At 44.9% G+C, this 282,417-nt stretch overlaps 2 protein-coding genes across 5 annotated transcripts; both read right to left on the bottom strand.

Moving 5' to 3' along the window:
* Positions 1–3,364: 3,364 nt before the first annotated feature.
* CCDC198 (coiled-coil domain containing 198) lies at positions 3,365–37,235 on the bottom strand. Of its 3 annotated transcripts, none has more exons than XM_073350006.2 (6): positions 36,845–37,235; positions 33,845–33,927; positions 26,888–26,974; positions 25,183–25,281; positions 23,568–23,751; positions 3,365–3,909 (listed from the first exon to the last, which is right to left on the bottom strand). In XM_073350006.2, exons 1-6 carry the CDS (start codon positions 37,068–37,070, stop codon positions 3,845–3,847), a joined length of 744 nt encoding a protein of 247 aa, XP_073206107.2. In that variant the 5' UTR covers positions 37,071–37,235; the 3' UTR covers positions 3,365–3,844. The 3 variants fall into 3 exon arrangements, with proteins under 3 accessions (XP_073206107.2, XP_073206106.1, XP_073206108.1); XM_073350005.2 differs by lacking the exon at positions 3,365–3,909 and adding an exon at positions 14,221–16,689 and having other exon boundaries at positions 36,845–37,228; XM_073350007.2 differs by lacking the exons at positions 3,365–3,909; positions 36,845–37,235 and adding an exon at positions 14,221–16,689 and having other exon boundaries at positions 33,765–33,923.
* A 21,077-nt stretch (positions 37,236–58,312) lies between these two features.
* Positions 58,313–238,635, bottom strand: SLC35F4 (solute carrier family 35 member F4). Of its 2 annotated transcripts, none has more exons than XM_073350743.2 (8): positions 238,533–238,635; positions 93,742–93,930; positions 89,404–89,701; positions 79,672–79,891; positions 66,966–67,091; positions 64,470–64,662; positions 62,048–62,137; positions 58,313–58,720 (listed from the first exon to the last, which is right to left on the bottom strand). In XM_073350743.2, the coding sequence occupies exons 1-8, from the start codon at positions 238,633–238,635 to the stop codon at positions 58,479–58,481; spliced, it is 1,461 nt and encodes a 486-aa protein (XP_073206844.1). In that variant the 3' UTR covers positions 58,313–58,478. The 2 variants fall into 2 exon arrangements, with proteins under 2 accessions (XP_073206844.1, XP_073206845.1); XM_073350744.2 differs by lacking the exon at positions 238,533–238,635 and adding an exon at positions 119,346–119,513.
* Positions 238,636–282,417: the final 43,782 nt, after the last annotated feature.

Raw genomic sequence — 282,417 nt, 5'->3', positions numbered from 1 at the left:
AAACAGGGGAGAGTAAGGGAAAAGGAGAAGCAAATTTTGCCACAATACTGACGAAATAAATGAGAGAGAGGTTGAGAGAGGGCTGAAGAATGGCTGGGGATTGGTAATGTGGACTCGAGGATGGAATGACAGAGAAATATCCCCTCCCCTTTGATCAATTTATTTTTAAGCCACCTCTGCCCCACCTCCCAAATCTTATCTGCAGCAGCAGCCTGGGGGAAGCACAGGGTAGGTAGCATGTGTTAGAGATGGGAAGAAGGAGCAGGGGAACCCAGAGGCGGATTGAGTAAATGGGCTTCTTTATTGCAGTACTTGTTCCCCTCCACCCAATTGTCAAGTAAGCTCCAAGTTAATGCCATCACACTCTTTTATCTAAGTTAATATGTATATACCCCTGTTTACTGCAATGCCCCCAAAACTCTTATTTGATAATGTGAATGCCCATATAATGAATATTAATAGCTCTATACTGAATATAATTATACCCGTCCTGTTTACTATTTACAGCATTAAGCATATTCTACAGACATTTTTACCTTGAAGATACATTTTTTTTGCAGAATTTGTAGCCACAAGTTCCCTTAGTCAGCAGTTTACAGGGGTGGGAAGAAGGGGCCGTCACCCTGAGCTCGTTTATGTAGCTGGGAGAGGAAGGGAGTAGGGAGATAACACTTCTTCATACAAAGGGTATCCTTCAGACAACCATATTCCTTATGCAGCTGCAATACTGATCTATCCTTAACAAGCAGAAAGGACGGGAAAAGGATGGCAACTTTATCTATCAAGCAAAGAAATAGTGCTTGCCTGTGCCTCACTCCCTATTACCATGATAGCGGTTACCCAGGTCTTTACTTAACCCTTACATACTCCAACACTCCCCCACTCTCTTCAAAGAAGGGCCCAGGTGCACCTCCTTCCCGCACACTGGCCGGCAGGGCACTTGGGCTGGAGGCCCTGGCTCTGGTTAGCCTGATACCTTGGTCCACCAGTCATGATATGGGGAGAGAGAGAAGGCGGGTCATAAAAGGAGTAAGCAGCTGAATTTACAAGTATGGCTTTCAGGGAGAGGCTAGGGCAGCACATAACCTTAAGCATCCCATGAATATGATCAATAATACAATTAATATGAATAACACCCCTACAATATGAGTAATACGACCAAGAAGTGAATGAATGTCCATTAGGCCTGCCCGAAGTACATCAGTCCAAGTACAATCAGCAGGCAGTTCAGTAGCTAATTGCAAGGCATTCATTCCTTGACGGGCCCGCGCTCCCAAGACCTGTGTTTTGCATTGCTTTGCCTGCAGCTAGCTGAGCAACTGTGTCAAAAGACCCCAGTTCATCCAGGTGGGTTCCAGTACTACCATAGTCCAATTAATGAGTATTGTTGGGCATCTGGTTACACTAAGCTGTCACACAGCTGGTATATGAATCTGATAAGCAGAGTTTCTCAGCGGCAAGGAGAAGTTTCCTGGTCCAAATCCCACCCACTCCACACACCTTACATCATCCAAAACCTGGTCATCAAGCAAGGCCGATCCCTCCCAGCAAAGTTTATTTCCCTGTTCCACCCAATGCTGAGGGGGTCCGGATTCTATGCACTGCAGGGGTGGTGGTTCCTGCCGCCACCCCTCCCATGAATTTCCCTGTCCCACCCACAGTAAGCCTATGCGTGGTTAGTACACCTCGCACCCCATTAGAAACCGCATGTTGTTATTTTCTATTCGCACTTGCCACACGGGTTCTTGGGACCATCTCCCTTTGCACACACACCCCAAACCGCAGCTGCAAAAGGTTGGCTGAGATCCATTTTCCTTCAGCCCCTCCCCTGACAGTAAGGGTACACCAGCCCAGTGTGCAGTACCCCAAGGTTGTCTGCCAAGTGGCTTTAAAGGGCCAATACACCTTTAATTGATTTGCTACAGTGGTCCCCTCCAATCCAGATGGCCATAAACCCCAGCAGGCATCCTGGAAGAGGTTTACAAGATGATTGGTGAGGGTTTGTTGAACCTGGCCATGTGCTTCTCCCCACAAAATAGTTTTTACGCTGTTTACTAGTTCAATTATAAGGGATTCTGTAATATTTTCGAGGGTTAGAATGACATTGCCCGACAAACAGTCAGTTGAGCTAAGTGCAGACCCCTGAAATAGTCCCCTTCCCCTGCCCCCATCCAGTAGCCCCAGGGCATGTTCCAGGCATTGAATTTGAGCCACTGAGTCAGCTTCCTGCAGTGAGTTCCAACATTCCCATTGGTAGTTTGTGAGAGCTCACCATTTTCAGGTGTTCCTTTCTATCAAGTTCGTAATTGCCCATACCAGCAGTCTTTCACCTACTTTGGTAAACCAAGAACAGTTAGCAAATGTATTACTGAGGTACCAGTCAGTGGGGAACAGAGTGACAGATATTTGTAAACCTGATGCATTAAGACCCACAGGTCTTTGGATGGGGGTAGACCACCATGGGGATAGGTGTGTTACAGACAATTTGGAGGGAGGTGAAGGGGTAGAGAGGGGAAGAGGTTTAATTAGAGTGCATTTTCCCTTGGTAATTTCACTTCGTGCTTCAAAAATTTTAATGTTCATCCTTTCATTTTCACCAACAGGTAGACATTGTGTCTCATGCATATTTTGCCTTTAAATGTGCCTTTACCACCTAAGGATGTTTCCCTGTTAACAGACTGGCGTTCCTTGACCTCCGCCCTTCTGCAACATTGGTTTCTGTAAATACGGTTAAAATGCTTATTAATTCTTTTCTGCCTAATTCAGTATTTTTTTTATAATACAATGCACAACAATGTTAGCAACAAGACAAACAACACAAGACAAAACACAAACACAATTTTTGTTGTGACCGTAGATTCATGGTATTTTGGGTTTCTCTTCAGCTGGTAGCAGCTTTTCATGATTTTCTGAAAGACAAAAAGAACATGTTTCTACCCCTTTTGGGGGGGCAGATGATTGCTTAAAATATCCCTTCCTTTTACAAATACCCTTGCCGATTGGAGGCAAAACAGAGGAATTACCCCCATACTCTCCTGTGTTTTTGTTCTATAGGCAGGCTAGGTTTCAATGGCTTCTACTTTTTAAGAGGTTAGGGTGAATTATCCCACTCTTCAGTTATTAAATTCATGAGGTGGTGTACCTCAGTTTCCCTTTTTTATACAGCAGATCAGGTTTGTAATGTTTTTTCTGCTGTGCAAAGCTTTAAGTTTATTTACAGGTAATAGCTGAGAAGCATCACCATATGACCTTAAAGGATTTATTTTTTAAATTATACACACTATACATTGTTACAGGGGTATTTATTAACACTGGGTTTTTCCCAAAGTTTAATATTAACATTAAATTTATTAAAAGTATTTTGTTATATCATGCCTTTTATTCAGACAATTTGTTTTTGAGGCCAGTGTGTTCAATGTCCTTTTGAAATCTTTGCATAAGCTTTTAAATTTAATTGTATTCTTGGGGTTTTGGTGAATTAAAAGGTAGGGGTGTCATGCATATAAGCACACCCCTTTTGTACCTATCTTCAGATTTCAGCACTGCAGTCACAAAAAAAAGTATATTTTTTTCTACTTAGGGTTAACTTCTTCCTCTCTTATTCTTAGGTTTGACTTTTTTTTCCACCTTCCTCTGGAGGGTCATAATTTGAGCCTTTTGGTTTCAGGTAGTTTGTTTGCTGACCAGGTATGTCCTTTATCTGCAGCTCCTTTGTGCTGCCATTTATGGGCAGTTCTCTCTGTCCTCTATCAATTAGGTAATTTGCATTAACACAGATGCTTTCTGGCTTGCTTTTGGATCCAAAACCATCAACAGCTCAGACTCTGTCTTAAAAGGGACACAATTAACTTTCACCAAAGTTCTGATTACTTTTCACTTTCAACTCCTGCTTCCAAAACGCACAGTGATCTGAAAAAGAAAACACAACCTATTGTGGAGGCCTTTGGAGCCCTAACAGGATTTTAATTTAGTAACACGTATTGTTTTTGCATTTCTTTTACCCCTTCTACAATATACATTGCACATGTCCTTGGGAAAATGCACATTCCTTCCATAGCTTAACTTCTATAACATTAGCCATATCAGGTTTTACATAAGGTGTAACCATTCCTTTTGCGCTCACAGAGTTTTCATGTACCCTTATTAAAGTGACAGTCTGATTACTCAGAGCCACCTTAAGGTTCAGTGTTTCTAACATTGCTTTATTTGGTGCACCTCACCCCTGCTGTTGCTCCAGAGGGGCACTGTCTTTTTTAAAATTATTATTTCTTATTTTTTTTACTACAGCTCTTATCTGCTATTTTGTTACCAAAACAAAAAAAGGATCCAGAATTTCTCCCCATTCTCCTGGGTTTGACTGCCCTGCTGCAGACATGACTTTGGTCTTTAAAAAGATATTCAACTTTATAAAGCATTGAGGTACCTTAAGGGTTAAATGCTAAATACCAAAGCCAAACAACACTAGTTACCTGTGTCTGGCAAAAAGTGTTGGCCAGTTTCGCAACTTTGAATGAAAGATTCAAATGGATTTTTAGTGGTGTTATTTAAAAACAAAACAAAAACCAATTTATTTTAAGTATCAGGAAGTAACCATGTTAGTCTGTATCCATAAAAACAACAAGGAGTCCGGTGGCACCTTACCCATGAAAGTTTATACCCAAATAATCTGTTAATCTTTAAAGTGCCACCGGACTCCTTGTTCAATTTATTTTAAACCTACAAAACAGAGTTTTACAAACCAGGAGTGTTGGTTTAGGTCCTAAACACTCCACATATTTACACAAGATATTTATACACACACAGATACATACATATCCTTTTGCTTAACATTCCTTACACTGCTTTAATTTTTTACACAGCAGTACATAGCTTACATTTGTATACATTTGGGGGCAGTTAACTTCCAATAGAAACCCCTTATGTTCTTTTAGCGAATTTGACTAAATTGTGCTGAGTCAAATGATTTATGACTTATTTACAGACATTCCTTTGGAAAAGGGCCCATTTTTCCTTCAGAATGGCTGCAAAAGAAACCAAGAATTCTTTTCCTATAACACTTTTCCTTTTTAACGTTTTCACAACGTTCAACTGCTTAGTTCCCTCCAGCCTCCACAGAGTTAACTTCTCTTTTCTGAAATCGCTTGCTTATTTCCCAAAATGACACCTTCGTCAACTCAGATATTACCATTCCAAGTATTGTCCCAGAGATCTGAATTCCCCGTGCCTGTTTACTTACTCCATTCCTTACTCCTGCCACCATGCCCCTCAGAGCTCCTAACTTGTTTTCCAATCTCTTTATTTGTTGCCTGCCTGCTTGTCTGGGCCTGATCCTGCTTTCCTCGCTGAACTGCCCCTTCCCATAGGCACAGGCTTTGTCCCACTAACCATTTAGCAAGGAGGGTGGGCTCCTCAACTAGCCCCAGGGGTGAAAGTGAGCCGGTATGGGCCGGTACTGTGTACCGGTAAGAACCCACACCAGCCCATACCCAGCCCACTTTAAAGCATTGCTGCGGCAACGCCTTAATGTCCCTGCCCCTTTTGCCTCCCATGTCAGCGACCCTGCTGGTAGGGTCCGTACAGGCAGGGCCACCGACGGAGGAGGGGGAAGGGGCAGCAACGTTGAAGCGCTGCGGCGGCAAAGGACCCTGCAGCGCCTTAACGTTCCTGCCCCTTTTGGCCCCCCAAGCCGCCGACGGGCGGGGGGGCAAAGGGAGCAGCTGCCCTGGGGCTGGCGATTTAAAAGGGCCCAGGGCTCCGGACGCCAGTGCCGCTATGGCAGCAGCGGTGTCCGGAGCCCTGGGCCCTTTAAATCAACACGGGAGCCCTGGGCGGCGTGGGCCAGCCAGACTGGAAGGGCTGGCTGGGGGACGCTGACCCCCCCAGACACGCCCCTTCCACCTGAGGCCCTGCCCCTTCCACCCGAGGCCCCGCCCTGTACCGGTAAGTGGCCTCAGTTACTTTCACCTCTGACTAGCCCCCACCCCTCCTGGTCCCTTTTCTCCGTTCCCTTTCTCTCTTGTTGCTCTGGGATGGTCATTCTGCCAGATAGGTAGCGATCCTTTCTGACAGAAGTCACAGGTACTTTGCTATTGTTCACTGTGTTAGCACAAAATTCTCTTTTAAGGCACCTACTTGACCCTTCAGGGTCAAGTTCTCTGGCTGAAGACGATTAAAATCGTCTGTACAATTTTCAGCCATTCTGACTGCCAGCACGCTGTGATGATTTACCGCGTGCTGTTCCTCAGCAATTTGCTTCAAAGTTTCCACTTTGCTTTGAAGACTGGTAACGTCCTCCCATAAACCTGACAGACCCTCACACAGAGCCTGCAACAGAGCCTTTTTCTTATCCTGGGAGCACTTGGATGCCAGGGAAGCTTCCACCCACCTCTGGATGGCTGGCCAATCCTGATGATCTCGGGGGGTGTGGCTCATAAGGACCCCCCCCATTTCCCCACCGCCGATTTAATAACTCCACCTCTGCAAGAGGCCAATGTAGTTAGGTTGACGCAGTGTCAGTGCAGACACTGCATTGCTGACATTGACTGTTGCTGGCTTTCAGAAGCCATCCCACAATACCCCACACTGACAGTTAAATCGGTATCAGTGCTCCTGGTGAGGGTGTGCACTACCAACACAAAGAGCATAGTTGGGGCATGGGAGGGGGTCAGGGGTGAAGGCTCTGGGCGTCACTTACCTCAAGCAGCTCCCAGAAGCAGCAGCATGTCCCCTCTCCGGCTCCTTTGTGGAGGCACGGCCAGGCAGCTCTGCCCGCTGCCCTGTCCACAGGGGAACCGTGGCCAATGGGAGCTGCAGGGGTGGCGTTGGGGCAGGGGCAGCGTGCTGAGTCCCCTGGTTGCCCCAATGCATAGGAGCCAGAGGGGGGACATGCCGCTGCTTCCAGGAGCCACGGCACACATGGAGCGGGGCAAGCCCCCCACCCTGCTCCCCAGCTGGAGCTTGAGGGCTGGATTAAAATGTCTGAAGGGCCAGATGCGGCCCCCGGGTCATAATTTGCCCACCTCTGCTCTGTACACTTACACACTAGCTAACCCTGCTGCATAGCCAGTGGCATTTTAGAGGGGTGGGGAGTTCACTGACTTCAGGAGCAATTTGTTCATTGACACCCTTTCTCTGTGGGACAGGTGTATGCGGAGGGAGTTGTTTGAAAGGGCCACTGAACAGGCCATGGTTTGTGCTGTCAAAACAGACCAACCGCAGCCTCTCTGCAGGAAGTTGCATGAGGTGACATTTCAACAATAAGTCAGTAGGTGGCAAAATCCTACAACCATTGTGCTAAGTAAAGTAAAATGTTTTCAGCTCTGGAAGGAAGGAGATGTGTCTGCAGGTAAGTCCCAAATGTCCCTGGGGCTAAAAAATAGGGGTCTCTTTCTGCACACCCTCAGACTATAATACTGTCAAGTGGGAAGGGGGGGTCCTCCTTTGGATAAGGGGATTCTCTATAATAGAGTTGTGGGGCCCCTTTGGATGGGCAGAGGAGGAGCCCCCTCAACAGTGCCCTGAAGGATGCTGGGAGATACTGCCCCTCCAATGGACAGCTGATGAATTTTTTGAGGTGCTGATAGTGAGAACTGGTCCCTTGCCCTCCTTTTTTTGCTAGCCCCGCTTAATAATAATTCATACCTTATAGAGCACTTTTCACCAGTAAATCTCAAAGTGCTTAAGAAGGTTACTACAGTGGCATATATAGTAACTTCGGGTCCCAGTATGACTCCAGCAGAGGGAAGAGAGAGGCACCCCAAGCAGGCAGTGTTGGGTTTGCATGAGCTCCCTGCCACCCCGAATAGCTCTGCTGCTCCTGCCCATGCATCGGCCTCCTCTGGTGGGTTTCTATATTCCTAGTACACTGACCCGATCTTCCTTGGGATAGCTGAAACAGGTTTGGGGGATTGCATGCCCCAAAAGAAACATAGGGCTGGAAGGGACCTCCTGGGTCATTGAGTCCAGACCCCTGCATCAACCCTGCCTCATGGCAGGATCTTAAGTCGCTAATACAAGGGGTTTGGAGTTTGTTTTGTATTTAACCGGCTAACTACAGACATTTGGGGGTTTGGTGCAGAAAAGCATCAGGAGTCTCAGATACTCATCCACATCTTTAGGGTCTGGAAAACTGGGCTGGGAATTCTGGAGAACAGGCTCTATCAGGAGATTTCTGGTATTTCCTGCCCTGATGGAAATACCCACGGTAGACTATCTGAGGTATCTCCAGACTATCTCAGAGCATCCTAACGATCTGTTTCTAGGCCCAGCTGGAACTAGGAAACCCAGAAAATCAGAAAACCTCAATTATAATCAAAACTGAGATGGGTCAAAACTATTTATCTAAATCCCCTGAACTCTGGAGTTTGTACAAAATGGGACTCAGATCTTAGCCATCCCTCTTTTGGTTTTTGGTTTTGAACAATGGAACTCCAGCCTATGAGGTCTGGCCAAACCAAACCCGCCCCATTGATGGCCATCTCTAGGAAAAAATTTAACTTCCTATATCATCACTCAGAGTGATGAGCAAAGATCAGGGTCATTTGCTACTTTATATAAACAAAAAGAACAGGAGTACTTGTGGCACCTTAGAGACTAACATTGGTATCCGATGAAGTGAGCTGTAGCTCACGAAAGCTTATGCTCAAATAAATTGGTTAGTCTCTAAGGTGCCACAAGTCCTCCTTTTCTTTTTGCGAATACAGACTAGCACGGCTGGTACTCTGAAACCTTTATATAAACAGGTTCCTTCCTGCCTAATGTAAAGAGGTAACTATATTAAACAAAGGAGAAGTTGAGAAATTAGAAAATGAAACAAAGGGGACGCTGAGAAATTGGAAAATGAATGCAGTCTCTCCCTTAGCAAACATCAGCATAGACTCCTTTTTTTAAGGACCAGCCTGAAACACATGCTTTAAAGCAGGGGGTGAGGTGGGGGTTTAATCTAGCAGCATCATAAAACTGGTCATGTTTTATTGTAATAGAATTCCGGGCGATATTTTGAAGGCGAAGGGGAACTTCCTGAATACTTTGGCTATCTTGGTTCTAAAGAATATTTAGCAGCTTCCTTTGACTTCCTTGATAGCGTGCTGTCGATTCCCCAAAGCCTGCTCCCTCATTCATCATGGGAAAGCAAACACAATTAGCTCTCCAAGCACTGGGGTTATTTTAAGGAAGTTAAAAACCCAGAGGGCTGAATCAGTGTCTGTCCAGTGCAGATGCTGACATATATAGGTCTGTGGTATCATTGAACAATCTGAGGTTACATAGTTAGGAAAATGTAAACTTGCCAAGACCAATATTTTTCAAAGGGATGATAATACTTTAATCTCCATTTGCAGCCTGAGACACAGCTGCTCCAGTAAGTATTCTTGAATTCTTTTCTTTCACATCTTTGATATAAGCAGATTGTAGCAAGCTCAATTGCTTTCCCATCCCACACCTTCCAATGACCTGGCTGGGCTAAAAGGCTTAATAAAGCTTGTGAATATTTTATAGTTGCTCTCAAGGTTCCTCCCCCACTCTGAACTCTAGGGTATAGATGTGGGGACCTGCATGAAAACCTCCTAAGCTTACTTTCACCAGCTTAGGTTAAAACTTCCCCAAGGTACAAATTAATTTTATCCTTTGACCCTGGATCTCCACTGCCACCACCAAACTGTAACTGGGTTTACTGGGAAACGTAGTTTGGACACATCTTTCCCCCCAAAATCCTCCCAACCCTTGCACCCCACTTCCTGGGGAAGGTTTGGTAAAAATCCTCACCAATTTGCATAGGTGACCACAGACCCAAACCCTTGGATCTGAGAACAATGAAAAAGCATTCAGTTTTCTTACAAGAAGACTTTTAATAGAAGTAAAGGAATCACCTCTGTAAAATCAGGATGGTAGATACCTTACAGGGTAATTAGATTCAAAACATAGAGAATCCCTCTAGGCAAAACCTTAAGTTACAAAAAAGACACACAGACAGGAATAGTCATTCTATTCAGCACAGTTTTTTCTCAGCCATTTAAAGAAATCATAATCTAACACATACCTAGCTAGATTACTTACTAAAAGTTCTGAGACTCTATTCCTGTTCTATCCCTGGCAAAAGCATCACACAGACAGACACAGACCCTTTGTTTCTCTCCCTCCTCCCAGCTTTTGAAAGTATCTTGTCTCCTCATTGGTCATTTTGGTCAGGTGTCAGCAAGGTTACCTTTAGCTTCTTAACCCTTTACAGGTGAGAGGATTTTTCCTCTGGCCAGGAGGGATTTTAAAGGGGTTTACCCTTCTCTTTATATTTATGACAGTTGCGTTGCAAGTTCTCTGATGATGGTGGTTACACCTGTTTTCTAAAATGGGCTCTGATCCTGCACGGTACTGAGCACTTGCAGCTCCCATGGAGTGCAGGGCAATCAGAACTTTGCAGGATAGATCCCGTGAAGTTTAAGAAAGTATGTCAATCCAAACTATTTGGTGAGATCCAATGACAACATGGCTTTGGATTTATTCAATGTTGTTTATTTAAATCTTCTCCTAAGCCAGCATGTGTAAATCATTTTTCATGTCATGTGAACCATAACAGTACTATACACTGTGCCTATATTTAAGGTTGATTGACATTTCCCATTATAAAGCCATGTTTTTAATTGCTTATAACTTTGCCAAACTTTAACCATTTCGGCTGAAATTTCATAGGCCAAGTATCTGCCTCGGGCTGAATTTAAAAAAAAATCAGCTAAAATGGTTCTGCTATTTCTGAGAATGAGGTCAGGAAAAAATACCTCTTTTTGCCCATGTTAAAAAATTCTTACGACTGTTTCATTGAGAAGCTCTAGCGACTCTGTGCTTTGGAGCAGGGACTTGAAATTTGGCAGAGGCATCACCCTAGTTTCAGTTATGTGCCTTTTGCCATTCCTGGAAAACTCTACTCAAACTTGGCCAAGCTATAAGCCTCTGAAAATTGTTGCTCTCACCTGCTCCATAGAGGTTGGTTAGAGGCTGGCAATTTTATTCCACAAAGACTCTGTACTGAGCATGCTCCATCCCCACACACCTCCTATGCAGAATTACATTTTAACCAGGTAAACACTTATTTTACACAACGTGAAATCTTCCTCAGGCACTTCCTGGCTTGCTAGCTACATTCTATCCAGCAGGCATAGTTCTGTAACATCAAATAACACAAATGTCATTGCAACCCATGGTACATTGTAAGGAGAGTGATCACTTTAGATAAGCTATTACCAACAGGAGAGTGGGTTTGGGGGGGGGGGAGAAAACCTGGATTTGTGCTGGAAATGGCCCACCTTGATTATCATACACATTGTAAGGAGAATGATCACTTTAGATAAGCTATTACCAGCAGGAGAGTGGGGTGGAGGGAGAGAAAACCTTTTGTAGTGATAAACACCCATTTTTTCATGGTCTGTGTGTATAAAAACATCTTCTGTATTTTCCACAGTATGCATCCGATGAAGTGAGCTGTAGCTCACGAAAGCTTATGCTCAAATAAATTGGTTAGTCTCTAAGGTGCCACAAGTACTCCTTTTCTTTTTGTGAATACAGACTAACACGGCTGTTACTCTGAAACATGGTAACTATAGTTACCATTTAGTAAATCAACATATGCCAACAGTTACCACACAATGTAAGTGAACATACCATTGCCATTTCCTATATGCTTAGAACTGAAAATAACTGCAGCATTTTAGATTTTACGTGTTGACTAAAGGTACACATTGACTTTATAATGGTGACCACTGTAGCTAGTAAATCAGGTGTTGCCGGAAGGATGTCACAGAGCCTAAGTATACTAATGAAGTACATTTATTACTTATTTCTATGCTAAATGATGTCCTTACGCACACTGGTTAGCAAGAACATTTGGTATATTATAGTGGTAAGGAAGCAACACTGTAGTTAAAGTTGCATCATGATATCTATTTAAGGTCAGCCTTTCAAAGTCCACTAAAATCGACATGCTTTGTTGCATTTATCTGAGATTTGGTGTTCCTCTGGAGGGTGCAGGGTAGGGTTAATGACGTAAACTGGTAGTCATTAGGGCCAGGGGTTCTGGAGATATAAGCCATGAAAAAATAGCTATTTTTAAAAAGTTTCTAGGGGTTTTTGTTTGGTTTTGGTTTTGGGGGGATTTTTTGCCCAGAGTTGATCAAACTGTTGATGAGCTCTGGGTCAAAATGGTCTCAGTCTATTGAGTTTTACCCAAGGTAGTGCATGGCACTCCCTAAATCTTTGGAGCTTCCAGCTTGAGAACAGTATTTAAGAAAATGTATATTTTTGCACTGTGCACACGCCAATGCAGAAAAACAGCTAGAGGCGTTCCATTCCCACCATTTTATAAGCTTTAAAGCTCGACTCCGGTAAGTGCTCTAAAATCCAAAAGGTTAATTGGATTGCTTTGAAATTGGGTGTGCCTCATGGGGATGCTGAACAGCTTTAGTGAATCAAATTTGGGATCACTTGACCAAGGGGTTCCCAAGGTATTGCCCCGCCCAGCGCAGTTTATTTCTGATGCCTTGTACTGTTAAACTGAAAGGTTCTAATGACTGGATAACTCTCAGACTTCTCGATAGCTGATGTGAGCTCACCCTTCAATCAACATATCTAAGGGTAAGTTAATCACAAGCCCCCACTGAAGACAAAAAAAGTTTTGGATGGCGTGCCTGGAGGTTGCTGCAATTGTTGACAATTTTATTTTGGAGGGAATATAATTGAAGTCTTTGGAGGGAAAAAATTAGACAAGTGAATGCATCCTGGGAGGGAATGCAGTCGCAGTGGAGTGGGTGTGTAGCAAGGGGAAAGGGTTATGGGGAAGGGTAAATGGGTATGGATGATAGGGGAGGTGAAAAAGGTTGGGGACTCAGGTGAGGGAGACATGGCACCCCCAACTCTGCCAGTGGGGCCCAACCTCTTGCACCCCAGAACTTTTCCACTGTCACATAGTTGTCCTTCACTCCAGGCCCTGGATGTGAGTCAGGTTATAAGAGGAGGGAAGTAACAACAATAGAACCACTGATATGTGTGGTTAGATGTTGATAGATGTTTGGCTGCATGTGTGTGTTCCCTCTGTGTGCCGCCCCAGGCCTGCGCAGACAGCTGGAAGGCAGAGCTCAAATGAACCACCCAATGACTACAAGATTTGTTAAGGGACAAAGGCACCCAGCCAGGTTTATTGTCGATGAAGCACAGTACTAGTATCCCACAGACTCTACCAGACCACTAATACATGTATGTCCATAACAGTGGACCGCCTCAGTGAATGGCAGAACTTTCACTCTAGACCATTCCTCTCTAGACCAGACAAAGATACTTTCTTTGAGATACATTTTTATACCCCAACACAAGTTAGTACTGCCAATTTTTTTTTCATTTTTGTCCTTTAATAGTGTTACATGGGATTTTGTGGGTAAGCGTGAATGGGGCTGGCAGAGTAAAGATAGGTGTGGTCACAGGGTGTATTGGGACATTGCTGAACAAAAGCAGAGTTAAGGTTGCATGGGCAACCTTAATTCTCCATTTCCTGGTTTTCAGAAGTTTGAGTTTTGCTCAATTCAGTGTTGTGCAATGGGATGACATACCATCCAGCAATCTTAACTCTACATTAACACAGCTTTTTATCATTGAATACATCTGTGCTTACATCAGATTTTCATGTTAGGGTTGCACTTGAGCTTTAACATTCTTAAGAACTGGTAGAAAATGTCCTCCAGAAATCTATTTCCTCTTTTAAAAATACCCCATTATTGCACTGCGACACTGATAAACACATAAGTGACAGAGCACTGAAAAACAGATGAGCTCGTACTAGTCATTAAACTACAGACAGCTCCCAAAGTTATGCATGCTCCTGATGACACTTCTTCCATTATGTTAAGGCGTGAGTGGAGTTATGTCTCCTAAAGCAGATATGAGGGTTTCTGTTGCATTAGAATTATAATGAATGAGGGTATGCCAAATAGAAGGCAAAATTGGCCAGTGTTATGTGCTGGTGTTGTGTGTGGATGTTCTTACTAGGTGAAATTTACCCCTCTCTTTGGGGTGAATTTCACCCAGTATAAATAGCCAATCATAATGACACACCTTTAAAATTATAGGAAGGTAGCCACCATCTGAAATCCGTGGCTCTCCAAAGATAACCACTACAATCAAAATTCTTTTGTGGAGCTATAGCTGGTGTATATGTGTCTGTGTAGGAGACTCTAAATTCCAGGCTCAACAGAAAGGAAAGCATTTTAATTTCCAGTGTTAGAAAGTATCAGAGTAAAAATGAGTTGTAGTCTGCTTCTGTACAGGTTACAATTGTTTAGAATAAATCAATACATTTGAAATTTGTCATGATTGGCATCAAAGAACTCTGGACTACAAGAAAAACAGCAAACATTTCCCCCATAGATAAGTGTATGTCAGACATAATCATTTTGATTCATTAATGTTACCTATCTTTCCCTCCTATAAAACATGTGACAAGGGCTGATTATTCCACATATTCCTATTGGTGTGCAGTGTTTCCATATGCTTGCAACCCAACTATCGCTAAACTAATCAGCACTGTCTAGGATAAATTGCATTTCCACCCATTATAGCTTAATTGTTGACAGATGGGAACACAAGAGGGAAATATGTGGAATCATTCAGAGGACAGATGTATAGCCCAGTGCCAGGTTAATTGTTCCATCCCATTAAACCATTGACTTTTGTCTATACCTAATAAAGCTTTCACAATATTTTCCTATTCATGGTGGTTAAGTGAGATCTGGAAAGCGTTCACAGAGGTATTTATTTTAAAACATAGAACCCAAGTAAAACAGTCGTTAGTCATTAGCTACCTTTACTATTTACATTGTTGTCTTCTCAAAATTAATCTCTTTTTTTGGTTTAATTTTAACATTTGATTTGATTTTGTTTCAGTTTGCTTTGTAGGGGTTTTGTCATGAAATCACTGTACGTAGTCTGAACTTTTGGGACAGTGTCAGTTATTTTCTCATGGTTGAAGCAGGCAGAGATGCAAAAATTCATAGATTATAAAGCCAGAAGGAACCATTGTGACAATCTAGTCCACCTCATTACATGGCAGTTACATGCATGGATAGAGGGGATAAGGAAGTACAAGCCTACAGTTAAGACTCTGAACTGGAACTCAGGATATCTGGATTCAAATCTAGTCTCCGCTACAGACTTTCTGACCCTGGCCAAGCCACTTAGGCTGGGAATTTGAAAAGAGCCTAAGGGAGTTAAAGACCCAAATCCCAATGAAATACAGTTGGCGGTGGGTATCTAACTCCCCTAGACTTCTATGAAAATCCCAACCATAATATTTCTCTATATGAGTCCACATCTGTAAAATAGGAATTGTAATACTGAGCTACCTAACAAGGATGCTGTGAGCTAAATTCATTGTTTGTGAGTTGCTCAGCATTACAACGATGGGGCTGTCTAAGTATATAGACAATAAATGTCCTAATTTGAAGGATAAAAGAGGTTGAAAATTGTGGGAAAGGAATGTGGGTTTAGGATCAATTATCTTTATTTACTGTTTGTTGCTAGGTTCTTTATAGACAGATGGTGGCAACAGGCCTAACTGTGCCCTGATATCTTTATAAATCAGGAGTAGTTCTAATGAAGTCAACGAAGTTATGCTGGTATAAGTGCAGTCAGAATCCAACCAAAGGTCACTTGCAGATCTTGTGCTAATTAGATGACATACTGACAGAAGGATGGCGAGGTCACAGTGTGACTGAATGGCAAGGTAAGGCAGGAGTTTTGTTAGTTCCACAATTCCTCTTGCGCCTGTGCTTAGGTACACGTAAATTTCAATAGGACAAAAGGGTGAGGATGTGCCAGGCTAGGGCCTATGAGCTACCTTGAAGATGTTTCTCCCCCAAAGAGGCTCTTAAAAGAGAAGGTGGCAGAGCAAAGGTAATAAGGTGAGCAGGGGGACGAGACAAGAGGAGGGAGTAATTCTCCTGAGAGTTGGGTCATCTGATCCTACAATCCAAACTCACACAAAACTCCTGCCAAAATCAATAGGCATTTTGCCTGTCTCAGGAGTGTACGACTAATGTTACCCTTTATTTCTTGTTCAGTGGCATTCCCCTATGTACCCCCATCTTAGCTGCGTTAAAACAGCTGCATGATAAATAATTTCAGTTCCAGTATATTGTTGTATATTCCCCTGAATTTCTCATTATATCTTTCCACAAAACAGATGCACCTTCACAATGGTGGCCCTTCGAGACCTGCAAAGATAAATGGGTTTAGTCATATCCGTATCTGCAGTGTTCCTTTGTATTTCTTCATACTTGCACAAACTATTTACTTCACAAAAGAAGTAATTCTTAACAGCATCAGGCTATCCATCCAGTGGGTTTAAAGCATAATCAGAGAGCTGAGTTTTTTCAATGCATGACTCCAGTCCCATCCAGATCGTTTGCAGTTAGAATTCCTTATCAAAGAACTCATCAAACAGAGGGATTCTCTCTGTCTTGGTTCTCACTAGTGCAGGTTTGTGACCCAGCTTTCTCTCTTCTCTTTTCCAGTCATCTGAATCAGTGCTAGAGCTGTCCCAGAATAGATCTCTTGGATCCTGATGCTTTACGAACCACATTTCCACTTTACTGCTCTGACTGGGATAGGATTCAGCCATCTCGTGTGGCTCCAAGAATTCTCCATCCCATGTATTTCCTAAAAACAAGAAAACCATCTTCTTAATTATTCTGGGTTGCACACCCAATTGCAGAGGGGTTATCAAGGACTTACTGAGGGTTGGTGGAATCACATCAGAGGAACCCAGGGCCCAATTCCAAAATGTGTGCAGATCAAACTATTATTTTTCTTTTCTCTCCTTATGTAAAAAAGATTCTCAGACTGTAAGTGTTAGATGCCGTAGCATATAGGAAAAGGATAATGTCCCTTTAAATAGTTTATGAGCCTTCTAATGGTGCTCACCATGTTTTATGTTCAAGAAGCCAACAGAAACCAGCTAATGTGGCCATCTGTATGTAGTTAGGTTCTGAATGTTCATAAATATTTAGTAAAAATGATTATTTGAATAGAAATGTGCCCATTGTGCTTTCTTCATATTGTTGTTGTGTAAAGAGCACAAGGCACAACAGATACATTCTGGAATAACTCCAGTACTAGAATGCCATGTTTATTATTAGAGCTGGTTGAAGAATAGATTTTTTTGGTTCATTGGCAACTTTGAAAAATTTTAACAAAATGTTTCAGGTCAGACTGAAAACAAATTTTTTTAAAAAATGTTGGTGAATTCAAACATTGACTTTTTTTTATTCCAGACAATGAAACCTTTTGTCTCAACAAAATCAAAACGTTTCATTTTGATTTCAACCATTTTCAATTGTTTTTTGGATTTTTAAAAAATAAAATTAAAGGAAAATTTGAAATAAAAAGTCCTTTTGAACCGAAAAATCAAAAAGTTGAAAATGACCAAATGAAATGGTCTGATGTTGCCAGACTATTTTAAATGAACAATTCAGCAAATGGACATGAATTTACAAAATATTTCAAGGTCACTGAATCTGCATTTTTCGCTGAAAAGTTTTGACCAAAAAATGTCACCCACCTCTATTTATTATGCTGTTTCCACATTTTAAACCAAATATTGTTTTTATATTTAGTGATAAAGGGGGGAGATTTTATACTTTTATGTACAACCTTTGTTCAGTCTCAGAACCTTTTTCCATAAGTGGTGTGAACTGGCCCCAAAAGCTGTGGAGCACGATGGCCCTGATCTAACAAGATAGTTATGTACATGCTTAACTTCATGCACATGACTAGCTGCAATGAAGTCAAGCCCAAGTTCCTATATACTTTGCAGGCTCAGGCCAGAGTGCTGAACACCAGGCAGGGTTGAGCTCTATATTTTTAGGTGCATAATTATTAAATATATGGTGTGATAAGAGGCAGCATGGTTTAGTAATGGTTTAGCTAAGGGCCATGGGGCTTTTAGCTCATGCAGTAGAGGCTCATGCATTTCGCTCCCGAAGTCCCAGGTTCGCTCCTGTTTGCCGACGAACAGAGTCCGTCGGTGTTACACCTGATTCACATCTCACACTTGTATATCTACATTAACTTCATTGAAGTTACTCTGGATTTATGCCATTGACAAGTGAGATCTGAATCAGGCCCTTGAGTACTTTGAAAAAAACATAAACAGAGTTAAAGGTCTCAGAGAAGCAGTTCAGAATGAGTTCTTCATCAAATGAATGAGAGGGAGAGGAGCCTGCTCCACTGCGAATTTGTATTAATTGCTAGGGCTGTCCCATATGTATAGCGTAATCGACGGCTGACTACAATGCATCCTGACAGGCAGGCCATGGCGGAGTCACTGCTATATTGAGTTCTACCAAGGGACACATGTACATGGAATGAGCAGAGCCATCCGCACAAACTCTTCATCAAAAGGAATCAGACTCTCCTCAGTCTCAAAGGCCTCTCTGTGGAACAGCATCACTTCAGGGTTTGCTGTCCTTGGCTGACTCCAGCCCTTCAGTCGCAAGGGCTTAGTTCAAGGTATTCCATCAGGAGGCAGGTTGCACTCTCCTAGCTATCCGAATTTCAGCTTGTGTTATTTTTAGCACACTCTCTGAGCAATGTGGTCCTGGCATGACCTGTGAATGCAGTGATCTTTGTTCCACATTAATATGCCTATACAGTAGAATGTGCCTTGCGTGACCATCCAACCAATCAGTAAAAACTAGGCATCTACTAGAGACAGCCTGTAATTAAAGGTTTAACCAAAGTGTACCAGAAACCACAGGGTGCACTTTAAAGGGTTTCTTTAGGACAATAAAGCTATCTTTATTAGACAGCTATCTAATTAAAATATCTTTTGCCAGCAGTATTCAGCCGCGAGTCCCCTTCCGCTCTGGTCCGGCAGGACTCCTGAGTCTTTGGGGTTCTTCCCCTAGAGATAGTGGGCCTGAATCTGATCTCAGATTCACACTCACTTTCATCCAGGGCATGAGGCTAAGGTGAAATTCAGCCCTATGCAGATGGCCAGCAGAAGCCTGTGCTGAGGGCTCACATAGGATGGAAAGTGGAGCCTGGACCTTGGCACTCCAACTCTACAGACAGAGCCATTCATCCACGGAGACCCTCACGCACCTACACACCAAAAACTATACCCATCTGTGATGGGGTACCTACCCCACACCGGCATAGATGGGGTTTCTCATGCCCTGTCCCAGAAGAAGCAATGGAGGGGAATCCTCCAAGGGACCCAGAGAGGCTGCGTGAAACACAGCCAATCAGGAGGGAATTGCAGGGAGACATGCAGGCCCAGCAGGCTCAGATAAAAGGGAGCTGCAGAGCAAAGTAGGATCAGTTGCTGCTAGGAGCCCAGGGAGTAAGGACTGCACCCCTGGAGGACTGAGAGAACTAGAAGCACCTTGGACAGAGCAGTGACTGGCTCCTAGGACTGAGCAGCTGAGGGCCCTGAGGTGAGGGTGAAGAAGGTGCTGGGGCCATGGGGAAGTGGACCAGGAAAACAGAGCCACATTGACAGAGGTTACAGAGGAGCTGCAAGAGGCTGCTATTTACAAAATCCCTGGGTTAGGGCCTGGAGTAGTGGCTGGGCAGGGCCAGGTTTTCTCCACCCCCCCGCCACTCTCGCCACCGGAAAAGTGGCTGGGCAATAGGACAGTGATATGCACTTTACCCCCTCCCTTTCTCTTCTTCCCCCCTCCCCCCCCCCCGGAAGGCAGAAACAGAGATGATGACCTAGCTGGAGGGCTGAATCGCAAAGAGGATGCTGCGGTTCTGGGAGCCGAGGGAGGAGCCGTAGGTGGGAGCAGAGACAGAGCGCTGGTGGGCAGATGTGAGTGTTGGACTCGAGCTAATCCCCAGCATGACCAGGAGGAGGCACCTGTCTAGCGATGAGGACTGCGCCCCGTGACACCATCCCATTGCTAAGGAGACGTGAGTACAAACTGGACAGACTTGTTTGAAATGTGGACAACTATGATGTTGAAAACATAAGCAGAATTTCTGGGAGCCCCCTTTTTTTTTTGTTATGCCCACAATGTTTTCCTAGAAGTCTAACTTATCGCTGCTTTTGCTCCTTTCTCTTCCCCAGCAAGGCTAAGGAAGCAAAATCATTACATGTTACTGTGACGTTGCACTCTATATGATTTTATGAAAATATGCTAATGAGTGTGAATATAATGTAACTGGAATATGCTCCATGCAAAAGGTCTCTTGTAAGGTATCATTACAAAGCTTATAATCTACTGAGTGTGCTCATCCTATTTGTACGAATGGATCATTCTTGTATCTGAAACTAGAAATACGAAATATAACTCTGAGGTCCTATTGTAATTATGCAAAGTATGGGCCATTGATGGTGGTTTGGAATCTTGATGGCTCCCATTAACCAGGACAATTGACTGTAGATGGCTCTGTTGACTTGCAAGCCTTCCTGTGAGTCAGGCCAGGAAGAATGAAGGCTTGGGGTCTCACAAGACATGTGACCATGTCATCTGGTACCGGAATCCATCTTAAACCTGGTGCTTTTCCATTTAGATCGAACCTGTCACAGTTACACTGCATCAGCGAGAGAATCCAGAGACCTAGCAAAGAGCAACTGTTTGGTACTTGTATTATCGCAGAGCCTACGAGCCCTAGGCATGGCCCCAGACTGCATTGTGCTAGGTGCTGCACAAATGCAACAAAGAGACAGATGCTGCCCCAAAGAGATTACCATATAGACAGCCAGAGGCTGCGGGAAGGGGTAGGACACACAATGTGAACAATGTGATGGCAGCAAATGTCATGTCAGTTCCATGGGGGGTTTTCTCTCATTTTGTTTCCTTTATCTGCATATATTTAGGAGAGGATCAGCTAAATGGACAGAAAAGGGAAGGGAGAGGAGACAGTGAAGGGAAGTGGGTGAGGGGGACAGGGCAGGGAAGAGGAGGGTAAGAGGGGCAGGTGTGGGGTGACACAGAGGACGAGGGGGAAGGTTGAAGCAAACAGCCAGTCAGCATAGGGCAGAGAAAGTTCAGAGAACTGGAAAAGCCTGCCCCAAACAGGTACAGGATCAGGCCCCTTGTCTGTCTCCTCCTTTTTGCATTTATTTTCTCAAAGGGCCCTGGGCTGGAGCTCAGAGAAGAGGGAGAACATGAGAACGGCCGTACTGGGTCAGACCAAAGGTCCATCTAGCCCAGTATCCTGTCTTCCGACAGTGGCCAGTGCCAGGTGCCCCAGAGGGAATGAACAGAACAGGGAATCATCAAGTGATCCATCCCTTGTCGCCCATTCCCAGCTTCTGGCAGAGGCTAGGGACACCATCCCTGCCCATCCTGTCTAATAGCCATTGATAGACCGATCCTCCATGAATTTATCTAGTTCTTTTTTGAACCCAAAAAAGTTGCTGGAGGACCTGGGCTCCCCACCAGCCACTGGAAAAGGGAGTGCAAAGATCCCAGGGACCAGAGGTGAAACAAATGCTGTTTCAGAACTCCGGCCGAAGACTTGGCTTGAGACTGTTTGTTGGACTTTCGGTTACCCTGAAGGGGCTACGGGGAAGCTATAAGTGACCTGGCTGGAGGCGGGGGGAGGGGGAAGGAGAGCCTGCTATACCAAGTTCCACAACAAGGGAGTGAACAAGCCTTGAGTCCCCTCTTCTACACGCAGTAGTTCTCAAACTTTTTTTTTTCGCGGGCCACTTGAAAATTGCTGAGGGTCTTGGACTACTTAATGATCTTTCCAAATGTTGTTTGTACCATTGCTAATTATTGTAAAGCGTTTTGGATAAAAGCATTCTATGAAAAAAAAGTTAATAATAATTAACATTTTTTTGGTCTGCAAATAAAAGCACACAACTCATATTTTAATATCCGTAGTCTTACCTTTCTAATGCGATGGATGTGCTGTCTCTCCCCCACCGTGGCAGCCCCCGAGCTGGGACTGGGAAAGAGATGGATCTCTCCCCTCCCACAGCAGCCTCCGAGCTGGGACTGGGAAAGAGGTGGGTCTCTCCCCTCCCACGGCAGCCCCCGAGCTGGGGCTGGGAAGGAGGTGGGTCTCTCCCCTGCCACGGCAGCCACAGAGCTGAGGCAGGAAGGAGGGCCATCTCTCCATGGCAGCCACAGCCCTGAAGCTGGGGAAAGTCGCCTCTTTCTCTGGCCGCCTCAGCCCTGCACATCCCAAATTCCCCCACCTCCTCTTCTCACTCCACTGCCCCCTCCCACCTAACCCCTGTTCCCCCCCAAGGCCACCACCCCACCTTACATATGCAATCTTCTCCAGGCTCCTGCACGGCTCCACTAATTAGGTGGGTGGCCCGTCATTCTCTCGTGTGCAGCCGCCCAGACACGCACCTTAGAGGAAACTATCCACGGACCACCTGAATGGAGCTTGTGGACCACTGGTGGTCCATGGACCACAGTTTGAGAAACTCTGTTCTACAGTATGCTAATTATTGCAACCATACAGGAGTTTTACATAGTGCAGGTCCATGTACTGGCGCCAGGGATGAACTCGGCCCAGTGCCATGCAGGGAAATCAGTCCTTTTCTATTATGGTGGGCAGGTATTTTGCTTTGTTTTTCCTGATATAAATGTCTGTGTGTTACAATGAAGAAACAGCCATAGTAACTCAAGTTGGTGGCCAAATTAACTGGGCATGTCTTAATTAGTCACTGGTAACTCTTAGAAAGTAAACACTCTAATACCGCCTAAGAGTCATGCACTCTACAGAGATAGATACCAATCCCACAGTGTCAGTACCGAGAGACGTAGGGCCCAGTCCCTGGCTCTGGCCAAGCTGGAGTCAGCGCGGGACCCAAGAGGAGGGGGCAGAGCGGGCTGCATGCTGGTTTTGCACTTTCTGATCCCTTGGAGGTGATGCTGACTGGTATTCCCCCGCCTGTTCACACGTTAGAGTAGTTCTGAGGCTCCTCTAACATGTAGCAGCTTGTTACGGGTCCCCAGGGGCAGTGCTGAGGACCACTGGAACACAGCAGGACTCCAGTGATTCCCCATGAATGCCCACCACATACCAATATGGCAGAGGTTCGGGGTGCAGGGGAAGGGGGAACAGAATCTCCGCTGCCCAGTTAGGGTAACTTTATGGCCCCTTCATATCGCCAGAGTGGCAGAAAGGGGCAATGGAGCTGAAGATTTGCTCCAGAGTATTTTGGATCCTTACTGTGGAACGTTTTTGTAAAGGGAGACAGACAGCGTGGGGTCACAGTCAGGCTGCTTTTCCTCACATATGTGAAAGAGGAGGCCAGGCAGAGAACTAAATAGGTCCTAAACTTGGGCCCAGAGTTGTGGTTGCTTTTACCTATTTAGAAGCCATTAACTAAGAAGGTTCAGAGGTTCCTCCCTATGAGGCTCCCTGACTTATTGCAATGCTGCCATATTTAATTCTGCTTCCTGGAGGCCCTTCTGAACTCCATCTTTACAACATGTAGGGTGCATTCCAGGAGACTGAACAGTTGCAGGGGTTTAGGGCCCCCAGTCACTGGCTTGCATAAAGTGAAACTTCCAAACATCAAATAAGTTTACATCTCATGGGAAAATGACTCTACTTACCATGGTCTCCATTAAAAGTTTGATCATGCTCAACGGGGACAAGGTCTTCACCTTCAGAGCAATTGTTTCTCTGAAGATTTTTGAGGACTTTCTTAGCCTTGAGCTCCCTTGTTTTTTGTTTGTTGATTTTTTCCTCCCTGTGGAGACTTTTCTGCAGTTCCTCCTGGCTTTGTAAATGATTCATCTGTATGAGCAATAGAGGAGTAAATAGGTAACTCGTTTTCCAAGGGTTTAACATCTAAACTCAGCATTCCTTTAGGCTTATGGCCTAATTCTGCAAACAAATAGGCACTTGAATAATTTTACGAGCTCAAATACAAGTTTGCAGAATCGGGCCCTGTCAGATTGCAAATATGGCTGAGTTCTTAGTGTAATGGGTTCCCCCCTGGGGGGCCATCTGGAACTGGGGTATCACTGAGCTCACTGACCCACCAGCCTGAGGGGGTGGGGAACCCGTCACACTCAGGTCATCCACAGACAGTGGTCAAATATTTCAAATCAGGAATAATTGCTCAGCTTTTCCAGGAAATAACAGATATTAGATTCAACTGTTATCTGAGACCATCTGAATAAAAATACTAAGATCTGTGCTTCCTTCCCCCGCCCCCCCATACTGATATTCTTGGCCTCATTCCCACCACGTAAATTACGAAAAATACAGAAAACCAAGCTCTTGTCTAGCACCTTTCTTCTGAAGGTCTTGAAATGCTTTACAAACTCTCATTATCCCCATTTTACAGATGGGAAACTGAAAGCATGTGCCCAAGGTCATCCAGCAGAGCTAGGAAAAAAACCCAGGTCTCCTTACTCTGTCCAGTGCTCTGCCCACTGAGAAACACTGTCTCTCATAAGGCATGACTCTGCCTTGAGGAGAGGGAGGAAAAGGGTATTTAAAACAACATCCACCAGGCAGGACTGAACGTGGGATCTCCAGCACTTCATATGCCATTATCACTTGAGCCACTGGAATAACTCTAGCAGCTGCTACCACAGTGGGCCCTCAAGGGGACAACTAGTGGGGGCATAATACACGTAAGCCAGCATGCTCCCTACTGGCAGAGGGACACAGTGTAAGTTCTGAGATGAACACAAGGCTTCTGTTCTCCAAAGCATCAACAGATACACATACTGAAGGTCAAATAATTGGTTACATCAATCCAGTCCCACTGGAGTCAATGGATGACACGATAACAGAGGAGAACGTGGCCCAGAGAACTGCTCTTCAGGCACCATGGATGGTTTCTAAGGCAAGGTACCAGCTCCCACTGTCTCTGTGATTCAGTACATGGCTTGGATGTCATCAGAAAATCATTCATTTCACTTTTCCAGTTGAGTAGTGGGTGGCACAATGGCAACCACTACACAGGGAGGAAATTCAAATACAAAGGTGAGGACAAAGGAGCAGCCACAAGAGAGACAATGAAGACAAAGGCTGGTAATATAGAACCCAGCCAGGTAGAGAAATGAGTCTGAGCATCTCCCTTCCTGATCTGAATCCAGATGCAACAGCAGCTGGACCACCAGACCTACAGGCTGAGTTCACCCAAGCATGGATTTTATCATTCCAGTTCCCTCTTTCAAACATCTTCAAAATCCAACAAGATTGCGGCTTTACCTCTTCTCGCTTGCGGTTCATTTCTAACATCTGCAGCTTGTGTAAGTGCTGTCGTCTTCCAGACGTATATTTTGCAGTTTGCACTCGCTTCTCCAGCTCCTTGCACAGTATTTAAAAAAAAAATGCAATGCTTGAAACAAACTCACTGGCTCACAGCTATAAAATCCAACCCCATTCCCCTCAATGCATGAAGAGGCCGCTTACCAGATACAGAGGTCTGTTGCCAACTCTGTCAATGTTATTGCAAGTCTCTCAATATTTGGTGTTTTTCTTAAAGCTCCAACTCTTGGGATCAGGTAATTACTTAAAAATCTCAGTTTACATTAAAAAAAAACAACAACAACCCCAAACCGTTTCTGGCCCTCCTGGTTGCAGAGAAGTTTAAAAATGTGACTCCCAAATTGGCCAACAGCTGGTGAAAAATTAGAAGAGCCCCCAGATTACGGACTTTTAAATAATGAGATTTTTAAAATCTCATGTTGGGGGGGCATGGCTCATCATTTGTGAGTGACTGGGGTTGAGAATACTGCATTCTCCCTGTTCTCCTCTTGCTCTGCTAGATAACTATCACTAGCGGTTGTGCTATGGTTCTGATTTTTACGGAGTATATTAAGCGGAAAGCTGCACCTCCCACGAGGCACATTCCTGAATGCTCACCTGGAGACAGCCAATTTTTTTCAAAGATTCTGGGCATCGGAAGCACTCACTAAAGTCGATTAGCAAAAAGCCCATTGAGCGGTTAAAACGAAAGGAACGCTACAGCTGTAAAACCCTGTGCAATCTCACTCTAGCACTGTGAGGACAATTACCACACACAGAGAATGTGGTTTGCCTGCTGGGGGAAGCCAGGTGCTGAAAGCACTTCTGAACATCAGGCCCTAACATCCAGACCACCTGAATGCTTCTGATGTCTAACTCCTGACGAAATCAATGGGAGTGAGGCACCTAAGTACCTCTGAGGATCTGAGCCTCAAGTGGGGCTCCATATTAGTGAATGTCGTTTTGACCCCTTGGCTTACTGATGCTACACTGCAATTGCTTTAGCTAGATCCCATCTGCCAGGCTGCTCAAAATTAAAGATGAGGGAGGTTGCAATCTCTTATTTTGCACCAGTAAGAGGCCTTACTACTGCCCCCAGAGTCCAAAGGAAGTTAACTTTTGACTTCGATGTAACCAGGATCCAGCCCTAAATGGAACGCTCTGGCCCCAGACAACTTCCCAAAAGAGCTGGTCAAACTTTTTTCACATGTCAAATTTCTGCCCTCCTCCCCTTCCCTCCCATATACACATTGTTGCAGCCAGTCTGCTCACCAGTGCAGCTCTTGGCTAGCCGAAGCTGAGAACACCTGGGATAAACAACCACATGGTCTGTTCTCACTTGCATGGTTGCAACCATGTTGGCTTTGATGGGGTTATGTGAGCATAATAGAGAAGACTATTTGGCCTTAAAATGAGACCTCTCATAAGTGGCTAGCGAGAGAGAGGGGCACAGCACGCCTGGTGGGAAGTGGCTGACTATGGACTTGATCTAAAGCCCATTGAAGTCAGTGGAAGACTCGCACTGACTTCAGTGAGCTTTAGACCAAGCCCTGTAAATGATCAAAGCACATGTCTGGAAAACTGCGGGCTACTTGAATTTCCCAGCATGCTGTGCAAGGTAATGGTGCAACTGTGCCAGTTTTACCTGTATTGTGGGAACACCCACCTTTGCTTTTTGGGCTGCTGCCCCTTCCTGCTGGCTGAGGAGCTTTTCAGAAGTGATTACTTGCGGAAGGTCAGTGGGTTCCAGCTTCTGCAAGTCCAATATTTCTAACAGTCAGCGTTCCTCATGCCATGCGATCGTAAAACATAAAAGCCAGACATTAACTCTTAGGCCCCATTGCCCCTAGGCCGTGGGGCCTAGGGGCACTGGGGGGATAGGTGAGAGGCCAGGGGATGCAGTTAGGGCCTGGGGGGATGGGTGTGGAGCATCCTTAATAAAGAATCCAAGATCTCTTTGGATCTCAGCATCTGTTGGCATTTATTCATGGAGGGCCATAGTGTGAGTTGACAGAACTGAGGAGAAACACCTGAGTTTGTGTTAAAGCAACACAATCTAAACTTTAAAGATGTGTGCTTCTTTTCCGATGGATTGTTCTTATTACCATGTGTTTGTATCACAGTAGCGCCTATTGGTGCCTTAGTACTCTAGATGTTGTACTTACACACAGCAAGAGACAATCCCTGCCTCAAAGAGCTTACAGTTGAAACAGATGTAGGGCTTCAAGGGAAACTGAGGCATGGAGTGGTGAAGTGACTTGCCCAAGGTGATGCAGCAGATCAGTGGCAGAGCCAAGAATAGATGCCTACTCTCCTGAATCCTAGTCTATGGCCCTATCTGCTAGGCCATGCTGTCACAGTTCAGGGCTCCTCCACTTATACTCCCCTCCGTGTTCCACTCTAGGCTCCTAGCTATAACGTCTCTTGGGCAGAGACCTACCCCTCTCTCCCTCCTGACCAGGGTTATACCAGGCTGCATGGTTCCCTGCCTACACTGTGATATCCCCAGCAAGCCAGATGGCTTAGACACTCTGTGTTGCGCTTTTCTTTTTCTTCAGAGGCTATTAACAGTGTTATTGCCCCCTGCTAGGAGTTTCCACACAGCTCTTTCTAAGCAAGCACATTTATTCTTAAGGGGTAAACACTACAGCAAAAACATTAAAAACAGAGTTCCTATATGAATGCTAACATCTTACCTGAGGTCACCCATCAGTCTCATGGGGCCTCAGGAGGCCAAGGTCCTTCCAACCCCTCCTAGGAAGGTTTGGGGCCCCTGCTGGACAGAAGTTCCTGTCCATTGAAAAAATGGCCATAGAGTTCATTTCAACTCAGGCTATTTATCCCAAAGTCCTTTCTTTGTCTGTTGGTCTCTGGAGAATCCAGATTGAACCAGTTTACGTGAGCCTCTCCAAGTGGTGGTAGCTCTCTGGAGGTGTCACAAACTGAGTGAATTTGCCTAATTACCCCCAACATCTTCTTAGCTCTTGGTGGGTTATGGCAACCCTCCCCCATAGAATTAGACAATCCTTGCCCCACAATGACACACAGCCTTAATACAGGAAGATCTCCCAGTGATATGGTGGGAAATTACCATATCCATCACACACGCTGCTTCTCTTCTAATGTTTATGTTCAGTAGGACCTTATTCAGTGGGACTTCTCATGGTGTAAGGTATTATTTGAGGTGAGGGAGGGACGCAAAATCAGGATCATTTTATTCACATGAAAGCACACTTTTTATTTCTTAATAATGCTGACCAGAAAATTTCTCCATGACTTCTTTTTCCCCATCAAAATGTCTATTGATGGAAAATTTCCAAGCAACTGTAGTCTCGGCTCTTTTATTAAAGCTAAGTACCATACAGTTGTGTTTGAACCGATAGCTGCCATCAAGGTTAAAAACTTCAGAGCACTTTACAGACAGCTGAGTTTGGAGTTTCTTTTTAAGGAATTAAGATACCTGCTTAAAATGGGCAAAACTGCAGAGGAGTAATAGAGGAATCTCTAGTACCTGTTTGTGGCATTGAGGTTCCCAATCCTGCTCCCATAAAAGCCAGTAGGCATCTTGTCAATGCCGTCAATGGGAAGAAGAGTGGACTCATACTTAATGCTGGACATTAACTTCCAGGTGTACTAACATGCCCTAATCTGTGACTGTACTTTAGCCAGATATAATGAATCAGTGCAAGGACTTCTTGATTTGCAAAGAAATAAAGGTAGTAACTTAGTCATAAAAAGGTTATCACTTAAAGCACACAGGAAAATTCAGAGTTGAGTCCTTGTTGCTTTTTTCACTGGCATTGTTAGGTTGGATGGAGCCAAAACAAAAACAACCCACTACAAAGACACTCAGGACCCAATTCCAAGCCCACAGCAGTCAATGGGAAAATCTTCATTGTTTTGGATGGGCTTCAGATCAGCCTTGAAGACCTGATTGTAATGGTCATTTCTTCTTCCAGTAATATTCCTCCTACTCTTGGTAGTTCATCCTAGAACCAGTGGCAATGCTGCTATAAACCTCTGAGCCTCCTATGGTATATGGCAGAGGTCCTTTCTGTGACTCTTATGCTGTTCCTGACGTGCGTCAATGGGACCCTTTAAGGCCTGGGGCCAGAGAGATTAAAGCCACCATGTGTATTCATGACACTAATTATGCACATGCTTAAATATTGCCCAACGCGGGGATGAACTGAAACATGTGCTTAAGTGCATTTCTGAATTGGGGCCTGAGGCCAAGCTGAGAGTTAGGTACCTTGAAGGATCTGGGCCTACGATGACTTACCAATGATCACAAAGAGCCAGGAATTGAGCCCAGGTCTCCTAAATCTCAAGCCAGTGCCTTAACCACAGGGCAATCCTGCCTCTCACAAATTTGTCCTAATAAAAAAGTGTCCTGTGGCTTTTTTTCTTGCCCACCCCTCGTGTCTCCATTTACACTATTTTCTTTAGTGCCTGAAAAACTAATCTGAAGTTGTACTAATTTAAGAGATGACACTAGATGGCAGCAACGAACACCACAAATTACAGTATGCAGTGTAGTTGCAGCTGTGTCGGTCCGTCGCAGGATATCACCTTGCTCCCTCCCCTTGCCTCTCTAATATCTTTTATTGGGCCAACTTCTGTTGGTGAGAGAGACAAGCTTTTGAGCCACACACAGAGCTTTTCTTCAGGTCAGACCTGAAGTAGAGCTCTGTGTAGCTTGAAAGCTTGTCTCTCTCACCAACAGAAGTTGATCCAATAAAAGATATTACCTAACCCACCTTGTCTAACTACAAATTATAGTCCAGGCTGTAAATCTTTCACTAGTGCCACCATAGCAGTGAATATAATGTTACTAGCGGCAGGCAGATAAACTCACTAATCTATTAGCTGATCCTACTATGGCCAAGAGGAAGGAGAAGGTTCAGGCTTTAAAGTTCAGTTTTGCTGAGTGGAAGGAAATCTGACCTCTTCTTGCACCTTTGTAAATTTCACAGATTCTTCCTCAGGACCCAGACCACAGTTGGAATCTTCCAATACCTCTTGAAAAGGGAGAATCTTCCTGCTCCATTTTGTTATGTATTACGGAAAATGTTTGTCCAGGAAAGGACACTGCTGTTCTATTTTGATGACAGTGTCTAGTGGCATTAGAACAAGCATGGAGATGGAGGGGGGGGATAATAAAATCTCTAGGTAATAAATACTATTAACAATATTCATATGCTAACCAACGGTCATATAGTTTTTAAACTTACTGCATCAGACCCATGTTCCCAATATGGCAGCTACTTCTGAGGAAGGTGTTAAGAACCCTGCAGCAGGCAGAGGTAGCATAATCAGTGGCACTGGAACAGGGTGGGTCAGGGGGCCAGGGCCCTCCCAGTTTTGAAAGTGGTGGGCCTGACCTGTCCACTTTTCTCCAGGGCAGACCCCACCTCCTTCCTCTTCTCTTCCCCCTCAGGATCCACCCCCCAGCCAGGCCAGCAGGCAGCTGGTGGAGCTCGGCCAGGGAACCCGGGAAGTTGTGGGAGCCACATGGACCCTCCACCATTCCCACCCCCGGCTCCCTGCCCAGCCCAGGGCTGGTGGAGGTGGAGGGTCCACGACTCCACACCGGCTCCCTACAGCTGCCCACGCGGCTCTGTCGCTGACCCGGCTCCCGCCGGGGGTGGGGGCTGCTCAGAGCCACAGCCTGGCCATGGTAAGAGCCACATGGGCAGCTGTGGGGAGCCTGAGTCCCTCCACCCTGGGCAGGAGGTCCGGGGACCGGGGACACGGGCAGGGGGCTGCTTTTGGTGCCAGCCCACCGCGGCTTGTCCAGGAGCGGGGCCTTGGGGATAAGAGGAGGGGCCTCCTGGGGGAGGGGCAGAGCCTCAGAGGAAGAGGAAGGACAGGCCCCCACTCCTCAGGCCCCCCACTTTTGGGAAGGCTCTGACACCCTTGAGCATAATCTGCCCCTTACATTAAGTATCATTCTGATCCAATGGGGGGCAGGCTGTTCCACATCTGCCGTCTGTGGAGTTCTTGCACCTTCTTGCACTGAAGCACCTGGTGCTGACCACTGTCAGAGACAGGGCACTGGACAAGACGGACCGGGGGTCCCATCCAGTCTGGCAGTGCTTATGTTCCTAATTGTTCCACTCTGTAAAACCCTCTGTTAGCATTAGATGGCCGTTTAATAAGAGGCTGGATCTTGCGCTCAGGATGGGTATTTTCCCTTCTCCTTTCTCGCTGGCTCACAGTCATGGCTCTAGAGAGAGGACTGAAAGTAATCATCAGAGATATTGGCAGGGCAGGGATTTTACGGCCAAGCACAGCTGCTGCTAGGTACTCATTCAAGCCTGGCCCGTTAGAAACTGCTCAAGTAAAGCGAGGATTAGTTAGGAAAATATTATACTTCTTTAAGTCAGGGCTGGCCTTATGGGTGGGTGACCGCCCAAGGTGCCATGGTCAGGGGGGTGCTGTGGTCAAGAGGCAAGGAACGGGACAGGCCTGGAGTGTGAGGCCACAGAAGGGAGCTCAGGGCAATGGGGGAAAGGCAGTGGGGCCTAGAGGCAATGGGGGGATAGGTGAGGGGCCAGGGGAGGCAGTTGGGGCTTGGGAGACTGGGTGTGGAACCCAGGGAGTGAGCAGGGGCCAGGGGTGCCAAAATACAAGTTTGCCCAGGGTGCCGTTTTCCCTAAGACTGACCCTGTTCAAAGTCTGGTTTTCATGAGGGAGCGGGGAGGAGGGGAAGCTAAGGAAGAAAATTTATTAGGCACTTAAAGACTAAATGAATCAAATGCTCTTGGGCCATCCACAAAGCTATCTGTGGGTAGTCTGGCTCCAGAGCATGACTTGTCACTTTAAGGGAAAGCTCCTTCACAGTTTACAAGCATGCCAACCTTTGGCAGTGATGTTGCCCATAGAGTAAAGGGTGGAGTCCGCAAACAGTGCAGGACTCGAGTGGGACCTACTCCCTAACCTTGGGGGTGGCAAGGGCTAGTTGCCTGGTGCAACTTAGAGCAACCTCCAAGCTGCTCTAAATTGCACTCCATTGCCTATGAACCCAAGAGACCATTCTGGTACTTAGGGATTACCAGAGCACAGGGACACTCCAGCTACACCCACCTACTCCACTCTATCTATGGGAGAGGATGATGTGGAGCAGTTACCCCAGTTCTCTGCCAGCTGGAGATTCCCCCTAGCCAGCTCACAAAGCTCATAATCTCTGCTCTCTCCTGGGGATACAAGGTCGGTGGATCTCTAAAGCTAAAGAGCAGGATGAGCATGCTGCAGGTAGAATATTTCTATGTAAATGCTAATTGAATGGCCTGTTTCTAGATGCTTTTCTGGAAGACATGCTTTAGCCAAACCCAAATTATGGGCTCAATACCAGGGTAACTGGGTGAGATGTACAGGCGTGATACACAGAAGATCAGACCAGATGAACGAATGGTCCTTTCTGGCCTTCAAATCTATGAATAACTTGACTTACACATGCTGTCCCATTGACTTGATAATATAACTGTAATGGGATGACTCACGTGAGTAAAGCTCCATGGAGTGTTTGAGATTGAGGCCCATGTGATAAAAATAAGTGTTTTGAGTATCTCACTGTTTACCATCAAATACCAAAACCAGCATGCTCTTCAAAAGGCAAAATATTTTCCAGTTTGATATAAAGATTTAATCAAACTATCAATCTAATAACACACAGAGTCAGTGCTCAGCTATTCGATGGCAGAAATGCAGAATTTAACAGATCTTCTTAACTGTCTTCATTGGAAGCTGCACTTGGCCTGGTAGAAAACTGAATTTAACAGCAGCGCTGCACCTTCCTTACCCCCATCGAAAAGAATCTTTCACCATTAAAAGCAGTTCTAGCATTTGCACGAATCTCTAGTTAGTCAATGTGTGGAAGGCAGGAAGGATGGACCTCTAGCTAAGGCACTCGGATGGATCTGGGGAGACCTGGTTACAATGCCCAGCTCTGGCCCAGATTTCCTGTCTGACAGTAGGCAAGCTGTCCAATCGTTGGCGGCTCAGTTCCCCACCTGTAAAACAGGGCTGCCTCATGGGGTGTGATGAGGATAAAGTCCATTAAAGACCGGGCGGTGCCCAGATGCTACAACGAGGGAGACCATTTAAGAAGAGAGCTAGAAAAAAAGCACATTAGTGGGTAGCATTGGGTTTCTATTCACTCTGGCTCCTCTACTGGGAGGAGACTTGAGCTCTCACACTCTAGCAGCTCTGACGGCCCATCCAATAGAGGGCTGTGGTGCACAGACTTGCAGAAGGACAGGTAGACGGACAGACAAAGGAAGCCTATTTTTATATAGTCAGGCTGTTTGGCATTTCTTAAAAGCTGGGACTGCTTCCCTTTTACACGGTGTGAATCAGGAGTAAGGCCACTGACGTAAATGGAGTGACACGAGTGTAAATCCAACCCACTCTCTTCACAAAATACCTTCATTTAAATAATTGTGAGTGAGAAATAATGATCAGCAGAGCTATAATTTCTTACCAATATACTTCATTCTGATGGCTTTACTCTATCAGATTACAAAAAGAACAAGACATACCCGGGCATGTTTACAGTTAACATGGGATGTTCCCATTAAATCCAAGTAACTCCTTAGGTAGCTCTTTAAATTCATCTTACTTGGAGTCTTCGAGGTGGATGCTGTTTAATAATACTTGTTTCTCCCTTTTCCATCATGATGTCAAATGAAATGGGTCTGGGCACTTAAAGGAACAGAGAAGGAGAAGAAGCCAATAACAGGTTTAATACAATCTCAAATTGATCATTAACTATTAGACTTTATTACGCAAAAGCTTCATGACCTTCTAGTTATAGTGTAACATGCTCCCAAAATACAACAGCACATGGGAAAAAAATGTGTCCACCGGACACCAGAGCTGAATACCAGCAAAAAATCTTCCCTGGATACTTGCTCAAACCTGTCAATGAATTCCCTTTATCCATGCTCACGTCCTTCGCTTTCCACAGACATTCTTGCTATCAGCTATTACTGGCACCGATAAAAATGGAAAATCACATGTGGAAAACATACATTTAAGTGGACATGTTTGAGTATCTGTGCTTGACTCTACACGCAGGGAATAGAAACAAGGCCATCTGATTCACCTGGCCAGTCGCAACCAAGTTAGGACTTTATCCCACCCCCAGGGAAGGTATAGGGAATCTTCCCATTGTTTTCAGCTGGAATTAAGTCAGCCCCCACCAGTAAAAGAAAATGCTCACTGAGAAGGGTCTGTGTTCAATCCACAGAGGAAAAATCTCAAGGAGGCTTACTGATTATTCTGAAGAACAAATGCATTTGAGAAAATTGATCTGCTCACAGATATTCCATGTCTGATAGAGAGGATGAATTCTTCTGATTACAAGACTAGCTCAGCTCTACCGGACACACATACAATGTTTATTTATTGAACACAGAATTAAGCTTTATCAAGTGTTTAACAAGTAAGGAACTAGAGACATTTGCTGATCTAAATACATTTCACACTTTAGTGGAAAAAATCCCAAATACCTGACTTTTCAAGAGAAAATATTTAGCAGCCAGTAAGTATATAGGGGGAAAAGCAGCTTATAACTCAGATTGCGAAACTCTGCTGTTTAGAAACTACTGTTCTTAAGTCCATAGGGCTAGTTAGTGCCTAAACAATTTCTGATGGTGAAGTAGAAATACAAAGACAGTGAAATATTAAAATATTAGATGCCACATAAACTCAGGACTAGGACTTAGATGCAGTGGATGGGTTAGCGGAATGGGACTCAGGAGGACCTGAGTTCTGTTCCAGATCTGATATTGAGCTGACCTGCTGTATGAAGTTGGGTAAGTCATTTCGCCTTTGTCTGACCCTCATTCCACTCCCACCTTTATTAATAATTTATTTGGCTTGAGGTACATAAGAACGGCCATACTGAGTCAGACCAAAGGTCCATTTAGCCCAGTATGCTGTCTTTCAACAGTGGCCAATGCCAGGTGCTTCAGAGGGAATGAACAGAACAGGTAATCATCAAGTGATCCATCCCCTGTCACCAAGGTAGCACCTAGGAGCGCCAGTCATGAATCAGAACCTCATTGTGTTAGGCGCTGTACAAGCTCAGGACAGAAATAGGGTCCCTGCCCCCAAAGAATTTATAATCAAAGTCTATTTCGACTCTAAGCAGTTTAGGGTAGGGGCTGACTGAAAGGTCTGTACAATGCCTAGCACAACCGGGCCCTGATTTGAGATGGGACCCTGATGTATGACTGTAATACGAAGCCCCAGCCTAAATTTAAGAAATTCTACTGTTTGTTTTCTCCTTTGCTCTTCAATAACGTGCTCTTAGAAAGTTTAACTTAACACAAGCTGAAATGAATCCCCATGAATGAAATAAAACATTTTGTGTAGCAGACATCTGTTTGTTTAGACAGTGGCTCCAGCTAATTCATCATTCAAATGTGATCCGCTCTTATTAGCAAAAACAGCACATGTAATGGAATATGACACTTCCAGAGATGACTTTTTGTAAATGTACTTGCTAAATACCAAATGGTTAGCTCTTTGCTGAACGGAGTAGTTATTTAAGTGCCGCAAATGTCATGCTGCATATCCAGAGCCCGTCCGTATTCATTCCCAGACCCTTTCTGCTTTTGAAATGTCGCTGCTACCAGGGTAGCGGTACATTTCCTCTTGTGCTCTTAGCGTAACTATCTATATGTAGCATGGAAGGGGGGAAATATCCAACCCCACCAAGCCATGTTACACCAGTGTCTTCCAATGGAATTCACTGTTAGAAACACGCTAGGGCCTAATCCTGCAGCCATTTGCTCATTTGAATAATCCCACTGAAGCCAAAGGAGACGCAATTATGTAAAACCGGTAGGGTGGTTCCCTTACAGTTTGTATTACTCAGTTATTCAAAGCAATGTTTCCAGTTTCCTGCCTGTGTCCCATACTCTGGTCTAGATCCTCAGCTGGTCTAAATCAGCTGAGCTCCATGATGCTTCTCGTCTTCTTCTGTAAAGTGCAGTGAGATCTACTGATGGAAAACACTAGGTAAGAGCTTGATATTATTATTACTGCTCTGATTTACATCAGCTGAGCGCCTTGTCCAAACTGTGAATAATTCTTTGGGTTTAACCCAGGGCTGTGTGTGGATCACATAACTATAGATGCATCACAGAGATGTATAGTAACATATTAAGGGGTCGCTCCAGAAGTACGCCTCAGGACCTGTCCTGTAACTCTTCCACATCTAGTCCCATTGAAGTTAAGGTCAATGGGACGCCTTCCATGTGTAAGGATGACTCTCGCAATCAAGGGTAGCATGATCTGGGCTGTTTGAGATGTAAATAAACAATTGAGACAGTTTTCTAAAACAAGCTAAAAAAAATGATGTCCTCCCCCCACAATGCTGTAATATTCAGGAAGTGTCAGAAACAGACACATGCCTAGAATAACACCTACACATGCACACACACACAACTGCATTTGGGAACCTTTCAGCTTTCTACCATTTGTCTTAGTTCAAATGCAATGTTTTTCTGCTGAGCCATATATCTATGTGGCAACAGAAAACACGAAGAACAAATAATCAGCCAAACCAAGCACCCTAGAAAGGGCAGTTGCTTATCCATGGCCAGGTTACCTGTGGAGCATCTGCCATACAGAGTTTCTCTTAGGGGTGGAAGCTGCCTTTGAAACACTGGATTTCTCTCCTCCATGGCTGCAAATGACCATAAACTTCTCTCGTCCAGGGTGCTGTGAAGTCCACATACCGCAGCAGTGCAAAGGGAAGGAGGCACCTCCTCTTTGGTTTGCACTGGTGCCACTTTTGTCACCTTATGATGAGTCCTGGAGTAGCTGAGGCCCATTTTACTGAGTTACAACATTCAAAGAATGACAAGACTCTGTGCAGTAGTTCCTGGACTTGACCATAGCACTGATCTGTGTCTTTGGCTCCCTTTGAAGGCAAAGCCTGTTTATAAAGCTCCCAGGTTCCCTCCAGGGCAACTTTCACGGTCTGCCTGACCATACACACACACAGAGCTGATTGGGTGTCTGGTAAGCCAGTTTCCATGGCTATTTGTCCCCAAGCCTTTCCTTCCTAAATCCAGATTTGGTGAGCCCAGTTAAACATTGACCTGGGCTGGCCACTTCCTTGAGCAGATGAGAGGCTGGCTGCTATTGAATATTAAACTAATCCAAAGACGTCTGAGGTAAATACCAAATATCAGATAATGGCCTCAGGGCATCTTCCTCTCTCCCATAAATATTTACATCTTAAAACACTCTTACTAAAAGTTGCTCATTTAACCAGTGATTGGCCTTGAGAAGTTTCCCTTTGCTGCTATGACCAGCTGGTTTGTAAAAACGTTGATCTTACTCAGGAAATTTTGTCCTTGAAGTGCTAGCAGGCAGAGGAAATGGACTTAGGCACTGCCAAAGTGAGGAACCACTTATTCTTTACTCTAGAGTTATACTGTTGTATCTGACAGCGTATCTGGCCCCGTAACTTCCCTCAACTTGCATGAGTGTAACCAAAAGTAGAATTTGGCCCAAAGGGGAGAAACATAGAAGGGAATAATCCATCCTTTTTTGTCTCTAGTCATCTCTGTGCTAAACATCAGCCTACTTGGACCTTTCCACACCTCACAGTGCGAACCCACCTGGTACCTAGAATAATAATCAATCATCCATATTAACTATCAGTTTCAGAGAACACAACTTATTTGGACAGCTGGGGATCAATTACATTATAAAGACAGAGCTTGGGATACCCGAGGAGGATTGTTTGGGGGGCTAGGGTAGTATTATCAGTAAGACAGCAGCTCTTGATTAAGCAGGAAAAGGCATGGCCAGCAGCCAACAATGTATGTGTAAGGTTCCGAGCTCAATTTGTGACTATATAATGGCTTACATTCATTTAGCAGAACAACGTGTACCTGTCAATGCAGCAGGGCCTATATGCTGATTTGAGAGTAATGAAGCTCTTTCCGGACTCCTCTCTTAGGAGAGGAACATTAAAGGGACCATGGGCAAGATGTATTAAGGCATTTAGCTGCCTAAAGATGCAGCTAGGTGCCTAGTGAGGTTTCCAAAGCACTTAGATACCCAACTCCCACTGAAGTCAATGGGAGTTTGGCATATCTGAAAATCCCACTAGGTGACCATCTGCATCCTTAGGCACCTGAACACCGTGACAAATCTGGCCCGAGGTGTGTAAGTGCTTTGCTGGATCAAGGCGTTATGCTATTGCTTGGGAATGTCATGGACACCATCCCAGAAAAGTGAAGCAAACTTCACCTGCTTGGGCTCTTAGTCAAAAGGACACAGACCAAGGAGGCCCCTCTTGTAAGGTGTCGCACTTGCAGAGCTATAGTACGCAGACCTACAGAAAATGCCTAATGTCCCTGAATGCTGAGCACCTAGTTTAAGGGCCTTAGCGTAACAACTCAGTACCTGGACTACTCCCAGATCATGCACACGACTGGGGCATGAATAGTGGGGAACCAAATTCAGCTTGAGATGTGAGTCAATATTTGTGAAAAGGTTTTTTAAGAACAACGATGACGCCCCTAAAGACCCCAACCAAGATCATGGCCCCCTGGGTCAAACACAGGGTAACAGTGAGTCCCAACCCAGAAGAATTGCCAGTGTAACCAAAGAGAATATTATCACCCTCAATTTACAGATGAGGAACTGAGGCACAGAGAGATCCAGTGACCTAGCCAAGGTCACATAGGAAGTCTGTGGCAGTGCCAGGCATCAGATGCAGCTCTGTTGAGTCCTAGCTGAAGTCCCCCATTCTCTGGGGGGAAGTCCACTGAAGTCAATGAGAATTTTGCCATGCATTTCAATTGTGGACCAGGATTTTACCATGTATCACTGTTCTGAGTTTCTTGCCCAACTCTAGCTGTCATTCTGGCCTTTCCTCCTGTCCCATTTTCATCATAAAGGATTGGCAGGTTTGTTTTGGGGAGCAGAGGGACAGTTAATGAGCAGCCGACATTGTGCAGCGGACCTGTGTAATGCGATCAGATAGGAATGACATTCCTTGGCAGAACTTACTCATCCACAAAACACTTTTACTGCTCCATCTAGTTAATGTTTATTCTGCAAAGCATTTTTCACTGCTTATGACTTTTCTTCACAATCGAATGGAAATTGTTGATACAAAACATGAGGTCTCTGGTGACATGCTGCCAGATGACGCCAGGAAACAAAAAACGCAGAGCATGTTTTTTTTATTATTTTGTTTTTTTTGACAGAGCTATACCACAGCATGTGTTGTTTGGGTATGCGGATTTAGTGGGCTGTATGGGATTTGCAGATGCAACACTCACAAATGGGATTGGTATTTACAGCACCAAATATTTTTCACAGTTTGCTATATATTTATTAGGCTTGGTCAAAAATGCCAGTTTTGTTTTGGATATTAAAAACAAAACCCTAAACTTCCTGAGCGAAAAACAAAAAATCCCACCAAGATTAAAGCAAAAAATAAAATCTGATCCAATATGGAAAATTGTTTCTAGTAAATTTGTTTTTACTGAGTTTGGTCATTTTTGCGTTTCATTTTGTTGGTGGAAAACCTGGAAAATGTTGACCAAAAATGAATTTTGTGTGTATGTGAGAGAGAGAGTGTGTGAGAGAGAATAAGTGTATGTATAATATATAATTTGTGTTAGATATAATAAAATATTTAAATAGGTATTTTCCCGGTGACCCCTAGAGTGAATAAGCTTAATTCTGCAATTGAACCCTTTAATTATTTATTTCCCATATATTACCAACCACACTTATTGTGATAGCTTATGTTATGTGTCTTAACAATGGCTCGGAGGCTTGTTTTAAGCTTCAACCCTGCAAAGACTTACACCCTGTGAGTTGTCTCATTGACTTTAGTGGATCTACTCACAGTGTGGAAAATTAGGCACATGTGCACGTCTCTGCAGGGTCAGGGCCCTTCTCTGTATAGATAGAACAAGACACACAGTGAAGGAAAGTTTCAGAATAGCAGCCGTGTTAGTCTGTATTCACAAAAAGAAAAGGAGGACTTGTGGCACCTTAGAGACTAACAAATTTATTTGAGCATAAGCTTTTGTGAGCTACAGCTCACTTCATCGGATGCATTCAGTGGAAAATACAGTGGGGAGATTTATATACACAGAGAACATGAAACAATGGGTGTTACCATACACACTGTAAGGAGAGAGATCACTTAAGATGAGCTATTACCATCAGGAGAGCGGCGGGGGGGAGAGGAGGGGAGGCGAAAACCTTTTGTAGTGATAATCAAGGTGGGCCATTTCCAGCAGTTGACAAGAACGTCTGAGGAACAGTTGGGGGGGGGGAGGGAAATAAACATGGGGAAATAGTTTTACTTTGTGTAATGACCCATCCATTCCCAGTCTCTATTCAAGCCTAAGTTAATTGTATCCAGTTTGCAAATTAATTCCAATTCAGCAGGCTCTCGTTGGAGTCTGTTCTTGAAGTTTTTTTGTTGAATTGCCACTTTTAGGTCTGTAATCGAGTGACCAGAGAGACTGACGTGTTCTCCGACTGGTTTTTGAATGTTCTAGTTCTTGACGTCTGATTTGTGTCCATTTATTCTTTTACGTAGAGACTGTCCAGTTTGACCAATGTACATGGCAGAGGGGCCATGTACATTGGCAGAAAAAGGCTAATCATTGTTAAACAGAAACACGGACAATAGTTGATATGGCCCAGCAAGAGTCATGGATTCTGAGGCCAGAAGGGACCACTGTGATCATCTCATCTGACCTCCTGCATGACACAGCCCAGAGAACTTCCCCAGAATAATTCCTAGAGTAGATCTTTTAGAAAAAAACATCCAGTCTTGATTTGAAAATGGGCAGTGATGGAGAATCCACCACACCCCTTGGTAAATTGGTCCAATGGTTAATTATTCCCACTGTTAAAAATTTACACCTTATTTCCTGTCTGAATTTGTCCCACTTCAACTTCCAGCCATTGGATCGTGTTATACCTTTCTCTGCTAGATTGACGAGCCCATTATTAAATATTTGTTCCCCATGTAGGTACTTATAGGCTGTAATCTCCTTAAACCTTCTCTTTGTTAAACTAAATAGATTGAGCTTTTTGAGTCTAACACTATAAGGCATGTTCTCTAATCCTTTAAGCATTCTGATGGCTCTTCTCTGAACCGTCTCCAATTTATCTACATCCTTCTTGAATTGTGGGAACCAGAACTGGGCACAGTATTCCAGCAGCAGTTGCACCAGTGCTAAATAGAGGTAAAATAACCTTTCTACTACTTCCACCCCTCCCAGCCTGCCAAAGGAGACGATGCAGTATAGGAGGTCAGTGATAATACTCTAGTAGCAGGGTGGCGTGGCTCTTCTGAATTATTCTTTGTTCCATTAAAATCACTACATCGCTAGAACACCCAGGTTGCATATACAAGCTCTCAGAAGGAAGCCAGGTGATTCATAGATTCATAGATACTAAGGTCAGAAGGGACCATTATGACCATCTAGTCTGACCTCCTGCACAACGCAGGCCACAGAATCTCACCCACCCACTCCTGCGAAAAACCTCTCACCTATGTCTGAGCTATTGAAGTCCTCAAATCGTGGTTTAAAGACTTCAAGGAGCAGAGAATCCTCCAGCAAGTGACCTGTGCCCCATGCTACAAAGGAAGGCAAAAAACCTCCAGAGCCTCTTCCAATCTGCCCTGGAGGAAAATTCCTTCCCGACCCCAAATATGGCGATAAGCTGAACCCCGAGCATATAGGCAAGATTCACCAGCCAGATACCCAGGAAAGAATTTTCTGTAATAACTCAGATCCCACCCCATCTAACATCCCATCACAGGCCATTAGGCCTATTTACCATGAATATTTAAAGATCAATTAATTACCAAAATCATGTTATCCCATCATACCATCTCCTCCATAAACTTATCAAGTTTAATCTTAAAGCCAGATAGATCTTTTGCCCCCACTGCTTCCCTTGGAAGGCTATTCCAAAACTTCACTCCTCTGATGGTTAGAAACCTTCATCTAATTTCAAGTCTAAACTTCCCAATGACCAGTTTATATCCATTTGTTCTTGTGTCCACATTGGTACTGAGCTTAAATAATTCCTCTCCCTCTCCGGTATTTATCCCTCTGATATATTTATAGAGAGCAATCATATCTCCCCTCAGCCTTCTTTTAGTTAGGCTCAACAAGCCAAGCTCCTTGAGTCTCCTTTCATAAGACAGGTTTTCCATTCCTCGGATCATCCTAGTAGCCCTTCTCTGTACCTGTTCCAGTTTGAATTCATCCTTCTTAAACATGGGAGACCAGAACTGCACACAGTATTCCAGGTGAGGTCTCACCAGTGTCTTGTATAACGGTACTAAAACCTCCTTATCTCTACTGGAAATACCTTGCCTGATGCATCCCAAGACCACATTAGCTTTTTTCATGGCCATATCACATTGGCGGCTCATAGTCATCCTATGATCAACCAATACTCCAAGGTCCTTCTCCTCCTCCATTACTTCTAATTGATGCGTCCCCAGCTTATAACTAAAATTCTTGTTATTAATCCCTAAATGCATAACCTTACACTTCTCACTGTTAAATTTCATCCTATTACTATTACTCCAGTTTACAAGATCATCCAGATCCTCCTGTATGATATCCCGGTCCTTTCTCTAAATTGGCAATACCTCCCAGCTTTGTATCATCCGCAAACTTTATTAGCACACTCCCACTTTTTGTGCCGAGGTCAGTAATAAAAAGATTAAATAAGATTGGTCCCCAAACTGATCCCTGAGGAACTCCACTGGTAACCTCCCTCCAGCCTGACAGTTCACCTTTCAGTAGGACCCGTTGTAGTCTCCCTGTTAACAATTTCCTTATCCACCTTTCAATTTTCATATTGATCCCCATCTTTTCCAATTTAACTAATAATTCCCCATATGGCACGGTATCAAACGCCTTACTGAAACCTAGGTAAATTAGATCCACTGCATTTTCTTTGTCTAAAAAATCTGTTACTTTCTCAAAGAAGGAGCTCAGGTTGGTTTGGCACGATCTACCTTTTGTAAAATTATGTTGTATTTTGTCCCATTTACCACTGACTTCAATGTCCTTAACTACTTTCTCCTTCAAAATTTTTTCCAAGACCTTGCATACTTCAAGGTCAAACTAACAGGCCTGTAGTTACCCGGATCACTTTTTTTTCCTTTCTTAAAAATAGGAACTATGTTAGCAATTCTCCAATCATACGGTACAACCCCTGAGTTTACAGATTCATTAAAAATTCTTGCTAATGGGCTTGCAATTTCGTGTGCCAATTCCTTTAATATTCTTGGATGAAGACTATCTGGGCCCCCCGATTTAGTCCCATTAAGCTGTTCAAGTTTCGCTTCTACCTCAGATATGGTAATATCTACCTCCATATCCTCATTCCCATTTGTCATGCTACCATTATCCCTAAGATCCTCTTTAGCCTTATTAAAGACTGAGGCAAAGTATTTGTTTAGATATTGGGCCATGCCTAGATTATCCTTGACCTCCACTCCATCCTCAGTGTTTAGCAGTCCTACTTCTTTCTTTTTTTTCTTCTTATTTATATGGCTATAGAACCTTTTACTATTGGTTTTAATTCCCTTTGCAAGGTCCAACTCTACTTGACTTTTAGCCTGTCTCACTTTATCCCTACATGTTCTGACCTCAATAAGGTAACTTTCCTTGTTGATCCCTCCCTTCTTCCATGCCCTGTAGGCTTTCTGCTTTTTCTTAATCACCTCTCTGAGATGCTTGCTCATCCAGCTTGGTCTACAACTCCTGCCTATGAATTTTTTCCCCTTTCTGGGAATGCAGGCTTCCGATAGCTTCTGCAGCTTTGATTTAAAATAATTCCAGGCCTTCTCTACCTTTAGATCTATAAATTCTTCAGTCCAATCCACTTCCCTAATTTCCTTAATTTTTGAAAGTCAGCCCTTTTGAAATAAAAAACCCTAGTTGCAGATTTTTTTTTGTTAATCCTTCCGTTCAGTTTGAACTGAATTAGCTCATGATCTCTTGAGCCAAGACTATCCCCTACAACCATTTCTTCTATGAGGTCCTCACTACTCACCAAAACCAAATCTAAAATGGCTTCCCCTCTAGTCGGTTCAGCAACTACTTGATGAAGGAATCCATCAGCTATCGCATCTAGGAAAATCTGAGCCCTGTTATTATTACTAGCACTCGTCCTCCAGTCTATATCTGGGAAGTTAAAGTCTCCCATGATCACACAGTTTCCATTAGTATTTACTTTATTAAAAACATTAAAGAGGGCTCTGTCCATATCCAAATTAGACCCCGGTGGTCTATAGCACACCCCAAGCACTATCCCAGGGGAGGCTCTAATAGTTTTCTTCCCCAATTTAATTTTTGCCCAGACGGACTCAGTCATATCCATTTCATTGCTTCTTATTTCTTTACATTCTACCTCATCATTGATAGACAGTGCTACTCCACCGCCTTTGCCTTTATTTCGGTCTTTCCTAAACAGCACAGACCCTTCAACACCCGAAGTCCTGTCATGACGACTATGCCGCCATGTTTCTGTTCTCCCTTTAATAGCTGGTTTCACTTCCTGCACCAGTAGCTCTAGTGCCTCCATTTTGTTACCGAGGCTCCTCGCATTGGTGAACAAACATCTTCATTTTTGCTGTTTGGCCTCGCTCACGTTCTGTACCCTACTAGGCACGGTCATTCTACAGCCCGTAGAACCTATTAGACTGGTATCTACACTGCCCTTCCTCCTACCCACGGCTGCATCCTTTCTTACTTCGTTTTCTTTCCTCTCAATGCTAAAATTCGGCGTGGAGATTACCGGGACATCTCCCAACCATCTCCCCCAGATTCCTAGTTTAATCAGTTGTGCCAGCCTCCATCCTAGAAGTCTATTTCCTTCCCTACTCAGATGAAGTCCATCCCGAGAGAACTGTCCTCTCTCCATGAATGCCTCCCAGTGGCCATACATCCCAAAGCCCTCCTTATAGCACCACTGCCTAAGCCATCTGTTGATAGTCATAATCTTGTCACACCTTTGTTGCTCTTCTCTAGGAACAGGCAGAACCCCACTAAAGATCACCTGAGCCTCGATTTCCTTAAGCATCTTCCCCAGCCTAGCATAGTCTCCCTTAATACTTTCCAGTGAGAATCTAGCCATATCATTTGTTCCCACATGAAGGATAATTAGGGGATTCTTTCCTGCTCCCTTTAAAATCCTTTTCAACCTCAGGTCTACATCCCGTATCTTAGCACCTGGAAGACAGCACACCCTCCTATTCTCTGGATCAGCTCTGGTTACAGGCCTATCTATTCTTCTCAGTAAAGAGTCCCTGATCACATAGACCTGCCTTTTCCTGGTGATGGTGCTATTCTCCAGTCTATCCCCTGTTCCCTCTGGCTGCAAGTTCTTTCCGTTCCTATTCTCCCTTGTACTGCTCTTCAACCCATCCTGTATCCTCCTGGGGCTCATATTTGGTGTAGTCTCCATTGACTCTTCCCCTTTTCCTATAGGATTAGCCGCTCTTCTCTTCTTCCTTGCCCTTCCACCTTTAGTGACTACCTGCTGAGCCCCTTCTTCATTTTCCAACTCTGCAAACCTATTCTTGAGCTCTATTTCTCCTTCACTAGCCTGTCTTTTCCTCTGCCTGGTTCTTTTAGTCACATGCTTCCACTGACCACTTTCCTCACCCAGTCTCCCCTCAGAATTCCCCAGTCCTGCTTCCATCTGCAAGTCTGAGCTTTTCCCTTCAGATACCTCATGTCTTTGCTCCATAATCTGCTCAAACCCCTTCCTAAACTCTACCAGACTTTCCACCTGCATCTCCAAACCTCGGATCTTTTCCTCCATCAGCTCTATCAGACGGCATTTCATACAGACAAAACTCTTACCAGGCGCCCCCTCCGGGATCATGTACGTACCGCAGCTTCCACATCCAGTCATCCTCATTGTGTCTTCAGCTACATGGGTCACTCCCACTGCTGCCTCTGTATCTGTCATAGCCTTCCCCCCTGAATCCTGTTAATCTGGGAAACACAAACCACACCCAAAACACCACCCCCCACAGCAAAAACAAAAAAAAAAAAGAAAACCACCAAACAAGCACCACAACACAAACTCCCCTTCAGAACGCCCACTCCAGCTCCCCTGTTGACAGCTCTGTGTCGCTGCAGCTGTCTGTGCTTGGAGGGAGGAGCACAAGTTGCAGGAGAAAAGACTTTGGAGGAGGCACCAGGGGGGAGATTTGTGTTACAGGTTGTATTAAGTTCTGTTGGCTGTCAGGGCTAAGCTGATGTTCAGTTTTACTTTTGTTTTCTAACATGTGTCAGGGGCCCGCTAGAGCTCTGGAGTGGGCTCATTTTCTTATTGTAGAGATCTAAATGTTAGTTACAAGTACTGATTAGTGACAAATTTATCAGTCACCGTTTATATTAAGGTTCAGTTTTCAAAGGGTATAAGCATAAGTAGTATGTGTCAGACGAAGGGGTTATAAATCATCCTTAGAAGCTACCTATTGACCCGCTGGATTCGATAACAATTTGTAACAATTGACAAACCATTTAATAAAACCTCAGTTAACCATATATTAACACTTTATGACTTATTTATACATAGAACCTTAATATAAAGTGTGACCAGTACATCACTGATGTAAGTCCATTGAAGCTATCACGTAGGGCATCATGATGACTGGTCAATGGACTGTATACCAGCAATAACCTGGGGCTAGTTATTATGCACTTAGGCATACCATTGTGTGAGAGGAGAAATATGACAATTAAATAAAATGGGGCACAAAAGCAATTCAGGGCAGCACATTTGTTGCCTAATTGTAATAATCTGCTTGCTTCCTCCCTGGCTCTGTCTCCAGATTTCCCTTTCAAATTCACATTATTGTCAGTGGAACAAAGATACATGTTGTGGCCAAAGTGGGGGGGTGGGGTGGTCTCTCACTTTTTAAAGGGCACAGGTTTACTCCAGCAGATGTGTACAAATTAACAAGTCAAAAACTGATGCCCTGACAGCCAAATGTTTTCATCATGCTTCATCGCTGACAGCCATCATTGCCCAAAAGTGAGACATAAATACGCGTACAATAGCTGCATGCCTTATATGTTGCTACAATCATATTGCTTCACTGTTACATATGTTACACCGGTCATTATGAGTGTATAATGGCATGTCATTATGAGTGTATAATGAGTGTATAATGGCATTTTTGTAGGTGCATTTACAAACACCGTTGAAAATTTGTCCCTAAAGCTATGTATTTTGCTCGGACACCCTCATCTTAGCTCATACTGTGTATCGTTGACAAAATGATGAATTGCTCCTTAAGATAGCCAAAGATCACATAGCAAGATGGCAATTAGATATGAGAATGATGGGTGTCTCAGAAATATCCAAGATAAAAGAAGTAATATGGAAAGAAATCATGCATACAGGGAATTCATGGGAGGCCAGTGAATCAGCATCTTAGGGGCCCACTTGCCCTTTGACTTAAAGTGCATAACACTTCTCCAGTCCTAAATTCAGTCATAAATGCAAAACCGGAACATTACACAATTCAAACTGCCCCTGTGAAGTAAGATTAAATGAATTCAGAATTCAAGAGGGCCATTTGACCTTCTGTAGATCTATGGTGTGGGCCGCTAAGATGGGCAATTGCTTGAATCTCATTTGCAGCACCACAGTTAAATACAGTCTATTCGCTAGGTGAGACTTAATGAAGAGAAATAATCACATCCGAAGCCCCTGTCTGAGAGCAGAAGGATATGGTGCACTACCCTGCATGCATATTACCTCATTAGGGAATGTAATGAGGCGGGACAAAGTATATTATAATAAATGAACTTTTTGATAAGTATAATTCTGGTTTATGAGAGGAAGGATGGTCTGGTGGCTGGGACACTGATCGAAGACATGGCAGACCTTGGGTCCAAGTCCTTGCTCTGCCACGGATGTCCTGTGTGATCTTGGGCAAGTCACTTAGCTTCTCCATACCTCAATTCCCCATCTGTAAAATAAGCCTAGGCTTGAGATGGCTGGCCATCTAGGGTACCAAAGCCAAAAAACTGACAGAAGTCAGCCCTACTTAACCTTGGCATTGGAAACAGGAGAGGAGGATGATATTTCTGCTTCATAGTGACTACTTTCTATTCCCTTTGTCGTACGTATTACTTGTCTGAATATTAACACCGAAGAGCCTGGTTACGACAGTCCACTGTCCTGCAAAAATGCTTGCATTTTTCCTTGAATCTTATGACTGGCTGTACATGAAATTCAGACAGGCAAAAATCTACACACACAAGGCTAGGCATATATAATAAAATGGGACAGTGATGTGGTTAATGTTACAGAATTGACTGCCAAAATAACAGCTGGATAACAGCTAGACTTCAAACAAATCCCTAAGTAATAAAAAAGAAGCACTCAGGAGTATGCAAATTGGCTGATTGTTGCAGTTGTTAGTTTTGTTTAAGGTGCATATCTCCATGAAACTGATCAAGGAGTGAAGAAAAATATTCCAGTGTAATTTCATTGATTGGAAATGACAGTATAGTACTAGGGTTCATAGAGGTCATTATTATACATCTGGAAACTCAAGCTGTAGCAACATGAGGGTTACACACACATTGGTTGTTTCATATGTTTGCAAGGGAACTAGTTTTTGTACCAGTAGAGGTTGAGCCTTCCCACTGTGCCAGGATAATATTGTCATTGTTGTTGCTTTCCTGAGCCCTCACAAGTGCATTATTTTATGGCATAGCACTCAAGATGGTTTATTCAAAGCACGTTTTGTTTTCCAGCCAGGGAGCTTTGATGCAGCCCTCACATGAGGCAAAACTTGATAATGCAGCTGCCAGTTCAGTACTTCCTTTCCGTGGGGTACAAACCAAGTCATGTGACTACGATAAAATTATCACATTACTTCACTTGAAGGCTGTAAACTTTACTGGAGTGATGGTAAAGGAGGCTAACAGTCACAGAAGGCACTAAAAATGCTACAACCAGTTCATTTAAAACAAATCCATGTAAAGTAATAACCAAATGTTCTTAATTTACCTATTCCCTGGCTGAACCACTACGCTGTATTTTAGGAATGCTTTTGCCTTCCTCTTAAAAAGGGCTAAACTAAAAGTCAGGACAATGGCGGGTCCTAAACAGCTGTGTGCATTGTAGGGGCAAACGTAACGCGTATTCATTGTATGTCCTCTGCACCTGAGCCACAGAATACGTATCTGCTACAGCTGCCCCTCTATGGCCTGATCCAAAGCCCATGGAGAAGCTCCATTAGCTCAAGCTGCAGCTCAAGTGATGTCCTGGTGATGGCCAAAGTAATCATAGAATCATAGGACTGGAAGGGACCTCGAGAGGTCATCTAGTCCAGTACCCTGGAGCTCAGGGCAGGAGTAAGTATTATCTAGACCATTCCTGACAGGTGTTTGTCTAACCTGCTCTTAAAAATTTCTGATGATGGAGATTCCACAGCCTCCCTAGGCAATTTCTTCCAGTGCTTAACCATCCTGACAGTTAGAAAGTTTTTCCTAATGTCCAGTCTAAGCCTCCCTTGCTGCAATTTAAGCCCATTGCTTCTTCTCCTATCCTCAGAGATTAAGAAGAACAATTCTTCTCCTCCTCCTTGCAACAACCTTTTATGTACTTGAAAACTGTTATCATGTCCCCCCTGTAGTCTTCTCTTTTCCAGACTAAACAAATCCATTTTTTCAGTCTTCCCTTAATGGTCATGTTTTCTAGCCCTTTAATCATTTTTGTTGCTCTTCTCTGGACTTTCTCCAATTTGTCCACATCTTTCCTGAAATGTGGCACCCAGAACTGGACACAATACTCCAGCTGAGGCCATATCAGCACAGAGTAGAGCGGAAGAATTACTTCTCGTGTCTTGCTTACAACACTCCTGCTAATACATCCTAGAATGATGTTCGCTTTTTTTGCAACAGTGTTACACTGTTGACTCATATTTAACTTGTGGTCCACTATGACCCCCAGATCCTAGTGGTTGTTCCCAACTACATAAAATAGGTGTGGGGATCCAGGTGTGAGCATGCATGATTCCTGCAGTTGCATTGCAGGGACAGGTTGGTCAAGTGACTGCATGTAGGGGAGTGAGGCAAGGTGGGGAAAATTTAGCTCCATAGTAAAGTCAAATTTCTAAGACACTGAGTGGAATTGTGACCTTTCCTTACAGTTCATTGCTAGTCTGTTTCGTGTGGCTTGATTTGAAACTTCTCTCACATGCTCAGAAGGCACCTGGGTGCTATTAAAGAAACCATTCAGAGGCTACAGTCGCAGCTTCTGCTCCAATAGCCCCAGGCCTCAGCCATGATTTGAACATTAAAGCCTACCATCACTGAAGGCTTGGACTAGCTCCATGTGGATTGATACTGTACCTCAAGCACCAAGAAAAAAAATTGACAGGATCAACAAGCGTTCAAACAGTACAGAGGTCAGAGGACTCATGGGACATCAGCTTCAGGGCAGGGGAGGTAAACTAATTGTTTCAAAAGGTGTGAAGATACTAAATGCTCCTCAGTGAGTGCAAGAACCATTTCGAAGGAGGCCCGAAGTCTCCAAATGCAGAGAACGGCCACAGATCTGTGGCCCAGGGCTGGGCTAGGCTGGGGCATTGAGCATGGTGGACCAGATGATTAGAGCAGATCCAGAGCATATAAAACTAGTGATTTGCAAATGTATCTGCAAATACAGTCAGGAGAGCTATATCCTGAACTGAGGAGGTCCCAGAGGAGAATAGCTCTCGAGTTTCCCCCCTGCACTCGCTGGAGAGCCTGGTTTAGCAATTGCTGTGCAATGCCCTTGTCCGTGGAAAGTCCTGCAGGCCTTCTGGACTGCTGGGGAAGAGAGAGAGCACTCAACCTGAACCTGCTCATCCAAAGCCCCAGGCTCACGCTGAAGAGAGTGGGTATACACCACCGAGGCCCTATCGTGGGCAGCACATCCTGGGCTTCCATGTTGCCATAACAAGAGACATGTTGTTGGCCCACCATAACTAATGTGGAATGAACTTCCACCGAAACTAAGGAGCACCACAGACCCGCTCACCTTCTGCTCTAAGGGCAAGATGCACCTCTTCAACCTGCCTTCTCCACCCATCGCTCATAGCTCTCTGTGTATTTACAAAAAAAGCTCCTACCGAAACAAACGCTCCACTGCACACACAGTTCTCCCCCAAGGGAGTGGATGAGCGGGAGCGACACACACGGGACAGATGTTAGTCACGTTGCTTCATGCATGACTGGAAAATGCTAGCTCCTGTGGTGATGAGGTGGGGAGAAGAATCTACGTGGAATAGATCCAAGCCAAAAATCCCAGGTCTAGATAGCCCCAAACTTTGGGAGCGTTCGGGTCATCATCATCATAAAACCTAGCTCTTATAGAGCTCTGGGGCTCTAAACTTTGTGGGCAAAATGTGTGCGATGGTCTTCGGTAAAATTTAAGCTTGCATTTTATTCGTGGTAGAAAGAACTCCCATGGATTACAGTGGGCTTTGGCTCAGGCCCTGTAAGTCTCACTAGACAGTGTGCCTAATGTGCAATGCTACTTTTTTCAGTGCAAAGACTCTTGCTTTTGCTAAGTAGCATGGGAGTTTTGACGTGTTCGCTGCTATGCACTGGAGCCTGGATAGTTTACACCTAACTTAACCAAGTTCAAGCCCATTCGTCCAAACTTGACTGGTCAGGACACTCATGCGCTGTGCCTTCTGGCCACACGAACATCTCATGAAATTGGAACATCAGAATAGGAAGTTGTTTTTCCTAGTTTATTAAAGATGAAATTCCTCAAAGACGTGATTCTGTACCTGTACTTGAAGTTGCAGTGAGAAGTGGAGCTGTTCACACTGAGTGGCTGTGCTTTGACGTATTAACGAGAGGGGTTTTTGTTCATTTTGGAATTTGCTTTTTCACTAAAAATATCTGTTGCATTAATGCAGAGCAGTAAGTTGTCAGAAATCAAGTTAGCGTGGTCCAGTAGACTCCAGCCAACAGAAAGTTAGTTGATATGTTCTCAAATATTGCAAGAGGATTTTGAGAGAACAAGATTTTTGGGTTAAATTTTCCACATGTAGAGAGCCAGGAAATAGGACTCCAGGTGTAAACAGCAAGTGTGATCTTCAACTAGAACTCTACCCATTGAAGTTAATGGCCCCAGTCCTACATTTGGCAATATTGCCAACCCTGGCGCGTTTATCATGAATCTCGTGATGTTCGGAGCTTTTCTTAAAGCCCCATATCTTAGAGTCATGAGATTATGAGTGAAACTGAGCTTTCATTTGAAAAAAAAAAAAAAAGGCCAGTTTCAGGTCTTTGTTGTTCAGGAGGAAAACTTAAAAATGTGAGCCCCTTCCCCCCCAAGGCTCAAATAGCAGAAGAAAACTAAAAAGACCCAGCGTTTATTATTTTTTTAAATCTCATTATTTTTAAACTAATCTCATGATTTTGGGGGCCTGACACAATTTTCTTTTAACACTGGGGTTTGCAGTGCTGTTCATCTACTACAACATGACCATGGGTTTTATACAAAGCGTGGGTCACCATAATGAATGCTTCCCAAACACACTATAAGCAACAAACTGATTTCAGTCTGTTCTATATGAATGCTATGTGACGGACAGCTAGCCAGTATACCCGTTTTTCTTTCGATACGCACGACAATAGCAGGCCGTGCATGGTTTTCTTTAAAGCCTTGGTATGTTTTAAACAGCCAACTTATTCAAAAGTGATTAATGATTTTGCGACTCCTTAAAGTGATTTGGTGTTTCAGCTAGCTTCAGGCACCTTTAAGGTGGCTCCAGCGGTGTGCCCCAGAACCCACCAGTGCCTTTGGAAAATCTTGTAACTGTAGCTCTAGTAAACTGTAGCTTTAACCCACATTAATATTTGTCTCACTCTCCACAATGAAAAATCCTTTAAAAGTCAAACACAGCTAATTCCTTTAAAATATCAATCTATAATTTAAAATGTCATTGTTTGACTGTAATAACAGTCATAAAAATCAAAGATGACTGTTATTTGGAAGCAATTTGGCTACAGATTGATTTTTTTTTTTAACCAATGTACCAAATGCCTTGCAGTAACACTCAAAAAGCTATATTACTTTTATGAACACAGTGTGGAATTGTGATTATTATTTGGCGTTATATATAATAGAAAGGAATTCAATCCAAAGATTACTGAGAACAAGCACCCATAAAAAGGAAGTGTTTTCATAAGCTAATCGTGGCCATATAAGCACTGCATGACTAGAATTGCAGAAAATGCACTGCTAACAATGATATGCTCTTGATATCTGGAAATCACAATGGTCCTTATTCTGGACTCACTTGCACCTGTATTTTGGGGGGGGGCAAAAATCCATTACTTTCAATAGAATTACTTTTGATTTGCGCCTGTGTAAATGAGTTCCGAATCAGGCCCCAATATGTCACAGGTTTTAAAAAAAAACAAACCAAACCAAACGCATTTTAAATGATTCAGAACCATCTAGTTCTGCATGTTGCTAACCTTCATAAATGCATGGCGTATGTACCAAGAAGCTATCACAGGCTCTGCATTAGAAGGCATTGGTGTACCCCTGAGGTGTGCTGTGAGAGATGCCTTTACTAACCTATGAAGGGTACCAACAGCTTCCTAGTGAACACTTCTGAAGAGGCTCAGTGACCAAATCTTTCAACCCCCACCAAATTATGAATGGCTTCATCTCTTTCTATTTCACAAGGCCCTCCTCCCATCCCCCTGCACGTCACAAACTAGGAATTGGTTCCATCACTTCTGCTCATGGCCTGGGCCCAACCATAACCCCAGCCCACTAAATGGCCCATCCCTAATCAAGACCTGGGCTCATAAACAGTCCCCGAATCTAATTTAGGCCCTAGGCCAAGACCTGTTCACAACTCTAAGTATGTGTAGGGCCCATGAGCTACCCCTAACCCCAGCCCTGGCCTATTAATCCTAACCCTATCCCAGGGCTAACAGCTGGCCAAAATCCGAACTGAAGACTGCTCAATGTCAGTGAACTGAGAAGAGTTGGAGCAGCGTTCTGGGGCTTGAACTAAGGTTTGCATTGGGATGGGCTTGGTGGCCCAGGTTAGATCAGTTCTTACAGCTGAGAGTGCAAGACAGCTGTGGGTAGTTTATCAACTCAGAATAAGGGGAGGATTGAGAGTGGAGCCCTCTTGTGAGTCTGAGCTAGGGTTAGGTTTCAGACTAGTATGGAAGCCTGGATTGTGTTAAGGGTTCAGTGTTTCGTGTTTAAGCTCAGGTGTGATTAGGGTTCCACCTGGCCAGTATTTGACCAGCCTGGCTGGATTTTTTATGGATGTGCCAGTTGCCAAAAAACTAATTTAATCTGCCATGTTTTTTTTTTAATGTAGGTCTAAAGAGTTGCATTATTTCACAATACAATGGGCTAGCTAATGTTAAACATTTCTGTGTCCAGCTGACAATGCTGCAGTGGTCCCAGGGCTGCAGTTTAAGCAAGAAGATGATAGCAAATGTATCTGTATGTGTTCGCTCTCTCCAGTGGCTGTTGAAATGGGCGGGCGGGGTGGGGAGGATGTGGTTTGTGATGCTGTCTTATGGTTAAGGCAGGCTTGCTTTGTGGCAATGGGGATGCTTGGGTTTTTTGGTGTTTCCAAGGTGGTAACCTTAGGTGTGGTGAGGTGACCTAAAGGTAGCGTTTGAGGCAACATCAATGCCCTAAATTAAAGTTATGAGTGGGACAGATTCAGCCACGCAGGGCTAAAGTTATGATGAGGTGATGTCAGGAGCACGGTGGGGCAAGGCTAGGGTTGGGCTTGTGGCTGGTTTGTAGGCCTGAGCTAAGACTGGGGAAGCGTGCACTGGTGCAGGCATTTGATGTGGGAGGGCTCCACAGTCTTGGCTGGGGTTAGGGTTGAGGCAATCGTGGTGGCCCTGCTTAGCGTTAAGATTGTGCGCGGTTTGTGAGGCCAGGTTAGGTTTAGGGCTGAGGCCTGATCAGTGGGTACAGAGAGAAGTTATGGGGGAGGGGGGCAGTTCTGGGCCACTGCTAGCGTTAGGGTTGAGTTACTTCCTGCTCCCAGGTTAAGGCTCAGGTAAGGTTCTGAAGCCTCATTAGGCGTGAGACTATGCAAGGGCCTGGGCTAGGCTTAAAGCTGGGGCCTGCTTGAAGCTTTGTGCTGTGGTATAGTTGGGGCCAGATCATACCTTACCGCTCAGATAAAACTTGCTGCCAGGCTGTTGGCCTTGGCTAGGATTGGGGCAGATTGGATTACAACTGGGGCCAGTTCTTGGGCACAGGGTGAGGTTTAAGGCCAGTTAGTATGAGCTAGCGTTAGGCTTGGAGCCAGTGAGTTGGGACCAGGCTAGGATTAGGGTTGGAACCAGTTTGATGGCTTAATGGTTGCCACCTCTAAGATGCAAAAAAACCTGGCCGCTGGCCACCCCTCCCAGCAAAAACCAGCCACTGTCTCCTCCCCTTACCACCAACCAAAAGGGTCTTAATGCTGACAATAGCTAATTATTACTAAAATGTTTTAGAAAACATATACACAATATGTGTATTTTTATGTTATTTTCTCCTTTTTCTTACATTATTTTAACACGGAGCTGCAGTCTGGACTACAAGGGTGTGAACTGCAGAGCGCTCTACCCTGTCTCATGTGAAAACTCCCCTGGCAAATTTATTCTTGTAACTGGCAAGGCACTACACAAAATCCAGTAAACAACAAACAGGTTGTAACCGTAAGTGGTGTAGTTCTTAGTTCTGGTTGAGGGAAGACTTTGGACCAGGAGTAGGGATAACATTATATCTGGAGTCAGTTAGTGGTCCACAGTGTAGGTTTAGGGTTAGGTTTCAGGTCAATTCATAAGTGGTTTCTAGATCTAGGGTTGGGCAATTTTGGGATCCCAGATGAGGGCTAGAATTGGGGCCACTTTGTTGGCTCTTACTAAGCTCCAGTTGGGGGCCAGATCAACGTTGGTTCGTGCTAGTGTTGGGGCTGGTCAGTGGGCTTGGGCTATTGTTAATGGCCCTCAGCTTTGCAAATGTGAAATTACAGCATTTCCAACAGCAGAAGTCCCCTGACTCTCCAGTAGTTAATCTCCAAAAAATCTTCTATAGTAGCTTGCCTGTCCTGAGAGGTCTTTCATCCAGTTACCAACTGCCGCCAACTGATCAGAGATGACAAGATCACAGCTTAAGGAGGTATGGCTGCAGGACATACACGGACACAGCACATAGCTTATGTTCTAGATCAGTGGTTCCCAAACTGGGGTTCGCAAAATGTTACAGGGGGTTCTTGGGAAAAAATTCCCTAATGGTGGACAGAGCTGTCCCTAGGAACCCCAGGCAGCATGGAGCCCATGGACTTGCAAGAGCAAAGCAGATCAAAGCAAGCATATCTATCACACTGAGGAGATTTAAACTTCAAGACTCCTTATAAGAAATGGAAAGGGAGGTGGATATTTTTTGCTGTTTTTAAATTAAATAGGCAGCTAGTCTTGTTTTTAAAATTATTAGGAAGAACAAGTTTAAGCTTTGTCGTACCATGCGTTGTTTGCCAGGACTGCTCAAGACCTGAACGCTTGTGTAGGAGGAACTCATTGAGTTGGCTTCTTAAATCCCTTCCTGCTGTTTCACATCTGATACTCCTTGATGAATCATAGGAGCCTTGTCTTATAACAGGCTTATTCAAAGTGAAACAAGCTACGAAAGGGAGATCTTGGAAGAGTGTTGCCGTTTTCATAACGTAATAAAAATACTTGTAATGATAAATAATAAATAGTGTGTAATAAGCATGTTATAAAAACAAATTTTATATTTCCAAGGTCACTGCTTTTATAATTTATACTCAGGTAAAGGAGAAAATCCCTGGAAATATTCATTTTTAGGAGGGGGTTCATGAGACTTAACATTTCAGTGAAAGTTTGTTAAAGTTTGGGAACCACTGTTCTAGATGATTCCTCCTTGTATTACCAAGTGTCTGATGGCCCCATTTTTTTTGCGAGACTAACAGAGTTGTCACTTTGGATGGGCTATTACCAGCAGGAGAGTGAGTTTGTGTGTGGGGGAGCGGAGGGTGAGAAAACCTGGATTTGTGCTGGAAATGGCCCAACTTGATGATCACTTTAGATAAGCTATTACCAGCAGGACAGTGGGGTGGGAGGAGGTATTGTTTCATGATCTCTGTGTGTATATAATGTCCGCTGCAGTTTCCACGGTATGCATCCGATGAAGTGAGCTGTAGCTCACGAAAGCTCATGCTCAAATAAATTGGTTAGTCTCTAAGGTGCCACAAGTCCTCCTTTTCTTTTTGCGAATACAGACTAACACGGCTGTTACTCTGAAACCAGAACTAGCCATTGCCAATCAAGGAAATAAGCATGCCAACCTACTCTGAACTTTGCTTTTAGTTGAGGAAGTCATACCTTTAATGAATGATTTTAGCATTTGGGACAAGATCCTCTCGCCCTTACTCACGAGTAGTGCCTGACTGACCAAGCAGCCCCACTGAAGACAATGGGAGTACTCATGGAGCAAGGTATTACTCCGTGTGATCACATTTAATTGTGAGCTAAGAAATGACACTGTCGTATTTCCAGATTTTGCTCAGCTAGCTTCCTCTGCATATTTAGCAGCACTGGAATAGAATTACATAGGTGAATTTATATCCTTGAGAATATATTTGTATGTTTTAATAAAAATTTGAAACTTTAATGTGAGACCTCAGTTCCCTTCATATTTTAGGGTTCCAAGATTCTTGATTGGGTGTTTTAAAATGAGTCCACTGCCTTTTCGGTACCACCTTGTACAAATGTCAAATCATTAAATTTGGAAAGAACATGAATGTTTAACTTTTGATGTAGATGCAGGCTGGAACTAAACAAACATACAAATCAGGCCTTTGAAGACTTCACCCACTCCCCTTTTTGTTAACAGAAGCACAGCTGTGAAGTTGCACAGTGGATTTGATTTTTTTATAAAAAGGCAACTAAATAGAATGCAGATTAACGTTTCATTACAAAAGAATTTATTGTGGTTATTTACACCTGTTCCTTTGTAAGTGTATAAATGTAAACATTTATTATTGATGTGTTTATCATTTATTTTATAATTCATCCCCAGTTCAGAGTAATACTGTCATTTTAGCATACAAGTAGTGAGAAAATTAAATTATATTCACAGAATATACATTCACGTGCAGTTAATGTTCGCCAGCTTTAAGCCAGTGGTATAGACACTGTCCCGTTGGCTCTGCTTCTGCTCCTTGTATGCACACTGGAGTCTGTGATATCTTCTGCGTGGTCTTCACTTTTCTTTTCCTTTAAGCTGTTGATGAATCGCAGGGTGATTTCATCCCATTCTTCGGGCAGCAGCATTAGCAAAAATCCAGTGCAGATGATGATTGTGGCACCCAACCTTACTACACTGAAGATCACCTCGTGTTTTAGGAGATCCACAGCTACAATGGGGGAAAAGACCGTGAAATCAAATACTGTCATTCTGCTTGGCATGGCTTCGTCAAAACAAGTCTTGTATGTTTCCTATAACTTTAACAGTGAGTTTTATTGGAAAGCCTCACTTTTCCTCCGTGCCTTCTGTTTTAATAGTAATGTGTACTGTAAGTCATTCAATATTAAGGCTAGATTGTAAAATTCACACAAGCCTTGAGTAAAAGTCAGAGAGTTACAGTCTGGTCCTTGGTTACTTTCTCCATGCAGCAAGGAGGAAGTAATCTTTGCTAGTCCTATACCTGGCACAGATTACTTCTCCATCTGCACTGGCGCAACTATGCTGGCCAGCATGCTGGGAGGTGAAGTCAAAGCTCCACCCACTCTCCACCCCTGCCCTGTCCCAGACCACGGCAACAGATAGCCCACCCAGGTGCACAACCAAGCCCGTAGGTTGTTATGGGAGTTACATGGACAGTCACTCCTCACTTAACGTCATCCCGGTTAACGTCGTTTCGTTGCTGATCAATTAGAGAACATGCTCGTTTAAAGTTGCACAATGCTCCCTTATAACGTTGTTTGGCAGCCGCCTGCTTTGTCCAGTGCTTGCAGAAGGAGCAGCCTGTTGGAGCTAGCTGGTGGGCTTGGAACCAAGGTGAGCCGGCGGCCCCCGTATCAGCTCCCCGCTCCCCTCCATTCCTTGTGAGGCAGCCGCCCAGCGAGCTATCAATTGCCAGCAGTTCAGCTGTCCCTCCCCCCACTGCCATGTGCTGCTCCTGCCATCTGCCTTGGAGCTGCTCCCAGGAGCCTCCTGCTTGCTGTGCAGGGTGGGGGAAGAAGGGTGCTAATGTCAGGGTGTCCTCCTCCCCTCTGCTCCTGCCCCCCACATTACGCTCCTTTACCCGATCTCCACAGAGCAGGCAGGGTGTGGGGGACATGACAGGGCTCAGGATGGAGGGAGCTTGCTGGCAGCAGCGGCTGTCTCAACTTGCTGATCTACTTAAAAAGGCAATGTACTTAGAGTGGAGTCAGTGTACTTAAAGGGGCAATGCGCGTCTCTCTCTCTCTCATACACAGGGTGTGTGGTTTGTCTCTCTGTGTCATGCTGTCTCCCCTCCCTCCATCCATGCTGCCTTGTAGAGTGTGAGTCTACATTAACAACAATGTGTTAACCCTTGAGGGCTCAGTCGAGTGCTAGTTCATCATTTAGCAGTAAGGCATTTCCTGGGAAATATCCTACCCTCTGACTCCACCACCTCAACCAAGCTTCACAATCATCATTGCTGTGTACAGTATTAAACTGTTTGTTTAAAACTTATATTGTATATATATATATGTGTGTGTGTGTATGTATATACATATTGTGTATATATATGTGTGTGTGTGTGTGTATGTATAATATGTATGTATATGTGTGTGTGTATAAAATATAGTCTTTTGTCTGGCGAAAAAAAATTCCCTGGAACCTAACCCCCTCCTCGCCCCTTTACGTTAATTCTTATGGGGAAATTGGATTTGCTTAACATTGTTTCACGTAAAGTAGTATTTTTCAGGAACATAACTACAATGTTAAGTGAGGAGTTACTGTACTAGAAAATCATATATTGACTTTTAATTTCCCAGTGAAAAATTGCACTTGCAAAATCTAAACCTCTTGCACAGCTCTAGTGTTGGCAGCTTCATGTTTATTTAAAATGTGAGCTAAGTTAGTGTAAGCAAGGTCTGAGTGAATGCTTCCCTGACAGCTAGCTGGGAGGGGGAGAGGCTTGGGTGTGTTTATGTAAATACAGTTTGCTCCTGCTTTGCTTACATATTTAACACATACAGCAGTGTCAAAGTGATCAACTTTGGCTGGGATTGGGTAGAAATCACCCTAGTTCTAAATGCAGGAGTAGTGAAATATGGTTACCAATGTTGTAATTATTGTGGGAATACAGAAAAGCAGGACTGTGCTTAACCTGTCCCAAAGGATGTCAGAGACCTGTGAAAGTGGGGGAGAGGGGCCGGGGGACCAGCAGATCTCCCAGACAGGAGGCTGCACACCCTCAACAAGGGTCCTCTTTAAGACTGGTTCAACCTGTTCCCCCTGACTGTTCAAAGAATAGAGCTAAATAGGCTTCATTAGGAACCTTTTCTGTTATTGTAAATTGCTCAGTGAGAGCTGTTTCAGAGTAGCAGCTGTGTTAGTCTGTATCCGTAAAAAGAAAAGGAGGACTTGTGGCACCTTAGAGACTAACCAATTTATTAGAGCATAAGCTTTTGAAAGCTACAGCTCACTTCATCGGTATGCATCCGATGAAGTGAGCTGTAGCTCACGAAAGCTTATGCTCTAATAAATTGGTTAGTCTCTAAGGTGCCACAAGTCCTCCTTTTCTTTTTTCAATGAGAGCTGCAACCACTTGTGGCAGGACTGTGTTTCTGCCCAGAGCTGAAATCACTGAAAGCTGCAATCACTTGTGGCAGGACTGTATTCTGGCCAGCCTGCACAGAGCTACAATCACTAAGAGACTGATGGGCAGAGGTCACAGCAAGGGGCAGCAGAAGGTGACTGACAGTCAGCTGGTGAACAAGTGGCTGGAGAGGTGCAACAAGTGGCCAGCAAGGCGGCTGGTGGAGAGGCGAGACGAGAGCAGCGAGCAGGTGACCGGCGCAGCGAGCAGGTGACCGGCAGAGAGGCCCGGTGAGAGCAGCCAGCAGGTGGCCAGCAGGAGCAACCAGTGAGTGCCCAAGCAGTGGAGAGAGTAAGGTGCCTCTTTACCACCCCTTCAGTCAGAGGGGAAGTGAACTCTGCAGATGCACCTCTGCACTCCGGGTCTGCACTGACCAAGGACAGTGACTGTGAGTGGGGTGCAGAGAAGGGTCGGGCACATGAAAGGGACTTTTGGGTGGCTGGATTTAAGAACTTGAGGGGACAAAGACACTGACCAACCTACTTGGGGGTGGGTCTTTTACTCATGGTTTATGTTTATGAACCCTAGTTGTGGTGTTTTCCCAAATTAACACCACGTTACTTCCCTCCTTTTATTAAAAGTTTCTTTTCTACATTCAGACTCTATGCTTGCAAGTGGGGAAGTATGGCCTCTCAGAGGCACCCAGGGGGTATGTGTCAATTTCCCAGGTTACTGGGTGGGGGCTCGAGCTGGTTCTGTATTGTATCGATGGAAAGGAACCCTTAGATATTGAACCCGACCCTGGTTGCTGCTGGCTCCACCTGGCAGAAGGGTTACATTAGTAAATCTTTCCGAAGAAATATGGCAACGTAATTTGCCCTTAAAAATTACTTCAAATGTTAGTACATTTGTTCTATGATTTTTATTCATTAATTGCATTATTTGTACCTGCATTTCCAGGAACACTGAGCACTGTCCCGATAGAAATTAGGATGGGATATGTCAGCACAACTCCAACATTTACCAATATGTTAAAAGCTGTAAAGACAGAGAATGATACATGAGATGCTGGAAGTAATAAAATAATCACAGACGGACTTTCTCAACTTTTAAATTACATTAGGCACTTTAATAAGTTCTTGCCCATCAAGGGCCTGATCCTGCATGTGTCACGAGCAGAATGTAAGTTTTCCATGGGGAAGGAGACAAGGGTTGGCTGTAAGTTCGTATTTAAAAAAAACTGCTCATTCAGAATGGGCCACTTTCCTGTTTTGAAGCTTGAACTGAAGCTGCAGCCAGGCTCCGAGGAGCAATGGGTGTCTTCAAGAAGTGCTTTACACCCTACCCACAAAAGAAACCAGGACTGTTCTCAAACAGGCTAGTCCCTCTTGGGTTAGGGTGGAATTCTGCTGTCTCAACAGGCCAGGAATGGAGCCGGGGGTAGCATTTCACCAGCTAAGGAGGTGCTGCCTCTGGCTACACAATCCATGAAAGGAGCATGGCAGCAAGAAGCACATGTGCCTACCACTTTTGAAGGATAGCCAGCCCTGTCCTTTTTGTTCAGCCACTGAAAAAAGAAGGGAGTCAACTACTCTGTAGTTCACGGGGAAGAGGCCAGTGGATGAGATGAGAGCAGCAGCATAACTGGAGAGGACTCTGAATTCCCTTTCACGGGCTTTCAGAAGTGCAGGTACCAGAGGGGAGGTGTTCTTTTTGGATGCACAGTCCCTTACGAGTAGGGCCATGGCTACTAAATGGATGTTGCAGCATGAGGAGGCCTAGCCAAGTGAAAGATGATAAGCTATTAGAGCGTCACTGAAACCTCCCATCCTTTTAAACGGGTTTTAAAGTGAAGGCAGTTGAAGGACAGGGCACTATATATATATATATATATACTGCACTATATTGTATGACCCAGCATCCGTGGGGGTACTGGGTTGATTCAGGCTCATCCGTTATTCTGTTTTCCCCTTTCCTGTTTCCCTTTCCCTTCTTGAGCCTCAGTCCCCTTGGAGCAGCATTATTTCTATTATGCACTGCTGCTACCATCACCACTCAGACAGACATCATCTCTGAATGCAGCTAAGTTAGATTCCCCTGAGCTCAGCTAGGTTTCTGGGGCTGAACCCTCAGGTGCAGCCAAACTACGCCCCCATCCCCCTGTTCTGGAGCTGCGTAGTAGAGAGTTTGGCCCCAGTACAACTTAGGGCGGCCTCAGGGCTGCTGCTGCAGATTGCACGGGCTGGAAACAGCCCCCAAGGGGACATTCTATCAGCGAGGGAGTGTTTTGTGCAATAGCACCTTGCACCCCAGCCAGGCCGCGCTTCTCCATGGCCACACCACCTGCTCCTACCCTGGTGTTATCAGGAAGGGGCATGGCACAGAGCTAGCAACACTGAGGATTTTATGCTCGCTTTCTGCCTGCTGTGTGCAGCAGCTGCTCTTTAACATCCGTATTCAACCAGCTCCCTGGATGATAAATTATACCTACCTTGGTGCTCTTAGACACCGGTAGAGTGGATGTAATTAGGTCTAGGGCAGCAAGTGGAAGAGAGTCTAATCTCTCAACACCTCTGCCATCCCTTCTGATTCAGTCTCTGAGTGGCTGGGAAACCCATCTCGGCACGAACAATAGTTTTCCCAAAAGCGTTTCCATTTAGTGTACTTACGGCTGAGATAAAAAAAAAAAATCTGTTCGGTTCCAAACAGATGGACACTTTCATTATTAGCAAAGGAAACTGAGTGTAAAGCAGACCTGGGTCAATTTCAGTGGTTCTCTTCACAGACTGAGGAGCACTGGCAACCGTTCTTTGAAAGAGGAAACTTCGCAAATGGAGCAGAGGTGTTAAAGGCCGTGCAGCCTTTCATTTGCACCAAAGTGGAGCACAAGCTATTGCAGCATTCAGCATAAAGAAGCCCTGGTTTCGTCGGCCTCTAACTACGAGCACAACCACAACAAATGATCAATGGACAGTGCTCCAAGAACTAACGTTTGGATGACTAACTAAATACAAGCAGCTACATCAAGTTTATTGGAAAATAAGCCAGTTGTATGTAAGACAATGGGGCAGCAGAAGCACCACTGTAAAAATGTGAACGTAAAAAGGGACAGAATTACTAGAGCAGCTCAGCATTTCTTGTTTAAATTAGGACTTCCCCCCCCCACCAATCAGGAGCTATGTTCACCATTTTCCAAGCAGCCCCAGTGGCGTCCCTTGGGAGGTGAGATGGACATGTTCGCTACAAAGGAACTCTGCCATTGAAACGTTTAGAGAAAGGAGAATTTTCCTGTGGGCAGCTGTTTCAAGGTGATCCTGCAGTAAATAACATGAGAGGCATTAGAAAAATGGAAAAAGTGTTATGCAAATACCTAACCAGAGGCCGGCTACTCCACACAGATAACCCCACGGCACGGCAGAGAAGGGAGACCAGTATTCCACTTTTGTAAAATACAGTATGACTGGGGTAAACGAGATGAAGATTAAATTGAAGAAACCCAGAGTGGAAATGAAATGAGCAGCTTCCCCAAAGTTCGCACTTCCAAGAAACATCTTGAACAAAACCTGTGGTGGAAAGGGAAGATTTTAAAACAGTTACATCCAGTTGCAAGTGAAGTTCTCCCATGTCTGCAAAGCTCTGCTGGTGGGATGGACTAAACTTTCCCCTTGATAATGGAAGACCTCTGCAAGAGGGTCTTTGAGATTTCCTCCCCCCAGAACCCTCTCCAGTGGGTATTGCCACAGAAGGGGATGATCTGGCCCTGTATTATTAAAACTTTATAGGCCTTGCTCTCCTGGTGAGCACTTATAGAATCATAGGACTGGAAGGGACCTCGAGAGGTCATCAGTCCAGTCCCCTGCCCTTGTGGCAGGATCAAGCATTATCTAGACCATTCCTGACAGGTGTTTTTCTAACCTGCTCTTAAAAATATCCAATGATGGAGATTCTACAACCTCCGTTGGCAATTTATGCCAGTGCTTAACCGCCCTGACAGTTAGGAAGTTTTCCCTAATGTCCAACCTAAACCGCCCTTGCTGCAATTTAAGCCCATTGCTTCTTGTCCTATCCTCAGAGGTTAAAAAAAAACAATTTTTCTTCCTCCTCCTTGTAACAACCTTTTGCATTCTTGAAAACTGCATTCGTGTCCCCTCTCAGTCTTCTCTTCTCCAGAACTAAACACACCCCATTGTTTCAGACTTCCCTCACAGGTCATGTTTTCTAGACCTTTAATCATTTATGCTTGTGAGGAGACCCTTTGGCTTGAATGGGACTGGTTGTGTGAGTAACCATGCGCATGAGGAAGGGTTAAACAATCTACCCCTTGCTGTCAGGACACAGCCTTTCTGTCTGGCTCCTTCATGTGTATGATGTCACTTCTGACCCACTACTCTCCATGTCGCTGTCTGGTCTGTCTCCCCAAGGCAGACACTTCCTTTGGGCCTATCCAGCACCTAGCCATTTTTTTCCCAGAGGTGCGGAGCAGCCCCAACCATGGCTGAAGTTAGCCGATGCTGCAGGTGGGCACCCAAAATTGGAAGCCTTCTTGAACATTTGGGCCCCCGGCCCCAATTCATTAGAGTACTTAAGCACATGCCTCATTTTAGACACAAGTAGTCCCACTGACTTCAATGGTGCTACTCATGTGCTTAAAGTTAGGCACAAGCTTAAGTACTTTGATGAATCAAGGCTTAAATCAGTGGTTCATGGCCTCAAAAAAAGAGTCTGAGACAGAAAGAGAGAGAGAGAGAGCTGGGATTAAAACTCAGGTGATCCCCATTCTCAGTTTTGTGTCCACACAACTCAACCACATCCTTCTCACAGTACAAACGGGGCCAGCTTTGAGCCAGCAACGGTAACATTACCCTATAAAAATATTTTGTAAGGAACAAATGTAAATAAAATACAACCCTAGAGCCAAGCCCGGTTAAATATTTAGTGTGATAGGGCTCAACTCTGACCTCGCATGGATGTAAATCACGAATGACTCCATCAAAAATCAATGTAAAGCTGGTGTGAGAGGAAAATCAGGCCCATAGGGTCTCTGAAGTCAGGTGGGGACCCACAGGCGGGTTAAATCACTGCAGAGTTCATCCCCATTGACCCAAATTCATCCATATTGAGTGACTATTCCCGGTGAACCTGACACATCCAGTTAAGGATGAAGCTGGAAGCTAGCTTTAGATTCCTTCCACATCACTGATCCACATTCTGCTTCGCACTCCACCCCACTGACTGCAGGGAGCCTGCGTGCATGGACTGTCCGTTCTCACTAAATGTCAATCAAGAGAAAATGTCAATCAAGGAGAGCACGCCTTCGAATAAAGCCTTGAAGTAGAACCTCTGGGGTAGAATAGTGCAATCTCATACCCTGCGCACCTCTAATCAAAGGCTGCATGCACTACTTCCATTGTCCTGGATGGGAGTTCCCAACCCAGAACGAGCACGGAATATGCAATGCAGTGAGATCTGCAGTGCAGAAGAGATGAGGATTTTGCCATCATCAAAGAAACATGGTGTTTAACAGCATTCAATATTTTCTCGTTGTGCGGAGCAAGCCCATTATAAATAGTGTCAATAAATTGCCATGGCAAAAAACAATGAAATCATAGATGATAATCTTCCAGCAGTATAATAATAGAGATTTCATTAAGGCTCATGAAGCAAAGCCCCTCTGAATACATGGTTGTCACAAAGTAATTATCTCTGTAATAACTTTTCTGACATTTCCTGCTTAGAATCTAAATTATGCAGCAAAGGTGAGCCTTATATATTTTTAACCTGGCTTGCTTTCAACGTGTGTATTTTTTAACGCATGATGCAGAGAATAAGAATATTTCCCTGCTATTAACAAAACATTATGACCCACCTTATAGAGTGCAGAGGTGGATGCAGATCCAACAGCATATGCCACCCCGATAATTGAATCGCCATGGAAACCATCTGCATATGCCATCATAACAATTCCTGTGATGGCCATTATTGCTGCAACAATCTGTATAAGCAAAACAAAGAAATTTAAAGCTCAGTGCAACTTCACTGCTTGGAAAGAGATTAGATTATCTCTGTGTGGTTTTATGATAGTTACCAGCTACTTTCTCTAACTTTAGTTCTTCTAGTTTCCTCTTAAATAGGTGATTATGTAGCTATTGAGAAAGATATGAAATAGTAATGAAGGTATATGCATCATGAACTATATGGGTTTATAACATCACAAAGTCTCATGGCACCTATTGATAGAACTTTTATCATACATTATTTTTAGATTAACATCCACTTTGGTGCAACGAGTCCCAAGATTAAGACAGTTTTAGCACATTATCATCTATGCAATTTAATTTGCTGCTAGACAAAACAAGTCTTTAGTATGGCTACAGATAGTGTCTTGGATTTTCAAAAGAACATAAGGGAGTTCGGTGCCCAACTTTCAGTGGGATTTGTGTGTAGAATTTCCAAAAGCACCAAGGTGATTTTGGTTCTTAAATCTCGGCGGGATTTAGGACCTGAAGGCCTTGTCTACAGAGGGGAAATGACCAGCATAGCACTGCAGAATAAGCATTCCTGCCAGACCTCCCTGTGTGGACATTCTGTTCTGGAATAGAAGTCACTTTTATTATCGATTTGTGTCCACACCTGCAGAATAGTTTATTCTGCAAAAGCTATGCCAGTCAATTTCCCCATGTAGACAAGGCCTTAGGCTCCTAAATCCAATTGTGATTTCCCCAGGTAGTCAAGGCCTAAATCACGTAGGTGCTTTTGAAAATTTTACCTGTGTGCCTAACTCCCACTGGCGCCAAATCCCAGCTAGCGTTTCTCACTAAACTTAGAACAAGAGTTTGGGGATGATCTGTACTGGGTAATACTGAATGTGGATTTACCTCAACAAGTACAGCTAGATTGTGTATCTCTCCTCACGCTAGGAAGCACTTTATCCAGGGGGACTGCTTGTGTGGGCAACTGTTCACTAATGTGAACCAGGGCTTCACAAACTGGCCCTTTGCTGTGTATGGAAAGCCACCTTTTTAAATGATCTATTACATTTAAGGAGCCAAATTTTCAAACACAGTTGCTTGAAATTAGGTATCTAAAGCTGGGGAGATTTTCAAAGGCACAGATGGTAGTTAGGTTTCCTTAGGAGTTGGACACCTCTTTGTCCTTTGTGCCTTTGAAAATCTTCCCCTCTGGATTTAGTCATCTTGACCAAAATTAGATAGGTAAACAAGTGGTCTGAATTTCAAAGGTGCCGGGTATCCGCAGCTCCCGTTGACTTCTGAGGGAGCTGTGGTAGCTCAGACCTTCTGAAGATCGAGCTCCAGTGTTTGAAAATCGGGATCCATATGTATAATTTCATTACACTGTTAAACGACATGACACCAAAATGCCCAGAACACAGTTGTAAAAAGCCACAGGGTTCACCAAAGATTTGATGGGTCAGTTTTAAAACCGGCATTTAAAACTCCCACGACTCTGATCCTGACATAATCAACTACTTTTCATTTGTGCTCACAAAGTTGCAGGTTCAAAATAATCAGAGGATTGGACTGAGGCTCCATTTCAAAATCAATTTGGGTGTATTTGTCACAACGTGAGGGGAGCCCCTTAACCCCAGTTCTGAGTTTTTCAACAGCGTATTACAAACAGCCTGGACACTTTTCCATATTTAGGAGACTGTTAATACTGAGCAAGAGAACGCTGCTTTTTGAATAAGGCATGGAGGGAAAGGGAGGACTGCGGGGGGCAGGAATGGTGAGGGGGAAAGGGTTAGGTGGAACGGAGGTCTGGCATTCTTTGAGCCAGATCAACATTTTTTATTCAGACATATCTAGACATGGGGTCCAAATTTCTTCAGATTCCTATAATTGCTCTCGATGGCACAAAGCTAGTCTTTCTTTGGCTGCCAAGTGAGACAAGTCCCAATATCATTGCTCCAGTCTGGGCATAAGCCGACTCTTCCATTTTTGTAAAATCATGTGCTTGGTGATCACAGAACCAAAGTCTTTGTGGCAGAGGGAAACCCCCAGTCTAGTAGATAAGTAACCGAGGATACGATTTTCGGCTAGGGTTTAGCTGAGCCCCATTTCAACTCTTGCATCCATCTCTTTTCACAGCTACCTGACTGTTGGACAGTCCCACAGCACATACAGCGGGGTCCCCCTTTCTTTGTTACAGGGCCAACACAGGCAAGCTGTAAGTCATTTACATTTTTGTACTTTTCATTGTCTGTTTCTTTATGAGAAAAAAAGATCGACACACACAAAAGCAAGCAAAAAATCCACCACTTTTTGTAACGTTTTTCCCATGAAAAAACTGTGTGATAGTTTGATAGTTTTTTAATTTCCAGAAATTAAACAAAAACAAATTTTTAAAAAACCAATATTGTATATTCTCTTCTTAACATCAATTATTATTTCAATTTAAATGCTACATTAGCATCCCAGCTCTGCTTATGGGAGTGAAAAGCTAAACTTTACCAGGTGCACTTGTTTTCCTTTCAGGCATAACTTCAAAAGAGACTGGCAGAGAGCCAGGGTAAATATGGCCAAACAGATTCTATGTCACAAAAAATGTGTGCAGAACTTGTTGTATAAAGCAGATGCACAAAACTGTATACAACTTGAACGACAAACAACATGCTTATTTGGCAAAGGGCTTTGCATGGAGAATCACATTTAGTAGTGGCAAGTGGCAATTAATCTTTAAAGGACAGGTTGTTCAAAGCGAGCCAGGTTGTGCCAAGTAGAACTTACATTCTCAGTTCCACTTACCCTTATTATTAATAGCAATGCCTATTTCTTATATAGCGCTTCTCGTCAGGAGATCTCAAAGCACTTCACACCCTTGTATTTCTTCCTCACAACACCGCTGTGAGGCACGGAAGCACATTATCTGTATTTTACAAAGAGAACCTCAGGCAAAGAGAGGCTAAATGACTTGCCCAAGGTTACAGAGGAAGTCAATGGCAGAGCAGTGAATTGAACCTGGGTTTCCCATGTCTTAGGCCTGTGGATCATCCTTCCCTCTCACCTTCAATGGGAGATGTCAATGGGAATTAGGCACCTAAATACCTTTGAGGCGCCGGACCTAAGTCACTTTTGAAAAGAGGATTTGGGAGGGGCAGCTTTTCAAAGATATTAAGTGCCTAAAGCCACAAAGAGGTGCCTAATGAGATTTTCAAAAGTGGTTAAATATCTTAGGTACTTAACCTGCTTAGATCAATAGAAGTTAGGTCTCTAACCTGCTTGGGTCCTTTTGAAAATGTTACCCTATACCTCTCTTTACTACACTATGCCTCTTCTTCAAATGCTTGTAGGTGTCAGCTACCAACAGTACAAAAATCTGTATATGGGCAACCACAGTATATGGTATCACTTCACTTGATCCATGAGTTTATGTTCCATTCTAGAACCTTTCTGTAAAATAGCCACTACTAGGGAAAAGGAAACCCCAGAAAAATGCAACCTTGTATGAGCTCTCTGTGTTTGGATGGGGGTAGTGAGGCCAAGCTGGATGGTCATAGTAGTCCCTTTGGACCTTGGAACCTATGAATCTATACATCCCACTCTTCATTCTATTCCTCCATACGGGAACAGGCTTATTTGCATGACCTCAACATGCTCATAACTCTTGTAGCTCTTCATTAAGAAAATGGCTATAATCCAGCCTTATGCTTCAGGGCTTCAACGGGCTCCCTGAAGGGATCAGGAAGGAATTTTCCCCAGTACACAAGAGGAGATGTATCCTGGGTTTTCTTTTCTTTTTTTTTTCTTCACCTTCCTCTGAAGCATCAGAGACCGACCACAGCTGGAGACGGGACAGTGGATGGGGTGGAGCATTGGTCTGAGGTGGCACAGAGAATCTTCTTTCTAGATGTTTGGCTGCTGCGTGTTGCTCACCTGCTCAAGGTCAAACTGATCGCTACATTTGGAGTTGGGAAGGAATCTCCCCCAGGTCAGATTGTCAGGGACTTTGGGGTTTTCTCGCCTTCCTCTGCACCCTGGGGTGTGGATCACCTGAGCATACCTTACCTAATTAATTCACTGACACTGCAGGGGCCTTGGGCATTGGTGGCACCTAAGTCTTTCCTGTTCTCTGCGACACACAGTTTAGGTACATCTTACACTTAAAACGCCACAGAGGTGCAGCTGCTGGGGTTCTCCCATCGCTGTAGTAAATCCAGCTCCCTGAGAGGCAATATCTAGGTCGACGGAAGAATTCTTCCTTGCTCTACATGGAGACTTAGGTCAGTGTAACAACGTTGCTCTGAGATGTGGATTTTTCACGCCCCTGAGCAATGTAGCTGGGTCACTCTAATTTTCTAGTGTAGACTAGCCCTCAGTCTCCTGAGGATTGAAATGCTTTGGTTTAGCTGAAGTCATTGCGCTCAATATAGAAGTATTTGGGTGAAATTTTATGGCCTGTGATAAGCAGGAGTTCAGACTAATGGGCCCTACTATCCGTCAACTCTATAAAACTCAATCTTCTTCCTCCTAGAATTGACAGTAATATTTCATAGCTAGATCTACATGTACACTGGTATGTCATCAGTAAGCAGGATGCAGAACTCAGATACAATCTTGAAAAGCTAAATGGAATCCTTGCTGAGCAGCAATCACCAGTGCAGAAATTCTACACATTAACTTCTGTTTAGCTGGACAGTCCATCAGTGACTATGAATAGATACGTAATATTTCTGTTTTTCTTTTCAGCTTCCCCCAGGATATGAAGTAACAAGATACAAAAAAAAATCAGCTATATAGCAATTCAGAGTTATAACCAAACCCCCTCAGAGATCAGAGCTACATCTCACATTCAGAGGCTTAAAAAAATAAACAAACAGCTACACTGGTGTGTCTTTTAATCTTGGGTTGCATTATAGATTGGTCATATTCTGTTGCTGGTCACATGTAATATTGCAAACCTCCTCCCCCAAAGACATATCAAAAGGCCCTGAAGTAATCATCACCTACTTAAAATGTTAAAGACCTGCATGTTCATTTTTATGTTAAGATTCCAGGAGAATTATTTGTGAAAAGTAATCAGTAGAAACTGGTGACTTAAGTCTGGAAATATAAATGTGATGAATAAAGTAGATCTTTTATACTGGATTGATAATCAAACACCTCACAAAAATGATGGGTTGCATGCAAGTATAAAGAGATTTTTTTAAACATATTTCTAGTATCGTGACCCCAGATTTGTATGTGAGAGCAGAACTTGGCAGAATGAACCCATTTCCTCAAAATCACATCAGTGCCATTCGTCTGATGCCAGTGTACTTTACAAAAGTGGCACATAAGGAGGTATACAGCTTCCTGCTTCCTCCATACAGCTCTCATCTCATCAATGGAAAGCACTGTTGTTTCTAGTCTTAATGATTGGAGCAACAGGAGTCACAGAAAGTGTTCTTGAGCCTCATTATTCAGAGATGCTTTTACTTCCCCTTTGTTGAAGTTCTTCAGTCCTTGCTCAGAAAAAATTCTCACTAGGAGTCCAACCATTGTGCAAAACACCATTCCCAGCAGACTCCATGACCATTTCCACAGAGCCTTCTCCCTACCTACCAGGTATAATTTAATATCCTTTAATTTGTGGTTCTTGTCAGAAAACCAATGCTGTTTTCCAGGTCTGGTCTTTTCTCTTACCTCCCTGTTATCTGAGGAGAGGTGCCTCTGTAGTTTTCTTTCCCCCTTCTGCCGTTTTCAGGGATGGTCACCTAGTTTACTTCTCTTTCCTACATCTTGGAGAGCTGGCCTGGAGGCATCTTCTGGGGGCTGACAGCCAGCCTGTCACTCTCCCACATCTGACAGGAGGAGGATCCTCTCCTCTGCCAAAGCTATTACAGCTGCTACTGACTCGGCAGGGGAAAGGGGAGGTCCAATTTCATGGAATGTCCAGTCTCTCTACAAAAATAACTTACGGAGAGGATTGTTTGGCCTCCAGTCTTTCAGCCAAGATGGTGATGGCACACATGGCTGTTGGCTATCATTTTAAACATCTACATACTCCACCTGGATTGACAGGTCAGAAATTGCTTCCTAAAACTAATTTTGCACCAGAAAGACTTACCCACTGCATGTGACACCATTTCAGTGCTGCCCTGTCAGTTTAATATTATACCCTTGGCATGAAGAGTTATATACATTTCTATGGATGTGGATCGGCTGCCTATTATGTTGGCTAGATATGTGCCTGAAGCAACACCATGGATCTGAGTTCTCACACATGTGATGTTCTGACATGTTAACCGAATGCAGCTAACACATTTTTGCAACAGTAGTACCTTTCCTGGGATCTTGGGGTCAAATCCCGCTCCCTCTGAAGACATCGGCAAAACTCTCACTGACTTCAATGGGATCGGGATTTGACTGTTAGTGAACAGCACCTCACTAAGAACCGTATTGTGAACCTCTTCCTCACAGGAGTAAATCCACTGACTTCAATAAGACAACTCAGGTGACTAACTGCTCACCAGTGGCGCAGGAGCAAGGGCTTCTCAGTCCAACCCCACACTAATTTTAGAGACAGTTTTACAGTTTGCCAGGATTTTAGAAAGCCAAGCCTTTCCCTCGGCAGCCTTTAGAAGACGATGAGCACAAAATGAGCATCATCTCATCAGCCACAGGATGAATAAGACCTGACAATGGAAAAAATGGTAAGAACATTATTTTAAATTTCATATTAGGAGTTACTTCTACAAAGGATACATTAAAGCACTGGAGTGTACGGCTGGTGAGCAGTAATTGTCTTACGCTTGCATGAGAGGCCTGAGCATGTATCCTTCAGGCTCGCTATGCTGGCAAGTAGCAGCAGGGGTCGAAGGGAAGCAAAGTGGCCTGTTGTAGCTGACTGCTCTTTAAACAAGTTTTTCCACGGAACAAGCTGGAAACCTTCTTAGGCAACCTAACAGACAATGACTAAAACCAGTTTGCATTGTCTTTCCTGGAAGAAAGGTTAGCCAGGCAGCATTTCACCAAGGAACATTTTTGTCCATGGGGTGCACAGTACAACATTAGTCAGTGCAATATAAGGAAACCTGTCTCCTATCTACAACCAGCCTTCCAGAAAAGAAGCTCAGACCCAGAGGTGGCAAGAGGTCCCCAAAGGATTTTCTTTTCAAAGATGAGCATTTAAATAGAGCTCATAGAGGAACACAACCAGGGCTCCGAACCTGCAGACACTTATGCATGTCCTTAACGTTAAGCATCTGAAGTCAACAGGCCACCTTACAAACTTAGTGTTTGCAACATTTGGACCAGCTCCAACTGTAGTCAACTCCACAACAGGGAGGATTAGAGCAACGTGGATACATCAGACACCCAGCTATGCCATGAGAAATTCAGAAGCGTCCAGGGAGACAAGGTAGGCCTACCGGTTATGGAATACTTCCCCATGGGGCACAGCAAGTGCTCTCTGCCTATCTCCCCATCCCACACTATTGCCCTCAGACCAAGTCACCTAAGACCTGTCCTAGGCTGGCATCTTTTACCAGTTGCACTGTTATGGCTACACGAGTATATGCACCTCATGTGAACATATGATAAGTGCCTTTTTTTGGGTTAGCTTAAACCCGTTCCCAAGCAAAGCCTAAGGCCTGACATCATAATCTTTATCAGCTAGGTGGGGATAGGGCATTGCAAGCATGGAATGTCATCATCTTGTTTGCAAAACCTGTCAAACTTCCACACATCTCTTCCCCCAGATAATCATTATTCACTAAAGGTATCCTCAGAGCAAGACTTACTGTTAACCTTTACCAGAAAAATAGCACGTGGGTAAAAAGTCAGCTTTATACAAGAGAAGAAAAGAGTGACTGGAACTCTGGAGAGCTGCGTTCCATCCCAGACTCTGCCACTGGCCAGCTGGGAGACCTTAGGCAAGTCACTTCCCCTCCCCATGCCTCTGTTTCCCCCTGTAAAATGGGAATAATAATACTGACCTCAAAGCACTTTACAAAGGATATCTACTGAGGAAACATGCTATCGCAGAGCTATGTATTATACCAGTGGTTGCCAAACTCTTCTGTACTGTAACCACATGGTACAACAGAAAGAAGTTTCTAGCCCCCTCCCATCTAGACATAAAGAACAGGAAAGTGACTGTGAATCCCTGGGCTTACTAAGATCTTGAGAACCCCACAATCTGTTAACTGATCCATGAAATGTTAAATTTGTCTACAGGTTTTGCATCCGTTGTTCTGGCAGGGTCTGGTGCCACACTGAGTGGATATGCCCTGGTCTGTGGGGAGCTTGCTTCTGATGATGAGCAACGAGAGGTTGTGGGGTTGTTTGAAGGACAGAAGTGGGGGGTTCAGGAAATATTTCTTTCAGGATGTGATCTCCACTGAGTATGGGTTATAACTTTATGACGATACCCTATGTGGGGTTCACCAACTCAAAGTGCCACCAGACCCTCCAGAACAACAGATGCAAAACCTGGAGACATATCTCCACTGCTACAATGATCAACACCCCCCTCAACACACCTTTCTAGATCCATAAGTCCTCACATGCCTATCACACATGGTGTACCTCATCCACTGCACTAAATGCCCCAGCAACAACTACTATGTGGGTGAAACCAATCACTACGCTCTCAAATGAACTCACGCAGTAAAATGATAAAAGGCAAAAACACCCATCAACTGTGGGTGAACACTTTTCACAAAGCAATCATTCTATATCTGACCTCTCAATCCTCATCCTCAAAGGAAACCTGCACAACACCTTCAAAAGACAAGCCTGGGAGCTTTACTTTGCAACTTTTCTAGATACTAAAAATCATGGAGTGAATAGAAACAGTGGATTTATGGTTTATTACAACAATCTATAACCCACTAAACCCCACCACTCCAGCTTCCCTCCCTGCCGTGACTGGAAAGGTGCTAATGGGCCACTTTACCTTGAATGGTCCCTTGAAATATATGCAAACTACTTCTGCTCTAAACAATCTGTTCCACCTTGTCTTTAACTGTGACAAACTCTGAGTACCTTTCCCAGACCTGAAGAAGAGCTCTGTGTAAGCTCGAAAGCTTGTCTCTCTCACCAACAGAAGCTGGAAATGGCCCAACTTGATGATCACTTTAGATAAGCTATTACCAGCAGGAGAGTGGGGTGGGAGGAGGTATTGTTTCATGGTCTCTGTGTATATAATGTCTTCTGCAGTTTCCACAGTATGCATCCGATGAAGTGAGCTGTAGCTCACGAAAGCTCATGCTCAAATAAATTGGTTAGTCTCTAAGGTGCCACAAGTCCTCCTTTTCTTTTTGCGAATACAGACTAACACGTCTGTTACCTCATTCACTTTGTCTCTCTAATGTGATCCAGTAGCGGGCTTTCTTTCAAACCAGACGACGCCAAATTTGAAAATTCAAGCGTAGCCCTTATGGCCCCTGTTGACAAAAGCACTTAAGCATGTGCTTAAATGTTAAACTCTGAACTCAATGGGACTTAAGCATGTGCTTAAAGTTAAGCGTGCGCTTAACTGCCATCCGGAGTAGGAATGGCCTTTGGCACATACTTAAATGCCTTGCTGAATCAGGGCCCAAACTGCAAAGACTTACACACATGCTTAACTTCATGCGTTGTGAGTAGTTCCCTTGACTCCAGTGGAATTACACAGGTTGTGCAAAGTTAAGCACATGAGGACATTTTTGAAGGATTGGGACCTTTCTGTGCAGTATTTAGAGGGCGTGTCCTTTATGATTAGTTATACAGCTAAAACTCACGCAGAGTAACTACACTATGGGGCCAGATTCTCAAGACAGCTCATTCCTCAGCAGCACCCATTTAGGCCCTTGAGTAAGCCCAATAAGAGCTGAGTCCTTTTGAAAATCTGGCCCTGATTGTGGGTGCTGAGTACTTTGTAAAAACCAGCTCAGAGAATATTATTAGCCCCGTATTTTTATGGTCCTTTATTTCTCAGATGATATAACTACACCTGTTTCCAGTGTGTCTCAGGAGTGAAAGCAGCACAGGGCTTGCCAAAATGCAGAAGGCTGGGTATCTACTGGAGCTTTTCACACTCCTTTGTCACATTCCATTTCCCAAGCACTCACCTGCCTGATTATTAACATCATTAAAAATGATCCCTGTGGACATACTGCTGGAAAATGTACACATATGCACACATACACAATGGGAAAGGACTGCCTGGGAAGGAGTAGTGCGGGAAGGGGCCTGGGGGTCATAGAGGATCGTAAGCTAAATAGGAGTCAACCGTGTAACGCTGTTGCAAAAAAAGCGAACATCCTTCTGGGATGTATTAGCAGGAGTGTTGTAAGCAAGACACAAGAAGTAATTCTTCCGCTCTACTCTGCACTGATTAGGCCTCGTCTCATGTATCATGTCCAGTTCTGGGCACCACATTTCAGGAACAATGTGGACAAATTGGAGAGAGTCCATAGAAGAGCAACAAAAATGATTAAAGGTCTAGAAAACGTGACTTATCATAGAATCATAGAATAGAATCATAGAATATCAGGGTTGGAAGGGACCTCAGGAGGTCATCTAGTCTTACCCCCTGCTCAAGCAGGACCAATCCCCAACTAAATCATCCCAGCCAGGGCTTTGTCAAGCCTGACCTTAAAAACTTCTAAGGAAGGAGATTCCACCACCTCCCTAGGTTACCCTCTCCTCTTTCAAATCCTTCCTCGAGGCATACTTCCTTCCATGATGCCTACAAGGAATTAGCCAAGGAACTACAGACAGCTTGAGGAGTAGTTGGTTACAGCTGATGTTTATTGATTTAATATTTTTAAATGGGGTATATAATAGATATGTGCATTGTATATATTTCAGCCCTAACCCTGCCAAGACTTATTACTCCCATCCTTCCCTTAACGGAACTACTCACATACTTGAAATTAAGCACCTGCATAGGTCTTTGCTAAGGTTTCTACCATTATGAACAATAATAACTGGCCATGAAAAGAGACTGTACAGACATTAGTTATAATACCACCTAGCTCTTATGTAGCTCTAGCAGATCTCAAAGGTCTTTACAACAGGGGTCAGTATTATTATCCCAATTTTACAGATGGAGAAATTGAGGCACAGTAGCAATACAGGCTTCCCCACAGTGCCCTGGTTCTAATGTGCCCCATCTCTCTTCTCAAAGGGTAATCTCTGGAAGTTAGTGATTAATTTCCTCTCAATGCAAACTTAATCCTTGGCATTTTTGCTGGGACTGCCAAAAATGATGCTAATTAGTGGTAACAGGGTTCTGACATATGGGTACCAGTGTGCTGGAAACTGGACAGAGTCTGCCAAACTCATGTCACGTGTGCAGCAGGACACCCACCAAAGAGTAAAAGGTTAAATTCATTACTGATCTAGTCTGAATTGGAACCGGTCACCTGGACCTGAAGCTCCTCTATGGACCTAATTTGGCAAAACATGTAAGCATGTGCTTTGCTGAACAGAGATGGCATTACTCATGCTTACAAATAAACACATGCTTAAGGATCTGGAGTTTATACTCTCATTTTTAGCTTGGCAAACCATCCAGCCCCCTTTCGGAAAAGGAAATTTTCCCCTCAGTCCCCAGAGCCCAAGAGCAGATTTTCCACTCAGTGTACCTGCCCCCAATTCCAAAAGCCAGGTCAGATGTACAAATGCACAGCCCGCCATCACCCTCCCCCAGGAACTCAAATCCAACAGCTCTGGTGGCCCATTCCAGTTCTAGGTGCCTGACCTGGGCCCTGCCTTTGACATTAATGGCTAAACTCACCCTGTCTGCAATGGAACCAGATCAGATCATTAGGGCCTGACCCAATTCCCATTAAAGTCAATGGGAATATTTTCATTGACTGCAATGGTGCAGAATCTGGACATTTCTGAGCAAAAATTCAGAGGCAGCTCCTAATCCATTCCGCATACTCAGACGTGCATGTTACATATAAGAAATATGCTCAGTTTTCCCCAAGTCCACTTGGGTTAGATCTTTCTCTTGTTGGGCAGATGGGGACAGAGGGCTACAAAAAATATACATCCCACTTCTACTCCTATCCACACTGTTCTATCAGACTTATACCCTCAATGTGAAACTCACCCCTGCATAAATGGCCTGTGCCCACTTAAGTCCCATGTAATCCCTGTTTAGTGTGGGGGGAAATTAAATTGTTGTCCTTAGAAATACATAGTATATTGAAAAAGCAGAGAACAATCTTTAAAATGATTAATTCAGTATCAGCCCAGAACTACAAACGAAATTGCTCTAATACGGTCCTAAGAGTTTATCACAAAGTTAAAAATAAACTTGTATAGAAGTGTTTTCTGCTTCACCAACGATATTTCAGAACTTTAAACACAAGGTAATCAAAGGTCCTCTTAGTTCAATCGGCTAATTCGCCATCTGAAATTCGGTGTCACGATTCTGCTGGACTTCACACCCACACCCTGTTATCTTAAGAGACTGAGATCCCTAGCTGGACTTCAGATTTAGATTTGCACCACAAAGTTAATGAGAAATGTTTCAAAATATACATACATTGTTTTTAGTATAATGGCTATCTTTAAATCATGGATTTAAGATTGATTATGAAAGTCAAGATGGTTGAAAATCATACAAGTCATTACCCTTACGCCCATGAACCTCTCTTTCAGCACAATCCAAGAAAGCAAGAAGACAAATGCTTTGTTACAACAGAACAGGGCAGAGACGTCTGTGGCTGTCAGCTTCTTTAAAGCCAGTAAATACAGGTAATTAGTCAAAGTCCACAGAATAGAAAAGGGAGCAGTCCTTTTAAGAAAGAGTTTCAACGTCAGACCATCTTCACCAAAAATCCGACTGCATTCCCTAAGAAAAGAAAACAGTTTAATACTCAACTCGTATTTTGTTTAATGTTCACTTGAGCATGGAAAACACGTTCTAGACTTTTATTATGTTCTAGACATAGTCAAGCGGGCTTCCTGAATACTCAGTACACTCACAAGGAAGTGAGATATTCAGCACTGATAATAACATAGCCTACTTTTCTCAGCCACTTCATGCAGGGTGATACTGCAAATAGAATAGGAGCCACTTACCTGGAAGAACCAGCCTCTATGCAGGAACAATCCTGGGTAATGTGTTCTCACATGCATAACTCAGGAGTGTCTATAATACTCAGAGTTTTGAGCCCCTGCCTACTAAATCCATGGATTCAAGGACTATAAATGCCGCTCTTAGTGGCTTGAAAACAGCCCCGCCCCCAGCCTGGAGGTTTCTCTTTTTTCTTTTATAGGAGTAAGGTCTAAAGAGGGACAGGGTAAGATACTAATAACCTTCAGTACTCGGAAATAGCCAGCTATCCCCTCCAACTCGAGTACTCTGCAGTCTTGACACAGTTAACTTCTGAATGTAATATTTCCAGACAGCTCCTGTTAGGTATGTGGAAAAATTCCCACCGTTGACCAAAAAAACAAACAAACCCCAACCCACATTTTGTGGCTCCACTTTACTACATTTTTGTCATACATACAGTGAAATGTTGTGTTCACTAGGAGAAATGGAGACATTTGTTTGCGGATAAAAACTGAGAACAAAATCTGAAGATTCACAAATACCCTCTTGTTGCTTCACACAGCTCTGAATGAAGTTGTATGGGCAGCTAATATTGGGTGGCGCAGGAATGTCGGTGCTAAAAATTCTGGTTTTAGAGACAATCTAAGTGACACTATTCAAAGTGGTGTCTCAGGTTAGAGGATAGATTGGGTAGTTTAGTGTCCAACCTGCTTAAAAGCAAATGAGTGCACCCCTTTTGAAATTTCATTGTCTTTCTCAAACCAGGTCGGCCCATCTTTAGTTACTTTTCTCTCTTCTTCATCAAAAGATTCCATGAGACACTCAAAGTATGACTGAAGTCTTGATACAGAATCATAGAATATCAGGGTTGGAAGGGACCTCAGGAGGTCATCTAGTCCAGCCCTCTGCTCAAAGCAGGACCAATCCACAAATTTTTGCCCCAGCTCCCTAAATGGCCCCCTCTAGGATTGAACTCACAACCCTGGGGTTAGCAGGCCAATGCTCAAACCACTGAGCTATCCCTCGCAGGCAGCTTAACATTACCACTTCTTAGCACGCATTATCTCACCAATGAATGCATCATAAAATTCAGACCCAAGTGGACTGAACCTAGGACCCATGAAATTGGATCATCAACAATACTTGGTATTATTAAGAAACCAGTCTAAATTCCTTAAACCCAAGAGTATTCCAAATGCCATGTGGCAATGTTTAGAAGACTCCAAAGTATGTGGGACGACTCAGTATTCCTGAGAACGTGCTGTAGTTTAATTAAAGCGAGTCAAAAAATGCAAATTATTTTTGGTGTAGAATTCTATTAAACTTCTATTTTTAAAAATTTCTCACAAAACTGTTTGGTTTTTCAAAGGAAATTGACATCAAAACTCTTTTTTGGTTTCTATAAGCTGGTTTCAAGAAAATAAATAAATACATAAATAGTTTTCAGCAAAAAAATTTTCGTTTTCAAAAACCAAAAAACTACAATTTTTTCCTGAAAACTGAAAATGCTTTACTGAAAAATTTCTAGCAAAATGAAAGTTTTCCATAAAAATTTCATTTGATTGAAACGCCATCTTTCATCCCCCCCCCACCCCAAAAAAAAAGTTGGCAAAAAAAAGTTGACCAGCTGTAGTTGTCGCACAGGTAACCAGAAATATGAGGGATTTCTAGTAGTCACCAAGTTCAAGAGATAAGGTAGGGAGCTACCACAGCCCTCTGGAAGTAGACATTTGATGGGAAAGCCCTTACTGCCAAAAGAAATGGACACATATGAGAGGTCAACAGGCTCACAGCCTGGATTCTGAAAATGGACAAAGGATTTGTCATCACTGGTCCATCAAATCCAGTATCCTCCTTTCTTGCAGTGTCCAACACTTGACTCCATAACATACCTAGCCAAATGTGCGATGCAATACATAGGAAACGATTTTCCTTCCTGACCTTGTTCGGCAGTTAGCTTGTGTCATGAAACACGATGTATCATTCTGCTTAGCTTAGATCACTAAAAATACTATTACTAGTTATCAGCGCTCATAACATTATTTTGGTTATCAGTCATTTGATGACTGATGATAACCAAAATAATAGGATAATTTGATTATCCTGCCATTTTATCAATCCAGCCATTTGAATTTATTTTAATTCTAGTATTTGGCTCTACTTCCTGCAACTGAGATCTGCATATTAACTGTCGTATATACTGCATTCAGCAATAATTTCTTTGTATGTGTTCTGAACATCCTGGGCATTAACTTAATGCCCTTTGTTCCTGAACTAAGGCACACCATAACAAAAACAGACTCACCAGCAGAATTTACTGTGCTCTTTGGAATAACTCAATCAAGTCCCTTCTAACTCATGTCTTGGCCAAGTGCAGCATGGCTAGTTTTTTCAATCTCAAGAGAAAATCCCATTATTCATCCAAAAGCTCTTCTCATCACCTTTCCAATCTCACCTCTGAAAGTTGTTGCTTTCAGGCAGCTAATAAGCCATTATCCTCACGATTTTTAAAATCTGCCCTCAAATAAATTGGTTAGTCTCTAAGGTGCCACAAGTACTGCTTTTCTTTTTGCGAATACAGACTAACACGGCTGCTACTCTGAAACCTGCCCTTTAAAAGGTCATTGTCACTGGGATAGCACTCAAGGAGGTATTATTATGCCATCAAATAATTTTTTTCCAGGGGAGCACTGATAGTCACCTGCTCTATTAATTCCCACTTACTACTTAAGAGTTGTCTCTTCCTTTGCAACCACTCAACCAAGGTGCTCTATAAAGCAGTAAACTTCGGTAACAATAAATTGCTTCTCCAAACTGGATCCTGATGTGCCATTCAACAAGTTAATGCTGGCATAGTGAGCTTCTTGGATAACCTCAGCTACTCCTGCTGAGCTAGCTGTGCTTACAACTTATTATATTTTGCAAAGATCAGGTCAGAAATGCTGTCTGTAGAAAGAGAGAGCTTTGCATGTTCCAGAATTGTAAGATGATGTTTTGAGTCTTACATTTTTTATCTGTAAACATAATAAAATAATACCAGCCTTGATTCAGTGAAGCATATAAGTACAAGCTTAACTATGAGCATGTGCAGAAGTCCCTTTGACTTCACTGGGAACTAAACATGTGCTTAAATGCTTTGTTGAATATGGATGGACCTGGCACGTGCTTAAAGATGAGTATATGACTAAGTATCTTTCATTCCAAGGGATATAGGTCCTGATTCCAGTCTTGCTAATAGTCTGATCTTGTACCATTGGAATCAATGGGAGTTTTGGGACTGACTTCAGCGGGAGCAAGATCGGGACTATACGCTATTGTAAATCCAAAATATCTCAACTGCAGCCAGTGGAGTTTGTTTGGATTTCTGCTGGTGTAAACTAAATCAGAGTCTGTCTGACTGCCCATGAGTCTGTACTACATAAAATATGAAGGCGGGAGGTGGTACCAGCATGACTTAGAGTGGGAGATTACACACAGCACCAAAGCCACCAGTGTGTTATGCAGGTGGTGCAAAGTGAGTGCTGGTGAAAGCTTTGCACCACATCACACCCCTGTGCATTCTGTATAAAGGAAAACTGAATTAGAAATGTGCTGTGGGAGAGGTTCTCTCTGACATCCCCTATGGTCAGCGGGGCAGAGAGCTGGTACTGGCAGACAATGGGAGCTGGCACTGGGAGCTGGAGAGAGATCAGATCACTCACTGCTACATAAGAGGACTCATAGAATATCAGGGTTGGAAGGGACCTCAGGAAATCATCTAGTCCAACCCCCTGCTCAAAGCAGGACCAATCCCCAATTTTTGCCCCAGATCCCTAAATGGCCCCCTCAAGGATTGAACTCACAACCCTGGGTTTAGCAGGCCAGTGCTCAAACCACTGAGCTTTCCCTTCCCCCGAGCCAGTGCCACACATGGTGGTGATCTGCCATCAACAGTACTCTAGAAGGGGGCTCTGCAATCTGGCTACCTCATCCTGTGGGTCCAAAGGCTATTCTTGCCGGGGGGCGGGATTGGGCGGGAAAAAAGAGGGCCCCGGAACCTGTGCCCTCCTCAAAGGCCATGCCTGGTGGATGGGGGAAGGAGAGAGGGCCCTGCAGGCTGCCCCTTCTCCGAATGCCCCAGCGGCTTCCCCAAACAGACAGGCTTAGAGGAAAACTGGAATCCAAGGTGTAGTAAAGCAAACAGGTCATCTCCAAAGGCAAGAGCCATCTGTTTTAAAACCTGCCCTCTAGCAAACTTCGCTTTTTCTATTGTGCACACAGGCCTCAGCCTCAACTTGGCGCAGCGTACCACATTCTCTAGAGCTCTTGCACCTAGACCTTGCCCTTGGAGCCTGTAAACCAGAATGCACCCTATATGACTCCATCCTCTCCATATACCTGCAGAGAAGTCACTTCACTCACCACTGACACGTGCCAACCTCTGGCATGTAATGCAGCGGCTGTTTTTAACGGCACACGGTAGCACTCCACCACAGAAGTGAACAGCAAATCCAGTGGAAACTGCCAGGAGGTAATGTAGATAGGTAGAATCTAAACATAATTATGCGGATTAAAATTTGGCCAGGGCATCAGTTATGTTACTCTTGCAAAAAAGTACAACAAGATTTTTCATGGCCACAAGTTGCCACTACCTCGCTTTTGTGTCTTAGCCGAGAGATGGCACTCCAGCAGCACAATGCCTTCGAACACCATTCTAGGAAGAGGTGGATTAGGGGTTTGTGGAGCCCTGGCCCAGACCAAGTGCGGGCCCCTCCCCACCCCTTCCTCCTGCAGTCCCCTCCTCCTCCTCAGTGCTCCTGCTGGGGAAATGGGGTCGGCAGGTCGGGGCATGGGGGCCCCCACTTGGCCGGGGCCCCTAGGCATGACCCCATTGGCCCTGTGGCTAATCCACCACTGATTCCAGGGCACTGACACTGAGGGAAAAGTGACACCTTCTGAATCACAAAAATCACTGACTGCAGGCTACATTTGTTTGCCCAAGAATTGGAGCACAGAGAAAGGGGAAAGGTCATTTGGTGTGCAGCCTTCAGGCCGGATTCACCCCAGCAGGTCCCACATAGGGAAGGCAGCTCCATAAGAGCCCCTCCAGTAGAAGCACTGAATTAGTACCTCTCTTAGCTGGCTTGGTTCTTGCCTTCTCTTGGGCCAGTCCCTGCCACTTTGGGGGCTGAACCAGGCACCCCAGGGCTGAATCTGGTCCCTCATCTTAAATGTCCTCTGAAGTAAGGATTTGTATTTAGCAGTGTAATTCCCAAGGGGACTGGGGAAATCTGACTGAGCTACTGTGGAGAGTGCAGGGGCAAGAGGGCCAGAGTGACAAACCACATTTAGTCGGAGCTCTGCTTCTGCTTGTCACTAGAAATTCAATACTTCCCAGCGAAGTCGTCTCTTGCTGGCACCCGCAGCCATAAACAACGTTTGTCCTCAGGGCCTCAATACTACTCAGCACCTGCTGGCTTTCCCTGGACTCCTAGGTGCAGTAGGTATTCTGGATTGAGTGCTTGAGGGAACGCACTCTAGATCCTACTGTGCCCACCATTAGGGAACCACCACTTGGTACCAGCCCTTACTCAGTGGTATGTGAGATGCCATCCAACTATTTCCAGGGAACAACTGCACATACCACTGTGGGTAGACTATTGGCAAAGGCTGACTTTTTAAGGGGGAACTGCTTTCCCTGTGAGGTCCACAACATTTCATTACTCGCCTTTCGTAAAGAGTTCGGGCTTCATGCTTCCCTCACAATTCAGGCTCTCTGGCAGGTGCTTACGCTTAATCTACGACCAGGAGGAAAACGGCAGGAGTTGTATTAAAATACTCTACCTTAAGAAGGCTAAAATTGCAAATTGAAATTCAGGGGACCGGTTGCAACAGTGAGTCACTTTTGAGACTAAAAAACAGAATCTCAAGGGTAAGTGGTAAGAGTTTCAAACCAGTTTCAAAGACTTTAACCCTCATAATCCAGCAAACCCAAAGCTGAAAACCAAGACTTTTGTCCTGACTAACAGGACTTTTTTTTAAATGCAAAAGAAGCAACAAAGGCTCTGTTTGGCTTTGATAGGCTGGGGTGATATTTCGAAAGGAGAGGACATTATTACTGCCATAGTGGAGATGTTATAGGCATAATTTGTTATGGTCTGTTGCAGAACCTATGGGACAAAATTTCATGCCTCTTTAAGCCACCAGTGAATCACTCTGTCCTACAGAAATAAAAAAACAACACCACACACATACTATTAGCCTAGGGGTAAGCATGGGCCAGACTTGACTGAAACAAATGATCTATTTCACAAAACTAAAGCCAGCAAAGGAAATAGCAAATGGTAGAAAATGAAAGTGAGGACTTGTTAACAGGGAAAATGCTTAAAGCACAAAAGTAATAACTATAAATACCTTTTAAAAACAATAAATGATGTTTTAGGATGGTAATAATCAGAAAAACAAAAAATCTCAAGAGACAAGGAGAAGTCTGGATAGTATTATGGGATGATTTTTCACACCTGGACGTTCCCAATTACATAGATAGATTTGGGTTCACCTAATATATGAACCCAAATAATAATACTACCTAATTCCCTGATGTGCCTGTGCAAATCAGATACACTGGCCACTATTACAAAGTCATCATTTGCCAACAGATACCCCCCACCCACACACACACACGCCTGAAATACCACAATTTCACCATATACCTAGAATTGGAAATACTCTGGGAGCTACATAATATCTGTTGGCAAATTCTGATTTTCTACTAGCAAACACTCATACACATTAGCCCTGGCACCTAACTTGCCATTTGTACACGCTCAAGTACTTGATTTGCATTTGCTTATCTGATATTTGTGTGCATAAAATTCCCATATGCGCGCAAATACATACATCCAACTTTGACAATTGGACTCTAAAGGTTTGGGTTGTTGGGTTTTTTTAAATCCAGGGGCCTTTTGTGAGTGTGGGTCAAAGCTCTCAGAATGTCCTAGTTACATTTCGGTATTCCATGAGAGAGAGATCCCTGGAAGCCATTGTGGGGGTGGGGAGGAGCTGACAATAAAATCCCTGTAATTTGGATAAGAATACATTGAAACCCCACTGCACCAGACATATGGCCCGGGGCGATGGATCCCTCAAGGTGCCCAGCACTCTCTGCTCTCAGGATACTCAGCAGGAGATGCTCCTCAGCTTCCAGGATCAGGCCCACACAGTCTACATTCAGCTGATAGTATTATACTTCCAGTCAACATCAACCAAAGCAGAATCTTCCTTTTCAGGGCCTGGCCCATTGACCTCAATGGGTTTTAGATCAGGCCCAGAGAGTGCATTAATTCAAATAAAATTGTAAAACACTGTTTTATAGTGTCCAAGGGCATAGTACAGGGCATACATGTTTTAGTGATTATAGGTTGTATGAACTGGTAGAGGGGAGGTGGTTCTTTCTTAATAATACAGTAATTTGCAGGCTGCACAAATGGTTATTCTCAGATTTTTGTTGTGGTGGATGTATAATCAGATGATTAACTGATTTACACACAGAAACGATTTGTTCACACAGATAATAGCAAAGCATTCATCCTGATGCTCATTCATTTGTTCTATATTTACTAGTATTGGGCTACGCTCTCCTTCCTGGCCTCACACGCAGAAGCCAAGCGGATAGTGGTTGGTGTTCTCACAAACCATCACAGTTTAGGAAGAACCAGGATGAAAGGATTGTTCTTGCACAAACCACTGTGATCTTTGAAGCAGCAATTAATTAAGTGCAACTGTCCAATTTTAGATGGTCTGATATGATGTAAATAATAATTTAAGTCCAACTTCAGACCTAGGATCCCTACAAGAGCATCAGAGTGAGGGATTTGGCCCATAGGCCCCAATCCTGCTGCTGTTAAAACTCCTAGTGTTCTCAATGGAAGTATCACTTCACCCTCAGTAAGGAGTCCAGACCAGAATCTGATACCCATATGTTTACTAATACCTTACTTCACAGACACTGTTGAAACCAGTGGGGTTGCTTGCAGAGCAAGGTCTTACCAAGTAAGAGTAACAGTATCTGAATCTGGCCCTTGTTTAAAATTGCCCTATGATTGCTTTGGCAAGATGTTTTACCTCTGGTGAGTTGAATTCAAGTTGCAGTCCCTGGAGCAATTGCAAGCTGGCTACTGGAGAGGAACAGGGATGTGTATAGGGTTGCACCTTTCTAATGACTGGTAACCAGACTCCCGAGGCCTCACCCCCTGCTCTGCCTCTTCCCCACAAGACTCCATCTCTGCTCCGCCTTTTCCTTCAAGACCCTGCCCCTCCTCTGCCTCTTCCACCCAGGCCCCACCCCTGCTCCGCCTCTTCCCTCGAGACCCCGCTCCTTCTCTGCCACTTCCCCCCAAACCCTGCCCCTTCCCCTGAAACTCCACCCCCTCTCCACCTCTTCTCCCAAGGCTTCATCCCCTTCTCCACCTCTTCCTTCCCAGATTGAAAAAAAAAAGGGACATCAGGGCTTGTCAAATGGCACCAAGACAGACAAGCCGAAACCCAGACTGTCTGGGTGAAAACAGGATGGGTGGCAACCCTAGATGTGTATGTCACTGTCCATATAACCTAACATTATAACTGCAATTATGCTCCCAGCATTTCTTCACTTCAGATTGAGTTTGCTCCCAGCCCATAGCAAAGTGCAGTGTGTAGCTGCTTTGTGCAGGGCAGTGTGACTCTATAACCCACAATTCCTTCTCTGGGTCTCCCAGCATGGGGGGAAGCAGCCTTTAAGGAAAGGGGATGAAAGCCATCTCCCTACTCCCCTCAAGGCAGACTGTGGCCTGATATGTGGAAAGCCTACACAGGGGCATGGGGAAATGGTTTTCATACCATTATTCCACCTACAGGGGCCCTTAAGACAAGCCACAGTCTTCCATCTCCCCAGCTTTGAGCTTCATCTTGGCCAGCTCTGATTTATTCTGGTCAGACTTTATACTAAGGTTGTATGTTACAGGTGCAAATAGTATCTGCTATACATGGCTATAAGCACATCAATACAAGGTATAATCCATGTTTGTAATCCATGGTTATAAGCAACCAATTGACCTGTTGAACTCAATAACAATCTATAAAAATTAACCATTTATTCAAGCATATGTAAATAATCTATTAACTTCTAATAAACTATATATGACTGGGACCTTAAAATAAAGTGTGACCTTTATTCTGCCCCATCACACCAAAAAGCAAACTATATAACTAGAGTCGAAGAAAACAGCTGTCATTTGAGTCAACAGTTATGGAGATGCTTAAAGCAACAGTGTCACAATAAAACCCACCTGAATTTTTTGATTGGAGACTGCTTTTCCTGTGCAGTTGCAAGGTGCCCAGAATAATAAACGGGGAAAAACATAATGTTCCAGTTTGTTGAAAACCAAGTCATGAAAAATGGATAGTCAAAGTTCTTATATGTGATTTTCACAATCTGTGTGGTTCCAACCCAAGAGGATGAGACTGATAAGATTATTAGAAATCCCCAGACAACCTTAAGAAATGTAGATGTGCAAGATTGACACCGGGTCTGTGATTGGTTTTCTTGGCTGTTGTTCTCGGTATGGGTTTGTGTCCCTTCTTCTCCTGAAAAAAAGAGGAGAGTTACAGGCAAAATGGATCCATTTCAAGGAATTCATCATTTCTGCTATAGTATCGGTTTCTTTAGCACCTCATCCCCCTGGACCAAACACAATGCCCCCCAGACAAGCCCTTGGAATGCTGCAAAGAAGTACTTCAGTAATAAAACAACCGCAATTTCAAGGTGATGGGAACAAAGTACAACCAAATTACAGTGGCACAAGATACCAGCCACTGTTTCGAGGCCTTCTTTTGTCAGTCAAGCCTGTAGCGTACAGCTGTATCCCTCTCTTAAGGCCAACTATGTTACAAAACCAAAAACTGTATGTTTGCTATGTAAGCCCATAGATCTGAAACTAGGAACAAGCCTTTACAATTCAAAGGTCTTGACTCAGAAAGCATATTTTTATTTACAAGCTTAGGCAAAAATTGTTTGGTCATTTCCTTTTAAAGTTCATCGCATAGAATGAGACAGATTTGCAGCTGTACAGTTAAAAATGGAAATGGAACAAAAGTAGATCTTGGTAATAAAATCAGTAGATAAAAACAAAGAAGAAATAGATCGTGATCATTCCATACTCTAGTTACTGTGGAAATGGTGAAACAGTTGATTAATTTTGCTCCTTGGTCTGATGTGCCAGTAGAATAGTCAGCCTATCTTACTACATGAGAATGTAGCATGGTGGTTTGGTTTCAGGAATATAGGGGTTAATGTTAAAAACACTACAAGTAGCTACTCCACATGAACAACAGCTACCTTAACTACACATTTTTACTGTTGATAGGTTTGACCAGCGTATAACATTATATATTGTGGGGATCCATTTGTTTATTAATGTGAATAGGAACTATACACCAGCTGTGAAGACAGGCTACACCATGAGTTCTGTTATAGAGCAGGTCAACATAACAACATGTGAGAAAGGCAGGATTTCAGACCAAAGCTTGAATTCCCTTTGATGTAGTTGCTTTTGATATAGGGTTAACATTATGTAAACGTAGTGGACCAAGTTAGTAGAGGTACATCAGGGTGAATTTGATCTCGGAAGTGTTTCTTTTAATTATATCAGAGAATGCACTATAATCAAGAACTTTATAATGAGGAAACAGTGCATTTTGCAACTGTGCAGTGGCCTGTTTCTTGAATATAGATGGTAAGGAGGTACACCAGCAGGAGTTTTAACTCCTCGTTGGGCCACCCAAACCAGAGAGGTCAAAGGATAGGGAACAGGCCCGCCCACCCCAAGTCCCACTGGACCTCCAGGTTGGGGGTTGAGCAATAGGCCAACAATCTAACCTCATAAAAGAGTTAAGTTACAGAAACACAACGCTGCAGCCATTCCAGCAAACAGCACGAGAGACAGAGACGGCCGAGCCTTGTTCATGCCCAAAGTGACAGCTATTTAGCTGTTCCGTTTAACAGTGAAAAAAAGAGTTCAAATCAAATTAAAGGTCTATTAATAACATGCAGAGAATAATTAGAAAGTGCTTTGAAAAGATAGCTTTTACAAAATGCAGTCAGTTTAACATTCTCTTCAACTGATGGGGGGCAGGAGCGAGAGCATGATATTTTAGTCATACTAATAATGACTGACCGCTACTACTGAAAGGTAAATTATAGTTTGTTTGCAAACTAGAGATGCCTGCACAGAACATGTTATGTAATATTCACACGTGGGGTTACCTGCAATGCAGAACTACGAAGCAATTAACTCTCATTGATCTAACAGTTACAGCAATCACAGAATAATAGAAAGCTAAAACACCTTTGCACGGGCCCTACATTTTCCAATTACCAAACAACTATGTAATTACTATAACTGTGCACGAAGCTATCATTAGCATTTGGTTTGGATTTTGCAGCCGCAGATGTGGATGTTATTGAAAACAAGAGAAACATACACTACTTGTGAGTTCTTGCTTGGTTCAAAAAGGTACATGAGCCTCCAGTCTGATTAATCTTATATGGTGGAATAGGGGAAGTAGCATAAGTTCCTTCAAAAGTCCATGGGATTTCTGCTCCAAAATCACTTAAGCTCTTCAAAAGTCTCATCCACCAGCAAAGATAAAAAAAAACCTAACAATTCTGAATAACGAGCCTGCGGCCTGGATTCCAAGAGGGTGGCCTACAGGTATAATGGGCATAAATAAATCCATACTAAACGGGTAGGAAATTTCCAAAGATTCCATTTCTACTGGTCATCAGGGTGGAGCCAGGCCTGGGCAGGGAAACAGAACCAATGTGAGCTACCACAAAATAAACAAACACATCAGTCAAAGCAACCAGTAAATAACTTTTCACAACCACCAAGATGGCAGCGCTCTTCTGTGTCTGCAATTAATCCAATCAGCAACATAGCAATAATCATCACCTGTCATGGGCATGGAAACAAATTCGGGGATCCAAGAAGCACAGAGGAAAAGGAACAGAACTGATAAGACACTGTGGCCGGAGGAACACGGTATTGGAAGGCAGCTTGTGACCAGAAAACCCCATACATTCTGTGTTTAACTTTTCGTTTAACATAGTCTTTGCTTATGATGGCTGAATGGCAGTATGGTAACAAAAGGGGTCTTGCAAAGGAATGGTACGTGAAACAGCATAATGCACAGGCTGCTCTTCTACATGCATCAGTGTCTGCCATCCATCTTGTAGACCTGAAATTTAGGTCACTATGCTTTCTTTGTGACTACTCCTCATGTGGACCTATCTTGTCCCTGGCTAGCTACAGTACTTTCCCAAGACAACCTTGCTCGATCTTATTCCTTAGAAAGGGATGCCCAGAACTGAAAAGGGATGCAGTCAAACGTGATAGGGTGCCAAGTTCAAGGAGAATCAGGTCAGGGAGCTACCACTCCTCAGAGGGACCAAGGTCCTTCCTTAGGGAACTCAGGATTGATTCTGATTTTGGTTTCACACAGGTGTTGGCTTGAATGATCACCAGTATAAGTGAGATCAGAATCAGGTCTCTAGTGTCTTGGGTATGATCCTTCTTGCATGCTATTCACTGTTGTCTCAGGGTACCTCAGATATTTCTCCAGGATACCCAGCAGTTCTCTCTGCAACTCGTATACTTTCTTTCTACAGGACTACTAGCTCCCTCAGTTCACCCAGCTGATTGGGACACTAGAAATGGCTGCCTCTTCTCAGAGTTTGGGCAATGGAGAGACAGAAAAGGAGACTCAACTCCCACATTCTCAATGTGTTTGGGAGATTCAGCCTCCACCGCCTCCTCCTCCCCTTGCCACTTTGACTCCAGGGTTTTCCCAAGGAGCTTGGGCAATGATGCTATTTCAGTCCCAACTGCTCTCCTCCTGCTAGAAGAATTCAGCAGACTTGAAAACTCTGCCTCAGGCCAATGCGTCATAGTTGTGTCCATCCCACCCACACGGATGAAGGAGCCACCAGTGCCCAGGTTGATCTGCTGATGGAGAAACGAGAGGCAGCACCATACCTACAGGTTCACTTGGGCTACACTGCTGCAGTAAAGGGGGAGGCTACATCCCACGGTAAGCCCTGATGCCTTCCTCAGCAGCTGACTGGTGATCTGAGCTGGGGTTGATGGTCTTGCCTAGATATCGTTCCACCTCTTGCTCTTTCTCTTCCTCCTCTTCAGAACATCCATGGTCTGAGGTGAGAGGGCCAGTGGCTTTGAGAAGGAATAGAGCTGGCTTTTAAGGGTCCCTGGGCTCTGGCCTGGCTGAAGCTGAGGAAACACCACTTTGTAAAACTAATGGTGTGTTATTATTTATCATCCTTTAAAGGTCTTCCATGGCTATTGGGCTTATACATCCAACTTCTCAGATACTAAAGCATATATTCCTATTAGGGACCATGCCTCTTTTTCCCCTCCACTCTTCAATCCCTCCAAACCCCAATTTTCCATAGACAAAGGAATGGCTTTCGTGTGGCTGTGTTGTTCATGGCACAGGAAACCATGTCAATGCTTTCTGACATTGCACCAACCACGGCATCCTTCCAAGACAGACGAAAGCAGCCTTTTGCAGGCATATCGCCTTGCCAGATATGCGGCTATTGTGCCTACCTGATCTGATCTGCCTCTCGACTCTGCTGTGCCGGCAAATTCCAGAGGGGCTTCGACTCTGCAGCTCAAGAATGGGAGCAGCAGAATCTTCAGCAACAGATAAAGGGGAGAGCTGCCTACTGATGCCACTGCGTGTGCTGGGGCAGTTGGCTCCTGGCTTGCATCGGGTGACAGATGATCGGGAGACACCTGAGAAGAAAGAGTTTGCATAAGTTTGACTGTAAGTGCCCTTGAGGACAAGGTGTTGTGGGATTTCAAACATCTTGACAGTGAAATGCATACAAATGACTCATGGGGGAGGGGTGCACACAGCAATAATCAAAGCCCCCGCTGGCCAAAAATGAATTAGCTTCCCCCCCATACACAGAAGCTCCCTACGATGATTAACTGTTTTTTCTGAAGGAATTAGAGTCCTAAACTGAAACACATTTTTAGCTACCATGCGTCATCCATTTGGTTTGAACAATCAAAGAGGCATTTGTACTCACGTGGACCCTTCCTGACCACTGACACTGAAACAAGCAAGAGTGGAGGACACCATTTCCTCATGGCATGGGAAGGGATTTTCTTGGAATGATCCTCCCCTGGTGTCACCAAGGACAGCCTTACAAGAGGAAAGTTTCCTCTTTGTTACATCCTGCAGAGTGTCTCACCATTGATACTTGAAGTCCTTGATGGTTGTATAGAAACAGAAGCCAGTGATAACCGTCTGAAACCAGGACAACTGTTCTTTCTATCACTGGAAGGAGTCTGCTTTATGACTTCAGACCCAGTTAGGGTGCTGAAATGCTTTCTGGCTAGCCACATCGGCACCTCGGGTCTTCAGAGAAGTTGTCTTTTCTCCTTCTGCTCGATGGAAACAACACCAAGGCGGAATAGGTGCTTATCCCTAGGAGGCTGGAGAAGAGGTGGAAGGCAGCAGGTAAGACCCAGAACCCAGAAATACATGGCTGGAATCAACCAGATGTTAGGTTGATATAAATTTTGCTGCTGAGGAAGACACTATGTTCTTTGAGCGAGAACTTGCAGGAGTGAATGAAGAACCAGCAGATGACAGAGGAGAATGGACACATCAGCATAATGGTCTGAACCTGGCCAACTAAGCCTGGCTCTTCTCTTCCATGTGATGAATGTCTTGCACAGATTCACAGATTTATTTGAGGCTGGGGGCTTATTTAACCTGTCAGCACACAAGCAGCACATCAGTCACTAAGTCAAGATCACATGGAATAGGGAAAGAAATGTAAGACATGATTTGGAAATTAATTGTGGCTGCCTATCCCCTCCCCTAGCAGCTGGATTTTCAATAGGTAACTTTATCACCCAAACCTGTGGTGTTATTTATACCTACACTGGCAATTGCTGGCTTTGCCATGACTCTACTGACCTTGGCATGCCAATCAAATCTGTTTTCCAATGTAACTGAATACAAACCCTGCTTGTAAGATGCCAACTGTGCAATGATATAGCAGACTAACAGAATGATTATTCCTTCTTTACACAACCAACAAGCAACACTTGGGCTTTTTGTGTGTGCAGGTAATTCCATGCCAAACAATGGCACCAGGGCATATAGACACAGAGGAACGTATCTGATGGAGCCCATGAAACAAGTTACATCCTTCTCTGGGAAGGTGGGATGGGTGTTGTATGTTCTTTCCCATTTGCAAATATGAAGTCACGTTTGCTCTACTATCACCACGTACAACATAGTGGAAGATACAAGCAGGGCTAATAATTATGTTTTGTAGGTACGGTCTTGTCATTATACAGAAGAACATTCTCTCCAACAGATGCAACTTTCATTATCCAGATCCTGTCAGTTCAGTTCCTCTATATTAGGTAGACAGTAGTCAGAACCACCAGCTAAACCTTTGAGGATGATCTGCCTCAAAGTTGTTATCAGCCAGCCTTCTCTTTCTCCAAGTTTGGATATCCATGTTCTCTCTGTGAGAAATTCACCCCAGTGCAGAAGTTCAACACAAGGGCTACGCCTGAGACCCCAGCCAGGTGGGTAGGGATGCAACCCCATGCTCTGAGTGTTCCTAGCCTCTGTTTGCCAGAAGCTGGGAGTGGACAACAGTGGATGGATCACACGATGCCTGCCTGTTCTGTTCATTCCCTCTGAAGCACCTGGCACTAGCCACTGTTGGAAGACAGGATACCGGGCTAGATGGACCATTGGTCTGACCCAATATGGCTGCTCTTACGTTCTTATGAGTTTTGTAACTGGTAAAATCATCCTATAAATACTCCTAGCTGAAATGCGTAACTATGAGAGCACACCTTCTATGTAAGGTGAATGTAACAACACTGCATGAGACAGCTTCCCAGAGACTCGTGTGGTATTGAACCTTTATCCTGTACTCTATTACTATTGGCTTACAGCAGTAAACCAGACCAATATTGGTTATTTGGTCTCCTGAACATATTTCATAATGAACCAAAGTGTGGTCAAGCAATTGACTACAATTTATCAACATTGTAATCTTGACTTTACAGCCAGTCTCTCTATGGTCTTGGCCAGCTCACATCATCTCTCCAAGCCTCATATTTCCCTGCCTCGTAAAGGGGGCTAATATTATCTACCCCATAAGGGTTAGGAAAAGTTTGTAAAGCTCTTTGATGATGATGAAAAGCACAACATACGTGCTAAGTATTGTGACGGATTTGGAACATTTCCCTCATACAACACAGCACAATGCCTTACTCTACAATTGACAAATGGTACTTGCAACATCCACAGTCTGAAATCCCAGGGGCTAAAATGATCAATACGTTTAGGCCAAAATTTTCAAAAAGTCACGAGTTATTTTGGGGGTCCCACATTGAGGCACCTTAAAAGAGCCTTATTTTCAGAACATGCTGAGCACCCACCCTCTGAAAATCAGCCTTTAAGATGGCTCACCCCAAATCACCAGTCACTTTTGAAAATGTACTTCTTGGCCTTTACATATCAATGATAAAGTGAGGATAATATAGAAATATGTATCCCAAAGAGATTGCAGACAATTAGGAGAGACAGGTCGCATCCCAATCCATAAATCCAGATCTAGTGCTGGATAAAGCATCAGGATTAGCCTCAGCAGGAGCTTAGTGGAGTATTTGCAACAAAAACTGCAGAAAGTATTTTTTCTTATACACGCACACACAGCTCCTGGTTATTGATATGCTGTATAACAGTGTGGCATCAATCTTTTTGCATGTGTTGAGAACCTCAAGCAGTTGAGACTGAAATTACCAATTAAGAAACCATATTTAATTTGAAGACACTACTTGTGTTAGTGCAATATTCTTCCCTGATCTTCAAGAGCGATCAGGTAGCACAGCAATTAATCAATAGTTTATTGTTAGAGCTGGAAAGCTTTGGACTATGCCATTTTAGGCTCTAAATATATTTCAAGGATATATTTTGACAGTGAAGGTGAGCAGATATATTCCAGATAATTTATCTAACCCTACTATTTTATTAGCAGCAAGGACAACGTATCACAGATTGCAGTACCATGTAAAGAAAGCTCACATATTGTTTTGCAGATCACAGATGCCTACATGCACTTTGTTAGCTCTGGCTTACAATAGAAGAACCAAAAGCAGAGCTTGCAAAGCTACTATTCTTTATTTTCTTCACAGAGCAGTTGTACGTTATCAGGCAGTGAAAAGAAATGCATGGAGTCCCTCTGGATTTGCACCAGACTAACAAGAGCAGTATTTGCCAGAGAGATATATATTCTTCTCTCTTTCTAGGAATTGTCACATGTGGCTATCGAAGGATAGCTGATGGGTCTGGCCATATCTCTGCCTGGCAGCTCCTGGATGCGGCAAGAACCCATCTGTGCTTGGCAGCTCCTGGATGCAGCAAGGGCAGGGCCGGCCTTCCCAATGCAACCCTAGACAAGCAAGTGGGTGCGGAGGGAGCAGAACCGGGTGAAGTTATGGCTCTGCCCTCCCATGCACAGGCTGTCAGAGGTGGCCAGGTGAATGTGGGACGTAAGCCGCGCCCCAAAGAAGGGTGAAACAACTTACCCTCTCCTCAGAGCAAAAGGAGAGTGTGACCCTCAGAGACCCTAAAAGCCAACTGGCAAAGGGTTCACTGTCATGGAATGGCAATTTCCTAGCAAGCCTGATAAACTCACTACACTTAACACATTGCTGTCATAGTATTTACCAATTAAAAACATCATGTGAGGTATCAAATGAAAGCTTATATCAGATTAGTCATCATGAGCATTGTGTGATGTGCGTATGACTGCCAGTCAGGAAGTTGAATGTACATACTAAAAATATGTTTAAACTATGTAACCAGGCAGAGTTGATAAGTTTTTCCCAGACACAAAGGAATGTTGATTTACCCCTCTGCCTAGATCTCTGATGTACATTGATCAGGATAAGCCAAATATGATAGAAGTACCTCATTTGCATCTGAGGTAAACAGGAAAAACAAGTTAACAGGAGGATGAGAATGCAGCCTGGTTTCAAAGCACACCGGAACACAAAGCAGCAGGAAACAAGGAGCTTATCCTAGGGGTACCCTTCAAAGGGGTTCATTTCAAAGGTTTGCTGGCCTATAAGAAGGGACAAGAACCTTTTGGTTATCCATTACTGAGGGAGCAAAAAGGACAGCACTTTTTGCATCCATGAGAGTTTGATCCCAATCCTGAAGGCTGTTGATACTGAGCAGTTGCTTTAGGTTAGAAACTTATCTTAGACAAAGGTTTTAGCCTGTTACAAGTAATGATCAGTCTCTTAGAAGCATGTTATATTTCTGTTTTATTTGTAATCATCATTGTTTCCATTATTCTTACTCAATACTCACTTGAATCTCTGTTCTTTGTTAATAAGCTTATTCTCCTTTTACTATAAAGTCATCTCAGTGCTGTGATATTAAGTAACACATGCCTTCCCAGTTGAATCAAGCAAGCTGGTGTGGATGCAGTCTCTTTGGAAGCAGCAGACTTGGAAATTACTGAAAGTGCCCAGTGACAGGGGCTGCACTCTTCAAGGGAACGCTTCTAGCAAATTAGGGAACAGGGGGTGCACCAAATATTAACCTGCAAGGCAAAGTAAGGGCTCGCAGAGTCCTGATAAGTTTGCCTGGGGTAGTTAGCAGTCTGAGAGCTGTCACTCAGTTTAGCACCAGCACGTCTCTCTCTTGCTGGGGGGTAACACACCCCAAGAAAGCACTACAAGGAGCCTGGAAGGAACTGTGACTTCAAGAGGGGTCCCCGGGGCTGGTGTTGGCACAGAGCAGCTTATGTAGCCCCTATCATCTGCATGGAGCCCAATCTGTCTAGGTACTTCCCAGGCTGCCATCACTGTAGTATCTGAGTGCCTACAATCATTAACAGATTTACCCTTGCAACACTCCTGTGAAGTATTACTCCCATTTTACAGATGGGGAACTGAGGTACCGTAAGATTAAGTGACCTGCCCAGGGATACACTGGGAGCCTGTGGCTGGTCATCAAACCCACTTCTGCTGAATCCCAGCCCAGTGCTAGGCCAGTGGTGGCTCTTCAACCCTAAGTGAATGGATTTTCACTTTTTCCTCAGAATGCAATATCAAACCTTTCCGCTTTTTCTGCGGATCGTTCTGTTCACGGAACTGAATGACGTTGCTAACTATTATTTGAGATCTGTGTAACACTGCATCACTGTGCCTCACACTCTACGTCCCCCACAGAAGGCTACATTTTACCCCATCCACCTGACCAGAATACCACCATCAGCTCCTCTCTTCAGAACCCCCACACTTCCCATCACAGCTCCTCACATTCCACCATGTCAATTATCACTCCCACTGGGACAGATCCATTTCTAAACCAAGCAACAGGATTCTTGTGCATAGTTTCAGTGACTTTTCCGAGGCTTTTCCTCCCACACCCACGTGATTTCTCTCCCTAGACATGGTCTCTCTGTTGCAAATGCTTTTGGTTATGGACAGGAGGTGAGATTCATAGAGACAATCAGTGAAGCAGAAAGCTGTATTCTGTCATGTTCGGCTCCCCCTCCACACCTCTGAATGACTTTTGGTTTCACTCGGTAAAATCAGTTTTTCAAAGGAGAACATGGAGTTAGTGTAATTGTACACACAATCTGCCTAGCAAATCCATTCTTACATGATTACTTTACATAAGCTACTGGCAACTGTTGCGTAATCTGTCATTTACTGTTGTACCAAACCCTTACCTGACTTCATCAGAATATTGCAGAGTAACACCAGGGATGAATCTGGTCCATGACCTTACATTACATGAACCATCAGTTTAGAATGAGTCTGTATTTTGCACAGAATTTGGTGATTTATTTTAAAAATTTATCATAATAGATATTGGGGCCAATCTCCAAGACAGCATTTCTTGCAGTACGACCCCTCTCCCACCTCAAAAAGCTTATAATATAATTTTATGACAATACATAAAGCAACAAGCGGGTTTAACAAATAATACACGGGAGAACAGGAAGTGACTTCATGGGACTGCATAGAGCTAGCAAGAGGATAACTTCATGCTCTACTTTGATTATTCAAGTAAGCAAATGGTTAATGTATGATCTTAATTAGCTGATTGGTTCCTGTGTGGATTCCTTTCGTATTCTGCCATTCATGAATTTCCAAGAACAGCAGTAAATCCAAAACTTGCTGCTCAGTTCAATTGTGTCCCTTACTCACATGAGTATGTAATTAATTGGATTGCTCATGTGAGTGACAGTTACAGGATGGGTCTCTTACACCAGGTGCTTAAATCTAAGAGCATGTAATTTAAATCTAAGAGATTGTACCCTGCTACAACAATAAGAGGGAATAAATCCCCCCTCTATGCCCCCGATGCACCCACATAGACTATGCCCAGATTGAGGACCCTGGACACAGGGATTGGGAAAGTAAGAGCTCTGGAGCAGATACAAGTGAGGACGGAGTGGGCAGAGTCATGGCTTCACCCACCCCCCACATGCCAGTCAATGATGTTCACTGAGCGCTGAAAAGGGGTATAGTAATTTACCCCCTCCTAATGCAAGTGGGAAGCCCAGGGAGGAATCACACCCAAAGTTAGTAGAAAGAGTCTGTCTTACTGTGCAAATGGGTATTGATCTGTTTGGCACTGTAGTGCTCCCCTTCTAGCTTCAAAATCCATTGAAGCACTAAATATAACAAGGTCTTTGTGACACATCTGCAGGTCAGTTCAGTACAGTATGTTCCAGTGTCTACTAGAACAAAGGGGTCCTTGCCAACCTCCCCCAGTCTCGGCAGACTTGGAATAATAGAAGTGTTATGTAAAAAATGGAGCAGCATTTCCGTACCAATCAGCTACAAAAACAATTCTGGAAGGCGAGGTAGGTCAGTGGTATGGGTTGACTCAATTCCCCTAGCATCCTCAAGAGTATCTGCCACTAGAAACATATCGGGTCAGCCTAAAATCACCTATTATTGCTTAGAATTTGAGGATACCTGTGTCATGGTTACAGAGCTAGCTACATCTGTGCCTCCTTCTCTGGTCTCCCCAAGTGCACTGGCCTTTGCCCTCAGGCCTCGTGCGCCTCCTGGGATGGAATTCTGGGATTCCCCCACCAGATCCCGGGCTATAGTACACTGAGGATCAATTGTGCTTACCTAGCGGGTCCGACTGGGTTCATCACCAGCTGCAAGCCTTTCCTTTGGGAGCTCTGACCAGTAGCGTATACAGGGACCAGGCACTTTTCCTTCTCTTAAGAGTAGGAACAAAGGATAGCAAAAGAGCAAAAGGTTTTTAAAACAAGAAACGGTCTATACACATGCCTACCTTACCTAAAGGCTTGCCATCCCTTGGCAGAGACTCTCTTCATTGTCTCTTCCAACACCTGCCCATCCCTACCCTTGAGAGTGTCACTTTTATGCCCCCCCCCCCGAAGTCCTTTGTCTCAGGCATTTGCTTCTCCTGTGTTTACAACTTTTGATCCTTTCCCTTGGCAAGCTAGGCTGGTGAGCTCTGCAGGTGGTCGGAGGTAGAACCTCAAAGCAAATGGCCCTGAAGGGTGTTTTAAGTGTTAGCCAATGGGTAGTTATCTGAAGCCATTATACTCTTTCTGGCCTTGAATCAACCCCATGTTTTCATACAGTTACCCCGCTTAAAACAGACACATATGGAGCATATAGCATTCATAAATGTTGCAAAGCAGTCTCATGTCCTTCACAACTAAAATACTGCAATAATCCAGAAAGTAAATAAATATGCAGGGACCATTTTACACAATTGGTTCTGTACGGGGAGACTTTGGCAAATGAGTAAATTGCCTGAAACCACTATGGCTTATTGCTAAAAGCAGCCAAGTCAGCAGGCTGTAAATTAGCCATGTCAGCAGGCTTAACTTAACCAAGGCAGGAGGGGAAGGGCGTTTTTGGGTGCCACAGGGAGGGCAGCTTGACCCCGCATCCTTCCTGATAATACTTGTGTTGAAGTTGCTGATACATGCATCTTAGAAGAGCAGGATGTGCCCCAGGAATGTCTATTGGGGCCTCAAGGCTGCAAACTCTGGAAAAACCCACACCTGGTTAATCGATAATCAGAAGGAGCCTCTTGCTTGCTCATTGGAACTGCTTGCTTAACAAGTTTTCTTTAAGGGACATGTCATTCTATTAGTCATGTATAAATAAGGGGGACTCTTCAGGACTGGACTCTCTCTCTCTGGATGCATCTTGTGTTTCCCAGCGGCAGATGGGCTTCCACTGTGCCACTCGAGAGCCACGCTCAGCTTTGGTAATTATCAAGGGTTGGGGATGTTTTACTAACCTCTTGCGGATGTGTGTATAAGTTCTTGAGACTAAGTAAAGTTTAGCTTTAAGTGAAAGCACTCTTGTGTTGTCCTGTTTGTGCCAGCCATCTATCGGTCGGACGGCCGTGTCGCCCCTGATTTATTTCCCGACACCACCTCGCACAGAGTAAAAGTTACCAAGAGTTTTGTGTTGAAAGAACCCCGGGTAACAGTTCCAAACAAATAATTTAGTGTGTGCTCTGTGGCAACCTGGACCAAACTATATGAAAAAGACCCAGGATTGGGCTGCACACAGATGGAACAGACTAGAAAAGATTGAAAAGAAACTATGGCAGCGCCATTACATTTAAAAATTAAGTTTTTCCATTAATTGAATATAAAAATTAATAATGCATCCATAGAATAGCCCCTGTTTTACTTATTCTGTATTGAAATCCATTTAGTTTACACTGTTCCCACATCTTCAGTTTTCAATATGCTGCAGACTTTTGCATCACCAAAGCATTGTCTTTGTATTGACAAAGACTATTTACGTCAGAGAAATCACAGAAATAGCTGGCGGGTTTTGACACATGGGGCAGTGTAGAAGGCAGTTTTGGATTGAGGGGGATAAGTACATTATTTGGATGTTTCTGCTAAAGTGATTAGCAGTGAAATGCCATTTCAATTTTAATCTTTTGCTGTCAGAGTTCGCAGCACCTGTTGAGCCAAAGCAGCAGCTCATACATCACAGAACTCGTTTCAGGCTGTCTGCAGACTCAGGAAGACATCACTGCGTTGGTTATACTCCAGTTTACACTTTCAGAGTTATTTGCACAACCAGGAAGGCTAGACACATTTTTTTAAAATGAAAGTTAAGATTCTGGTGCATAATTCTGCAGCAACAGAGAGAGGAAGAAGTGAATTCTGTGGCCAAGGAACCATGGACTATACATGGCCCGGGCAAAGAAACCCAAAAAACTTTGAGTTATAATGCTCTGAGGGAAACTGAGGATAGCATATTCTGAGGACTGAATGTCAGAGTTGTGAGTGGTTCAGATCTGGGGTTTATCCTGTTATAGCGATAGGGATCAGAAACAGGGCTAAATCCTCCCATCAGTGACATTGGTATGAATCCAGAGTAACTCAGCCAAATCACTCTGGACTTACATTGGTGTATCTGAACACAAGATTTGCCCATGAAGTTCAGATCTAGGTTCAAACCTTCCCTATGTTTGGGTGTGTTCAGATCGAGCATTTTGATTCAGGCCCATGTGTTTGTTATAGTGACAAAGGAGCAATTTCAAAGAGGAACATCAGTAAGTTTTTGCAGACTGATTTGATGCCTACTTTTACTCTTCTATTCATTAAAGAAAAGTCTGCTCTTGGCTCAGTCTTGGTATATTTAAATATGCCACAGCTTGGTTAGTATATCTGAATAGGCCACTTCTGAGACACCAGGAACACTTATGGGGGAAAATGTGTGACAGTTACAGATGTATTTCCCTTCAGAGTGATGCACTTTTTATTAGTGGTTTGCTTGGTTTGAGGGGTTTCACTTTTGAAGGGAAAGGAAAGGTTACATCATTTATTTTTCCTAAGCAAAAAAAAACCCAGAAAAGATTTGCAGATTTTAATTAAAACCAAATTACTCAAAGGTGGAGTGTGGCATTTCTCTGCTAGGCCACGTTTCACTATTATCAAGAGTGAGCGAAAAGCAGATTTTTCTATTGCACCTTAATAGTGACATCCATCCACAATTCCCGCCAATTATCATCGGCCACAAACAGCCATTCATTTGGAAGTCAAAAATACTGCAACTTTATACATCATTAACAACGAAACCCCTACAATTTATACATGTCTTCCTGTTTCTGTTAGGAAATGAACGGGGAGGCAGCGTAGTCTCATTTCAAAGCAGAGGACTGTCGGTGAGGTGTCCTACATTCTATTGTTGACTCTACAACTAGCTTGCTGTGTGATCTTGGGCAAGTCACTTTACCTCTCTGCACCCACCACTTCTGTAAAATAGGGATAATAATACACACCTGCTTGTATAAAGTGCTTTGAGGTCCTCTGATTCCGGGTGTTAAATAAGTGCAAATTATTGTCAGAATTTTCAAAAGAACTTGGCAGAATTGGTCATTGGATAGCCCCCATGCCATAAAGTATCTTTTTTGAGATGGGGCATCCAGAACTGCACACAGTATTCAAGGTGTAGGCAAATCATGGATTTATGCAGTGGCATTAAGATATCTTCTGTCTTATTATCTATCCCTTTCCTAATGATTTCCAACATTCTATTAGCTTTTTTGACTGCCGGTGCACAGTGAGGAGATGTTTTCAGAGAACTATCCACAGTGACTCCAAGATCTCTTTCTTGAGTGGTAACAGCTAATGTAGATCCCATCATTTTATACGTATAGTTGGGATTATGTTTTCCAATGTGCATTACTTTGCATTTATCAACATTGAATTTCGTCTGCCATTTTGTTGCCCAGTCATCCAGTTCTATGAGACTCCTTTGTAACTCTTTGCTGTCAACTTTGGACTTAACTATTTTGAGTACTCTTGTATCATCTGCATACTTTGCCACATCACTGTTATCCCTTTTTCCAGATCTTTTATGAATATATTGAACAACACTTGTCCTACTACAGATCCTTGGGGACCCAGCTGTTTACCTCTATCCACTGTGAAAACTGACCACTTATTCCTACCCTTTGTTTCCTATCTTTTAACTAGTTAAGGATCCATGAGAGGTACTTACTTTACTTAAGAGCCTTTGGAGAGGAACCCTGTCAAAGGCTTTCTGAAAGTCCACGCAAAAAGAAAAGGAGTACTTGTGGCACCTTAGAGACTAACCAATTTATTTGAGCATGAGCTTTCGTGAGCTACAGCTCACTATATCCACCGGATCACCCTTGTCCACATGCTTGCTGACACCCTCAAAGAATTCTAGTAGATTGGTGAGCCATAATTCTTCCCCAACATATCATGTTCATCTATGTGTCTGATAATTCTTTTCTTTACTATAGTTTCAACCAATTTGCCTGGTCCTGAAGTTAGGCTTGCGAGTCTGTAATTGCCAGGCTCACCTCTGGAGTCTTTTAAAAAATCAGCATTACATGAGATATCTTCCAGTCATCTGGTACAGAGGCTGATTTAAGCAATAGGTTACATAGCACAGTTAGTAGTTCTGCAATTTCATGTGTAAGCAGAGTCAGGATGAGCTCTACCCTGACATCTGGTGGCGAGTCATGGTGGGTTGTGGAAAAGAACTTCCGGGGCTGATCACATTTGCATAGGAACACCCACGCCGCCTAGCATGAGCCCATAGCTGCCCAAATGGTCACTTTGGCTTCTGTGGGATCCCCAGTTTCTCTGTTATTGGGGCAGGAAGAATAAATTGTTATTATCCTGATTATGTGAATCAAGGACAGTGGAACTGTATTTGGCCTTTTGCTATGATGGAGGGACTCGCCATCAACTAAGTAGCAGTCGCTAGGCAAGAGACATGGGTTTCAAAACTCAGTGAATTGAGAGAGGCTGGGGACAGGTAGTAATACCTGATGGTATGGGACCCCCTGGTGAGGGCTCTACATTCTAATTGCACTTCCTCCTCTCTCTACTGTGGAATATCAGAGCTAATTTTGATTCCATTAGGAGACTAGTTACAGGCTGCTGAGCTGAATTCACTTTGGGCCAATGGTACACCAGCACTGAGGCTCCCCTACTACAAGCTGAAACCACAAAAGAGCTGAAATCACTGAGTGTTGTGTTAAGTAGTGGGGGGGGGCCTGAAGATAGATTGTAGAGCAGTTTGTGGGGATGGCTGGAGCGGCTCATGGGATGGCTGGCAGAGCAGAGCGGCTGGTTGAGCAGAGCAGTTCGTGGGGGCGGCTGGAGCGGCTCCTGGGGGCAGCTGGCAGAGCGGAGCAATTCATGGGACGGTTGGTGGGGCAATCGGCTTTGAACCACGTAAGGTGCCCCTTAACCATCCCATCTTCACCCAGGTTGCGAGGTAAAACTGTAGATAAACTTTCGAACTCTGGCACTGCACTGACCAGGGACAGAGACTTTTGGGTCGTTGGACTTTTGGGACTTTGGGTTGCTGAACTCAAGAACCAAAGGGAAAGGGCATGCCCCAATTTGCTTGGGGTGGGTTTTTGCTCATGGGTTGTGTTATGAATCCTGTTGGTGGTGTTTCCCCAACATAAAGCCACATTGTTTCTCTCTGTTATTAAAAGGCTTTTGCTACACTCAGACTCGGTGCTTGCGAGAGGGGAAGTATTGCCTCTTGGAGGCGCCCAGCGGGGGTGGTATATATTTGTCCCAGGTCACTGGGTGGGGGCTCGAGCCAGTTTTGCATTGTGCTATTGGAATGGATCCCCTAGATACTGAACCCGGCCCTTGTTGCTGCCAACTCTGACCGGCAGAAGGGTTACACATGTAAGAATTCCTTCAGAACTCTTGGATGAATACTATCTGGCCCTGGTGACTTACTACTGTTAAACCTCCTCTATTGACACCTCAATCTGAGACAGTTTCTCAGATCTGGAGTACTGTGTCCAGTTTCTCAGATCTGGAGTACTGTGTCCAGTTTTGGGCCCCATACTACAAGAAGGATGTGGAAAAATTGGAAAGCATCCAGCGGCGGGCAACAAAAAATGATTAGGGGACTGGAAGACATGATTTATGAGGACAGGCTGAGGGAACTGGGATTATTTAGTCTGCAGAAGAGAAGAATGAGGGTGGATTTGATAACTGCTATCAACTACCTGAAAGGGTGTTCCAAAGAGGATGGATCTAGACTGTTCTCAGTGTACCAGATGACAGAACAAGGAGCAATGGTCTCAAGTTGCAGTGGGGGAGGTTTAGGTTGGATAGTAGGAAAAACTTTTTCACTAGGAGGGTGGTGAAGCACTGGAATGTGTTACCTAGGGAGGTGGTGGAATCTCCTTCCTTTGAGGTTTTTAAGGTCAGGCTTGACAAAGCCCTGGCTGGGATGATTTAGTTGGGGATTGGTCCTGCTCTGAGCAGGGAGTTGGACTAGATGACCTCCTGAGGTCCCTTCCAACCCTGATATTCTCTGATTCTATGATCTGTCATCTAAAAAGAATAGCTCAGGTATGGCAATCTCCCTCACATACTCTGCAGTAAAGACCGAAGCGAAGAATTCATTTAGCTTCTTCACAATAGCTCTGTCTTCTTTGAAAGCTCCTTTAGCACGTCAATTGTCCAGCGCTCACACTGTTTGGCAGGGTTCCTGTTGCTGACGTACCTAAAATTAATTTTGTGTCTTTTGCTAGTAGCTTTTCAGACTCTTTTTTGGCCTGCCTAATTTATACTTTTCCACTCGATTTGCCAGGACTTACGCTCTTTTCTATTTTCCTCTGTAGGATCTGACGTCCAATTTTTCAAGGATGCCTTTTCGGCTCTAACTGCCTCTTTTACTCTGTTGTTTAGCCCTGGTGATTTATTTTTTTTATCTCTTGCTGACTTTTTAAAAATTATTATTTGGGGGATAAATTTAATTTGAGCCTCTATCATGGTGTTTTTAAAGAGCTTCCATGCAGTTTACAGGCATTTCACTCTTGTGACTGTTCCTTTTAATTTCTGTTTAACTAGCCTCCTCATGTTTGTGTAGTTCCCCTTTCTGAAGTTAAATGCTACTCTGGGGGGTTTCTTTGGTATTTCCCCGCTACATGGATGTTAAATGGAATTACATTATGGTCATTATTACCAAGCGGTTCAGCTCTATTCACCTCTTGGACCCAATCCTGTGCGCCACTTACACTAAATCAAGAATTGTCCCTCCCCTTGTGGGTTCCAGGACAAGCTGCTCCAAGAAGCAGTCATTAATGGTGTCTAGAAATTTTCTCCTCTGTATCCCATTCTGAGGTGACATGTTCCCAGTCAATATGGAGATAGTTGAAATCCCCCATTATTACTGGGTTTTCTGTTTTTGTATCCTCTCTAATCACCCTGAGCATTTCACAGTCACCATAACCATGCTGGTCAGGTGGTCAGTAGTCTATTCCTATATTCTTATTATTCAAGCATGGAATTCTATCCATAGAGATTCTCTGGTACAGTTTGATTCGTTACGATTTTTACTATATGTGACTCTATGCTTTCTTTCACATATAGTGCATATAGTTTTCACATATAGTTTCACAACAGTGCAACCTACTCTGTCATTCCTATATAGTTTGTACCCCGGTATTACCGTGTCCCATTGATATAATTGTTCTACCAAGTTTCTGTGATGCCTATTACATCAGTTATCCCCATTTTACAGATGGAGAGCTGAGGCATGGACAGGCTAAGTGACTTCTCCACTGTCACATGGAAGGTCTATGGAAGAGCAGGAAACTGAACCCAGATTCTCCCAAATCCCAGGCTAGGGTCCAAATTACTGCACCATCCTCTGCATCCTCTGTTGAAGTAAACTTTTAAAAACTCCCATGCAGCCTTTAAAACACCAGCAATACAAGGTCTAACATTTTTACATGCAGGACCAAATTGAGAAAGAAAGGAGCTGGAGGTCTATGCACAAAGCATGAATATATGCACCACGTTATTAATAATATTTAGCATTTAATGCACATACTTAATATATTTAAATCAATTTTAAGACCTTATTTAATCCTCACAGTCCCCAAAAGAGGTAGATAAATAGGTAACTATTATTATTCACACATTACATAAAGGGAAACTAAGAAACAGATGTTAAGTGATTTGCCCAAGGCCACCCAATGTGTCAGTGGCAAACTCTTGACTAGAATCCTGGTACCCCAACTCCCAATCCCTCGCTGTAAGCACTGGATGAAGCTACGGCTCATTTGGACAGGTAGTTTCCACGATACTGACTGCATGTTCAATCTCCCAACCTCTGCATGCCACTGCAGTAACTCTGCTTATAAACGTGTACGTGCATGTGAGATAGGATGACTTATAAAAACCTGGTCTGAAGGGCACGTTGGTCCTGAGTGCATGTTCCCTTTGCAAACATGGAAATCTGAAGGGCATGTGTCAGACATTAACCCTTGTGTGAGGGTGGTGCTCTTCATCTTGTGCCCAATCCAAACCACAATGGGACTCTTTGCACTGATTTCAGCAGGCTTTAGATCAGGCCCTTCACCGAAAATGTAACAAGAGGAGGCAGAGCTTGCAAAAAAACAAATCACTGTTCAAGTCCATGCTCCATTATTCTAAGCTCACATTGTATTTAGTTCATAATTGTACTTTTATCTTGTTATTTAAAGCCCCATGAGAAGCTTGAAAATATATTATCTTTCTCTTGTTAATTTTGTCCTCCACTTAGCCAAACAGATTCTTCCTCACTCTCATTTGAAGCTCACTCAAATGAATAGCACTGTTTCTCTTTAAACAGCAATAACTTCAATTTGTATGACACCAAAAATAAAAATCTCTCTGTGCCAGCATCAATGAAAATATCAGCACAGCCCCCGGAATAATGTTTATGAGATAATTCCTACTGTGGGGTTGGCAGATGGAGAATGAAATGCTGCATTTTGAAATATATTGGCTATATATTTTTTTTAATTCTCTCAGTGATGGAGAATGATACATTTTGGAGTATTTAGAATTTGGTCTTGACCCAGCTCAGTAGAAAGGCTTGTATGGACTTAAATGGGAGTTGAATTGGGCCATACAATTACTGTAGTATTGAGCTAATCTTGGATTTAGAAGCATTAGACAGAATCATGTGATCCATACTCAGGACTAGAGCTGTTTGGAAAATGAAATTCCATTCCCCAGGAAATTCCAATATTTTGACACTTGTTTTTGTCCCAAAACAGGACACACACACACACACACACCAAAAATGTTCATGGAACAAAAAGTTCTGGAAAATTTGAATTTGGAAAAATTGAAACAAACTTTCGACATATCCAATCAAAACATTTTGTTTAAAAATGTCAACATTCCAAAATGTCAGTTCAAAACAGAACACTATATTTTGAATTTCCCCATTAAAAAAAATTGATCAAAAGCTAAATTTTTCCCAGGAAAAAATTTGATTTTGACAAAACTCCATATTTAATTGTGAAAGTGCTTCAGCTGAAACAGTTCTGCTCAGGACCCTAATGTCTCCACCTTTGCTCCAAGTACTCCCCATGCAAAGGAGAACCTGTGTGTACAGATCTCCCCTTGGCAGAGGGCTCTCCATGGGGTCAGGAATCTGGCTGGGAAGGAAGCTGGCTGCAGGGTAGGGCTCAAAGAGACATGCAGCCACCCCCTCTGTACACCCCAGGAAGAATTCACTCAGAAGTTAACACAGCCACAGGCCGCATTATCCTTTGTGTGGCATCTCTTCTGCACCATGACCAATCCTCTTAAAGGACAAATTCCTGGGCAGCCATTGCCAGGGAAAGGCCGGGTAGCATGACTCCAATGAAGCCGTGCTGATAGGGATGTGGAGGAGGCATATGTAAGTGAGGGAATGGTCTCGCTATTGTGGGGAACTTTCCTGGGTTATACACGGCCCCGATGAGACGGGCTAGCGAAAGGATCTGAGTCCTCACTCCCACTTCCTTTACCGAGAGGCCTGCCTGACCTCAAGGGCTCCCCTTTCCACTCTCCTGTGTGGCAGAGTCCTCATAACCCCAACAAGGCTGGGCCCAGGATTCCTGGGGGGCTCGACCCCCAACCTTGTCATGGTCACTTACGGCAGGGGCTAGGGTGTCCCCACTCCTGGGTGCGCTCTCCACACTAAGCACTTCCCTGGCCCACTGATCATTGCATACAGTTCAAAGCAAATACAATTTATTAAACCAGGGCTTTGGAGCAGAGCCTGGAGCTGGAGCGCGGAGCGGCTCCGGAGCAGTGGAGCTGCAGGTTTTTGCCTAGAGCTGGAGTGGAGCCAGAGCACAGCTCCAAAGCCCTGTATTAAACAGCAATCAATTTTTAAAAAATAAGGAAAAAATTAGAAAGGTTAAAGGAAAACATGTCACCCTGCTCTGTGGCACGGGAACATCACAACCAGCATCTCTGGAATGTCAGGGAAGTCCACAGTCTGTCCCTCACGTGTCCCCAGCCTCCTTCACAGGCCCTGGCTGTGCTGCAGGGATGCTGCAGGTCGGACACTTGTTCTGGAGGTGGCCACACGGTCTCAGGCTCTAGGTGGCAGGACTCTTCTTCCCAGCGTCGCCCCCGCCCCGTCGGGGTTACGATCCCCCTCCAACTCTGGCCTGCAGGGCCTCTTGGCTGGGGGTGTCTCCCCACTCTGGGCCTGCTGCCTAGGGTCCCCCTCGCTTTCCTCAGCTGCTCACCACACCCAGCTCCGGACTCCACCCCCAGCTCCAGCTCCACGACTCTGCCTCAGCACAGCTGCTTCTGCTCTGCCTCCAGTTCCCGGGGCTGCTATTCTGGCCCCTTTGGCTCTGGTTGCTGCAGCTCTGCCCCCAGCACTGATCTGTTCCCCCTGGGCTGCTTCTCTGGTTCTCTCTGGCTCTGGTTCGCGCAGCTCTGCTCCCCAGCTCAGCTTGGGCCCCTGCTCTCTCTTTAACTCAGCCCCGCGCTGTTTCAGGCAATTCCAGCTCACATGGAGGATGCAGACCCCCCGGCCTCCTGACTCCCTCATTATCCTTCCCGTCCTGTCAATCAGGCTGACCTGGACCATTGGCCTCTCCCCATTGTTCTTGAGGACTGTCAGTCACAGGGTCCTGATTTCCCATCGACCCTTCCCCTTCCTTTTGGTACTGGGAGCTAGCCAACCAAAACACCCCCACTGAGTTTTTGTAAGGGGCCAACAGTCCCCTTACACATAGGTTAATGTGGAAACACAGGATCTGGGATGTTTGGGGAATCCATGACGTTAGTGGAATCCTCTGCAAATTCCATGGTATGTGTGGAGGAACTAACCCTGCCCGCAAAAGAACATTCTTAGGGCATTCTGGGCCTGATCCAAACCCTTTGATGTCAGTTTAAATGGGCTTTGGGAGGAAACCTCAAAGACATTTCCTCCCGAGAGTTTCTGTGGGAAGGAAGGAACTAGGCCACGGAAGGTGTGTCTACATAGCAACTCGACACCCGTGGCTGGCCCGTGCCAGCCAACTCAGGCTGCGGAGCTGTTTCATTGCTGTGATGATGTCCAGGCTCAGGCTGGAACCGGGCTCTAGGACTCTGTGAGGTGGGCAGGTCCCAGAGCCCAGGCTCCAGCCTTAGCCCGGAAGTCTACACAGCCATGAAAGCCCCACAGCCTGAGCCCCAAGAGCTGAGTCGGCAGTCATGGGCCTGCCATGAATTTTTCTTTGCTGTGTAGACGTACCATCAGTTTACTCGAGTAAGAGCTTCAGAATTGGGTCCTTGTATTTCATCTCTCTCTAACATATATTTTTAAAATAATGAAAAAAAGGATATCTTTTCCCACAAACATGGCAGCACAAAGTGTGCCTATCCCACTGGGCTTGCCCCTATACCGACTGAAGTAAAAGGAAAGATTCTCATTGACTTCAATGGGCTTTGGCTCAGGCCCATCATCTGGTGCGGATGCATTGGCTGTTGGGATACCTAAACACACCTAAAGCTGAGCAACACACGTCAAAAGCAAATCTCTTATTATGAACCAGCTCTATAATAAACCTTACTATGCATTGCCTCTTATAGCTTCACAGATTTATATATTTTATTCCTAAAATAAAAGGTTGTAACCCCCGCCACACACCACACAACACAACACACACACACACACTCTCCTTACAGTGTGTATGATAACACCCATTTTTTCATGTTCTGTGTGTATATAAATCTCCCCACTGTATTTTCCACTGAATGCATCCGATGAAGTGAGCTGTAGCTCACGAAAGCTTATGCTCAAATAAATTGGTTAGTCCCTAAGGTGCCACTAGTACTCCTTTTCTTTTTACACACACAAGAATCATTTTGAAAAGCCCAAGAATCCAATCAATGCTAGTATTTAGTGCCATCTCCAGACAGACACAGCCCTGTCTATGAGCTGGATTCTGATCTCACTTTCACTGCAGTAAATCAAAAGTAGCTCCACTGAAATCTTTGGTTTTACACTAGCATGAAGCTGCTGTGAGAGGAGAATCCAGCTCAGTTTTTGGACATTATGAGAGCAACAACTCATATTTCAAATAATAATAATACTATTGAGGGTCTCCATAGTTATACAGTGTAATAAATTCACGGAGATACATAGGCCTCGGAAGACGTCCTTTAACGGGCACAGTCACACACGATGCACAGCTTTATACATATATCTGCATAACAGAGACACCCCGCAGAGGCTCCATTGTGCTAGGCACTGTATACAGTTATACACACACACACAAGCAGATCATGTTCCCAGTGGAGGAACAGTTCCACGGGACACTGGTAGAAGTCCAGGGAAAGGGGGGAAGGAGCTGCATACTGCACCAGAAAGCAAGGCTGATGCTGAGAGTTGGGTCAGGAGTGGCAGCAGCCGAGTGAAGGCTGCTCTAGCAGCAGTCATTTGGATTCTCCCCCACTTCGGGAGCTGAAAGCCCTAAAAGAGAATGCTTCACAAGTCACTAAGAGATGGAGGAGAGTCTGCACAGCCAGCGATCATGCCCCAAACTGAGGAGCTCTGGACTAGTAGGAAGTGACCCAGGGGAAACATAATTTGGAGTAGCCCAACAACTGGGACAGATGCTTTAATAAACCCCTAAAGCCTCAGGCTCAGACCCACTGGAGTGGGTGGGCCTGGGTCCCCCTACTTTCTCCCTCTCCCTCTGCTCCTCCGTAGTGACAGAATCTCTGGGGGAGCAACTGGAGCAGGCAGGGGTGACTGAGGCCACAGCTGGGCCCCCCTCTGGGATGACTAGGCCAGCAGAAACCTGACCACTAGACCAGCTGGTCATCGGATCATCCTGCTATACACACACACACACACACACACACACAAAGACAATCTAGGGTTCCAATTCATGACAGGATTAAGCCCAGGTTTAACTGTAAGCGTTCGTTAAAGTCCCAGTAGGGATCTCTCATAACTAGACAGCTAAGGGTAGCCTAGAATTCCTCCTTACCTGTAAGGGGTTAAGAAGCTTAAATAACCTGGTTGGCACCTGACCAAAAGGGCCAATGGGGAAAGAAGATACTTTCAAATCTTGCGGCGGGGTGGGAGGGAGAGGTTTTGTTTTGTGTGTTCTTTTGGGAAGCAAAGAAGCATCAGGTCAGAAAACTCCTTCTCCCATAAACCATCCTAAAAGTCTCTCATATTACACAAATTGTAAGTAAAAGCCAGGCAAGGCATGTTAGATTATCTTTTGTTTTGCTTGTGAATTTTTCCTTTGCTGGAGGGAGGTTTATTCCTGTTTTTTGTAACTTTGAAACTAAGCCTAGAGGAAGTTCTGCTGTGTTTTTGACTCTTTTGTTACCCTGTAAAATTATTTTCCATCCTGATTTTACAGAGGTGATTTTTACCTTTTTTAAAATAAAATCCTTCTTTTAAGAACTGGACCAATTTCTCTATTGTCCTAAGACCCAGGAGTTTGGGTCTGTGATCACTTTGTAACCAATTGGTTAGGATATTATTCTCAAGCCTCCCTAGGAAAGGGGGTGTAAGGGCTTGGGGGGATATTTTGGGGGAGTAGGAACTCCAAGTGGTCCTTTCCCTGATTCTTTGTTAAGTCACTTGGTGGCGGCAGCGTACCTTCCAAGGGCAAAGAATTTGTGCCTTGGGGAAGTTTCAACTTAAGGTGGTAGAAGTAAGCTTGGGGGTCTTTCATGCAGGTCCCCACATCTGTACTCTAGAGTTCAGAGTGGGGAAGGAACCCTGACAGGATCTTTGCCTGACTTGTGACATAAATAGACAAATCAAAGGGTGGGATAAATGAACTATTCTTATCCTCATTTTACAGAAAGAGACCTGAGGCATGGAAGGGCCAATCCATTATTTCTGAGCACCCTGTAAAATGCATAAGTGGCATTCTGAGACAGCCAGAAAAACATCAAACCTTTGCTAATATTTCTTTCCCATGGATGCATGGGGAGGCATGACCTGCTGTGCAGACTGAGTGGGAAGCTCTGGAGCCGCTCAGAACATTTTCGACAAAATGTATTTTCACTGAAATATGCTGTTGCGTTGAAGCAGAAAGGTGTTGTGGAGATGCATAGATTTCAGCGAGAAAGTTTCTGAGGTGACACCAGAACTGAAAACTTGCTGGTTTTGCACCAAGGATGGACATTTTTACACTGCTTCATGAAAACATTTGAAGTGTTTGCTTTCATGCCACATTGGAACAAAAAATTTCAAAGCCCTGAAAGCTGTCCCGAAACAGAAAGGTCATCCTGTAACCAGCTCTAGGTGGCTCCCCAGGAATTCTCAGGTCCCAACCCCACAGATTCCTCATGAGAGACACGTAGTAGAAGTTTCTCCACACAACCCCAGGCAGCATGACCGGTCACGCACTCTGCTGCCATTTGCGCTCTCTCCACGGCTGCATGCTCCTAGCTGCACCATGGCATACTAATGCTGCTGTGAGGAGCTAGTGCTGGTCAGACCAGCATCAAACTCTATGACAAATTGCCTGAGATTAAGGCCAGTGTTTTCAAAAGCACCCCCCCTAGTTTGGGGTTCCCAACTTGAGGCACCTCGGGCATGTTTCCAGCGCTGCTGAGCACCCACAGCTCAGAAAGATTTGAGGCTGCCTTCGTTTCTTTTCCCAGATAGCATTCTACGTAGAGCAACTGCTCCTTGGTTCACCTCTTTGGCTGACGATGACCCAAGCCTACATTCCTGTAGAGTCTCTTCCACATGTTACTCTTTCAAAGGGAATCCCCTGGACTTGGTGGGGGGAAAGACAGACAGGGGAGCTTTCAGGCTTGCAACTCCTGTCCTCTCAGACCATATCCAGCACCTTTCTTTCCATCTTTGTTAGAGCTTTGCTTCCCTCCATGCTGGTCAGTAGAGGGGAACATCATTAAAAGGATTCATGTGGAACTCCCTACCACCCCAGGGCTTTCACATCACAGAGGAAGTCCATGTGAAATTTCAGACTGTCCAATGGTGAGAACGTCCCTTCTAATTTCATCGTGTGCATGGAGAGTTTTGAAGAGGCTTCTGCCACTGGGGATTCCCAGGCCAAAAGACAGTCTCAGACAACTCTGCCGTTTTTAGAGGGTGATCCCTAATAGAATTTTTCACCGTTGGTACCAGACCCTCTTGTCACAGGGGGATTTATACAGATAGGAAAAATCTCTGGCACTTCTTTTGGGAAAGGCCTCTCTTTCCTCAGACTTTTGGAAAAGGAGGGATATAATAGAAGTTGGTATTTGCGTGTGTGGTTGGGGTATCATTTAGATTTGATTATGATCTCTGGTTGGTTACTGATCAAGAAAGGTACCGGACGGAAAACTACAGATACTCCAGTCTCTGTTTAGCCACAAAAGAGATACAGCACCGTCGGCCACAGTGCACGTGTATATCTTGCTCCACCATACAAGTGCCTCACTACCCGAAGATCACCTCTCAGGAACCGCTCAGCCTCCCCGCTAATTCAGTCCTTGGCCTCTACTGAGGCTCCCAGTAGGTTGCAAAAATTGCTACATGAACACCTATCCCTAGGAATTGGACAGATACAAGCAAATCTCTTGGCAGGTCACTGCTGGTTCTATGTTGTTGTGGAAAATGGTAATTTTGAGTCTTCGTACATGGTAATTCATAACTAAATAATTTTTATGATGGTGTCATAACTTGTCAAACAAAGTCTGACCAGTCTGAGCCTGGAATTTTCCAGAGGAGCCTAAGGGAGTCAGGCACCCAAAACTCATTCATTTGAAGTCGGGTGCCCACCTCCTTGAGGAATCTTTGGAAAGGCCAGCTGGAATCTTTGCAGACCTGTGAATCTGGCTGCGCACATTTGCATTCAATATATGAGCTAGCAGGAGCTTTGATTTTTGTTCTGCCTTGCTAGTTTCATCTGTAACACAAATGCTTCCAACCTTGACCTGTCTGAAATGATAAATTCTGCCATCTGGCCACTCCCCCATAGTCCACAGCCTTTTAATTCTTATTTAAATAGCTGCATTTTCTTCTTCTCTGTGGAAGCGGGCCAGTGTAAACTCAGGTGGAGGACAGACATTCCTGTCCCCCATGGGCAGCAGACAAGTGTCCAGACAAGGTGAAGACTCGCCCCTGGAACTGGCATCCTTCACGGTGTTTTGACTTTGGCAACCTTTAAGGAACCATCGCTTGTCACATACTTAGTCTGTAAGCTCTTTGGGGCAGGGACCATTTTTTGTTCTGTGTTTGTACAGCACCTAAACACAATGGGGTGCTGGGCCATGGCTGGTGCTCCTCAGTGCTACCACATTTCAAATAACAATAACCATCACCAATAATAGCAGCTCACCAGTGGTGATGGTGAGTTAACTGAGCTGAATGATTATAATTTGAATACCACTTCTTTAAGGCAAGACACTTATGAGTGGTTGAATATATGAATTAGCATTTCTTTAAATCAGGTGCCACAAGACCACAGAGAGAATCAACATACGAACTCAGCTCTAGCTGCACTTTTGATTTTCTTTAAGACTTTTAGAGGAAAAGAAACATATTTAACTAGACCAGCTGCAAACAACTGTACAAATATTAATGTCACATATCACACCTATGCCAAAGTCCAAGTGCAATAGATGATTTCTAAAATAGTTGTGCTTGTATAGGAAACTAGTCCTACCTGAAATTTAGCCAGTCATGTCCTTATAGATTCAGGAACTTTAAGTCACACTGCTATCATGCTTTTGTTGATAAGCACTATACAGTATTTGAAAAAGTGCCATAATTTTCTTTTAATCATGAATAAAGTACTGAATTTAACATACAATGCAAAGTAATAACATTTCCATTGCTAGCAAGAGCCGCAAAAATCAAACCAGAGATACAATGCCTCTTACAACACCACAGCAAAAGCATCCTTAACAACACACCATAAATAGTAAATTTAAAATGTATTCCTGCCTCAGTAAGCAACTTTTGAAAGAACTCCTCTGCTCTTTGAGATATTTTAAATTCAAATATGGTAAACTTGAAAGAAAGTACTTAAAGCTTGGGATTCCTATGGACATATATTCAAATAAAATGAACTTGAGCAATAGTAAAGGCTTTTTCAAACCTTTTTTTAATTTATACCCAGAAATATAGTGTTATATATTTTACGTTCCAAGCTTTTTATCTGCATCACCAGCTAATGTACAGCGATCATCCGTAACGCTGAGCAATAAGAGTGACGTGAAGTTCACACTCAGCAGGGAATGAAAATGAGCGTTCCTGCTGCACTTTACGTTAGGTTGTCATCTCAGTTCAATAACATAGGAAACATTTCCCCCCCAATTGCTATTCTGTAGCATATGTGTATTACGCCGTTGTTCATATCCGCTATTGTTCTAACAAATAAGAGGAAGAGGACCAGCGTAAAGGAACTATTACTGTCTCTTCTCTCTTAAGTTAAGAGACAGCAAGCATAGGAAGTTAGTGCCACGCATTACAATGTTTAAAACATAGGGCTAAATCTCGAGCATGGTATATAAATACTACGGACAACTGGGGAAGCTAGCACAGAGCTACATTTTGTGCCTTTTCTAACAGTGAAAACAAAAGCAAACCAACTTTTTGAGTTCTGCCTCATTTTAATATTAGTTTCTCCACCTAAAATTGTTCCCATACCAGTTGCATATTGAAAAACTAGACACTTCTGACTACACTCATTTTAAAATAAAAAATGAAAGAGAGTGCCAGAAACACTTAAAGCTTTCAGTTATTTTTTAAAAAATATAAGACATATAAATTGGAAAAGAACAAGAGTAGCATGTAAACTAATTGCATCCCTAAGGGTAGATATGCAGTAAAAGAGCATTTACCGTCTGGTATAGGTGAATTTAATTCAGAAACACTGTAAGATGTTAATGGTGCCACTCTCGCTGAATGTTTCTTCATCCTTTTAAATTGTTCTCCTAAGATGTACACTCACTCCGTCTTTAGCCTCTGCATTGCTTTTGGTCCCCAGTACAATAGTAAACACTCAGCTATGGCTGGAATCTGGTGTTGTTCTGGAGATGCTGCAGCAAGCTATGAGTACTGATTTGCTGTTTCCCTGGGAAACCATTTGCAACACAGTCAAACCATGCTTGACCTCTGCTAACACTTTTCTTTCATTCCATTGTTAAGCGCAGCAGTTAAAATATAAATATATTAGCTAATGCTCTCCTTCAACTTTAAAGTGATGCAACCCCTTTGGATTAAGGCAATGGTTTCACGTATAATATCTTCTCTCTGTTCACACAGCAGACCGGAGCTTTCTCAGTGACAACTGCAGGGGAGTTCTGCAATACAATTTTCTGGTTCCCTTATTGTGACAATATCCTACAATTAAATTAGTTGGTTTTTTTTAAAGTAAACTTTGAATAATGTGTCTCCTAAAGGACACTGAACTCATAAAAGTCCAGGGAAACAGAATATATAGTATCTACCTATCCATCAGCTAGCTAACCTTTATACTGAAGGCAACTTTCTAGTATTCTAGGGCCCTAAAAAAATTGTCACAGTCTCAATATATATATATACAGGCCACAGTTGGTCTAGATTCTTCCCTGCTTCCCGTGAGGCAGCTCCTACACCTTCTCCCTTTCTTCGGTGTTGTTTATGTTGTGGTTGTGAGAAAGTTTAGTTGAAGAAGCCAGTTTGTGTGTCTTTCTATGGACATACAGTGGTGGCCCTTCATATCTTGCCAACATCTGAGACAACTGAGGGGCTGACTCCACCCTCCTTGCTCATTTAAACAGTACCACAGAACTCCATGGGGCTACTTCAGTCAGTAAAGTACTATTCAACATTTATCTAGGTTCATGCAGTGCCCATCACCATGGCTGCAAGAGTGCCTTGGCAAGGGTACCAGAATCAGGGTCTATACAAGTATTTCCAAGTGGATATCGTCAGTGTTTTTTAATAGATTCATAGATTCTAAGACTAGAAGGTAACATTGTGATCTGACCTCCTGCATAACACAGGCCTGAGAACTGCCCCAAAATAATTCCTGTTTGAACTAGACCAAATCTCTCCAAAAACATATGTTTAAGTAGTCCAGATACTTCCTATAGTAACCATGGCAGAGTGCCAGGGAATGCTGCAGGCAGGGAGGTAACTGTGCTGATTTGTCTTGGGTAAAGCTAGCAATAGTCTAAGGGTCACCACTCATCACACTTCATGTCCACCATGCACATGTGGTTTTGGTAACAACCTAGAACAGAAAAGGAGGACTTGTGGCACCTTAGAGACTAACCCATTTATTTGAGCATAAGCTTTTGTGAGCTACAGCTCACTTCATCGGATGCATTCAGTGGAAACTACAGTGGGAAGATTTATATACATAGAGAACATGAAACAATGGGTGATACCATACACACTGTAAGGAGAGTGACCACTTAAGATAAGCTATTACCAGCAGGAGAGCGGGGGGGGGGGGGCAACCTTTTGTAGTGATAATCAAGGTGGGCCATTTCCAGCAGTTGACAAGAACATCTGAGGAACCGTGGGAGATGGGGGGGGATAAACATGGGGAAATAGTTTTACTTTGTGCAATGACCCATCCACTCCCAGTCTCTATTCAAGCCGAAATTAATTGTATCCAGTTTGCAAATTAATTCCAATTCAGCAGTCCCTCGTTGGAGTCTGTTTTTGAAGTTTTTTTGTTGAAGTATTGCCACTTTTAGGTCTTCTGAGCCTGGGGTTTGCAATCTACAGTGGGTCATAACCACTCTACCTTTCCCAGCTATGTAGGAGGAGGGCCCAGGACTGTCATGGCATGAAAAAGTTCAGAATCATTGACCCAGAAGGCTACATTTTAAGCTTCCGAGGGAAGCCAGCTTGTAGGAATCACAAAGCTGTTTTAGACACTTAATAAGCGACTTTGTCCAGGTGTGCAATGACTAGCCCCATTCTGCCCCCTCACTTCAGTGGGTACTGCGGGGTAGCAGCCAAGGACAGAAGTGGGTGCACAGTACCCGACAACCCCAAGCGGTTCTTGAACAACTCCAGGAGAGGTAGGTGCATCAAGACAAGTTCCAACCTGGACTCTGGTGCTTGGTGGAAGTGGGCCTAGGGTCCTTCTCCCCAGCCCACTCTTGAGTTCCCCATGTAAAGAGCGGTGTGCTTGGAGGGGGGTGGGGCAGAATTGTTCCCTCCATGCACTACTGCCAAGGAGGAGCTGGGATGAGCAGGGGGAAGATGTAGTGTCATGACCCCACAGTCAGCCCTGCACCTGGCACAGAGCAGGCTGGGCACCCCAGGAGAAGCAAGCTGCCCTGTCCTAATGGATGTTGGTTTCTTGTTCCTGCTTGGAAGGGGGCTGGTGTGAAATACTATTTTAAAGAGACACTCCAGGAAGTGTTTGAGACACTTAAAGGGCTGGTTGGCGCCTGGCCCAGTCCCTGCCTCTTCCTTTCTATTCTCCACAATTGAACGCTCTGCACCTTCCTGAGCGTGCCGGGGCTGGCCCCACTCCCAGAACTGATACTACCTGCTAGGGGTGTCAGGTCTCCACAACACATCCTGCCTCTGATAGGCATGAGCTGGCCTCCACTGTGATCATCTCTTTTCCACAGCATATTACACTGCAGCACACAGTGTAAAGCTACCCACTTTTTAAACAATTATATGTACTTCATAGATTCCCAGTGCGATGTGGCAACCAGCGTTCTGAAGTTAACATTTACAATAGATTTTTTTTCCTCCTCCAAAGTATAAAAAGACAGCAGCCTTTATGATGGACTCATCCCACTTCAAAGAAATTTTCCATTATGCAAACATTTAACCATCCACTAATAAACTTCTAGTCATTCTACATATGCATAATATAAACACGGCATAGAGATTGTTTTAGGAAAACAACTTCTGCAAACAGGAGTCTATAATGGAGTTATTAACCAGCCTTAGCTATAGCAACACTGTCATAGGATCGTGTGAAAAGCATAGTGCAATTTCAAGCATTTCATGCCATCTCTTTCAGACAAGAGCAATATATTAACACCAGAAAGGAGCCAATGGTACAAGTCTTTGCAAATCACATTTTGAAAAATCAGCTGTAATTGCATTTACAAAACAACTCAGGAGCCAGATTCCAAAACATAAGGAACCCTTCTAGACTTACATCACACCAGAATTTGCTTTTGGATAACTAAAGAGACTAGAAACAAGGAAACAAAACTGGTACAAAAATGTATGCATTTACTATTTATAACTCTAGTTGCAGATTTCAGTTTGAAAAGAATCAGCATCCCTGGCTGAGAAAACATGAGCTTTGTCCATCTGATTCTGCTCCAGTTATGGATAGGCGATTGGTTTTATGTACAGGAGGTAATGTTTAGATAGGTGCTTTGATCCTGCTTGTATGCTTTACATTTTTATATCTGCATTGGCACTGCTGTGGGAAGGACCTAAGATCATTCGGAGACAGGCTTTATCTCCCTCACCCAAAGTACATTAGTTCATGACCTCATGTTTATGCAAGCAGCAGATGGGGGGAAGTATGCCACATTCTCCCTAAATCCAACATAATTTTACCTCAACAGCTGGTGAGTTTAAGGCCAAGGTTTTTCAAAAGTGACTAGTGATTTTGGTTGCCTCAACTTATGGGCACCCAACTTGTGACACCTGAAAATGGTCTGATTTTAGAGGGCGGGTGCTCGGCACGGTCTGAAAATCAGGCCCCTCTGAGGCATCCAAAAACGGAGGTGCTCAAAATCATTAGCCACTTCTGAAAACACTGGCCGAATGATCGACAATTAACAAAAGCTTTCTTTCCGGTGCTTTATGTCACTGAGGTATTTCTAATCTCTTCACTCAGGCTTTTCCCTGCTTGTTATAAACACTGTAAATTGTAACCCGCATAGAATCAAAGTGCATGCTGATATACATTTGTTGATATTTCAGATTTAAGGCAAATAGATTCAAATATTAACTACAGTTCTCAAGCCACATCTAGCATCCATTTCCTTGCTCTGATTTCATTGTATATGGATAATCATCAAAAAGGATTCACCTATCAGGCATATTACACAGTACCCGAGAGCTCCAGCGGTTATCTATCTAAAATTCATATATGGCCCCATCACCAAAGCATCAGAGCACCCCAGAGCCATTAATGTACTGAGCCTGAGGAGCAAGGGAAGACTATTACCTCTATTTTGTAGATGGAACTGACGCAGAGAGAAACTAAATGACTTGCCCAAGGTTACCCAGGAAGCCTGTAGCAGAGCAGAGATTCAAACATGAATCTCCTGAGTTGCAGGATAGAGCCATAGCCAATGGACCCGCTTCCTCCACTTATGGCTGGGTCTGTTGACTGTGGTGCAGCAGTCCCTGTACTGAAGGTGATGATGTATAAATAGCAGTCAAAGTCATTTAGCCCCATAGCCTGCCCCTGCATGTATCTCACTGCTTGAGCTGTGCCCTGGGATCTCCTCAAAGGACTGGGGAAAGAACGCTTCTCTCCTGAGGGGAGCCATTCTCTGGCTGCTATCCCAGTCTCCGAACTAGAGTAACTCCTGCACCCTGTGTGCCTTGTCCCTGTGGGGGTTGACCCACACCAACCCCTCAGCTCTGCCCTTGGTTCTTCTCTGGCTCACTCCTAAATTCCCCCTTTGTGCTCACAAGCAGAGCGGGATTGCGGACGGCCGCACAGCCCTGCACGGAGTCCAGACTGCCTGCTTCCCCCTGTCACGAGCAGGCTGAGCCCTGCCCACAACACAGCCTGTTCTGTGACTCAGTAAATGTTAGCCCAGATGGGGACACAAAGGCACCGTGATTCCAAATGACGTCCCCGAGACCCCCCAGAGACTCGGTGTCAGTAGCAGGACTAGAATGCAAGGGAATAATATATATATATATATATATATATATATATATATATATATATATGTACATAATAATATATATTATTATATATTATTAATATATAATAATATATTATGTCCCCACTCCCAGCCGTATTCGCGAAACATCTACACCCCAAGCCCACAACAGAAGTGGATTGCTGCTGCTAGAAAATGCTGCCAGAAAGATAATGTCCTGTTCAATCCCTTACATTATCATGCTAACGTAACCACCTGGTGCATGCATGTTATAGATCCTCAGCAATGCCTGATCCAGGCCCTATATGAGCCTGTTACGGCCCCAGCTACAGAACTTTGACTCTTTAGCTTAAGCTGTAGCAGCTCATGCTTCTAGCTCTGGATCCCCGATGCAATCCTGGATGTGTCAGCCAAGATGGCAGCTGTCACACTAAATAGTTTTAATACTGCATTTTGATGCCAGTAACATGGCAATCACTTTTAACTGGCCTGGGCCGCCAGCCAGGGGTGCTGGAACAATTTGTACAGTGGGGGTGCCGAGAGCCATTGAACCAAACTGTAAACCCTGCATATACTCACTTCAAGCCAGGGAGTGCAGCAGCACCCCTCGTTCCAGCACCTCTACTGCCAGCCATGAAAAAATACGAACACGAGCTTCTGATATGAGGTTAGATCCTACTGGGATGGACAAGTGCACGGCAGCTACCCTGGGTGTACCTTTTGTTGTACCTCCGCCAAACCATAGTCAGAAGGCTCACCCCATTTTCTCCCCCCATTTTCTATGACTTCCAATACACTTCTACAATGACCATCAGATCACATACACTTTCTCGTGCCCTAGACTGAGCTCTCCCTTGGCTGTTTCTGTGGCAAAGGGACTTCAGGGGGGAAAATTCTGTCGAGAGTCTCTAACAGAGTTTCGTCTGAATCGAGCGCGATTGGGATGGGGAAGGAATATTGCTCCCTTGTGGGTCAGCCAGCAGCTCTGCCCCACAACCAGCAGATCTTAGGGAAACTGCAGGAGGGCAGCGCCATCTGCACAGAGACCCTGCCTTTCCATACCAGCTCTGGAGCCCCCCGTCCTCCCCAGCTCTCTGGCAATGCTGCTGCAATGGAACTGGCTGCCAGAGTTTTCCCAAAACACCAATTCCTCTGCAGTGGGTATGACCGGGGCGCAATCAAACCAATTCTGATGGGCTGAATAACTGATGGCAACTTGCCTGCTAGTGCACAGCACAAGGGGATTCTGAGCCTGCGAGGGGAAGCCAATGAACTGCCTTATGGGGGAGGAATTGCAGCGACCAAACAGCTGGCAATTACTGTCTTTCTGCTGGCACCGAGCTCGCTGTTACTGTATCTGCCCCAGGAGAGGAGCATAGGTTCCCCCCAGCCTCATAAAATTTAGCTCTAACTTGGCTACGAATACCCTCCCCGCCTTGGGTCAGGGCTAGTCGACGATCCATTGTTGATTGTGTGATTAACATAATTTCCAAAACCACCTCTGTCACCCTGCATTAATCTGTAGCTCACAGCAGGATGTTGAATATTATACTCGCTATCAAACGGTTAGTGGAAATATGGATAACACAAAGGTGCCATAAGGACTCCTCCTTCTTCGTGCTGATTCAGACGAACACGACTACCGCTCTGAAACTATAACGACACATATTAAGAGCCTGCTCCAGAGCTCATCAAAGTCAATGGAAAGATCTCCATTGACTCCAATGGGCTTTGGATCAGGCCGCAAGTCTCTCAAGGGAGTCTTTGTTGCCTGAATATCATTAATACGACAGCTACATGAAATGCACCCTGTATAGATCCATTGAGATTGGCTGGTCACTCAGCAGCCAGTCGCTAGACTATCAATATGAGACACTTACATTTCACTGGCTGTTTTAGGCTGAGCATGAGTTTCAAGATGACAGGCTAAAGGGCCATTATCAGTTCATTTTATGTCATTGGAATATAAAAGAGATGAATGGTACAAAACAGAAAAACAAGGCAAACGGAGACAGGAACAAATGTAGCAAATAAATACGAAGCAAGGGGATGCTAGGTTTTGGTATTAGATATAATTGCAAACTAAAGCAGTGTCGTTATGAATCTCACTCCCCTTCTGGGAAAATCATCACAAAGAACTTTCAAGGGCAAAGTGCATTGTGCCTGCAACAAATTTTAAAAGCAAAAGTTGTTCCAAGCAGCAGGCTCTGTTTTCAATGGAAAGAATCGCAAATCCTGCTAGCTTTTCCAACTCTTCCCAGCCAGGCTAAAAGCCAAACCCTGAATTCCTTACTCAGTCAAAACTCCCATTGGCTTACATTTCTGATCACCCAATACAGCTTTCCAACAGGATGGCATTTTCCTTTAGTGAGCAATGGATGCATCTACATCATACGGATGTCAATAGCCACACCCACAGACTGATGCTGCCAGGCACAATCCACTCTACCCCAGCAAGTGCTCTCAGCATCATATTCACATGGCAGTCACTACTCAGATGAACACATGCTGCTTCTCCACTCTCCTCACTGCCTATAGGAATCAGCTGTTCACAGAGTTTTAGTCCTATCTTTAGTCACACTGATTGTCTATAGGCCTGATCCTGCAAACATGTACTAATGTGGTTAACGCCTTACTCATGTGAGTAATCCCATTGCAATCAGTGTAGCAACTGGTGTAAGAGCTAGTCTTGTGAGTAGAAGCAGGATTGGGCCCTAGAGTTGTGTTAATGATTTAACACATTTTAATTTAACCATTAAAAAATAACTTGTATGTAAGAAAGTCACAGCACTCACTGTCATTCAGCAGCCAGTTGCTAGACTATCACATGTATGTAGTTTATTTAAAGGGCCAGGTCCCTCAGGTCAGACTCCAGTTGATTTTGATGAGAGTTACATGTACAGAGTGACTGCAGGATCTGGATCTCTTCATATTTTTAACCATATCCCTCAAAGTCAATCTCTATATAATCGGTTACATAGGCAGAAGTGCTCTCCCGTTCACCAGCTGAGATCTTATGACCTAAGAGCACAATATGGCCCTGGCCGGTGCTGCTATGCAGATCAGGGATGGTGCATCGTGTGTCTTCTGCTCTAAGAATTTTGTAAGCCAGCGCAGGATTCCACAGAGTAGGTGAAGTAAAGTTCCCCCACAGCTAGCATAGCATGCTGCAGTTTACTCACTAGGTGCTTGATCCAAGGCCCAGTGAAGCTAAAGACTTTTATGGTCTTTGGTTCAGGGCCTAGATGGCTGACAACTACATACCTCCTCAGAAGATAGGAAGATCGCCCTATCTGGAAGACCACAACTTTCAGTGAGGTGTGAAAGCTGGCACCCATATAGCACCGGGGAAATATTATGTCCTGTTATTTGCCCACGGATGGGATAGAGTGAAAAGCTCTTTCACGCCCTCAAACATATTGGAGCGACAGGGGACAGGGTTGAGCCCCTGCTATGTAGCATCATAAAGAGTTAAACAAACTATCACAGAGCGAATATCAGAATGAGATAGAGGAGCTTGGGGGAGTATTGTGAAAATGGAACAACCAAAATCTGATCAAATTTAGCAATTTATTACTCCAGTTCTTGGACAGGGCCTATCTATAAATCACTGCACCTCTGGATGTTCCCAAATTGCCAGAGAATCAGGATCACGTAGAATTCCTACTGTTGTGAACAAAAGCAGTAAATACAGCCAAGTGAGTCATTCTGTGCAGTAAACGTGAATGTTCAAATCCACTAGGGCTCATTCTATCCAAAACCGGTGTTGCATGCTCTTCAGCCATTTGCCAGGATGGACGAAAACATGCCAGTACACCATGCTCTCAAATTTTGCATTGACATGCAAAGGGGTGCACGCCCTGACCCTATCTGGCACCACCCACGGACTCACCCCACAGATTCACGGATTTGCAAGATTCAGCCAAATCTGGGAACTTGACTACACAATACCTGGTGCGACAGTATCAACCTGGCTGGCGCAACGGTCCTCAGAGACGAAGCATGGTTGATGGTGAAGAAACACATTAGGTATTTGATTGTAAATTAAAGCAAGGTAAACACAGTCATTATGTCATAAACCAAAGGGCAGCTATTGGCAGTCTCAGCAGCGAGGCTGGGAAATGACCAGAGGCAGAATGACCTCAGTGCCAGAGGCTGACCCACTAGGTTGGGTTTGGGAGTGGGAGTTATGCGGGCGGGGCGGGGGGAGAACACACACAATCGCTGTTCCCATTACCCAGGGCTCTCTACCATTCACCAGCGCTCAGACCCCAGTTCTGCAAAGTAGTTTACTCTAAGGGTCAGAGGAGGGAGGTTCTGCACCAGGCTTCCAGTCAGAGTCGTGGGGGCAAACCACGTAACTAGCATTCCAATGGAGCTCAATCAATCTATGAACAGGGTTAGGTAATGGAGTTGCAGTGATCCTATCCAGTTCTATGGACCTGAAGAAGATGCCTAACTTCAAGCAAGTCCCTCTGAAGTCAACGGCAGTATTCATGTGCTTAAATACTTTGCTGAATCAAGGCCTACAAACCCAGCACTGCGTGGCTCAGTGCTACTGCAAGGAATTTTGTGCCTCTCCAGATTGTGCTCAGAAAGACAACTATATTTTTGATGCAATCAGGCAAATGCAATGTAACCTATTGATAAGCTTCCTAGCCGTGGATTATAGAAATGAACCTAGTTAATGGCACTGACAAAACGTTTCCTGCTCCATGCCATTCACTTCAGCGGCAGCCAATGCTATTGCGCAGGACATACTATAATACCTCCTTGAGATACAGTGCTGCTGCTGAAGGCCTTGCAACCTGACTGTGTCCATTCAGGCTTTCAGAAGTATTACATGAGCTGCTTCTAAAGGGATGACCGTTATGATTCTCTGGGACTGGCTTAGACCACTGCAAAATCATGAGTTTTTCAGATGCACAGTCAACCCGTGTTGCACACTAGATACTAGGGGTCTGCTCCTGAACCCATTGATGGCAAGAGCAAAACTCCCATTGATTTCAATGGTGAGGGATTGTAAATTACCAAATTCCCTACAGTTCTGTGTATGTTATCCAATAATGACAACCCCAAGATTTTAAAAATCAGGCATCAGGTCCCCCAAAAACCATGAGACTGGCTTACAAATCATAAGATTTGTAAAATAAGCAAATAGGGTTCTTTTTATATACTTTCTGGGATTTGAAACTTCAGGATACACGTTTTCAAGCCTTAACCTGCAACCATAAGGGCTAGAAAAAAAAGCTGAGTCTGATGTGATTGCATGACTCCAGGAAGTGGGGTTTAAGAAAAATACCAAATATTGTGAGAATTGCAATACAATAACAAGAGTTGGCAGCACTGGTATTGGGGCAGGGGAGGGGGGTTGAATTTTATTTTAATATGAAATTATATGATCACATGACATGGTTTTCTCAGATAGCAGGGGGCTGCACTTGATGAACCAGTCCTACATTCCTATGAAATAATTATAAGGTAAGAAATACTAACCTCTGGTGCAGATAAGAATCCAAGGATGTTCCAAAAATATGAAATCTGTGTGTGGAAATCCTTTCTTTGATTTTAATAGCTGGTGCTAAATGCTTTCACAGACATGAAAGTTGCGTCAGCCAATGCCAAACGCATGTTTAGTATCTCGGTATCACCTAAGGTTACACCAAGCTTCAGTTTTGTCAAAGGTACCACAAAAATCTCAACTATTAGAGACTCAGCAAGATCCACATTTTAAAGGGGTAAGCAAGAAAAAAAAAAGAGAGAAAGAGAGAGAGAGATGCTTAAACAGTAGGAAAATAGATCTAAGCAGAATTTTAGAGTGCTCATTTAAGCCACACTTTGGGTATGTCTACACTGCAATAAAACCTCCACGGCTGGCCCAGGTTAGCTGACTCTGGACAGTGGAAGGGTCCCAGAGCCCAGCTCCCGCCTGATCCCAAATGTCTACACTGCAATTTTATAGCCCCGCAGCCCAACCCTACGAGCCCGTCTCATCCGACGTGGGCCTGCTGCCAGAGTTTTATTGCAGAGCAGACAAACCCTTTGATTCCTGTGCTCAGAGCCTCCCTTAGACTGACCGGGTTCTGCTGTCCTAATCCTGAATCAGCAGGGCTGACTGTCAGCCTCCAGTCTTCACTAATACCCTGTGATGAGTGCAGAGCAAGACATGCACGGGTGACACGTCCACAAGGTGACCTTAAGGTGACTGAGTCAGCAGTGTGCCCTTGTTGCCAAGAAGGCCAATGGCATTTTGGGATGTATATGTAGGGGCATAGCGAGCAGATCAAGGGACGTGATCGTTCCCCTCTATTCGACATTGGTGAGGCCTCATCTGGAGTACTGTGTCCAGTTTTGGGCCCCACACTTCAAGAAGGATGTGGATAAATTGGAGAGAGTCCAGTGAAGGGCAACAAAAATGATTAGGGGACTGGAACACATGATTTATGAGGAGAGGCTGAGGGAGCTGGGATTGTTTAGCCTGCAGAAGAGAAGAATGAGGGGGGATTTGATAGCTGCTTTCAACTACCTGAAAGGGGGTTCCAAAGAGGATTTGCTCTAGACTGTTCTCAATGGTAGCAGATGACAGAATGAGGAGTAATGGTCTCAAGTTGCAGTGGGGGAGGTTTAGATTGGATATTAGGAAAAACTTTTTCACTAAGAGGGTGGTGAAACACTGGAATGCGTTACCTAGGGAGGTGGTAGAATCTCCTTCCTTAGAGGTTTTTAAGGTCAGGCTTGACAAAGCCCTGGCTGGGATGATTTAACTGGGAATTGGTCCTGCTTCGAGCAGGGGGTTGGACTAGATGACCTTCTGGGGTCCCCTCCAACCCTGATATTTTATGATTCTATGATTCTATGATAAGCAGTGATGACAGAACTATCCACAGTCCCCATTCAGCCAGTGAGAACCCATCAGCAATCAGCCATCTAAGATGTCCCATTGAAATCAGTGGGACGACCACTTTCATAATAATTATTGGCAAAAGTGAGGGTCTGTGGGATCAGGCTCCATAAGTCCTCCGGCTTCCGGCAAACTGTCATTCGGCGTTTCACCAGGGCACAGGCTGGGAGCCTTTGGTTTAAGTGTCCCTGCAGTTCAAAGGTTTATCACATTTAGAAAGAGATTACACATTATTAATATTAGCAAGGCAATTCAGTAGTGCACCGGCAGCAGAATACAGAGTGAGTATATGGTAGAAAGACAGTCCCTTGCATCAATAAGGATTAAATCCATTTTATTAATTTCAAACATACTGTACTGAATCTCTAGACATCATAATAAAATCGGAAGCCCCAGCAGATATGTTATTTGTTAGGGAAAACTTCTTAGCTGTAATTGAATGTCAAATAATGAATTGCTTCCCTGAAGTTTTATTAACAAAACTGGTATGAATGAAATAAGCTGTCTACATTTCCTAATTCTGTAATTATGAAGTGCCTCTTCTTTATCAGATGAGGACCTCTGCATTGAAGAAACTTCTGTTCTGTGTTTGTCATGCTGACAGTAGCGCATGTCAGGGCTATGATAAATCTCTTCCCATACTTGCATATATTTTAAAGACTCAACAATTAATCAGATAGTTGAGAGCACTCGTGAGCACCTTCATAAAAAGAGAGTCTCAGACAAGAAGAACTCAATGGCTGGCTAGCTCCGTAGGACAAGTCTAAGTACACTTCACAACATCTTACTGTAGAAGGGTTTGGGAGAGCGCTGCAAGCTTGCAACTTCTCATGTGCCGCTCACACCTTCCCTAGATGGCGCTGCAGAGTCATTTTCATTTTGACCAGTGGAAATGTAAACTTTCTACATTTAAAGTTATCGCCTTTGTGACGTAACATTTTACAGTGATAGAACATCATCACCAATGTGGCATAATGGTTACAAATGGTCACAATAACCTTTAAATGGTTTGGCCAGTTTTCAAAGGAGTCTAGTGATTTTGGTTGCCCAACCAAAGACACCGTAAGAGGGCTTGATTTACAGAAAGCACTAAGCACTCACCAGCTACAAATCAGCTCCCTTTGAGCAGGGGGTTGAACTAGATGACCTCCTGAGGTCCCTTCCAACCCTGATATTCTCTGATTCTATGATTCATATAAACCTTCCTAATACCTTTCGGTGTAAATCTCTCTTACACTCGACATTTGAATAGCAGGACAATAAAGAGAGCTAGCAAAGTCTACTGAACGGCATTAGGAGATTAGAAAAGGATTAACTGGTAATGACACAAAGAAAGTTTTGGCATTATGCAATTACCATGATTAGTCTGATTTTTAATATTCTCACAGGGTCAGATGTGGGGACGCTTTCTCAGATTGAGCAGTACCCCACCCCCTGAATAGTGCAATGGAATAAAGTGTAACTCAGTGGGAGTAAGGGTGTCAGAACCTGACCCCTATTCTCATGGCTAAGGGCTGGCCTTCCCACCCAAGATCCTTGGAAGAGGAAGCAGGGCTGAGCACTGGTTCCCTGCATTGTGTGTGTGATGCTTCCCAGGAATACCTTGCGTTGAGTGGCACCTTGCTACCATCTCCCTTTAATATGAGGAAGCCTTGTCTGTGCCTACCAGGGGTCAGCTACCTGACTCCACCAGCCACATGCTACACAAACCCTCCCTCTCCACTGCTGACCCTCTGCAGGTTGGTGCTAGGCGCACTCGAGCTTCTGAGCATCTCTCTGGAATGTCCAGCTCCTGGTCCACTGGACACTCACAGAATTCACAGGTCTGCTACTCAAAGAATACCATACCCCAGCGTACCAGTCTCACCTCGGGGTCACCGCTCTGCTTAACACACCGCACTTGGGTAAGTTTACAGTGAACACAAGAATAAGTTTATTTAACAAAGAATAAAGATTCAAGGAAGAGCAAGTAGAGTAAATGGAAACAAATGGTTACACAGAAAATAAAATCATAACACACATTCTAGAGCCTACCCTTGTCTAGCAAGAGCTTTTCAGGTCTTGTTGTGTTTCTCTCGCCCCAAAGTCTTTCTCCTAATTTTGTACAGCCTGGCGGGCTGTGATCCTCCGTTCATAAGACATGCATGCTGGCAACTTGTCTCCTAGGTGATGGTATAGGTACACCCTGGACCCGTAGATATATTCCAACAATCCATTGTCTGTACTTGAAAACAGGACTCCAGCTGGCCACCCACCCCCAGCTGGTGGTTTTTTCCTGTACACTTCTTTCTTGTAGATTTTGCAAACTTTGATTAGCTGGTTGCTCACATATTCAGACACACAATACAGAGCGGTCAGCCAGGGAAGTAAGTGTCTCCTACCCCCTGCCTGAACAGAACCTGTTTGTCACCTTCTGCTGACCTGTCTTAACTTACCTACCTTAAGAACACAGTTTTCATTATAGACACATAACTCCTTAAATATCATCTCTACATATATCTCACAATGATTAGGGTGACCTGGGTGCTATTGGCTATTGGTAGAGACCTCATGGGCCACCCTTTGATGCCCTATTATGCAGATGTCAGACCCCGGGGATCCCTGTAAACCCCTATGCATCCCTTATGCCATCTGCCAGTTAGCCTCACGGGGTCCCTGGGACACAGTGAGCCTATCACCTGAATGGGCTTGTGTGGCATGGGCTGATGGCACAAGGCAAGGCAGGTTTTTCCCCGATGGGACAGGCTTTACCTTTCCTGACAGTGACAATCTCCCCTTTGAGGCTGACCCCATGAAACAATTTTATGAGTACAGCCAGGAAAACTTGCCTCTCAAAGAAAGCCCCTTGCATGGTAACAAGCCGCACTAAGGGTGTCCTTGCTCTTTATCCTCGGGCCACAACCCTGCCTCACGTGCAGTGCTGCGATTCAGGTGATTTCCTAGGGATAAAGACAGAGGAATTCTCAGGCCCAGAGGCAGTGAATCTGCTTCACAGGCACTTCTTCTGCACAACAGCTGGAAAGGCCTCTGCAAACCCATCTGCCCCCACTTCTGTCCCTGAGAGCGGAGGAAGTGCAATAGATCAAGTGACCAACAGATCCTGCAGCCCAGCCCCCTCCCCGTGGGCTAGCACACAGGGAGTTCCTGCAAGCTGGGCACCATGGTGCACACTCCAGGGGCAGACACCTCAGATTCTCACTCCACCCCTTACATAGAGGAGCCACACTGCTGCCATTTAGAAAGGGGTCTGCACAACTGAGGAGTGGTGGCTCTGGGTTAGGAAGCTGCCTCTTTGGGAGCACAAGACTTGATCCAATGCCCACACTGAAATCAGGGGGAGTCTTTCCATTGACTTCACTAGGCATTGGATCAAGCCTATAGTGTGACATGGCTTGGACCATTAATCAAAGGAAACCTCAGGGACCTATTATAAATTTACATCCAAACGCACTTTCAGCCAACCCCGCTCGCAGGACGCACACAGACAGAGGAGATCATCCTCGTACTCTGGATAACGTTCTTTGCACCGAAGACCTGCGAGGAGTTGTGCTCTCCGCTTTAAAAATCAGCCTTTAACCTTAAACAAATTATACTCAGCCAAGTACATAAAACCAAGCCAATTCATTGTGATGGGGCAGGGTATTGATCTGGTGGCGTTTTCACTTGTCAGCTACAAATCAGATGCAGCAGCAGGATTTTATTAAGTTATCACCAGGGCCCATATTCCAATTAGAGAGCAGGCTGTGTTAGTACCACTGTGTCCCAAAACAATGAATTTTGGGCAGGTGTGCTCCCCACTCGTCCTGTGATTTGTGCCGAACAGCGAGCAGTGCCGTGTGCAGGGCTTGAGTCCAGAGACAGTATTTCCTTTTAAAACCCTGTGGGCCAACCAGTTTCACTTTTAAATTGCTTGGCAGGAAGATAGGAATTGCCAGAGCAGATCAGAGCAGGGCTCCGCCTAGCCCTGCATGTTGTCTCCAGCACTGGCCAGCATCAGATGCTGGAGTAGGCAATTACAGAATAATCTCCTCAAAGGGAAAGTTTCTTCCTAACCCTATTACTTAAGCCAGCTCCCTTCCCCCCATGAAACAAGAGGGTTTAGATCCTTCTCTCAAACTCGTGGTGTTTGGAATCTGTACTGTTGCGACAGGAGTTGCATAGATTATTTCTTTCCTTCCCACATCATAAAAAGAAGCCGTTTTTCAGATGAAACCTGAAATGGATATAAACTGGCCATCGGGAAGTTTAGACTTGAAATTAGACGAAGATTTCTAACCATCAGAGGAGTGAAGTTCTGGAACAGCCTTCCAAGGGAGGCAGTGGGGGCAAAAGACCTATCTGGCTTCAAGATTAAGCTCGGTAAGTTTATGGAGGAGATGGTATGATGGAATAACATGATTTTGGCAATTAATTGATCTTTGACTATTCGTGGTAAATAGGGCCAATGGCCTGTGATGGGATGTTAGATGGGGTGGGATCTGAGTTACTACAGAGAATTCTTTGCTGGGTGTCTGGCTGGTGAGTCTCGCCCACATGCTCAGGGTTTAGCTGATCACCATATTTGGGGTCAGGAAGGAATTTTCCTCCAGGGCAGATTGACAGAAGCCCTGGGGGGTTTTCGCCTTTCCCTGCAGCGTGGGGCACAGGTCACTTGCTGGAGGATTCTCTGCACCTTGAAGTCTTTAAACCATGATCTGAGGACTTCAATAGCTCAGACATAGGTGAGAGGTTTATTGCAGGAGTGGGTGGGTGAGATTCTGTGGCCTGCATTGTGCAGGAAGTCAGACTAGGTGATCATAATGGTCCCTTCTGACCTTAAAGTCTATGAGTAAGCCATTAGTCCTGTTCGTTCAGTTACGGCCAAACCATGGCAGTTCATTCCTGATTTGCACGGAGGAGGCTGCATGCCACCCTCGCCACATTTGGACCACTCAAAAGCGCTGTACTCAGAACACAAAGGGAGTATGTCCACTGCACCAACCTATACTAGGGCTCCTCTCTGTGGCTGGTTAACTATTGTCAAGAGGGCAGAGGGATTGCAAAAGCATGTGACCCTTGGATTTACAGCATAAAGTTCCTTAATAATAATACCTAGTTCTTGCACAGTGCTTTTCATCTATAGGTCTTAAAGCACTTTACAAAATATCAGTATCCCCTTTTACAGATGGGGAAACTGAGGCACGGAGTGGTGAATGATTGCCTAAGCTCACCCAGCAGGCCACTGGCAGCTGGGACTAGAACTCAGGTCTTCTGAATAGCACTCCAGTGCTCTATCCACTAGTCCAAACTGCCTTCCATGTGATCCTTGCATTCTCCAGCCCATTGTGCCCCTATGCAAGGGCTGCCCACCACCTGTCTTTAACATTCAGCTAAAGTTCTGAGCCTATTAGAACGCCAGGGTGCCGCTGGCCAGCAGCATGACATTTGCCCGCACCCTTCCATGAACAGGTCTGCCAGCAGTTCTCAGAACCCTTGCCTCCGGAACAACGATGGCTTGTATCTCTGTGAGCTGCCACCTACAAAACAACATCGGGCCGGCGTGTTTGTGACTAGACTGATAACCCCATGCAGCTAAAATTGCAACACTGCAGAATAGAGACTAGAGCGTTTGGGATATTGGAGGAGGAAGGGCTGGTACTGCATGATTTGGGGAGAGGGCAGGGATGGAGCAGAACAGCAGCCATGGCTCCCTTTGGACAAGGATTAGTCAAGGAGGAACCCACCCCAAAATTACCATAGTGACTTCCCTGCGTGTGGCTGCAAGTCCCTTCCTGGGGGTGCAGGGTGTCTGTCTCCAGCACCAGGGGGAGGGCATGGTAAAACAGGTCCAATGGGAGCTCCGCTACCATAAGACAGCAGGAAGTCACGGAGGCCCTGGGGCCGTGCACAGACTGCTCTGCCTCTTGCAGGTGTCTCAGGGTCAATGTGGACCACAAGACCTCAGTGCTCGTTTAGGGGTCTGAGAGACACAACTGCAATCTTTTCATTCACCTCAGGGCCTGCAAGTGGGCTAGATTCGCAATGGTTCCTTACCAATAGAGCTTCCTGTGAGAGATCAGCCAAACATAGATCCTTTTATCCTACCCACACCAAGCCTTTTGTGGTTTTGATACAAAGGAGGCCAGATTCAAACTCCCTTCTCCTTATCTCGACCAGCATTTTCAGTTTGCAAAAGCAAAGCCTCCCCGGTGAGGTTTAGCAAACCTCTCACAGAGCCCCTCTGCTCATCTCTATTTACTGCACATGCTAAGTCTTTCCTTCTCCCTCTAAATAAAGTTATTTCAGAACAGCCTCTATCCAACTATTATCGAGAGAGGTTGCAATGAGAGGAAACAAGCTAGCTTGACTTTGAGTTTATTTTCAAACGCCATTACCGAGGGCTTCACTCCACTTGTTCTTTTATCTCTCCTTCTCTTTTATATATTCCCTGCTCACTCTCTCTTTCCATGATGGGACTGTGGATGTTTAATACAACCCTCTCCTCTCTGTGCCAAAAGCAACAACACTGGCATTGAAGAGCAGTCAGTGGTACCCTCACAGGACCATCTGAAACCAGGCTTTTACCCACGTTAGCAAATCGTTCTTTAAACTGATTTAAATAGTTGCAGCTAAAAGAGCTTCTGCCTTGGTATGACTAGCCAGAGTGTGTTGTTCCACCCCTGGGCTTGGTGCAGGAAGACAGTGGGAGAGTAAAGGACATTTCAAACCACCTTTGCAGTCCCAATATTTCCAGCGGCCTGCCCAGTCTCTATAGTAAGTTACAGCAGCCTCAAAGGCTGCTCTAGCTTACATCCTGGATGCAACGTTACCCTAGGGGATCGTCTGTCTAGGTCAGTGGTTCCCAAACTTGTTCCGCCGCTTGTGCAGGGAAAGCCCCTGGCAGGCGGGGCTGGTTTGTTTACCTGCCGCGTCAGCAGGTTCGGCCGATCGCGGCTTCCAGTGACTGCAGTTCACTGCTCCAGGCCAATAAGAGCTGCTGGAAGCAGCGCGGGGCGAGGGACGTACTGGCCACCGCTTCCAGCAGCTCCCATTGGCCTGGAGCAGCAAACCACAGCCACTGGGAACCAAAACATAGACATACTCCCAGAGGTCAGGCTTGACAAAGCCCTGGCTGGGATGATTTAGTTGGGATTGGTCCTGCTCTGGGCAGGCGGTTGGACTAGATGGCCTCCAGAGGTCCCTTCCAACTCTGTTATTCTATGATTCTATGAGTCTATCAGACTAGGGCACATTCTTCAAACCAGTTTTACAACAGTTTGGCTGGCCACACTGCTTAAGAAACTCTTGTATTATTAGCACCATAGAGGTTTATTATTTGCTGAGCAGTGACAGCATGGGGGGAGTTGTAGAGAACAAGGAACAGTGTAGGGGTCCTGCTCTCAGGCAAGTTAACCCCTAAGGGCCAAATTCTGCCTTGATTGACACCCTAACTAGGATAGCTGGTTTCGATCAGGTTTAAACATGTGCCTAACAGGGCAAAAGCCGGTGTTCGATGAGTCCATAGAAAATTCACGCTGACTGGACTGTTCTTTCCTCAGAAAAGCTTAGAGTAACATAAAATGGTGCCAAGCACTTCATTTGGCTCAAGAGCATACAAAAGATTTCCTGGAGGGAAAACTGGCAGCTCTTGGACCAATACAGGGAATTGCTTTTGGACAAACACTACATAAAACTCATTTCTCCCCAGTATGCTACATTTTGTACTTCAGAGCGCAGGGGAAACATGTAGCAGCAGTGCAGAGATTGCTATAGATAATACAAAGACGGTCACTGCGTTCTTTGCTGCCTTTATGCCTTTTTAACTCTCTCGCCATGCTTCCCAAATTACTGGCTCAGTTTAATTACAAAAAATGTGTCTTCAATACAGCTGCGGAAGCTTCCAACACCCCTAACTTGTCAGAAGCTCAGACTTATTTTCCAACTTGGCACATCTCAGCTGATGAGATTGTGTCCCTTTCCAGGGTAAACAGCCACCTTCCAAAATGTCCCTTTTGCGTTTTTCTTTCCATCTGCCCTTGCACACGGAAGTCTGCCCATTGAAATCCCTCCTCAGAGTGCACTTCCCCTGCAAGGCCTGTGTGCGCAATCCAAGTTTAAATAAACAAGCGAAGCAACATTAGAAAAACAAGGAGATTTCCACACTGCATTGAGGTTTGACCATCATACCTATAACAATCCCGTATATCATGCATCTGTGTTCTTCCAGGCCCACTCCTACAACTCCTATGCATACAAAGAGCCTTTCATCGGACTGTTTAAGGGAATGAGGACTACGCACTTAAAGGTTTCCAGGACCAAGCTTGTGGAATGGAGCCTCCAGAGGGCAGGTTCTATCAGCAACAATCACATTGATGCTTCCCAGTATAATCAGAATAGTACGTCAGTGATGCCCATTTGCTTTGCTTTGAGTTGGGTTTGTATATGAGTAGTGGTGTTTGTTTCCTTTTCTCTTTTCCCAAAGAGTTTATTAGCCTCTAACACTACAACAGAGTAAACATGCTTGTGTTTGTTTTCTGACAAGCATCTGTGCCAGTGAGCCTCGCGTTGGAGGGCTACATCCTGTTGTATTTCTACAACTGCTAAGGAATACAAACCCCCCAAGCCTCAGCTGCAACTGCAGAGCGCCCAGCGCAACTTCACAGAGGGATGCAACAGTGGCGGTAAGCCAGCTTTATGTTCCCCTGATCCTGGACCACTCTCCTTGAAACCGCTTGAAGGCTGCTCTAACTTGTGTCACCTGCCACTGATCACAAGAGGCCATCAGAGCAGCTGGAGATCACAGCACAGAGAAATTCCAGTTCACTAGCAGGCAGGGATGGGGGGTGATACATGATGCTGTTCTGCTGGCATTATAACATCAGCGTATACCCTACAGTGTGGTAAATCTTCCAGGGCTGGCAGCAGAGGCTCTAAGGCTGCTTTGCACAGATGGGGCAGCTGCATTCAGTTTGCTTTGCGGTCCATGGTGTCTAAGGCAATACGTACAGTAATCTACACCTCCAAAAGATTCTCACCTCTACTAATGAAATAATGGGCACGAGTGTTTCATGTATAAACAGCTAAACTGTTCTGATAACACTGATATACTATATCCCCTTTTAAAATGGAATGCTGCACGCACCGTACACAACAAACACAAGCAAGGCAGCCGTCATTTTGGCTCTTTTACTGCAAGTGGTAAAAACCAAAGAAAGAGCATCTAGCTGAGACAGTCATGTGGAGTATGGGGTAAGTGAAAGATGCGATCCATCGATGGGCATTTTTACTAGTGCCCATCAGCATAGTATCACAGTGCTGTGAAGAGAGCCATGCACTCTCAATTGATTTGAATCATAGCCAGTGTTATAACCTCTTATCTTCATTTTTCCAGTGGCACATTCGTAGATTTCTGCTTTCAACAGTGAAATCATTTTTTATGTACTTGTCAGCGTACCTGAGTCCGGTTCTGCTCCAGTTGAAGCTAATGGCAAAACACCCAATGACGTCAGGAGCGTCGGACTGGCCCCACGTTGTGCTAACTCTGAAACAATAGTAATACGGCTGCATTTTACGAAACCTCCAGCCTTAGCATGTCCTCAGTATCTGAAGCTGTCTGCTCGTGCAGTAACCCATTTTAATTATTTCACATTCAAACCTAGATTATAGTTTAAACATACGTCAAGTGCCTGGAGCCTTAGATAAGTATTCTTGTTTGTATAAGCCTATGTAAGTGAAAAATGGAAATAAGTACAGCCATTTATATTTCAAGAACCTTCAACATATGCATCTTGAAAAGAGGTGTCTGTTTTTGTCAGGAGGGGAGCAGCAATTAAATCAGGGTAAGGGTGTCCAAAAACACCAGGGGCCAGATCCTCAGCTGATGTAAATCAGGGTAGGTGCACTGAAGTCGATGGGATTGTGTCAATTTGCACCACCTGAGACTCTGGCCCTATGCTATGAAATTCCATCCCTAACAGTTGAGGGTCTGACGTTCTGATGGCCAACCGGTCTCCCCAGTAAGAAGAACACAGGTAAATTCAGGAATAGGAATAGGCTATCTTGCCTAAAGCCTAGTACCTGCTCTTTATTAAAATGTGTCTCAATCCCATGTTTATGCTTTTTCCTCCATAACCTACCTTTTCAACACAGAGATAGGTGCTCTGAACCCACGTACATGCCCTACTTCCATCACCTGCCCCGGTAACATGCCTGCTCTGTCAATAATCCAAACTCCCTGAGCTGTCCCTCATAAATCACAGTCTTGAAACCTGGCAACACTTTTGTCGCCCCAGACTACATCTTCACTAAGGCAACAGAATCCTTCACAGGATGGTTACCAGCACCACACGTGTCATTCCAGGAGGAATTTGGGTTTTCTAGCTGTGGCTGCAGATATTTATTCTCTGAGGCAGCCTAATAAAGAAAGAGAATGTCCTGGCCTACGCAAACTGCAGCTCCTGGATCCCTCTTGCAGTTAGGGTTGCTAAATTTCTACTCGCGCAAAACCTGTCCCACCACTTCTCCAATGCTCCCCACCCCCCCGGTCACTCCACGCCCCACCCACACTGTCGCTTGCTCTCCCCACCCTCATTCACTCATTCATTTTCACTGGGCTGGCTCAGGGGGCTGGAGTGCAGGAGGAGGTGTGGGCTCCGTCTGGGGGTGTGGGCTCCAGGTTAGGGCCAGAAATTAGGAGTTCAGGGTGTGGGAGAGGACTCCAGGCTGAGGCAGTGGGTTGGAATGCAAGGGGGGGGTGAGAGCTCCAGCTGGGGGGTGGGCTCTGGGATGGCGCCAGGGATGTGGGGTTTGGGGTGCAGGAGGAGGCTCCAGGGGTGGAGCCGAGGGGTTTGGAGTATGGGAGGGGGCTCCAGGCAGAGGCAGGGGGTTGGGGTGCAGGGGGTGAGGGCTCTGGTGTGGAGCTGGGGATGAGGGACTTGGGATGAAGGAGGGGGCTCTGGGCTGGGGGCCTCTGAGTTTGGGAGGGGGCTCTGGGCTGGGGCAGATGGTTGGGGGGGGTGAGGGCTCCAGCGGGGGGAGCGCACTCTGGAGTGGGGCTAGGGTTCAGGGGTTTGGGGTGCAGGAGGGTGCTCTGGGCTGGGACTGAGGGGTTTGGAGGGCAGGAGGAGGCTCCGGGCTGGGGCAAGGGGTTGGAGTGTGGGAGGGGGGCAGGCTCCGGGCAGTGCTTACTTCAAGCAGCACCCAGAAGCAGTGACATGGCCCCCCCGGCTCATACACAGAGGCGTGGCCAGGCAGCTCTGCGCGCTGCCGCATCCGCAGGCACCGCCCCCGCAGCTCCCGTTGGCCGTGGCTCTGCTTGGATCCGTTCTAGGCACCACCAAAAATTATACAAACCTGGCTCTACCCCCGCCCAGTCTCAGTCTCACCTGCCTTGGCAGTTCCCAATCTCCTCCAACTTCTCCGCACCCCACAATTCCAGTTCTCACTCCTGACAGCTTCACATGCTTCTACTGCTGCCATCCTGCCCACCCCTGGGTCTTTCCTTCATACCCTGCTGTTTCTTGTATTGAGTATTTTATTAACATTCTTAGAATCATAGAATATCAAGGTTGGAAGGTGATCATCTAGTCCAACCCCCTGCTCAAAGCAGGACCGATCCCCGACTAAATCATCCCAGCCAGTGCTTTGTCAAGCCTGACCTTAAAAACTTCTAGGGAAGGAGATTCCACCACCTCCCTAGGTAACGCATTCCAGTGTTTCACCACCCTCATAGTGAAAAGGTTTCTCCTAATATCCAACCTAAATCTCCCCCACTGCAACTTGAGACCTTTTCTCCTTGTTCTGTCATCTGCTACCACTGAGAACAGTCTAGAGCCATCCTCTTTGGAACCCCCTTTCAGGTAGTTGAAAGCAGCTATCAAATCCCCCCTCATTCTTCTCTTCTGAAGACTAAACATCCCCAGTTCCCTCAGCCTCTCATCATAAGTCATGTGTTCCAGACCCCTAATCATTTTTGTTGCCCTCCGCTGGACTCTCTCCAGTTTATCCACATCCTTCTTGTAGTGTGGGGCCCAAAACTGGACACAGTACTCCAGATGAGGCCTCACCAATGTCGAATAGAGGGGAAAGATCACGTCCCTCGATCTTATGCCTCGGGAGCCTGCATCACATGGAGCTGGCCGTGCTGCAAGATTCTAGCTGAGCCAAAAGGGGCAGTAGCAAGAGGACCAGTGGGAAGATGGCTCAGTACGAGTGAGGAAAACAATTTGTTGGTGTCAGGAAAAAGCCAACCAGATCCTCTTGCTGCTGTGGCACGAACCCTACGTTAGCTTCACTGAACAGGCAGAGAACTCCCAGCACACCTGAGGACAAAAGCAGACCACCTAATCTGCAAGCACGTACCAGACACAGAGTGATTAACAGGTATGCTGTGCCTGTACATCAATAGAGAAGAGGACATCTCCTTTTACCCCAGTGCATGCTGGGAGCAGACAGAAGCCAGGAGAAGGAGAGAAGAACAGAACTCAGCTGGAGTTGGAGCTTCTCTCTGGCTGTCAGAGACATTTTTTGTAACAAAACTTGGATTGAGCTAGGTAGGTCTGGAAGCAGCGGGGCAGGTTAGACCAGGCCCAGCAGTAATAAGCTATCTAGGATGACATTTTGGGGGTCAGTAGACCCTAGTTCTGATTCTGACTTGCTTGGTGACTTTGGACAAATCACTTAATATCTTTGTGCCTCGTTTTTTCCATTTGCAAATTGAAACAACAGTTTTGAAACTTGGGTACCTGAAATCAGGCTCCTAAATCCATATTTGGAGACCTACAAATAAGTGGTCAGATTTTCAGACCTTCTGAGCCTCCATAAATCCCACTGAAACCCAGGAGAGCTACAGTGCTCATCACCTCTGAAAAATCAGGCAACTTATATAAAGGAGCCTAAATATGAATTTAGGAGCCAAACTTTAGGCACTCAGGTTTGAAAAGCTGGGCTACTATTTTGCCTTCCACTGAATTGTATTTCATTTAGGATTTATACTGTTAGTGTTCTGGGCATCCACCTATGACCTGAATGACAGACGAGAAGAACATAAAGAAAAATGTAAGCAGATGTACAAAGAGCACTTTAAAGGACACAGAGGAAAGCAGAGCAGAGCAGAAGCAGCATGTTTCCTCAAGCAAAATCACATGTCCCAGAAGAGAACCAGGCAGGTCAACACTTACAGCACCAGCATACGGGGAGGAGGGATCTCCTTGCAGTGAGCAGACACAAAGAGGCAGAAGCAGGATGCAAATGAGCAACCTGTCATCCAGAACCTAAGACTGAGAAAACAGGAACACAGAAATGAGAAAGAACACGGCTTTTGGTTCCTCACTTAGTGTGATATATGGCCCACTGGTCACCAAATGCACACAGATGCTGTGACAGTGGAACAAACCAGATATTGAAAGCTCTACAAAATACCACATAACTGGTGCATTATCGTTTTCAGTCTAATGAATTACAGTGTATTTGATCAAAACCAAAAATTTAAAAAGTGAGGAGGATGAGAGTTGCCAAAGAACACACACACAACTGGACAATTATATCACATATGCTACCCTTTCCATATTTAGATTTTGGTCTCAGACACACACCTCACCAAAAGTTAATAAAATACTTTGCATTTCTTCATTAAAGCCTTTTGTCTAAGGATCTCAAAGCATTATGCAAACACTAACTCATTAAGTGTACATACTGGTGGGAAAAAGGAGGCACAGAGGCATCCAGTCAAATTTTCAAAAGTGACCACTAATTTTGGTTGCCTCCGTTTTTGTGGGGCCAACCTCGGGCACAAATGGAGGCACCAAACTCAATGGCCATTCTTGGAAAATGTTGACATGAGAACCCTCAGCTACCAACAAGTTTAAAACTGGTGTTGTTTTCTTTTCTAGTGGCAGGTAAAAAACACGGTCATTTATTCCACAGACACAGCAGAAGCACTTTATTCCCTCCACCCAGTCTCTCTTTGGTACTTTGCCATAGTATCTGAGCACCTCACAACACCCGCGTGGAGGTAGGGAATCGTTAGTGTCCGCATTGTTCAGATGGGGAACTGAGGAACAGCGGGACTCAGTGAGTTACCCAAGGTCACACACGAAGTCTGTAACAGAGCGGGAAACTGAGCATTGGTCTCCCAAATCTCAGGCTAGCGCCATAACTGCTGGACAATCCTACCTCTCCAAAAAGAGAGGTGAGGTTTCTTTTTTTGTTTGTTTTTTGAGCCGGGCGATGGTGGACAGGATGAATAGGAATTCTGGCAACCAGCTGAGATGAATCATCATCCAAGCACAATACTCTTCCAGCTAGACATCCTGGTCAATTCTGCAGACACTGGGGTAGGCTCCAGGGCACTGATGGATGCATGGTGTGAGGGGAATATCATTCCGTGCCAGACTGGCTATCCATGATAGTTGCTATGTGCGGCAAAGAGTCACACAGGGAAGCATTTTACACACAGGGGGTCAAAACATGCCAATTCTGTTTAAAAGGCAATTTCGACCCAATGTAATAAAAAATAGATACATAATGGAGTTTGAAGTTACGGCAGCAATTGTGACCATTCATTCAAAGACTCCCTGTATCTCATTCCCTTCATTCACACACACTATTATTACATGCCTTACATGCCCCTGGAGAATAACATGAGGGGGAAAGGAGTCCAGGAGAGCTGGCTGTATTTTAAAGAATCCTTATTGAGGTTACAGGGACAAACCATCCCGATGTGTAGAAAGAATAGTAAATATGGCAGGCGACCAGCTTGGCTTAACAGTGAAATCCTTGCTGATCTTAAACACAAAAAAGAAGCTCACAAGAAGTGGAAGATTGGACAAATGACCAGGGAAGAGTATAAAAATATTGCTCGGGCATGCAGGAGTGAAATCAGGAAGGCCAAATCACACCTGGAGTTGCAGCTAGCAAGAGATGTTAAAAGTAACAAGAAGGGTTTCTTCAGGCATGTTAGCAACAAGAAGAAAGTCAAGGAAAGTGTGGGCCCCTTACTGAATGAGGGAGGCAACCTAGTGACCGAGGATGTGGAAAAAGCTAATGTACTCAATGCTTTTTTTGCCTCTGTCTTCACAAACAAGGTCAGTTCCCAGACTACTGCACTGGGCAGCACCGCATGGGGAGGAGGTGACCAGTCCTCTGTGGAGAAAGAAGTGGTTCGGGACTATTTAGAAAAGCTGGACGAGCACAAGTCCATGGGACCGGATGCACTGCATCCAAGAGTGCTAAAGGAGTTGGCGGATGTGATTGCAGAGCCATTGGCCATTATCTTTGAAAACTCATGGCAATCGGGGGACGTCCCGGATTACTTGAAAAAGGCTAATGTAGTGCCCATCTTTAAAAAAGGGAAGAAGGAGGATCCTGGGAACTACAGGCCAGTCAGCCTCACCTCAGTCCCCAGAAAAATCATGGAGCAGGTCCTCAAGGAATCAATTCTGAAGCACTTAGAGGAGAGGAAAGTGATCAGGAACAGTCAGCATGGATTCACCAAGAGCAAGTCATGTCTGACTAATCTAATTGCCTTCTATGACGAGATAACTGGCTCTGTGGATGAGGGGAAAGCAGTGGACGTGTTGTTCCTTGACTTTAGCAAAGCTTTTGACACAGTCTCCCACAGTATTCTTGCCAGCAAGTTAAAGAAGTATGGGCTGGATGAATGGACTATAAGGTGGATAAAAAGTTGGCTAGACTGTCAGGCTCAACGGGTAGTGATCAATAGCTCCAAGTCTAGTTGGCAGCCGGTATCAAGTGGAGTGCCCCAAGGGTCAGTCCTGGGGCTGGTTTTGTTCAATATCTTCATAAATGATCTGGAGGATGGTGTGGATTGCACCCTCAGCAAGTCTGCAGATGACACTAAACTGGGAGGAGAGCTAGATATGCTGGAGGATAGGGATAGGATACAGAGGGCCCTAGACAAATTAGAGGATTGGGTCAAAAGAAATCTGATGAGGTTCAACAAGGACAAGTGCAGAGTCCTGCACTTAGGACGGAAGAATCCCATGCACCGCTACAGACTAGGGACCGAGTGACTAGGCAGCATTTCTGCAGAAAAGGACCTAGGGGTTACAGTGGATGAGAAGCTGGATATGAGTCAACAGTGTGCCCTTGTTGCCAAGAAGGCCAATGGCATTTTGGGATGTATATGTAGGGGCATTTCCAGCAGATCGAGGGACGTGATCATTCCCCTCTATTCGACATTGGTGAGGCCTCATCTGGAGTAGTGTGTCCAGTTTTGGGCCCCACACTACAAGAAGGATGTGGAAAAATTGGAAAGAGTCAGCGGAGGGCAACAAAAATGATTAGGGGACTGGAACACATGACTTATGATGAGAGGCTGAGGGAACTGGGATTGTTTAGTCTGAGGAAGAGAAGAATGAGGGGGGATTTGATAGCTGCTTTCAACTACCTGAAAGGGGGTTCCAAAGAGGAGGCTCTAGATTGTTCTCAGTGGTAGCAGATGATAGAACAAGGAGTAATGGTCTCAAGTTGCAGTGGGGGAGGTCTAGGTTGGATATTAGGAAAAACTTTTTCACTAGGAGGGTGGTGAAACACTGGAATGCGTTACCTAGGGAGGTGATGGAATCTCCTTCCTTAGATATTTTTAAGGTCAGGCTTAACAAAGCCCTGGCTGGGATGATTTAGTTGGGGATTGGTCCTGCTTTGAGCAGGGGGTTGGACTAGATGACCTCCTGAGGTCCCTTCCAACCCTGATATTCTGTGATTCTATGATATCAAACTTTGGAAAACTCCTCCCTTGCATTTCAATAGTCAGCACCCATCTGCACTCACTGATGGAAAAAGCCCCCCTTCCAATCTATTTTGCAGTTATCTTTGGGGACCAACCGCACTTAAAGTGACCTCAGCCTCTCCAAAATGTTACTACTAAAAAATGCCTCGACTGTCTTCCAAGAAATGGTCTTGTTTTTATACTAATTTTTCGGTTCAATTGACATGCTTTTATCCCTTAGTGAACTACCTGCTGTACTTTGCAAATCTCTCCTGAGATTCTGTAGCTCCCTCTTGTGACACAAAAGCATTGTTTTCCCTCATGTATACTGAAGATGTACATTTGCTGACCTTTGTGTTATCTATTCTATATCCTTGCATACACCATCCCTAAGCACAAAATCATCCTTTTGCATCAGAAATATAATACAACTCACTGGGTCTCTTGCTAGTATCCTCATTGTAAAGCCTGCAGTCATGTACTTTTCATGCATCCTGCTTGCATGCAATTCTTTTCTGCCTCGAAGTCATAAATTAAGACCCTCCAAGGCAGTGTCCAATGATACTGGGTGAACTGATGAAGCCAGTTTCCAGGAGAATAAGGAGATCAAATATAGGAGATGCCCAAACACTCTCCCTTTCTCAGATGCAACAGCAATATATTCCTGCTTTTCACAGTGCAGAACTGTCAAGTTGTCCAACTAGATTTACATGGAAACAATACATTTTCCATGACGGTCTCAAGATGATGCTTTTCACATGCTAGCTTCTTCTAATAGCCCCTTGCAAATTCAGAGGAAGTGAAGAGTTATGTAAGGACGAGCTGAATCAAAGCCACGCCACATATGTACCTAATCTTGCCCATTTCCTCTCACAGAATATCGCTGATTTATCAGGTACTGAATGGAAACACCTTGATGCTGGGTGAAAGACAGTGATAGAGAACTCTGCACTGTGGAGCTGTACTTCATAGCAAATCTTTGAGGGGTGTTAGCCTGATATTAGTCATCATAAAATGAGCTTAATGTAGTCATGTGCCAACGCAGGGCTGAGCAACTTGGAACTTCTTTTCAAGGTGACCTCATCCCACCCACAAGCAGAGCTCTGGATCCTGTGCCAGGTATATACTGAAATAAGTCAACAGCTGGAAAATTCAAACATGGATTTTCTAGGTCTATTTTTCTCTTGTCGTCCCCACCCCGCCCCGTGTAGAAGGAGGTGCCAGTTACTGTTCCCTAAGGCAACAGTGTGGCAAGAGGAGACAGGCTCCCGCAACGTCCCCCATACCAGCCTTGCGTGGATTTCTTTCCACAGAGCCTTCTCCATAACAGGGAGACTTGGGGACACCTATGGCCAGGGAACACAGTGTGGTCCCAATGGAGCCAGTCTGCCCAGAGCTCCACGGGGCACAGCACCTCCCTGCAGAGGTGTAAAGAGAAATAGTGTAAAGTGAGGAGGAGCAGGGATTAGAAGGCTAGAAAACCTTCACAAAGGAAGTGGGATTAGAACACTACAAAAAAGCTTTACGTTAATTTTTACAGTCTTACAAACTGTGACCAGATGCACCCCTGTAGTCACACCCTACACACCATGGTAATCTTTGTAAAGAATATGCCTTATGTGGTATCATTTGAAAACTAAGAGCTTGCTGGTCAATAATATCCTGGTGAAATCTGTGTGGCACCGTTATATGTAAAGATATGAAAATAAACTGAAATTATGACTGAAATGTGTTTACCAGACAAGCCTGGGGAGGCGGCAAACCTGTTCTTCAAAGACAAAAAGAAGCTAAGGCCTCAAGTCAGGTGTCACCAAAGTTGACTGGCAATCACCGGTCAGGTGGTCACTCTTCAACAATAGAGGGGAGCAAGAACAGATCAACCTGCATTTTAACAAACAACAACATGGAACCTCTTTCATCACAAGAGTTCGTGTCTCCATACTCACAGTGGGAGGGAACTTTGTCTATGGGCAATGCTCAAGAAAATGTGTTTCAAAGAGTGACTGGACTATAAAAGTGAGGGGCAAAACCAGCCCAGGTAGTCTCAGTCTCACTCTCTCGCTCGCTCTTTCACCTGAGACAACGAAGGAACCAGCCCTTTGGAGACAGATCCTGACTCAAGAATAGGGTCAGCTATGTTGCTGGGAACATGTGGTAAGGAATTTTACCTTGAACCAAGTCTAGTTTGTTAAGCCTTAGCTACTAGGAAGCTTTATCTTTATTTCTCTTGTAACAATTTCCAACTTTAATACTTTGTACCCACATCTCTCTTTGTAGTGAAATAAACATCTTTAATTATTTAATCAAAACTAATCCAGTGTTGTCCTTAAACTGAATTGTTTGGTAGAAGCCAGAGTGTAACTGGAGTGTGGCTGGCAGGCTGCAGCTATCCACAGACACTCAGGGTGTGACCTGCATGCTGACTGGCTGTTTGTGAGGAGCCCAGGTGGAAGCTACTTCAGCAAGTCTTTGTGAGGCACCCCAGGTTTCAGGGTAGGTGGTGACACAGCCCCTCACTGGCTTGGATTGCACCCCGTAATGTGATACAAACACTTTCACTTTCATTAAGAAGCCTTCTTTTCATTGTAGATCGGGTTTTTGCTCTCGCTGAAAAGCACAGTAACCCCCTACACACACACACACACGTTCAGAGAGCCCTAGATACAGCATTCTGACTGCTTCTGAGATAGGTGCAATAGGGAAGGAACGGGGTTCCCTGTACCCTTTCCAGCCACCGCCAATATCTCTGCCAAAGGGCAGCCACAGCTTGTTTAAACTCCATTAGCCCTTATGAGATCGATGGGCCAAACTCTCTGATGGTGTTGCTCATTGACCTCAATGGACTGACAGCAGCAGTGAATTTGCCCGAGGTCTTCTCACAAGTGAGCCTACAACAATGCACACAAACCTAAAACTTTCAATAAGAGACAGTTTCCTTTTGATGACTCTCCATTGCTAATATGACCAAGCAGAATAAACAAAGGCACCATTCTCCCCTCAATCAAAGTGATTATGGAAATTTACTTTAGTTTGGGATCCAAAAATTAATTATTATGGACCAGGAAATGTTCCCATACTCCAAGCTAAGCTATAATCATACTTTGTTTCAATGACAGCTCTTTCTGTACAGAGCAGTGGCCTATCACAAGTGCTGGTCTTTTTTGCACCATCCTATAAAGCCTGTGAGAAAGGCCCCCCCTGATCCGAAAGGGGAGATCTGTTATCACAAGGAAGCCTCTGAACTTTGGGGTTTTCTCAAGTTTGATGGATTTTGCACCTCTTCCTGGGCAACTTCAATGAGACAAATTTCTCATTGCTGTGAGGAAGAAAACACAGGATTCTTTTACCTCTTGTAAGGCTCAGTAATGGTTACTACTGCCCCTGCATTTCTCAGTCTTCACTTTCCCCTCATGTAATCTGGTGATAATAGGCTTGCCTCCCTCACCGCAGTGTTACAAGGTTAAATTCAGGAGGGTTTGTAAGGCACTCTGTGATTCTCAGATGGAAGTTGCTAGATGCTGCAAATGCTCCTAGTATAGCCACATTTCAGCCTCTCCTAAAGACCCACTTCTGCCATGCTACTTATAGTGAATCAAGCCAAACTTTCTATACATTTGTTCTTCTCCTAATCTCAGCCTACTTGTCTTTCTGTTTTGAGACATCCTCAGGACCATCCTTTTTTGAGTACCGTGAAATCCCATTGTGGGAGCCACTGCAAACAAACACTGTATGATAATGTTTTAATAATACTTTAAGATGTCATTTTATACATAAGACTTGGAAAACTCAAAATTGAACTGAATACGGAAAATACCCTTCCAGACATTCATGGTTTGCTAAGTTTTAAGGTTCAACTGTGCCAAGTGCTAGGCACTTTCAACTCTTATGGACTTTGGAATCTAGCCCTTATTAGGCCTGTGTCCATTCTAGGCAGTTGGGCCTCTAACTCAGAGAAGACTTTAGGATCCATTACACAGAGCTCTGGAGAAAGATCAAGCATTTCTAACATACGAGAGCGTCCTCTACCTGCAAGCAGGAAGGTCATTGCAGATGATGTAGAACAGGCTGAAGCTGCTTATGTAGAGTCTCAGAAAGATGTTTGAACAATTGCTTAATGACTACTTCCTCCAAAACACTTTGCTGTAGAAGGAAGGGTTACAGTTCTCCTGGACATCCTTAAGGAAAGAAGACTATTACCATCACTTTGTCCTAGTATCCATCCCTCTCTGACAGGGGAGCTGACTATTCTTAAAAGAACCAGGCAAGCTGTGGAGATAGATTATAAAGAAATCTTTATAATTAAAGGCCCCAGCTACTTAGGTGCAGGCATCTGCCTGCAGAGGGTCTAAAACCACTCAGACCATTATACGAGAGAGAGGTGTTGACCCCCCCCTTCACAGACACAGTGGGGTGGTGCTGAACAGAACAGGCCCATCTCATGTTGGTTTTAAAAACACAGGCCCCGATCCTGCAGCGAGCTGTATGAGTGGAGCCAGGTGCCTGTGTGGAGCTCATTGCAGGAGCTGGGCCTTACCCTACAACCACAGGGAACTCCAGGGAAGTCAATAAGTCTCTGTGGGGGCCGTGTGGATCCAGTTTAAGGATCTGGCCCCTACAAGCGATGGGTGGGGAGAGACTCTCAAGAGCACAAAGGAATCCATGGAACATGTATCTATCCTATGGATCCTGACTCTTGAACCAGGAATATATCATAGAAAGGACTTTAGCTGATTGCAGAGGTGACCTTACTGCATTTGTATGCAGAGGTCTATAACTCAATCGCTAGTGGAAATGGCTTCCTCTTAAATAAGGATAATCCTTCATTTGAAATTAAGTTACCTGTCCATATTTTATCCCGTCCACATGAGGCTTTTAGCAATCTTTGCTTATTCTTGCCAGAACTTCATTACTCTGTAGCTGTTTTTATTACCGTTCTCGTTGATCCGGCACTTTTATCCTAAAGGCCCTAAATTCATCATTTTATAACTTTCCAAAACATTTACTTTTAAGACTGACATTTATCACGTTTCAGAGTAACAGCCGTGTTAGTCTGTCTTTGCAAAAAGAAAAGGAGTACTTGTGGCACCTTAGAGACTAACCAATTTATTTGAGCATGCGCTTTCGTGAGCTACAGCTCACTTTTGCTCTCAACCCAGTGGTGAATTTGCCTGGGAAGTTTTGAAGAAAGCCTGTTCAGTCACTTCTTTAGAAGACTCTCCAGACGAGATACTTTACTGACAACTTTGCTTTCTCTTTTTTTTTCTCCTTAAAAAACAAGAATCCATTAAGATGGCGATTCAGTGCCTGAAAGAGAGCTTCAGTGGGAGCAAGAGCAGGCCCTTTAATTGCACAAAATCAGGAAACTGAAATGTAAAGTTCCAGCAACAGCATTAATTCTCTCCCCTCATGCACATTTGACATGTCTGATCCCAGTGCGCTGGGCAAAGGGCTTGTCTTCACATAAAACGCTGCAGCAGCAGACTTGTAGCACTTTAGTGAAGATGTTTCTTGCGGGAAAAGCTCTCCCATCAACATAGCGTTGTCTATGCTGCGGGTTAGGTCGGTATAACTGTGCTCGGGGATGCCGGTTTTTCAGATCCCCGAGTGATGTATTTCCACCGATCTAGGCCTGTAGTGTAGACCTGGCCAAAGTGACACACTCTTGGGACAATTCTATAAAATTAGGAATGAACTGCATTTATTCCTCTGCTGCCAGCCCTCGAGTGAGAGGCAACAAATAATTTAACTGCACCTGTCCTGTAGCCTGACATGCAGATACGTAGCATTTGGTATTTCCGCATTTATGCTGTATAAGAATATAAGTGCAAGGGGACACAGCCAAGGTTTGCTCTGGGAATCTTAACTGAATTTCCTGACGTTGCTAAAATTAAAATCTCAGTCTTAATCTTCAATTAATGGGGGGTGGGGGGAGGTTGTTTGTTTGCTTTTATTCATTTTAATGAAAGTTGCTGTTTTTAGTGGAATCCCTAGAGTTCAGGTAATTATTTCTCTTCCTTTTCCCTTTTGGAAATTTTAACTACCCCCGCCCTCCCCCCCCCACCCCCCCCACACACACTCTCCTCCAGTGCTCAAAGCTTTAGCAGCAAAGCTTCTAGAAACTCATTAATTACCCACACATTGTGCTGAAATCCACTTGTGAATGTTTATCCAGCATTGAAAATTGAACTATCAATTTAGTTGCTTTTAGATCCAGGACTTTTATATGAATATTTATTAAATAAAAACGTAGCTGGCAAGATTGCCCTGTGCTGAGACTGAAAGTACATGGATTGTGCTGCACAGGGCTTGTAACTGTGCTTAATGGGTCTTACGAGGGCTGTTCACAGGCACTAATATTCACACTGGGTTTGGATGCTTCGGCCAAAGTTTGGATATGAATAATTCAAATACAACTTGCTTAATATGTCTGATCTGCTAATATCATGATTAATAGCAAACATTGTGGAAGGGATATAAAACCTCAGACATCAGGGCATAAGCCAGTCTCTAACTCAGCGATCAGAAGGAGATCTGCATGACCTCTGAAGTAGCTAGTAGTGGCCACTGTCAGAGACAGGATACCGGGCTGGATCCTCAGGTCTGATCCAGTCTGGCAATGCCTGTGAACCAGTGGCCACCAACCCGTCGATCGCGATCAACTGGTCAATCCTGGAGCCTCTGCCAGTCGATCGCGCTCTCCGGGCCACTAGAAGTCTGGTGGCGCAGCAGGGCTCAGGCAGGCTGCCTCCCTGCCCTGGCCCCACACAGCTCCCGGAAGCTGCTGGCTGCTGGCACATCTCTGCCGCCCCTGGGAGGAAGGCAGGGTGGGGGGCGGCTCCATGCGCTGCACCTGCCCCCAGCACCGTCCCCGCAGCTCCCGTTGGCCAGGAACCGGCCAATGGGAGCGACAGGGGTGGCACTTGCGGGCGCGGGCATGGAAGCAGCCAGCCACTTCCAGGAGCAGTGTGGGGCCAGGGCAGGCAGGCAGCCTGCCTGAGCCCTGCTGCACTGCCGATTGGGAGCCACCTGTGGTAAGCGCAACCTGGCCAGAGCCTACATCTCATACCCCCTCCTGCACCCCAGCCCCCTGCCCCAGCCTGGAGCTCCCTCCTGCAACCAAACTCCCTCCCAGAGCTTGCACCCCTCACTCCTGCACCCAACCCCCTGCCCCAGGCTCAGCCAATGCACACCGCTCCGTTGAGAATGTTGCACTGATTTGTGACAATCCCTGGAGGATTTTGGATCTATAAACCACAACTGACAAGAATAAAAAGTAAAACTCATGAAACGTCCAGTGGATTTTATGAGATTAGGTGCAGTGTGACCATATGACCCCTGCACCCAAACTCCCTCCCAGAGCTTGCACCCCTCACTTCTGCACCCCAATCCCCTGCCCCAGGCTCAGCTCGGAGCCCCCTCCCACACTCCGATCCCCTCGGCACCAGCCCAGAGCCTGCACCCCCTCCCGCATTCCAACCCGCTGCCCCAGTCTGGCGAAAGTGGGTGAGGGTGGAGGAGAGCAAGCAACGGAGGGAGGGGGGGATGGAGTGAGTGGGGTGGGACACTGGGGAAGGGGCTGGGCCTCAGGGAAGGGGCAGGGTAGATCCTGGGTTGATCTTAAATTCAGACAGTGATCTTGTGCATTAAAAGGCTGGAGACCACTGCTATAACCCATCCCCCGTTACAGCGTTAGCCGCCATTATGCAGTGTCTGTAGCAGACTTGGTGGCAGAACATGGAACCTGCCCCCCAATGTTGTTCCTCTGAAGTCACTGGCTGTGCCACTCTGTACATTTAAAAAGTCACCATCACCCCCGCAGTCTGGGGACATTCCACGTGACTGCTCACGGGAGAGCAGATTACTCCTGTGAGTAAGAGTTACAGGGGCAGGCGTTTGGTTTGGGCTTGTGAACGGCGCACAGCAACGGGGGAGTCAGGCTACCATCTTTGCCAACTTTGCCGCGGGGATACAGACCCTGCATCCCCACCTGGAGACGTACGGCTGGTAGTGCTGTGCCACCTCCGAAAATAGCTTGGAGCTACTTACTGCCCTGCAAACCATGGACAAACCCCATCGTAACTGGGGACGGTCCCGAAAAAGAAATGGGGCGGGGGGAGAATGCCACTCGGGAACTTTAGGATTCCAAGGAGGATTTTCTGAACCAAGGCAGACTCTGTAGGTGACTCATACTCTGGTTCAAATGTCAACCAGGGAAAAATTCAGTGTGGGTAGAGAGAGGGGAGTCTAGTTTTGCCTGGATTCTTACTTGCACCTAGTAAGGAGCATTGCCATAATTACAATCAGGTGCTGGCTATAACACAAACTGAACTATATGCCACCAAACAGTTGCTGAGGTCTGCCGAAGGTAAGACACCAATTGATATTTGGTGTCTAAGGAAAAGAAGAGAGCCTGCCCTTCTAGTGACCCGCTCTCTAGCAGGTTCACTGAGACGCGCTTTCATCTGCTTGCCAACACAGTTCTCACAAACCCACTGAGATCACCTTATTTTCCTCGCACAATAATGCACAAGATTAGCAATCACATCCTAAACGGTGAGCAAAATTCCACCTTGACTAGCACAGGGCAAATATCACCAGCCTTTGTTCTATTCATTCCTGCTTGGGCATCTCCTAGCTATCACTTTAATCTGTAGCTTTGAACAGGCTTAGCGATGCTGTTCCACTGAAATTTTTGCATGATACAAAATGAATTTCCAGTGAAATCTGTGGTCAAAGTGGGGGAAACTGTCAAATACAGCACTGAAGGTCAAGTTGGGGACCAAGTCACAGCAGGTGAGGTTAAGCAACTCACCTGACCACTGACTGCCTAATTTAGGTACTTTATTTCACCCTGTCACTGTAATAGTCTCACAATCTTTAATGTATTTATCCTCACATCCTCCCAATGAGCTTGGGCAGTGCTCTTATCCCAATTTACAGATAGGAAACTGAGGCTCAGAGAGGTTACATGACTCACACAAGGTCACGCGGGAAGTCTGTGGTGGTGCAGGGACTTGACCCTGGATCTCTTAGGTGCTAGGCTGATGTCCTGACCACCAAACCATCCTTCTGCTCAGTGTCTCCGTTCTCCCCATCTGTCAAAAGGGGGGGCAACGCCATTTACCTACATCACGTATAGGATTAATTTAGTAAGGTATGTTTTGAGGATTAATTCAGTAAGGTCTGTGAAGTGATTTCAGATCCATGGACAGAAGATGCCATAAAGGAGGGGAAAGCAAATAGTTTAAGTAGGAGTGAAGCTCATAGGGCAGAGACCATCTTTTTCTCCTCTGTCGTACAGTGCCTAGCACAATGGGGTTCCGGTCCAAGCCTAGGGCTTCTAAGTGCTACAGCAATCCAAACAAGCAAACAACAATGGAATGAGACAGATCTGATCTTTGAACAACTAACCACTAATGAATTGATTTGACTAAATTAATGAATTATCTAATGAATGTTAGACTGGTGTTTCATAGTATACTATACCTTATTAACAAAAGACAAGATAATTTGTTTTTGCTCTGTTCCAAGCACTAATGCTTTGGGGATCAAACTTCAACAAGGGAACAAAAGTCTGTAAAGATCACCTGCTAGTTTAAGCCACCTGTCAAGGCTGAATCCCCACTCTGACACTTCGAGTGCAGAAGGTGGGGGCCCACAAAGATTCTAAAAATTAATACTTGCCACTCCAGGCTTGTATTAAACTCCCAGGTTACAGCTTTTCTCTGACCTTAGCTTGGTAAACGTTGCCACCACCCAAATGCAAAAAACTCCCTTGGTCCCAGGAAGGAGCACATGGGAATTCCTCCCTGGAGGGTACCCTCAAGCCCTTTCACCCCCCCTCCGGGGAAGAGCTGAGAAAGAAAACAAAGGAGATTAGCTGTTGCCACCAGCTAATCCAACAGCATATGCACAAAACTCTTAGGACACAAAAATCCAAATCCTGTTCTTAAAAAAGGTAAATTTTATTAGAAACAAAGAGAAAGAAAATACATCTGGAATTTAGGCTTTTGCAAGATTTTAAAAGAGCAATTCCAAAAATTAAGCACCCAAAATAGCTTTCTTGGGGGTTCAGCTTAAAGATTACAAGCAAACAAAAGCATCTGGGGTTAGCACAGAGGAGATCCACAAGCCAAAATAAATAAATAACCTAACGGCATCTACCTAAACATTCCCTACCCAGTGAGTCCTGCTAGGTATGGAAAATAAAGGCGGGAGAACCAGGCATTACGTAAGATTAGCATGAAAATTAAGAAGTGCCAGAAGATCAAATGCACAAGGCCATAGCCAAGTGCGTTCTCTAAAAGCCCTGCAAAAATGACCTGAACTTCAACACTGTTACCTGATGTCCTCCACACCTAGAGAAAGAAATAATTGTCACAGTGAAAATGGGATCATAGAAGCTTCCGAGCCAACCTGAAAGAAGCATCCCATGTAAAGCACCCGATATTCTAACTCCTTTTTCCCAATTCAAAGGAAGAGTAAATCACACATGCTTTTATATCTTTAAAAAAAAATCCATCTTGGAGTCACCACCTAGACAATTTACATATGCAAATAAGGAGTGAATCTCCTTCAGCAGTAGGAGGCTTTGAAAATGTCAGTTCTTGCAAGGTGAGATCCATAGGCCAAAACTTTCAAGACCAAAAATGGGATTTTGGGCGCCCAACCTCAGGCAGCTTAACGGGACCTGCTTGTTAGAAAGTACTGACCACCCACCCTCTTAAACCAGGCCCCTTGAGAGTCTCATACCCCAAGTCAAAAGTTGCTTCGGCCATAAGGTTAACGTCAGGTTTGACAAAGCCCTGGCTGGGATGATTTAGTTGGGGATTGGTCCTGCTTTGAGCAGGGGGTTGGACTAGATGAGCTCCTGAGGTCCCTTCCAACCCCGATATTCTATGATTCTATACCCAGCCCACCTCGGCCTCTAAAAGTATACATATGGAGAAGCTGCAATAGATGCATTTCACTCCTGTGGCCAAATAGCTACCCTCGCCCTCTGTCCCTTGATGTCTGCCTCCATTTACCGGGGGGAGCAGGAGGTGAAGAGGGCAGAGGCAGCTGCTTAGCCATCTCCCAAGGCTGGCTGCAGCACAGGGCACTATGGGATTATACCGGAGCAGGACCCGGGGGCAGCCTGTCAGCTTCAAGGAAACCACTCGCTAGACAGATTATTTGATCCGCAGCATCTGCCCCAGCTGAGGACCACTTTAGCTGGAGGAGATGGGCAGGGGGGTATTTTGCATGCATGGCAGCTGTCCCCATCCCTGCTGCTCTGAAACTCCACTCTACGGTGTCTGTGATAATCAGAAACAGGGACAGGCAGGAGGCACCACAGCCAGGAGTGAAGGTAACTTAAAGGACTTACCTGTACTCTGGAGTCCTGAGCGGGGGCGTGGCCTTAACGGGAAGAGGCAGGGCCTCAATGGGAAGAGGTGGGGCCTTTAAATACCCGGGCCCTTTAAATCACCGCCAGAGCCCTGCTGCCGCTACCCCAGGGCTCCGGCAGCGGGGCTCGGGAGGCGATTTAAAGGGCCTGGGGCTCCGGCCGCTGCAGGGAGCCCCGGGCCCTTTAAATCGCCAGCCTAGGGAAGCTGGTCTGGTCTGGCATGGTGTACAGGCTCTTGCCGGTATGCCAGACCAGACCGGCTTACTTTCACCTCTGACCACAGCCCACCCAAAGCTGTTCCCTTTGTTTACATCCCACATGCCAGTCCTCAGGCCACAAGATGCCAGCAGCTAGAATCTAATATATTTTTAAATGCGCCGCCCAGTGCCTGGACCAATACCTGAGGGACTGGTGATGCAATCATAATAATAAAGACAGTGCATTGGGAGATGGGGGGGAAGGAATCGATACATTCCACCACTTCGGTTTGTTTATTGTTGTGTTTAACTTGACAACAAATATTACCCATGCAGTGCATACAACGTTCAGCTTCTAAGCCATACGCCCTAGAACTGTAAATATGGTTTGTGTTTATTCTTGTCCATGCGATGGAGCAGGGTTTGGGGACCTTTTTAACCATGGGGGGGGGAGCATATTTTTATTTCTTTGTTATTCACGTTTCATGCAAGTTGACACGAACAATAGCCGCATGCAGTGTTGTCGTAGCTGTTTTGCTCCCAGACTATTAGACAGACAAGGTGGGCAACTTCTACTGGACCAACTTCTGTTGTGAGAGAGAGAAGCTTTCGAGCTTACACAGAGCTCTCCTTCAGGTGTAAGCTTGCAAGCTTGTCTCTCTCCCCAACAGAAGCTGGTCCAATAAAAGCTATGACCTCACCCACCTTGTCTGTCTAAGAACAATAGCTGACAGGGAAGAGAATGAGCAATCTAGATTTTAAACTGCTCTGGGGAGCTGAGGGAGGCCTGATTGGTTCGCAGCGTTTTGGTAACGGCATTGAGCCTGACTGCTCCGCAGGTCAGGGAGAGGGGATTGGCAGAGTGCGTAAGGCTGGAGAACTCCCATGGCAGGCATGCCTAGCCTGAGCTCAGGTCTACTGAGTCAGACCTGTCTGCAGATTCTTTTCCCCTCTCTCTCTCTCTCTGTGTTCGTACCTGCTTGTTTGTCCATGGTTCTTCCTCGTAAGAATTTCAGGTCACAGTTTTCAAGCCTCTATGCCTAAAGTTAGACACCTAAGTGCATAGTTCAGCAGCTGAATCTAAGGGCAGGCCTACACTTAAACGCTGCTGCAACACTGTCGTGCTTCAATGAAGATGCAACTTACGCCAACAGGAGCGCGTCTCCTTTCAGGGCAGGTTCTCCACCTCCACAGGAGGAGGTAGCTATATCGGTAGGAGAAGCCCTCCCGTGGACATCGCTCTATAGGTCAATATAACTACGTTGCTCGGGGATGGGGGGGTGTAGCCCCCGAATTTGAGATTCCTGCGTGTACCGCAGAATTGGACAGTATTGCAGCCAGCCATCTGGTGTGTTCAGCCACTGCCAGCTGAAAAGTGAACATCACGCAGCAAGGAACAACCTTAGGCCCTGAGAGGCAAGGCCCTGCAGCTGCATGTTTGCAGCTCTGCTAATCAGAATGGAAATTTGGGACAGCGAGTTTAGGTTCCATGAAAATAGAAGGACTGTTTGGTCAGCCAACCTTGGTTTTACATGCCGGGGCACCTAAGTTTGACAGCCCCACTCATAACAAAAAAACGATTAAAAAATTAATCACGATTAATCGCAAGATAAAAAAATGTATCGCAATTAATTGCATTTTATTTGCACTGTTAAACAATAACAGAATACCAATTGAAATTTATTATAAATATTTTTGGATGTTTTCCTACATTTTCAAATATATTGATTTCAATTACAACACAGAATGAAGCATGAAGGGGCATACAAATGTTTAGCAGATCTGGCATGTAAATACCTTGCAATGCCAGCTACAAAAGTACCATGCGAACGTCTGTTCTCACTTTCAGGTGACATTGCAAATAAGAAGCGGGCAGCATTATCTCCTGTAAATGTAAACAAACTTGTTTGTCTTAGCAATTGGCTGAACAAGAAGTAGGACTGAGTGGACTTGTAGGCCCTAAAGTTTTACATTGTTTTGTTTTTGAGTGCAGTTATGTAACAAAAAAAATCTACATTTGTAAGTTGCAGTTTCATGATAAAGAGACTGCACTATGGTACTTGTATGAGGTGAATTGAAAAATACTATTTCTTTTCAGAGTAACAGCCGTGTTAGTCTGTATTCGCAAAAAGAAAAGGAGGACTTGTGGCACCTTAGAGACTAACCAATTTATTAGAGCATCCTTAGAGACTAACCAATTTATTAGAGCATTTCTTATTTTCTTATTTTCTTATTTTCTTATTTCTTATTTTCTATTTCTTTTGTTAATCATTGTTATAGTGCAGATATTTGTAATCAAAAATAATAATATAAAGTGAGTACTGTGCACTTTGTATTCCATGTTGTAACTGAAATCAATATATTTGAAAATGTAGAAAAACATCCAGAAATATTTATAATAAATTTCAACTGGTATTCTATTAACAGGGATATTAAAACTGATTAATCGCGATTAATTTTTTGGAGTTAATCGCGTGAGTTAATTGTGATTAATTGACAGTCCGAGTTAAGAGAAGAAATGCTTTGCTGATAAGAAGAGGAATGAATTGTTATTGGCTGGTTGCAAAGTCCTTAAAAAGGAAGACGAGCAGCTTATGTTTGATGCATCACAGAAGGAGAAGCTAATGGAGGGATGCAGACAGAGGAATGATGTGATCAAAACAACAAGCCAGAAAAATGATCTTTGCTGCAGTGTTTGAATGGATATAAGTGAGGCAAGAAGGGATCTGTCAGGACTAAATTCCTTAGCTTTAGCTGAAGTATCTTTCACTTTAGCCACAGAAGATGTGAATGGTCCAGGGAACAGCCACTGCCAGCAGATTTTCTAATTCAGTCACTCTAGCCAGACATGACCCGGCGTGAAGAGCAATAAGATTGATGAACTCTAAACTCCAGACATTCCAGCTGTGACCAAACATAACTGAGCTCTGCGCTGCTTGCATTAAGTAAATGGAAAGGTTATGTCCCACAGCACTGTCCCTTGCAATCTGTATTTTCTAATTTTCAGTACCTCCTTTTTCTATAAAGCAGTGTAAGGGCAGGCCTACACTTAAAACGCTGCAGCACCCCATGGGAGAGCTTCTCCCGATGGCAGAGGCACTCCACCTCCCTAGGAGGCAGTAGCTATGCGGATGGGGAAATTCTCCCACCGTCTACACTGGGGGTTAGGTTGGTTTAAGCACATCGCTCAGGGGTGTGACTTTTTTACACTCCCTGACCAACGTAGTTATACCAACCTAATTTCCTAGTGTAGACCTGGCCTGATATATGAAAACGTAGTAAAGCAACACTGAGTTATTGCAATGATCTGAGGTCTGGGAAACCTGCCTTATTCTGAGAGACTAAAGAAGCACCTGCCTACTGCTGGGTTTCTTGCATATTACTCTGAAACAGCTGGTGCTCGCCACTGTCAGAGACTAGCTGGACCTCTGGAGCCGTTCTGGGTTTTTGTTCTGGGTTTGTACAGTGCCTAGCACAGTACAAATAAATACAATACAAGTAATACAAATAAATAATAATAATTCCTATGGTCCAAGTTTAGAGCCCTCACGCCAGATTCTGGCTCCTGCTCTGGCTGTTTCGTGCATATCCAGTGGCACAATGCAGTGAGAAAGCTGGCAGATCAGGCACATCAAGGGGTGGCTTAGAGCGACCCCAGCAACTTCTATGCCACTCCTCTCCCTGCCCTCAGCACAAGGGCTTGCCCAAGACAAAGGGGTGTGGCTGAGCATCTCTATGCCCTTAGTGATCCCCCGCTGCCAGAAATGTTCTCAGGGGCCACTGGCAGACAGCAGGAAGGAGAGCAGCCCTGGGACAGCTCTATTTTTTGCAAAAGGACCAAGGCAGCAGCCAGCCAGCCCCAGGACCAGGGGAAGGGTGTGTACAAGTGTGTTAATGCCATCTTTGCTCTCTGCCTGCCCTAGGTCCGTGTGGCTCCTGGAAGAGGCTGCCAGATCCCTGCAGCCCCTAGATGTGGTGGTCAGGGAAGCTCCGCATGCTGCCCCGCCCCAAGGGCCAGCTCCACAGCTCCCACTGGCTGGAAATCATGACCAATAGGAGCTGCGGGGGCAGCACCTCCAGGCACGAGGCAGTGCGTGGAGGCTCCCTGGCCACCCATGCGTCTAGGGGCTGCAGGGACCTGGAGGCCACTTCCCAGGAGCCGTGGTAAGTGCTGCCGGGACTCCACACCCTGAACCCTCTCCCCTACCCCACCCCCCATCCCAGCCCGGAGTCCCCTCCCTCACCCAAACTCCCTCCCAGTGCCTGCACCCCCCCAACACCCTGCCCCAGCCCCCTCCTGCACCCCAAATCCCTCATCCCCAACCCTACCCCAAAGCCCACACCCCCAGCCAGAGCCCTCAGCTCCCCACACATACCCCAACCCCCTGCCCCAGCCCGGAGCCCTCTTGTGCAGCCTGAACCCCTCATCTCTGGCCCCACCACAGAGCCCACACCCCCAGCTCAGAGCCCATACCCCTCCTGCACCCCAACCCTCTGCCCCAGCCTGGAGCCCTCTCCTGCACCCCAAACCCTTCATCCCCTGGCCCCACCCCAGAGCTCACACCCCCAACTGTAGCCCTCACCCTCCTCCCACATCCCAACACCCTGCCCCAGACCAACTAAAGTGAATGAGGGTGGGGGAGAGTGACTGACAGAGGGAGGGGACATGGAGAGAGCAGGGGTGGGGCCTTGGAGAAGGGGCGGTGCGGGGCCCCAGGGAACAGGTGGGACAGGGCTGTTCGGTTTTGTGCGATTAGAAAGTTGGCAACCCTACTTGTATGGAGCATGCTCACACAGACTGAGCATGCTCAGTAACACTGCTGAAACCGACTGCCCTCATTCTGCGCCACCGTGCCCCCCAAACCCCCCACACACACACACACAGTCGGCAGGCATGGTGGTTTGAGCATTGGCCTGCTAAACCCAGGGTTGTGAGTTCGATCCTTGAGGGGGCCATTTAGGGATCTGGGGCAAAAATTGGGGATTGGTCCTGCTTCAAGCAGGGGGTTGGACTAGATGACCTGCTGAGGTCCCTTCCAACCCTAACCTTCTATGATCAGTTCTATGATCAGTCTCTGATGTACAGAAACCCCCACTCTAAGTATCAGGCCTCCTGCTAATATCATAAATACCTTACGTAACAGGAAAGAGGAAAATGACATTTTAAGGGTGCCCCAGACACTGGTGTAAATCCAGAGCAACCCCACTGAAAGCCAGCTGCAATGAACAATAGATTCACAGCAGTGTCACTCAGACCAGAACACTGTCTGAGTGACAATAACTTTACTGTATTAAAGGTAAGTTATGCCGGTAATCATGAAACTCAAAATAGGCTGGTTTTTCAACTGGAAAGTCAGTCTGTGTAAAGAGCTGGCTACGAATAAAAACGCAATATGAGCACTGAGCTGGAGCATATTTTCTACCATGTAATATCCAGTGCCCATAATCTTATGGGGAATATGTGCACGACATGATTCACTACCCTAGAGATAGACAACCTTTTCAGACACTTCTGCAGAAAGCAAGTTGCCTCAGGTAACAGCCAAATACTACTCACTCTAGCATGCTCCCACGTCATCTACAGTTCTCCCTTTTTCCACGGCTTCCTCACTCAGCAAAACACAACCAGCGGTCTAGTGACAGGATAACGTGCTTTAAAAGCGTGTGCTGAAATGATGTCTCAGGTGAAAACTTCATTTATTTAAAATACCACTCAACTTAAAATATGTGGAGGGAAACATACAATGTTAGCACGTCCAAAGGTTCAGGATTTGTCTCTAGATGGATGTTTTATGGGAGTCTGAACTTCCCATTTAAAGCCATATAGAGAGAATATCACAGAATAGATGTCACTTTGGCATAATACATCAGAGAAAACACTAGCAAGAGTCAGATTGCCAAGGCTCAAAACCAGCAATTGACTTTGAAATGTGGCAATCAAAGCTCATGAATAGAAGTTTTTTAGTTTTAGATAAGAAACAACCTCAACCCCGCCCCAAAACCCCCATGTCTCTTCCTGCTCTAACCTTTACTCACTGGGTGTTTGCAGGAGAAGGGGACTACTGTAACAAACTGAGGAGGACCAAAGACACTTTTTGATGAAAAATTAAGAGTATCTTTTTAAGATGTGAGACACAATGTGCATAAGAAATTGAGCTCTGACGCTCAGCACTACCTGCTCAGAACTCAGCCTGCCTACTATTAGTGAAAGAGAAATCTTGGTCCTTTGGGACTGGGATTCAGGTGATGTCTGTTCATTTCCCACCTCTGCCACAGACTTCACCTGTGACCCTGGACAAGTTACTTAACCTCTCTGTTCCCCAACCCCCTCTCTATAAAAGGGAGAAAAAATGTTATCATCTTTCTCCTACATTTTCTCTATCTTGTCCATTTGAACTGTAAAATCTTAAGGGGAGGAACTGTCTCTTACGTACAATATGCATGTACAGCACCTAGCGCAGTGGGGTTCTTATTTCAGTTGTGACAACACTACAGTACCTCAGTCTTTGATCTTCTAGATATTACAGTCTAAGATGCATTAAGGCAGGTCAGTAACTGAATTGGAAACATCACTGTTGCCCTACATAGCAGCCTGTTTGGCCTCTGAACTCCTAGATGGTTTTTTCCCCTCTATTGAAAGCCTTTGAGTTGTCAATTTCAATAGAAACTCAAATCTGGAAACAGCCCAGTCACCTGAAATGTTAGCAGCAGTGGCGGGCAAAAGCGAGAAGCACAGAAGCCCGGGCTGGGATGCTTTCAAGTCAAGCCTGTGATCGCAAAGCTACTCTGCAAACTGATCAATGCTTCAACTGTAGCTTCTTAAGTGAAAATAAAATAGAAAGGCGCCCAGCTGCCTCTGAAGTGTTGTACTGCACAGCAGCCGCAGAAGGGAAGAATACAGCTGATGTGCGTGTCTCTATTGAAGCTGGGCCACCCAAGGCCAGCAGCACTCTGCACACAAAGGAAAGTTTCCTCAGCACTAGAGCCCTTCCAAGATAGCTGGGGCCGTTTCACTCCTCCGATCTGGTTCCTGGAAAAAGCAAGTAAAACATCAGAAACCAACCTTCCCACTGAGCCCAAACCAACTCCCATTGAAGTTACAGTGGAGGGGAGGCCCTGTTTGAAGACAATGACTGGGCACTGAGAGAGACTAATCGATTAGAAAAAAGAAACAAGCCAGGGCTGGAGACTGCTCTGCTGCTGAAAGCTCCAGTACATCTTCCATTGAACTTGGATTACTAGAGTTACAGTTAGAGTGCAAATGCCTCAGGGCACGGACCTCAGGTTGGAAACATGTCTGTGCCCTTGTGATACTACAGAAATAAATAATAATATACCTTCATCCAAAATAATTTTAAAAATTGGGGATGAGGGATTTACCCTCTATGTTTTTTCTTTTACTCCTTGTTTTGTTTTTTTACTGAATTTAAGAGCTGAGATTACTCAACTGGGACAGCTTGTTCCTGGTGCCTTATTTGAAACCATGCCAAAAGGTACATAAGAATGTCAAGATCTTGTCTTTTCAATACAGTATTTACAAGTCGACTGATTTATGGTGAAATCTGGATATGACGCAGCTCCATCTAGACTTTTAACCTCATTGGAGGAGGTGACCCAGGTGCAAGCTGGAAGAAAAGGTTTCATTTCTAAGATATGTACAATTTTGATCGAAAAAGTTGTTGACAAGAAAACAACCCAGATGAAAAGATGGGAGAGGGATTTGGACAAAGAACCTGATCTGGATGAGGGGGTCACTATCTGGAAAAGGAGATATACATCTTCCATCTGTGTAGCTGAGAAAGACAATTTTTATAAATTACTGTACAAATGGCATTTTCCCCCAGTTAAGATCCATCATATTTTTGCTATTGGGGAGGTGCTCTGTTGAGGAGGCTGCAGGGGAAGGGGAACATACTTGCACACGTGGTGGTTGTATCTAGGAATTAGACAGTTCGGGGAGAATTATTAATGAGATTAATTTTATGACAAAATGCCGGCTTTCTAGAGATCCCTCAACTGGCTGCCTTAAAGCTCCAGTAAAGGATCTACATTTTAAACAGAATGGCAAATTAAAGTCTTACCAAATATGTACACAAGAGAAGCACTGAAACGAGAATAGGTATTCAGAAATTTCTGAATCCTTTCTAGTGTACTCAGTAGAGGAGGGCTCCCCAGTCAGCAAGCCAGACTCTGAAGTCAGGTTATTTGAATATTAACCTGATCCTGAATAAGTAATGTACAATGCAGTATGGTTACATTTTATTATAATTTTGCCTTAATAAGAAGGTTTTTTAAAATTATGCTGAAATACTAGTACGTTAAGTTTTGAAATCATGTTTTAAAAGTATGTATAGTAAAAGCTGTGTTATCTAGCACTTTATCAACCGGAAAGCTCTATTAACCAGCATTTCTGATCTCTCCCAATACAAATCTTCAGTCTAGTAACCGGGACTAGTATACTGCCCGGGCGATTACACCATTGCACATTCTGCCCTCTGCTTTGATGCAAAAGAGGCAGACGACAAGTAAACAAGCTGATAACAGGGATTTATTCAAAAAAGATGCTCCCAGGGTGTGTCAAAGGGTCATGACAGATTCAGCCCAATCTCCTACACCTTCTACAGCGACAATGATAATTGATGTTGATAACGATGACCCCGAGGCACTGCAAGATCCTGAAGTACCTTCTGAATCATGTTCAGTACAGTTTTAGTGTTAAGTGTATTTTGAGTGATCTGGGTGTACACCATGCACAGCTCATAGTGATATGAAGTGTCATAAGATGACCTACTGTATTGAAAACTTTACCTGTCCACCCCTCAGTGCCTCAAGAAACCAGCCACTCTGCAGGGCAGTACTACACTGGATTGGTGAGTACCTGTCGACGACTTTATACTTTATTCATTTTATTGTATTCTAATTCTTTGAAAATTGGTATTCCATCGGTAAGCATAACTCTTATTTAACGGGAATTTTTGACTAACCGGCACCCACCATTCCCCCAATATGCCAGATAACAAAACTTTTACTCTATTTCACTGATTAATAATGGGGCAAATCCTGACTCTTTGTTCAGTTTTTAAATTATGACTGAGTAAGGACTTCAGAATTTGAGCTACTAATAATGCATTAAGATATTTCAAGCCATAGGTTTTGGTGTAATAATTCGCACCTTCCGGGTTCTTAGGCACAAAGCCTGAGCCCATGCAAGTTGTAAATTACTATACTGTAACTCTCACATTGCTGTGTCCCATTTCTTAATACTGTGTCTGATATTCCATAAACCATTCATACAAAAAGCATGGGAATCATTATCTCTTCTACTTACAGAAACTTTAAAGTGTAAACATATTGAAACATAGTGAAGAACCGCTGAAATTAATACAAACCTAGAAGACACAAACTCACCTAGACATTTTTGTCTTAAGAACCCATCTAAAAACATAGGCGCAGCTTCTCTCCTGCCCCAAGAGCTGCTCAGCTCTACCAATTTTGCCGCCACAAGCAGTCGCCGCCGAATTGCCGCTGTGCCCGGAAGAGCAGCGGAGCTGCCGCCAAATTGCCACTGCGGGACACGGACTACTGCCCCATTGTGAATGCCGCCCCAAGCACCTGCTTGGAAGGCTGGTGCCTGGAGCCGGCCCTGCTCAGCACAGGAAGTGGGAAGGCCATCAGGAAGCTAGTTATAACTCCACAGTTTGCAAGCTGTAGCTGATCCATCCCTCGTCCCAACCAGGCATAAGTTACAGCAGCCTAGTGGCTGTTCTAATTCATGCCAGGTGGCTCTGGTCCCTAAAGGCTATTCCTGCTGGAATTCTGTGCCACCGCGCAATACAGAATTTGCACAGAATTAATGTTCCCCACAGAATTTTATTTTTTCACACAGAATTTGTGATTTCCACCAAAATGCTTCCCACTGTATTTAATTTCAGTGAAACAGAAGATAACTGTCAAGACACATCAAGTTCTGTATTAATATGCCAAGTGAGGAATCTATTTGTCAAAAAACATTTCCTGAATCTTTTTTGCTGTCTATATTGTTATAGACATACTTGCTGACAGGTCTTTTGAAATAAATTACCAAAATAATTGAAACTGGTGTGATTATATTGTGTTATTTTGACCTATAAAAGATGTAGAATTTTAAAATACCATGTGCAGAATTTTTTTAATTTTTGGCACAGAATTCCCTCAGAAGTACTAAAGGTGAATACCCCAGCTGCACTCCAGCCCAGTCAGATCATGTCCTCTCCTCTCCCTCCTCGTCACATCCCCCATACCTACATGGCAAGGCAAGACTGATATAGAAGCCAGCTCTGCCTAGATACTGTTTAGACCAGTTGAGAATTTCTCTCCCACCAGGGAAATTCTCAGTTGGGCAGCTGTGGCTAGATTCTGGGTCCTTTGGAAGCACAAAGGGGATGCAACTGGGTGAGGGAATCTGGCCTGTAGCTTTATGATTAATGTAGTTGTTTTCTACTGTCAAGCTAAAACTATGCAAAATACTAATACTATAGAGAAATTCCTTGCAAAGTCCACTGTTTCCACAGGAACACTATATACAGGCTATTCATGCCCACTCCAGCATGGGCACGCTATGAGAAAAGAGGGAACCTATACAATTTGCCTGTGGCAATATATTTTGAATTTCAATGAAAAACAGAAGCTATTTTGATGGCATTTTAGCAAAGTTTGCTTCCTGTTTTTTCAGCCAGCTACATTCATGAGTGCCAAGGAGGAAGCCTGGTAATTGTGCCAGTCGTATTTACAGCCGCAGAGGCATGTGGGTTGGCTGTGCTAGAGGGAGCAATGGTTGATGAGTTAAACAGCATAGCTCGTCAGTGCTCAGGAGGTATCATGTCTTTCAAAAGGCAAGGGGCATCCGATTTTCACCTGTGGCCTAGAAGATCACAGCTCAACCCAGTAGGGGCACTTGGGCCAGTGTGCTGGTGCCAGTTAGAACAGCCAAAAGGCTGCTCTAAATTATACCTGCTGCCAACAGGGTCTTCATGACAGGTGGGAATTGCTGGGGCTCAGGGCAACTCCTGGCCAAAATCCGGTGAAGGAGGTGGCCCAGCAGCTGCTATGCCTGCCCTACACCAACTGCAGGCAGTGTCATAACAGCTCTATATTAATTCAGTTATTAACAAAATTTGGCATCCATATTAACTTTAAAGATAGGAAGTAATAAATAAATCTCTCATATGAAGCACCCCGAATATACCCTCTGGAGTCTGATTCTCTTCTCAAGCCAGTGGGCGAATTGCTAAGGTGCAAGAAAACATAGGTATTGTCATCACTAGCACAATGGTAAATGGTGTAACAGGATTTGTGTCACCCTGGTGTTTTCCAGTACCTAGATGCTGCCCTTTGTATAGCCTATAGGGCTAGCTAGCCTGCTTGCTTGCATATATATCTTTTCTTATGGGGTTGATCATTGTTTCATTATAGGTTTGTTATTTGTTATTATAATAGGTTTATCAATTTGTATTAGAGTATTTTAGCTGTAATGCAAGGAACCTACAGGCAACATCCTGTATGTTAAGCTAAGGCAAGTTAACATACATATGAGGGAGACCTTTACCCTAGATAGGTGGTGATGAGCTAAAGCATATGGTATATATGTTTGTAACCTTCCACATAGATAAGTGGGCAAGTTAAAGCAAGTTGGTAGGTAAAGCAAGCCAAGTTCATGGCCTTTTTCAGACTTAACAGATACACCACAAAGAACATGGAAACAACCAGTTGGGACAGAAATATGGTGAGGATGAGCTAATGGTCTCTAATAGTTACAGATATGTCATTAATACGCACAAACATGCCAGCCTATAGAGTAAGTAAGTGTACCCTAATGTTTTTGTGGGCAAGGAAGTTAAGTTTGGACATGGGAGGAGGGCACTTAGGGCTCAAGCCCTATAAGAGAAGCAACCCAGGAACCATATACAATGGAGACGTCTCAGAGAGAGCACGTAGACAATGTAGACTGCTTGATCCACGTGATAGCAACAGGTCTTTTCAGCAAGCTGGAAAAAGCTATAGAAGAGGGGAAGTGACATCACTTGGCCTCTCTCCCACCACAACTCAACACCTGGAAACATGTCTGGAGAACAAACGCTGGGAGGGTGTCCCGAGGTTAGAAAGGAGAATCCCAACCTGTGTATTAAGGAGCTATACCATCTACCAGGCTGAGACATGGCTTGATTCAAATCCTGTCCAGTTTATAGAACTCAGATTGTTATTTTACTTTTATTTCTTAGGTAACCAACTTTGATCTGTATGCTTATTATTTATAATCACTTAAAATCTATCTTTCTGTAGTTAATACATCTGTTTTATATTTTTTGGGAAACAGTGTGTTTTGGTTGAAGTGCTTGGGAAATCTGCTCAGGTTGCAAGGCTGGTAGAACGTTCTTATGTTCACTGTCCTTTGTCAAGTGGCAAACTGTGTAATAAACTTACACTGGTCAGGCTTTTGACCAGGGCAAGACAGTACAGCCCTGAGGTCCTAGGCCTGGAAGCTGGGAGAATTGGCTGGAGCCTCTGTCTATTGTTGGTTCATGAGTGGCTGGCAAAAGCATTCATGTAACTCAGCTGGGTGTGTCCCTGTGGATGTCTGTGTAAGTGCAGTACCTGGAGAGGTTTGTGGCTTAACAACAGCATTACAGTATGAGCGGGAGCCCTGATTGAAGGGACAGAGGGCTCAGCGGTACCCCAGTTCTAGGTTGCATCCCGGAGAACCTGTCACACTACTCTCAGTTGCAAACAGTACCACAGCTGGCTTCACTGGGAGCCAGATACACTTCCAAGAGCAGAGTTGGACCCAAACCATAGGTTCTTATACAGAACACAACAGCAGCCTGGTTCTAGTTTGCACTCAATCTGGCAGGTGCTGAGGAGTAAATGACTGTTTAAAAAAAGGTCTGAAGTACAGCAGGGACCAGACTTGTAGGACATTCAGCGTTTTTAAATGTTCACGTCCGGGTTTAAATAATTTATAACTAAGATTTCGTAACGTGGACTTTACGAAGGAAAGTATATTTCAGCAAAGAAAATGATCCACTTTCAGTAGCACATGCTTTCCTGAGAGCACTGATACAGTACATTTAAGCCATCCATTTAACTTAAAGTGATGGATTGCCTGCACATGCAAAATTGAAAGGTACTTTATTTTTAGGCTCAAGTGGTAAAACTTCAACCTGACATTGAAAACCATCACACAGATTTAATGACCACACAGTTTGGCCAAGCCAGCAGTTTGCTGACATTCTGTCCGTGGACGTAAAGCGTCTGCTACAGAGCTTTCTCAGAGTGATTTTTTTTAACCTAGGAGTTTTAAACATACCATATGGCAGACTTCAAGCCCAGAAACAAGAAAACAACAACTTCAATTACTATTAGTGTATTTATGCAGCTACTGCAAAAGTTAGTATAAAGGGCATACATTACTTGGTGTAAAAGTCAGTTCCTTCTAAGAAAAAAGAAGGGAATATGAGAGAGGGGGAAAGGCAGGGATGCAGGGGAAAGACGCACCAAAGGGAAAGCTGGTGGAAATGACGGGAAAGGCAGCATGAAAGAAGAAGAAAGCAACAAGAGAGGATGGATTGCCCCAGTGTTTAAGGCACTCGCCCAGGACTTGAAAGATGCGACTTCAATCCCTTGCTCTGTCACAGACCTCGTGTGGAACCTGGGCTTAGCGTCTCCAGGCCTTCATTCCCCATCTGTAAAATGGGGGTAATCCCACTTCCCTGCCTCACAGGGGTGTTGTGAGGATAAATAAATATATTCAAGATTGTGAAGCGCTTTGAGAGCTATGGATGAAAAAGTGCAATGTAAGAGCTAGGTATTATTATTGCTATTACTGGAGAGGAAGCGACAGAGAAGCTGGGAGACAAAGTGTGAGGAGAGGAGTTAGTGGAGGATTGGCACAGAGGTGCGGCGCTTGAGTGAAAGGCTCTGGAGACGTTGTGCCTGGGGTGGTCAGAGGCAGGAGGCCTCCAGAACCAATGTGAAAAGTGAGCTCACTAGTCTCAATTACTACAGCTGTAGGACACCGTGTCTCTCTCCTCGGCACAGCCTTGCAGCCACTTCTTTGTTCAGGAAGAGGACGGACCTCACGTCATACGTCACCTTGGGAGCATTGAAGAGAGCTCACAGGCCACCTTGCACCTGAGAGTGCAGGTAGCCAAATGATGGCTGCCCCTTCCAGGGAAGCAATGGGCTGGAGGAAGGCGTTCCCTGCATCCTCTCTCACCCAGCACCCCCAAGCAGGGTGCAGGGAATGGTTTGGCCCGTTGCGTTTCAGATACCAGGAAGCAGTTTTCCTTGGCAGCCCAGCTCTGCCCTCGTTCTCCATGCTTTCTCGCCACAGGAACAGAACATTACATTTCCAGTGCTACTTTCCCACTGGCACTTCGTACCGAGTCACCGAGCATCGCACAACATGACTTAACCAGACATAACCCAACATGCAAAAGAGACATTTTCCTCTCTGTACGTACAAAATGCTATTAGGATATGACTAGATCAGGGGTAGCTGATTTTCAGTGGCATTCACACTGCCTGGGTCCTGGCCACTGGTCCGGGGGGGCTCTGCGTTTTAATTTAATTTTAAATGAAGCTTCTTAAACATTTTTAAAACCTTATTTACTTTACATACAACAATAGGTTAGTTATATATTACAGACTTATAGAAAAAGACCTTCTAAAAACGTTAAAATGTATCATTGGCACGCAAAACCTTAAATTAGAGTGAATAAATGAAGACTCGGCCCACCCTTTCTGAACGGTTGCCGACCCCTGGACTAGATAGCTCAAAGTTCAACCAGATCATTCCCCTCAACTGCAAAATGATTTCACACATTGCACTCTACACTGGCTCCAAGTTAATCGGCTGCAAATGGAACTACGTCTGTCAATACTACCCCCAAATCCCTCCTTTTGTCTGGCAGCCTGAGAGAACCAAACGCACAGCTCTGAAAAGTGAAATTTAATTACAGCTCACTGAAAAAGCTACTGTCCAGCACTAAAACATCCTTGGTGCACTGACATAGAGGTTACCAAGCAGCCGTATATTTTGTTAAATGAAAGTGTTACCCACACAGCCACACCAGGAGCTGCACGCCTAGCCCTGGAACCTTTATGAGTAGTAGCTGGCAATGATGAGGCATAGACATCTCTCTGCAGCTTTACAGTCCAGAGGCCAAGGCCAAGACTTACCAACAGACCAGTGATTTGGGGTGCCCAACTTGAGACAATTTAAAGAGTTTTGTTTTTCAGAAGGTGGGTTTTCAGCCTTTCCTGAATATCCATCCCCTTTAAAATGTCTTGAATTGGGCACCCAAAATCACAGCTTGAGGGCTAAGTACCCTGCCCCCTCTAGCTTTCCCTCCGTTCCTCTCTGCCTTCTCTAGTCTTATCTGGAACAATAGTCTCTGAAGTTGAGGGAAGGAGGAAGGGTCATTATGGCTCTGTGGCACCAACAGCAGAGAACAAGAGTTGCTGTTGATAAGTAACCCCCTTTGATTTTGGAGGCAACATTACGAAGGAGAAACAGGGTTACTTATCAGCAGGGATCCTAGACATCCATTTGTCACAGAAACACACTGAATTTGCATTTTTTACAGAGAATCTTTAGTTTATATATTTTGTGAAAAAATAAAAACATATACAGGAGAACCCCATTTATCTGAACCTCCATTATCCAGCTCTCCATATTAACCGAACCAGGGCTGACAGCCCGAGCTGTCAGCCCTGGCGGCAGTAGGCTGATAATCCGAGCCCTGCCACCTTGGGCTGACAGACATAGAAGTATTTGGTATATGTAAGAAATGCAAACTGCAATTCTCTTAATTTTATTTTATTTTATTATAATGATTGATGACACTGATAAGCTTTGAACTTGCTTAAAATTGTAAATATATGAATAAAACATTGCATTCAACTGATACCTACATATATTGTTGCTAGGGAAACTAAAATTCAGCGTTTCATTTTAATCGTTGAAAAATTTGGATTTATGGTTTTTAATAGGAGAATTTTGGGGATTTTTTTAACCACAGAATACTAGGATCCTGCTTACCAACAGTAACTCCTGTTCTCCTCTATTGCCTCCAGAAGACCCCCTCTGAAGGTAATTAACTAGTAGGGACCTCGTCTAAGAGGCAGGTTGAAGAGCCCTGCTGAGTGAATAGTAACTGAGATACTGTCTGCCTGAAACCTATATCTCTTCTTTTTGTGGCATCCAGACAGCAGTAAGCCATGAAGATGTGAACCAAACTCCATACAGCAAGCAGCCCTACCGGTCAGAGCTCAGGCCACATTGTGGATACCTGCCATTGAGCTGACTGAATCTGAGATGTTAAGGCACAGGAATATCAGGTAGTCCATGACATGATCTGATGCATTTACACTTGTGCTCACTTTAAGGCCCCTTTGCACAGCCAGGGCAGGGTAAAGTGTAAATAAGAATCAGGTGCGTACTCTTAGAATATCTTTCAGCAGAGATGTCCTGAGTTCCGAATGTTTCTCTACAGGCCACAGACAGTTTATTAAACGTTCAGTGACAAAAAAGCTGATGGTTCCTTTGACCCCAAGGGGGTACAATCTCTGCCTATGGAGCTTTGAGGAAACCACAGGCAGTGACATCAACTAATTGCGATGAAAGCCCAATACAACCTTTGCTACAAATTTGGGATGAGGGCTAAGTACCACCTGGACTTTGGAATATGATATCAGGTGGGCTGGCCATGCCATGCACGCCTCTGGTGCGAGTGAATTGCGCCCACCGCCAAGCATTTGGTGAATATCCAGCCAGTTCAAAGGCTAGTATCTTGCACTTGTAATGAACTCAACTTGATTATTTTGCATTTGCGTTATCGAGAGGTGGAAGGAGGTATCTCAAAGGTCAAGGACCATGAACCAGTCTTGAGAGTTGAGCAGGGATTATGCTGCCCAGAAGAATCAAACAGAATTTATATTTTCCTTAGATATTAGTCCAGTTTGCAATGATTCAAAATAGGATGAAGTCCAGTGTTTCTTTAGGGAGATACAGAAATAGACTATACTAGAGAATCTGGCACTACTTGTATGTCTTCTGTCTTCAAGGCAGCCAGGGCCTCTTCTTATAACAGTTTCTCATTAAAGGGAGCTCTGAAAAGGGAAGGGGAAAGGAGCTGGGGTTTGACATTGCCTTGAAATGGAGGAGGTACCCTTCTTTGATGATCTCTAGGACCCAGTGGTCTGAAGAAATAGCTTGTTATACTTGTCAAAAATGAAACACACAATCCCAAAGTGCGGGGGCAGGGAGGAGAAGAGTGAGGATCTGGATCTAATCAGCCTTGCTGCCTGGATGCAATACCACAGGTCCCTGGGTCTGAGGAGGAAGATCTGTATCTCTTCTGATGCGGTCAGAAAGATTTTTCGCAGACTGTCTGGGCATCTGCTAGCAGCCTGTCCCAGAAGGTATCTACTGTGACTGTCTCTTGTGAAACCTACAAGCAAAATTTTCTGCCGGACGCAGACTGTTCGAAATCCAGAGGTTTAGCCATGGTTCGGTGGCCTCTGATTTCTCCAAAACCTGAAGCATCTCTGCACTAAGAAGCTCTGTTCTTTCAAAGGGCAAATCCATTAGTTTGCCTTGAGCCTCATCAGAAAAGGCCAAATTCAAGAGCCATCCATGTGTCCCAAAGGACACAGCAGTGGCCAAAGACCTGGTAGCTGTATCAGCTACATTACAGAATGCCCTCAGAATATTTGAGGTCCTTCCAACCCTCCTTAAAACCTTCCTATAAAATTTTGGAGCAGTGCTTATTTTCCACTTCAAAACATGTGAACCCTTTGAAAGCCACGTCTGCTTGACATTTCAAATGTATGGAGCAGTGACAGTGGAAGGGCCCTGTTTGAAATTTTCTCTGTGTGCTGTGCCCTAGAGAGAAGGTGGCGGAGAGAGAGAGACACGTATTCTACAGCTGTTCCCCCTTTTCCTCGCCCAGGTTTTCTCCCCTCATTCCGATGCAGTGGACGTGCACTCATATTAGCCTGGGTCTCACCAGTTCTCCACATCTGTTACGGAGGTGGGCTGTCTTTCCTGAGTCAACAAATAAAGTTGGAATTTAAGACAGGCAGGCAAGACAGAGCGTCACACAGCAGAAGCAGCACACCTGAGAAATCAGCAGAGTTTAGGTGAGAGAGTCTTTTCACAGCTCTTTGATTCCGAGGCCAGAAGGGGCCACTGTGATCATTCACTCTGACCCCCTGCAGAACACAGGCCACAGAACCTCGTCCAGGGATTCCTGCCTCAAAAGCAAAGATTTCTGGTTGAACCAGGGCATCTTTTTTAAAAAGATCATTGCTCTCAATTTACAGAGTCCACGTGATGGAGGATTACGCAGACAGTAAAGCGTCTTCCGCAGCAGCTGTAACAGGTGCAGCAGCCTATTTCCACTGGTATCCCAAAGTGTTCCCAAAGCATTACTAAGCCTGAGGACATGTACATTGCACGTAGTGTCACAGGACACAGTATGGTGATCCACACAAAATAAAAGAAGATAAAACTCAGGCAGGAGCAGCAGAATTAGACAGATCTTCCTGCCAGGTCCGCAGCCAGGCTTCTTTCCCTTGGTTGTAAATTCGTAGTCAAAGCATAACCAAAACTGACCTGTACACTCAGCCAGGCACATGCTGCCCTGTGCATACTGTAACAAACCTATCTAAAGGACTTTATACTAAACTGGGACATTGCCCTTTTAAATAGAAAGTGCCCTCCTAGATAGCTTACGGCCATCAGAGGGCGTTCAGATCAGCCTGACCTGGGGAGAGCAGAACTATTGTAACCTGTATCCTTACATCTTGTGTCTTTTTAACACTAACTAACAAGGTATTTCTATTAAGTGTGCTTAATTGTGTCTCTTGCTGACAATAACTGAAGATTGTAAGAAGTGGTAGATTAGCCACTGGGCCAACGGTGCCCAAGCCCAGGGTTCCTGGCCAACAGAGAGGCCCCTAGAAAAATGGGTGCCTCCCCACCCTGACCCCGCTCCCTGGTAAGCCCCTGTGCCCTGACTCCATTTCCCCAGCAGAAAGGCCCGGGGGTGCTCCTACTTGCTCTGGCCCAGGACCCCACAAGCCCCTAATCCACCTCTGATTGTAAGCCCTACTGGAAATTCCAGTCGAGTCCATATGAATATTTCAGCAGGTCTCTGTTGGTTTCTACCGGTCTCTGCTGGTTTCATTTGGAGAATCAATATCCTTAGTAACCAGGAGCTCAACGGATCTGTTGTTTTGTTCAAAAATGCAAAGTAATGCACACTGGAAAACATAATCCCAACTATACATATAAAATGATGGGGTCTAAATTAGCTGTTACCACTCAAGAAAGAGATCTTGGGGTCATTGTGGATAGTTCTCTGAAAACATCCACTCACTGTGCAGCGGCAGTCAAAAAAGTGAACATAATGTTGGGAATCATTAAGAAAGGGATAGACAATAAGAGAGAAAATATCATATTGCCTCTCTATAAATCCATGGTACACCCACATCTTGAATGCTGCGTGCAGACGTGGTCACCCCATCTCACAAAAGATATATTGGAATTGGAAAAGGTTCAGAAAAGGGCAACAAAAATTATTAGGGGTCTGGAACGGCTTTCATATGAGGAGAGATTAATAAGGTTGGGACTTTTCAGCCTGGAAAAAAGATGGCTGAGGGGGAATATGATACAGGTCTATAAATCATGACTGGTGTTCTTCTGGCTCCACAGAAGAACATCGCTGACATCTAGGTTTTCAGGTCAACCAACTTGGTTCTCAGAACAATAAACCTCTATGCCTTTGGCACAACTCTTTCATTTAGGCAAGCTGATGGGAAACCCAATAATTCATACACCCACCCAGAGACGCCAGACTTTTTTATTAGTCCAAATTTAATCTAATTTAAAGTAGCTGATGGCACAAAAACTGCAGCCTATTCTCCAGCTACCTGACAATTTGCTGATCTGGATTAAATGGAATCCAAATCCAAACCATCTCTGTTTTGGACTTGCGAAAACCAATATAATTTAAAAAGAGATCCCAGGCTTCCACCCTTGGCAGTTTCTAAGACCCTGTATAGCCAGACAGGGCTTGTCTGCTGAACCACACTATGCTCAGGTGGCTAGAGCCCTGCCTAAAGACACAGGATGATGATTCATAGAAGGAGGTGCATCTATGAGAGACAAGAGGCTGGAACGTCTTTCTCTGAGGGGATGAGGGGCAATACAGAAGGATCCTGTAGGGATAATGCCACAAAGAGTCAAGCGTTAGAACACTTAGGCTGTTGTAGTTAGTTGGGACACTAAGAAAGCCATCCCATGGAGAGGCAAGTTAGTTATATATTGTGTGGATGCTTTCTTAGGAGCACGATGGGAGCTCCATCCATTCATGGCCAGTCACAGAAATGGAAGAAATCCCAAAGCTTTTATGTTACATCTCCCTTCTCAACCTTAGATCATTCAGACCAAAGGGGCCCCAGATCTGAAGCACAGCTGATTTGAGGCTTGCTTTTGCAAAGCCAAAACATATCCTCCTTGGGCCATCTCTAAGTTAAAAGCTGGACTGATTCCCCTGCTCACCGGCAGGTTTTCAGCAGGCTACTTGTAACCAGCTGGCTACACTCAATTTTATTACTGTAAAACCCGACAGAGGAGAAAATATGCATGATCCACATTTTTGTTTCTTCCTATGAGGAGCTCTTATCTTAAAGGGAAACTTCAGTAACCAGTTAAAATTAGCTTAGGATCAAATCATGCAGCCATTACTCAGGCAGGGGTTCTAGAACAATTTTTATAGTGGGGGGTGCTGTGAGTCATTGAACCAAACTGTAAATCCTGTTTATAATGGAAACTAATTCAAGTCAGGGGGTGCTGCAGCACCCCCCGCCCCCATAGTTCCAGCACCTGTGTACTTAGGCAAAACTCCCACTGAAATCACGAGGCCTTGTAATGAATTACCGATGAGGATGCAGGAGTGCATTATTGGACAGTAATCTAAACCATGACCTCGGCCTCCCTCAGAAATACCCAAATCCTCAGAGACTCCAAACTCATTGGAAGAAAGTAACTACATCACCGACAGCAATGAGCAATCTCTTTATTAGACATGTGAAGCTTCTCTGACGTATCACAAAAGGTTAGCTGAATTCAACTGCTTAAAAGAAAATTGATAAATATTGTGTAGCCTGTAAAATATTATCCAGTATTTCAAAGATAATTCTAACCTCTACCATTTCGAATTAGTCTGTCACATACTGCCACTAAATGCAGCCTGGAAAGAATGATATATACCCTGAACGTGACATATATTGACAATAATCCCATAGGCAAAGAAAACCCTCTGCTAACCCTGATCATGGGAAGCAGACGCATTCCCCTGGGTGTATACATAAATTAGGCAAATAGCCTGTAAAATCTATAGGCCAGTTCCTGGTCTGTGATAAGGCCCCTCTGCGTTGCTCCAGCATAACAGAGGCACCAAACTGCGATAAACAAGCAGCTTCGGATTGTCTCATCATGGAGGAACCCACAGCTGACTCCACATCACCCTCTCCAAGCCTCTGCCCCAGGAAGCCAGACAGGGAACAAAGCAGGTGGTGACCCCCAGCCAGCATAACAAACCAACATAATTTAGAGTAGCCCTGAGATGGCTCTAAATTATGCCAGGATCAAAATTGCTCCTGGCTGCTCCAGGGATCAAGGGAGCACAAAACTGGCCTACAGCCCACCTTCCTTTGGCTGCACTTAGCAGAGCTCTGGGATACAGCACTACATTGCAAATCTGACTCTAAACTCTAGTTTCACTTGAGCTGTTTCAAAGCAGCACAGTATTGTCCTGATAACATTCCCTTATCTTTTCAATGCCACTGCTGCACTAGATGCCAAAATCTCCCTCGGAGAAACCCACATAGTGTTATGCCAAGAGGCACATAAACAGACAATCCTGAACATTCCCCCAAACAGAGCATTTAATTCACCCAGTGATTTAAAAGGAGTTCAGCTCAAGGGGTTATTTAGCAGCCCGGTGAACCCAATGCCAGGTGTACAAATATAGCAAGTCAGAAGAAAGCCACCTCCCCACAGGTCCTGTTGAGATCCTGTCCACTCCAGTCACTTTATTAAACAGTCAGACTCACAAGCAGCGTTCTGGTTTTGATGGGCAAATACAGAATTTAAAGTTAAACCCAGAAGACCAGTCCCTTCCACACTGTGACCCTGAGTAATTTGTGGGCCTCTTGGTCTTCCAGAGCTAGGAAAGAAACTGCTCGTTGGTTGGAAAAAAGGACTATAGCCAAGAGACGCAGGTGAAAGTGGGTTTGCTAATCACGGATTCGGCATTAAAGTGGACAACGTTCAAGTGAAACGCCAAGAAGAGAGGCAAATGCTCTCTCTGATTATGCAGTCACTGAAGAGTTAACTCGAGTTATCTACACTCGAGTTAGCAGGGCCATAAATACCGAGGGACTGGATTAACTGCATAGAGTGACTGGATTCAAGTTGAGGAGCTGTGCTACGCAGAGCCAACGTGCCAGCTGACTCCAGGTGAAATCACCACAGCACTCGAGTTAAGGAGGTTTGCGCGGGGGTGGGACGGCATCTATGCCACAAACACTACTACGGCGCAGTTGCCTGGTAGACATTTGTTACAGCAACGGAGGGGGGTTTCCCCCATCGCTGCAGTTAATCCACACCCCACATGAGGCGGTAGCTGGACTGACAGAAGGATCCTTCCATTGACCTAGTGGTGTCTATACTGGGGCTTAGGTGGGTTTAACCATGTCTCTCAGGGGTGTCAGTTTTGCACAGCCCTGTGTGAGGTAGCTAAGTCGGCCCATGTTTTAGATGTAGGCCAGGCCGCAAGGTACATTTGCATGACAGCTGGGAGCATGCTTCCCAGCTCGAGTAGGCAGATGCACTAACTCTGCTTGAGCTGGTGTGCTCAAAAGAGCAGAGGGGCCGGGGGTAGCAGCACTGGTGGTCGCACTAGCCCGCTAAACATGCATTCAAGGGGTCGGGCGGGTTGGTAGCCAGGCGGCGAGCCCAAGCTTCCACCCGAGCTACCCAGTTAGACTGCTATTTTTAGTGGGCTAGCTCGATAGAGCTGGCACATTTCTCTACCCATGCTGGGAAGCCCACTTCCCACTGCAGTGCAGATGGACCTTTACGGGTTCACACACAGATGTAATTCTTAGTTCTTCAAGGACCTGATCCTGCATCTGCTGAAATCATTGGCAAAACACCTACTGGCTTCAGTAGTACAGGATCAAGGAGATAAAAATGGAGAAAGTCTTTGTTTCTTTTATGCTAGGGAGAGTTTTACTACATAATCTTGAATGGACACTTGGCTTAGACACCACACATCTCTAGCCAACAAGGAAAATTCCAAATATTTCTCACTATCAGATCTTTCAAACGCTCCTTCTACCACAGTCCTTCTGTACAGAAAATGTCCTTTCCTAAATGAAGAATAATACTAAGGGGATGGAAGGGAGGGATAGCTCAGTGGTTTGAGCATTGGCCTGCTAAACCCAGGGTTGTGAGTTCAATCCTTGAGGGGGCCATCTGGGGCAAAAATTGGGGATTGGTCCTGCTTTGAGCAGGGGGTTGGACTAGATGACCTCCTGAGGTCCCTTCCAACCTTGATATTCTATGATTCTATGAGAACAAAAGATCCTAACTGTTCTGCCATGCTGAATGAACAGGCGACAGTGGAGGACAGGCCTAAAACTGGGCATGTGTCTTTTTTTATTTTATTCTCACTTATTTATTTTGGTTGCAGTAAGACACATGTACAGAGAACAAGAAAACAACCAGGTTTGTACATCCTTAGACCAATACTTGTTAAAGGGAAATATTGTGGCAGAATGATAAAGCGGGACAGATAATTAGTGGCTGAAACATATGCACCAGCAGCAACCATCATTTATAAAACACAAAGCAAAACAATGCACAAAAGGGTATAATGTGGTCCAGCAAAGCACCTGCTAATAGCAAAGTAAGTATATAGCAACTAGCTCCCAATACAGCAATCTGTAATCCTGACAGGAATGTGTACAGAAGCAATGGCTTCTTCTCAGTTTCCTCATGGTCTAGCCAGGTGAACCAAAAAGAGGGAGGGACGGATGGATGGACGGATCGATCTCCCTCTTTTGAGGTTCTGTATATATAGGATATTTAGCTCCTTGCGGGAGCAGTGGGTGAGCAGATTATTAGCGAGTTTTGCAAGTCTCTTGAGAAAAGTCCATTTTTCAGTAACAAATTCCAAACCTTCTAGAAACAATAGTTTATTTCAGGCTGGCGTATACAGACTTGTAGCTTTTCAGGTAGCTAGGGCCAGGACTATTTTTTAAAAATTAATTTTGTTGTTAATCATGGGGGGTGATTTTGTTAAGAAAATCATGAATGTTTCCAGGTGAAGTTGCTAGATGCGAGGTATAAAGCTGGCGAGAGAATTTTTAACATACAAAGGTGTTTCTGGATCTCAGCGCATTAATTTTCCTTCGGAAATCATTTTCTTATTGAGCATTTAGTGAAATTTTACTTTTTAATTTGCATGCAAAGATTTTGCTGACTTTTAATTATGTTCATAATACGTTGGTGCAGTTCAGCAAAGCACATGTTCCATTCTCTCAATTAAAAGGAAATCTTAAGAACTGTTGAAGGATGGTAAATTGGGTTTAAATGTCTGGGGAACTACTTTTCTTGTGACGTCTCTCTAGGTTTTATATCGGAGATTCCAAAGCTTTGCCAGCAGCTCTCAGTGCCTTTTTCTGAGAAATTACAAAACGGAAGAAGTGCTGCAGGTAGCTGCTTTGAGCATTTCCCACTGGAGCTGTGGGTAGATCTATAGACAGTCAACAAATGCAACTGGCGCTCTTTCAGCAAATAAGGAGTGACTTCTCGATCACTTGAAATCTTTATATCAATATTGGATATCTTCCAAAAAAAATATGCTCTAACTCAACCACAAGTTGTGGGCTTGATGCAGGAATCACTGGGTGAAATTCTGTGGCCTGCTGTGTGATACAGGTCAGACTAGATGATCATATTGGTCTTTTCTGGCCTTAAAATCTATAGGGCAGATCCTCAGCTGGTGTTAATTTTCATAACTTCATCAATTAACAAAGAGAATAAAAATTCTTGGCGGTTGTAAAAGTGCTTAGATGCCCAACATCACTTCAGCCTTTCCTTGTGTTTGTACGGTGCCTAGCACAACGGGGACACAATCCCGACTGCAACCTCTGGACACTACAATAATACATATAATAATCATAATGCCGCCCCTCTGCTGAGCAGTAACAGACATCCAGGGTGTTGTAGGTCAGCTTCCAGTTGGAGGAGAAATCAGTGATGCAGAGTTTGGGTGTACTATACATGTAACTTGCTTTATATACAAACAGACACTAGTCCTGCAGTAGAGATGGTCAAACAGCATGCAGGACAATCCCTCCTATCTGGAATGTTTTGCAGTGCTACTATACCTCATATTTGTAACATCTTAATCATCAAAACAGCCATAATTTCAGACACACCAAGGGTAAAGCCATGTGTTTTGCTACTGATACGAACAAGCAGCCAAAGGATTGGGCCGAGGAGATACTTATTTTCAGCCCTATTTCTGGGCCTGACACTAGCAGTTTCACCATCACCTCTAAGCAGCCATTGGCAACAGCACTCGCAGGAGAAGCCATTGCAAACCAAGTAGCATATTTCCCACAAATGCACACAGCTGGGAGCCTTCCAGACCAGCTGAAATGTCTTCTTGCCATTAGGATCACTTCGCAGTCTCACTTTGGGCTTCTTTGTCGCAATATAACAAAAAAACCTTCAAAAACCCAGGTCGCATCTATTGCTCCAGCCATTATCTTAATCTGATTACGTGATGTTTCCTGATGGTAGGCACAGTGGCCCAGAATCTGCTTTCATGGAGACTGGTGCAATCCCATGTGGACGCACCAGTATAAAGCCAGAGTCCTGCAAAGCACTTACAGCCTGTTTCAATGCCCTTAAGTCAATCAGACTCTTTCAATGTCCCTTAAATCTGCACTTATTTTTACTAATTGTGAATAGTGATGTCAAGAGGACAGTTTATATGCTTAAAATTAAGCATGGGCTTAAGAGCTTCTCTGGATCAAGTCTACAATGAGAGCAGAATTTGAATCCATGTAAGGTGTGTAATGCAAACTTGGCATCCACTACAAGCATCTACGAAAGCTGCTGAGATGCTTCCTGAAATCCAGCTAAGTGAGATCCTTGTCCACTCCCACAGCTCATTCAGGATGTACAGACCAACCCTGGTTCTCTTGGCTCTATGGCCAAACACATTCGTGATCAGAGATTAACATCCACTGTACAGTATAATGATGTTGTACACGCTGGGAAAAGACTTTTCTGGCTCTATGCTGGAATCACTCTGGAAAGCTTATATGGTGGTGCTACGCCCATCTCTGCTGCTATTTTGAGCACAGCAGCTCAAGCAAAGTTAGTGCATCTGTCTACTTGAGTTGGGAAGCATGCTCCCAGCTGTCATACAGATATACCCTAAGGCCTGGCCCGCACCTAAAACATAGGTCGAGCTAGTTACATCACTCAGGGTGGAGCAAAATTCACACCCATGAGAGACATAGTTAAGCCAAGGTAAACCCTGGCATAGACACCAGTAAGCCAATGGAGCAAATAATTAAGCAATCAATTTGCAAACATCTAGAAGATAATAAGGTGATAAGTAACAGTCAGCATGGATTTGTCAAGAACAAATCGTGTCAAACTGACCTGATAGCTTTCTTTGACAGGGTAACAAGCCTTGTGAATAGGGGGGAAGAGGTAGATGTGCTATATCTTGACTTTAGTAAAGCTTTTGATACTGTCTCACATGACCTTCTCATAAACAAACTAGGGAAATGCAATCTAGATGGAGCTTCTATAAGGTGGGTGCAAAACTGGTTGGAAAACCGTTCACAGTTGTTCACAGTCATGCTGGAAGAGCATAACGAGTGGGGTCCCACAGGGATCAGTTCTGGGTCCGGTTCTGTTCGATATCTTCATCGATGATTTAAATAAAGGCATAGAGAATACACTTATAAAGTTTGCAGACAATACCAACCTGGGAGGGGTTGCAAGTGCTTTGGAGGATAGGATTAAAACTCAAAATGATCTGGATAAACTGGAGAAATGGTCTGAAGTAAATAGGATGAAATTTAATGACAAATGCAAAGTACTCCACTTAGGAAGGAACAATCAGTTGCACACATACAAAATGGGAAATGACTGCCTAGGAAGGAGTACTGCAGAAAGGGATCGAGGGGTCACAGTGGACCACAAGCTAAACAACAGTCAACAGTGTAACACTGTTGCAAAAAAAGCAAACACCATTCTGGGATGCATCAGCAGGAGTATTGTAAGCAAGACACAAGAAGTAATTCTTCCACTCTACTACATGCATTGGATGAGGTACACCACACATTGTGATAGGCATGTGTAAGACTCTTGGATCTTGAAAGGTGTGCTGTGGCTGTGGGGAATATTAATCACCGAAACCGTGGAGATATGTCTACAGGTTTTGCAACTGTTGTTCTGGCAGGGTCTGGTGCAGCTTTGAGTTGTTGTGTTCTGGTCTGTGGGGCGCTTGCTTTTGATGATGAGCTTGGCAAGGTTGGGGGGCTGTTTGAAGGACAGAAGAGGGAGTTCAGGAAAGATTTATTTCAGGATGCGGCCCTATCAAGTGTGGGTTGTAACTGTTTGATGATATCCCATATAGGTTTAAGTGTGGGGTGATAGGTGACAAGTAGGCATGTGTGGTTGGTGCAGGACTTTTTTCTGGATTGAACCAAGGTCTCTCAGGATATTTGGGTGGCTTGTTCTGTGATGTGATCTACTTCTCTGGCAGAGTATCCTTGTTTGGTAAAGGCAGTTTTAAGTGCCTTAAGGTGTGTATCTCGGACTTTCTCATTGGAGCTATCCCTCCCCTCTTCAGCTCCCCCCTGAAGCATGCAGTATTAACCTAGAAATGCTGCCCATGGCTCCTTAATTGTTTTGTTTCTGCCCCAAGCTGCAAGTAAAACAATAAATAAATAAATAAAAATCATGCTTGGAAATACAAATGACCTCTTTGTATTTAAACACGAAGTAATTCAGACTAATTGCAATGAAAGTGTTGTCCTCCCCTTTAATGAGCTGTAATTTTATAGACTCTACTCAGGAGATGTTGGTTTCTATTTCATTGTTCTAAGTGGATCATTGGGGAGGTACCATTACAATACACTGGATTTATTGTTGTTCTAGTGTTTTTTTCCCCCAAGAGTTTTATTTCCATTTTTTTCTATTACCTTTTTCGCTTTGTGTGCAGGATAAACTGTACCGCATATTCTCAGGGATAAGTTACTACCAGGCAAGAATGCTCTGGGGTGCTGATCACTTCTGAAATCCTGGCTACTTCAATTAGTTACCTAAAAGGGAGCTTAGATGTTTTGACAATCCAATCTCAATTGTACAGGTTTGGAAAATCTGATCCCAGGTCTCCTCATTCCCCATGCTGGGTCTCAGTCACGACACCATCTTGGTCTTGTAACTAGCTGCCTACCCTGATCGCTGAACAGCAGCAACCCATATTTTCCCTTCAAGCGAGTTCATTATCAGCTGAATGGACACAGAAATCACCACCAGACTCCTTATCACGTATGATAGGACTAACTGGATAGTTACGTTCTGCCAACCCAAAAGCCTTCTCTAGTTTCAGCTGAGGAAATTGTCCTGTGCTACCCATCTTAAAAACACCTTGTTGTGTAGTGCTGCGGCCATGTTCCACCCCAGAAACAACTGCATTTCCAGTGCGGATCAGTGACCCCCGAGCTATAACGTGCTTTTGGAATCTTCAGACTGAGTTGTGCTACCTCAGTACGAAATGATGATGTTACAATTTGCTGTTTTAGGGTGGCCAGGTGGCCAGTTTTCGACCAGAAAGTCCAGTCAAAAAGTGGACCTGACAGGGTCCGGTCAGATCCAGTGACCGGACACCAAAAGTCTGGTTAATGCGGGTGGCAGAGGTGGGGAGGAACTGGGTCATCACCAGTGCCAGCCTCTACTCTACTCTACTCCCTGCGTCAGGAGGCTGCAGCTCCCAGCCCTGGCTCCACGCGAGTGCCTCCTGACCTAAGCAGAGGGGGTGGGAGAGAGGGGGAAAGCGGTGAGCGACGGGAGAGGGGGGAAGAGGAATGAATGGGGGGCAAGGCCTCAGGGGAAGAGGCAGGCTGGGGTGGGGCCTCAGGAGGGAAGAGGTGGGACAGGGTTGGTTCTTGCACTGCTGCTGGAGTGTCCAGTTTTTAAATATTATAAAGTTGGCAACCCTATAAAGCTGTTCGCAGAAGCCGACTGAATCGTGGCCCAAAGTTATACGAGGTGGTACGAATGTGGCAGCTCTTCATTGGTGAATCGGGGGGCGGGAGTCCATTGCTTCTGCTCTGTACGTTAAAATCTAGCTGTCACTCTCCTTACCTGTGTCTTTAGTGTCATCCAGGAAATGTTTACAACAAAAGAGAGGACTAGAAGGCATAGATAGTTTGTAGACTTTTCCTTTTGCCAGGGCTAGCAGACTTTTAGTCAGTAGATGGACATGCAAATGGCTTTTTGATCTAAGTTTGGCAAACATCTGTGCCTTCCTTCACTTGGTCTGGTTTTTTTGAGTGATGGGCAAGTGGGAGGAGTTTACTTCAAGGTGCTTTTTTCAGCACTGGCTTATTTGGTGGCAACCAGTTAGGCATTCAAGAGTGATTCCAGCATAGCCAAAATAGTCCTTCCCCAGAGTTGGGGCCTTTCATTTTCGGTTTTTATTTTATTTAATTTTTCCCAAGAATTTATCAGTGTTTATTACCACAACAACAAATACAGGTGAAAATCAGTGGAAAAAATATACTTTTTCTGGGTAAATACCGGGGTTTATTTTGGTGGACCGAAGGACAGGGGAAAAGTATTCAGAAGATTAATGCTTTGATTAATGGAATTCAGTGTGGTTTTCTGCAGAACTAAAACAGAACTCAAAACAAAATGCCATCTCTGAGTTTAAGAAAACAACCCCCAAACAAAACTTTTCATTTAAATAAACAGTTTGCTGTTGTAGACTTAGAACTATTAGCCTATAAATTTACATATTAGCCTATAAATATTTACACCACTTGCAGGGCATATACTCAACTTCTCCCTTTTCTCCTGTTTTTGTTTTAATTTTCGAATACTTTCTTGAGTTCTGAAATGTATCCTGATACAGATTTTCATTTTCTTTCCATTTTAGTGTGTTAAATCTTTAAACCGTTATCTGCTAACAGCTTGAAATGTGTATGTGGTGAGTGTGAGATTCATCAATATATTCAGATGCGCACGCACTTCAGAGCTTGTGTGCGTGCCTCTTTTAATGTGTGTATCTTCCAGACTAATACATAGCCTTAATTCAACAGGCAGCTTTGGATATACACACAGACTAATGCATTATTGGTAATACACATATAGAATCATAGGACTGGATGGCACCTCGAGAGGTCATCTAGTCCAGTCCCCTGCATTCTTGTCAGGACTAATTATCTAGACCATTCCTAACAGGTGTTTGTCTAACCTGCTCTTAAAAATATCCAGTGATGGAGATTCCACAACCACCCATGGCAATTTATTCCAGTGCTTAACCACCCTGACAGTTAGGAATTTTTTCCTAATGTCCAACCTAAACCTCCCTTGTTGCAATTTAGGCCCATTGCTTCTTGTCCTATCCTCAGAGGTTAAGAAGAACAATTTTTCTTCTGTCTCCTCGTAACAACCTTTTACATACTTGAAAACTGTTATCATGTCCCCCCTGTAGTCTTCTCTTCTCCAGACTAAACAAACCCAGTTTTTTCAATCTTCCCTCAGAGGTCATTTTTTCTAGACCTTTAATCATTTTTGTCGCTCTTCTCTGGACTCTCTCCAATTTGTCCATATCCTTCCTGAAATGTGGCACCCAGAACTGGACACAATACTCCATCTGAGGCCTAATCAGCATGGAATAGAGCAGAAGAATTACTTCTTGTGTCTTGCTTACAACACTCCTGCTAATACATCCCAGAATTATGTTTGCTTTTTTTGCAACAGTGTTACACTGTTGACTGATATTTAGCTTGTGGGCCACTATGACCCCCAGATCCCTTTCCGCAGTACTCCTTCCTAGGCAGTCTTTTCCCATTTTGTATGTGTGCAACTGATTGTTCCTTCCTAGGTGGAGTACTTTCCATTTGTCCTTATTGAATTTCATCCTATTTACTTCAGACCATTTCCCCAATTTGTCCAGACCATTTTGAGTTTTAATCCTATCCTCCAAAGCACTTGCAACTCCTCCCAGCTTGGTATTGTCCGCAAACTTTATAAATGTACTCTCTAGGCCGTTATCTAAATCATTGATGAAGATATGGGACAGAACCGGACCCAGAACTGATCCCTGCAGGACCCCACTCGTTATAGCTCATGCAATTTATTGTATTTTCCGAATAAAACAGGTTATTTTTCATATATTTGAATAATACAAAAGTAGGATGAAAATCGGAAAAAAAAGAATAATAATTTTTGTAAAACCCGGGATTTTTTCAGTAAAAATCCATTTAAACTGAAAACAAAGGGGCTTACCGAGAGTAAACAACATCATTATGAATATCTTGTATTTAGCTATGACACTCTGATTACCTTTGCCAGAGCTGAAGAGCTCTGTGTAGCTAGAAAGCTTGTCTCTCTCACCAACAGAAGGTGGTCCAATAAAAGATATTCCCTCACCCACCTTGTCATTTTCTAAAAGGTGAGACAAACTTTCAGAGACTTGACGGCCATACTGTGCATTTGCTTAGATCCTCTGACTCGACAGAAGTCAGAAGTTCCAGGCGCTGTGTACTAACTAGCGGAAGTGACTGAACTTTCCTCCAAGTTATTGCTGAAGGACAACACTCTGTGCCCAGCAATTGATACTTCCTAGCGAAAATCCCCCTGCCCCTGTAATGAGGATCGGCAATGTGTTTTAGGTCCTTGGAAGCTGAAATAAACAGCTCCCTGGTGCAATTAGTCCTGCTGTCTCCATTTGCAGGGCTTTTGACCATGAAATTGATACCATGTTTAAATCTCAAAGGGAATGTTCTCCCAATTTTCTTGTGCAGTATTTGTCAGGGAGTGAAGTAGGGAGGGGCTGCAAAGGCATATGCTCTATGAGGCTTTTTATTTCCTTTATGATTAAACACTAACCTGGTGGAGAAAATGTTTTAGATTTACAGTTTGGTTACGTACACTGGGGGATAATCTGGCAGCATTAACCCAAGTTACTGCACAATCACCATTGTTTTCAATGCAGTCACTGCACAGTTTCTATGTACAGTAGTTTCCGTGAAATAAAGCACTATTGCCACCTCTGATGATTTTATCATGAGTCTTCTGATGCTTGGCATGTCTCTCCAAGCTCCAGCTCCTGGAGTCCCATGATTACATGAGAATCTCAGCTTTCCTTTTTAAAAAATAATAAGTTTCTTGCCCTCCAGGTTGTGTAGAAAAGCTCAAAAACATGACCTGAGTGTATCCTTGTGGTTCAGAAACCAGAAGACAAATAACAGAGCCCAACATTCTTTATATCTTATGATTCTGGGGGGCCTGACTCATGATTTTTGAACAACTGGTGTTGGCAATACCGACCTTATTCATGTTAACTTAACATGTGTCGCTCATGGCACCTTGGTCTTTTAGCTCCTAGCAGTGTTGTTGCACTCTAGCTCAACTGTGAGCACAACTTCAATATAAGACCGAGGGCTAGCATGACGGAGTGCTGGGAATCTACAGCTAAGCCAGCATTCTGATCACACAAACACCAATTAACTCCCCCAGAGCAGACCTGGAGGAGTTGCAGTGGGGGAGGTTTAGGTTGGATATTAGGAAAAACTTTTTCACTAGGAGGGTGGTGAAACACTGGAATGCGTTGCCTAGGGAGGTGGTGGAATCTCCTTCCTTGGAGGTTTTTAAGGTCAGGCTTGACAGAGCCCTGGCTGGGATGATTTAGTTGGGTATGTGTCCTGCTTTTGGGCAGGGGGTTGGACTAGATGACCTCCTGAGGTCCCTTCCAACCCTGATATTCTATGATTCTATGATTCTGACTGTGCCTAGTGAGTGGATTATAATGGGCTGGGGAGGACTAAAGAACTAATTATCCCATTAGCGCAGAGGGTAGAAGACGGCACAGGAAGAAAGTGCTTGGGGAGAGACAGGCTAGTGGAGCCAGAACAAGGGATCTCCGCATGGAGAGATCTCTTCCCTCGCCTCCCCTTGGCAGAGGAGGAACTGATGTCATAAATGCTGTGGGGCATGGATCAGTAAGGTGGTGGGAAGAACAGTGTAAATACAGTAGAACCTCAGGGTAACGGACACTCGGGAATGGAGATTGTTCGTAACTCTGAAATGTTCGTAACTGAACAAAACGTTATGGGGGTTCTTTCAAAAGTTTACCACCGAAGCTTGACTTAATACAGCTTTGAAACTTTACTGTGCAGAAGAAAAATGCTGCTTTTGACCATCTTAATTTAAATGAAACAGGCCCAGAACGTTTCATTACCTTGTCAATTTTTTTTAAACTTTCCCTTTATTTTTTTTTAGTAGTTTACGTTTAACACAGTACTGTCCTGTGTTTGCTGGGTTTTTTTGTTGTTGGGCGGTTTTTTGGTCTCTGATGCTGCCTGATTGCATACTTCCGGTTCCAAATGAGATGTGCAGTTGACCGGTCAGTTTGCAACTCTGAGGTTCTACTGTAAACTACAGGGTGACGGTGGTTAACAACTGAAGGTCTCTGAACAGTCTGTGTAGGCAGAGCAGAAAGCAGGGGTGGGACCTCCGGTAGCCACTCACACAGCCCCGGAAAAGGGGCTATTCAGACACGTCCAGGAACGGTGTGGGCTCACCCCTGCTTGCGTGACCCCGTACACACGGTGCATGCGAGGTCACGCCACAGAGGGGACACCATTTTCAAGAGCATGCTGCCCCGCTCCTGCCAGCCTGACCTTGCACGCAGCATGTGTCTTATGTCGAGGAGGTGGAATGGCGCGCTGTTCAAAGAGGTGTGCCCCATCTGAGACTGGACAAAAACACTCCGGTTCTGTCCCTTTACCAGATGGGGACAAACCAGCCAGAAAAAGGACTGTCTGGTATAAAATGAGCCAAGTGGCCTCTGCTAGAGGGACCTGTCACAGCCAGGCAGAGGTACACGTTCAGCCTCTTATGCTCCCAGTCCCTAACCCTCAGTGTCACAGGGGTGGCATGTGGGGGGAAGACGGGCATATTTGAGGAAACATGGATTTTTTGTGTGATCCTCAGCATGCAAATGAGGTGCTTAGCTACCCCTCTCTGACCTCACTCCCGCTGCTAGCAAACAACTTGGCTGCACAGCAGCACTGTCCTTCGGGTGGGATCTGCTTCCCCTGGGCTCCCTTTTCTGCTCTCATGTTTCATCTTACACAGCAGTCTGCACCTGCACGGAGCAAGATCAAGCCCTGAAAATGGATCCTTGGAAGGACTGTCTGGTAGGAGGCTGCCTTTTATGCAGTGGGAAGGTAACTCGGGGCCCCCAGGTGCATACTTAACAGTCCCAGATTCTATCCTAGTTGGTGGCTGCGATGCTTCTGCAGCCATGGTTCATTAGATACACACAGTGGTATCTAATGCAATAGAGAGATAGGATGCCCTAGTGGCTAGAGCACTGGACAGGGACTCAGAAAACCTGGATTCGATTCTAGCTCTCTGTCATTGGAGTGCTGGGTCTCCTTGTGCAAGTCACTGCACTGCCCTGTGCCTCAGTTTCCCCACCTGTAAAATGCCGACCTCCTTTGTAAAGCACTGTGAGATGAAAAGCATTATACAAAGATATCAATTATTTAAAAAAGGAAGAGAAACGATGAAAGGATTAGAAAATAGCACCTGAGAGGAGTGCACAAAGCAAGTGAGTATTTGCAGTTTGGAGAAGCAGAGGCAAAGGAGGAGGAGATGACTGTCTTCAAACTTTAGACAGGTGGGGTTAGCCAGACCACAGTGAATGAGAATAGCACAGTGAAGTACAATGGTCTGAAAGAGAAAAGAGCTAAATTGAGTTCAACAGGATAATTCCTAGCAGCCAAGGCAGTGGGATGATCTCCCTGCAAGAAATAGAGAAAGCACCAGCACAAGAAGCATTTTAGGGTAGGTTAGAACATAAGACACACTGAGCAATAAGAGCCTGATCCAAAGCTCGCTGAAGTCAACAGGAAGCTTTGAACTGCCTTCAAGGAGCACTGGATCAAGCCCTAAGTGCAGAGGAAAATCCTGCTCCCAGTTAGATTAGGTGACCTGGGATACCGTTTTTCCAGCTCCAATTGCCTACAATAACAAAATAGCTACAAACGGTTTGAAACATTTCCAAAAAATTCACTTCTAGGCAGAAACCGAGAACAAGACATTTCTTCTCAAGGGGTAATTTTTTTTTTGACAAAAATTCATGAGCAGCTGAAAACAGGTGTTCAGAATGAAAGAACCAGCTCAGCTTTCACGCTAGCTCCAGGCCGGCTGTGCTCTCATACATATTATAATCGCAATACAAAATTAAGCTTTTACCCGTTGAAATTTCTCTGCATATAAGAATGACTTGAAATTACAGCTTCTACGAGCACTACAATGAACTACTTCACCCTACTGTTGTAGTAACTTAATGCAGCCTCAAAGAGCATCCCTTCGGAATTCTGACCACTCCAGCCATGCCTATGACTGATTTGTGAGCGGGAGTACTTTTATTATTATTACCCCTTTAGGCTCTGTACTCAGCCCCAAACAACTCAAAGAATGTAAAATCACAAGGACGAGCCACCCTCATTTCTGTCAGTGCACTGATCTCAAACTGATATTAACAAGCACAGGATCAAATACAGGTTATATAGGTTTGGTCTGATTCTCCTCTTGCACGGATATAAACTGTCATGCTTTGACACATAAGCGGACTTCTAGCTCGTGAAAGACAGGAAGAAAGTTCCCTGTGGGAAAGTTATTCCATAAATGCCTAGTTTAAGGTTTCTTGCAGTTTCCTGTGACACCTCGGGAGCTGTTCAGTCACTATCAGAGAGAGGATACTGGATTATCTGCATTGTGGCAATTCCTGTGTAATTGAGGAGCGACGTCACTGAAATCAGTAGAGTTCTACTGATGGCGAACGGATATAGGTCAGAAGAGAATGAGACCCTAGATTGATCCTCACTTCTCTATTAAAGGTGGAGACTAAGTCTAAACCACATGAATGCATCTTTGTAAACCTATGTAATTTTATTACACTTAAATTATGGAACCATGATAGTGATTTCATAGTGAAGGTTGTAACTAACTGCAAAATATATACAGGGGATATTTAATTCCAACTTCCTCAAAAAGGCTCCTTCTCTTCAAAATTTTCTCCAAAATAATTTCTAACCTAAGTAGAATTTTGTTTGCAACGCTCACTATAAGCCAGAGAAGGCACAGCAGAGACGAGAGGTTTTTCCCTTTTGGAAAAATTGTCTAAGGTTTTTGGACTGTTCTGTCTCAAAAAGGTTTGGTCTAGAAAACCAGATTTCTCTTATTCAGCTGTCTGAAATAAGACATAGTGTCTGAGTATTTTTAAGAAGGTTTGGGATTTTTAACAGAGCTGAACGAATAATTTGCAACAAAAAAAACCACTAGAGAAGGGTTGTCTTGCTTTCTGTTCGAGATAACAAAATCCATTTGTGAAAACTATTTGTGAAACTCTTCAGCAAGTGATTCTTAGTCTGTACATCATGCATGAATAGCTGTTGTGATTATTCACAATTTGCATTAATTTAGTAACATACCAAAAACGTGGCCCGGGTCTTAATGGAGCAGACCAGCACCAATCGGAAAATCAACAACCCCACCGAGACAAGGTCTTTAATCTGGCAATTCTAAATGAGGACTAGTGTCTGAATCGATTTAGCCATCTTCTGTAGAACTAGGCAGGCTGCAAAGGTAACTCAAGACCCCATTAGTCTCAGATAACTCTATAGGCTACTTTTAGACATTTCCACGTGCAAGAGCCCAGGTGAACTCATTGTTGGACAAAAGCCCTGGTATTTGGAGAAAGGCAGTGAAACGGGATATGCTGGCTCTTTAAGGACAGACCCTGGTCCAGCACGGACATGTTACTGATGTCCACCGAGACTAGACACCAGAAAGCAAGGAATGGTAGGGAAAATGTGCTTTCTTATATCCCTACCCACTTTCCCCACCTCTTTAAAGGGCCAGAACAGCCTGTGACAAAAATAGGCAAAAAGCCTCTCTCTTGCCCTCACGCCAAGAACCAGCAATTACAATAAAGCCATTCAAGTTCCAACTCAGAAAGTCCATCTAAAAATCATTCCTAAAAACCGAAGGAAAACAAATATTGAGCGTGTTGGAAAGAGAAGTAAAGAGGAGATGGGGGAGGGAAAGAGAGGGAAAGAGAAAGATGCAGGGGAACAGAGAACGGAGAATAACAACAGAAAGCAAACACCGTAGACAGGGCTCCTGCAGAATGCAAACATCAACCAGGAAAAGGAGTCTATCGCAGGATAATACATATAGAAGAATCCCATTACAGCTTGAGATGTGGCTTTGATAGATCACTCTTTGAGGCATGAGAAGAATGAAATCACTCTGGGGGCCTGTAGGGAATGCCCTCCCAGATCCTCCATGTCTATGAGAACGCAGATAAAACTTCAGAGGCAACTGCTCATAGAGTGAACAGCATTTCCTACAGGCAGAGCATGAGCAGGTGAACTGAGCCCGCGTGCTGTGCAGACATCGCCCCGGTAAATGGTCAACAATAAATAAATAAGGAACTTGGCCTGCAAGCTGTTCTCTTGTTCTTGTTCTCACATGCCGTCCTGTCTGCTTTTCCACAACCGCACCACCACTCTCACTGACAAGCTGCCATGTGGCACTGGCATTCTTCATACATGATGGGCCCAATTCCACTTTCACTTACGCCAGGAGTAGCACTGGTGAAGTGGAGTTACGCTTCTCAGTGAGTCAAGCCGTGGTGAAGGCAGGAATGGTGGCGGCAGAGAGAGGCAAAGGTACCTTCGTGCCCTCTTCATATTCTGAAGGTTAGGGAGCTAGTGTGCCCCTGGGAATCACTCAGAGCAACCTTTAGGCCATGGGAAGCAGAGAATAGCCACAGCAAAGTCCACTCCAGCCACACAGTGTCCTACCTCTCTCTCCCTTAGTCTTCAATAAGGAGAATCGAGAATTGAAGGGCTGGAAGTGACCTCAATAGATCACCAAGTCCAGCTGTCTGTACCGAGGCAGGACCAAGTAAACCTAGACTATTGGTTCCCAAACTGGGGGGGCCTGAAGAAATTCCAAGTGGGGCGTGAGGCTGCCTGGCCCTTGAGCTCCCAGCCGGGGAGACTAGCCACCAGCCTTTCCCCTCCTGTCCACCCTCCCCCACAGCCATACCGCCATGCGGGCCGCACGGCTTGCCCTGCCCACCTCCCAGGTTTTCCAATAAGCCAGTCCTGCCACTCTGAGTGGCCTGGTAAGGGGGCGGGGAGAAGGCAGGTTGGATAAGGGGCAGGAGGTCCCAGGAGGGGGCAGTCAGGGGACAAGGAGCAGCAGGGCTTGGATAGGGGGTGGGGTCCCAGGAGGGGGCGGTCAGGGGACAAGGAGCAGGGGGGGTTGGATAGGGAGTGGGGTCCTGGGGCGGGCGGGGGATCCTGAGAGGGGGCGGTCAGGGGACAAGGAGCAGCGGGGCTCGGATAGGGGGTGGGGTCCCAGGAGGGGGCGGTCAGGGGACAAGGAGCAGGGGGGTTGGATAGGGAATGGAGTCCCGGGGGGGGCAGTTAGGGGCGGGGGTCCCTGGAGGGGGCAGTCAGGGGACAAGAATCGGGGGGATTGGATGATGGTAAAGGAGAAGTGGGGGGCATGCAGGTTTCTCAAAATTCAAAAGGGGGCGTGATGCCAAAAAGTTTGGGAACCACTGACCTAGACCATCCCTGACAGGTGTTTATCCAACCTGCTCTGAAAAACCTCTAATGATGGGTGTGACACTGGTAAACCAAATGCCAGCTCTGGCCTACACTGTATTCTTCATCCGTAGCAAAGCGGCAGAATCCCTGCTTTAAGTGCAAACTCCAACTCCGCCTTAACTCTGGAACTGCAAGTGGCACTTCCATACTATAGGGTGGGATTTTTCAAAAGTGCCTAAGTGGTTCAGGAGCATAAATCCCACTGAAATTCATGGTTGCTCCTAAATCACTTTGGGTCAGACTTATAAAGGCATTTAGGCACCTAAAAGGTGAAGATGGGTGCCTGGGAGGATTTTCAAACACTCTTAAGCAGGTTAGGTGCCTAACTCCTATAGATTTCAATGGGAATTAGGTGCCTAATCTGTTCAGAAGCTTTTGAAAATCCCACCGATAGTCTGACAGGTGATGAGTCAAAGAGGAGCAGGGCAGCTCAGCAGATGGCTCACATGGTGTCCCCTGCCAGGCGGGGCTGGGCTGGGGGATGGAGGCAAAACCACATGGGATGCCATCTGATGATGTGGCTAAGGCCCTGGATTTCCATAAAGTGACCCTGAGGCAAGCTCTGTTGGGAAGGATGCCCTGGAGATCTGGAATTTAAAACTGCCCTCCTCAGGAATAAACCCCCTGCACAAGGGGGTGTAAGCTGTACCATGCTGCTAGGGTGGGGGTGAAGCTAACCCAGGGAACAAATCCGGTGTGTAGGTTTGGTATTTTATCCTCTCGGTCTCAAGTGGTTTGGATCTGACTGGAACTGAGCCAGCATTTTAACATATCAGTTGCCACTTGCATTATTGCACTGGATTAACAGAAAGGGAGACAGCCCCCACCCAAATATCTTATAGTCTAAACAGAGAAGTATTAATTATTTGTATGGAAGCCACAGTGCACTGGGGGCTTAAAACCAATGGTGCTTGCCCCTCAAATCTTACCATTCATGCTTAACAGCAGACCGGGAAGAGGAATGAAGAACAAGGGTTCGGCTCATGGGTTTGCTTGGTTCTCTCTGTGAGCATTTTGTTGGCTCCAGTGTGGATTTTGATTACTTAATAGCATGGGGCTTTGGCTTGCAAAGCACGTCTCTTGGGAAGCGATAGGCACATGGCTACTTGTGCCATTTGTACACGCCACCCAGACTAAGGAGCGATGGGGAGCTCCACCACCCCACAGTGAACGCCAGGAGGCATCTACCTCGGGGCAGCAGAATGACTCCCACTCCAACGAACACCCGCATCGGCCCATCTAATGGACTATCAGCCAGTTCTATGGGCCAGTGCATCCAAGAGTTGGACCATGGCAACTGCACAGTGCAGAGGGGCTGAAATTCTGCTTGGTCTTATGTGGGCTGCTCAAGGAGGATGCAGGGAGAAGCCCCCTTAACCCATCTCTCTTCACTGCACATCATGTGAAGGCCGGGAGGAACACTGGACCAGACGATCTATAGCACTGGATCAGATGTTCAGCGGGGTAAACTGGGGTAGCTCCAGTGAATGTCCCTGGAGCTGCACTGATTTGCACAAGCAGTGGATCCAGCTGACTAAGCATGTATGATCCACAGCAGTGTTGCGAATCAGGCTTTGAAAGTTAGTTTTTAGAAATAAGAAGCTATGTATAGCAATAGTATTCTGTTAGTCACAGGTGTGTATTACCACAGGTTTAGCCCAAGGGATGTAACCGAGCCACTATTTCTTATTAGAATATAGTCGTTTAAATTCAGACTGAGGATGGTAACCTATATTATATGTCAACAAGTTTCTCCAAGCATCCCATATTTCTTTGTTATATATGCACTTTATAAAGAGTGGGCCTGACTCTTGGATCTGCTTGGTGCCAGTGTCCCAGCACAAATCAACCTGGCAGATTCAACCTATGGGGGTAATGCTCCATGCCATGGGAGCACCTATGCCACTCCCTCACCTGGCAGAGGAGATGTTCCAGGGTAAAATGGGGCATGGTTGGGATCTCTCTGTACTCTGGTGAGCCCCAGCTTCTGGAACCGGGCCATGGGTAACCAGTGTAGCAAGCTGCAGCAGGGACTGAACCATCCCAGGATTGAGGGGATGATGCAAATGATGCCCTTGTGACCTACTATTCCCAGTGCATGTTGGGTGTAGATGAGAATGACCCAAAGAGATGGTGTAACACAGACCCCCCCCCCATCCAGCTCCAACTGAAAACAATGGCAAATGACCCAATGGTTTCAATGGGAGCAAGATTGTCCCCTTCATATTACGATCACAGTTCTAACATACAGACCAAGTGGGATCTGCTTTAGCTTTACTACCTATCACAGATGAGGTCCTGTGGGTTCCTATTCCAATAACATGACCAGCAAAAAGACCACTGAATAAATCAACAGAGAAGATTTCTGCTGAATCTGTATTGCTACCAATCCGCAGTTCAGCAAAACACTAATTTGAATTAGCTAAGAATCAAGATTACTTTGTGCTCCATCACAGCCTCTGATTGATTTGTGCCCCATTGTGCTGTTCTGTTTAAATGAAGTGTGGATGGAAAGTATCGGAGAAGCTACGTGTCATCGGAGTAAGCCTCCTGCGTTCACCTCCTTAGCAGCTACACCTCAGAGCAATCAAATTAGATGTAATTTCACTGTTCGTCAAAATGAAACAGTTCAGTTAAAAATAATGGTCACTGCTCTACACCAGCGTGACTAATCCAGTGATGCAAGCCCAGTGCAATCTATTTCATTACTGGTTTAATAAAAAAATGATTTCATGGTTTCTTTCTCCCCCCTCCTCACAGATGCCAACATATTGGCAATTACTTAGAGTTATGCCAGCACTCATTCCATTAAGCAGCCCAATCTGCAAGGCAGCTGTGATTTAAATATGCAATTCTGCTGGGGGCCTGATCCTGCTGAACGCTCCCTGGGAAAGGATGGGACCCTTTAACTCCCATGGACTCAAAAGCTTACACGCATTATTTCATGACACCATTGCGATGCTGACACCTGTCACTGCCCGCATTTACAAATGAGGACGGTGAAGCTCAAAGAGGGATAGATGTTTCCATGGGCAGCAGACTTCTGATTTCTTTGCGCTTTGCACCATGAGGCTCTCCATCACGTGACCCAGGATGATTCCTGAATAACTGTTATTGGGTTTTAGCTTATTGTTTGTCTCATAATAAAGCAAAGAAGGAAGGAGGGTTGTAATGGCTTGCTGCCTGCATCCATTTGTGTGTTTCCTGCCTGCCGCAGATGCTAGCAATCCGTGTGCTGGCTGATGATTAAGCAGCTAGGCAGGAGCTGAGGATTAGGCCTAGGAACTTAGTCTTTGGGAGTTAATTGAATTTTATTTGATACTTATTAGAGGCTGTAATGAGGTTCTTCCTTAGCTCCTCTGAAAAGGTTACTTTGTCTTCTGTCGCTGGCATTCATTTCAATGTTTATTGACTAGAAGCTGGGACTGGATGACAAGGGATGCATCATTCAATAAATTGCCCAGTTCTGTTCACTCCCTCTGAAGCAGCCGGCACCAGCCACTGTCGGAACACTGGATACTGGGCTAGATGGACCCTGGGGCTGAACCAGTATGGGGCATTCTTATGTGAAAATATATTTGCAACACAAAGAGAAAACTGTTCCTTGTTTTTCGCTAGGGACCCCACTCTTTGGACCCCATTCCTGGTCTTCAGGGGACAATCAGTAATATGGAGTAATAGGAGTAGGAACACCTGCTGACGCACAAAGTGCTACATATTAGTTTAGCTCTTAATTCTATTGCTTGTTCCATCCTGCTAATATAGAATTCCTCCCATTTTACAAATTAGATTATTCTCTTGCTGCCAGATGTCATGCTGATTCAAGGGTTTCGCTATAAAAGTTGATTTTCTGATTAACCCTGTAGCTCTGGGAGTTGGATTCTGCCTCTAACTTTGTCATGCTAACCCCATCAGTCTTGACTTGTGTGACGCTGCTGCCCAGGGGAGCCAGCTGAGGTCATGCAATTGGGGTGAACGGCAAACAGAACGGGGCAGACAAACCCCAAACGCTGGTGGATATTCCAATACTTAAATTTACCCAGCCAGCCCAAAACAGCTTCTATAGCACCTCCCTGGGTACCCAGAAGTCCAAATAATGCAGTTCCCCTAAAGTCCCCAGCCTCAGGCCTCCATCCAGACACGCATGTCAGATACGATGCTGATGACTGAAAATCTTATTTCATCATATAAAAGAAAAGGTTCTTCCAACCCCAAAGGATCAGCCACACATCCAGGTCCAATTATAACTTGATCTTACCCAAAATACACGCTTATAGTCAATTCTTGTTAACTAAGCTAAAATTTATTAAAAAAGAAAAGAGAGACAGCGTTGGTTAAAAGATCAATATACAGACAGACTTGAACTCAATTCTTGAGGTTCAGATACATAGCAGAGATGAGCTTGTAGTTGCGAAAAGTCCTTTTAGAAATAGTCCATAAGTTATAGTCCAATGTCATATTCAGGGTGATTCCAGTCAGTGACTGGGGATCTCAGTCCTTATGGCTTAAGGTTTCCCCCTCTTGAAACCCAAAGCAGATCTGAGATGAAGAAGAATTGTGTCCCAGGGTTTTTATACATTTCCAGCAACCTTTTTGGCCTGAGCAAACAATAGGCTTAACTTTCATTCTCCCAAACATCATGGAAATTAGCACTGGGTAATTTATCCATTAAACAGTTCAGATACAAGTTACCACAACCTTCAAAGAGACATATAGACAATAATACTATTTCACTCAAGTATCTAAATATTAATACTCCTTTTTTGATCTTGGAATCAAAGCCATAGTAATAGACAAGACTTGTTTGCTTACATCACAAGACCTGAACAAACATCTACACTTCTACCTCTAACAATGCAGACTTGCTTTTCAAAGCTCTATTCATTTACATCTCTTCCTAACCAATCTTTAAAGTTCGGCCATGGGTCAGGTCTGTCTGTGAGTTAATTAACTCTTTCTGGCCCTGTGTCACCTTTCAATGAGATATTATTTTACACTCATAACGTCACAACTTGTCCACCAACGCTACCAGTCCCTTGGTAAAGCTTAGGTGCCATGACCCAGCCGGAGGAAAGAGTTATCTATTGGAAACGATGGGCAAGGACCATTGGGCCATGTGAACCAAGAGGAAGTTTCCTGTCTGTTGCTTTTGCAGAGTGGGGAGAGCCCAAACTCTTTCTCCCAACACACAGACATGCACTCACAGTGGTACCTCAGGCTGAGAAACTGAGGCAATACGACATGTCAATCACAGGCAGGCCACTCTCCCCCATGAAGTCTAGGAAGGGAAGCCACATAATGAAAGTCAAATAAGTTGTAGGATATCACTGATAGCATCATGGAGGCATTGAGCTACTCTCCTGGACCTTCTGTTGCTCAATAGTGTCCTCTATCATGAGTGGCAATGAGGGTCCTCAGCAAAAATAACCCACTACATTGCAGGACCTATCCAGGGACAGGAGGATACCACAGGCTCTCTCACCATTCCATGTCCTTCAGCTCACCACGTGCATAATGCACTGTGGGGGCAAAACACTGGAGGCAAGTCAAGGTGGGATAGGTAAAGGGCTCAGACTAGAAGGAGCCAGTCACAGGAAGACTCCAAAACATCCTCTAAAATAAACAGGCAAGATACAGTCCGGACATTAGAATGATCCCTACAGCTGCCTTTCAACTACCATGGCCAAGAAAAATATGTTATAGGAGATCAGGCTAGATAATCTGATTCTCTCTTCTGGCCTTAAACTCTATGAACAAAGGTTCAAACTAGGCCCCATGGCCTAGTGGACAGTACACGGAACTAGGAGGGAGGAGACCTGGATTCTATTCTGGGCTCTGCCGCTGTCTGAGCTTGGGCAAGTCATTTCTTGTCTCTGGTTCCCCTCCCACCCTTTCTGTCACGCATCTTTAGAGTGTAAGATCTTTGGGGAAGACAATGTCTACCATTATGTTTATACACAGCCCCTAGCACAATAGGGCCCTGAATACAGTTGGGGCCCTCTAAGCACAATCATAATACAAATAAATAATAATAATAGTCTTCAAGACTCCATAAAACGCACTGGATATTGTTTTGCCTTTTGTAAATTATTTGTGACGTGTACTTGAAAAGCATAAAGTACAAACTTCATATTTTTTAACAAACACTCCTTGAGCTTCAGAGCATGAAATAAGTACACTCCGTAGAGAACAGTATTTTTAGCTCCTCCGATCACATGACATGGCAACGGTTTCCGTCAGGATCATCAGTCTCGCAAATTTAAAGTGATTGAAGTAATAAAAGTGCTTGGCAAACGTACACAGTTGAAATGTGGAAAGGCCCAGGACTTCTAGTCAAACAGCAGGAAGGCAATGCAGACCCCTTCGTAACGTTCCTGTATAATTCATATTATCAGTGCCTAAGAATGAAACGTCTTACGTTGCAAACCTCAAAACATTATTTCTTACCCAGGACTTATTCTTTGTAGCCTCATTTACTATTTCAGCTATTAACCTTCATACTGACGTCCTGTCCTTCCTTTCCAAGTGTTTATATAAATTAGTCTTGTTTTCATTAAAAGCTCATTAATTCAGCATCACACCATAATTTCTGCTGCAAACAAATCCCAGTGTGTTAGGAGTTATTCTTGCATTGCAGTTATCATGGATGGGTGTGTTGTGCTGGGCAATACATTAAATATTCAGACCAAAATATGTTAAAAGTCTGGATTTAAACTGATCAAAGGCAGGAGAATCAGAAAAGGAGTACTTGTGGCACCTTAGAGACTAACCAATTTATTTGAGCATGAGCTTTTGTGAGCTACAGCTCACTTCAGAATCAGAGAGAAGGTCGAGATATCCTCCTCAGTCCCTTCTCATTGTAGCTAGGTATTGAAATAAAACTCCCAACAGAAGGTGATTTTGCGTACGAGAGGCCAGATGTTCAACTGGTGTAAATCAGCATCACTCCTCTGACTTCAGAGGGACCAATTTACACTCGCTGAGGATCTGGCTGGTATATATCTTACAGTAACAGCTGAAAACAGTCAGGCAGATTCAGGATACACAAGATGGGCAAAAGAAGGGAGAAGCGAAAATAACTGAAGATGAAAGTGAAAGTCTATCTTCATGGCCCAAGGTCAGTGAAGTGCAACTGGCAAACCATCCACATAGATGGCTAAATGTGAATTAGCCATTTAAAATTTTTTCTGTTTTAGTGAAGTCATGTGTCTGTTGTAACCCAGTCACTGTAAGGACATTTTTTTTTTAAATACTTGGTCCTGATTTTCCTCTTTATTATACCAGTGTAAACCTGGAGTAACTCCAGTTAAAGGAATAATTGGTTTAAAAGTGGTGGAAGTAACTCCATTGGTTTCAGTGGGGTTATTCCTGATTTACACTGGCACAAACAGAAGAATCTGCCCCAGTATCTTTAACAACTGAGAATTTTTGTAAGTCTTTACCAAACATACTCTGTATCCAGTGTAGGACACTGTGTGCAAGAGGCACACTGACTTACAATTAACTACTGTAGTACTAGAATCAGAGAATAATAGAATATCAGGGTTGGAAGGGACCCCAGGAGGTCATCTAGTCCAACCCCCTGCTCAAAGCAGGACCAGTCCCCAACTAAATCATCTCAGCCAGGGCTTTGTCAAGCCTGACCTTAAAAACTTCTAAGGAAGGAGATTCCATCACCTCCCTAGGTAACGCATTCCAGTGTTTCACCACCCTCATAGTGAAAAAGTTTTTCCTAATGTCCAACCTAAACCTCCCCCATTGCAACTTGAGATCATTACTCCTTGTTCTATCATCTGATACCACTGAGAACAGCCTAGATCCATCCTCTTTGGAACCCCCTTCACGTAGTTGAAAGCGGTTATCAAATCCCGCCCTCACTCTTCTCTTCCGCAGACTAAACAATCCCAGTTCCCTCAGCCTCTCCTCATAAGTCATGTGTTCCAGTCCCCTAATCATTTTTGTTGCCCTCCACTGGACTCTTTCCAATTTTTCCACATCCTTCTTGTAGTGTGGGGCCCAAAACTGGACACACTACTCCAGATGAGGCCTCACCAACGTCAAACAGAGGGGAACGATCACGTCCCTCAATCTGCTGGCAATGCCCCTACATATACATCCCAAAATGCCATTGGCCTTCTTGGCAACAAGGGCACACTGTTGACTCATATCCAGCTTCTCGTCCACTGTAACCCCTAGGTCCTTTTCTGCAGAACTGCTGCCTAGCCATTCGGTCCCTAGTCTGTAGCGGTGCATGGGATTCTTCCGTCCTAAGTGCAGGACTCTGCACTTGTCCTTGTTGAACCGCATCAGATTTCTTTTGGCCCAATCCTCTAATTTGTCTAGGGCCCTCTGTATCCTATCCCTACCCTCCAGCGTATCTAGCTCTCCTCCCAGTTTAGTGTCATCTGCAAACTTGCTGAAGGTGCAAACCACACCATCCTCCAGATCACTGGGGGAGGGATAGCTCAGTGGTTTGAGCATTGGCCTGCTAAACCCAGGGTTGTGAGTTCAATCCTTAAGGGGGCCATTTAGGGATCTGGGCCAAAAATTGGGGAGTGGTCCTGCTTTGAGCAGGGGGTTGGACTAGATGACTACCTGAGGTCCCTTCCAACCTGGATATTCTATACTACATGAAGGGCCAAATGCACCTCCACTGATTTCAGCTGGAGATATATTAGGGGAGAGGCTGGCCTGAGGTCTCTACACTACAAACACCTTTCTGTAATTCAGAAAATTGCCTGAACTATTATTTTCCCAAATTTTATTTGAAGGTGAAGAAGTGACTTGATCATGGTCTATCGATACGTGTTACAACCTTGAACGGGCTCCCCCTGGTGGACACTCATCAAGTTGCTGTTTAGCTATATGCTAACCCATCACAATACTGATAGTGGGAAGAGATTACCGATAGGAATAGGGTGACCAGATGTTCTGTTTTTAATGGGACAGCCCTGTATTTAAGCCCTCCTGCAGGTGTCCCAACTTTTTCTTTAAAATGGGCAAATTGTCCCCTATTTTCTATCTCCCTCCCATCAGTACTAGTGGGTCCTGCTGCTAGCAGGATCCCTGCTCGCCAGCCACCTGCAGTGAGTGGGGAGGGGAGGGGGGCCCAGTGGCCGATGATGAGGGTGGGTGTGCAAGGTTGATGGTGGAGCAAAAATGCAGCGCATGGGGCTGGCTGCTCCCCCTGTTGGTCCATCAGCGCAGCCCCTGCTGGGTGCTGGCTCTCAGCCAGCAGGGCTCCATCCCTCGTCCCATTTCTGGCCAGCGCTGGCTGGTAGGTGCAGGCAGGCATCAGGTGGCGGCCAGTTACGTGTCACCTCTGCTGCCCACCCATCAGCCCTTTACATGTTCCCCCTCTCACTGTCCTCTTCCTGCTTTTCCTCTTCACGCCCCCAGCCCCACTGCTCCTCCATACGCCCCCCGACCACCACCACCCAGCAGGGCACGTCACCTCCCAGCACTGTGCAGAGAACCAACCCCAGGTCGGAGCGCTCAGCTCACCAACAGCCTGGCTGGCAGGCTCCTTCCTTCCCCTACTGCCTCTGGTTGGGCCGGCACCCCAGGTAAAGCCCAAGACCCTCTGGCCTGGGGCGCTGGCCAGGAGGAGCCAAGCCCTGCGTGTGTCAAAGCCCCATATAGCCTGGCACAGGGAAGCCTCTCTGCCCCTCAGCTAAGCTCTGTAGTGGGGGGAAGCAATTTCCAGCCCATTCCCGCCCCAAACCTGTAGGCTCCACAGCAGCCCCCGGCGCAGGAGCTTAGCACCCACTTCACCTGCCCCACCCCCACCCTGGGTCCTGCCCCAGGGAGCGCGGGCTGCTCTGTCCCCTAGGCACCCTCCCCTACTGAGCCACCTCCCCGGCCGGGTTCGCTGAAGCCCCTGCAGTCCGGTTCCCTGGGCCCTGGTGCACAATGCATCCTTAGGGCTGGGGGACAGAAGGCAGCTGGGTTATGTCAGTGGCCAGCAGCAGCCTGGAGATGTTAGCTGCCTTTCAACACTGTGCCAGGCATGGAGAGCGGAAAGCACCGGGCAGGGAGGGTCGGGTCGGTTGGTCATCCCCACTGTGTGAGAGAGGTGTACGGGAGTGTGTGTGTCACCTCTCCCCGGCAGGAAACCTAAAGTCTTAAAGATAGGAAGGCAAATAAAAAGAATCCAACTACTCAGTATTTCTTTTTAACGGGGGCTCAGTCAGCTTGATGTTAATTTGAACATTTGTATTGCATAGTTCTGATTGATTGCCATTGAACTCGCTTGAATATGAGTAATTTTACCAGGTGTCCCATATTCACCATAGGGAAATATGGTCACCCTAGATAGGAAACAACTTTTTGATCTAGCCAAAAAAGGCATAATGAGAACGAGTGGTTAGAAGCTCCAGCTACTGAAGCCAACGTGCTGTCAAGATGGTGGAGCCTGGTTAGCGGTTTAGGCACACTCTCGGCATGTAAATCCCCTCTCTAGCCCTGCTTTCTGAGAGATCAGGACTCCACAGTCCAACTGCTCATACCCTGGAGCTAGTGCTGGCTCTCCCAACCCTCACCAGTAGTTTTTGCACACTCCCGGATTTCCATCAGAGTTACGGGCCCCCTGGATTGTTTCCCCCTTCAGAGATTCTGTGACCATAACAGCAAGGGGAACAGAGACTTTGCAAAGGAATTTCTAAACCAGCCACACTTTGCTCACAAACAAAGCACAAGAGGTAGGCAGGTCTATGGAATAAACAACCACCACCTGCATACACAGCCCTGCATCCATCAGCCTCACCACACCAAGAGCCCTCTGGGTTTTGGTCAATCCTTTCAGGGTCCCAGAACCCTCCTCTCAATCTGCATAGCCTTGCCTTTTTTATTCTGGTCTCTTCTCCTGCAAAATGGCCAGTAAGAAAGCATTCATTTTATATGGTTCCAGTCTCCCCACATACTCCTATCAGTGACTCTCCTCAAGCCACTCATCAGATGTTCTATTGCTTGGCTACAAACCCTCCTAGGAGAAATGGGTCCTCTGGGCAGCAGCTAGCTCATTGCCCTAGGGGAATTCCATTTTAATGGGAGACCATCCAGCTTAACAACACTTGATTGCCCTGCATTATCAACTCATGGCCAATATCACTTGGAATTCCAGTCCAAGAGGGAGGTAAAAGGACAACCATGAAGGAAGAGCAGTTCATTCCAGTTAGCATTCACAAAACAGAATGGAGTTTGCAGGTGGATATAGACATGTACCACCATGGATAGACTGGTCTGTCACAATACTTAGGAAAGAGATTACCATTGGGAGACAGCACTTTAATCTAGCAGAAAAAGGCAAATTGAGTGTCAATGGTTAGATGCCAAAGGAAAAAAAAATCAGAAATAAGGTACACATTTTAAACAATGAGCATAGGGCAAACTAGGTGAACTTCTGGCCCAAAAAGAAAAATCTATAAATCATGGGGGCCTGAATTAGCCCCCTGCAGATGGAATGAAAACTAGGCAAGAGGAGGAGAGAGCCATTTGTGGGAAGTCATACACCTCCACTTGGACCATGTAACAGCCCTTTCACAGAGTGCGAGATCCACTCTCTGGAAGGAGAAGGGCAGGGCTGAGGGGTTGCAGCAGGGCCCACTCACTCCTGCTTCTGTTCAACTCCACAAACAGCTCAGAGATCTTTTTGCTGGTAAAACACCCCATGCAGTTTATTGACAACATTACTTTCCACCACCCTTATATGCTATACAGCCTTACTCCCGCAGTCCTAGGGAACCTGCAGCTCCAGAGGCAAGCAGGGAAGAACAGTCTCTCTCCTCCTGCTTCCCCCTTTCCCACTTCCTTCCTGTGCCTTTTGTGGCATCTGCCTAATGGCCCAATTAGCCCGTTAGCTCTCCTCACCCCACCAGTTAGGCCCAGCTCTTCTGAATGAGGCCCACTCTGGAGTAATTTATTGCAGCTAAAGTGGCCAGAGTGCTGGCTCAGCTGATGTTGCCCTGCACTCTGTCACAGGGGAACAAATACTCTGGGCATGATCCCTCAGCTCCCCCCCATGCAACCAGTGATTCCCCAGCCCAGCAAAATCAATTCTGACTCCAGCACTTATCTACCAGAGGTATTTGTAAGTTACTTTGCACTGTCGTATCTAATCTCCATACAAGGGCCACCACAGCTCCTGTCTATCTGGCTGGCAAAACTCAGTCAAGGGTGATAGGTTAGGCAGATTCACTGGTTCTGTTTGGCCATAGCAATTCCCTCTCCAACTCTGTTGGATTTTACTGGTGATGGAAGAAAGCCCTTCGCCTTAAGGGGCCTTGGGTCTGAGGATGAGTGGGTTAACTCAAGATCAAGTATCCATTGTGCTGTATGGAACAGTTCCATGGTCTGACGCTCTCAGCTGAGGCTGAGATAAAAGCTTTTGTCTCCCATTTCTGCTATGGTGGATGTCTGCAGGTAGTGGGGGCCTTGAGCTGTTGTTGAATTGAGGCCGAGCGGGACTTACACCAAAGACATTTTTAAACATCTGATTTCATGTTTAATCTTCTACTCTGAGCAGCCCACACTGGAGGGGGAGTTTCTGGGACAGAAGCTGGTATTGGAGACCTTGGCAGCCACAGAACAAAATGGGGCCAAGAGAACTCTATGAGGGAGCATTGAGGCAGAGGGTCCCCATAAGGACGACTCTAACCTAGAGTGGCTCCCTGGGAGATCCATACACATCTCAGGGGATCAATGAGCTTTTGGAGGGAACCACTTGTTTGTTCCACATCCTCCTTCCAAGTGGAAATAATGGTGGAAGCTCTGTAATGGGAACTTCACTGGGCCCCCGTCCCTTACACATGATTTCCCACAGAAGTGACTCTCTGGACCTGTCACCATAATTACAATTTATCATCAGGGACATATAAATACATGTAACGTTATTCCTCTTAGCAGCGGTTCATTCTGAGTGACAACAGTTCTGCTACACATTACATCAATGCATGTTTTCATCCAAGAAGTGATATTTTTAGGAATTAGAGACCTGACAAAGGTCGTGTTTCATTAGAGGATGCCCTATAATACAGAGGCTCAAAATAAAGTAGCACACACTTGCAAATACTTTTTGACTCTGTATTTGCCCTCAGAGAAATCGGGAGTTTCTTCTACACTTGTTTTCCTTAATACAGTATGTGCAGTAATCACATTAATTAGAGGATGAAAGTTATCATTGGACATAAAAGTCTACGCACAGAACAGAAAATATGCAAGTACTTTTAAGTTCCCATCATCAGTTCTCAATGTCCTCATTTGTGATCTATAAAGAAATGTAAGAGTTATTGTCACCCATGTTCAAGCTATGAGTCGAAACTGTCATTCAGAACCCAGTATGGAAAACAGTAATACTGGTGTGGTGGGGTTTTGTAATGTGCACTGATCACCACTGAAGGAGAGGAATAGACCAATCTTTACCCGGGATATCTTGTATCACAATTAACAGAGGTAATTTTGCAAATAAAAATGCAGCTTCTGTATGGCAGGTTTCTACCCAGTTCAGATGCAGATTACAAGGACCGCTGCATGTCCACTGGGTTGCTGAAAGGCAATTTTCAACTCCCATTGACGTATTCAGTTACTGCATGTCATTGTAACTAAACAAATGTAGCTACTGCAGTATTTACGTACCCAGTAAAAAATTAAGTGTTCAAGCAAAATCCTGATCCCAGTTATTTCCGTGTAAACCCGGAGTAACTCCTTAATGTTACAGAGGAGTAAGGATTTATTTGTAAAGAGTAACGATGGATTTATGCTGATGTTCCTGAGAGCACAATCTGGCCCATGAAAATCTTAAGACAAGACAATTTAATTAGAAAAATTTAAAGAATTTCCTCCAACTGGAAAATATGTTCTTTGTGTCTACATTTAAAAATTTCCCGCATTGTCCGCAGGATTCCATGGTCAGACGCTCAAGTACTGCTCTATAAATAGATTCTAGCCATCCTCTGAAATGCATCAAGATAAGAATGATCAGATATGGATAGGGCAAACAAAAAATTAAGGGATCTGATTTTGATCTCATTCACACCAGTTTTATACTGGCGTAGCTCCGCTGATTTCGATGGAGGTATGCCTAATTTACCCTGGTATAAGTGAGATTAGAAATAAACACTATGGTTTGATTCTATTTTTAATCCTTGTGATTAATTATTAACACCACATGGCATGTTTAAGATAAGGACATATTGCTGCTCTAGAGAAGACTAATACAGCAAGGCTTTATTACCTTTCCAGATAAAAGAAAACAACAGAGGCACAATTGTCTCTAATTTCACAGACTATTCCTGAATTTGTGTGGTGTCTAAATTAATGGCAATATTATTCCTTTAAGAAACCATTTTTATTTTTCAAATAAAAAGACAACAACAAAAGAAACAAAACCTAAATGTGGCATAAATGCTCTGGCTTCCCCCTTTGTTTCTCTCAATTTTGCAAACTGGGATGTGCAGAAGTAATTACTGAACGATGCAAAAACAAAATCAATTAGAGACAGAATACTGATAGGCAGGTACCTGCAAACAAGCACCAAGATCAAAATTAACTCACTTTATGCACCAATAAGTACAGTCTATTTGCAAGCAGGCTCAAGTCAAACAAAATGCAGCAAACTGAAAAACACCTTGGGCTCTGTCCTGCGGACCTGAGTCAGGCAAAACTCACACTGAAATCAATTGGAGTTTTGCCTGAGTCAGGAGTGCAGATTTGGAACCTTAATTAGAGCTGAACAAAGTATCCACAAACAATTCATTCAGCAAATTTAGTACTTTTCCCTGTTCACAGACTGATTGGAATTTTTATTAACTGTTTCACCATCCGAAACGATTTGATGAACGTTTTCTGCAAGGAATCCTAAGCCTGTGGATGGCTCACAAATTGTCTGTTGCAAGCATCTGAAATTTAAACTGTGTGACTGGTCACCAGGGCTGGATTAAGGCACAGAAAATGTCTATGGTACCAGCTCCCAGAGTCATGTCATTACATCAGAACCTCAATTTTCTTTCTTTTTGAAAAGGAAATGTCTAGCCCTCAAAGTTGTAAAGAAAAGCTTGAAAATGTGACTCAAGTGCAAACGATGCAGCACCTGCCATAATCTGCAAAGAGCCTGAAACAAGAGCTCTGAGAGGCATGAGCTGCCCCATGGATCTCAATGGGATTTCAACTCCAAGACCCACTGCTCTGGGGGCCCAGCCAACAAGACCCCAACAAGGGACTCTGTGCACGGCAGGAGGCAAACAGTTCAATGAGCCCTGTCATAAATATAAAGGGAAGGGTAAACCCCTTTGAAATCCCTCCTGGCCAGGGGAAAGCTCCTCTCACCTGTAAAGGGTTAAGAAGCTAAAGGTAACCTCGCTGGCACCTGACCAAAATGACCAATGAGGAGACAAGATACTTTCAAAAGCTGGGAGGAGGGAGAGAAACAAAGGGTCTGTGTGTCTGTCTACATTCTGTCTTGGCCGGGGATAGACCAGGAATGGAGTCTTAGAACTTTTAGTAAGTAATCTAGCTAGGTATGTGTTAGATTATGATTTCTTTAAATGGCTGAGAAAAGAATTGTGCTGAATAGAATAACTATTTCTGTCTGTGTATCTTTTTTGTAACTTAAGTTTTTGCCTAGAGGGGTTCTGTATGTTTTTGAATCTAATTACCCTGTAAGATATCTACCATCCTGATTTTACAGGGGGGATTTCTTTATTTCTATTTACTTCTATTTTTATTAAAAGTCTTCTTGTAAGAAAACTGAATGCTTTTTCATTGTTCTCAGATCCAAGGGTTTGGGTCTGTGGTCACCTATGCAAATTGGTGAGGCTTTTTATCCAACATTTCCCAGGAAAGGAGGGGTGCAAGTGTTGGGAGGATTGTTCATTGTTCTTAAGATCCAAGGGTCTGGGTCTGTAGTCACCTAGGCAAATTGGTGAGGCTTTTTACCAAACCTTGTCCAGGAAGTGGGGTGCAAGGTTTTGGGAAGTATTTTGGGGGGAAAGACGCGTCCAAACAGCTCTTCCCAAGTAACCAGTATTAGTTTGGTGGTGGTAGCGGCCAATCCAAGGACGACGGGTGGAATATTTTGTACCTTGGGGAAGTTTTGACCTAAGCTGGTAAAGATAAGCTTAGGAGGTTTTTCATGCAGGTCCCCACATCTGTACCCTAGAGTTCAGAGTGGGGGAGGAACCTTGACAAGCCCAACCCACCCACTCAGATACATCCCAGCTTCTGGAATAAGGGCCATCCTCTCCCTGCTGCTAGATTTGCTTCCCCAGGGGGAGCATTGCCCCTGCTGTCACTCCTGTGGCAGGCCCCATGCTGCTGCCCTTCCTCTCTGGAAGGGAGACCCTTCTGCAAAGCCAAGGAGGTGGCAGCCATGGGGCAGAGGGTTGTGGTGCATCTAAAGCCCCAGATTGCCTAAATCTGGCCCTGCCACTCATTCAAATCATGTGGTCCCATTTCTGTTCCTTAATCTTTTATGAAACGCCCACTTCTGCCTAAAATTACGTTAGTTTGGTCCTTAAACAAATTTACTCTGGGATTCAGCAAGTCCCAGCTACAGGCCTGTAATTCGCTTTATGGGGGAATTTCACCCCTGTGAAGAGGGTCAGCACAATGCTTAAATCCAGCCCTAAGGCATAAATGGGATTCAAGTGGTGGGCAATCTTTGTACTGCCAGCTGAATTACATACAAAGAAGCTTTCACTCACACGAATGCTGGCAACAAGCTTAAAATAATGAAGATCGTTGAAATAAATTTATATTTAGAAGTCACTGAAAGGTTCACAAGTTCACTCACTCTCTTTCCAGCATTGACTGATCTATAGACAAATATAAAGAGATTACAATGGGAATGCATTTTAACATACAAATTTTATTAAAAGTTTTCAGTGGAGCAATGAAAAACTATATTGTACATGTGCTTTAGTAGTCAATTTGCCCGTTGGTACAGTATATTTCTGAAGAATAACTAGATATCCTTGGACCCTTGGGGTACAGGAGGGCGCTCTGGACTGGGGTCGAGAGGTTCAGAATGCAGGAGTAGGTGCGGGGTGTCGGCTCTGGGAGGGAGTTTGGGTGCAGGAGGAGATTCGGGGTGTGGGCTCCAGGTGGCGCTTACCTCCAGAAACTACCAGAAGTGCCCGGGATGTCCCTGCGGCCCCTAGGTGCAGTGGCGGCCAGTGGGCTCCGTGCGCTGCCCTCGCCCTCAGGCGCTGCCCCCGCAGATCCCATTGGCCGGGAACTGCGGCCAATGGGAGTGGTGGAGCCGGCACTTGGGGCAGTGTGCAGAGCCTCCCTAGCCGTCCCTGCGCCTAGGAGCTGAAGGGACATGCTGGGCACTTCTGGGAGCCACGCAGAGCCAGGGCAGGCTGGGAGCCTGCCTTAGCCCCACTGTGCAGCCAACTGGACTTTTAACTGCCCAGTCAGAGGTACTGACCGGAGCTGCCATGGTCCCTTTTCGACTGGGCATTCCGGTCAAAAGCTGGACCCCTGGCAACCCTAACAACTCATCACTGAAAGCAAAAGTCAGTAGGCCAAATTTCAAAGCCCTTGGGCAGGACTCTGGGATTTGGACAAATGGCAGAATATGATCTAAATAGTTTGTTAGCAATAATTGCATACTCACATCACGAGGCACTGTACTTGAGGAGTTAGCTACTAGTCAGCATGAGAAAGAACAGCAAATGCTGACCCATAACCTTGATGCATGTTCATATTTTCATTAAGAATTAGGACTGTTTGTTCTTTTGCACCTATGCACTTTTCCTACAATTACTAGAAACTGTTCTGTAGCAATGCAGTAATCATATGCAATTATGCAGGGTTAGAGAAAGAGCAGACATAATATATTCTGTTCTATCTCTCTATTAGTTGGCGGGAGTGGGAAGACTTATGAATCTGGCTGTGAGACATATAAGCCAATTTTCCCTTTAGCAGTGCCAAAGGCTAACCAGGAAATTGCACTACAGGAATACACAGATTTCAAATCCTTTCCAAAAAGACTACAGATGAGACTTTCAAAACAGTCTAAAGGATTTAGACACATCTTCCATTAAAATTAATGCATAGGATATGTCTAAATCCTCTAGACTGATTTGAAAGCCATATTCAAAATTATTTTGGGAAAGCAGTGGTCATTTCAGCTTCCCCTGATGTACAGTCAGAGTAGGAACCAAAAGGGACCATTAGATCAAACAGTCTGAACTTCTGTATGTAACAGGCCATTAAATTTCACCCAGTTTCCACTATATTGAGCCCAATAATTTGGGTTATTGTGTAACATGAAGCAGGGGAGTCTATGGTGGGACAATCATGGGTGGTTTTGTTTCCCCATCATTGTGGTGGAAGGTTCTCCAGAAGAGCAGAGAGTTGAGCATTCTGAACTGGGTCACGCTTTACAGGTAGGGTAAAACTTTGTAAAAAGTTCATAAAGTGTGAATAGATCTTCTAAGAAATGGCTAGTCAACTGTTCTAGATTGTTAGCACTGATGTCGGGACCCCAGTAATGAACCTACGCCCGCCTGGTCCCGAGACGGTGTTCCTCACCTCCATGCCACCGCGATGTGCTGACCTACTCCCCCTAACCAATAGCCTTCATTCTAAACGCTTACAGCCCCCCAGCACCCATGCTCAGGCCCAACGGGCTGGACAGACAGCATTCTCATGGGATACCTGGACTATATAAAGACCCGCACAGGAAGAGGAAGCTGTCTGAGCTACAGGCCACTATCCGCCGGTTGCTGCCTACAGGTCCTTGCCACACCACCTCACCTAACTGTCCTGCCAACCTGCCCCCTGGCATTGGCTCTCCAGGCTACTGATCCCCTGTGAGAACTCCAACCCTGGCCCTGGACTGCCCCTAGCCCACTTCAGCCACTGGGCATTGAAGTCAAGTAGATTGACAGATCATCTATACCCCTCTGTAATGCCTTCTGTTGATGTGCTTATAATCATCTCTAATGCATATAACTCAACAGGGTTATAACATCTTTCAGTCATCTCTGTATAAACGTAACCTTCATATAAAGCGCGACCTGAAACAGCGCCCCAGACGCTAAACTAAATAAAGTTATTTTATTGCAGTCCCTTGTCTGGACTCCCATGTTTTAGGTTTCTGCTAAGGTACTTTACAACACAGACACGCTCTCTTTATAAATGAAACACCTCTGTTGTGCGTGCACTGCAAAACGCTTCCTTTGTGCACCTCTTTACATCAGCTCTCAGCCCACCTCTTAGTAAACAATTCATATACAAGCACGTGGCTACTGCGAGACCTATCCTCTCCAGGATGCACTGACCATATCCACTGCAGAAACCAGTACACTCGTTTATATACTAGGCAGCAAATGCATGGGTGCTGATGACCTCACCTGGTCCCTGTTCTCTTGGGATAGCTGAGATTAAGACTAAACTACTGCCCCCTAGAGCTGGTCCTTCCTGAGCAGAGTCGAAGCACATCGCTGGGCATGGCAAGGAGGCTGCTGCCCGTGTTGTATCAGTTCTGTGACTAAAAAGAGGACTCCATTCTCTAAGGCTGTCACCAGGCAACTTTCCCTCACACTGAGGACTTGATTGTCCAGGGCTTATTGATACAAAATGCAGTATGTGGCTTAGAGCCGCCTTTGAACTACTTCTACTCTCAGGCCGCCTGGAGCCTTGCCTAGCCTCTAAGATAAATTAGAGCAGCCTCAGGTCTGTCCGAGTTGACATTCTAGCTGCAGTGGCCCCTTATGGACAGTCCATCAGCCTAAAATTCCTGGAGAACTCCAGCAATGCCCTCTACCTCCCCAACATGCCCCCTTATACCACAGACTATGACAGCGGTAGTACACGGCTACTGCAGCAGCTCTGTATTACTCTAGAATTCCCTGTACACGTAGGTATTCCCTATGGCCCTCTTTACGCAATCAGAGCAGCATAAAAGGTCTAGGTTCCCTAAATTTACTTGTACAGTAATTTTAATATTTCTTTTTATACGTGTGCTTTCTTAATTTCCAAGTTTGCCTTCAAGGTTGCACAGAGCTGAACTAAATCCACCGTAAACCCTCATTCAATATATTTGCAAATTACATTTCATGAAGAATGCTATATTTTTTACAGGCTAGATCTTTGCATCATTTCTAAACAGTAGTGCCAGATTTGAATGACTGCACACAGTTACAGACATTACTTTCACAGTGATAAGGGCAACCCAACAGGTTTTGCAGGCCAAGGCTTCTAACTGCGATTTCTCCGAAGACTATTGCAATTTGAGTCGAGGGAAAGCAATGACTTGCAGTCACAAACTACCCCCCCCCGACTACGTTCGGGTAAGCGTGGCTCAGTACAAAGTTACTTTTGAGGAGGAAGGAATAAATAAGGAAAGATCAATTGATCTGTTGTAGTCTGATCTGAAAACATTTCAGAAAATTCAGGGCAGGCGAGGACAAACTAAAGGGGGAAAAAAATCTAGCGCAGAGCAACTCTCAGATAAAAATAGCAGCACTGGATAAAAACAGCCCTTCAAAGGGATGTCAGACTTTACATTAGTTTGTGCAAAAACAGCAACTAAAAAGTTGAACGCTGTCGCTACATGGCAGTATTAAAATCATCAGTCGCTTTTGGGAGCGTGGGGGATGGCACACTACAAAATGATCAAGTGCAACCAAAGAAAAACTTGTTCTGAATTACATGTTACAACCATGCCTGGATTACGGCAGCATTGTATTCATCAACGAGCTCTTCCATACACGGTTTTCCTGAACATTTCCTTTAGCAGCCAAAGAGATGTCTGCAATGATTGCACTTTCCTTTATTTCAATCTGCACGGTTAAAAAATAAAACCCTGAAGCGTTTTCCTTATTTAGCTTGGTCACCGCAATGTCACCTGCTAACTTTCTACGTGGGTCAGAAATGTAATGACTGGCAACCCACTGCAGTGCGAGCAGAGCGAAATCATTGTCAGGAATTTAATTCTTTAATAAACAGACATGGGATCGTTTCTTATTCTTATTTTTTAGCTAAAGATTCAGAGCTACTCAAAGCGTTACAACCACACCTGGATTATGGCAGCATTGTATGCATCAACGAGCTCTTCCGTACACGGTTTCCCTGAATATTTCCTTTAGCAGCCAAAGAGATGTCTGCAATGATTGCACTTTCCTTTATTTCAATCTGCAAGGTTAAAAAAAAAAATCTTCCCCTTTATTCCCAAGAGGCCTTGGCATATTTGTGAGCCTAATAACGTCTCTGCAAAGTAGAAAAAACATGAACTGTCATCTTTACGTTACCCAGGCAGAGAAATAGAGAGCTAATAAGCAACAGTAGTTATTTTGCAAATATGAAATTAAGTTTCGATTTTATTATTTCAAATAAGTATAGATGATAGTCATGAATATTTGATAAGAATTCCTGCATTCACTCCATTTTTATTAACTATAAATCTGAACTGGCTTCCTGCCATAGCATATAATAGTTCGGAGTCTTTTACTAATACTTGCTGGCCTGTAAATTAACCTCTTACTGATCCAATTTCAGGCCAAAACTTGAAACTTTTATGTGGGACCATTATTGTTATTTATATTCCAGTAACACTCGAAGTCCCAACCAAGCACAGACACATAAGAGACAGTCAGTGCCCTGAAGAGACAGAGAATGGGAGGGAAAACAGAGACACAGAAATGAAGTGACTTGTCCAAGGTAGCAGATCTGGGAACAGAACCAATGCTGCTTGATCCCTGATCCAGTACTCCACCCACTGAACCATACTGAATCTGTGAGGAGGGAGAGAGATGTTCTTGTTGTTCCAGGATAATCCCTATTTCACACCAGACTGATCAATCCTTTATATGTCTCTCTCCCTCCCTTCATTAGTACCCATATGCCTTTGAATAAAAAGACAGGGTCCGATTCTGTACGTTAACAGACATTACCCTCATGCAGCAGCTGCAGAATCACCACCCACGGGGATGGCAGTAAAAGGAAAAAAGAATCAGAAGGAATTCTGTAATATATAGGAACAGAGAACCCCCTCTAAGCCACCCGAGAGACAGGTACAAAGTCCTAATGAGACATACAGGATACACATGGCAGGGAGCAAAAACACGGTGGTGGTGAAAATGGAGAGCCTGCAGTTCTTAGAAGAGCATACTGCTTTAAGCTGAGCAAACTGCTCCAGGAACCTACACGTTACAGACCTACTACCACCCGCTCTGCCATTCTTTTCCTTTAGAATCATCCCTGCCACTTGCTTCCAGCCCCTAACAGCCTGTTACAAAATCTCATAAATTATAGAGTACAAATGATGTCAAACCCTGTGCTCAAAGGAAGGCTGGGAACAGCAATCATGTGTTTGCCAGCTTTGAATACACAGAAACCATTTTTGCTCCTAGTCTGCCAAAAAAAGGCCCCATTACAGCAAAGGCACCAAATATATTTCCTAACAGATCTCTGCCCCAAGCTGCACAATACACCATCGCTGACGGGGGAGCAGGGGGAAGGGAAGGATGTTGGCCAAGGTCAATGGCCTAATCCACTCAACCTCCAAGAAATGGAAGTGCAGCGGGGGACCTGGCATTGCACATTTTCAGATCACAGTCAGAGCTAGCCTTCCTCCGTCTGGCCTCCAGGGAAGCTGGCCTCTGCATACATCAGAGGAGATAAAGCCTGGGGCTGCGACTGTTATCTGAGGATCTTTGCATGCTCCACACCCCACCCCCGTGCAGGGCCACTGTAAATTAAAAAGCCTGCAGGCTGCTCTGAGTTACACCAGCTGTCAGCGGTACCAAAGGGTCGCCATGTCAGCTGGGAAATGCCACGGTGTGGGGAACACCAGGGTGCAGGTATGCCCAGCAACACCTTTTCCCCTGGCCATACCCTCCGTGCCAGCCACATGGAGGGTGTGCAGAGGAGGTGCCATTACGGCAGCTAAACCCCACAAGAGTTTTCCCTGCGCTGGGGTGACCCTGCCGTACTGGTGTCAGCACTACTTTGTACCATTGAGCACAAAGGGTGAGGCAGATGGCGCAGAGCAGCGGCTGGGGCCCTGAGAGCCAGCTTGAGAGCAGTGTTCACTGGGGGAAGATGGAAAAAGATCTGGGCAGCTTTTGTCTAGAACTGGGCCTAGAACCATCCCTCACTTCTGAACATCCCTGAAGTAGGAGAAGCTGTGGAATCTAAACCTGGACCTGGACCCATGCAAATGATCTCTCTCTTTATACGGGGCCTGTCTTAAATGCTACTATTGCAGTAGCCCATTGCGTCCCCACTGGGCTAGGTGCAGTACAAACAGAGAGACAGACCTGCCCCACAAAAATTAACATCTAAATAGGTTATTGGCTCCTCATCGTTACACTGAGCCAAACCCAAACCCTGATTCTCGCCTTCATGTTGTACATGTGCAGGGACTCGTCAGCAATGCTGTTGGGTTTCTTTTCCCCCTCCACCAGGACAAGTTTGGGGGCTGCACCTGCCTGGCTTGTCTTATTAAGACTGTAAACTCTTCAGTGCTGGGAATGTCTTATCTATGTTTGTAAAGTGCCGTGTAAATGAATGCACTATAAAAATGTTTTATTATAATGATCAGCAAGGAGCAAGTTTTCAAAGGCACTCTAACTTATGCCTGTAATGTTTCCACGGGCACTGCAATTCCCGTACAATCCCTCACACTCGTTGGTTAGTAGTGCATCTGAGTTCCCCTCTGCACGTCCATATACACAGGTGTAGTACGTTCAGGTACCTGCCTTGGAAATGTTGGCTCTGTGAGGTGGCACTTCGTGGAACTGGGTCAAATGTATCCATTTGTGTCTAACTGAACTTTCTGGACACCGCTGATACAGTTATGCAGTTCTGGGCTGCAATGCTGTATTCCCCCCACCCACCCCCAAAATTAAGAGCTAAAAATGTTACTAACTCTTCAACAATGGCAGTGGAAACTGAGGCATGAGCAGGCAGCGATTAGCCCAGGGAAGCTTCTAGCAAAGCAAGGAACAGAACTACTCTCCTAGTTCCCTGTCTTCCGCTTTAGCTTCTCCCCCCCTCCAGTGCACTCTCTTTATCAACAGATTGTGATGGTCTTAGAATAGTCTATGTAGAGTGACCATACATCCCGTTTTGGCCAGGAGACTCCCTTTTTTAAGCCCTGTTCTGGTCATCCTGACTCTTTAGGCAAAATTGGGCATTTGTCCCATTCGCTCTTGCCATCCGATCATCAGTTGGCAAGAGCAAACAGAACGAATGCAGTTTTGCCAAAAAAGTGGGGTGTGACCCTAGCGAGGCATGGCGGAACGTGTGTGGGGGAAGGGGGATGAGTGGCAATGCCCGCCCCATGTGGGTGGGCAGCAGAGGTGGGCCTCTGAGGAAGCGGGGGCTAAGGGCCCCAAGGGGGTGGGGAGCCTTGGGCCAGCCCCCTGCAGTGTCCCATTTTCCCTTTGGGAAAATATGGGCACCCTAAGCCGATGGTCTTACTCTGGTAAGAGAAGTTAATAAATAACAACTAGCCTCTTATATACCGCTTTTCACCAGCAGATCTCAAAGCACTTTACAAAGGAGGCCAGTATCATTCAGTTAAAGAACTGTCTGGTTACACAAGTCGTGCAACAGGTGAAAGCAACATGTTGCCCCCTGCAAATAACGGTTGTGACGGCTGTGTTCTAGGGCGTACTCCATCACCAGCCTCCAATGGGGCAGTGGATACTATGTCACATGGGGGATCTTGGCACCACAAGATGCAACTTCTTATCTCTGAATTTCCTTGCTTCTTTGAGTGCTGATATTTGGAAATTTGGGTCCAGGATTTTCGTTGAAGGTAATGTAGATAAATCATTATACCCAGATTTGGAAATATGGGGCGGGGTGAGGGAGGAAGCTTCTTTAAACAGATGTTTGTATCTTATTGGTTTCGTTTCTTTAGTGGCAGTTTTGTTTAAAAAACCTACAATGTTAACTCTTCCCCTTGTAGCCTGTCTCTTCTTTTTAATATGGAGTCAATGAAGGGACGAACATTAACATCAGTCTTTTGTTGTGGGTTTTTTTTTAACAAAATCTACTCCAAAACAGCATGACACTTCAATGCAGAGCAGTAATCTGAACTTTCAAAATTTCAGAGTATATTTTTGCTTGCCGAGAACACTGAATACGACAAACAATACATATTGCAGACGTCGGCTACGTCTACACTAGAAACTTCAAAGCGCTGGTGCAGGAGCACTCCTGCGGCAGCGCTTTGAAGCACAAGTGTGATCACGCGCGAGTGCTGGGAGACAGCTCTCCCAGTGCACCTGGTAATCCACCTCCGCGAGGGGAAGAGCTCCGAGCACTGAGAACGCAGTTCCCAGCGCTCGGAGCCTGTCCACACTAGCGCTTTAAAGCGCTCAAACTTGCTGTGCTCAGGGGGCTGATTTTTCACACCCCTGAGCCAGCAAGTTAGAGCGCCATAAAACGTAAGTTTAGACAAGCCCTAAGAATCTCACACAAAATCCCGGTGAGTGTAAATTCATAGTCAATGTCGTTCGAGTTTCTGAAATTTTTAATGACATTTACAGAAAACGTGGAAATGGCAGATGTGCTAAATGACTCTTTTCACCAGAAGGGTTAGTAGCGATTGGACGTCGAACATAGTGAATGCCAGTGAAAATGAGGTCAGATCAGAGGCTAAAATAGGGAAAGAACAAGTTAAAAATTATTTAGACAAGTTAGATGTCTTTGAGTCACCAGGGCCTGATGAAATGCATCCTAGAATACTCAAGGAGCTGACTGAGGAGATATTTGAGCCATTAGCAATTATCTTTGAAAAGTCACGGAAGACGGGAGAGATTCCAGAAGACTGGAAAAAGGCAAATATAATAAATGACCTCTCAAGGTTCCTCCCAGACCTACAATTCTATGATTCTGTAGTTAAGATCATCTTAGATATTACCACAAGATTCCCATGAACATAAAATCAGCTCCTTTTGACCACACAAAATGACAATAAAAATTATTTTGCCCTCAACTACAGGGGTTCAACTACTATGGTTTTAACTTTTATGGCACTCCGATGGGAGTTAACGCCATGCAATTAAGAGCAGAATTGTGCACTTGTAACCAGGGAGCTCAGTTCTCATTTAGGCACCTAAATGCAATGTACAGAAGATGTGGCCACTGTATTTAAGTGCATAAATGGGAGCGAAACATTTCCAAAAACGTGGCCATTAGAATGTAAAACTTAAAATGAAAACATCCACAGAAGTCACTGGGACTTTGTCCGGTTTTCATACTACACAATACAGAGACAGAAAAATAAGGCACAGGAAGCGAACATTTTTCAAAGACAACTAGACATTTTTCAAATGTAAGTAATTTAGATGTCTTTGAAACGAACAGAGCATTTTATAAATAAGTGATTGGTCCATTTGACCCTCAGGCTTCTGTGGAAGCTTACAGAGAACAAACATGTTCATTTAGCCACAGAACGGGAAAGTGGTGACAATCTAGCTAACAAATATTTTGTCCAAAATTTAGCAACTTTGCTCTTGAACTTCATGGAAACAAGCACGTACTTTTGAAATCCTGAGAATTTTACCATTTTTATGCATGTGTAAAAACAAGATTTAATCCAATTTAAACCAAATATTGTAATAAAATAACTTTATGACTCTCAGTGAATTGGAAAAGGGATCTAGAAAGAATTTGGCCAGGCTAAGTACAGCTGCATGAATCCTGTGTTTGCTTTGTATGTTGCTTCTGGTTGTTACTTAAGCACCTAGAGCCAGATTTTTAAAGGTCTTTAGATGCCTAAAGATGCAAAAATCCACATAAGGCAATGAGGCACTTTTCAAAATCCCACAAGGTGCCTATCTGCCTCTTTAGGTGCCTAGATCTTTTAAAAATCGAGCACTCAGACACTGCAGGGATGGGTGCTATAGATAGGATAGTGTCTCAGACCTTCTGGTCACAAGTGAGAATCTAGCCCAGCTAGAAATTGACTGAAAATCGTGACTATGGGTATGTCTACACAGCATTTGGGAGCACGGCTCCCAGCCCAGGATGACAGACTCTGGCTTCTGAGCCCAAGCTACATCCCAAGCTGCAACCTGAAAGCACTGTCTATACAGTGATTTGTAGAGCACCGATGCAAGCCCCGCTTGCCCAAGTCAGTCCACCCGAACTGGAAGACTCACTCCAAAATCCGTGTGGCACTCTGTTCTCCAGGGACAAGTGTTCCTACCACATTGACTTGAATTGATAAGCCTTGCTGACAGAACTAGTCAAAGTTTTTCATCTGAAAAAAAGGTTTTGACAAAAAGGCCTTTTTCCCCAAAAAAACATTTGCTGGGGGGGGTGAAATTTTCCAGGTTTTTGACAAAAAGCCAGAAAAGTTTCAGTTTTCAGAAACAATTTTGTTTGCCTAGTTTTTCCAGTGGAAGAATGGAAACAGGATGAAGGGGAGGGAAAAAAAAGTTAAACAAAAAAAAATGGTAGTAAGGGAGCAGGGGATAAATTGGAAACTTTACAGGGAAAAATTTGGAAAAAAAACAATTTTTTCTTAAACTTTCCATGAGACATACTTCCCCTTTCAGACCAGCTATATTTGCTGGTAATCTCCTGAGGTACGCCAAGGATTGAGAATTAACTAGCTGCTTTCTCATACCCAGAAGCAGAGCCGATGTGCGGGGTGGGATGTCACATGCCCACCTCCCAGCCTTCTGCCGGGGTTTATAATTTTATTTCTGTTTTATACTAGGAGTGGGTTCAGAATTGTGCCCCTTCCCCCACCAACAGGTATGTGTTGCCTCTGCCCAGAAGTGATCCATCCGGGGGGCAGACCCGCTGGTGAGGGCTGTGTGGGGAAGTCTCCACTTTACTGCACGTGCTCTATGTCTCCAAGGTGTCCATTCTGCAGAGCAGTAGACAGCATCGTGCGTCACGTGTAAGTCGTCGTAGGTTCAAATCCCATCTACTGCGTCACACAGGAGACTGATATTAGTGCCACTATCCTGCAGCACAAAAACGCACCATCAAGTTTCACAATTGCAGGGCTCAAAACATGCCTGCCAAGGTCTGTCCTATAGAGGGCTAAAAGTGACTGAGCTTTAAACCAATCAAAATGAAAGTTCCTAAAGAAAATGCATGAGAAGATGACATTTTAAATCGAGGGTGATCAATTTAAACACACCTCACACTAGCCAGTGCAGCCTGCTGCCCCAGAAAGCCCTGACAGATGACATACGTGCAGTCCCAGGTTCTCAGCTAGCTCTCTGACACATTGGGATGAGTTCTCGTCACTGTCCTCAGAGATGCCGTCATCTGACTTTCATTAGCTTTGCTGGAGTTGTGTGGCTAAATCCCTACGAATCATGCCGAAAATCAGACCCCCGTGGGATGGGGTTTTTTTCAGGGCATCATTTCCCCAACAACTCCATTCATAACAATGGGGGCTGCGTGCTAAATCTCATGGAAAATGCTCCTCAAAAGACCCAGTCTCCACAAAGGCAAGAGATGGCTACGCAGCATCGTTCCTCAGCAGCTGAGAACACTTGCACCATTGGCTTCAGTTCCAGAAAGTCGCTTCCCAAGCAGCAGGTTAGTGATGTAACCTGGGCAGAGCACAGTATCTAAGACAGGAAGGAACAAAAATTGGAGAGGAAGGTGATTTACACCTTGTGCTCTGTCTCTCCCCTTGTTCTGTATATGGAGGCCTAGTCACTGTTTAACCTGAGGTGAATTTAGTGGAGTCATCCCAGGGACAGAGCTGTCACATTGCCCGTCAGCAGAACTGCCAGTGTTTGGCCAAGAAAGAGTCGTAATTAGATTGAAACAAGCCTGGGAGCTCTCACTGTCCCACACAAGGAGAGAGGGGAGCTTTGAAGGAACGTGGCTCCCCGAAGCCAGGGAGCAGAGGGAGAGCTCCTCTCAGCTGTAAGGAGAGGAAGGGGGAGCTGAGCTCTGCCCCCGTCACTCCCACTCCCAGTGAAACTGGAATAGAAGCAAACTAGCTTCTCTCTCTCTCCCTCTCTGAATAGAGCAGGAGACTAAACCTCTGTCAGACCAAGTCCTGCTCACCCGGTCTTATTTTACAGTAGCTCACGTACAACTCACTAACAAAAAGTAGTGAATTTACACTTCCACACGAGGTTTTACCAAATGGTTGAGAGACAGCTTTATCATTACATTCCTGTGAAAGAAGAGAGACTAGCTCAAGAGCGGGGATGTAGGTGTGACAGCCACCCTCTTGGCTGATGCACGAGGGACCTCTAGAGCTAAAAAGCTTGAGCTGCTACAGCTTGAGTGGAAGTGCTCAGGCTCCACAGCTGGGGGCCATAACAATTCACATCCTCTGCAAACAGGCACAGGGGAGCTCTGTAATGCACACTTACCGGTAGGTTACACAGACACCTTTGTACCTAGGCTAGAGCAGTGGGAGAACCAGAACCAAGAGCGGTAAGTACTTCTATATTAATGCTCAAAGAAGACATCTTCTGAATTCAACAGACCAGATCCACAAATAAGGAACCCAGCTAGTGACAGCAGAGTGCTAAAGTCTCTACTCTTTCATCGTTTTGGCCAAGAATAAGAGAACCACCTCAAAGGAAAAATACATGGCTTTTCAGCCTGGCTGAGGGTATGTGGTAACATGCAACATCCTTGTTTTATGGATCCTAGTTGCCTTACAGCTTGGGATTCTCTACTGTCTATCTGGGTATTTATACAATAACCCATCACTATGGACCTCTATGGTATCTAAGCCCTAAACACAGGTTCTTCAAAGTCAGATCCACACACAGCTCTGGAACAGACTTTGAAACCAGAAGACAAAGAAAGATCATGAGTCAGCATGAGGCCCCAGAATTATACAAGAAAACCAAGCCAAACAGGAAATTTTTTCCATCAGAGTGCCGATAATATGCAGATCACACATCCCCACCTATCCTTCACCCCACACAACCACACCACTATCACCAAGACAGATGAGATCAGCTCATGGATGAAGAAGAGCTGGCTGAAGCTGAACCCAAGCAATGAAGAGGTGATGCTGGTGGGAAGAGGAAAGTCTTTTCAAGAACCTGCACCCACGGTGCAGGCCCTTTAGTGGCAGGTTCAAAACTGCAATTGGTTACTTCACTCTGTAGTCTAGAAGTACTCTTGGTTTCCTCACTGATGCTGAGCTCTCACATAGCAACAGCCACATGTAACATTTTCTACCATCTCTGGTCGGCTAGGAGACTCTGCCCCATCCTTGCATACAAAGACCAGACCTCAGTTATTCACACCTTCATCACCTCTCACGACAGCAATGTGATATACCAGGACATCTTCAGCACTTAGGAAACTCCAACTAGTATGAAATGCTGCAGTGCATCTCCTCAGCAACACAGGCTACCATGATCACATCACACCTGTCCGTTGCTCTCTATGCTGGCTTCCCAGAGAATTTCTAATCCAGGTCAATGTCTTGGTGCTTATCTTCAAAGCACTCCATGGCCTGGGCTCATGATACCTAAAAGATCATCGGAAGGTCTAGGACAAAGACCACTCTTGACACCTTCAGTCCTCTGGCGCACTGGAACTCTCAAAAATAAGGGTAAAGTTTGTCTGTACAGGAAACAGAACTTTCTTGGGGGGCTGGTCCCAGACTGTGGAATGAACTCCCCCAGGAACTACAGACTATCACAAACCTCACCACTTTCCATCCCAAGTGCAAGGTACATTTCTTTGACCTTGCTTTCTCTAATATAAATGCATAGCAACAGGTATATTTATCAAAAAAAAAATGTTAAATCCACCTCCCAAAACAAAACACTCTACTGCATATGCTTCTCCCTCTGGACAGAGGTTGAGAGAACAAACACCACATGACAAATGTGAAGTCGCACTGCTTAAAGCACTACTGGGCAGTGCTCCAACACTTTAGTGATGAGCACGGTATAAAAACCAGAACATACAGTCCTGGAAATATTTTCTATATTTTCAAAATCTGTCACTTGGGATTGCATGGTAGAAGGGAGTACCATAGAGTCAGTCCATTATAAAAAGACAAAGGTAAAAGCGGGAGGATGATTCAGTGGCTAGGTGGCTAGTTTAGGATTCAGGAGACCCACGTTCAATTCCTTGCACTTCCACAGACTTCCTGCATGGCCTTGGAGTAAGTCACTTAGCTTCTGTGTGCCTCAATTTGCCATCTCTAAAATGGGGATAGCACTTCCCTACCTCACAGGGGGGGTTGAGAGGATTGTGAGACACCCAGGTACTAAGCTGAGTGTCTCACAGACTATCAGTGCCTTAGATAGTTATCTGACCCAACTGTCACTTGGTTATGATGCTTGCAGCTCATCAGGATGTTCAAGGTTTTCTGGACAAGTTATTGCCACAGGGCAAAGCTAAAATGTTATTCCAGGCCATTCTGCCAACTACTGTGGAGATAGTGAGACCCCATCCAGAGAACTGTGAGGTTTGATAGGGATGAAGATGACATTTTCTTGGCTTCACTCACCATGTCTGCACTTATTGTATGTGCCAGTTGGGTGGAGAGTTTAGTCATTTATTGCAAACTCTTTACAACTTTGCTTCTCTCCCACGGAGTATTTATTCTTTATTCCGAGATCCAGGAGAATGAACTATAGGACCAGTCAGCAGGAGCATTCTGTCCTCAGAGGATGCTATACAATCATACCAGCCCAACAGGGTGTGGCAAAGCGTCAGGACGGCAGGCCCTTGACTACACATAAACCCCATGTGACACTTTCCTTAAAGACTGTGAGCTGCTCAGATAGGATAAGAACAAGAGTCATAGAAGTACCTAAGATAGACAGTGACACAGGCAACACACTTGAAGAGCCTTAAAATACCCTAAAAGAGAAACTGAGATTCCCCTCCCATTCTTTCAAACAACGTCATAGGTCAGCTTGGATTCTTCAGGGATGGCTCGGTGGCAACCAGTGATTTACCTCGGTCAACCTAAACACAGAAGTGTGCCCCCCTGCACTCTATCGCCTCTATAGCGTTCCACTCAAAGCCATCTTTCACCGCTAACATTGAGATTAAACCACTCGTCAGATTGGTAACGTGGGCAACAAAAGGAAGTGTAAAAAAATTGGTGCCGGGGAAGGAAGAGCCTGTTTTAGCAGGACTGTTTGTTAATTCCAGCTGTAGACCAGGAAGCAGCTGGGGTTTTTTAAAGCGGTGATAAAGAGGTTGTATTTGCCTGGATGAGAAGCTGAATGCCTGTGGCCTTCACTCTTGAACGTCAATCATCATCTAAAAATCTCTAGCAGACTCTTATTTCGTTTCCTACAACTCCATCATTCTTGTGTTATACAAACCCTGTATATGAAGCAGGCATGACACCAGCTTTGCCTCCCTTAAGTGGGAAATACATCCCCATGCCGAGAGCCAGGGTAAAGCCCACATTGAGGGCATTCTGCATAGAAGTGAATTACACCCTTATTGAGTAGAATGGGTCCAGCGAATTCAGCCCTGTTTCTATTTGCAGATTATCCACAAAGAGACTGTGATTTTTACAGAGGTTTTCAGTATCCAACATCAGGTGTGCGTGAACAAATTCCAGCCACTGGTGATTCAACAAGCAACAAGTGGGTGAGCCAGAAAACCAGCCATTTGCCAAAAGCTTGCACAAAGATATGTTTGCATGAACAAATAGCTAATAAAAAGGGAACAAATTTAGATGAAGCAAACAGCTGCTCAGAATTCAACCCAGTGCTCCTAACCATGTTTGACAGTATTTGCCTGGGACTGCAGCCACCAGCAGAAGAGAAATGGAAAGGAGGTTTATGGGCAATATATCCAGGGGAATGGTGGGAGAAGAGAATTATGTGACTTCATAGCATGATCAGAGGAGCAGAGCAGAAGGGAACCAAGCAGCAGGAAAAGGGGAGAAGAGGACTAGGCAACACTGTTCAGAGGGAAGGAGGAGATGGGCAGAGAAGAATGAGCAGGGGACTAGAGAGGGGAGAGGGAGATGAACTGAAGAGTGAAAGTAGGGAAGGTGATTGATTTTACACAGAAAGCTTTTATCACATTAAAGACAGCTAGAGATACACAGCTAGAAGCAATTGCTGTAGGCACCACAAGGGTGATGCAACTGTAAATGGGAGAGGAGGTTTGGTCCATGACAGTCCCTCCATCAAGACGCGGTAAGTGCTGTACTCAGCTTCGAGATCCCCCTGCCTCGGTACTATACAAGACAGTTAACTCTGTTACTCTACAGCGTGATGCAATGTAACACCCATGAATATCCAGTGAGGAATGCAAATAAACATCCCACTGACCAAAATGAAAGGCAGCATTGTCTTTGAAAATGAGCAATACCTAAGTACCTTTAAAAATCTGGGTCTAGGTGACTTGGTCAGGGACACAAAGTACTTACTGAAGCCAAGCACTGAACCCTGATCACTTGGCTCCTAGTCTATAAGACTGAACCACAAGACCATCCTTCCTTTGAAGGGCTTTGAGTTCCTCAAATGAAAGACACTACCGAAGCATTATTATTAATACCAGAGTATCGTTCACAAGCACGTTCTTGAATACCACACACAAGACTCTAGCAGAGGTGCAGCAGTATTACCAAATGCAACAACTACACAAAATATGGATTTATTACATTAAAAATGATGCGCACAGAACAGTCAGAATATGGTCAGTAAAGACTATCGATTTCATTCCTTTCACCTGTGAGAAACACTTTCATAATGTACTTCCACTTGGGGCTCTCAAGAGTTACATACGTTTTTCACATCTCGAAAGACAGATAATAATCACCCTCCTGGAAGAACCATCCCATCCCTTTTCTAGACTGCTACGGCAGCTTCTTTAGACTACACTTTGAATCAAAGATCACTTTTTCCTTTCATGCACAGAAATCTCAGATCTTAAAAAAAAAGATACATGTGTATCTGTTCCTGTTGTGCTTGTAAACGGGCTATAAGGTAATAGCTACACAGTCACATGTCCTGTACCGGGATCTCCACTTCATTTACTCAGAACTGATGGGATCTGTGAATTATGGGTTAGATCTTTGGCCCCGATGGCACCAAAAAAGCTGGAAAGTTGCCCTGATAGAGCAGCTCGGGATTCCCATGCGTTGGGGAATTTGTGGCCAGTGTCAAGAGGAAGAAACTATGGCTTGAAGGCTCTGACTTCACTGGAAATGCTACACCTGTGCCATGGTAGCGCTTCAGTGGAGACACTGACTACAGGGACGGGAGGGGTTCTCCTGTCCCTGTACTTTATCCAACTTCCCAAGAGGCAGTAGCTAAGTCAATGGAAGAGTTCTTCCACTGCCCTAGCACTCTCTACACCAGCGGTTAGGTTGGCTTAACGACGTCACTCAGGGGGTGGATATTTCATATCCCTGAGCGCTGTAGCTGGGTTTACCTAACCTTTTATTGATCACCTGGCCTTAGTCATCTTTGCCCCATCTCAGGTCCTGCCCCATACATAGCTCAGCCAGACTTCTGTCATCTTCCAACAGTTTCAAAGGAGCTTTCTTTACAAATTCAATTAAACCACACAATCACAGGTTCTGTATGCACTGAGTATCTTAAAATCATGCTTTGACGATAGAAGAGGGGTCTACAGAAAGTGTCAGGCTATTTCTAGAAAACAGATCAGGACTTCATTTTCCTCACTGAAAGTGGTGACCTGCCTGCAGGGCATGTCACTTGGTAAATGTCGAGATGTTCTTGTTCTGTCCTGTGCTTCTTACTATGGCAAAGCTATCGATACAGCTACTGTAATAGCCAGCAGACAATTCAGTGTGTTGTTTTGGAGTTTCTTTCTGCTTCGTGACTTCTTATTTTTTAAAGGGTAAAAGCTGTGGGCTGGAGCTGTAGAAGCTATGGCCCTGATTCAGCAAATCACTCAAGCAAGTGTGTAATCCCAACCTTATCCATCAAAGCACATGCTTAACGTTAAACGCAGGATTAATCCAATTGGCTTAAAGTTAAGCATGTGCTTAAGTGCTTTGCTGAATCAGGGCTCAAATTGTCAAAGTAAATCACTAAAAACTGGAAGCTACTACATCAAGCTAACAAAATAAAGGGCTTTTTTTCTACATAGGCACGTACACACGGCCACGTTCACTCCTTCATCCCAGAGTGCTAGGTAAGGTCACGGTGCAGTGATCAAGCTACACAGTGAAGTGGTAGGTTTCAGAGTAACAGCCGTGTTAGTCTGTATTCACAAAAAGAAAAGGAGTACTTGTGGCACCTTAGAAACTAACCAATTTATTTGAGCATAAGCTTTCGTGAGCTACAGCTCACTTCATCGGATGCATACTGTGGAAACTGCAGAAGACATTATATACACAGAGATCATGAAATAATACCTCCTCCCACCCCACTCTCCTGCTGGTAATAGCTTATCTAAAGTGATCACTCTCCTTACAATGTGTATGATAATCAAGTTGGGCCATTTCCAGCACAAATCCAGGTTTTCTCACCCTCCGCCCTCCGCCCTCCCACACACAAACTCACTCTCCTGCTAGTAATAGCCCATCCAAAGTGACCACTCTCTTTACAATGTGTATGATAATCAAGGTGGGCCATTTGTGCTGGACACAGGAGGGGAAAAGCAGCAAGTGATGGGGGGAGGGGGAAAGAGTAGTGACTGGGGGGTGGGGCCTCAGGAGGAAGGGGTGGGGCAGGGGCGGGGCCTCAGAGGAAGGGGCGGGGCAGGGGAGGTTCCATTTTTTATATATTACAATGTTTCTGTTTTTTATATATTACAAAGTTGGCGATTCTAGTGAACACGCTTGTCCATCTAGAAGGGATGGTTATTGTGTCTTCAGTTCTCCCTTTCCTTTCCCACCCTGCCTGCTGGTGTGCATTGCCTATCACTCAAGGTCAGAACCTGGGATCTCTTTTCTGGGCCAGTGCAACCACCGTGTAAAATGGACACTCGTACCCTTGCAAATCCTATAGGGACTTAACGGAAAAGAAGGGCAGCCTCTTCTTTAGCTTACTAGCCAGGGAGCTTTTACACACTTCTATACATTTTAAATTGGGGACTGATGGTATCAAGTTATACACAAATCACCTTATACACAGGAAGACATGGTATTAGTTTTTGGAAAGGGCCAATCCATATTGGGAGTAGGCGGGACAGAGAACTATCTTCTCTTATTCCTAAAAGAGGGGCCCAAGCTCTAGATGAGATCAACTACATACAGGCAGATGGGAAAACTCACCCCTGTAAATGAGTATATTCAGAAGGATCTCCATTTCTAATGCTACATTTCATGCAATGTAAACTTTTTGTAAAATGCGTATTTTAGCAAGGATCAAAATAAATTGCTATGAGTTAATGATAGCGTACAGCGCCGCTAGAATAAATAAAACCTATTACTTCTTTAGCTACCTTTTTAGAATGAATAGACAAAAGAAAAGTATCTAGTACTCTGCAGACTGATAGGACTGTCATATGCACACGCCCGTTTTCCATAGCTTCACGCTCATGTACTGTACCAGTTGGAGTAAAGACACTTCCTAGAAAATACTGTGTTTCTGCCTTTTTGTAAGATCAGCTATTATGTCACTCATTGATCTTCATCACTATATTTCACAGACATTATATCTTTATTTCATCTTCCCATTACTTCACACTGGAAATACACTCTGTTCTCTAGTGGATGAAATTCATCCCTGTCGTGTGGGCCAGCAAGAGGCCGAGGCACTATGCTTTACTTGGAGGGCTGAGAGTGAAATCCTGGATTCACTGAAGTCAATTTAGAATACCAATCTATTTGGTATCTCCATACTTCATATGTTTAATGTCTGGAGTCTCTGAATTACAGCTGTATAAACCAGTGCAAACTACAAAATACTCCCACCCATGATTTTCCAAAGTGGCTCATGATTATGTTTGCGCCAAGATTTGAAGTCCCCCATCTTGAGGCACCCAAACTGCCGCTGATTTTTCAGAGCACCCCTCCTTTAAGATGTCTTACGTAAAATCACATTTCAGGTTGCAAATATCATGACTCTGGCTTAAAGATCACAAGCTTTTATTTAAAAATAGGGTTGTTTTTATTTGCTTTCTAGTTTTTGAGTATTTAGGTGAACTCGAGTCACGTTTTCAAGCTTTTCTCTGCAATCATGAGGACCAGAAGCTTATCTGGGTTTGTGGCTTTCATTTTAAAAAACATTTCTCGCCTAAGCACCTGCTTCTAGTTCCTGGGGCGCTAAGAAAAACACCATATATCAAAAGGCTTGCAATGAAATCATGAGAGTTGGCAACACTAAACCTTGGCCTCCAAGCACGCTTTCTGAAATCTGTAAAGTGCAATTTGTAGGGTATTTAAGCCCCTGCTCTTGCACTGAGTGCAAGGCAGGAAACCCCCCCTGCACCCAGCCAAGGCCCCACCGACTTCAGCACCCTACCTATGCAGAATAGCAGAACCTAACTCAACCATGCATTTTGATACAGAATGTGCATACAAAAAGGCTATACTGCAGCAGATCTAAAACCCCTGTTTTGCTGCCAAAGCAAACCTGAGGCAAAGTGCTTAAGTCTTTACCCCCCTATTCATATTTAGCAAATCTCTCCATTGTCCTCCACTGGAGTTTTTTGCCATACTGCAGGAGTAGGCCCACCTTGATCTGATTTCACTGGTCAGTGGATGGAACCGTCACATTACTTCCACATGCTTTTATTCCTCTTTGGTGTGTCTTCCTAGCTACTCTTCAAAAAGTCCTGGCTCGGTTGTGTGACACATCAAATGACCAATCTACTCTATTGCTCAATGTACCTAGCACTCTGCTGGTACTCTACAAAAGATCTCACGCGGTGGGTTTATTCAGTTTGTTTGTTTCCCAGCTGCAGGCAACTTAAGAATTGTTTACTATGTTTCACTGTCTGGCTAGTCTCTCTCATATCAAGTATAAAGCCTGTGAGCACGTGTCTAGTATTGGCACTTTGTTGGTTGATCCTCGGTTTATTCTTGCCATTAAGGTGGCTGGCTGTGTTGTGCCTTGTAGAAGTGGTTGTCTTCTTTGATTCCACTGAGAGTTGAAATAGCCACAGAAAACAGATTGTTCTTTATTTTTTTTCCACTTACATTTTTCCGTTCACAAATGCATTGGCCACTTCAAGGTTTTAGTCACTGCATTTTAAGTATCGTGTGTGGCCATTTGAGCTTTTGCAAAATGCAAAATAATTATTAAACCATACAATTCTCATGTCAGGTTTCATAGGAGCAGCCGTGTTAGTCTGTATCCGCAAAAAGAAAAGGAGGACTTGTGGCACCTTAGAGACCAACACGTTTATTTGAGCATAAGCTTTCGTGAGCTAAAGCTCACTTCATCAGATATATGTGTAACTTTTGCACAGATAGAAAAAAGTGAATCACTTTTCATTAGGTTAACTTCCGTTGTTTAAAAAAATAAATGATTCTAGAGAGCACTGGGACATTTATACTTTCACAGAAACCTTCTAAAGCTTTCCTGGCTGCCAAAACCCCACTGTTCTTAATTAAAAATGTCAAAAGCAAAAATGTTTAATTTCTACAAGGAGCACTTGCTTTAAGTTTTGCTCCTCCAGCTTAAAAAAAAAAAAAAAAAAAAAAAAAAAAGCCTTCACCAGAGAAGTTTTATATTGAAGTAGCATGAAGAAAAATCACTCTGTAATTCATTATTTTTTTCTGGAAAAATCTAACCTTATACAATTAAGTTTTGTAAGGAAAATGAAGATTCTACCTGTCTTATGTTAAAACAGGGACTGGAGAGGAGTGATATATATTTAAACCTTCCCAAAACAACGTGAAATGCTAAAACTATTCTTTCAGAGCTTCACTCTCTGGACTGGGATTAGAGAGGTTTGTGGTACAATAACGACTTTCTTAGTCAAGCAAAATTCCCGCAGACTTCAGTGGGAGTTTTGCCCAAGTAATGACTGCAGGATTGAAGCGTTCAACACAGACAGGGCACACAGACTGTACAATCAACTCTCCTTGCCTTCTTCTGAGCTCTGTCATTTTACCTGTGCTGCTGTGATTGCCTACTTAGCTGGCCTCCACAGTGAATTTGTTGTAGCAAATCAGGAACTAAATCCAGGATCTCTCAGTCCCTCATTTCAAAAAGCAAAACCAAACCCGCTTAGTTTACCTTGCTAATAAGTCAAGTATTCAGAGAAGAGAACAAATCACCTCGGTGCTACAGGCAGGTAAATTCTACAAGAATGACTTCCCTCTTCCAGAATATCGGACTGGATATGAAAGAGTGGCTCCAGACACCGCTGGGAAACTAGAAACCCACTACACCTTACTGGTCCGTAAATATGAGGGATGGCTCTGCAGCAGCTCCAGGCATCACAAATCTCCGACAGCTTCAGAAATCCCATGGTCTAACTCACCGGAAAGGACAACGCTAACTGCACGGCAGCCTTATTTTTGGTGGGGGGAAAGACGGAGGGGGGGGGAGACTTTTAAAATCCCATCTGACTTTTAAAAGTGTGTGTGGAGGGGGGTATCTTTTAGGCGAGCGGCATCACATGCCGTCTACCCAGGAGAGGCGGCTGTTGAGATCCTCCTGAGTACGGAAACGGGGGTGACACCGTTTGTGGGTGAGGAGCCCCGCGGCACAGCCTCGCAGGGTTGCCGGGCTCCCTCCACGCCTGCCACGGCCCGGCTCACACACGAGATCAAAGCAAAGCCCCACCGCGCCGACACAACCTCGCGGAGGGACCCAGCCAGCCCCGGGCTGCCCTGCAAGCAACCCCCGGCGCCCCCCTCGCATCCCTCCCCTCGAAAATCACGCTCCGAGGCAGCTTGTCCCACACACCCCCCCCTCCATTTGCAAGCGCCGGCCAAACTAGCCCCCTGGTTTCCTTTGCAACCCCCCCAGGCTGGGAGAGAGGCACTTGCCAAAACCCACGGCTGCTCCTGCTTCTTTGCAACGCCGCCCCCCCCCCCCGGGAGGAAAATCCGCCCCCCACGCCGGGGGCGAGCGGGGAGGGGGCGAGGCGGGGGTCTTACTTCTCTGGCTGGAGTAGCCCGGGTAATAGCCATAGTAGCCCGTGATCCGTAAGATCCTGTCCTCGATGGTGGCCACCCCGTTGGGCGCTGCCTTGACATCCATGGGGAGCGGCTGGGGGGCAGCTGCGGAGGCTGCTGCGGCTGCCGCAGCTCCTGGTGCAGCCGGGGCTTCTGGCTCCGCCGCCTGGCGCAGGACGGGCTCCCCCCCGCACCGCGGCGGCCGCCGCCGAGCCAGCCTCCCCCGCCGCTGCCAAGCGTCCTGCGGCTCCGCTTCGGCCACGGCGGGCCCGGGCGCGGGGAGAGGCTCGCTCGCCGCTGAGCCACGGCTCGTCCCGAGGCTGGGGGGCTCGAGCAGCGGGGGGGGCAGGGAGTGGGGGGAGGAACACGGGGGGCGAGGGCGCAGGGAGTGGGGGGAGAAGTGTGGTGGGATGGGACAGCAGGGAGGTTGGGGCAGGAACACATTGGGGGTGAGAGGGTGGGGGGGCAGGGGGCAGGAATACATTGGGGGTCAGAGGGTGGGGGGCAGGGGGGCTGAAACACCAGGGGGGCAGGGAGTGGCGGGAGGAAAGCGGTGGGATGGGGCAGCAGGAAGGTTGGGGGCAGGAACACATTGGGGGTCAGAGGCTGGGGAGGCAGGAACATGTTGAGGATGAGAGGTTGGGGTCTGGAACACTTTGGAGGTGAGGAGGCTTGGACAGCGGGGAGACTGGTGGTCATGTGCTTTTTGAGGCCATCATCCAGCCCATAGGTCACTCAAGCGGCTGCTCTTTCCCTGTGTGCCCCCCATTCTGGGCAGGAAGGGAGCAGGGTCTTACTGTGCATGGAAAATGTAAGGGAAGCCTTTGCTCCTTTCCTCCACCCAACCCTTGAATTGAAAGGGTCAGGAGCCTAGTTCTTTGCTACCCTCCCCCCCATTCCCAGTTCTGTGATCACAGCTGGTATAGAGAGGGTGGGACGTCACAGGGAAATTCATGAGTGTAAAGGCAGAGGCATGACATTTGCTTGGTCTGCTGCCCAGGCCAGGTGTACTATCAACTTCCCTTCCAAATTGCATGTGAGCCCCTCTCCTGCTTCTTGGATCTGCCCCCAGTGTAGGCTGTGAGGAAGGGACAGAGGATTTCAGTCCTCCCCACAAAGCAGCAGTGCTCTCCCCCTCCCCTGGATTTGGGGCACATTTTGGGAGACTTCGGGCTCCTCTACCTTGCCCAACTCAGATTTGTTTGGTTCTTGTCTCCACTGGGGTCCTCTTTTGTGCAGTCAGATCTGCACCCCAAAGCATCTCCTTTTGGTAGGATCAGCTCCTTATCCTTGGGGAATCTTGGCTCTTCTGAATCATTCTCCATGTGTCTTGTTGGTATCAGGGGTGAATCCTGTAGCCCCATTCACTCTTTAGCCAATGGAGTCAATGTTGGGGGTGGATGGGGAGGGAGTTATAGGATCTGACCCTAAACCCGCTAACCAGATGAGCAGAGTGTGGTGTATTGCAAACTGTTAAAATTGTAAGCTGACATTTTAAATTCTTTGAGGTTTTCCTGGTCCTGCCTGCAGGGTAGGGGGCTCTGGAGGGAAGCCTAGGTCTAGCAGCAGTCCATCTGGAGAAAGCCAATTCTAAAGCAAGGTGAAGTGAGTTGTACTTTGCTGCCTTAGGGAGCAGCCTGCTTTATCTCTCTCTGTTTTTGGTTCTTGTGCATTAGGGTTCTGGATTCTAAAAAGTGAAATAGTGCTATGTTGCAACCTCCCAGAAAGAGTATTTTATGTTTTTTCTAATATCTCTGTTTGTATGCCATGAACATCACATGGAGAGTATATAAAAAGATAGGGCTGGATTAACCAGAACAGTTTAGCACCTTCTATCATTTGATCTTTTTCCTCCCTTTGGTCTAGATGGTGCCCTTAGGCACAGCCTGGAGCAAGGGTTGGTACATAGACTGCACCATCCCAGGAACAAACCCAGGCGGCACTGTGCCCTAGGCCTTGTCTATACTTAAAAGTTTTGCCAGCATCACTATATCAGTTAGGAGTTTAAAAAAAATCACCACCCTAGCTGACAGAGCTATGCCAACCTAAGCCCTCGTGTAGATGCAGTTAAAGTGGCAAAACTGATCGACGGGGCCCACCAGCGGGCGGGAGTCCTGGGGGGGCAAGGAGCTGATCGGCGGGGCTGCCAGTGTGCGCTGAGCACCCACTATTTTTTTTCCATGGGTGCTCCAGCCCCAGAGCACAGCACGGAGTCAGCGCCCTTGGCATATCTATACTGGCATACTCTGTCCAACGAACACAGGGCCTTTGAGACATAATGGCTCCCGTGCTCCCTTCTTGCTTTGGGCCAGGGAGCAGTGTTACAGCCCTTTACCAAGTGCCGCATAGCTTAAACCCGTGTAAGACCAGAAGGGATCATCTAGATCTCTCTCTCATGCACGTATGCAGACATTAGAACTCGATGTCCCAGTGCTATAACCGGAGGACAGCCTCAGCAGCAAGGGAGGCTCAGCCCTGTAAACTGCCCTCCAGCTGTCAGGCTGGGCACTCACTTTTCCACTGCATGAGTTGTTGTCTGCAGGACTGCCCCACAGCCACGTGTGGGGAGGAAACCAGGCCAAGCTGGTGCATAGTTGCATCAATTCTGTGTGAGCCCGAGAGTAGCCTGTTGAGCCTAGTCCGGGATGTGTCAGCAAGTGGCAAGGAGACAGGTGCGGCAAGGGACTCCTGAATTTACGCAGCATCTGCCTACACTTAAAACGCTACAGTGGCATAGCTTCAAACGCTGCAGAGCTTCAGCATAGACACTCGCTACAGTGATGGGAGGGGTTCTCACCTCACTGTAGTTAATCCACCTCCCCCAGAGGTGGTAGCTAGGTCAATGGAAGAATTCTTCCATCAACCTTGCACTGGGGGTTAGGTCTACATAGCTAAGTCTCAGCTGTGGATTTTTTCACACCCGAGAAACATAGATATGCCGATGTAAGTTATCAGTGTAGACCAGGGCATAGTGTGTTAGATTCCCCCCCCACCCCCGCTTCTCCTTTGTGAGGGTGTAGTTTTCAGCTCCCTGGCCATGCTGATCATCTGTGCATGGTAAAGAGCTTGTAGTATGAGCTGCCGTAGCAAAGGGGTGTCGCGAGATCAGCTGCGGTGTCACACTCAGGTCTGCAGGAGTGGGGAGCAAGTCTACTGCCTTCACATGGTGCCTCCCCCCATCACTAACTAAAAGTAAAACTAAAGTACACAAAATGCAGATTTGGAGCTTGAGTTCTCATCGTAAAAAGTGAAAGAAAAATACAGCCCCCAGGAGTCCTCCAGTGGGGTCCCTTTCAGGGCCAGTATCCCAAACCCTCGCCCTGGGGCTGGCTCGCAAGGTGCTGTACCTCAATACTGAGGGAATCTCAGCAGCCAAGAGGGATGTCCTCCAGCTGGCCGTAGACCATGAAGCACGTCACCTTGCATCAAGAAACACACTATTACTGACACTCAACTCTCAAGTCCTGGCTTTGCTGTCATGTGTATCACATAGTCGGACCTCCTGTGTTTCATAGATCTTTACATTCAGCCAGTTACCCCTGTGTTGAGCCCAGCAATTTGTGTTTGGCCCATGACTGTCTTCCAGAAAGGAATCCAGTCTTGATCTGACAACATCAAGAGATGAAGAATTCACCACTTCCCTTGGCAGTGTGGTGCAATGGTTACTTGCCCTCAGTGATAAAAATGTGGTTTTTTAGGTCTCATTTCTGGCTTCAACTTCCAGCCATGGGTTCTTGTTCTGTTTTTCTCTTCCAGATTAAAGAGGCCTTTAGGTACCCCATATTTTCTCCCCACGAAGTAATCAAGTCACCACTCAGTTGTCTTTTTGATAAACTAAACAGATTGAGCGTTTCAAGACTCACTGTCAGGCATTTTCTCCTGCCCTCAAATCATTTTCCTCTCTCTTTTCTGTACCCTCCCTGCACTGCTCCCCACCTCACATCCCTCCAGGAGCTGGTGCATGGGGAGGGAGGTGGAGTCACTTCCCATTTACAGTGCCAGGCTTCCAGCCCCTGCTCTTCACAGCAGGATGCCCATCTTATGTAGCCAGGCAGGGAAGTGGGCTCTGAGGGCCTTAATTCCCCACCCCGTCTGCATGGCCACGTAAAATGGGGCCACAATACAGGCCTTTTATAAGCCCAAACAAATAGATGTGTAAAAATAGCCACTGCACTAAGGTGACCAGATGTCCCGATTTTATAGGGACAGTCCTGATATTTGGGGCTTTTTCTTACATAGGCTCCTATTACCCCCCACTCCAGTCCTGATTTTTCACATTTGCTGTCTGGTCACCCTACACTGCACTCACTTAACACACAAAAGTTTGTAGGTATTCATTCGATGGTTAATGTTAGTACAGGGCTTTGAAGATTGGAATTGTTTGTGTGTGAATGTGTGGATATAACAGATGCACTTAAGAGACTAAGTACTCTTTTGATCTTGGTTACTTGTTGTCCCTTGCGTGTTAAATCAGCCACACGTCAGTGAGACTATGCTCAGTCAGGAATGGGAGAATAAATCTAATTTCCCAGTTTTTCATTGCCTGTGGTGGTCTAATACCACACAACTAACCTGTGTTCATCTACTAAGTACCCTTGAGAGGTGCTGTGTCAATAGGAGTTGTGAGTGCTCTCAGGATCTAGCCTGACAGCGCTCTAATACTAAAATTCTTTATAACTCAGAAAGCATAAATCACTTGCACTGTGTTGTTTGGAATCACTGAATAAATGACAAGGCATCCCCATCCCTGTTCCAGCGGGAGCCGATGGTATGAAACAGTATCGGCATTGATCTCAGCTTCAAAGTCAACTTTCAAGACTTAAAAGTGCTACTTTAGAGAGAAAAGAATTGATCTGGTTCATTTGAAGGTTAAACTAATAAGGCCAGAAACAACTGTAAAGATCAAATTGTTTCTAAACACTGTCGTTTTGGTTTAATATTTCATCTCTTCTTCCTTTTACCCTTTGTCTTTCAAGGACATGCTGTGCATGTCCAAACATCCCTAGATAATAATGTAAAGCAAAGTAACTCTTGAAATTGCTCCTGACTAGGTTTCCTATCCAGCATCTGACTATATGCAGTAGACACAATAGTACTTCTGGGTCTTTGAAAGCTTATAATGAATTTCAGCTTGGTATTATTTCTGAATTCTTGCTATGCTGACAACTTTTTAAAAAAAATTAAGCATGTTACTTTTTATATGGAAAAGCTTTTTGAAATGTTATACATAGAAATACAGTGGGAGATTCAATAGGATAAACTATCAAGCATAATTTATTACTAAGAAATGGATCTTTACACAATTTAATGCACTTGGGGACTTATTTGTTCCAACTTTTCAAGTTCACAGTCTCAATCTGAATGACTAGCTGCATAAATATGCTAAAGTGATTCTGGAAGGATTTATACTTCCGCCGCTCTGACTGAAAACTTAGGCTCCTGTTCAGTAAGGCACTTAAGCAGTAGCTTAACTTGAAGTCTGTAAGTCATCCCCTTGACTTCACTGAATCCTGACGAATAGGAAGCTTTCACCAGTGAGTGAGGGGATTTATATCACCAATATTCGTGGACTTTAAGCTCTCATTTTAAATCAAGAGGCTAGCCCTTTTATGTACAAAGATTACATTACTCATATTTAGAAGGTTAACACTACACTACTGTCTTCTTGAGTCTGCAGCCAGACCGCTCCAGTGCCTCTGTGAATGCTCATAGCTTTGTCAAGCAGACTGATGGAAATCAACAAGGTTCTGGTCAGTCTGGAAGTTCTCTTTCAGAACCCTGTGGGAAGCACTGTAATTGTAAAGAATCATGTCAGCTTCAAGCTGCTGCTGCTGCAGAATGTTATGAGCAGACGCTGAAACAGGCAATGGAGTGGTTCCAAGAGGTGGGAATTTTAAAAAACAGATGGTGGGAGAAGGATAGAGTAGAAGAGACCTGTCCCCTTCTCCTCTTTGCAGCCACTAAGAGGCAGCAGGGGTAGAAGTACTCAGACACTATGTGATGGGTCTGGTATAAAAATGCAGAGTAATGGGAGCCCTCCCCACTGACTGCAGCCAGGAGGCTAGAGAAGAGAGAAGAAACAGAGCTCCCTCACTGTTCTAGCAGAGAAAAAGATGGATACTACAAGCTGATAAAAAGATGGAGAGCAGCATTTCAGATGATCGCCCTCGTAGAAAGACCAGCCACTGTGAGTGGTGGGGGCCAGGCTTCCTACTAGGGCATTGCCCCTGAAACTCACTGGTGGGCTATGCCCTGTTATTTCTAATCAACTCTGGTTTGTAAATTTAGTCCTCCAGATACTGTGTGTCCAATACATCTTTCAAGGCCTATGTATTACATCTGCACCTGCACAGAAGGCAGCATGGGGAGTTTGTGTAGGTAGCTAGTAGAAGAGAACACATAAAGTGATGAACAGATCCATAATACCCAGTGCTGTATATTAGAGGCTGGGCATCCTATATCACTAAAGGCAGGTCAGCTTTTCTTCCCAACTTTTGGTTCCACCCCGAATCTGTGGCACCCTTCACACAAGTGAAGATTATAGAACCAGACTTCACTTCTCTAAGCCTTTTCCCCCCGCAGACAACTTCAGTTCTAGGGCAACATAGGTTCAGGTTCTCCAGGTCCAGAAGATAAGCATCAATTTCACCCTTCCCCTCTTCTTATTTATATTACAATATCATCTAGGGGAACCAGCATGTCATAGCAGCATTCATCCAAGTGAATGACAGTACTTGCCCTGAAGAGCTTACGAGCCAGACAAGGGGTGGCAGAGGAAAAGAGGCTCAGAGACAGGAAGTGTCTTAGCGGAAATCACACAGCAGATCAGTGACAGAACTACTGGATAAGAACCCAGTTTTCCGGACTCAAAGTTGAGTGCTTTATCCACTTGATAATGCCAGCTCCCCCACCCCACTTCTCTTCCCTTATTCATCCAGGCAGCTATGTTGGCCAGACTTGTGTTATGGGCCAGGATGTAGGCAGTCTGGCCTAGAGGTCAGAGCAGGAGTGGGTCTAGTGGGTGGAGTAGGCATCTAGGATGGAGAACAAAGCCAAGGGTCAGCACCAGAGTCAACTGCTAGTTACCAGAGCCAGGGTCCAAGCCAGAGTCAGAAGCAGGAGGCCAAGGATGGAGCCAGGACTGGAAACTGATGATTGGAGGCAAGGCGTAAGGGCAGAAACAGGAGGAGAGGCAAGGGTCAAGCAAGGCACAGGAACATGGTGGGAACAAGAGCAAAATCAGGGGTGAGGCAGGTGCAGAGCTGGAATCAGGAACAAGGATGGGTGCAGGAAGCAGTCACAAGCAGGGTCCAGTGCACCCACAATAGGAAACCACCTAGTTGCTCAGGCAAACATCCTGTGCCTCCTTCTGGCTTAAGTAGTGTGGCTGGACCAATCGGTGGAGCCGGGCGATCCTCCAATCGGGGCTCCCATGGGTGGTGCCTTGGCTGAGGCTATAGTCCTGCCAGCTTCTCAGCCCACCAGGTTTCAACAGACATTGGGGTAGAGGCCAGGATGCAATGGCTGTCTAGGAACACTGGGTTCGAGACCTGGGATGTTACAACTTAGCATTAGAAAGAGGAGGCTAGTTGCTCAGATTTCATACCCTGTATGCTACAGTCTTCCATGTCTCTATAGGCACACAAGTCCTGTGATGAGGGGGTAGCAGCACAAAACATTAGTTGCCCATTAAATTAAACATTAAAACAAGATAGTTGCCCATACTAATGAGTCACTTCCGATATGACTGTCAAGCCAGGATTGTTTTCCTTTGTTCTTCTCTGCACTGTTTCTTTAACGCACCATGAAGAAAACACAGGAAGCTTTTATTTAACAGGTACCCTATTCTCTGCATACAGCTAAACTCTAAACCCAGGGATGTTAGTAACTGAGATGAAATAAAAATCACATTCAATGAGGCAATGTTCAAAGCAAAATTAAAATCTTTCATGAAAAATAAATTACAATTCTTCTCATCCTAAATTAAAACCCCTGTACACACTTTTCGATTAAAATATTGAACAATTTGCTTTAAATAGCTATTGCAATTTGACAGGGGTGCCCAAAATAAAATAAAGCAGAATCGCAACTATTTTTGGATCTTAAAAGGCTTTTTTCCCTTACTGTTTTTATTACCTGTTGGTTTTAAACTAAATGGGCCCGGTTCTCCTCCCACACCAGTGTAAGTCAATGGAGTTATTCCAGTTTAGAAACTGGAGTAAATGTGAAGAAATTAGGCCCCTAGATAGAAGAAAGGATATTGTGTATAAGGTGTGAAATGACTGAGTGTCCACTCATCACTGTCAGTGTAAAACTCACCAGAGCAGATAGGTCTCCATCTTTTTGTGGCATAACTGTTTCCTTTTGCATTCTGCCTCAGATGCACTATGTATGAAGAAAGACATGGTATCTCCTTCAATGAGGCTGAAAGTTACTTATCACAGAGATCAGAATATATAGTACAGACATACTCAAAACAGAACTCTTGGATCCAGAACCGGTCCCCTCCCCCTGGAAACTCAGGAAATTCCAATTTGGGTCCAAATCTGCGCCCAGACTTCAAAATCCTCCCATGATAATGGACCAAAGGGGGCCCCAAATAAGTTGAATACTGTTGAACTTTGGGAGGTTACGATTCAGACCTGAGCTAAGGGGCTGGGGCCCGTCTCTCTGTACTAATCAGTTTCATTGACCATTGGAACAGTAAGAAGCGCTCAAGCCTGCATGATCCAAAGCACAAGGATGAGATTGTGGGTAGTGGAGAAGAATCCAAGACAAAAAAAAGGAAGGAAAGTCAAAGGAAAGAGAGAGCAATAGCGGAAGAGGAAAGGTCGGTGAGAGATGCATGCACACAGACAGGCAATGGGACCAGTGACACGTTGTGGACTTGACATCTGTAAACCATCCCTCTGCTCATCCTGCTTTGCCCTGCATCAGTGCCTATTACAAAAAAAAATAAAAAAAAATAAAGAAAAATTGTTAGACTCTGGCTAAATAATAATTATGAAGGCAAGTTTGTAACTCTTTCGGTTCTTGGCAGTCAAGGCACAGCACGGGCTGGGGGAAGAAGGCAGAAGTGGTTCAAAGCTCATCTTTGCATTCTCCCAGTCATGAAGTATGCGGCGCTTTCCTCACCTATTAACGAGAGCAGTCTAATTTATACCGTTTGCTAACAGCACCATGGGACTGGGGATCAGTGCAGCCTAGAAGTGTCCAGACCACCTTGGTTTTCTTCCAGTCACCTCCCCTACACTACACCTGGGATGGGAGTGTGCTGCGGCAATCTTAGCAGGGCTATACATGCCTGCTCTGTGACCAGGATCTGCAGAACATCCACACCACATTGAAGAAACTGGCCCTTGCTTGTTTGTTTCTTATATTCTTGCCACTGCTACTGGGAGAGAGAAAGGGAGTGTCATCAACAGTCAGGGAGCAGAAAGGTACATACATCTTCCAAAGGTGGGGCAGTGCTCCCCTAGGGAGAGGGAAGACACAAACTCCCAGCTCTCTAAATCTTTTCTAACTAAAGCCAACAAGGGAAGTAATTTCAGGGCACACATCACTTGTACTTCCAAATATCCAAGGCATGCAGCTATCTACTTTAAGTCCAAATCCTCAATCATTTCCTGAGAACATTTATTTACTGCTAATGCTACCCATTTGTTGGCATTTATTTCAACGAGTGGTTACGAACAGGGAAGTAAAAATTGCACCTTTTTACTGCAAACATTTTCTCCCTTTAGGTCTTTCAGGTCACACCTGTTCATTTTCACCAACAAAAGCAATTTTTCCTCCTCCAGCCAATACAGTTGCAGATGGGCAGGCTATTCTGTTCTGCATGCCAATAAAGGGATCGAGTCTGCATGGTACTGATCACTCCCAAGAGCTCTTGCTCCCCTTCAAGTCAATGGAGTTATGCCAACTTACACCAGCTGAGGAACAGGCCCTGTGAATCTAAATTCAGGGCCTGATCCTACAAGTTGCTGAGCATTCTCAACTCCCACTGACTTCACTGAGAACTCTCAACATCTCTCAGGAAGTGATCAGCACCTCACAGAATTAAGCCCTTTGCTGTCTTCAGTAGAGAAAGGCCAATTGACACTGTCTGAGGATCTTTGTTGTTGGGAGTGATGTATGTAGCAGAAAAAGCCCAGCTTGACTTTCAGATTCCAGGCTGAATTTGTACTACTGGCAATTTGCAAACAAAAAAAACTGATTTTTGACTTGGGAAAGTACCGAGGTAGTGTCTGAATAAATATGGGACCCCCGAAATGCTATTTCTATAGGGCCTCTTTTCTGATAATAACTGCACTTAAAGTCCAATCGGGATTCTGATCCCTGAACAATATCCAGTGTAAAGAGGGCTCGGAGGCATTTGGATTCTTCATTATGATAATGAAGTCATATGCAAAGATTCCTTTTCTTCTCTTCAGTATCTGGTTAGAGTCCCTGTATCTCCATTTCCCCTCCCTTTCCTCAACTCTAAAAGTGGAGGCTGGTGCCACTTGAGAGTAACCAGGCCAGTGGACTGGCCTATGGGTGTTCTCAGAGATGACCTACAGTATGATCTTTATATGGACCTGTATCTGACTCATTCAGTCTGTCTACCAAATGGAGACTTCTCTGTCCTCTGATCCTTTATGACACTACAAACAAGTAACAAACACAGAAGGACCCTCATTCTCAGTTAACCAAACACAAGAAACCCTTGGTACTGGACATCTATAAGAGTGGTGGGTTTTTCAGGGAACAAAGCCATGGCCCATCCAATATTTTTATAACTATGAGGTTCCCCAACTTGCATTCAGAGCCAGGGACAGAGTTCATGGAACATAATGAATTAAAAGCCTAAGCATAGTGTTTGCTACATAGCAGTAGCCAACATTTGTTCTTCTATATATCACTATAAAACCCTCACCCTCTATTCATACAGGCCCTGATCCAATGCCCTTTGAAGTCAAACAGAAAGACTCCATAACCCAGGCCATAACCCGTGCAAAAACTCCTGCTGACACTCATAGATCAGGGAGGAAATATTTTGAGATAGATACCACTAAAGCAGGCTCCTAGTCCCTCACCACCTTTCCCTAGGTCATGGATGGACTCCATTTAGGTTCCCTGTCCGATTGATTGGGCTGGAGAAAAGATTCCCCACCCCTTCTTCTTTCTCCCCCTCTCCCCTAATTGGTCTCTTAGGCTGCATCCTGCGCACTTGGGGAAAGTTATCTCCCCTCCAAAGTCACTGAGCCACAAAAAGGCACAAATGAAGATGAAAAATGAAAAAGGACTTGGCTCCCATAATAAAGGCAGGGGCTTCTGCAGGAACATGCGCACATATACTCGTGCTCACCCCATAGGACGTCTCCCAGGTGCTCCAGACTGGTAGACCCAAGCGTCCCACTGGACAGCTCACAAGAAAAGTAATTGGCTACCTCATTGGAATGAGGTAATGGCCAGCTGGGGAGAAGAAAGTGCAAGTCAAAGAATACACCCCTCACCCTCTCCTAAGCAAGATAAAATCCTATTCACAGGAGTTCAAGGGCCCTGTAGTGGCCCACTTGCAGTAACACCCCCGTGAAGATTCGCCAGAGAGCTCCTATCAGTTTTACCAAAAGCTCTTTACAGCTCTTGAGACAGCCACAGCAGTGTCCCGAAGCTGCAGTTGCTGTTTCAGAAATAAGATAGACTTTAATGAACCCACCTGGTCAGTGATGATCACTTTAGTTGAGGCCGTAGCACATTTGCTAAGACTTCACAGCCACAATTCACAGAAAGCAGCCTGTAGCTCTCATGGCAAGACACCTCCCCCAATCAGACAGATTGGCACGTTCACTGAAGACAGGAGTGCCTCTTTTTTAATCAAGTGATACAGGGTCTCAACCAGCATACTGAAGCTAACTGGTCTTTGTACAATTTGAAGGTGAGACAAGCACATCCTGCCTCTTCTGTTGTCAGGACTATTTCATAGAATCAAAGAATATCAGGGTTGGAAGGGACCTCAGGAGGTCATCTAGTCCAACCCCCTGTTCAAAGCAGGACCAATCCCCAATTTTTGGCCCAGATCCCTAAATGGCCCCCTCAAGAATTGAACTCACAACCCTGGATTTAGCAGGCCATTGCTCAAACCACTGAGCTATCCCTCCTTCCCAGGGTCTGAGAGTAGTGAGCTTTATTCGCTCTCCCCCTGGACTCTCTGAAGTATGAGTGCTTTGTGGAATTCTCCCTGAGCCAGATCCCCAGTTGATGTAAACCAGTGCAACTCTCTGGAATTCAATCAACTCCATTTTATACCATGCATTTCCATGGAGGATTTGGAGGTGGACACTAACAGATCCATTCCATTGGTGGCATTACTGATTTAGACTAGCGCTTTCTGCCTCTTTTGGCAGACTGCCTTTTTCACCTTTATGGAATAGAGATCTTTTCCCATCAAAACCTAACATCCAATCTCATTTAAAATATAGCCTATTAAGGCCATTTTCTAAAAAAATGGGGGTAAAAAGTCCACCCTCACTTGAATTTGTGCAGGCAGAAAAATGTTTAAGCACTGACTGCTTTGCATGCACCAAGAGCTGCACTTACATTTTCCCCATTTGTGCATGCAATAACTGTGCACACAGATGCGCAAATGCACGTGTACATGCTCATTACTCTGCAGGGTGGATAAAAATAGATTTTTTTTAAAAAATAATTTTTTAAAATTTAAATCAGAATTCTGTCAATTTAAATTAGAAATAAACCTATTTGAAATTGACAGTTTGTGTGCAGGCCTAAACTTAGCATAATCTATTAAAAGCATTTAAATTAAATACAAAAAATAATATTAAGCAGTACATATTTGCTACCCAGTTTTAAAGAAAGTCAAATCACTGACCTGGTGGAAAGCACTGGCTAAATACCTAGAGCCAGAGTTTGTTGAAGCCCTAAACCAGCTTTTGACTGCAGAAGCCTCTTTCCGCAGGTGCAGAGAGAATATCTTTTCATTTCTGTTTAGTCAACTAGTTCAGTACAATGACTAGTTCATTCAAAGTTAAGAAACCAGTTGGGAATTGTAAAAATCATGAAAGCTCGTTTTCCTCTTCCAGTCTTTGAAGAAAGCCTTGGTGAGAGAGGATGAGCTCTACTAGTTCTAAAATCTTGAAGAACTTGATGACCAGAGTCAGTCAGTTACATTCACTAACTACAGATAATACTACCCTTGTTTAATAAATAAGTTAGTTTGAAATTCAAAACACCTTTTGATACATTTTTAGTTCTTAAGTATCCAGCACATGGAAGGTAGTTTTATTTTATTTTAAAAAAATGCTTTTTCTGTGCATTTTTAATTTAATTTGAATTTGCATCCAAATAAAGCTTGGATACAAATCACAAGTAAGAGACTAATCACCATCTAGTAATTAAGAAATGCAACACTAACCAATGTCTAACATATAAAAATAGAAAAATTAAGAATTTTAATAAATATAAGTTAAATTGTATAATTGCTTAAATAAATGTGTACAGCTGAAGTGTATCCTTCTGGTTACCAAAAAGAAGGACCAAATTTAATGTAAATACTATATTTACTTGGAAATCAACATGTGTTAATGGTTACCAATGAGAATCATTTTCTTTAGAAAAATAACTATAAAGTACAAATGCAAAACTCAATTAAAATCAATTTATTTAAATTGCAGTTTCCTGCTTGCAGATTTAAATCATTATTTAAATTGGTGAATTAAATCAATCCACCTTGATCCTCTGCCTTTTGAAAATGGGTCATTATTGTCTCACCCTTCTGAGAACTGTCTCACTGGGGATAGGGTTGATTTTTAATTCCCACTCTCCAGCTGTTCACCTTGCTTTACTAAATTTAGCAAGTCACAATTAGATATCATTACCCATCCTCTGCTTATGGCCTTCATCACATTGCACAGCCCAAGTGATGTAGCAATCCCCCTAGTATCCTCATGGGGAAATTTTCAGATGTGCCTAAGGGATTTAGGAGCACAGTTTGCATTGAAAGTCTCCCCACAGTAGTCTAAAGGAGTTTGCGCTATAATATTTACCGTTCTGCATATTTTAATAGTGACAAATTGAATTTCCAATCACTCCACCTATTACACAGCTGTGGGAGGAAAATTACACTAACTAGGAAGTGATCTCACAGAAACTTTTGTAGGATCTTGCTTTTAATGTCTAGTTTCTCTCTAGAAGCACCCTAAAGTAAATACATGGGTTTGGGATTATGATTAAATTCTAAAAATGGTATCTTGCTCCCCCTGGTGGCGCAGTCTTCACCCACATCTCTGCACCAAACATTAAACAGTCTGGGTGTTCCAACCTCCAACTTCTGCTGTCTAGAAATTGACCTTTCTGCCCAACGAGACAGGTTAGGAGGGAAAACAGCTCATTCCGCAATAGATTTTCTAATGAAATCAAGGGTGTCCTGGATGGTGTTGTATATAATGTAGTGTTGCTTTGGTCTTCCCACTGCTTCTGCTACCCGAGCACATCTGCAACTATGTTTTCTGTCTTGACAAAGATTTCAGAATTTACTCGTATCATCATGGCTCTTATTGCATAATCAGCATCCCAGCTCCCATGAGATGTCATTCCTCTCTAAACACATCATCTCCATGCTTCTGTTTGCAGTATTTTAGAACTTCATGTGATATTCCCCAGACACTGTCCCTCCCATTCCATCTGAAGTCCCATTTCAAGTATTATCAGGCTTCATTGGAAGAGCATTATGCATCTGTAACATTGAATTGACACATTTGTTAGTATACTCTTTAGAAAACATGAGTTCACTAATCCCAGAGAGGTGGGTACAGCACAATTGAAATTTAGAGCAGCAATAACTCATTCATAGAAATTGGTGCATGGTGGTCTATGGATTTCTAGTCAATTTCTACAGTTTATAATAAATTATTTCCTTTCCAGTTATTTGATTATGGTATAAAACTCCATTTCAAAGAGATGTCAGCTGTATCTGAACATGCACTGCTGCCTTCTATTTATTACATAAAAAATTAGCTACATTAGGAGAATGTAAAGACTGCAAAGTCAGGCACTCAAAAGATAGAAAATACCAGAATTTGGCTTGCCTGTGTAACCTTCCTGCAGCCCCCTTGCACATATGCATTCCATCTTTAATTACGTGATCGGATGCTACGTGTTTTCTACAGGACCCCTGCCTCATTTAGTGCACAGGACAGATGGCTTTCCCTGAATTATTCAATATTTCTCTTCATGCTTATCCTTCAATGTGTGGCCCCAGGCCTTTTTTACTACGCATTGTTCAAACCCTGCACTGAATCCACAATTAGTCATTTCTTTGTGAGGTTTTCTGTGATACTCTTAAGTGTTTCACAAACACTAATGAATCTCTCTTTACATCACCCGTGATTTGTAAGAGGGTATTGTTATCCCCATTTCACAGATGGGGAACTGAGGCACAGCACTGTCAACATTCCCTGTCTCTGTGCTCCTCTACTTCCCATCTACCCCTGTTCCCCACCTCCCCACTCACTCCTCTCCTCTGCAGTCAAGTCACTCAGACCGCTTTTCTGTCTCCTCTTCACTGGCTGGCTGCTAATGTGGGGGTGAGGAAGCACTAAAGGCACAGAAGGACAGTCTCCCTGCTCTCAGTTCTGGTACCTAGAGACCCAGTGGCCCCCAGCAGCCAGGAGGAACAATTTCAGGAAAAGCCCTGCTCAGTCCCTGCAGTCCACTGTGGGGATGGTGTATGCAACGTCCAGTCAGTACATAGGAGCTGTGTGATATGGCTGTCGAGGCTCATTCCCCACTCTGACACTTTGAGTGCAGAAGGTGGGGGCCTGCAAGGATTCTAAAAATTAATACTGACCACTCCAGGCTGGTATTAAACTTCCAAGGTTACAGCTTTTCTCTGACCTTGGATGGGTAGATGCTGCCACCACCCAATTGCAACCCCACCACACACCCTTTTGAGAACCCAGGAAGGCGCACTTGGGAATTCCTCCCTGTGGGGTACCCTCAAGCCCTTTCATCCCCACCCTGGGGAAGAGCTGAGAAAGAAAACAAAGGAAATCAGATGTTGCCACCAGCTAATTAAACAACATACACACAAACCTCTTAGAACACAAAAAATCCAATCCTGGTCTTTAAAAAGGTATATTTTATTAAAAACGAAAAGAAAATACATCTGGAACTTAGGCTTTTTGCTAGGTCTTAAAAAACAATTACTAAATTAGGCATCAAGATAGCTCTCTTGAGGTTCAACTTAAAGGTTACAAGCAAAATAAAAGCATTTGGGGGTTAGCACAGAGAAGTCCACAAGACTTAAGAATAAGAAATAAACAGAAATAAACCTAGTCATGTCTTTCTAGACATTTTTTGATCTACCGACATATTTGGGGGTTTCAAATAAGTAGTCTCTAGGTATGATCTGATGGTTTTTCGTACCTGGCTTAAAGCTTCCTATAGCATAGTGTAGCCCTGTTCCTGCTCTGCGTCTCCTCTCTCCAGAGGACAACAGACAAAGGGGAAGTCTTTTCCCAATTTTAAAAAGTTCTAATCCTCCCATTGGCTCTTTTGGGCAGGTGTCCACTCCCTTCTTTTTACCCATGGGCTTTTTTTTAACCTTCACAGGTAAAGCAAGTAGGGAATAGCTACTAACAGGGATTTTATAGCTAATGGGCTGGCTGGGGTCCATAAAAGGGAGCTCCCCCCTCCCTTCATTTATCACATGGGCCATGCTCAGTGCATGGGGAATGTCTGGAGACCAGTCTCTAACAAAGCCTAACGAACTTCTACTGAGCATGTGTGAACTGCGCTTTTTCTGAGGCTTATAACTTGGCCACACTTCGGAGGCTTGTCTCAGGGAAAGCAAGCTCCCTGCCACCAGGGGAACCGCCCTGCCAAAGTTCAAGTCCCTGCTGCCAAGTACGGAAGCACCAGAGCATCTCAGCATAACAGCTGCAAGAATTTACCACGGCAAACCAATGCCTTTTTCCCCTCTTCTCATTCTTGGAAATGGCTGAACTGTTTCGGCTGAAACTTTCCCAGATAATTCAGCCACAGGCAGACACCCAGCATGGAAAACTTCAGCTCAGGTCCTGAGCCTTGCATTCCAGGCACACGCTGACTGATGACCTCTCGCCCAGAGTGACGCTACACTCCCCCAAAGAAGGTAGGTGGGGCCTGCCCTCTTACACACTCGCCAGCAGGGCTGGAGTGGCTATGGCTGCTGAATTCTGTAATGGGGATCCCTCAGATTGGCTTGCCTGGGGCTCCCAACTGCCTCAAGCACACTGTTTCTGGGAGCAACCATCAATGCGCAAACCCAGCTTACCCCTCAGCTCCCCCCTCCCCCCACCACCAATGTGGGCAGTGGCTTAAAGCTACCGTCTTGCCCAATATCTGTAACAGAGGTAGTTTCTGTGCAGCTGAAGAACGGAGCAGTGCTTGAAAGGATTGTCTGTCATTTTTATAGCACAAGCTGGGGGAGCTGCAGCTGAGGATTGAGGCCATTATATGCACACTGCCCAGTTTATGAGGTGCTTTGGGAGCTGTTCACAGAGTGACTGTGGCACTGATGTAATGTCTCTGGTTACGTCTTTAGATTCAGAGTTTCCACTAGCACAGCTTTCCCAAACATGTCCAGTGGAGGTGTCCTCAAGTCTCCCTTCACCCGTGTTTTCCTCAGAAACTTACAAACATTAGTTCCTGTCACCAAGCAGGGAGGGGTTGCAAGCACTTTTAGAATCCAAATCAACTTGGATTAGAGAATTGGTTTGAAATCAACAAGATGAAATTCCATAAAGACAAGTGCAAAGTACTACACTTAGGAAGGAAAAATCAAATGCATAACCACAAAATGGGGAATATTTGGCTACATAGTAGTACTGCTGAAAAGGATCTGGGGATTAAAATGGATCACAAATTGATTATGAGTCCAAAATGCGATGCACTTGTGAAAAAGGCTAATATCATACTGGAGCGTATTAATGGGAGTGACAAATGTAAGACATAGGAGGTACTTGTCGCACTCTGCTCAGCACTGGTGAGGCCTCAGCTGGAGTACTGTGTCCAAGTCTGGGTGCAACACTTTAGGAGCGATGTAGACAAAATGGAGAGAATCCAGAGGAGAGCAACAAAAATGACAGAAGGTTTAGAACAGGGGTCTCAAACTCAATTTACCTTAGGGCCTGGGCCAGTCCTCAAATCATCCCAGCGGGCCAATAATGTCATTGAAGATGGCTTTTAGAAAAGAAAATATTTATATTGTATTTTTCATTTCGAATGTCTTAGATATAATAAAACTGTCAGACAACGTTATACAATTCTTCGCCTGCCAGAGAGTTTTTAGTGTTTGCTAAACACCTGGCAACGCTTCAGTTCTGTCAGTTGGTTGATGTTTGGCCTCAGTGACGGAGCAGTTGAAACCTTCAGGATTGCAGGGAGGTGGGCATCAGACAGCTGTGTTCGGTATTTTGACATGTTTATATTCATTGTGGGAAAAAGTGACGACTCATGGCTGACTCTGCCCAGCAACTAGTGATGGTGTCGCTGTCCCTCTCCCCCAGCCAATGGGAGCTGCGGGGGGCGGTGCCTGAAGCAGATGTTGCCGACAGCGTGTCTGCGTGCGTCTCTCCTCTGCGGGCCACAGCGGGGAGGTTCTTGGGCCACAGATGGCCCGCGGGGCCAGGACTTTGAGACCCCTGGTTTAGAAACTCTGACCGATGACTAGTCTTGAAGAAAAGAAAAGACTGAGGAGAGGTACCTGATAACAAGTCTTCAAATGCGTTAAGGGCTGTTAGAAAGAGCACGGGGATCAATTGTTCTCCATGTCCACTGAGGGTAGGACAAGAAGTCATGAGTTTAATCTGCAGCAAGGGACATTTAGGTTAGATATTAGACAACCTTTCTAACCATAAGGGGTGGTTAACCTCTGCAATAGGCTTCCATGAAAGGTTGTGGAATCCCCATCATTAGAGGTTTTTAAAAACAAGTTGGACAAACACCTGTCAGGGATGGTCTAGGTTTACTTGGTCCTACCTCAGCACAGGGGGCTGGACTTGATGATCTAGGCCCTGCCCTACTTTGCTATGATTCCCAGACACCTTCAGTCTGGCCCACCTTCTCCTGTCTCGTTGAGCATATCTAGTCTTGTTCCTGCTAGAAGGGACACAGTCCGGTTCAGCCCCCTCCATCCTGGCCAGACTTCTACCAGTCCTTCTCCTCTGCTGATTGGCTTCTCCACTTTGATGGAACTTCCTCCTGAGCTAGCCCAGTCTAGTTCTTCTCTTCTCAGGACAGCTCCTCAGAGCCACTCGGGTTGCTTGCTCAGCCTCGTGCTGTACTGGTGACTCTTCTAGATTGTCAGGCAAGAGAAGCCAGCATGTCTTCAGAGCTGCCTCTCACTTACTATTTAGACTGCAGTGGTACCTAAACCCTAGTCATAGGTCCAGACAACTTGGAGCTAGGTGCTGTACAAACACAGAACCCAAACAACAGACTCGAAGGCAGTATATAAGAACTAAGTACCATTGCAGTAGGCACATTAGAAAACTTTCCACACCGTTCCTGATGTCCTTCTATGGGTGCCCCAATAATTTCCCCCTCATAGGCTCTTCACTTAGGGCTTCTGTACTCCTTACATGTGACTCACAGTTACAATGATGGAAGCAGAAATAGGATAGTCAAACTTTAAAGTGTTAGACGTGGCAAGAGATCTATTAATTAGGCGATTAGCAGCATGTTTGTAGAGTAAAATATATGTACATATGTTCATTATCGATCAATAAAGAACGCAGCAAACCCTGTGGCTCAGATGGCAATGCTGTGATGCCATGCAGGGAAGAGAATTTGCTTTTAAGGAGTCACTATCGGCTTCCAGACTCCAGGCCAGTGCAGCTAGGAAAACGTCGCTCAGCTGACACTTTAAATCTCCTGCGAAGAGACAGAAGTGTACATCACGCCACGGACACTCTTCAGCGGCTAGCCCATGAAGCAGCATTAATGTCAGCCCCCACCCCCCACCCCAAAGAGACTGTCAGTTCCACTCGGCTAGTCACAGGATGCACCCAGAGAGCGTTAGAAGCATGCCGGCATAAGGTGATGAGACGTAATGGCAAAAGGGATGTCAGCCTGAAACACAAGATGAAGAAAGTCATGGCCCCTATAAAGAAAGCTCCTTTGAATAAGTACAATGGGCAACTAAAAGACTAGCGTTCCACCTCTTCTTCTGTCCCCAGTCCATGTGCTCAAAGTGGTAAGACTTTAAACGGGAACTCCTCCCTGTTTAGTATACGGTTGATGTAACCCTGAAAGCAAGGACACATCAGAGGATTTGCTTCTGCCTTGTCAAAATTAACAGTGCTGTTTGTAGAAGAAAGATGGTACAAGTGGGAGGGCAGGTTACAGTGAGGGCAGGCCTGGAATATAATTAGCGACGAGATACCATAGAGAGGTCTGGGACAAAACAAGGGAAATCTTTTCTTTTATGTCCTACATTTCCCCCGTTTTTGTGTCTTATCTCTGTTCTGGCTGTAAGCTCCTGTAGGGACAGAGCCAGACTCTCAGCTGGTGTAAACTGAAGTAAATGGAGCTACACCAATTTGCACTCGGCACAATGGGTCCCAAAAACTGACCAGGGCCCACTGGCTGCTGCTGTAATACAGAAATAATAAGAGCAGCTGATAGAGAAGAGCCCTACACAATGGCCCAAACAGATGTCACTTTTCAGTTGCCGCTGTTCTTCTGTCCATGAGACAAAGAGGGAAAAGAGGAAAGTGAAAACAGGAAGATCAGGGGGAAAAAGAGTGAGTTCAGATGAAGGCTCAGAACCTCAGCTGATGTAAATATTAAAAGAAGGAATCATCATTGCTTTTTTTCTACAGACACAGAAGATTTTTAACAGCTTACTGGGCATAAACAATAATAATTATAATTAGTGCCTAGCTCTTATACATCAATAGATCTCAAAGCACTTTAACAACAGAGGTCAGTATCATTGTCCCCATTTTACAGATGGGGACACTGAAGCACGGAGCGGGGAAGTTGCTTGCCCAAAGTCACCCGGCCAGCCAGTGGCACAACCAGGAATAGAAGGGACGTGCAGATCCATCAGAATAATTCAAGGACATCTTTTTGTCATCACTCTACCTCATACAACAATGGTTCTGTTGAACAAAACCCCCCTGAGTGAACGTTTGCACACAGGTAAAGTGTGGAGAAGGCTATCCCAGCAACATCTTGTACACAATGACAATATAAAGTATTGTAATAGGAAAAACTACATTGGGATAAAACTACATGGGATACTTGCCATAAAACAAGGTGAAATAGAGTATTTATGGTAAATATCCAACCAGTTACTAAGTTTCCACTTGCACAGAGAGAGAATCATAGAATCATAGAATCATAGAAGCACTAAAATCATAGAATCATAGAATATCAGGGTTGGAAGGGACCCCAGAAGGTCATCTAGTCCAACCCCCTGCTCGAAGCAGGACCAATTTCCAGTTAAATCATCCCAGCCAGGGCTTTGTCAAGCCTGACCTTAAAAACCTCTAAGGAAGGAGATTCCACCACCTCCCTAGGTAACGCATTCCAGTGTTTCACCACCCTCCTAGTGAAAAAGTTTTTCCTAATATCCAACCTAGACCTCCCCCACTGCAACTTGAGACCATTACTCCTCGTTCTGTCATCTGCTACCATTGAGACCAGTCTAGAGCCATCCTCTTTGGAACCCCCGTTCAGGTAGTTGAAAGCAGCTCTCAAATCCCTTTTAAGAAAAAGTACTTAGACTGAGCATACCACACATAGCCAAGCGAACGCGATTTAACGCAATGGTCCAGACAGGAACTTGACACGTGCTTACACAGCAACAGTCCATGCTTCATTAGCTCGGTGCCTGTGGTAACTGCAGCTCCGCTGTACTGGATTTGCCAGCAGCAGCCTATGAAATGCAGCTTCTACCCCACACAGCAGTGATCAATATAAAGATCACACTAAGATGGTAAACAACATGACCAAATGGCCTATCATGTCAAATAATTTGTTACTGATATTCTAATAAAAGAGTTACAATGTAGCACTTTACTGCCTTCTTATTACATTTCAGCTTGGGGCGTAAGATCTAGCGTAAACAAAGCAGAGTTTTGGTTTCTAAAGATCTATTTCAAGATTATTTGAACTAAGTGGGATTTTGAAGTCATCGTAATGGCTTTCACAAAGTACTGATTTTTATAGTGACAATTCACGAGCCCATAGTAAAGATCACGAGCAGGCATTCACGAAGCGAGTCACTCAAAATACCGCTACACTCAAAGTACAGCAAACTGAACAAAAAGGCCGACAATACGTATGCAGATCGTGTTGCCAGAAGCTACCTATTTGCAGATAAAGTGTAACAGGTCGTTGGTGAAGACACAGTAATATACAGCAAGCTACGGCAGCTCTTAGTGAAAATACAATTAACTTAGTATAAAATTAGACATACAAAATTCATAATAAGTATAAGCAGCTTACAGGCAACCCACAGGGAGTCGTAAGAATATAACATATCAACCATCACTGCACATAACCACTTCTAGATCACCTCTGAATGCCTGGCACTTGTTTTAGTTCCAGTCTAGATACACATTTTTATGATATTTTATATTATTGTAGTAACATGTCCGCATCTTGTGGACACCCCCTCATCTCTGGCCACAGCCTTGCGTGAGGCCCCCATCTCTGTCACCCCCTACTGAGCTCTCCTTCTGACCTGCAATGTTCTTTCTCAGCTTATGTCTACTCCCAACTACCCCTCTAGGTATTCTGTGGCTAAAAGTCTAAATCCCGTATCGGGTAGCCCGACCAAGTCCAAATAAATCTTCAAACTAAGAGCCTTTCCATCCCTCTCGGGACCCACTGTAGTTCCCTTATTGGCTCTGCCTCACGGCTTCCCCTGCTGGAGCTTAGCCTGCTCCTGTAGCATTCGGCCTCCATTGTATCCTGACCGCTAAACACTATCCCAGGGCTTCTCTCCACCAGAGACCTGTCTCCTCTGCAGTCTCTCCAAAACCGAGCTCCCTTGGTCTATTATAAGGCCCAGCTTTGCCTCCTCTGGCCAGGAGGAAACTAGTTAATGACCCGCCAGGTGCAGAGCATGACTAATTGGGGGTCTTTCCTTTGCCTTGCAGGGAATGGGGGTTAAGCCCCACCATCTGATCCCACTCAGGGTTACCAAAAGGAACTACGCCATTTGTTCAAGAAACTCCCAGAAAAAGCACAAGAACAAATCTGCACAGACACACTCCTGCAACCCCGACCTGGGGTATTCTATCTGCTACCCAAGATCCATAAACTTGGAAATCCTGGGTGCCCCATCATCTCAGGCATTGGTACCCTGACAGCAGGATTGTCCGGCTATGTAGACTCCCTTCTCAGGCCCCACGCTACCAGCACTCCCAGCTATCTTCGAGACACCACTGACTTCCTGAGGAAACTACAATCCATCAGTGATCTTCCCGAAAACACCATCCTGGCCACTATGGATGTAGAAGCCCTCTACACCAACATTCCACACAAAGATGAACTACAAGCCGTCAGGAACAGTATCCCCGATAATGTCACGGCAAAGCTGGTGGCTGAACTTTGTGACTTTGTCCTCACCCATGACTATTTCACATTTGGGGACAATGTAAACCTTCAAATCAGCGGCACTGCTATGGGTACCCACATGGCCCCACAGTATGCCAACATTTTTATGGCTGACTTAGAACAACGCTTCCTCAGCTCTCGTCCCCTAACGCCCCTACTCTACTTGCGCTACATTGATGACATCTTCATCATCTGGACCCATGGAAAAGAAGCCCTTGAGGAATTCCACCATGATTTCAACAGTTTCCTTCCCACCATCAACCTCAGCCTGGATCACAACAGATCCACTTCCTGGACACTACGGTGCTAATAAGCGATAGTCACATAAACACCACCCTATACCGGAAACCTACTGACCGCTATTCCTACCTACATGCCTCCAGCTTTTATCCAGACCACACCACACGATCCATTGTCTACAGCCAAGCTCTACGATACAACCGCATTTGCTCCAACCCCTCAGACAGAGACAAACACCTACAAGATCTCTATCAAGCATTCTTACAACTACAATAGCCATCTGCTGAAGTGAAGAAACAGACTGACAGAGCCAGAAGAGTACCCAGAAGTCACCTACTACAGGACAGGCCCAACAAATAAAATAACATAACACCACTAGCCATCGCCTTCAGCCCCTAACTAAAACCTCTCCAACGCATCATCAAGGATCTACAACCTATCCTGAAGGATGACCCATCACTCTCACAGATCTTGGGACACAGGCCAGTCCTTGCTTACAGACAGCCCCCCAACCTGAAGCAAATACTCACCAGCAACCACACACCACACAACAGAACCACTGACCTAGGAACCTATTCTTGCAACAAAGCCTGTTGCCAACTGTGTCCACATATCTATTCAGGGGACACCATCATAGGGCCTAATCACATCAGCCACACTATCAGAAGCTCATTCACCTGCACATCTACCTATGTGATATATGCCATCATGTGCCAGCAATGCCCCTGTGCCATGTACATTGGTCAAACTGGTCTCTACATAAAAGAATAGATGGACACAAATCAGATGTCAAGAATTATAACATTCAAAAATCAGTTGGAGAACACTTCAATCTCTTTGGTCACTCGATTACAGACCTAAAAGTTGCAATTCTTCAACAAAAAAACCTCAAAAACAGACTCCAAGGAGAGACTGCTGAATTGGAATTAATTTGCAAACTGGATACAATTAACTTAGGCTTGAATAGAGACTGGGAGTGGATGGGTCATTACACAAAGTAAAACTATTTCCCCATGTTTATTGCCCCTCCCACACCACTCTCTGTTCCTCAGACGTTCTTGTCAACTGCTGGAAATGGCCCACCTTGATTATCACTACAAAAGGTTCCCCCCACCTGCTCTCCTGCTGGTAATAGCTCACCTTAAGTGATCACTCTCATTACAGTGTGTATGGTAACACCCATTGTTTCATGTTCTCTATGTATATAAATCTCCCCACTGTATTTTCTACTGAATACATCCAATGAACTGAGCTGTAGCTCACGAAAGCTTATGCTCAAATAAATTTGTTAGTCTCTAAGGTGCCACAAGTACTCCTTTTCTTTTTGCAAATACAGGCTAACACGGCTGCTACTCTGAAACATATAATTGTGTGTATATATTACACACCCCCAACCAACAGATTGTCAGCTGGTGTATATCAATATGGGCCCACAGACTTAAATGGAGCCATATTGATTTGCATTTGCTGAGGACCCAGCCTGTAGTCTTGCACAAATGGAATTTTAATAAAAGCGCTCGTACTATGGAAGATGTAAACTTTGATAAGCTGACTTCCCTTTCACTGACCCTGATGTACATCAGGAGTAACCCCAGTGAAGTTGGTGACAGTACCGTGGTTTAAAACTAGTGTAAGCGAAAGGAGAATCAGACCCCATGCCCTTTGTACTTGTATTCTAGGTACCTTCCAAAGAGAAATACATCAGTACATTATTGCAGTTTACAGAAACCAGGCCAGTGCAAAAAAAACCCCGCTATCTAGGCTATTTTAGTACGATAATCAAGTTTGGGCTCTGCAGCAATTGCTTGAAATCACAGTGCTTCCACCAAATGAATTTACATTCCACACAGTCTCCCTTCTCCAATATATGAAACAGAAAAGTAATGTGAAGTATGAGCCACTGAAAGACTACTACTTCATGCGCACTTGTACCTCTGCAACTTGGAGGCTGTGCTGAGAATCAGTTAAACTAATTTCACTGCCCTTAATACCAGTGTTGCTCTTTGCCTGTCTCATTACGGGTGGAACTCATCCCGATGCAGTATGGGAATGAGCTGGCACAAGGCATGTGCACCATTTAAGTCCCACTTAAGATGTAAAGACCCTGAGGGGCTTAAATGGGACTTAAATCATGGCTAGACCTTGTACTGGCTCTCTGCATAGGGGAAGAGTTTCACCTTCTCTGCATAGCTATTATGACCATTGGGAATCTCAAGCAAGAGTAGAGAGTTTATTTTACCTCTGTATTTGGTACTGGTGCAACCACTGCTGGAATATTGTGTCCAGTTCTGGTGTCCACAATTCAAGAAGGATGTTGATAAATTAGAGAGAAGAGCCATGAGAATGATTCAGGGATTAGAAAACCTTCCTTATAGACTCCAGGAGCTCAACCTATTTAGCCAAACAAAGAGAAGGCAAAAGCCATGTTGAAGTCAAGGGGTAGCCAAGGGTTAAAGTCAAGGAGTAGTCAAGGGGGTAGTTTGGCTAAAGGCTTCAGGACTAGGCCCAGTATTTGCAATTTAACCTTAATATGTCTGTTCATAAGGCTGAGGTCCCAGATTTAGTTCTCCGTTCTAGAGATGGGCCCATGCCACAGAATTCAGATGTGGATTTCAAAGGTTTGGGGATGTTCAGATCCAGGGTTTTGACTCTTCTCTAGTCAACATCATCTTATGGAACAACACTTCCCATTTTCTACAGCTTTCCGATCGCCCTTGACATGAGAGTTAAATGTTTCCAAACTTCTCTGTTTCAGCCAGCTGTCCCTTCCCGTCACTCCATCCACAGACACCCTGGCTTAATTAAACTGTTCCCAAGGTTCCCAGTGAAACCTAACCCTTCTTCCCATTCAAGAACACATTGCATTAAATAAGAAATGCTTTCCAATAGAAAATTTTACTTCTGTTACCCCTCATAAGGTAACAAGGAATCGGAAACTAATTTTATAGGAACATTTACCTCTGAGACGTTCTTTCAGGACTATTTTAGAGTAACAGCCGTGTTAGTCTGTGAGCTGTAGCTCACGAAAGCTCATGCTCAAATAAATTGGTTAGTCTCTAAGGTGCCACAAGTACTCCTTTTCTTTTTTCAGGACTATGATATCGCTGTGACGTGGTGCACTGGTCTATTGGTGTCCCCTGGAGGGACCCTGAAGAACGGCAACTTCCAGAAACCCACGAGAAGGAGGTGGTCTTCGAAGTCAGGCAGTGGTGTGGGGCATTCAAAAAACGATATTTATGAAAGGTCACAGGGAGAAAGGGGAAACAAAGAGTATCATCTTAAAAACAGACAAATGTTCTTCAGAGGCTCCTGATTGTTTAAACTGTGAGGTGCCAGCAGGTGAAATTCCTGGGTGATCTCCAGCACAAATTGACGCTGATACCCATCGCACTAAGCAAAATGAACACCAGCCTCCACACTGGTGCAAAGCCCATGATGACGGATGCTGTGACTGCAGATAAGGATTGTCCATCACCCACAGAACTCCAGCACAGCTTGTCATTACTTATCAGAGATGGATGGATAACAGCTGTTGCTCAGGACAAAATTCACTGAGGCACAGACAACTACTTTACTCACTGGCAGCTCTATGGCTTTGGTCTCACAAGCTACAGGCCCAGGGAGCAGAGATTATCCTTGGCAGGTACCAAAAGGAAACTATCAGGCCAGGTATGAGGCAGAGGGTCAATACAGCCACACAGTCACTTTGGTGTACAGCAGAAGGACAGGATGTATGTTCTACCCCACAGCTAGAAGTGCGGGTGAGCTGCAGCATTCAAAGGTGGTCTTGGACCTTGCTGGAGTTGGGATCTGGGGTTTGGATCTAAACCCATCTCCAGTCATCAATCAAGAAAATTATTGAGACTAGTACCCAGGGGTGATAAATCGCCTTTTAGGCCCAGTCTGTTGTTTCATTTCAGTGCCTGAAGCTTTTGTACAGAAGAGGGGTCACTGTGCTGGAAAGTAACTGTGATGCTCTGAGCCCCTTTTGCCAAGGGTACGTCCAACCCACTGTTGTGAGAAATTTGGCCAGAGTCTTGTAAGGTATCATGTAAAAATTGGCTTCATGCTGGTCATGAATATCACTGTGCAATGCCCATACAGGCTTCATGTACAGAGTTGTGTGTCTGCTGGAAATATGTTCTTAAAATACTTCACTGATAAACAAGCCTACCCTAGGCAAAGGAATGCGGATTCATCTGACTGCATGGATCAAGCTAACATGCGGATGAGAAAACCAGCAAGTACAGCAGAAGCACATTTGCATCTAAAGTAAACAAAGTGATCAAAACAATCCAGAAAGCAAATTGACCTGAGGATGAAGAAGGGACTTGGTGTCTGCACCCCAAAGAACAAGCAGCAGGAGAGAAGAACTTTGTCTGTCTTTACTTTTCAAAGAATACATTTCAAAGGTTTTGGGGACTATAAAGAGAAGAACGGGGACTCCTTTGTTATCCATCACTTACATGACAAAAAGAAAAGGAGTACTTGTGGCACCTTAGAGACTAACAAATTTATGTGAGCTGTAGCTCACAAAAGCTTATGCTCAAATAAATTTGTTAGTCTCTAAGGTGCCACAAGGCCTCCTTTTCTTTTTGCGAATACAGACTAACACGGCTGCTACTCTGAAACCTTACATGACAAATTTCAGAGGAACAGCCGTGTTAGTCTGTATTCGCAAAAAGAAAAGGAGTACTTGTGGCACCTTAGAGACTAACCAATTTATTTGAGCATGAGCTTTCGTGAGCTACAGCTCACTTCATCAGATGTTTACCGTGGAAACTGCAGCAGACTTTATATACATGTGTATATATACATATGTGTGTATATAAAGTCTGCTGCAGTTTCCACGGTAAACATCTGATGAAGTGAGCTGTAGCTCACGAAAGCTCATGCTCAAATAAATTGGTTAGTCTCTAAGGTGCCACAAGTACTCCTTTTCTTCTTACATGACAAAGGGATTGATACAGTCTAAGTCTGTCAGTGGTGGATTCTCCAGCCGGAAGAGCTGGAGATGCTGATAGCTTGATGCAGCTAAGAAAGCTGCTTAGGCAAAGATTTGCTAAAGTTAAGTTCTAGGCATGAGGAAGCATGTTATTTTTGTTTTGTCTGTACCCATACCCTCTCTGTATGTACCCTTCTCTTGCTTAGTACCACTTGAATCTGTGTTCTTTATTAATAACCTTATTCTGAGTTTTACTACAGACTCAGTGTTATGTATTAAGGACAAGAGTGTGTGTCAGCTGGACTAACAGGCTAGTGTGTGCGTACTGTCTTGCTGGAGACAGTGGACTTAATTTCTGTGAGTATCCAGTGAAAGGGACTGGACACTACAAAGAAACTTCTCTGGGGAACTGGGGTTCACTGAACGTTGGCTGCGAGGCAAGGTTTAGATTGACAGAGTCTCCCAGAGTTTGCTAGTAAGACAGACAGGCTGGTGTGGCAGGGAGCTGTCACACAGTTTAAGCTCCAGCAAAGTTCCCTCTTGCTAAGCCAGAGAGATAACAAAATGGCTTACAGTTCTGAGCTCCCTGAGGGAAGTGTCACCGTGACCTTAAAAATCAATGTGAAAGGGATTTTCAGGAGATGGATTTACAGTGCTTGCAGTATTGCCTCCAGCGGAGGGCAACAAAAATGATTAGGGGACTGGAACACACGACTCATGAGGAGAGGCTGAGGGATTATTATTGGTCTGCAAAAGAGAAGAATGAGGGGGGATTTGATAGCTGCTTTCAACTACCTGAAGGGGGTTCCAAAGAGGATGGATCTAGACTGTTCTCAGTGGTAGCAGATGACAGAACAAGGAGTAATGGTCTCAAGTTGCAGTGGGGGAGGTTTAGGTTGGATAGTAGGAAAATCTTTTTCACTAGGAGGGTGGTGAAGCACTGGAAGGGGTTACCTAGGGAGGTGGTGGGATCTCCTTCCTTAGAGGTTTTTAAGGTCAGGCTTGACAAAGCCCTGGCTGGGATGATTTAGTTGGTGGTTGGTCCTGCTTTGAGCAGGGGGTTGGACTAGATGACCTCCTGAGGTCCCTTCCAACCCTAATATTCTGTGATTGATTCTATGATTTTCACCAAACATTTCAATTTCCACACAACTGCATTTTTCTACGAAGAAAAATTTTGGTCAAAAAATTTCGATCAGCTCTAGAATTTACATTTCTACACAAATCACCCCTGATGGGCCACCGTCCCGCTTCCAAAGACTGCACAGAGGAAAATGCCTTTTCGTCCCGGTGCCTCATGAATCACGACAGAACCTCGTTATGAGAAAGATGCTCTGCACCAGCACTCCACACAGAGAGAGTTTCCAAGTTATCATGTCACCTACACTTCCGTTCTACTCCACCTAAGTCCAATTCAGTCACGCCGTCGTCCTAAATTAAGAGGTGTGGTTGTGCATATAGAAGCCTTAGAGCAGACCGTTTGGGCCGCTGAAGCTGCAGCAAAGGGACATACCTGCCCTTACAGGATGACGGGGGATTCCCCTGATGTAGAGAGAATGCCCAGGTGTGTAAAGCTGGTGTAGCTCCCTAATGCCTACTCCCCAACACCAGATGAGGGGGGCATCCATGATCACACCAGAGGTGAGCCATGGGCAGGAAGGGATGGAGCTGGAGTACGGTGCCCACTGGCAATCCCAGGCCAGCCGAGGCTGTGTAACTCAGAGCATCTCTTAGAGCACCCTTAAGGAGTCCTTACTCACATGAGTAGTCCTGATAATTCAATGCAACTAACGAATGCCAGTAAGGACCAGCAATAAATTCAGCCTCTGAGGTGGGGAAAGTCTCACGTACTCTCATTTCTCTTCGTTTTTTAAACATTCATCCAAATAATTTAGATGCACTGTGACGGTGGGCACACTTTCCTAGCTACAATCTGAAATGTGTGTAGATCTGAAACACTACCCAGCATCCAGGCACTCCCCTAACCCAAAATATACATTCAAATGATCGAGGGCCAAAACCCAGCTCCATAGTCAAAGCTGCATTGAGATTTGCAAATAGAGCCTGATCCAGTGCCCACAGAATTCAATCTGAACACTCCCATTAACTTCAATGGAGGTTGGCTCAGGCCCTTAAAGCGGGAATTTAACCTCTTTGTTTTACACAGACACTAAGCAGCACAGTTTCAAAGTGATCAAGGGACTTATTGGCACGGTTAACATTAATAGAATGGGAACCAGATGGCCAAATGTGGGGGACCCTACTTACCCCTAAAAAAACAGGTTTGTAATGTCATGTAATGTAATGGGGCTCTGTGCATAAAATATTACAGTTTAAAATTCATAAACTGGACCCAATAACCCTGATCAATAGATCACCAAGGCCACTGATCCCCATTAGTCTGCAAGGAAAGCCTGATCCAAACCTCATTTAAAGACAATGGGATTTTTTCCATTGATTCCAGCAGACTTTGGAGCAGACTCTAAATTTGCTTGGTTAAGCTCCTCATTAAGTCACTTGTGTTTTTTCTACCCAACCAGTACTTACTTTAGACACACATGCACGCATATGGATTTTAACAACTCAGGCTACCAATTTGGAGAGGTAGAACCACAGATTAATTGAATGAAGACCATCCATGAATATTTAACAGCTTTACAGTCTAAAGCAATTCTACAGTAATCTGTCACATAGATAGACCCAATAATCAGTCAGATTGAGAATTGGGCTGCATGCATTGTGAATTATTCATTTCACCATAAAGCTGTGCCAGCATGTCTGGAAAATGAATGCAGTGCAATTTGAGTAAGTACAAATGGAGATAAAGGGGTCATGGGCATGTAGGGGAGACTAATCACTTTTTTTTTCTTTTACACTTAATAGATTTTAAAGCCAGAAGGAACCAGTGTGATCATCTAGTCTGACCTCCTGCATAACCCAGGCCAGAGAACTTCCCTGAATTAATTCCTGTTTGAACTGAAGCAGAACATATAGAAAAACATCCAATCTGGATTTAAAAATCTCCAGTGATACAAGATCCACCACAGCCCTTGTTAAGTTTTCCAATGGTTAATTCCTCTCACTGTTAAAAATGTGCACATTATTTCCAGTCTGAATTTGTCTAGCTTCAGCATTCTGGCCATTGGATTGTGTTAGACCTTGGTCTGCTAGACTGAAGAGCCTTCTGTGATCAAGTTTCTGTTCCCCACGGAGGTATTTATAGACTGTAATCAAGTCACCCCTTACATTTTTGTTAAACTAAATAGATTGAGCTCCTGGAGTTTGTCACGATGAGGCATGTTTGCCAGTCCTTTGATCATTCTTTTTAATCATTCTTGTGGCTTTTCGCTGAACCCTTTCCAATTTTTGGAGATCCCTCTTGAAGTGTGAGCATCAGAACTGAACACAGTATCCTAATAGTAGTCACGCCAGTGGCAGATAAAGAGGTAAAATAACCTCCCTACTCCTACTCAATATTCCCGTTTATACATCGAAGGATCACCTTAGCTTCCCAGGATAGAGTCCCCCATCCTGTACCTATAGCCTACATTCTTTGTTCCTAGATTTGGCCATACTGAAATGCATGTTTGTTTGTGTCCTGCTTACCAAGCAATTCAGATCACTCTGTATCAGTGACTTGTCCTCTTCATTATTTACCACTCCTCCAATCTTTGTGTCAGATGCAAATTTTATCAGTAATGATTTTTTGTTTCTTTCTAGGTCGTCGATTAAAACGCTAAATAGCATAGAGACAAGAACTGATCCCTGCAGGACCTCACAAGAAATATCTACTTGATAATAACTTCCCATTTACAATTACATTTTGAGACCTATCAGTTAGCCAGTTTTTAATCCATTTAATGTGTGCTATATTGATTTTATATTGTTCTAGTTTCTTCATAAAAATATTGAGCAGTACCAAGTCATAGGCCACATAATTATATTACATCAACACTATTACTTTTCTCAAGCAAACTTATAATCACATAAAAAAAAGATATCAAGTTAATTTGAAAGGACCTATTTTCAAGGGGAGGGATAGCTCAGTGGTTTGAGCATTGGCCTGCTAAACCCAGGGTTGTGAGTTCAATCCTTGAGGGGGGCCATTTGGGATCTGGGGCAAAAATTGGGGATTGGTCCTGCTTTGAGCAGGGGGTTGGACTAGATGACCTCCTGAGGTCCCTTCCAACCCTGATATTCTGTGATTCATTCCATAAATTCATGTTGATTTGCATTAATTATATTACCCTCCTTTCATTCTGTATTAATAGAGCCCCATAGCAACATTCCATTATTTTGAACAAAAGAATGGCCAAACTAGGTCAGACCAGTATCCTGTCTTCTGACAGTAGCCAGTGCCAGATGCTTCAGAGGGAATGAATGGAACAGGGCAATTATCAAGTGATCCATCCCTTGTCGTCCAGTCTCAGCTGCTGGCAGTCAGAGGTTTAGGGACACCAGAGAAGTTGAGACATACATTACTCTGTGAGTAGTTCTAGTATGTTCAGCTAGGCTGATTATGCTATCATGCAGTAAGGCTCTACCAATGTGAATAAGAAGCAGATTCTGGCTCTTAATTATTTGACAGTCTCCTTTAGAACATAAGAACGGCCATACTGGGTCAGACCATTTAGCTCAGTACCCTGTCTCTGACAGTGGCCAATGCCAGGTGCTTCAGAGGGAATGAACAGGAAAGGCAGTCATTGAGTGATCCATCCCCAGTTGTCCACTCCCATCTTCTGGGAAACACAGAACAGGGACATTCAAAGCATGGGGTTACATTCCTGACCATCTTGGCTAATGACCATTGATGGACTTATCTTCCATGGACTTATCTAATTCTGTTTTGAACCCAGTTATAGTTTTGGCCTTCACAATATCCCCTGGCAAAGAGTTCTACAATTGCCTGGGATCAATATCAGGCTGGCAGACCTATAATTACCCAGGTGATCCCATTTACCCTTTTTACATATTGGCAACATTAGCTTTCTTTCAGTTCTCTAGAACTTCCACAGCATTCTAAGAATTTTTGAAAATTAACGTTAATGGTCCAGAGATCCCCTTGGCTAGTTCTTTTAAAACTCTTGAATGCAAGTTATCTGGAACTGTTCATTTAAAAATATCTAACTTTAGTAGCTGCTGTTTAACATCTCCTTAGGTACTGTGGAAATGAAAAGTATTTCATCATCATCATATGATATGAATACATCTGGCTTTTTGCCAGTACAGAACACAAATATTTATAGAACTTCTATGCATTTTCTGCATTATTATTGACAATGCTACCATTTCCATCCATTAATGGACCAATATAATTGTTACAATTCCTTTTGTTCCTAATGTACTTAAAAACTCTTTCTGATTGTCCTTATCTTTGCTAGGTATAGAGTTCTCCTCATGTCCTTTTGCTTCCCTTATCAATTTTCTATAATTCCTAGCTTATACTATATTATTACTATCAATTTCTCTTTTCTTCCATTTGGTTACATATGTATCTTTTTATATAGGCATTTCACTTCCCATCTAAGCCAGGCTGTTTTTTTAAACAGATCTAGCCTTTCTCAGCTGTGGGATTGTGGCTTTTGGGGGGCATTTAGAAGAATATTCTTAAGCAGTTTCCAATTATCATTCACATTTTTCTGTTAAAATATTTTCTCCAAGCTGATTTGGCTCATAATTGCTTTCAGCACTGTGAAATTGCCTGTAGTAACTGATGGTCAGTTTCAGGGGTTGGCGATTCTCTCTCTCTCTTTTTGGGCGGGAGTTTTCTTGTTGTTTGTTTGTTTATTTTTAAGAAAAAGATACCTCCAGTTTGGAAGTTGTAGCTGTGTGTTTAAACAATTTTTGGCCTCTTCTTGATGTTTATTTTAACTTCCTATGTCCATGCTAGTTAACATGACAGTATTGTCCGGTCCCTTGGCTGTAACAGCACCCATTCTATACCTGGAAACAAGTGCCTGCTTTACTCCTGCAGTAGGCCTGAAAGTGTGAATATGAATTTCTCTTTTACAGCTGTTGCATAAGCATGTCTGAGGCTGGCAAATATAGGCCCTTTTGCAATTGTGCATGATGAGTATTAGACACTGATCTGGGGCGGTACAGACCTGCCTGGATTAGACATACGAGACAGGCTGTGCGATGTACGGCCAGGCTGGTTCATGCGTCGAAGGTTAATATTCTCACTTTCAAGGGTGAAGTTGGCATGTGCTTCCAGCCCCTAAAATAGCACTTTGGATGTTCTGTGCTGCACAGGTGCTCAAGCTGCCAGGCCAGCCCCTTGCCTGAGCCTGAGCCTGTGTGTCTTCTTGATAGGTCTGCTGCCTCTGGCGCCCCACACCCCATCCAGAACCATGCAGGGTGCTGGGGCCTCGCCCATAGGACAAGGCTACCATCTAGCCCTATATGACCCTATGATCGCATAGTCCTATTCTAAGTGAAATCTATTGTTAAGGTGTTTAACGTGGCTAACTGCAGAGTGCCACTAGGCAGGGTGCCACGCAAGCTGCGGTGCCCCATATACAAAACAAGACAACCCGCTTGTGATTTGTCCCTCCTTTCCAGGAAGCTCACCGAGCAATTATTCTGTTTCCCCTTCCCCCTCCTCCCACCTTTACCCAAGGCCACGGTTTTTGTGAGCGCTGCATTTAGTTTTTAATTACTTAGGAAACTTAGCTCAGCGTCCTTCCTGCATCAAAACATTCTCCATCTAGCGCTCGTAACGGGGCGGCTGAGAGAGCCACTTCTAGCTTTTCTCCGTTTCTAAGGGTGCCATTGTTGTTGCTCCGTCTCTCATTTTATCGCTTTGATTCCACTGCTGTTTTGTAATTAAGATGGAACCAAGCTTTATTTACTCCTTGTCAGGCTTGAGATAAAGAGGTTGGTTTGTGAAGTGCTTAAAGTCGGCCTCTATTTTGCCTGGAAATTAACAGGTCAGCTTAACTCTTCTTTCTACAGGAACACGCACTGACTACATTAGCGAGGAAGTGCTGCTGTTCTCCATGCACTCTCACAGTCAACCAACCATCCTGTGAATCTGTTCTCTCCGGGATATGTACCTACATTTACCATCCATGACACTGGATGTGTGTGGTCAGGGCAAATTACCATAATGCAAGGACTAGGGTCACCCAATGAAATTAAGAGGCAGAAGGTTTAAAGCGAACAAAATGAAGTACTTCTTCACACAACGTACAATCAACCTGTGGAACTCATTGCCAGGGGATGTTGTGAAGGCCAAAACTATAACAGGGTTCAAAAAAGAACTAGGTAAGTTCGTGGAGGATAGGTCCATCAATGGCTATTAGCCAGGATGGGCAGGGATGCAAAACCATGCTCTCAGTGTCACTAGCCTCTGTTTGCCAGATGCTGGGAGTGGACAACAGGTGATGGATCACTCACTGACTGCCTTTTCTGTTCAGTCCCTCCGAAGCACCTGGCATCGGCCACTGTCAGAAGACAGGATACTGAGCTAGATGATCTTGACCCAATATGGCCGTTCTTGCATGCTAAAGGAGATCCTCAAATAAGAGCCAGAATCTACTACTTATTCACAGTGGTAGAGCCTTACTGCACGACTAGCCCAGCTGAACGACTCGTCATAGAGTAACGTTCTTCTCAACGTCAGCAAAGGGGGCAGTATCCAGCCCTAATGTAATTGTAGAAATACGTGGCATTTGCAAGCTATTGTTAGAAGGCAGGTTAAAATACAATGTGTCCAAACTGACACTGAGAGTACCCATTAAAGCAGTTACTGTCGTACCAGGAAGAGAAAAGCCACCTCCACGCAGCTCTGCGACAGGCTGAGTTTGCCATTCCATTGCAAGGCCTCTGTACTGCTTCATTAGGTTCTCTTTCACTTGAAAAGTGTTGCTTTATTCACTGACATGGGAGAGAGCTGAACCAAAACAGAGCGACAGAATTTCTGTGATGCACAATAGAAAACTTAGGGTAGGTTTACACGGCAAAGGAAAATCCATGGTGCCGAGTCTCAGAGGGGGCTCAGCAGGAGCGCTGGAAGTGTCCTAAAAGCGAGGGGGCCACAGGCGCCTGAACTGTGGCCCTGCCCACCCTGCGCTGCACCGCCCTCCCAAGGCCCTGCCCCTGCACTGCTCCCAGAGGCCCCACCCCTTCTCTCCAAGCCCCGCCCTCATACCGCCCCTTCCTCCAAGGCCCAGCCCCCACACCATCTCTTCCCCCGAGGCCCCACTCCTGCACCACCTCTTCCCACCCAAGACCATGCCCCTCTCTCGCTCCTCTCTGTCCCCTCCCCACATTGCTCACCCATATGGCTGGTAAAAAGTGGGAGGGCATAGCCACTTTTAAACATTGGAGGACCATGGGCCCCTGATCACCCCCATCCCCCATTCCAGCACCCCTGGGGCTCAGGCTGTGGAGCTAAAAACAGCAGCATACACGTTCAGGCTTGGGCTGGAGCCCAGGCTCTGAAACCTAGCCAGGGGAGTGGGTCTCAGAGCATGGGCTCTAGCCCAAGTGGGAATGTCTACACTGCTATTTTTAGCTCTGCAGCCCAAGCCCAAGTCAATTGAACCGGGCTCTGAGTCTCGGTGTCCCGGGTTTTTCTTTGCAGAGTAGATGTATCCTTAGGACCATGTTCTAGCCATACCAGGCCCTGGGATTTCTCCTCTTTCTGTGGATTTGCACCCACCTAGCCATTCTACAATTACTCACAATATTGGGCCAGATCAGATCTCCATTTGGCCCAGTATATTTTAGGTCTCCTACTAAGAGAGACAGGTATAATTCAAATGGAGAAGTCTTACCCTTGGTCAGGCTTTTGCTTTATTGAAGCAAGATGCATAGCAAATTAAATCTGAGATGCATTAATGTGGGTGTGTGAGCAGATATTGACACTAACCAAGGAACTGTCTTTATCTGGAGTCCATAACTCTTCTAACCATTTTTATTATTAGTGTCTTCTGTTATTTCTCACCATGTTTCTATTATCTATTCAGAGAGACCAGAGGGGAGCCATTCTGTGGCTAGTTTAGCATTTGTAGATGGACTATAACCAAAGACCGTGCAGCCTGCTGGATGGAGGGCAGCATATTGCAAAGCTAGTGGACAAACTCTGCTCTCATTAAACCAGAGTATTTGGTTCATTGCTGTTGGTAGGCAAGAGCTGAGAATCAAACCTAGGTTGAGCACCCTGCTTCTGCCAGTGCAGGAATGTCTGTACGTGGAACAGGCCCAGACAGTGTGAGCCACCTTGGTGGGATGCTCCAGAAGGGGAGTTTTCAACCTGCGGGAGCACAGGGAACAAAAACACACACATAAGTAGTAAACATAGTCTACTGCATAGTGCATTAACCACAGGAAGGTCAGGAGGTCAGAAGAAACCATCAGAAGGGTCCCCTTTGCCCTTAAAGTTATGAATCTATCAACTTTACTGTTCAAATAGGACTAAGGACAAAACTTCTGCCCTAACGCAAAACCTGTGCAAGCCCAGAACTTCAGGAGAGTTGCACAGGGTCTAAGTCGAGCAGAATTTGCTTCCATCTTTGCTAAATGGTGAAAGGAAGATGGAAATTGGTTGGCAGCATAATACTAGTCCTGGCGCTCCGAGCAGGGTGACAAATTACAGATCTTTTTTCTGTCAGAAGGTGTCAGGGTTCCCTCCCCACTCTGAACTCTAGGGTACAGATGTGGGGACCCGCCAAAAAAAACCCTTAAGCTTATTTTTACCAGCTTTGGTTAAAAACTGCTACGCTGCCACCACCAAGTGATTTAACGAATCTGGGAAGAGACCACTTGGAGACGTCTTCCCGCAAAATATCCCCCCAAGACCTTGCACCCCCTTTCCTGGGGAGGCTTGAGAATAAACAAGATGAGCACAAACGAGCCTTGGATTTTTAAGACCCCCAAAACCCAATCAGATTCTTAAAAAAAAGAACTTTATTAGAAGAACAAAAAAAGATAAGAGAACAACTCTGTAAAATCAGAATGGAAGATAATCTCACAGGCAGTCAGATTCAAAACATAGAGAATCCCTCTAGGCAAAACCTTAAGTTACAAAAAGACACAAAAACAGGAATACACATTTCCTCCAGCACAGCAAATTTCACAAGCCAAAACAAAGAAAACCTAACGCATTTTCTAGCTAGATTACTTACTAACTTTACAGGAATTGGAGGGCTTGCATCTTTGATCTGTTCCTGGCAAAGGTATCACACAGACAGACAAAAGCCTTTTCCCCCTCTCCAGATCTGAAAGTATCTTGTCCCCTCATTGGTCATTTTGGATCAGGTGCCAGCCAGGTTACCTGAGCTTCTTAACCCTTTACAGGTAAAAGGAATTTGCCACTGGCCAGGAGGGATTTTATAGCACTGTACACAGAAAGGTGATAACCCTTCCCTTTATATTTATGACACGAGGGTGACTACCAGCAGGAGGCCGCAAAATGCAGGGCCAGATGCTCAGGTGGTATAACATGAAATCAATGGAGATACATCATCGACACCAGCTGAGGAGCTGGTCTGGGGACTTTAACCTTCCCAAAGCCAGCACTTACTTGCCCCACCCATATAAATGTGGAGTGAGCATTTTCCACTGAAGTTCAGACGTGCAGGGTGGGAGGAGGTTCCCAGTCAGAGAACTTTCAATGCACTGCAATGAGCAAAGAGTGGGGGAGGAGGCTTCTTAAGCTACAGGAGTCTAGATTTTGCATAGCCTCCCTACCTCCTCTGACAGCTAGTACAGAGAGCTCAGAGGGGCTTCAAATGAAGGGACCTCACTGCCCTAATCCTCCCATATCATTCTAACTGCTGCTCACATGGAGCCACTCGCTGCATGCAGCAGCGATGCCCTAGTGCAGTTTATGAAAGTAAAGGCAAATGCCAGGGATGAGACAGATCTGTTATTTCATATGGATTAATACTTAGTGTTATTACTACTGGAAAATGACACAGCCTAGGCAGAGAGACTGCTGCATGTTCCCAAGGGGCAGTTCAGGTTAGCAGCAGACTGGTTGCTTTTTTTTTTTTAAAGGAGTACAGTCTCAGGACAGTGAGTTATATACATGCATATGGAAACCAGCAACCTGGCTGTCGCTGACTTGGCATTGAAAATGGAGGCCAGATCCTCAGCTAGCGTATATCAGCATAGTGCAATTGAAATCAATGGGACTGTGCCGTTTATGCCACTTGAGATCTGGTCCGGCAATTGTAGATTAACTCACTTTTCACAGAGCCAAAATAAAGGGAACCAATGGGAAAAAAATTCTAGAGGATGTAAACCGATCCCTAGGGAGGGAATTCAGCAGAAGCTTGCCCTATGGGTCGCTTAGTCCCTAGTCACCCATTTTGTGGTTTCCTGTGAAGCATCGGGTACCAGTCACAATTCGAGGCAGGATATTGGAATGGTCCAGCGTGGCAGTTCTGATGTTGTGAGATAGACATTTCAAGCAAATCACAGAGTTTTCTCATTCTTCGTGACCAATCCCACTCCCACAAAAGTCAACGAGAGGTGTTCTTGGTTTTAGTCTCCAACCCCACCAATCACATGCTCTATACAGCAGGGTCTATCTCCCTTCTGAACACTTAGCTGCAGCAAGATGCAGAGCGGGAATTTCCTGTGTCTCCAATCCTGTCAGGGATGGAGTAAAGTACAAATAAATACCAGGCCTATACCACACTGGGGACAACCCAGACAAATCCCTGCTGGCTGATTCTGAGTAGCGTATACTTCAAGAGCACAAAGTCCCAAGCATAGCTACCACATGCCAGGAGCTAATGCTGACCAAATCTCATTAAATTTCAAGAAATTGCCAAGACAAGCTAATGGAGTGAAGTCATAGACAATCTTCTTAAATCTTAAGAAGGCTCCCAGAACAATACCCATAAGGTCCTAATGTATACAGTACTAGTGGGGAACATGTGAGCCTGGCTCAGTCAGCAAGGTCAGGGGAGTGTTAGAGACAGATCCAGCAAGGGAGATGTGAAAGTTGGAAAGGGGCACAGATTTTGTGAAGGCCGGTCATTTTAAAGCAGTAGGGTGTGCAAACTGGCGAACGACAACCAGCCAGTCAGTCCTGGAGAGAAGGAAAATGGATGCATAGAAACCTGTATAAAATAAAGGCTTGGTACAATGAGCGGCCTGTGCAGTTTAACGGAGAAAGCCAAGCTACTGTGCCTGTCATGTAGATGCTCGATGCAAGAGGCGGATTAGGATGAGAATGTGAGGCCAGCAGCTCAATGCCAGGCAATAGTCAGACAGCCTGGGCTAAGCTGCTGGTGTGGATGGGGGAAGCAGAGGAAAGAGGGCCCCTTCAGCAGGGGCCAGCCACAATGGCAGCAGAGTAGCCAGCACAGGCTGCCTAGCCTCCCGAAAGGACTTGGGATGAGTTGGCACGAGGACTGTGCCTCCTTCCTGGATTGGCCTGGAACGCATGCACCCCCGTTTTCAAAGAATGGCGCCTGCAGTCCTCGAGAGGAGTCCTGCCCCAGCAACCCCACCTCGCTGCACCCCGTCCTCCACAAACACACCTGGGGCGACAGAGAACCAGGCCCAGGCACCCTAGCCCTGCGCACGGAGTTAGGGGCTAAAGGGAAAGAGCAGAGTCCAAACAAGAGCACCAAGGCAACGTGCACAGGGCTGCCGAGGACAGTGGAGCTGAAGTCTCATGCACAATCCTGCCATGGGTCATGGGAAGGACCAAGCAAGCTGCAGAGAAGGTCACCTCAGAGACCCTGAGAGAGAGGGCTATAAGGACTAGGAAAGAAAAGCCAAGGTGAGCGGCAGGTATAAGAGGCCAGGGGAGGCTAAGCCTCCCCAAACTGCCGGCCCACCGCCATTGGCATGTGCTACTGCCAAAAGAGTGCCTGGGGCATGGCCCCACCTGAGCTCCACCCTGAGGTCCCGCTTTCGCTTGTCCTCTTCCCACCGAGGCCCCGCCATGGCTCCACCTCTTCCCGCCCCTGCTCTGTCTGCATGGGGGTCTCGAGGGAGGGGGCGAAGAGGCATGCACCAGCAGTGAGTGGCCAGCCGGGTGGGGTGGGGCCAGGGGGAGGGGTCAAAGAGGAGCAAGAGGCAGGCAGGGGAACCTCGGGAGAAGGGGCCAAGCATGGCTGGGGGTGGAGCATGGGCAGGGCTTTCGGGAGAGAAGGCTGAGCGAGGGCAGGCCTCGGGGCTGGGCCACAGTCTGGGCATGCCCAGCCTCCCCAAATGGAAGAGTCATGTGCTGCCCAGGCATGGGGGGGGGTCAGATTTCCCTTGCTAAGGGGCAAAGGAGCCTTGAAACGAGTGGAGGCATCCCATGAGGAATTCCCCCTCTGTGGGTGCAGGCAGCTGGTAGCGGTTCCTCTGTGGGTTCCCGTGCAAGCTGCCCTACCTGGCACAGGGGAAGGACAGGGCCTGGCAGGGCATTCTGGGGCTGGGGCCTGGGCAGGGCAGGGGCAGGGGCAGGGGCAGGGGCAGGGGGCGTCATTTCAGAAAAAATTGCAGGGTGAGGACGACAAAATTGTGTGAGCAAATAGAACACATGGAATTATATTATAACCTGCAAAGATTTGGGGGAAGGAAAAAGTGAAGCATACAGGTCATATGGATACAGTGGAGCAAAAGTCTGGGAAGAGGGGCAAATCAAGCTCTTGTGGGGGGCAACTTCCCCCTTGCCCCACAGCAAATGATTTCCTTTCAGAGAAGACAGGGGATTTGGTGCAGTGGAGCTCGCCTATACCCCATTCTGCACTACTGCAAGGTCCCTGGACTTGATGGCAGTGGTGTAACTTACAGCTGCCCCTGTGCAGATATAATCTGCATTAATGCCAGGTGACCCTGAATCAGGGAGCTGCAACCAGAGTGTTGCCACCTCTGGGGATTTCATCCCAAGCCACACAATATATGGGTGTTTTTTTTGAAGCCCCCGCTGCTGGACTCAAGCGATTGCATGGGAATCTCAGCCTCCATAAAGAAATAAATAAGTTTCTAGCCCTCAAGTTTGCAAGGAAAAAAGCTAAAACCACGCACTGAGTGTCTTCAAAAGGGTCGAAGCAGAAGCCCAATGAGAAGGACCAAACATTTATTATTTTTTAAAAATATTATGATTTTTAAAAACAGTCCTGCGATTTCTGGCATTTGGGGTTGGGAACTCTAGAAGCATCTACGGTGGTCACCACCTGGCCCTAGTGGAGAATTGGGGCCACTGAGATGTATAATGTTGGGGCTGTGGTATAGGCAAGGGCCAGCGCAGGTGAATGGAGCTTACCCACTTCTCCTTTGGAGAATAGGGAGCTAACACACTTCTCAGTTAAGGAATAAAGTGTTTCCTCACTCCTACTCTCCTGTGCTAAGCAAATCCCGGCTACACGACCACCACAACTGACAGGCGTATTATCTACTAGCTGGTTACACTCAACAACAGATCAGCTGTGGAAATCACAGGCTGTAAATGTCTGCAGCAAGCCATCTAGTGCTACTGCATGTGAGGATCGACGTTTACTGACTATTAAAAGCATGACATTTACTGTTTACAACTTTATGTAATTTACTAGCCTAAACCTAATTCAAAATAAGGGCCCCTCTGTACTCCTTCAGTGCCTACCATGCCGCTGCCCAGCCTACAGCACCAAAAAGGTTAGTTTAGCCACTTCTCATTTTTAACCACTCCACGGCTGGGGGGAAGGGGAGGAGAAGAATTTGAGAAATAACACACACACGGTACAGACAAGCTAACAGTAGAATAGGAACAACTTACGTCCTGTTGTGTTATGTTCAGTAAACACTGGAACCCTCAAGAAACATTTCTGAGAAGTCATAAATGCATGTGGTTCACATCAACTGAATTTCTCTAGTTTCCACTTGGCCAATCCCTTTTGATCTCTGTGGTACTCCAGGAATCATAGAATCATAGGACTGGAAGGGACCTCAAGAGGTCCTCCAGTCCAGTCCCCTGCACTCATGGCAGGACTAAGTATTATCTAGACCATCCCTGACAGGTGTTTGTCCAACCTGCTCTGAAAAATCTCCAATGGTGGGGATTCCGCAACGTCCCTAGGCAATTTATTCCAGTGCTTAACCACCCTGACAGTTAGGAATTTTTTCCTAATGTCC

Source organism: Lepidochelys kempii, chromosome 6 (assembly GCF_965140285.1).
Source record: "Lepidochelys kempii isolate rLepKem1 chromosome 6, rLepKem1.hap1, whole genome shotgun sequence".
In the NCBI taxonomy this organism is placed as follows: domain Eukaryota; kingdom Metazoa; phylum Chordata; order Testudines; family Cheloniidae; genus Lepidochelys; species Lepidochelys kempii.
This window is presented reverse-complemented; position numbering and strand designations above follow the sequence as displayed.

What these genes read in the sequence shown, in the direction of transcription:
- SLC35F4 (XM_073350743.2), bottom strand. Translation starts at nt 238,635, where the DNA reads ATGGATGTCAAGGCAGCGCCCAACGGGGTGGCCACCATCGAGGACAGG. An exon ending in CGAGAGGCAGATCAGATCAG is followed by an intron (nt 89,702 to 93,741) that starts GTAGGCACAATA and finishes TCTTTTTTTCAG; the next exon opens with GAGAAGAAGGGACACAAACC. An exon ending in TCTCCAATCAAAAAATTCAG is followed by an intron (nt 79,892 to 89,403) that starts GTGGGTTTTATT and finishes TTCTTTTCTTAG; the next exon opens with GGAATGCAGTCGGATTTTTG.
- CCDC198 (XM_073350005.2), bottom strand. Translation starts at nt 37,070, where the DNA reads ATGGGCCTCAGCTACTCCAGGACTCATCATAAGGTGACAAAAGTGGCA. An exon ending in ATCCACCTCGAAGACTCCAA is followed by an intron (nt 26,975 to 33,844) that starts GTAAGATGAATT and finishes TTGGACTTGCAG; the next exon opens with AAGCTGGAACCCACTGACCT. An exon ending in TGAACCGCAAGCGAGAAGAG is followed by an intron (nt 23,752 to 25,182) that starts GTAAAGCCGCAA and finishes TTGCTCATACAG; the next exon opens with ATGAATCATTTACAAAGCCA.